Source organism: Mustela erminea, chromosome 19 (assembly GCF_009829155.1).
Source record: "Mustela erminea isolate mMusErm1 chromosome 19, mMusErm1.Pri, whole genome shotgun sequence".
NCBI lineage: Eukaryota > Metazoa > Chordata > Mammalia > Carnivora > Mustelidae > Mustela > Mustela erminea.
In genome coordinates, this window is record NC_045632.1 from 49,106,485 (window position 1) to 49,370,203 (window position 263,719).

The 263,719-nt window shown below is 47.3% G+C and overlaps 6 protein-coding genes and 2 long non-coding RNA genes across 16 annotated transcripts; 1 reads left to right on the top strand and 7 right to left on the bottom strand.

Annotated features, from left to right (window-relative positions):
• The first annotated feature begins 350 nt into the window (after positions 1-350).
• LOC116579213 (chymotrypsinogen 2-like) lies at positions 351-7,823 on the top strand. 3 transcript variants are annotated; one of them, XM_032324251.1, is made up of 7 exons: positions 351-501; positions 4,903-5,006; positions 5,096-5,175; positions 5,583-5,661; positions 6,088-6,268; positions 6,987-7,120; positions 7,605-7,823. In XM_032324251.1, the coding sequence occupies exons 1-7, from the start codon at positions 450-452 to the stop codon at positions 7,764-7,766; spliced, it is 792 nt and encodes a 263-aa protein (XP_032180142.1). In that variant the 5' UTR covers positions 351-449; the 3' UTR covers positions 7,767-7,823. The 3 variants fall into 3 exon arrangements, with proteins under 3 accessions (XP_032180142.1, XP_032180141.1, XP_032180140.1); XM_032324250.1 differs by lacking the exons at positions 4,903-5,006; positions 5,096-5,175; positions 5,583-5,661; ... (1 more) ...; positions 6,987-7,120; positions 7,605-7,823 and adding exons at positions 1,423-1,526; positions 1,644-1,723; positions 2,048-2,126; ... (1 more) ...; positions 2,699-2,832; positions 3,388-3,625 and having other exon boundaries at positions 391-501; XM_032324249.1 differs by lacking the exon at positions 351-501 and adding an exon at positions 3,545-4,125.
• Positions 6,350-6,634, bottom strand: LOC116579214. The gene is made up of 2 exons (XR_004281173.1): positions 6,592-6,634; positions 6,350-6,432 (listed from the first exon to the last, which is right to left on the bottom strand). It is a non-coding gene; the product is annotated as an uncharacterized LOC116579214 (long non-coding RNA).
• Positions 7,824-8,565: 742 nt separating the features above from the next.
• BCAR1 (BCAR1 scaffold protein, Cas family member) lies at positions 8,566-31,859 on the bottom strand. The gene is given in 8 exon segments (XM_032324248.1): positions 8,566-9,528; positions 12,982-13,071; positions 13,829-14,926; positions 15,679-15,795; positions 15,972-16,133; positions 21,795-22,406; positions 31,553-31,573; positions 31,575-31,859. Coding segments are annotated over 8 exon segments (2,883 nt in total). The 5' UTR covers positions 31,845-31,859; the 3' UTR covers positions 8,566-9,015.
• A 25,374-nt stretch (positions 31,860-57,233) lies between these two features.
• LOC116580179 lies at positions 57,234-59,448 on the bottom strand. Its single transcript, XR_004281537.1, has 2 exons — positions 58,352-59,448; positions 57,234-58,152 (listed from the first exon to the last, which is right to left on the bottom strand). It is a non-coding gene; the product is annotated as an uncharacterized LOC116580179 (long non-coding RNA).
• Positions 59,449-62,420: 2,972 nt separating this feature from the next.
• On the bottom strand, positions 62,421-189,491 carry CFDP1 (craniofacial development protein 1). The gene is made up of 7 exons (XM_032323232.1): positions 189,274-189,491; positions 178,452-178,569; positions 176,508-176,727; positions 176,075-176,202; positions 164,167-164,286; positions 72,596-72,754; positions 62,421-63,567 (listed from the first exon to the last, which is right to left on the bottom strand). The coding sequence occupies exons 1-7, from the start codon at positions 189,335-189,337 to the stop codon at positions 63,477-63,479; spliced, it is 900 nt and encodes a 299-aa protein (XP_032179123.1). The 5' UTR covers positions 189,338-189,491; the 3' UTR covers positions 62,421-63,476.
• Positions 189,492-197,759: 8,268 nt separating this feature from the next.
• TMEM170A (transmembrane protein 170A) lies at positions 197,760-215,560 on the bottom strand. 3 transcript variants are annotated; one of them, XM_032323233.1, is made up of 3 exons: positions 215,256-215,560; positions 202,094-202,264; positions 197,760-198,475 (listed from the first exon to the last, which is right to left on the bottom strand). In XM_032323233.1, the coding sequence occupies exons 1-3, from the start codon at positions 215,386-215,388 to the stop codon at positions 198,345-198,347; spliced, it is 435 nt and encodes a 144-aa protein (XP_032179124.1). In that variant the 5' UTR covers positions 215,389-215,560; the 3' UTR covers positions 197,760-198,344. The 3 variants fall into 3 exon arrangements, with proteins under 3 accessions (XP_032179124.1, XP_032179127.1, XP_032179125.1); XM_032323236.1 differs by having other exon boundaries at positions 202,163-202,264; positions 215,256-215,559; XM_032323234.1 differs by lacking the exon at positions 215,256-215,560 and adding an exon at positions 214,971-215,249.
• A 6,220-nt stretch (positions 215,561-221,780) lies between these two features.
• CHST6 (carbohydrate sulfotransferase 6) lies at positions 221,781-235,036 on the bottom strand. Of its 3 annotated transcripts, XM_032325345.1 has the most exons (5): positions 234,447-235,035; positions 225,777-225,923; positions 225,543-225,616; positions 224,812-224,960; positions 221,781-224,473 (listed from the first exon to the last, which is right to left on the bottom strand). In XM_032325345.1, the coding sequence occupies exon 5, from the start codon at positions 224,455-224,457 to the stop codon at positions 223,276-223,278; it is 1,182 nt and encodes a 393-aa protein (XP_032181236.1). In that variant the 5' UTR covers positions 224,458-224,473; positions 224,812-224,960; positions 225,543-225,616; positions 225,777-225,923; positions 234,447-235,035; the 3' UTR covers positions 221,781-223,275. The 3 variants fall into 3 exon arrangements, with proteins under 3 accessions (XP_032181236.1, XP_032181235.1, XP_032181237.1); XM_032325344.1 differs by lacking the exon at positions 225,777-225,923; XM_032325346.1 differs by lacking the exons at positions 224,812-224,960; positions 225,777-225,923 and having other exon boundaries at positions 234,447-235,036.
• A 2,316-nt stretch (positions 235,037-237,352) lies between these two features.
• Positions 237,353-259,075, bottom strand: TMEM231 (transmembrane protein 231). Of its 3 annotated transcripts, none has more exons than XM_032325476.1 (7): positions 258,738-259,061; positions 258,466-258,635; positions 245,729-245,857; positions 245,257-245,400; positions 242,036-242,117; positions 239,623-239,728; positions 237,353-239,249 (listed from the first exon to the last, which is right to left on the bottom strand). In XM_032325476.1, the coding sequence occupies exons 1-7, from the start codon at positions 258,874-258,876 to the stop codon at positions 239,069-239,071; spliced, it is 951 nt and encodes a 316-aa protein (XP_032181367.1). In that variant the 5' UTR covers positions 258,877-259,061; the 3' UTR covers positions 237,353-239,068. The 3 variants fall into 3 exon arrangements, with proteins under 3 accessions (XP_032181367.1, XP_032181366.1, XP_032181368.1); XM_032325475.1 differs by lacking the exon at positions 242,036-242,117 and adding an exon at positions 242,331-242,412 and having other exon boundaries at positions 258,738-259,035; XM_032325477.1 differs by lacking the exon at positions 239,623-239,728 and having other exon boundaries at positions 237,353-239,283; positions 258,738-259,075.
• Positions 259,076-263,719: the final 4,644 nt, after the last annotated feature.

A 263,719-nucleotide genomic window follows, 5' to 3' on the forward strand; every position in this document is an offset into this window, starting at 1 on the left:
CCTGGCCGGCTGCACCTTGGTCCCTACTCCTCCTCCCTCCTTGACCACACTGCCCAGGGCTTTAGGATAACGAACACACCAGCTCAGTTACTTGTCCAAGGTTCTCCAGCCCATGAGAGAGTAGGCTGGAGCTCCAACCCTGCCCACGCCTGGCTGCTGTCCCGACGTCCCTTCGTGGAAGAGGAAGCCCAAGTTCTCTGAGCTCTTCTCCGTGGCTACCTTGTTTGGAACCACCTTTGCCCTTGACCCAGACCCAAGCAGGACCATGGGCCACAGCTGCTGCCATCACACACCCCGATGCCAGACCTGCTCTGGCACATTCTACCTCTGCGGGCACATGCCCAGGAAAGGGACTGCCACCTCAAGGTTTGCAGATAACAGCTTGGTGCACAGGGATATAACAGGGAGCTCCGCAGGCAGGCACCCTACAGCTCTCTGACCACAGCACCATGGCCTTCCTCTGGCTTCTCTCCTGCTGCGCCCTCCTGAGCACAGCCTTCGGTGAGTTCGGGGCCAAGAGGCCGGGAGGGAGGTCTCTGCTAACCTACAACCCTGGGGCCAGAAAGGGCAACAGGGACCCTGCTCCCTGTTCAGCTGAACGCGGTGCTTTGAGCGTGAGCCCATCTCTCTCCCCCTCTGGGCCTCACCAGCCCCATCACCACAATGGGACCAGGATGGGACCAGTCGGCCTGGATGGCCAGGATGGCCCCCAGGAGGATAGGGAGGCCAAGTCCAGAGGGAGTGAAAATTCTTCTGAACAGCTAGTGGCTCCCAGTCAGGCTCAGAGGCCGAGCTGGCGGGCAGGTGCAGCTTGGACTCCACCAGCCCTTTGAGACCCTCGAACCCAGCACTTTCAAGCTTAAGTTCGTGGAGCCCTTAATCTGTGCCAGGAACAGAGCAAGTTCCTGCTTTGCCTGCTGAGACTTCTTGCAGCTTTCCTTCCTTCTTTCTTTCTTTCTTTTTTAAGGATTTATTTATTTATTTGAAGAGAATTTGAGTGAGTGGAGGGGCAGAAGGAGAGAGAGAGAGATTGAGGCAGACTACTCTGAGCATACAGCCAGACAGGGGGCCCGACCTCAGGACCCCGAGATCAAGACCTGAGCTGAAATCCAGAGTCGGATGTCCAACCCAGGCACCCCGTCTTCCTGCATCCGTCTCCCAGCTCTGTGAGGGTAGCAGCTATATGACCCCCTCTCTGTAGAGGGAAAGATGCTCAGAGGAGTAAGGCTAGGCAGCGGTGGGGCTGGGCCCACACCCCCAGACCCCTGCCTCCAGCCCGTGCTTGGGCCCAGCCACCACCTTGCAGCCAACCTGCTGGGCTTGTCTGGGCTGAAGCACACGTCCGACTGAGCTGTCCCTGGGGGTTCCTGGGAGAGTGGGGAGCCCGGGCCACCATCCCTTACCCCACGCTCCCACCCCCAGGCTGCGGGGTTCCTGCCATCCACCCCGTGCTGAGTGGCTTGTCCCGGATCGTCAATGGAGAGGACGCTGTCCCGGGCTCCTGGCCCTGGCAGGTGTCCCTGCAGGTAAGGAAGGAGTTCTACCCCTGAGTGGGGGACACACTGGGGTATTGGCCCACCTGGGGTCAGCCCGGGGGGCTGCTGGTGTCCAGCCAACACACACTCCTCCCCATCTTCCTCCAGGACAGCACTGGCTTCCACTTCTGCGGGGGCTCCCTCATCAGCGAGGACTGGGTGGTCACTGCCGCCCACTGCGGGGTCAGGTGAGGACCCAGGGTCCCCAGGAAACCCCTTGGTCGGGGGGAGACTCTCTGGACCTTTAACTCCTTGGCCTCGGTTTCCTTGTTTGGGAACATGTAGAAAACCCGACTCGTGCCGGTCTCCCAAGGGTTCCCGGGAAGGAAACACCCAGCGGGCTGTAGGGGCAGGTGTTCCAGGGGCAGTTGCTAATATTTTGAGGTCCTATCTCTGGTCAACAACACAGAGCACATGCACACAGGTACACACGCTAACACACGCAGCCTGCACCTGCTGTGTGTGCCCCCTTCCTCACACGAGGACCCCCTTCTCTCTCGGGCCCTCTCCAGAACCTCCCACCTGGTCGTGGCTGGGGAGTTTGACCAGGGCTCTGATGCTGAGGACATCCAAGTGCTGAAGATTGCCAAGGTATGGTGACCTGGAGTCCAAGTGTGACCCTGGGGTGAGCAGGGGGCAGGCCCTGGGGAGTGTGGTACCCAGGCTAATGCGTGAACACCCCCAGCTGCTCCCAACCTCCGCGGGATCCCGTTGTGACAGGGCAAAGCAGAAAGCAGGGTGTCCTGGGCCTGGGCCAGGCTCCTGGGGCCGCAGGAGGGGTTGCCATGTTGAAGACAGAAGCACGGGGGTGATCTGGGGTGGCCCAGCGCCCTGGTTCAGCCCTGTGCCAGCCTCTTCCCGGACCCCAACCACAGCCCCCCGCCCCTGCCCCCGCAGGTCTTCAAGAACCCCAAGTTCAACATATTCACCGTCAACAACGACATCACCCTGCTGAAGCTGGCTACGCCTGCCCGCTTCTCCCAGACCGTGTCCCCCGTGTGCCTGCCCAATGAGAACGACGACTTCCCTGCGGGGACCCTGTGCGCCACCACTGGCTGGGGCCGGACCAAACACACCAGTGAGCGTCCTCCAGCCGGGTGGGTGGGAGACGGGGGGCTGGGGGGTCGGGCTGCGGTCACTGACCGCCACCCCTATCTTTCCAGATGCCAACGGCCCTGACAGGCTTCAGCAGGCGACCCTGCCCCTCCTGTCCAACACCGAGTGCAAGAAGTTCTGGGGCAACAAGATCACCAACCTCATGGTCTGCGCCGGGGCCAGTGGCGTGTCCTCCTGCATGGTACGGTCTCTGGACTGTCCCCGGCCCCTTCCCTCCCAGCCCGGCGTGGGTTCCAGCAAAAGCCCAGGTCAGGGGCTTGGCCAGAGAGAGGAGGTAGAAGCCACACGCAGGCCTCTTTAGACGGCCCGACACTCTCTCCCTGGAATTCCTGCTTGAGCTGTTGTAAAAACGCTCATTTCTCCTGGCCGAACGCCCCCGCCCCCGGGAGCAGTGCCGGGTACAGCCGGGGTAGTGGCCCATGGCACCTAGAGGTCTCCAGACGGGGTTGGGCTCCATGGCCCGCCCTCACCACCCGTGCTTCCTCCCTGTCAACCAAACCACTTTATTAGGCGTCTATCACAGGGTCCCAGGCGATGGCCCAGACGTTCAGGGGCACAAACCACGCAAGGAGCTGCTGTAGCTTCTTTCGTAATCCTTCATAATCCCTCCAATAGGCATGTGCCATGTGTCCGCGGGCTGCCGGGCCCTTGTCAGGGCTCTGGAACAACGTCCAGGGCCCCCTGGGCAAGGCCGCCTGGGCTTCCAGATCCAAGCCCCTGGTCTCTCTCCCTGTAGGGCGACTCTGGGGGTCCCCTGGTCTGCCAGAAGGATGGAGCCTGGACCCTGGTGGGCATCGTGTCCTGGGGCAGCGGCACCTGTTCCACCTCCAGTCCTGCCGTGTACGCCCGCGTTACCGAGCTCATGCCCTGGGTACGGCAGATTCTGGAAGCCAACTGAGTCCAGCCTCACCCTGCCATCCCTGCGGACCTGCTCCCATGAAGCTTCAATAAATCAATAAAAGACACATTGATGATGTGCTCTTCTGTGTTGGGGCCCCTGAGACCTCATTCTGCTCGTGAACTTGGGTCTTCACTGGGACGAATGGCGGGAGGTACCTGGAGGGCCTGCCTTTGGTCTTGTTCCCAAGAGATGATACGGGACCACGTCCCCCTTGCCTGGCTCCACGCTTCCACCCCGGGAAGCAGCAGGGGCCTGGCCCTCCAAGCCACGCTCAGGGCGCTCAGGGCCCCGCCCCGGGGAGTGGGCAGCTGGGGGATGGGCCAGCTGCCGGCCGCACACACCTGTGGTTCCAAGGACCCTTCCCAGGAGCAGCCGCCCAGGCCTGCCCAGGAACCAGGTGCTTCTCAGCCCAGGGCCTCGTGATAAGGAAGGGGATGGCGAGGCAGGCTGCGATTGGTGGGCCGGGGAATATAATGAGGGTCCTTCAGGCTGACCCTATTCAACCTCCTGAGTCACACGCCATGACCTTTCTCTGGGCTGTCCTTGGCTTTCTCCTCTTTGGCGGCAGCTCCGGTAAGCGCAAAGTGCGGGGGGCGAGGCAGCCCCACACCAGGCCTCTCCCGCCCCCAACACCCACACCCCCAGAAGCTGGGACCTGCAGGGCCAAGTCCTAGCACCTCTCCTCACCTGCCCCGCCTGCCCCCCCGCCGGCCCCGCGGGCTCCCCTCTCAGCCTCGCTGGGCGCCTCTCCTGGTCTCCCCACTCCTGCTCTGCCTAGAGGTCCCTCGGGCCCCTCAGACTCCACGGGTCATGCCGGACCTGCCTCATGTTGGCCTCCTCCGTTGGCTCAGAAAGGGGGGGTCGTCCGGGCTCCCCCAGCATCCACATCCGTCCCCGAGCCACTGGCGTTGGGCCTCCGGAAGGTCTCCCACGCCGGTCCCGTTGGCCCTGTCCCTTCCGTCCTGACTCCGGCAGCCTCCGGGGTTTGTGCTGTTCCGGGGGGAGTAACACTCCGCTGCGACCGCAGACTTGGGGGCCGCGAGAGCACCGGGACTCAAGCAGGATGTCCCAGCCCGACGACCCAGGACCCTGGGTTTGAAGGATGGAGGATCCTCTTGGGGCACACAGTGGGTTGGGGAGCTGGCTATGTAGGAGTCTCCAGACCCAGGCTTCTAGCTCTGGTCCCTAACTCTGGATGTCCCCAGCCTCCAGGACCCTCCACAAGGGCCCCAGGGCCGCCGCCGGCCGGGTCAGGATGGGCTGGGTGCTGGGTGGCTACAGAGGCTGGACGTCTAGTTCTCCCGCCTCGGCCCCCGTCCATTGACCAGCTACCCTGGCCCTGGCCCCCAGGCTGCGGGGTCCCTGCCATCCACCCTGAGCTGAGTGGCCTGTCCCGGATCGTCAATGGGGAAGACGCTGTGCCCAGCTCCTGGCCCTGGCAGGTGTCCCTGCAGGTGAGGGGGAAGCTGAGGAGGGGGCGGGATGGACTGGGCATGGTCAGGCAGGAGCAGCGAGGCTGACTGTCCGGCTCCCCTCTCCCCAGACCAACTCGGGCTTACACTTCTGCGGGGGCTCGCTCATCAGCCAGGACTGGGTGCTCACCGCTGCCCACTGCAGAGTCAGGTGAGGCCAGGGCTCGGGCAGCAGGGGCCCCCTGGTGTCAGGGAACAGCCCTCACTCCCTCCCCAGGCCCCATCCCAGGCACTGTGCCCTGACAGGAAGGGTCTGAGGCCAAGGGCAGGTGGGGAAGACGCTGTTCCTACCTCCTAGCCACAGGCAGAGCCATCACCTGCAGGAGAAAATCCCGACCCTTGTGCCCCCTGCCACCCTGGACCCCCGCTTCATCCAGGAGAGCCACTCTAGTCCAGTGCCTTCAGTGCACAGCTGGGGAGCCGGGCCCCCATGTCCTCGTGGGAAGGAGAGGTTCAGCCGGGGCTTCCTGCAATTGGCAAAAGGCACACCGTGTCCCCCGTGTGCCTGCCCAGCGCCCGGGCACCCCGAGACCCCTCTGCCACCTCCTCTCCCCCCAGGAAGAGCCACCGTGTGGTGGCTGGCGTGTCTGATCACGGCTCCGATGGCGAGGCTGTCCAGGTGTTGAGGATCGCAAAGGTACCTCGAGGGCGGGTGGCCGAGGAGGCTGCCCCTGGGGGCCTGGGATGAGGGAGGGGCAAGGTGGGCAGGGTGTGCGGGAACAGATGACCTGGCCAACCCACTCGGGCCTCACCCTTGCACTTCTCAGTCCAGAGCCTTCTTTCCCAAGGAGAAAGCTCCTTTACAAATACAGAATGCTTCTTCTGATGGTAAGATGAAATTTTGCTCATTGTAGAAAAGCACAAAAATACAAAAACTAAATATCACCAATGTGTCAAATGCCAGTTTCCAGAGATTTTGCCTGTGCAGCTCCATCTGTGCTCCTTTCTCAACGACTGCCCGCCTGGCACGGAGCCCTCTGCGTCTCCAGACCTCTGTCCCCACCTCCCCACGTCAACCCCCAAGTCCTCCGAGCTCTGCCCAGCCCCCACCATGTCTCCCCAGGTTTTTGAACACCCACTGTGGGACAGGATTATGGACACCAACGACATCGCCCTGCTGAAGCTGGCCACGCCCGCCCTGCTCTCCAGCACTGTGTCCCCTGTGTGCCTGCCCAGCGCCAATGCCAGCTTCCCCCCGGGCTCTGTCTGCGCCACCACGGGCTGGGGCAAGACCCAGTACAACTGTGAGTGGCCTTGCAGGGCCTTTTCAGAAGGGAGGGAGCCTCATTCTGATTTTGGTCTAAATTCCACGCATGTAAATCGCAAACCATAAATCTTTCTTTCCTTTATTTAAAACCCTCATAATGAAAAATCTACCAAACATGATTAGAGATGACCTTAGGGGTGACTGCCTCTGGCTGCGGTCAGATGGAAACCAGTCTCCTGTGGGGCTCCCTGCTCAGCAGAGGGTCTGCTTGTCCCTCTCCCTCTGCCTGCTGCTCCCCCTGCTTCGCTCTCTCTCTCTCAAATAAACAGATGAGATCTTAAAGTTGGAGGGGGCGGACACCTGGGTGGCTCATTCGATTAAGAGTCTGCCTTCGGCTCAGGTCATGATTCCAGGGTCCTGGGATGGAGACCTGAATCTGGCCCCCTGCTCAGCAGGAAGCCTGCTTCTTCCTCTCCCTCTGCCTGCCATTCCCCCTGTTTCTGCTTTCTCTGTCAAATAAATAAATACTTTAAAAAAATAAAAATAAAAAGATGAGCTTAAGCACTCTGTCCTTGAAGACCACCTTGCAGAGAAGCACGGAAGCACCGGCAAGCGTGGCCCCCCTCACTGCCATGCCCCACCTCCAGGCCCGACTTCCCTCCTGACTTGAGGCCAGTGGCTGTGTGTGGCACTGTCCAGGAGGTCGGGGCGGAAGGAGAGGCCCTGACCCCTCCGGGCCTGCTGTGTCCCTCCAGCCTACAAGACCCCCGACAAGCTGCAGCAGGCGGCCCTGCCCCTCCTGTCCAACGCCGACTGCATGAAGTTCTGGGGCAGCAGGATCACGAATGTGATGGTTTGCGCGGGTGCCAGCGGCGTGTCCTCCTGCTCGGTATGGCCCGGCTCTGCCACCCTGGTGCTCCCCGTCGGACCTCATGCCACCCCTGCTCAGCCCAGAGGGCAGGTCCTCTCTGCGCGTGTCTTGGCTCCTTCGCTCAGGCCAGCTGCCCAGACCCCAGCCCAGACCTGGACCTGCAGAAGCAGGGGCCTCTGCCCAAGGGCTCTCTCTGGCCTGGGCGTGCTGCAGGGCTCCTGGGGGCCTTAGCCCCCTCACGCCAGCCCCCCGGGAGCCGGGAGTTTGTAGCCCATTGCACAGGCACTGGCCGGGTCAGAGGGTTGTCCACCTGCCCCAGGCCCTCTGGAGTTGGTGACGGAGCTGGGGCTGCCATGGGGCCCACATTGAAGGGTCTCCTGCTCAGTCACTGTGCCCAGGCGTGTCATTTCTCTGCACTGAACCTGGGCTGGGGCAGGTCAGGGCCCACTGGGACCTTGGACCCCACTTCGGGCTTGGAAACAAGTCCTTTATCCTCCTGCAGGGCGACTCTGGGGGCCCCCTGGTCTGCCAGAACGACGGAGTTTGGACCCTGGTAGGCGTCGTGTCCTGGGGCAGCAGCTGGTGCAACCCATTCTCACCAGGGGTGTACACCCGCGTCACCAAGTTCATTCCCTGGGTTCGTGAGGTTCTGCAGGCCAACTGAACCCCTGCCTCACCCCCCAACTCCTGCAAAACCCAAATAAAACCCTGAGAGCAACCACATGCCTTTTGCCGTCTGTGTCCTCGCCAGGGTGCTGAGGGGCGGGATGATGGCAGCCTTCACTGGGGTCGCCGCTGTGGAGGGTTGACAGATCCTGCCCTTCTTCTTAGGGGTACGAGACCAGGGCCCAAGGTCACGGGCAGAACAGTCAGGGTAGGAGCAGCAGTTCCTGAAACCCAGGGCAAGGGCCCTGTGGATCCCCAAGTCCCAACGTAGAGGCCAAGTCTATGTGTAATTCAAGGAAGACGCTCCGGAGTAAGTCCCTGGGTGAAATTATGAGCTTCTAAGAGCAAAGCTCTGGGTGAGGTCTGTGAAAACAAGTTTCTGTGGTGTCCTCCACGGGTTCTCTGCCTTGGAGCGTAGGCCCCAGTGGAGCCCAGTGTGCTCCAGGAGCTGCTTCAGTCCATGCTGGCTTCCCACCGACCCGGCCACGGGCGCACCCCTCCTCGGCCATCGCGCCCTGCTGTTTGAGGATGACTCAGCTTCTCTCCAGCAGCCTTGGCTCTCAAGGTCTCGGGGTCATGGCAGACCTACCCCCACCTTGGAGGAGATCCCTGGCCTCACGTCCTTGGCCTGGCTCCTGAAGGGACCCACTTGGTCTTCACCCTCCCAAGAAGCTTCCCACAACTTCACCCCAAATCCCCTCCGTCTGTGGCTCCTACCCCGTGGCATCCGAGAGCAAGGACACCCCTGCCTGCATCCATGAGGCCTGTTGGCTCTCACACCTCACACCAGAGGTTTCCCATTTTTAAAATTTTATTTAAATGTAGACTATTAGTCAAATGATTGGAAAATCAATAATGAAAAATAGTGTTTTAGAGTTTTTCTCCTGGTACAGTGGCGCTTGTGGTGTGGGGGGGCGAGGGACAGGGCCCCCCAGCGGGGCTAGGATCAGCTCAAGGGGTCCTCTGAGGCCATGGGGATCGAGGGGTCTTTGGGCCCCGGCGCCGTGTATGCAGGAAGACCCCAGCCTACTCCTCAGCCTTGTCTCCCCGGGGCCCAGCTCTGCTTGGGCTCTGCTGAGGAAATGCTGTCCCATATCCTGCCCCGTCATAAATATGTACAAATCCCTGGACAGTCTGGGGCACCAGGCCTGGGCAGAGCTGGGGTGCCTGTCCCCACGCCTACAGCACGGCAACTCTCTCGGGGCAGGTGTCCTCCTCCCGACCCCCATCCCTCCGGTCACCGGCTCTCAGGCTGCTGCCAGCTGGCCCAGGACTCGGCGGAACTGCTGGGTGCTGTGGCCCAACTCCTTGACCCTGTCCACCATGTCCTGGGCGGCGGCGGGGGACGGGTACTGCAGGGCAGCGGCCTTGGTTGTGGCCACGATGCCACGCAGAAGGTCACACAGTAGGTTGCTGTAGTGGGTCACCTGGCTGCGCACGTCGGCCGCCTTGGCCTGCCGCGACAGCGTGTCCCCGATGAACACCAGCTTGTGGGCACTGAGGATGACAAACTTGCTGTGTGCCACGAAGATCTTGGGGGGCTGGTTGGTGGCCACGGCAGTGAAGAAGGCGTCCACCGCGTTGGTGAGGGTGGTCAGGTTGGCCTCGCACTGCTCCAGGTAGAAGAGCAGCAGCTGCCGGTCCGAGGACCCCAGGCTGCCTGTCCGCCCTGGGGCCAGTGGCTGCGCTGGGGTCCAGTTGGCCAGGTCGTGCTCGATGGGCCGGGACACCTCCTGCTCCAGCCGCTCGAACTGCTTCAGCTGCAGCAGAGGGAGAGCAGAGTGAGAACCGCGGCCGCACGGCGCCGAGAAAGAGAACGGGACGGCTCCCAGCGGGAGCAGGGACAGGCGCGGTCTCTAGGCCACAGGCAAAGCATGCGTCCGCAGCGGCCTCCCGACACTCGCCGGTAACTTCTGCCAACCTCAAAAGGTAGGATTCCATTTATGTAACATTTTGGAAACCATGAAATGATCGACACAGAACAAATGAGCAGCTGCCGTGGTTGGGGACGTCAGTCTCTGCTTACGTAATCGGGAAGCAATCACTGCGGGAAAGTGCGTGAAGGGGACACGGACCTGCTTTATACTCTCTGCAGCTTCCTAGGAACCTATCCATACTTCACAATGAATTTTAAAAGCCCCACATTTTGTCTTTAACATATACGTTGTAAAAAGATTCAAATGGGGACACCTGGGTGGCTCAGTCAGTTAAGCATCTGACTCTTGATTTGGGCTCAGGTCATGATCTTGGGATCACGGGATCGAGCCCTGTGTAGAATGTGCTCAGCAGGGAGTCTGCCTGATTCTCTCCCTCTACCCCTGCCCCCAATCACGCTTTAAATAAATTAATCAATTCTTAAAAAAGAAAAACTTCAAATACACCAACAAGCAGAAAACAAGACAGCTGTCCGCTGGTATCTCGGGTCCCTGGAAGTCACCCCTGGTAGAATATAATCCAGGTCTGTTATCTTTTAGAACCAAACACTGAAGTATTTGCAGACGAAAGGCTGTAACCTCTCCAACATGCTTTGCGGGGTAAGGCTGCCAGATACCCAGCTTAGCAGCCGTCCCGAGAGGGGCTGGGAGTGGGTGAACGCACCCAGGGGACTGCCTTCTTCAGTTTTATAAGGGAATTCAATTTCCCATTATAAAAACTTTAAACAGAAGAGATGTAGCGGGGTGTGCCTGGCTGGCTTAGCTAGGAGAGCGTGCAACTCTCGATTGCAGAGTTGTGAGTCTGAGTCCCACAGTAGCGATTACTTAAAATAAAATCTTAAAAAAAAGAAAAAAAGAAAGGTCATGGTATTTGTAAAACTTGTTACTTGTACCAAATGCTGTTTTCTTACAATACATAATTTTTTGAGTATTTCTAGGCTACATGGTCCATCTGCATGTTTTTTCAAACTGTCTTAGTCTCTAAAATACTTCTCCAATGTACTTATTAAAACAAAAATCCAGCTCCAAGTGGATCCATGCAGTTCACACCCACGGTGTTTGAGGGCCGACTGTTTTACGGCCGCCCTTCCAGCCCCGAGCCAGAGGGCAGGGGCCCGCCGTCAGCTGGCCTGTGTCAGCGCAGGGGGAGAGGGGCTCTCCACGACGGCAGCCCCCGCCATGCAAGCTGCCCGTGTGGACTGAGCTGACTGACCAGGGGCCTGCGGGGCTGTGATCAGCTGTGCACAGGCTCAGGCACAGATAAGTTCTGTTTCATCCAAGATTTCAAGCCTTCATTTAATTAGCAAAACCAGCATGGACTTGCCCCTTCCTCATCCCCGAAACAATCGGCGGCAACCTGGGGAGACTCACCATTTGGCCCCCTCAGCCAGGGAGAGGATGCACACTCACTTTCAGTTCGAACTCTTTTCCATTCTTTGACAATTCTTTTTTTAAGATTTTATTCATTTATTTGACACACAGAGAGAGAGATCACAAGTAGGCACAAAGGCAGGCAGAGAGAGAGGAGGAAGCAGGCTCCCCACTGAGCAGAGAGCCCCATGCCGGGCTTGGTCCCAGGACCCTGAGATCATGACTTGAGCCGAAGGGAGAGGCTTAACCCACTGAGCCACCCAGGCGCCCCATTCTTTGACAATTCTTAATAGCTACCTAAGATTTTACTGTATTGTTTGTTTTATTTATTCAAGCAATATTCTGGGGTGGGGACAACCGACACACGTGTCTACATTTTTTTTTAAATTTTTTTTAATTTTATTTATTTCTTTGGCAGGCAGAGAGAGGAGGAAGCAGGATCCCTGCTGAGCAGAGAGCCTGATGCGGGACTCGATCTCAGGACCCTGAGATCATGACCTAAGCTGAAGGCAGAGGCTTTAACCCACTGAGCCACCCAGGCGCCCTACGTGTCTACATTTGATGAGCCTGTACTGTAGTGGTGCTTTAGGTCCCTGGCCGAAGGGCACTCGACCTTTCTAGAGCTTTTCATGTATATTCCTATCTCTTCTTCCAGCTTTTAGTAATTTACCTTTGGGATCAAGCAGGTCGGTGAAGTGCTGTTCATGAAAGTAATTCTGGGAATACCCGAAATGTCCCACCAACAGGGGACCAGATAAATAAATGCTGGCACAGTCCAGAGAAGTCACAGAGTTTGATAAAGCGCATGTCCATTTCTTAAACTAATGGAGATTCCATACATCAGACAGATGATGGATGGACGGATGGATGGATGGATGGAGATACCTCTAATTATGAACTTTTATCCCTTTACAGAGTATGTTCCATGGGCCAGGCTTCTGCTCTTCCCTCCCTTAATTCTCACAATGACCCTGAGATGGACCCACTATGGTCTGTACCTTATAGCTGGGCCAATGGTGGCTCTGCAGGGGGCAGGGTGGAGCTGGGAAGCTCTCCTGGCTCTGCCATCCTCCCCATGCCCGGGGCGGGGGTGGGGTGCGGGGTGCCGAAAACCTGATAGGTGATTTTTCTGTGCTTACTTCATGCTCGTCTGTATTTTTTTTTCCATCTTCATAATCAGAATAAAGGTACCTTATTTATTAATTTATTTTTATAATCCCTTTCCTACCCTTAGGAAATGATCTGAAGTATGAAGAAATTCTGTATCTGCACACAAGTACAACAGTACCATTATAATCAGGGAAACTGGGTATGATGTAAGCATTTAATACTCAGACATGTCCCATGACCTTTAAAAACAACTGAGGAAGAATGTTTAATGCCATGGGACAATTTTGAAATAAAAGCAGATGTTCTGGGGCGCCTGGGTCACTCAGTGGGTTAAAGCCTCTGCCTTTGCCTCAGGTTGTCATCCCGGGGTCCTGGGATCGAGCCCCACCTAGGGCTCTCTGCTCAGCAGGGAGCCTGCTTCACCCCCTCTCTCTGCCTGCCTCTCTGCCTACTTGTGATGTCTGTCAAATAAATAAATAAAATCTTTAAAAAAAAAAAAAACAAAAAAAACAGATGTTCCTGCTCACAGACTCAAGCATGAAAACATAGAGGCTACTCTGGACGCAGGAGCAGAGCTACAAACGAGCCCCAGGGTACCCCCACTGCTTCAGGGGCCTTGTTTCCTGCCTTTTTACACTTTTCTCTGTGTTCCCATGTCTACCACGATCACTCTGATAATAACACACAGAAATCCAACAGACGCACGGAGACAGTCCTGTGGCAGGGAGGGCCGTGGGAGGCTTGGCTCCAGAGGGGCTGCTGGGCTCCCCGGCCCCAGCCCAGAGAAGGCATGCTTACCTGCTGCAGCTCCAGCTGGCCCTTCCCCTGCCGCATGATGTTGCCCTTTTCCAGCAGCTCTTTCTGGGTTTTCTCAAACTCTTCCTTCCCCTGGAGGCAAGGCACAAGGACTGGACTGAGTCAGGAGCCCCATGGGCCTGGGGGAGCGCAAGGCCCTGTCGGCAGCCACCAGGTGGCACTGCATGCCAGACCCATGCTCGCAGCAGGAACAACCTCCCAGGAGGCCAGGCCATCCTCCCCGCCCCGGCTCCCATACCAGGAATCACATTCAAACCCTTCCCCTTGGCATACAGGGCCTGTTCATCCATTCCTGACCACTGGGCCTTGGCACCTGCTGACTCAACCTGAAATGCTCCCTACTGGGGTACTCGGTTGGCATCTGGGTCTCTGTGCTCAGAGGCCCACCTTCCCATCTCCTGGTTTTCTTTCTTTCCCAATGCCTGTAACAATCTTTGTTTTTGTTTATACTTCAAAATCCCTCTCCCCACACACAAGAGAGCTGCTTCTGTCCTGCTCACTGGAGCAGCTCAGCCCCTGCAAGTGCTCAAGGGTCGTTCCTGGCTGGCACTGCAGGGCCTCTGATGACATGGCCACGTCAGCCCAAAGGCCTGAGGCGGGTAGAGGACTGGGTCTGGGCGGGGGTTGCATCTGGCCTGGAAGGTCAGAGAGTGGGCACAGGGACTCACTGAGGCCTACTGGGGCCCAAATTCTTCTTTTGGCCACAGGAAGACTCCGTGTGGAGGGGATCAAGGTGCCCAGGACAGGGGTAGCAAACTTAGAGACCTGAGGAGGCCAGCAGGCTTCCGCAGGAGGCTCCCCTGGGAGCCGGCACAGGGCCGGCACTTACCTGCAGGTGGACGTAGTCGTAGTCCTCCATCCAGCCCCCCTCACTGTTCTCATACTGCCCATCCGGGGAGTCCTGCGAGGTGAACTTAGGGGGTGAGGGCAGGGGCCGGGACTGGATGCTGCTGGCCTTGTCGATGGGGTTGGGGTGCAGGGGGCCGCCCCCCTCTGGCCCCCCAACGGGGGCCTTGGTCCGTCTGAAGAGCAGCGAGGCATTGCCGTGCAAGAAAGAGGCCAGCTGCTTGGCGTCCTCGGGCACAGCCCGCGAGCAGGCCACCAGGCGGTCCACGTCTTCGGGAGTGGTCCCCGCGCCTCCGCGGCCCCCCTCGAGAGCCTGCCCGTGGGCCACCAGCGTCTGGTACACGTCCTCCATCTTCTGCAGCTGCCGGCTAAGCTTAGCGTGCAGCGTGCGGTCCGACGTGTGTGCGGCATTGCCTATGGCGCCGCGGGCGAACTCCAGCAGCTCGTGGACGGCGCCCTGCACGGCAGCCACGGCGGCTCGCAGGTCCTGCCCCGGCAGCTCCTGGGGCTCGGGGGCGCAGCGCCAGCCCCCGCCGGTGCCCGCGCTGCCCGCCAGGTCCAGCAGCTGGGCGACGGTGGTGCTCACGGCCTGCTGCAGTCGCGCCAGGGCCTCCACCGCCACCTCCAGTTCCAGCGGCTCGCGGCCCGGCCCAGCGGCCTCCAGGGAGGAGGCCGACTGGCTGCTGCGTGTGCTGCCGGTGCTGGAGGCTGACAGCCGCTTGGCCTCGCTCGGGGGCTCTCGCTCTGCGGGCGGCGGCACCGCATACACGCTGTCGTCGGCCACGCTGCCGTCGGCCGCCTCAGCGGGGAGGAGCCGTTCGCGGGGCACGTCGTAGAGGGGGCCGGGGCCGGGCCGCCGCAAGCCGGGGGGCACGTCATAGAGGTCAGGAGCGGGCGGGGGCACATCGTACACGTCCTCGGCTGCCAGCGAGTCCGGGGGCGGGGCGGCCAGGACCAGCGGGTGGCGGGTCGGGTCGAAGGGCTTGGCCTTGGCGAAGGCGGGGGGCACGTCGTAGGTCTCCTCACGGAGCAGCGGGCCATCGGGCACGTCCTTGCTCACGGATGGAGGGACATCGTACACCTGGTGGGCAGAGGATCGGTCAAGGCTGCCTATCCACCTGCCCAGATGGAGCCCCCGGGGCAGGACTGGGCCACTCATACAGATGCAGCACCCGGTGTCCTGGTTCCTACCTACACAGGTTAAGGTTAAGAACCCAACTCTGGAGCCAGCCCTGAGCTCAGAATCCCAGCTCCACCGCTTACTGGCTGTGTGACTTAAGGCAGGCGACTCAACCTCTCTGTGCCTGTCTGCTGAGCTGTCAGAGGGGAGAACCCACTTACAGGTTTGTGACCAGGATTACAGGAGTTTGTTCACTGTGCAGCTACAAACACGTGATGAGAGGGCAGCTGTGACACCACCTCGCCCCCATCACCCCCGTGTGGTCTCTGCTGTGCACCAGGAACCTGGCTGATCTGTGTGTTGTATTTACGGTGACAACACCCTGCTTCACCCAGGACAGTGACGGTTTGTTCCTGATGCCCCCTCATAATTCCTGGTCCCCGCTCACTCTCAGAAGGGTCCTGCTTTGAAGAACGAACTCTGTGGTCTCCTTGCTAATATCCTGTGTGATCCCCTCAAGAACCCATGAAAGGCCCATGAGGGGGGTCTTTGTAGAGATGAGGAAGTGGAGGCTGGAGCGCTCAGTCTGCACTTCTGTCACAGACTGAGGGGCAGAGCCAGGGCCTGCAGACGGCGGTCCCCACCCCCGGCCCACACTCTGTCGCACCCAGCCCTGTATACACACCAGGCCCAGCTCCCCCCCAACTGCTTACTGCGTGGTGGGTGGACAGCGGCAGGCCTTTCTCCACACTGGGGGGCACATCGTATACATCCAGTGATGGGTCCCGGCCATTAGGGCCCTTGACAGCCATGGGTGGTGTGTCGTAGACCTGAGGCAGAAAAGATGTGGTGACACAGGTGCCACTGCCAGGGCCACCGGAGGGTACAGGAAGAACAGAACCACCACAACACCAACCCCAGGACAACCCTGGCCGGGACAGGGGTAGCCCAGCTCCCTAAGCTGGGCTGGGCCAAGGTGCCCCCAACTCCTAGACCCAGTACCTACCTCTTGGCCATACTGGCTGGGCAACAGCCCCCGAGCAGGAGGCACGTCGTAGATGTCCTGAGGCCCTGGGGCCAGCAGGTGGCGGGGGATGTCGTACTCGTCCTGCTCTGGCTGGGAGGCCTCAAACACATAGCCCTGGCCCACACGGGTGGGCACCACCACCTGTGGGCAAGAGCCATCTGTCACCAACCTGTCACCACCAGCCTGGAAACCATCTTCCAGGACCCACCGTCAGGTCCCCAGGGAGAGTCTACGCAACAGGGGCGGTCTCCGAGGGTGGCCTTGGAGGCCTGTGAGAGACAAGGGCGTTCTCATCCTCTGTGTTCTTTACCCTTTCCTCGATGTGATACAGCATCTGGAGAGCACACGAACCCCCAGGGTTTGTCCAGAGTCGTCTGGTTCTAGCCAGGAAATGACAGTAGTCTACAGCTGGATGACCTGGGAAGTCCCAGAGGAGGGTCTGCCCTGGACTGAGATGGCCCTGCCTGATGTCACCTCCTAGCTGCCCCCTCCCAACTTGGGGGACAAACAGAGACGATGGTGCCAGGCTGTGCCCATCTAGAGGTAGCCTGCAGGAGGTCCCAAGGGCTGGGGCGTGATGCCTCCAGAAGCTGGTGCCCCTGCCCTCAGCCACTGAGCACATCCTGGGAAGACTCCTGAAGGCAGGCCCACCAAGGACTCCCACTCAGGGCCACTCTTGGGCCCTGCTGGAAAGCTGGGCGTGGGCGTGAGGGAGGGGTCAAGACTAGAGCCAAGAACCCTGCACTCCCCAGCATACCACACCCAGAGGGCCACCCAGACCATCTCTAACCCAACAAGGGTAAGACCTAAGTCAGGGGACGCTGGCTCTGAGAAGGGGCCAACACATTCCCCTCTCTGGTACCCTTCCCTGGCCTGGCATCCAAGACAGCAAGCTGCCGAAAGTAACCCACGACAGTCTCTTCTTTCCAGGCACGCATCCTGGCCCTGCAGGGGCCGGGCCGAAGTGGGGTCTGGGAGCCACCGCCCAGTGGGAGGGGCTGGCAGGATCTAACCCAGCGCAGGGCAGGGCACGCCTCCCCCACAAGGCTCCCTGCTCAAGCGCTCTGGGACAGAAAGGCCTTTTGTTCCCTAGTCAAAGGGGATGTCTGGAACAGAGTTGACTCAGGACCTCCCCACACATCCCTGGGGGCAGCAGGGCTGGCCCTCGGGCTCGGTGCTCCCAGAACCCGGCATCCCGGGCCTGCAGCGGGCCCCACGGCACTGACAGCGGGCCCCGCACACCCGTGTCCTGCGGATCTGCAGGTACTGGTTACTCCGAGAGCAGCAGAGCACCCCAGGCCTGGGGTGTGGGCACTTTTCTGCACAGCCCCGGGCTTGGCACGGCCTCCGCTGATGAGGCCTGTGCCCTCCTCCCAGGCAGCCCCGGAGACAGTTAGCTGCTGGGGTGAGTGCCGGGCGGGGGGGGGGGGGGCATTCCCCGCCCACCACACTCCACCTCCAGCGTGTCTGGGAGTGGAGCTGGCGGCCCTCCCCAGACTCATCTCCCTCCTGGAGCCCCAGACTTGAGTCTCCTCCAGAGCTATTTTTAGCCACCAGAACCTGCCAACAACAGGACAGGCGGGGCAGGCGGGGGCTAGCAGGACGTGGCCGGTTGGCAGAGCTTTGGGGTGAGACCCGAGGCGTCTCCAGGCCCCGCAGACAGCAGATGCCCCACGAAGAGCCCCCACAGTGCGTCTCGAAGACAGAGCCAGCGGGGAGCACTGGCGGAGAGGCTCTGGGGCCGGACCCTGGGCCTGGGCCGTCGGCAGCCTGCCATCCATTGCTGCGCCGAGCCGTGACAGGAAGCAGCTGGACGGGCCAGCAAGTGCTCTCCATCAGAAGGAAGCGGGAAGGCAGCCCCCGGTGAGGAAAAGCTTGTCAGAGAAACCTACTCTCCGGAGAGCTGCTGAGCCCGCTAATCACAGGCTGCCCCACTCTGCACCTGAGGCCCCATGAGCAGGCCCCCGAGATCCCCGGGGGCTGGGTGACACAGCCAGAGCCCGGGAGGACACACAGAACTCCTGACCGAAGGCCCTCAAGCTCCCACACAGACACATCTCAACAGAGAGAGAACACACAAAGACACACACGAGACCCAAGCTGGGCTGGGCGTATGCAGAGAGCAGGGGTGAGCCCAGAGACCCCACTGGGAAAGGCCACACACTCTGCCACCTTCTACCTGGGCCGGCCGGCCCCCTCCAGGCCGCTCAGCTACTGGTCTCCCCCTTTCTGCAGAGTGGACGTGACCCCATGTGACCCAGAATGGCTCCGGCCCACTCCCCTCTAGAAGCCTCGGCATCTTCCTCTGGAGCACTGCTGGAGTGCTATGGGACCGAGTAGGTGACAATCTAACCTCTCACCCAGACTGAGGGACGTGCTGGACACGGGTCGCTTCCAAGCTCCTGGACTCCCAGGAGGTACAGGACTGAGCTCAGCTGTGTCTGTCCAGGCGCCTGACCCAGCACCACAGCTGTCCCCTCGGCACAGCTGCGGCCCCTAACCCAGAGGCACTCCCCCACAAGCAACCTCACAAAACACGTTCCTCTCTGGGGGCCCCATCTGCTTCTGCTGTCAGCGTCCCTCTGGCTACGCCCCAGCCTGGAAGGTGCTAATGCAGTGGTGTGGGGGTGCCCTCTCCCCAGCCACACATGCCACTGGGCCCCAGGCTCCTGGCATCTGACCCTTCCCCTCCTGGCCAGCAGCATCACTCGCCCCGGGCTTCCTGGGGGGCAGGACCTCCCACCCCACCCACTGTCCTGGCAGGGTCCCTCCTCACCCAACCTCACCTCTACCCCCCGAACTAAGAGCCTGTGTTTCCCAGACTTCTGAGGAGCAGCACAAGGTTTATGAAAGCACAACCCGGAAATGTGGGCAAAGAGGCCTGTACCGAGACATTTACTGCCTCACTGTAATCCAGACCCGTGCGATCAGAAACCTCCTGGAGCCCGCCCCAAGGGGAGGGGCGACACAACAAATCTGAGGTGCCCATTACAATCACCTTAAGGACCCAAGAAAATGCTTCTGCCATCTGTGGGACTTACAGTCTCAAAAATGCAAAAGTCTGCATACAAATCTGTTTAAGACATAAAAAATATGCAAAGATAAAATGTGCCCAAATTTCCACTGATCACCTCTTGACTGGGCAATCTCCTCTCCAGGCTTTTTCTTTTCTTTATAAGACTTAATTTACTGATTTGAGAGAGCTAGAAACAGAGTACGAGCAGGACGCAAGGGGAGAGGGAGAAGCAGACTCTGCACTGAGCAGAGAGCCCAACACGGGGCTCGATCCCAGGACCCTGGGATCAGGACCTGAGCCAAGGGCAGACACTTAATCAACTGAGCTACCAGGTGCCCGTCTCCAGACTTTTTCTAGAGTATATGTTTTCTAAGACAAATGAGCACTGCTTTCATGATCAGAACATAAAAGCAGAAGCTCTCGAGGCTGCCTAGACCAGGAAAAACAAGGCTTCGCAGGGGAGGACAACCCGCCAGGCCAGGGCCCTCAGGACACAGTCCTGAGCAGCACTACCACTGGGCCCAGCCAGCTGAGCCCAGATGTCACCTGAGAGCCAGAGCCTCACCTGGGAGGGTCACAGAACCCACAGCCAAATTGTGGGCTCAGGTCCACAGCCCAGCACATGCTCCCACTGCTGTTTCCTGGCCCACGGGCTTCCAGTGCTTGGAAGGACTAGGGCACCAGGACCAGCCTGTCGGTTTAGGGAGGAAAGTGGGAAAGGGAAAGGGCATGCCCCCCAGGGTGTGTGTGAAGCGTGGAGTGTGTGTGTGTGTGACTGAGTGTGAGTGTGCAGGGGATGGACTCTGGCCTGTCCTGAGGCTCTCCAGCTGGGCACTGCTCTCTGGGTCTCCCCATGGGGTAGGTGTTTCCCCGGCAGGGCTCTGCTTCTCTCCCTAAAGCCACCTTGGGAATGGCCTATCTGGGCTCTTCCAGTCCAGCGTGGGATACTTCTGCCACTGGCCAGGCTCTTGCCAGGCAGCTGAAGGAGCAAGCAGGGCAGGAAGTGTGAGCTAGTGACCCTGGTGACCAGGGTCCAGGCGCCTCCTCTCAGCCAGTCAGCCTGATCCCTGGCCGAGTCTCCTGGTCGCCATGCTGTGCCCCAAGGGCAGGCGCCCCCATTAGCCCTGGACACACCCTGAGAACAGAGGCTCAGGGCCATGGGGGGAGCACCCACCCACTCAGCCACTGTCTCTTCGGGCATGGTGGCTCGAGAGGAGACATGGCACAAACACGAGGCCCGGTCTGGGTGGCAGGGAGTGGATGCTCCGAGTTCAGCAGCTTCTCCCACGGGCCAGCTACTGCCCCAGAACCTGGCCTCTCCCGCCAGGGCTTCTGGGGCATGCTGGCTGCTGGGGTCTCCCCTCTGCAGAGGGCTGAGCTGGGCAGCGGGGCTGGGCGGGCTGAGGGCCCTCCCTGCTGGCACAGGCTGGGTTTCTCAAGGTCCTCCTGGCTGAGCTGGAATGAAGAACAGCCATGGAGGGGACAGGGAGAGCGGGTGTGGCAACATGGTCCTCCAAAGTACATGGGACGCCTCCTCTGCTTCTGGGCTCCCAGAAATTCCACTCCCCAAATCTTCAAGGGACGTGGGCACGGAAAGACACAGGCCAAAGGCAAAAAGAGGCTGCTCCTGTCTCGGCCAGGAGTGGGCTAGGGGCTCCCTCTTCGGTCAGCCTCTTTCTCACGCGCGGATGGACTTGGGGGTACAATGCACAGGCAGGCCGGTGTGGAGCCAAGGGTGCTGCCCCCAGGGCCCTATCCCCCGGCCCAGCATCCCCTGGCAACAGCCCACACGGTGTCCTCTGAGAGGCCCTCCTCCGGCAATCCCACCGGCAGTGTCCTCCCCACGGCCTGGGTGCCTGTGGAGCCAGGAACGGCCGGAAGATGCGTTCCACGCCCACCCAAAGAGCGGACACGCACACCCAGAGGACTCATGGGAGCCCCTGGGCACAAGGCGGCCGGCCTCTCCGCTCCGTGTGCCTCCCTCCCCTGCTGGCTGGGACGCCGACACGCTGGCTGGAGCTCACGAGGCAGCCATCCGGGCCCGGGAGATGCAAGCCCCGGGCCGAGGACGGCGGCGTTAACAAGACGGACTGGGGTGGGGGGTGCCGAGACTCGTGGAGGTGCTTCCTCAGCCAAATGGTGACACGTGAGAAAGCTAAGTCTCTGACTCCATGTACTCCTATGGATTTTCGGCCGTGCCTGCCCGACCGCCACACTGAGTTCCTTCCTTCCAGTGCTGCCCCCAGGGACCCCTTGCTCTCCTGGTGCCCCCCACCCCACTGGGCCCTGCACCCTGCCCTCTGTGGGCCGAATAACATCACTAGAACATGGAGTAGGCAACCGCCCGCCGTCAGGCAGGGGTCTGGTTGTTCTGGAGCATCAAGCCCCCGCCGCTGGGCTGTCCGAGGCGCACGTACACACACACACACACACACACACACACACACCCCGCTGCTTAGGGTTCATGTGCCCAGTCCTGCCGGCCCACCCCTTCCGGACTTCCAGGCCTTTGACAGACACTGCATCTTTTGCTGGGGACACCCTCCCACTGGGGTCTGTCTGCTGAAGGTCACCTCACAGTCCAAGGCCAGCTGGGATCTCTTCTCTGGGAGCTGCCTGTCCATCTTCAGTAGCCAGATAACACAGTCCCCAAACACTCACCTCCTGTCCCCGCCCAGACCAAACATGCAGCTGTTGCTGGAGCCCTCGAGACCCCAAGGGTCTGGCCTGGGCCCAGAAACCAAAGCCTGGGGGTGGACTGCCCGCTCAGGCCAATACAGCCTTACCTTTGCTGGTGGCTTCGACCCCTCCCAGCTGCGCGTGTCCATGGATGGGGGAACCTGGTAGATGTCATGCCCTATCCCAGCAGCAGGTGGCACCTGGTAAATGTCCTGGGCGGGGCTGCCAGGCCCTGGGGGCACCTGGTAAAGGTCGGGGGCTGGGCTGGGAAAAGGGTGATGGGGCATTTGCTTTGAGAACGTCGATGTCTGCTTCGCTGGGGGGGACTGGAACTGTGGGCTGGGCCCAGGCGCTTGGTAGAGGCCTTGCTGAGTCTTGCTGGGGGTGGGCACCAGGTAGACGCTATCGGGCTGGGGCTGGTATGCGGCAGGAAGCATGGGCGTGTACTGGGCAGCCGGGGTGTGGAGGCCAGGCTGGGGTTGGGCCGCAGGGGCAGGTGGGCCAGGTCCGGGTCCCGCCGGCTTCTTGTCATGCATGCCCACCAGGATCTTCAGGCGGTTTCCGGGCACAATGCCTTGGCGCCCATGCAGTGAGCAGAGCCACCAGCCATCCAGGCCCTGTGTGTCCCGCTCCAGCACGGTCATGATGTCGCCCTTGCGGAAGGAGAGCTCATCTGGGGACTCGGCCACGTTGTCATAGAGGGCTTTGGCCAGCACGTTCTGGGGAGAGAGGACACAGGGGTGCATGAGGATGGATGCCGGGGGCTCGGCAGACCGCCCAGCTGCCACCCGAGGCAGCTAATCTTGGCACTGAGAAAGGATGGTCTGAGGAGATTCTGGGGCCTCTGTCCCTCCTGCTTCCAGCAGAGATGCCCAGCTGATCCCAGCGTCTCTCAAATAAGCCTGGACACTACCTCAGACTCCTCCAGAATGCAGCTGCATTCTACACTCCAGGGATGGCACTCCACAAACTCCTGGAAACCACTCCAAAGTGGTTTAGCGGCGCTACAACCTGCACCAACGCTGAGGAGGACAGCGAGAGTGACAATGCTGACCAGCAGGTGCTGGGAAGAAAACAGGACGCACACCCTCCCTGCTCCAACCCCCGGGGCCTGCTGCCCCGCCAGCCAAGAGGAAAACACTGGAGTGTGGGGAGGGGACCTGCCAGGACAAAGTCGTCATCATCTGCAGACCACATGACCAGCTCCGTAATAATGCCAACAAACCAGGACCAGCAACTGATGAGAGAGAAATACAGAAAAGCCTGCACCACCACCACCACCAGCTACTCGTTACTTAGGAATTAATCAAGCAAAGACAGCAGGAGACCTCAGGGCAAAAAGTGTGGACGTTCTGCCAAGAGGCTCAAGGAAAAACCTGAATAAAAGAGAAAACACACCAAGTTCACGGTGGGATGACTAAGCACTATGAAAGGCCAATTTGCCTCAGCTTACTTAATAAGTTACAACTGTAACAAAAATGCCAGTTTTTTTTTTTTTTAAAGGAATTTAACCAAAGAAAAAGAATCCTTCTAGAATTAACGGAGAAAGAGAGGTCCTTGAATAAGCAGGTCAGTTCTGAAAATGAAATGCAACGGAGCACACTCTTTTTGGAGTATGAGGACGTGCCAGGACTTTGGTTCAGCGAGCTCGCTGGGGACCAGTACCCCAGGACAGGGCTGGCTGACAGCCCGGCAGCAGAAGCCCCACACGCAACCCTTCATGGCAGCACCCCAGGGCAGAGGGCAGGCCAGGGCTGTTTCACAGGTGGTATTAGGAAACTCATTCATCGGAGGAAGAAAAATCAATTCGCACACTCGCCTCAAGTTATAAACAAAGAACAATTCAAGACCCACGAGTCAAAGACACAACTCTAACAAAAGAAAAAACTGCAGAGAATATCTTTATGACCTTTTATACAACTATAAAAACAAAGACCGCAAAAGCACAAAACATAAGGTTAACAATGAGGTCAAACAGATCCAACCTCACCAAAGCGGAATGGTTTCCACCAGGGGGAGGCGGGTAACCCAAAGCTGATGGGGTAACAGGTCACCAAACGATGAGAGAGGGATGAATCTAGAATCTGCAGCATTCTACATATCAGCATCTAACATATCAGCAAGGCAAAGACAAGACAGGCACCAATGGAAAACCAACAAGATACAAACAGCGCGTTGTCCGGAGGAGAAACGACTGGCTAAGAGCACCACGGAGGCTGCGCAGGGTCCCAGCTGGCATGTGAGGACACATCTGCCACTCTGCTCTGGGCTCCAGCAGGTGTCCAGGTATCCAGGGAGGGAAGCCAGCCACACCCCCCTGAGTTAGAGTAGCAAGCCCACAACCCTTTATGTAAACATTATAAACGTCCATGAAACACTCTACGTATTTTGCAGGACTGCAGACACATGACACCGGCATGTATGCTTCTGGAAAAGGGACAGGCAACAGGAATCAATGAGGAAGATACGGCAAAACAAGAAAGGGGTCTCATACGGACAGCGGATGACCGAAGAAAAGCAGTACCCTCCCCTGGCCCTACTTTTTACCCTGTCATTCTCCTGCTAATTCTCCCAGCCACCCAAGAAGCAGGCGCTGCTGAGGGGCTCTCTTAGTCAGCAAAACCTCCTGGAGAGGGACAGGAGCTGCACATGGCCCGGGCACAGAGAGGTCGCATTGCTAAGCAGCCTGCGTGGGACCTGGGGAGGGCCTTGGGGGTGATGGGGTAGAGGCAGGAGGACCCCAGCACTGGCAGACACCAAGCTGGCAGGCCCAGAACCCCGCTGGCTCCTGTGTTCTCCGTCCTCAGTTTCTGCCCTGCCGCTCCCCTCTGGCAGGTGCCAGGATCAGGGTGGACCCAGAGATTTCAGAAGGTCCCAGAAGGGGGTAGGAATGAAGGGGGCACCTGGGTGACAGGAGGCCAAGGGCTGCTTGGGCCTCCCAGGGAGGGGACAAATGGGGATCAGCTGGGAATCCATTTCTCCAGAGCCACTCAGAGTCTCCAGACCCAGAAAGAGCCAGATGCTGGGGGCCAGGCTGGGGGTAGAAGTCAGCCCAGGTGGGCAGATCACAGAGAGCACAGAAGCGGGTTCACTCCGGCACTGTGGCTAGCACCGGGGCAAAGGTGCTCGAAACTGCTGGGTGTTGCAACACTGCCCACATCACAACTGTGATGGTCACAGACGCACGGAAGCATTAACTACATGGTCACAAAATGTCACCCGAACTTAAAAAAAATGGAGAAAGGGTAAGAATAACAGTGTGAATGTTTGGGACAACGGGGGATGCTTTCTCTTCCTGTTTTTCAGAATTTCTCAGTTTGTATTTAATGAGCATTTCTTGGCTTGGGCTTTGAAAAAACACACATCCTGAGAAAGAACAGCGGACTACCTCCCCGGCTCCAAGGCAGGATGGGACAGAGGCGGCCGAAGTGGGTCCAGAGGCCACAGCCCCAGGAGGAGCAGGCAGGGGCAAGGGCCATCCTGCAGCACTTGGGGGCCTATGGGCCCCATCCCCAGGCTGCCTGCAAGAAAAGCAAGTTTCCCAAATATGGTCTGCAGCCTGCCTTGGGGAATCACATCCCGTCAGGGGGCGGGACACCGGGCCCACCCTCCTCCCCCTGTGACCCCAGAAAAGAGCCACCCCACTGGGTCCCCCCCAGCCCCTGCCCTGGTGACCACAGGAAGTGCCAGCAGAGTGAGTCACAGGAAAATTCCCCTCTAGCCCAGTCAGAGGGGGCGGGGTGCAGACGGAAGGGACTGCCCCTCAGAGGCCCCTCACCTCTCAGGAGGGCAGCTCAGGGAAGGCTGGCAGCGGGGTCTCGGCCAGACCCCCCCAGGCAGTGCCGGCTGCTCAGGAAAGCTGGGAGGCTCTGCCGAGGGCAAGGTCTGGTGGGGAAGAGGGAAGAGGGGGAGGGTCTGCCCAGGCCCAGGAGAGCTACTGGGGCCTCCTGCACCCAGGGTGGCCAGCCCCCACCCCCTTGGCGTGAGCTCACTGAGCAGTCAAGGCCAACAACGACTGCAACTGTATATAGTCTGGGGCGGCTGGAGCCAGGCCGGGAAGCACCTCCAGGGCTGGGCACGTGGCACAGAGTGCCTGGCACCAGGGGCGCCTCCGTCTGCATCAGCGGGTGCCCCCACCAGGAGCCCCAGAGGCAGTCTCTCTGCAGCCCCCTTGCTCCAGCTGGCCGAGCACCCCAGCTTTGGGCCTCTAAGCCTCCCCAGCTGTTCCAAGACGCGTTCCTCCTTGCTCCTCCTTCCTTCGGAGTCGCTCAGCGGCGGCGCAAACCAGTCCTGGGTCTGGCCTTCCCTCCGCTGCTGGGTGACTCTGAGCAAGTCCGTGAGCCTCTACGAATACCCAGATCCCCGTGCTAAAAGGACAGTCCTGGTTTCATAGGATTGTTCCTTTGTTCCACAAAAAATCTGACTGGCTCCTGCTTTCTGCCCGGTGCTGGGCCAGACTCCGCAAGACAGTGCAGGCCTAGCTTACGCAGGCCCCTGTCTGCATGGGGCTTACCTTTCAGTGAAGCAAAGAGCAAATGATTTATTAGGGTGTGTGTGGGGGGGAACTGGGGCACCTAAAATGATGTGGGAGACAGGGCCACTGGACATAGGGCAGTCAGAGAGGACCTCCCCAAGGTGACATTTCAGAAGACTCATGAAGAATGAAAACCAGGCACCGGGACACCAGCTAGGGAAGAGTGCACAGGCAGAGGATGGACAAGAGCCAAGCCCCCCCTCCCCAAGTTAAAAAAATTTAAAAAGCAAAATAAAGAAAGAAAGAGCCAAGGCCCTGAGGGAGGAAGAGGTTGGAGGGAGACAGGGTTGTGGCCCTGGAGTGGCAGGTAGGCCGGTACTGGTGAAGACTCTGGGACAGTGCCTGGAAGCTCAGGAAATGTCATCAAACGGTGGCCGCCCACGGCAGGTAAGGCCAGCCAGGGCAAAGCCTTCAGACAGCACCTGAGCATCTCTACTCCGGACACACCCCCCAGGACCCAGCATGCAAGAAGGGCCAGCCCCCCAGAGGCTGGGCCAATCAGGTGCTTCTCCCCACCTGTTAGGGGGCTCAGCCGTGACCTCTAGAGGTGCCATCACAGTCTGGGCGGACACCACCAGCCATCTGTGCACAGGGACCACGAAGAGCACTGCCTGACTCACCGCAAGGTTCTGGCCAACCTCATCCCTGCCTCAGGAAACCTTCCACAGTGCCCCACTCCTCCAGGGACGTTACCAGGCCTCTTCTTGGGCACGCACTCCCTCTCACCCCCAACTCCAAGTGATGACCAGAACTCTTGTTACTGCCTACTTCTTGCCTCTGACCCCGGTGCCCAGGATGGGGGGTGGGGCTGTGTCCTTCAGCACGGACCCCGCAGGCACACGAGCATGGGGCCTGGTCCTCAACGGGCAGGCTTAGCCAGACGTACCGCTTGCAGAAGCTCGAATCCTAGCCTCTCTGGGAGCCGCCAGGAGGACCCTCTGGGGCTCACTCACCCCAGAAGGACGGGGAGGTGATGCCAGCCTGATGCCAACACTCCCCAGGCAGAGGCCGGCCCACCAGGCCTGCTCAGAACAACACCCTGGTTGTTGCACACGGGAGCCCACAGGGCCGCCCCACAGACCCTGCCTGGCTCTTAGAATAGCGCGCATTGTGTCCTTGGGGCCTGTGGGCACCAGACCCACCGGGTGGGGCAGGCTCTCAGACAAGGCGTCACTGGGCTTCAGCCGCAGGTGGGCGCATGTCTGGGGGACTGCAGCAGCCATCCACCGGCTTTGTGGCACTCTTCCTTGGCTTCGCCAGCTGCCTTGGGGAGCGCTGGATACGTTCTCGGTATACCCCCAAACCCTGACTCCAGGTGTGACCTGGTGGTTGGGACTGGCGAGAAGAAACATGACCGAGAGGTTCACAACAATAACGGTAACGACGAGCTCTGTCGGGGTAAGCTCTTCGCGTACTCGAATCATCCCTTTTAGCCTCATGGGACACTGATACTTCCACCTTACAGACAGGGAAACCGAGCAGAACTGTGACCTGACTTGCTAGGGACACAGGCAGATCTGTGCCCTGTGATAAAGCAGAGCTAGATGGCTCCCGCAGTGACGCTTAGCTTCCTAGAAGCCAGGAGGGAGATCTGACAGGACCCTTTCTTTCCCCTGGCCCTCAGTCCCAATGCAACACCCCAACACACACACACACACACACACACACACACACACACACACACACACACCTCCCAGCCCCAAGCACAGAGCTTCCCACACAGTAGTCACTCGGGAAACACTAGTTCCCTTCATACCCAGAACCATCTCACACTCAGGCCAAGATTATTTCTGGGGTATTCTGTTTGCTTGTCCCAAGGAGCCCCCATGGCTAATGGATACAGGCCCAATGCCCGTGTGTCTGAATGGCAGTCCGCATCCACAACCCCTGCTCACTGGTGCCCTTGGAATCCCCCTGGAAAGACAGCAGCCCGGGGCCCACTCGCCAGGGTCCTGACCATCCCTCCTACTCTGAGGACAGTCTCCTCCCTTCCCAGAGGTCCTTGGTGGAACTCCGTCCCAGCCAGCCTGACCATCACTCCTCTAATACACCCAGGAACAACTGATTAGCCTGAGTCTGGGCTCAAGTCCTCAGTGTTGACTACCAAGGAGCAAAACCATGGGCACCTCTATTCCAGAGCCATCCCAAGGGGAGCGCAGCTCCTGCCCTACCCACCTCAGGACAAGGCTGGGAACCGTATGTGGGTCCTCGGCCCTCTGTCTGGTGCTCAGCACCTAGAGGGCAGCTCTGCTGAAGGAAGGACTAAGAGCCGTCATGTGCTGGCCACCGCCAGCGGCTCCCTTCCGCAAACACGAGCTCTGGCTGCAGCAGCTGCTGGATATGCTTCCCTGTCCCCAGCCGGCTCAGCACTGGAGACAGCACCCTGCCCCCACCCCTGCCAGGGCATCCCAGACACTGTCCCCGGGAGGCTGGCAGAGAAGGAAAAGTGGCATGGGCAGGGCCCTCCTGCCAGGGCACAGAGCACCTGCAGCGGTCACACACCGCAGATGGTGACCACAAGCAAACCAGAGAAAAGGCACCCAGAGGGTGGAAGGCAAAGTCCCGGAGCCTGCAGCCCACTCCCACTGCCAGCAGCTTGGGAAGGGTCCCCAACCCCTCTAGAATCCTCCCCACTGCCACCCAACCCAGGCAAGTGACCCAGGCTGGCAGAACCCTGACCTCCACACTTGACTACCCATTCATTACTCTCCTTCTCTGTTTCTGGAACCTTGCTGGAAGGACTCGGATTCTGGAACAGCCGGTTCACTACTACTGACATTTGGTCTCTCAGAGAGACCGGCATGAGGCAGACCTTCACTTCAGGGACAACACCAGACTCAGATATGCCATCATGGAGGGGCAGAGGCAGAAGGAACAGCCCCAGCAGGGACAGGAGGGACCTCACTCCTTCTAAGACCCCAGTTTCTCTACCTTGACATCTAAAGCCCCCTGCAGCTCTGCCACGCTCCAGTCCTGAGTGGTAACTTTCAGCAACCCTTCAAGCAGCACCAACCAACTCAGCAGGAATGGAGGGGGACACAACGGTACAAAAGTGGGGTTCTCACTCAAATTAAAGTATCAAATCCCTGATTTCTAGGATACACAGTAGAGATGAGGGTCTGATATGGGGCCCTGTCACCCCCCTGCCCCAGGCTCGAACCTCACTCCTCACTTACAAGTGGAAGAAATCAGGGCAGCAAGACAGGAGAGCCAAGGCCTCTCTCCAGTGCCAGAAGGCCCAGCCCTATCCCCCTCCTTGAAGGGTAACCACCCTTCAGCCCCTTATTTGGGGGCCCTGAGGGCCCAGAGAAAGAGAAGCTTGCCCAGTGTCTTTGCTGGAGAATGATCCCTATCACCCCAGCCCTACACCTTGCTCTCCAAGTGTCCCTCACCCCTCTGGGAAGCCTCCTGGGGAGCACACCTGGCCTCTGCTTCTGGCCGCCCCAACTGGTTGTGGGCTCCTGGGAGCTGGAGGAGGGAGTTTTCCAGGCCCATGAGAAAAAGGTGATGGGAACTCCCAGAACAATGGATGCCAGGAGGGGACCACAAAAGCACAGTCCTGGACCCAGAAGGACCCCACCAAGTTGGCAGCCAGCAGAGCATGGCAGCACCCCAGGGCCCAGAGCACTCCCAATCCAGGGGTGGGGGCGGGAGAGCACACATGAGGCCGGGCGTGGGGCTGTACTGGGAGACTAAGCTCTGAATCCAAGCCCATGAGAACAAGTACCTCTCCCTCTCTGTGCCTCAGTCTCCCCATGTGGATGACAACAGAGAGAGTAGCTGTCTCGGGGCCCTTCCCACTCAGGAGGCCCTAGTGCTGCTGCCCTTACTTCTCGCCCCTGTCCAGGCCCAAGGAGATGATCCTGGCAGCCCACAGCCCTCACACCCTGGTTCAGTACAAACTGTAACGGCCAGAGGCTCCAGCTCTCCTCCTGGAACCAAGGCTGACTGTCCCGGCAGAACCTGGCCCTGCCCTGCCTCCACCCAGTTCCCACGGGGGCTCCTTTGTGGCCCCGGGCAAGCGGGTAGTGGGTGCTGCTGCCAGGAGGGCATGTCAGCAGCTCCTCCCAGCACCCAGCACACACCTGCTTTTCTAGGCCCTGCCACCCTGGGACCCCACATCATCAGCTCTTGAGCTAGGAAAGGAAATGGGACACAGGAGGATGTGTCTCCCCGCCCCAAGGATGAGGAACATGTCCCAGCCTGGCTGAAATCTGGAGTCATGCAAACAGGGAGAGTGCCTCCCAGCCTAGACCTTCGGGGCAGGGTAGAGAAAAAGAAGCCCCATGTCCCCAAGATTGACAAGTGAGCCACTACCCCCACCCAGTCTGGGACCCAAGACCCCAAAATCTCCCCCAGGCAATAACCCGCCCAGGGACCCCAAGCACCCCAGCCCTCAGCAAGTCTTAGTTTCTCCAACTCCTTCAACAGTGCTCTGAGCTGTGCCTCCAACAACAGTGAGGGGCTGGGCACTCTGGTGCGGCCCTGCTCCTCCCCCAGCTCCACACTGAGACCTCGAACGCTGGGACCAGGGTCACAGTGTGGCCCTGGATGCCGCCGCCAGGAGGCTTCTACCTCAGTATTTGCAACCAGGGTAGGTAAAGGCGGAAAAGCGCCTACCCCCAGGCCGGGGATCCAAGCGCACACAGGCCGGGGGAGAATCATTAACAGACCCAGGATTTGCTCTGCCGCAGCACCAACATCTCGGTCACCGCGCACTTGCTCGCTCGATCCCTAGCCTGGGGGCGGGGAGGGGGAGCTCCCCACGCCAAAACACACAGATGGACCAAGGAGGGACTACCAACCCCCCGCGTCCTGGAAATCCACGCCTCCTGGAAGTTCATGGTCCAGGGAATCTCTGACTTGTCCCTGTTGCTGAGGAAACTGAGGCTCGGAGACGGGTCTCGCAGGCCCAAGGTCACCCAGCAGGCGGCGGCCGGCAGGGGGAGAGCGGGACTCCGGCCAGCAACTTTCCCGGATCCAGGAACTTTCCTGCCGGCCAGCGGCCCGAGTCCCGCCCTTCCAACCGCCCCGTGAGCACGCAGGCTCTGGGATCCTCCGCAGTCGTCGCCTCCGCGCGCTCCCGCCACGGCGGAAGATGGGCTCCAGGACCTCGGACCCCTGCCCGGTCGCGGCCCTGCGGAGACTCCAGCGGCCAGCGGTTCCCAGGACCCGCAGGTCCGGCAGGAAATACCACTCATTTAACTCTCACTAGGGACCGCCCCGCGCGCGGGCTGGGCGGCCGCCTGGAAGCCGGTACGCGGACGCCGGCCGGCGCCCGCAGGAGCCCGGACCCGGCCCCGCGCTCCCGGACCCCGGCCGCCCACTCACCAGGTAGTTCATCGTGTCCGGCCGAACTGGGGCCCCGCCTCCCCGCAGGGGCGCACACCAAGCTGCCCGTGCCGCGCTCTCTCTGGGCCGCGAGAAGGCCGCAGCCGCCCGGGTCCCGGCCTGGGTCCGACCGCTTCAGCCACCAGGCTGGCTGCCGCCACCACCGCCCAGAGAAGGTCCCAGCTCGCTCCGCCTGCCGCCGCCGCCGCCGCCGCCGCCGCCGCCGCGGCCCGACCGGCCCAGCCCGGCTCCCAGCATGCCCGGCCGCGCGCGCCCATTGGCCGCTTCCCATGCAAATGAGCCGCCGGCCGGCCCTGGGGGCGCGAGCGCGCGCCGCCCAGTGGGACCGCCCCAACCCCCCTCACCGGGCACCGGGCTCCAGGCGCCCGCCTGCTACCAGCTTTCTAGGCTGGCACGGGGGATGTCACCTTTTCTCCAAATGCACGTCCCCCGCCCTCCATCAAGGGCGAGAACGCGTCCTTCCTCACGGGCTAAGCAAACGCATCCTCTTCTGGGAAGACCGCTGGGATTACTCCCCCCACCCCCAACATGCGCCCCTGCAGCCCCCATGCAGCCCTCAAGATGCTGGCCTCAAGTCGACTTCTGCCTTCACCTCCCACCAAACCGTGGGCATTACGCACGTGTCCATAGGACCGACCGATCAGATATGAATCTATTAACGAGAAGGGGCATACCGCAGCTGGCAGAAAACGAATAATGACCCCCCTCACCAACTCTGGTCAGGCCCACCGTGAAAGCCCCAGGAAATGACGACTCAAGGCAGGGAGGCTGGGAACTCCAACAGGTCCCATAATGAGGCACAGAGCCACAGTTCCACCAGACATGCCTGAGGGTCCGGGTCTACCCAGCGTTGAGGAGCTCACCACCTCCCCCCTTCTCCAGTGAAACGAACCAAGTGACCCTGAATTGTCCCCCATGGTCTCGGTTCTGCCCTAGGAGTTCTGCTCCCACCCCAATCCCTCAGTCCGTGCTGTCCAGGCCTAATGGCATGCCCAACAACATGGGGGTGGGAGGCAGCCAGAAATGAGAGGGAAGGAAGAGGCACCCCAGGGAAACTGAGGGGAGAGCACCTTGGTTTTAGCACCTAGGCTGCAGAATAGTGACCGTCACCCCACACAACACAATCAGGGTATGCCAGAGTCTCTGAGCACCTCCAGGGTTGCACAATGGCCTGCAGCAAGGTCTAGGGTAGAACCAGTGCAGTGCCTTATCTCCAGGATCCTCAGCTGTCCCCCTAGACCATTGGCTGAGCTTACAGACACCATTAGGCAGCTCACAATGCCAGAGAAGCAGGGGGTCAAACCTGGCTTTGCCCTGCATGGCCTAGAAAATACATACAAGCCCAAGATGGACCCACAGCTGCCCCTACACCTGAAGCACCTATCTGACACCCAGGGCTCGACTGACCCAGCCCCTGGCCAGGTGTGCCGCCTCAGCCCTCTCCCATCTGTAAAAGGAAGGCATTGGGCTAAAGGCCCCTGGACAGCTTGTTCAAAATCACATTCCTTGGGGCACCTGGCTGGCTCAGTTGGTAGAGAGCATGTAACTTTTTTTTTTTTTTTAAGATTTTATTTATTTATTTGACAGAGATCACAAGTAGGTGGAGAGGCAGGCAGAGAGAGAGGGGGAAGCAGGCTCCCTGCTGAGCAGAAAGCCCGATGCGGGGCTTGAGGTTCTCCTGGGTCTCCCCTCTTGTGGACAGAGGAGGTGAGACCAGTCCTCATGGCCTGGCAGAGAACCCAGCCTGCAGGGCTCCAGGCGGGTCTCTGCAGGAGTGGGCGGGGACACAAAGGGCCTGGCCCTACTCGATCCTAGCTGGCCTTGGGAGAGAGAGGAGATGGCTGGCTGGGACCAAGGGAACTGGAGACCCTCCCGACTCTGGCTCTGGATTAAAGCAGCGCTGGAGGCGGGGTCGCTGGTGTGGGCCGGCAGGCGGGGGAGGGGAACCCTGCTCAGGCAGAGGCATTTCAAAAATTTGCTCCTTTTCCACTTAAACTCCCTCCCACTCCCCAAGCCTGTGCCTCCCAGAATGGCATTTCCGCTTTGTAATCAAGGCCCTGGAATCTGTGCCCCACTGTGATGGAAGGGAGGTAACTGGAAGGGGAGAGGGATGCCCACTCCCAGGTCTGCAGGTAGATGGGAGGGGGAGGGGCATCAACTGAGCAGACTCTGGCTGGGGTGTTTGAGGAACCCTCAGTGCCAAGAAGCTCTGACAGGGATTACAACCCCCAGGACAGCCTCCATGCTGGCTCCAGACAAGGGCTCTATGACCATGTGCTCATTTCATGCCCACAGCAATTCTGCAAAACAGGCTTCATGATTAGCCCCATTTCCCTGATGAAGAGGTTGAGACCAAGTTTAGGGCCCCTAGCCTCATACTATCGGCTCCCAGCCACAAAGGGATCAGAGCTGGTGACCAGAGAAGGGATGATGAGGCTGCTAGACAGGTGGAGCTCTGGGACAGGGCAGGAAGGGAACGAAAGAGGCACTAGGGCTCAGAAAGCCAAAGAAGCTGTCACACTAAGAGACCCCAAAGGACAAGCAGCACTCCCCCAAACATGGCTGAGTTCAGAACCGGAGCCCCGTGCCCTCACTCCGACACGAAGGGCAGGGCACTGTGGGGGCGATGAGGTGGGGAAGGGACTGCTGGCTGGAGGCAGCCCGGCATCTCCTGCCTGCTGGCGGACTCCCAGCCCACAGGCTGGAGGGCGGATGTCACCAACCCCTCCCCTTGGGCCCAGAGCAGTGGGAAACATAGTGGGACCAGCACATGGGGGCAATGGCTCCCATCTGTCCATTAAAGTGCCCACAGGGGTGGGCGCTGCTGATGATCCCAGACCCTAAATGGAGAGGAGAGCTCGGAACCCTGCTCCCGCTCTCTGGGCTTTTGGGGTCCTCTTCTTTGGTCAGAACCGCCGCACGAAGAACTCTTCTTGCTTTAGGGCCAACAATGTCTGCTGCAGTGTTTGTAAGCGCGAACAAAAGGGGGGGCCTAACCTAAAGGTCCAACTGCTGGGGACTGCTTAGACTACCACGGCCTCTCCATGGAATACCGTGAGGCTAAGACGGTGGCCACATTCAAAGACCGAAATCACGCGAGAAGATGCCCGTGACGATGGGAAGTGGAAAGAGCAGGCTGAGATGGCTTGCGCGGTGTGACTGCAAGCGGCCCCTTTCCCAGCAGCGCACAGGGTGGCTGGATGCGTCAGCTGATGGCCAGCTCCGGGAGCGGCAGCAGGAAAGGATTTCCTGAGGCCGGAGGTGAGTCCTGCCAGCCCTGGGGACAGGAAGAAATGATGTATCTGGAGGCCACAGGGCGTTGACGCCGTCCCCCTGCGCTGGGCGCTCGCACCGGCAAGCTCACAACCAGCCTGTGCGCGGAAGCCAGCTGCCCTCGGCCCCGGAAAGCCGGGCGTCCAGCTGCGTCCAGAACCCCTGCCGCACACAGGCTGGACCCCCGCACATGGGCCGGCGGAACTGCCACTCCCCAGAGCCCCAGACAGGGGACGTGCTGGGCCCAGGTCCCAGCACCAGAACTGAGCTATGACTACAGCCCGCCCACCCAACGACTCAGGTGTGTCCCCGTGGAAAAGCACCCCAGGGGACCCCAAACAGGGCAGAGCACGTACTCCTAGGGTGAGGTGGCAGATATCTGACATGAAAAGCTTTCCCATTCTCCTGTTCTCTGAGGACAGAGTGACCAGTGGCCAGTGGGGCAGTTCATTCCTGGGGATGAGTGGGACTGGGGGAAGGTGGGCGGGGACACCAGCCTGGAGCCGAATGGCAGCCTGCCATCCTCTTCCACGTCCCTGCAGGCTAGCACCCGGACACCTGGGTTCCAGGGTGAGGGCAGGGACACAGCCAGTGTGGGCCGGGGGCTGACTAGCCTCCCAGCTCTGAGCTCCAGGCCTGGCTCCCAGCCATTGCAATGCCCCCGCTTCTCACAGCTGCCTCCCCTCCTGCTCTGGCTCCTTCAAGGAGGGAACTCGAAGCAACGCAATACTCCTCTAATTCTTTTACCAATGCTTTTCTAATTTGAAAATTAAAGAGCAGCAGAGGCACCTGCAGGGCGGTACCTGCTTGGGAGAGGGGCTCTGTTCACAGCAGGCCCCAGGCTGGAGCTGCTGAAAGTGGCTGGGCCCCGGAGCACTTCCCAGAGGTTTCCTGCCACACCCAGGGTATGGACTCCCAATGGCCTAAGTCCCCTTTCTCCTCTGCACCCCTTCTCTCTCATCTTCCTCTGAGACCACCTCTCCCGAAGGGATCCCCCTGGGTGCAGGCAAGCAGGTGGAGGCTTGGACCAAGAACCAGGCCCCCCAGGTGAGTAAGGAGATTAGGGCCTGGGTGCACCTGCCCTCTCTGCTGGGGCCAGAACACTACTCCCTGCACCCGCACTGCCCCCCCACAAACACTACCTGGGAGAGGAATGCGGAAGAGTCTGCAGGAGAAATGGGGGCAGCGGAGAGAGGAGCAAGGTCCTGGCTGGAAGTGGGGGACGAAGACAAGTCCCTGTCCCCAGCGAAAAAGCCTAGCTGCTGGTGGCTGCCCAGGCTTGGCTGACAGCCTGAGCCGGCGGGGACAAGGGTGCGGTCAAGAAGCCACCCCAGCTAGCCATCTGCTCTCGCCTCTCCCCATAGCAACCAGCTCCAGCACATCAGGGCAGTTGGAGGGGGATGACTTCTAATGCCATCTGCCAACCCCCCCAGGCCTACTTCCGCAGGAACACAGGTGCCCACACCCACAGGGACCCAGGAGGGGCAGAACAATGTGGCCCAGCCACTTGGCTGGTGGGCAGGGGAAGGCGCGAGGGGGCAGTGGAGTGACAGAAGGGGACTCTGGGGGCAGCTCCGGCAGGCAGGCACCGGGAAGGTGCTGCTGCTGCTCCCTCCCTGGACAGTACTGTTGGGGCATTCCCACCCACCTTGCTCCACTCCAGTCCACAGAGAAAGGCTCCGTGGACCCCAGGACGTGCACCCACAAGGGCAGGGGCCAAGACTGTAAATGGCTCCAGCTGGTGTGGGATTCGCAGCCATCCCTGCACCTTTCCGAGCCTTGGCTGGTGCCTGTGTTCAGAGTAATGACACCAGCCCATCACCAGGCTATGAGACTGCCGTGGATCAAGGCACCCTGGTGTCAGCAGCCCAGACAGGCACCTGCCCGTCACACAGCAGCCCCTCTGTGGCTGGCACGGGGCAGTGGGCAGGGGCTCCCTGGGCCACTCCGCTACGCCCTCCCAACTCTCCCAGCCTCCGCTCAGGTGCCCTGAGCTTCCCTAAGTCCCTGAACCACAAGTGGAATAAAATTTCCTCGGACACCCTTGGACAAAACCTTCCTGTGATGCCCCACTGCCCCCACCTGGACCAGCCAAGGCTGGGGGCGCTGGCCGTCCGGGGAGAGGCCGGTTACGGGGTCTCTCACTGCCCACGTCACAGTGTGCCGGGGATGCCTTCAGCACCCGTCACTATCAGCATAGAGCTGCAGTGAAATCGGGTCCCTGGCCTGGGGGAGGCAGGGGTCGGGGGAGACAGACAGACAGACACAGACACAGACACACACACACGGGAATGCCTATGGGGACAGAGCCCTGGAGGGGACTGCAGCGGACCCCAGGGGCTATGTTATACAAGGTGCTGGCGAAGGGTCCTCTTTGAGAAGGTGGCATTTAACAGATGTGCAAATCTTCTACCAGGCTCATTATGCAGAAAAAATAACAGTAAAGATTAGTAAAAATAGCACAGGCTCATCAACGCCCTCTGTGTGAAGTGCTCTGGACACAGGGAGCAGTTCTCAAGCAGCCCCTCCCCCATTCCTTGAGTAGGGGGGTGTCCGCCACCCTGGGGCTCCCCAGAGTTGAAGCAGAGCAGCCCTGAGTGTCTGCCCAGTGCGGTGTCTCGGAACGAAGAGCAGCGAGCCCAGGAATCTGTCTGGACCCGAGAGGGTGGAGGGACAGGGGCAGCTCAGGTAAGGCTCCATCCTTCCCCCTCCTGCTCTCCTAGAGGCGTCTCCCTGCCCGGACCACTGGAATGGACTGGATGCACACGGGGGGCTCCAAAACCTAAGACACTTCACCTCCGGGACAACCTAGGAAGAGGGAACACAAACCCCAGATACCTGGACAGGGCTGAACAGAAAGGTGTGGGGTCACACCACTTCCTGAACCAGATGGAACTTTGGGGGACCCAGGATCTGGAAGTGCAGACAACTCTCTAGGCACACGTGCTTGGATATTGGGTTTTATAAAATACTGAAATGGAGCATTATGCCAACGGCCATGCCAGTGTCCCAGTACTAAAAATACCCAGCATACAAAAACCAGAGGCAGATATCCATCAGCAAGAGGAGGGCTAAGTACATAATTTCATATTCATAAATGGAACACTACTCAACACAGCAGAGAGGAAAGAGCTCCCGGTACACACTGCACGGATCAAAACAAGCAGACCTCAAAGAGCACATCGCTATATGCTTCCGCTTACAGAAAATTCGAGAACAGGGGTGCCTGGGTGGCTCCACTGGTGGAGCGTCTGACTCTAGGTTTCCAGCTCAGGTCATGATTTCAGGCTCTGTGTTCAGCAGAGGGTCTGCTTGGGATTCTCTACCATGCATGTGCTAGTATGTTCCAAGATAAATAAATAAATCTTTAAAAAAAAAAAGAAAGAAAAAAGAAAGCTCAAGAACAAGCTAAACTAAGCCACAGTATACAAAATCAGAACACAGGTCACCTTACAGAGGGCTGGGGACAAGTGACTATAAAAGGGACACTTTCAAACTTTCTGAGATGATGGAGATGTTCATTACCCTGATTTGACTGACGGTTACATGGGATCTGCATTAGTCAAAACTCATCTAACATCTGTCCATTTCAATATACATAAAATATTCTTTAGTAAAAAGAGTCTCACTGGTAAAAATTAAACAAAACACAGAGGAAAAAATATATGGAATCAGGAATACCAAAAATAGTATTGCAATTCTAGACCCACCGTGTTAACCTTTTTGCCCTGTTAGGGAACTTAAAGTTATGTATGTCTATCTTCCCCATACATTACATGGTTCTGGATCTTTTGACCATCCCAGACTATTTGTGTCTTTCACTATAATCTACTTCAAATCCTTCTTGGAACTTGGAGAGTTTTAAATAATAAATTTAGATTACTGAAAAGCCCCTTCAGGCTCTAATCTCCTTTAGAGAAGGGATTAATTTTAGAGCTGCAACTTGTGACCATCCATCCGACCAGAGCAGGCATCCAACACCACCTCTACCACAGTCCCCAACCTGTCTCAGCCATTTTTCTTTCTCTTGAAGGGGCGGAGAAAATGGCCCAGCAAATAGTGACGGAGAGTAAACCAAAGAAAACAATGGGGTTGGACCAGGATGCAATCAGAGCAGGCAGCTGTGACAAAGCCCGAGTCAAAGGCTGGGGAGGCGACAGTGACCCAGTGGTGAAGGTGACACAGTGGCATGCTGGGGGGTGGGGGGAGGGGCAGGAGCCCAGGCACCCCTGATCAGGGAGCACAGCCTCATGCCTGAATGTGGGAAGTGGGGGCTCGGTGAGTGTTGCTCTTATGGCCCACTTGGCTCACTCCCAGGCTTAAGCCCCCCGAATGTGCCTCCTTCCTGAGCAAGTCCCTTCCTGAGCAGGCGGCCCCAGATCACACCTGAGGACAGACTGCAGGGCCCCAGGCTTCTACTGCCTGCTGGTCTGTACCCACTCCTGGTGGCATCCAGCACAGGGCGTGCCCACCTGGCCTGGGGCCCGGCGGGCCAGCTGGTGGCCATAACAGGGGTCACTGTGTGTCAGTGGGATGAGGACAAGTACCTGGCTACCCAAAGCCCAAGAGGCAGGGGTCCTGTAGGTAAGGGAAGCAGGTGAGGGTCTAGGGTCACCCCATGCCAAGGCCTTGGCAGGAAACACACCAAGCAGCCAGCAGCGCAGAACAAAGATCATAACCTCAACCAAAGGAATTGCTATGACTTATTAGCCTCTTACTAAAAGCTTTCTGCAACCCTTGCCAAGTTCTCACCAAACTCCATGAGTTAGTGTGGTTAAGCTCCCCATAATACAGACGTGGAGACAGGCTCAGAGGGCTTCAGTAAGAGCTCAAGGTGTAGACAAGCCAGCACGATTCATTCTGGAGCCCTTGCCCTCCACCCACCCTAAGTACCCCCCGTTCTGAAGCAGGCTCTCTGGAAACCCTCATTCGGTCCCCAGCCAAGCCTCCAGGACAGCAGCAGAGGCGCCCGGCTCTCTGTACAGGGCCGGGCTGAATGCCCGCGGGGCTCCCCGTACCCCACTGCCTGCTCTGCAGGTAGTCAGGGCCCGCTAGGGCAACGGGGCAGACATAGGCGAGCCAAGCAGGCCCGAGTCTGACCTTGAGGAAGCCTGCAGCCTGGGGAGGGAGCCTGACAGCAACCAGATAACTCCAACAATAAACACGAAATCACAGGTGTGAGTCCCAGAGGGCTTTGCAGAATGGTGCCCTCTGCCTGAGCACTTCAGGGTGAGCAGGAGAGCAGGAGTGACCTGGTGAGCAAGGCAGTGGCCGGAGATCACTTCCTACAGAGGAAGGGCCAGGCAGAACCATGGCCAGGTAGGAGGAGGGGCAAGCCAGGTGCTTTGGAGACTGACCAGAGGACTTTGGTCTAAGACCTGGCCTCCTCCTCTGTCCTCTTCTAAGCCCAGTCCATCAGGCCTCAGCTGTCCACAGCCTGGAGCAGTGAACCCAGCGCAGAGCCTCCCAGCTTCCTGGCCAGCTCTCCACACGGCGCCGGCAGGCATGGAACCAGCGACCCCTGGTTCCTAGGATCGATGGTGGATCAACCAGGTGCCACACCTGGTCCATTGATCTCCACCAACTGCAGGAGGGACCTCACGGGGCTAGATCCACCCTGCCGCAGAACTCGCACTGCTTGGGGCCAGTTGCCTGGCCTCTCCGAGTCTCAGCTGCCTTATCTCCCCAGGGTACCGAAGGGGTTACACAAACTCATACTTGAAAAGCCACAAGCAGAGGGTCAGGCTCTTAGCAGTCTTGGCCTCTGCGGACAGCTCACCAGGCCGCAGCCCCCACAATTAGAGAGGCCATGCAGGGCGATGCTCACTTTCCGACTCTGCGTCCTGGCAGACCCGGCTCCCACCCCGACGTCGTCTCTCAGTGGCCACAAAACCCTGGCGAGACACAGGTCCTCCTCGACACTGTGAGGCCTAGAGCCCAGCTCCTGGCATGCACATCAACACCTTCACTCCTTGAAAGGACCCGTTGGCAACCAGTAAAGGAGCAGAAGGAAAGATAGTATTAATTTAAAAAAAAAAAAATAAAAAGTAATAAGATTAAGTTAAATGAATAAATAAAATATAAAGGAGCAGAGAGGTTAGCATGGTTGTGTCCATTTCACAGACAGGAAAGGAGCGGCAGGAACAGACATCAGGGGACTTATCCACAAGCTGGAAGCTGGGCTCTTGCCTCACAGTGCCAGGGCAGGCAGCACCTTGACGCTCCTACACATAAATCATGCCAATGCCCACCAGGGTTCTCGGGGGGTGGCACAGCGGTTTGCCTTTCAAATGCTTCCTGCCTGATCAGAGGGAAGAGACAGGCCTGGGGTGCCAGATGGCCAAGCCCAAGAAGAAGGCCAATGTCAGGGAGCAGCGAGGAAGTAAATCTCCAGGTGCTATGTGGGCACTTCCCTCAGCTCAGGGAAGAGGAAGGAGCAACTGAGCAGGGATGCAGGGTGCCCCCGTGTGCCCTCCCGCCTCTGGGCTCCAGAGCCCATGTGGGTCAAATATCAGAGTGAGACCAGCTAATCCCTGCGCAAGTCCCTGCTCTAAGAGGAAGTCACTCCTGGCTCAACCTGGCCCATCCCAACCTTTTCTCTCCCTGCCACCACCTCCCATTCCATTCTGAAGCATCTCATAATTTATATGGGCCAAAGTGCCTACGTCAGCCCCATCCAGGAAAAGACTGCCCAAATGAACGGGTGTGCTTAAAACCCAAACATATCCGTGAGGACCACACGGGCAGTCACCATTCTGGCTTAAGGAGGCGGCTTCGCCTGGAAGCCTCCAAGGGGCCGCACCACTCACAAGCACATGAAAGCAATTTTCAGAACATTTCACGGCAGGTCCAAAAATGAATCTCTCCTCCCGCCCCACCAGCTTATACCCTGCCCAAGGTCCCAGGAGAGGGCCAGGGTACTCTGACAGCCCAGCCACTAGGGGCAGATGGTGAGACCCCCATCCACCCCCTGCAGAACCACCAGGGGCTGCGGCACTAGGCGGGAATGAGCCGAGTGACTTGGAGCTGCCAGTGGTGGGGATGGACTGGGCAGACCACGGCTTCAGGTCTATACAGCAGGCGTCCACAGCAGAGGGCCTAAGTCAGACCCCACCCCCTGCCACACCTCTCCCTCTACAGAGGGGGCCACTGAGGTACAGAGCCCAGGACGGCTGCCCAGAGTCCTATAAAGCAAGGGGTCTGGCTGCCATCCTGGACTCTGCGTCCAGATTATGACTGTGGACGCAGACCTCCCAAACTGAGACCATTCCAGCTTGTGATGTGGCCTGAGTCACATCCCCTGTTCACTATTGCCCTAGAGCCCCAGGCCCTCAAGCAGGCTCAGATGGTCCAGTTCCCCTCCAGCCAGTGCCCACAGGGTCACAGCCGGGCCAGAAAAGATCCAGAGCTTTGCAGGACAGCGGAGCAGGAAGGAAAGGGGCTTGACAGGCATTTTCTGTCTTCTTTCTTTCTTTTTAAAGATGAGGCAGTTATACTCTGAACCAGAGCAGGTGTTGGGGGATTGGGGGCGGGGGAGGGGGTGGCGTTCACCTCGGCACAGTCTGGGAGACTTACTTTTTTCATCTGTAACTCTGCATTAGCGCTCTGGGGGCGGCAGGAGCTGGGGGTCTCTGGTTCCATAATACCAGTGCTTTGCACTTACACAGCTCCTCCGCTCTCTACGTCCTGCAGGACGGTTGGCTAAGAGGCCACTACCCTGCCAGGAAGCCGCTCCTGTCTGCCTCACTCTAAAAGTGGGGTCCAGAGTGAGGAGCAGTCTCAAAAAGGAGGTCAGGTGGGCAGGCGCAACGGACCACTGCGCCTTCCTGTCAGAGGGAAGAGACCTGAAGTCAGCAGAAACAATGGCTGAAAGCCACCGCTCTCCAGCCTGCAGGTGGCGCCCCTTCCGGGGAGGATCCAGGACTTGGGCCCCTACCTCAGTCTGTCCATCTGTAAAGCGGGCGGGGGTCTGCACCTGAGGCCTGCTGACTGGGGGTGGCCACGACCACTTGACACCTTCAGGAGGCGGCACCAAAGCCTCCAGATGCAGGCCTATGCCCGGAGCCATTATGGCCTGGGAACTGGCCAAGCCCGCTTGGCTGGGCCAGAAAGAGGGGGTGACAGGCGAGAGGAGAAGCCCCCTTGGCTAGGAGGAAGGTCTGGTCTCAGCACCCAGAGAAAAATTTCTTGGGAAAGTGAGTGCATCAGCCTTTCTGGGGGCAGGCACAGATCCGCACTCCGACCACAGTCCTGGGGGGCGGGCTGTCCCGGGAGAGATAAAGAGCCGGCCCCAGGCCTGACCATCCCGGGGACGTCCCTGGAGCACACCAGGGCAGCTATCCCGGGTGGTTTCCTGTGGGCAGCACAGACCTCCCCCCTTCACCCGGCCCAGTCGTCCTGGAGGGGAGTTCCCGGCGAGAGACACAGACCTCTCCCCACTAGGCCTGGCCATCCTGGTGGGGGAAGGGGTTCTGCGGGACAGCACGAACTCCGGCCTGGCCCAGCCGTCCCAGGGGTTTCACCGGGCCAACAAAGGACCCCGCGAAGCCGGCCGTCCTGGGGGGCTCCCGGAGGGAACAGCACGGAGCCCAGACGGAGTCGGCTCCTGGGAGATGGAAAGAAAGGCAGAGGCAGAGAGACCGGCTTGGGGGAGACGCCCCCACGCTAACTCCCATGCCCGGCCCGGGAAGGCCCCAGGTGGGGTGACCCCCGCCCTAATGCCCGGAGCCCCCGCGGCATTAGGCCTGCAGCGGGCGGCGCGAGGTCTCAGGCCCGGCCGGGAGCAGCAGACCCGGGGTCCCGGCCGGCGGTCGGTACTCACCGGCACGGACATCTTGGCCGCCGCTCCCGGGGCCCGGGCGGGCAGCGGCGCCGGCAGGCTGGGGGCTCCGGTCCGCCGCGCCGCTCAGAGCCCCCCGCGCGGGGTCCCGCTGCTCTCCGGGTTCCCCGCGGGCTCCTGCGCGCTCCCGGCGGCCGGACTGTCCGGCGGCTTCGGCCCGCCCCGCGCATGCGCCGCCTCGCGCCGCCCCTCCCCCTCCCGTCTCCTCCCCGGGGGCCGCGTTAAAGGCGAGGACCCCGGACCGCGGCATTTTTCTGTCGGCCCAACGCGGCGAGGAGGCTCGGTCTCCGCCCCTCACCCAACCTTCAAGGGCCACCTCGAGTCGCGCCTGTCTCCTGCTCTCCCACCCGGTTCTGGAGACCAGAGCCCCCACCCCCAACGTTGGCCAACCCAGGATGCTGGGCGCCTGCCCTGCGGTCTGGCGGGGCTCCCAGTCCCTGTGCCTGAAGGCGATTGCAGGTCAGCCTCGCAGGGCTCCTAGAAACCGTCCCCGCTGCTCCCGCTGAAAGCCCAGAGACCCGGGCACCCCCACGCCGCGCTGCCCAGACCTCCTCCGCCCGCTGTGTCCTCCCCCTCTGCCCCTCCCTCGGTGGTGGGGAGCTCCTGACTGCCTGGGAACAGCCTAGCGCATTGTCGGGTCATCTGACAAATAGAGCTGACGGATAGAGCTGGACTGGCTTTTAGGGAGGATCCTGCCTCCCCATAACCCCCACTCAAGGGCCACCCACCGTCAGGCCACCCAGGGCCAAGGGCTAGCCCTCAGACGCTGGAAGACGGGCCTTAGCGGCCCCAGCCTTTCCTCTCCAAGGTTAAGCATCCCCAATTTCTTCAGCTGTTCCACATCTGCCATGGTGTGCACTGACAGTGGCCGTACCTGTGCGCCCTGATTTCGCACGCCCTGCCAGGTGGGCCTTGCTGTTCTCATGTTACATCTAATAAACGGAGGCTCTGAAATCCCTCAGCTACCAGAAGGCAGAACCAGGAGTCTGACCACTCGGGTCCACTACTTAAGGTATACAGCCCATCCCTGTTCCTTGGTGACCCTTCCTGGGCAAAGCTGCACCCAGAGAAAGGGCTGTTACCGCCCAGAAAGGATGAGTGAGCGTGTACACCAAGGAGGAAAGGTAGAGCGGGCTCCATGAGGCGGGCTGGCCACAGATGTACTTCATGGTAGGACCTGGGGGACAGTGCTCAAGCTCTCAAAGAGGTCTGTGGGAGCAAGTGCCCAGGGCTATAGGCTCTTCTGTCCACCAGGTGTGCAGTGCCAAGAGTCCTAAGGTCATTGAACAGAGGGACAAAGTCCGGGGGAGAAGAGCTTCCTCAGATCGGGCCCCAGGTCCCCAGGCCTCAACCCCCCCCCCAATGGCAGATCATCTGTTGGGGTTTAGGAGGCTTTCCAGCCTTCTTCCCCCAAGAGGTGGGGCTGCCTTCATCTTTCTCTAGTATGCTCCTAGGAAAGTCCTAACAGCAGGCCCCAGCAATGAGAGGGGTACTAGATGTGCAAGAACGGAGGGAAATCGAAGCCTGCTTATGAAGCCCAAGTCCCGATTCTAGGACTGATGAGCTGGGGTCCCTTCCTGCTCCACCTAAGCAGGGTTGTCCGCCCCTTGAAGCAGGCGTTGTCAAGTATGTGCCTCAGTTTCCCCAGCCCTGGTACTTGGTAAGACATTGCTGGAGGGAGCAGGCAGGGCCACTGCAAACAGAGGGGATTCTGGGCCGACAGCTGCCACCTCCTCAAAGGGCGCTCTGTGTGTGTGTCTGGCAGGCAGCCCTGCCCGTGCCCACCCGACCGCATCCAGCTGGCACTGGGGCTCCTGAGCTGGGAGCAGCAGCTCAGCCTGGCGCCTGGGCTCCCAGCCACATGCGCCCGCTGTCTCAGAGGCCCCCACTGCCACCCTGGCCCCTCCCTCCCTGAGCCCAGGCTGCTCCTTCCTTCTCTCCAGCTTTGGCTGGCTTCTTTTCACCCACTGTTTCTGTGTTCTTTCCCATCAGCCCCTTCTCTAGGAGCCCAGGCCAGAACGGGGCGCACAGTGGGGAAAGACCCTCTCCACACCCCTGAGTATAGGGAAATGGAAATCCGGGGGAGGGGTGGAGCAGGGGTCATGACCTCCAAACTGTCTAGCCCCTGCCTCAATCTGGTCCCCGCCAATGGCTTACAGCTGCTTGTTCGGGGACGGTGTCACTAACTCATCCCTTAGCACGGGAAGAGGGATCTCTGGCCAGAGCCGCACTTATTCCAAGGCAGGGATCCAGCACTCTGGGAAGGGGGTTGACCCCTCCCACCCCGACTGCATTCGCCCATTCCCCAGCAGGCAAATGATCCCAGCATGACTCAGTCCCACGGAAGGCAGGCTCTGGAGGCCTCACAACTAGCAGTTCACACCAGAAGGAACAGCTGGAGTGCCTGACCAGTTGCCAGCACCCCAAGAGGATCCTTGAGGGCCAGCCAGGGCCCCAGGGAGACAACGGTTACTGTTGTTCCTGGCGCTGGGAGGGAAGGGAATTTGGACCCGGCCACAGAGTAAATCTGGACAGCAGAAAGCTTCATACTCAGGTGACTGGACACCAAGGCCCCGCGTCTAGAAGGCCGAGGCCTGGGAGGTGGCTCCTTCTCCCCACCCCCACGCAGGTAACCAGGGACTTCTCTAACAGAGGGACTCCAGGCCCAGGAGAGCACAGTGAGCCTTTTGGGGCACTTGTAGTCTCCCTGTGATAGTCCTACATTAGCACTGTGCTTTTTATCACCATTTATGAACTGACATCAATACACCCTCATTAGCTAATATTTAATGTAATAGTTTACACTCTGTTCAGACTGCCTTAGTTCCCCCCACCCCGTCCTTGTCCTTTTCCTGTTCCCAGATCCCATCAAGAATCCCACATTACATTCAGCTGTCATGTCGCCTTAGGCTCCAGTGGGCTGTGGCCATTTCTCAGACTTTCCTTGCTTTGGATGACCCTGCCAGTCTTGATGAGTACTGGTCAGGGATTTTCTGGAATGTCCCTTGACTGGGATTTTCCTGGTGTTTTTCTTATGGTTAGACTGGGGTTACGGATTTTTGGGAAGACCTCTGAAGTAAAAAATCATTCTCGCCACGTCATATCAAGGATGGATACTGTCAACGGGACAACTTCCTATAGTTAGTCGGCCTTGATCATGCGGCTGACACAGCATCTGTCCGGTTTTCTAGTCTGTTCTCTTTGGAAGGAATGAGGATTTATGCTCCATCTCCTGAGCACAGAGTATCTACATAAAAACGTTGGGAAGTCTTCCATGGGAAATGTCTCTTTTCTTCTTCTTCTTCTTTTTTTAAGATTTTATTTATTTATTTGACAGACGGAGACCACAAGTAGGCAGAGAGGCAGGCAGAGAGAGAGGAGGAAGCAGGCTTCCCACCGAGCAGAGAGCCAGATGCGGGGCTTGATTCCAGAACCCTGGGATCATGACCTGAGCTAAAGGCAGAGGCTTTAACCCACTGAGCCACCCAGGCGCCCCGGAAATGTCTCTCTTCTTCATTTATTTATTTGCTTATATCAGTATGAACTCATGGATATTCATTTTATACCTTGGGTTATAATCCAATACTACCTTATTTTCTTTGCATGTATTGATCTTGCTTGGGCAATATGGAGTTCTTTCAGTTGGTGCATCAGATTTTCTCAGGAGAATCTAGAAACCCATTTTGTTTTTTTAAAATCGTTGGATTTTGAAACGTTGACTGAGTGAGCCAAACAGAATGCTTTCATAGGCCAACCCCAGGCAGCTGGTGGCTCTGGTGTTAGAGTACCTGCCTGGTTTGAGTCCGGCTCTCCTGCTTGCTCCTGAATCATTTTGGGCAGGTGCATGAGTTCATCTGTCTGGGGCTCTGTTTTCCTCATCTGTGAAATGGGAGGATGATACTTCCTGGGTGGTTGAGAGGATTCAGTTGAATGACTCAGGGAAAGTTTGGGGCTCTGGAGCTGGCACAGAGCCCTTGCTTTATAAACGGCAGGGACCATCATTGCCACATGCACGAGCCAGGCAGCTTCCTATGGAGAGCAAGATCTGGGCTTGTTTGAAGGAGACCTAGAAGAAGCCTTTAGGGTTGGGGGTGGCCAAGGGGACCCCGTGAGCTCTGGAGTGGATGAGAACAGGGACTACCACCCAAGCCTGGTTTTCAACTTAAAAGTTGATTTCTACTACTCTGTATTAACACCACATTGATGGGGGGGGGGGGTGTACCCAGACTAGATGTCCTTACTTACTCTAAAGTGTGAATGATTACCTCTCCCAGGGATGGCAAGTCAGCCTGGCACAGAAAGTGATGCTCAGCTTAGTGAAGTGTGTGGGGAACCCACCGGTCCACCAGGTGAGACCTTGGCGGTCTGTCTTGGCATCACTTCAGACTTATCCTGTGACCTTAAACAAGTCCAGTTTCCAGTATCCTTGAGGGTAATTCCACAGTCTCCTAGAGGGTGGGCCCTAGGGGCTAGGGAAGGGCACTTCCTTGTGTCTCCCCCATCATAGAACCTTCGGTATGCTCTGTCTGAGAAGCTTCTAGTTAGGAGAGGGCATTAATGTTTAGGTCACCAGATGGCTGAGTACACAGGGAGACCATTGTGCCCCTGACAAGGTGTCTTTAGGACCTGATGGCAGGAGGGAGATAGACATATCAGTTTCTTATCGACGCTGTAACAAGTTCCTACACACTCAGTGGCTTAACAGTATGAACTTAGTATCCTATAGTTCTGGAGGTTGAAAGTCCAAAATGGGCTGGCGGGGCTACCTTTCTTCTGGAGGCTCTAGGAGAGGACAGCTTCTCTTGACTTTTTCAGCTTCTAGAGACTGCCTGCATCCCTTGGCTTGGGGCGCCTCATCACTCCAACCTCTGCGTCTCTCCTCCCACCTTCTCGGCCTTTGGCCCTCCTGACTTCTTCTTATAAGAACCTTGTGACTTCCGTGGGGTCCATTCAAGTAATCCAGGACAACCTCTCCATCTCCAGATCCTTAATTGAATCAGAGCTCCAAAGCACTCTTTGCCTTGTAATGTAACCTAACATAGTCTCCAGGGTTTCAGATGTGTACGGGAGGACCCCTGACCCCCCAAAATGCTCCCCATCTGAGCCCCATAGCTTGAATCCTGGTGATGGCTGAGTGTGGCCAGAGCAGGAACCTTCTTATTCAGCTCAAGTGGCATCTCTTGCTGGAGGTAGGAAAAGCTATAAATGACCTATGGCTTCCGCATACCATCTGGCAAGACAAGGCAAAGAAGCCCAACAGGCAGGGACCCTTTGACCCTGAAATTCCAGAAATTTATCTTTAAAAATGCACTCATGAGTAGCCAAAGATATACATGACAAGGCTGTCACAGGCAGCTCTCCTTATTAGCAGGAAAACATGGGAACAACTTACATAGTCAATACTGGGCTCTACTTAAATAAATTGTGTAATATTTACGTGATAGAATTCCATCCTGGCCATCACCACCAATGACAGAGAGTGACATGGAAATATGTTTACTATAGACTCTTAAGTGAAGAAAAATAGAATTCCAAATAAGTATGGTCAGATCCTATTTTCATAAAAATTCACATATTAATATTTATGTCATATATTTGTATTGGGGAAAATGGTGGAAGGATAGATAACATAGTTATCAGCCGTGGTTATCTTGGGGTGGGGTCAGATTTTGGTCACTATGTGTAATATTTAGAGAGGGCCTATTGGGAGCTCAGACTATGCTGGTTAATAAGTAGGGTTTTGTCTGTCTTCGTGGATTAGAATTTCACAGGAGACTGTTTTCAGAGAAGGGAATGGGGTTTTGCTGTAACTAAAATTATTTTCTCTGTTTTCCAATTTTTTTTTTAAGATTTTATTTATTTATTTGATAGACGGAGATCACAAGTAGGCAGAGAAGCAGGCAGGGAGAGAGGAGGAAGCAGGCTCCCTGCTGAGCAGAGAGCCCAATGAGGGGCTCGATCCCAGGACCCTGGGATCATGACCCAAGCCGAAGGCAGAGGCTTTAACCCACTGAGCCACCCAGGTGCCCCATGTTTTTCAAATGAACATCATTACTTGTGCGTTTTTTTTTTAATAGTATATACTTTTTAAAATCGTGGTAAAACACACATAACGTGAAACTTAACATTTCAGCTGTTTTTTTGTTGTTGTTTTGTTTTGTTTTGTTTTTAGATTTTATTCATTTGACAGACAGAGATCACAAGTAGGCAGAGAGGCAGACAGAGAGAGAGAATGAAGGAGGCTCCCTGCTGAGCAGAGAGCCCAACGTGGGGCTCGATCCCACGACCACGGGATCATGACCTGAGCCAAAGGCAGAGGCTTTAACCCATTGAGCCACCCAGGCGCCCCTCAGCTGTTTTTTTTTTTTTTTTAAGTTTATTTATTTAAGTAAACTCTACAACCAACGTCATGCTCGAACTCATGGCCCTGAGATCAAGAGTCACACGCTCTTCTCACTGAGCCAGCTGGGTGCGCCCCATTTTAACTATTTTTAAGTGTACGATTCATGTCTAGAACTTTCTCATCATCCCACACAGAAAATGTCTCATCAAACCAAAACTCCCCTTCTCCCCCTTCCCAGCCCCTGGCAGCCACCATTCCACCTTCTGTCTCTAAGAAATTGCCAGTTCTTGGGTGATTTTTTTTTTTTTAAAGACAGGTTTGTGAGGGGGAAACGCAACTGCCAAGTCCTAGGAAAGGCAAGCCACCGTGGACGGGTTCCCATAGACACTTTGGGGCCTGACACCCAGGAGATCCAAGCGAACAGCCAACAGAGCGGAGGCCCTGAGGTCAGTCCCCTGCGGATCCCACTGCCCAATCGCTTCCCCCTCCCCAGCCCCCAGCAGGCAGGAGGCCAAGGGAAAGGGACTGGCCAGGGCTCCGAGAACCAGACAGCTGAGCTGGGTGGAAGCACAGGCTCCCACCTCGGCTAGCTCCGAGGGCCCTGGCCGTTGGCCTCCTGGTTTTCTAGGATGTTTGTAAACACCAGAGACCAGAGCCCCTTCCAGGAACAGGCCTGCGTTCTCAGTGACTGTGACAAGTGGAATTTCACTGTCCGCTGGAAACAATCCCCAGGGCATTGTGTTTCTGAATCCAGGGATGAAGCCACCCGCCTGAATAGAATGCATTCTCTAAATCAGTAAGGAGCCCCAAAGAGCTGTCGCCACATTGACGTCACGAGCGTGAGTCCCCAGAGCAGCCGTTCGGTTCTCAGTGAGGCAGCCATGCCGGCCCTCACACCCCGATTAGCTGTTCTGCTGCCTGGAGACCAAGGGTCTGCCACAGGGGCGCTGGGAAAGTCTCCCTGCTCCCTGGGACTGAGACGGACCCTTGTGGAAACAGGACGGAACTCACGGTAGGGAGTGAGATCTGCACTTTGGCAAGAAGCTGGCCTCCCTGTCACCTTTGGCCTCTGGGGGTAGGACAGGACCCGTGTTCTGGCCCTGCCTTATGAACTTCAGCATGGTACTTACACTCTAAGCATGTTTTCATCCCCTCTGTCCAATGGGGCTTAATAAAGCAGCAAAGCGGCCCCCAGCTCCAGGGAGCCCCCTCCCTATTTCATTCTATGTGAAAACTCCCCCACCGCCCCACCGCCGCCAAGAACTGCACAGTTCGTGGCCCTGGCTCACACGTCCTGGAAGGACTGGGTCTACGGCAGACAAGGGCTGCGGTGGTACCCAATGGGGAGATACCCATTAGCTGCTGCGTGGGATTCGGAATCAGTGACTTGCCTCTTCACCCACCAGCTGGCCTTTCCTGGCCAGGAGCTTTCTACTTCTGCTCCCCCGAGGCGGGAGGGGCCCCACCCATCCTGATGGGGCTAAAAGGGGAGGCTAATAAAGATGGTGGAGGCTGGCCCAAGTCCTGGCCTCGAGGGTAACCTCTGGCAAGTTCTTTGCACAAGGCCTTGGGCTCAGTGTATGATGGGAACAATGTCTGGTGGAATGTTCTAGAAAGACAAGGCTGCATATCACTAGGATGACAGACCTTCCCAGTGGAACGGAGTGATGCTTACTGCGGGGCATCCCAACAATGCCAGGCTAAGACCTGGAGACCCAGATAGAGGAGTGGAATTGGGCTCTGCCCTCCTGGCCTGCCAGAGATGGTAGGGGCTTCCTGGAGGAGGCAGCCCTCAAACAGGACCATGAAGGATGAGCAAGAGTTCAGGGGGCCTGTGTGGACAGCAAAACTGGTGTGGAGAGGGGCTCCCCTCCAGGGTCCAAAAGCCTGAGACCCACCTGTTCCTGGGGAGAGACAACCAAGGTTTCCAAAAGCAGACCCTTAGTGGGGAGGCCTGCATTCAAAGCACCACGGAGCTAGGTCCTAACCCAGATTTACTAAGAAAGCCCATGTAAGGAGGACCAGAGTCTTCCTTTCATCAGGGTAAGAGAGGGAAAACCTCCCTTGGTGAGGCCAGGCAGGATCCCCTCTTACTCTCTGGCCTCTGGGCACATGGATTTATGCTGCTGAATAACCCAGGCCGCAGGGAGACGAGGGAACAAGAGCACAGCAACCCCTGGGCCAGCCGGCAGCCGGAGGGCACCTCATGGCCATGACTCAGCTTGGAGAGAAGCCAGGGCAGCTGCCCGAGAGCTCTGTGCGTTGTGGGGTATTGTTTTTGCTGCCAGCATCTCAGGCTCTTGAAAAGGATCTGCCTTTGGGTTGATTTAATTTAACTTAATAAATATATTTTAGAGACAGCGAGAGAGAGTGGGGGGGGTAGGGGCAGAGAGAGAGGGAGAGAGAGAATCTCAAGAAGATTCCCCGTGGCGCAGAGAGCCTGACGTGGGGCTCGATCCTATGACCCTGAGATCGCGATCTGAACCAAAACCGAGAGCCAGATGTCCAACTGAATGAGACATCCAGGTGCTTCGTGGGTTGGTTTTAAATGGTTTCCTTCCAGATAATCCGTGTAGCCAATCTCCAAGGAAGGAGCCTTCAGCAGCCCTGAGGCCCGGGGTAGCCTAAGCCCAGCTCCTCCCAGGGAGCCTGGAGCCTTGCCGTAGTTGGCAATGAACCAGTTTGCCATCAGCATGCACAGAAGCCCAGGCGTGCTCTGGGTATCCTGCTGCCCCAGCCTCGCGGGCTGCCTCTTGTCCCACTGAGTGGGACAATTGCCATAGCCCCAGTCTGTACTGCTTTATACTTGCCAGGAAGCACCCCCATCTCACAGAGCAAAAGTGAGGCTGCACGAGGCAGCCAAAGCTAAATAAGAAACAATGGTGCCAGGACTGATGGCTGGGGTGTGGTCCCAACTCAAGGTCAACGTCAAGGTGGTAGACCTGGAGAGCACAATAAAGAGGCTGAGACGAAAAAGGGGCCTGGCAAGCCATTGGAAGGAGGGGGAGGGACACCTGGCTGGTTCCATCAGTAGAGCGCCAGACTCTCGATCTCAGGTTTGTGGGTTTGAGCCCCACATTGGGTATGGACATTACTTAAAAATAAAATCTTAAAAAAACAAAGAGGAGAAGGCTTAGTTTGGGAAGATAAAGACAGAGAGGAATTGAGAATGGAGATTGAGCAGTTGGGAATAATACTTTAAGGCAAATTCAGACTTGCTCACTAGACCTCAGAACCACCGGGCAAGTGTGAAAGAAGGGTAGTGAAGCCCCCCTCTTTTTTTTTTCTTCTTTTTTTTTTAAAGCAAGGTCTACACCCAACATAGGGCTTGAACTCATGACCCTGAGATCAAGAGGCACACATTCTCTGGACTGCACCAGCCAGGCACCCCTTGAAGGCCTATCTCTTAACTGCATAAAACTCATCTGCTCCGGAGCACCTGGGTGGCTCAGTCATTTAAGCCTCTGCCTTCAGCTCAGGTCATGATCTCAGGATCCTGGGATCGAGCCCAGGTCGGGTTCCCTGCTCAGTGCGGAGTCTGCTTTTCCCTCTTCCTACTTGTGTTCTCTCTCTCATATTCTAATATGTAAAATTAAAGAAAAAAAAAACAAACTCATCCGCCCTGAGAGGTAAAGCTAACTGGATTCAAAAAATGTTGAGAGCAACTCACAGATGAACGCACCACAAAACTAGGTTTGTGATGAATCAGGTCCTGGGGCATATTCCTGCTGCATTTGTCGGGTTCTTCAGAGAAGCAGAAGCAACAGGAGACAGGGAGGCTGCCAAGTCCCATGGCTGGCCTTTCGTGGGCTAGAGACCCCAGGGAGCCAGCGCTGGGGGAGCTGATGGTGTATGTCCAGTCCAAGCTGGAGGCTCCTGGAACCAGGAGCACTGGTGGATGGGAGAAGGATGTCTGAGCTCAGGGAGAGAGCAAATTTGCCTTTCTCCACCTTTTGTTCTATCCAGACCCTCAATGGATTTGATGATGTCCACCCACACTGGTGACAAGGGTCTTTACTCAGTCTACCTATTCAAATGCTAATCTCTTCCAGAAAAAGTCCTTACAGACATGTTCTACCACTTATCTTGGTATCCCTTAGCCCAGTCAAGTTGGTACATAAAATTAACCATCATGCCTGCCTTGTTCAAGTGCCCCTTCCAGAGACGGGGTTGGTACAAAAGAACATTGGGCACTTAGGCGTGATCTAGTTCAGTCTCCTCCATGGACAGCCATTCTCCTCCTAGTTCTGGCCACATCTTACCCAGAGCACTGAGCTCCATGCTCAGAGACAGGCAAACAGAACTACTTGGCTGAATCTTGTCTTCTCAGTTGGCTGAGCGTCAGAATCTCGAGTTTGGCTCAGGTCATGATCTCGGGGTCCTGAGATCGAGCCCCTCACTGGGCCCCATGCTTAGTGCATAGTCTGCTTGTTCCTCTCCCTCTGCTCCTCCCCCAACTTGCACTGTCTCTCTCTCTCCCAAATAAATAAATAAAATCTTAAAAAAAAAAAAGGTTTGACTCAATGGGGAAATGCTCATGGCATTTACTATAGGGTAAACAACGGCGCCAGTGCAGTCCAACATAGTTTTATGATGATGGAAACGTTGGGTGCCCGCACTATCAACAATTGTAGCCACTAGTCACATGATTGATTACTGAGCACTTGACATCTTTGGTCTGTATGAGAAACTGAATTTTGAGTTCTTTTCTTTTTCCTTTTGGATTTTGAAGGCTAATGAATTTAAAATTTAAATTGAGGGGCACCTGGCTGGCTCAGTCGGTAGACCATGTGACTCCTGATCTCGGGGGTTGTGAGTTCAACCCCTACTTTGGGCATGGAGTCTACTAAAAAATAAATTTTTTTTTTTTTTTTCCTGAAATATGCACACGTGGTCCGTAGCTTCTGTGTTGAGCTGCCTGGGGATGAGTACAATTCCAACTGCCTTAAGAAAAGTTCTGTAAAAATATGAGGAAAAGCCTGAAAGTATCCCGAAACGTAGCAGTTTTCTTTGTTGATAAGATGATGAGAGATTTTAAATCCTGTTTGATTTTTCTGCTTCCAAATTTTCCAACAGTGAGTGGTTTCTTTCTGTGATCAGAGGAAGGGAGAAGAGCGAGAGAAGTCTGGAGCAGGCCAAGCTCACGCCGGCAGGAAGGCTGCAGCTCGGCTGGGCTGGCGGGAGCCGGCCCATCCCCCTCGCACGGGGCTTGTTTGGACAGGAGTGTTGTGCCTCCGGTGGCTTGGGGCTTCTCCAAGCTGCAGGGCAACCTAGCTGATACACTGCAAAGCCCGTTTAGCGGGTGTGAGCACGTGTGTGTGTATGTGTATGGGGGCCCCCAATCTGTTGCCAGCTTGCAGCGCGGTGTTCCCTCTTCAGCTGTTTGCTGGGATTTGGGTGGATTTTGTCGTCTGATTTGCTCGCTTGCTTTCCCTGGAGCCTTCCTTCAGCTGCTTTTCCCAGTGACTGCTAACTTTAAGGGGCTTCCTGCTAAGCTCTCTACGGGGGCCTCCGAAGACTCCTCGAAGTCGGAGAAAGTTCCTGCGGGTGCCGGGCGTACTCATTACGGTTTGCTGATGCGTCAGGAATTTAGGAGGCTGAATTATTTGAAGTGGCAAGACTAAAGGAAGATGGAATTTTCCTAAACACATAGCTGGAGGCTTTTTTATTTTTAATAAGTAGGGAGGCGACGCACAGGGGTTCTCCAACTTGAGCGGGTCAGCGTCACCCAGCTGCCTGTGGGAGATGAGATTCCTAGTGTTTGCTGCCCACTCTTGGATTGTTTAATCCTTCCCCTTTGCTTTACAGATACAGAAATGCGAGGAAGGGGAGGCAAGAGGCCAAGCCATGTACGGAAGCAGGTCACTCTGCGATGAGGGTGTCTCCCTAGACCGCGCCTGGGGTAGATGACTGGGAATGGGTAGAATCCCCTCCGTGTCTCAGGACTTCAACCTCAAATTCAAAGGCCCCATAATGGAGCTCAACAGCAGAGCGTAACGGAATCGTGGGGTCTGGCTTGAGACAGCAGTAAAGACAGGGCAATCTTGATGAGGCAACTGAGACCCAGAGGGTCGCCCCTGCCCCAGATGGCCGTTCTCTGGGCCCCAGAGCTTGCAGACTTAAAATGTCTTCTGACTGTCAGTCCTGGGGCCTCCAACACAAATGGGCTTAGGTTATACTGCGAAGATGTTGGGTGGGAGAGGGAGGGCTGACGAGAGCAGAGCAGCTGGGCAGCGACCCTCCACACTCTGAAGACTGGCCACCGCTCCCTCTGAGGGGGCACCCACCGCAGCCCCATGTCACAGCTGTGGCCCAAGGGCTGGGAACAGCTCAGAACACTGGGCCGAATTTGAAGACGGGCAGCTCCGTAACTTCTACTAGAAAACCCACATACTGTGATTCATTTTGGTGCCTTCAAATTTGAAGCTCATTTCTCTGGGTCAGGGACCATTTATGTGCATCTAACATGTCGAGGCTCGCCGCATCTTTCCAACATATGGCCTGTGTGTGTCCTGTCTCTCCGCGTCTGTCAAGGCCATGTGGGCAAGGGGAAGGCTGACTCGGCAGTGCTGGAACCATGGGCTATGCTGGGAGGGGGCACTTGGCCTTGCATGGGCTCATCAGCTTCCCAGCCTCCCATCCTGGTTTTCAGAGAAAGAGAAGTTGGGGGGCACCTGGTAGTTTACCTGAGGGAGTCCCTCATCTCCTAGGGAAACGTTCCAGGGGCCGTTTGGAAGATCATTCTGGAATGCCTGCTAGCCCAGGATGGGACACAGTGAAAACCCCCTGACACCTAGCAAGCTCATCGCCACGGCAACCCCGCATCCCTGTGCTGCCCACCCCTTGGACACCTCTCTGTGGGATGGATAGGGGAAGTCTAAACGGGAGGTTGTCTTTCTTTTTTAAAAAATTATCTTGAAATACTTCAGAAAATAAAGGCATAATGAATAACGTAAGAAAAATCCATGTCCTCACCTCCCAATTTAAGATATAAAACCACATCTGTTAACAAAGCTCCTTTTCTTTCTCTGATCATAGAACCTTCCCTATCCCGTGAGAGGTAACGGCTATACTGAGTTTAGTGTCGATCACCCATTCATTATATATAATTACACTTATATACATGTTATATATATGTAATTATATACACTTCTTATATTCTGAACCAAGGTATATTATCTTTTGCAAGTTAAAACATTTTTTTTTTGAGGTGGGAGTCACGTAACATAAAATCAACCATCTCAAAGTGTAAAATTCAGTGGTATTTAGTGCACTGGCAGTGTGGGGCAACCATCACCTCCATGTTCGTGTTTTTGAACTTGAATAACGGGCATCACACGTTAGGACTGATGCCGCCGGCTTTTCGCCGTGGTGCTGCTTCTGAGGCTCATCTGTGCTGACGTGCGGCCCTCCTCACTCGACCCACCGCTGTCCTGTGTCGCTACGCCGTGTGACTGCTTCCCAACCGATCCCTTCTCCTGATGGCTACTGGGTAGACTCCAGGTTGTAATGATCACCACGGGGCCTGCCTCCTTGTGCTGCTTCTCCAAGATGTCAACCCAGGAGTAAAGCGGCGCTGTCAGGGGCTGACAGCAGTCCCAGATTAGACATCGCCGAAGTGCTCCTCAAAGTGCTAATTTATGTTCACAGAAGCCTGGCTGTCTTGGGGAGCTGGGGGCCGGGTGCACAATGTAATTAGAGTAACCTAACACTTGGAGAGTGTGCTGCGTTTAATAAGTCGCCGTGAGGAAGGCTCTCAGCAGCCTCCTGAACAAGGTGTCTGAGACTCAGAGGGACTCGGCCCCAGATCCCAGCACAGGGTTAGGACTGAAGGTCAGAGGCAGGACAACCTGGGACGGTGTTGTCTCCCCCCCGCCCCCTTGTACCTTACTTCAGCATGGGTCACAGTGGACCCCGTCAGCTTTCTGAGGTGACAACACAACGAACGCCAGCTGGCAGACCACGGAGAGGAGACCCTCAAAGGATCTCGGTAGTGTGGGCCATTCCAGGCTGCAGGGAAGCAGGCCAGACTCTCCTGGACTCGCACATTCCATTTTCCTTGTGGTGGTCGATATGCTTGTGCCCGAAGGTCGCAGCTGATAGTATTTTGGGATCTAAGTTGCCCTAGGAGGGCACAAAAAAAAGACAAGACTTTACAGAGAAGTCGGAGGGAGGAAGCGTGAGCACACCCAGGGAAGGAGGTACAGTGGGAGAGGCAGTTAGGATTCCTGGACCGTCCAAGGAACTGTCAACTGGGCACGGGGCCCGTCCTGCCCGCACTCCCTGAAACCAGGCGGCCTCCCAAGAGGGCAACCCTGTGTACCTCGCTTAGCACAGAAACCTGGTTCTGGAGCAGAGCTTAAACCTGAAGTGACACTTGAGCAGAGGCCTGTCTGGACAAGGCCTCGGGGTGTCTCCGTTGCAGAGAGTGGCTGGGCCGCTGCCCCAGGGTGGGGGCAGAGTTGGAAGCTGAAGGGGTATGCCCACACCTCTGGGGTCCTTCTGCCACGAACTTTCGGCACTGGGAGCGCCAGCGGCCACTCCCCAAGTGCAAGCACCTCCCCGTCTTTGGTTCTTCCGGCCCCTGCACTCAGGTCTGTGGGTCTGGAGCCAGAAGGCGGTGAAAGGCAGTTTCACTTGGCCTGCCCGGCCCCCATCTGACCCTCCAGTCACGAGATGTAGGTGTGATCACCGGTGGTTTCGCAGTCTGACCTCAGGCAAGTTTCCTCTTGTGAAAAATGAGGAGGATCTGACAGATGGCCTGCACGGAAGCAGCTGGTGGTGGGACCTTTCCACCACTTGTCCGCCAGGGCTCCCAGCCCAGGTCCCCCGCATCCGCTCCCACGGCGCTCAGCTCACGCACGATTCAGCTCGCCACGCCATCTCTTCTTCCCTAGAGACCTTAGGGCACACTCCTAATTGGAGCACCATGTTTCTTAGGAAATAGGTGAGCAGAAAAGCATAAGGAAGCTTATTCTTTGACCTTATGCTGTTCTGGGGCAGTTTTTTCACCATTGGGAAGGCATCAGATGCCCTAGAAATCTGACACACCCATCTGGGGCAAGGAGAAGACAAAGACTGAAGGCAGAGCAGGGCCAGGAAACAACCTTCAGGGATTCTCCAAAGGCCACGGCACAGCCAGGAGGTGTCCTTGGGCCGTCCCCCTGCCGTTCACACCAGGCCATGGTCCCAAGGCCCACGGTGCCCTGCCCAACTGCCTCTTAGCACTGACTCGGTCTTTCCACTTCCCTACCCCAGGGCAAAGGGAAATTGTTTCCTTCGGAGTAAGGCAGAAGACTTTTCACTAAATATGGATGTGAAGAGCTAGATACAACATTATCCACTTGTTCTTAAAAGCTGTGGGCTAGGTAGTGCCTGGGTGGCTCGGTCGTTAAGCATCTGCCTTTGGCTCAGGTCATATCCCAGGGTGCTGGGATCGAGCCCCCTGTTGGGCTCCCTGCTCAGCCAGCAGGCTGCTTCTCCCTCTCCTTCTGCCTATCCCCACCCCCACCCCGTCCCCTGCTCGTGCTCTCTCTCAAGTAAATAAATAAAATCTTTTAAAAATTAAAAAAAAACCCAACAACAAAAAATAAAAAATACTGTGGGCTAGTTGATGTCTGCCACGGTTCAATCAGGACAGATGGAAAAGAGGATTCTGGATTGAACATGGTTAACACCTCTGTCAGCCCCACTACCCCGCTGGTCTCAGGGGGCCCACCAGGAGAGGTCAGGCATTCACTGAGGCAGCTCTCAGGCCTTGGCTAGCAAGGTAGGTAGAGGCAGGGACAGGTAGCCACGCTGGCCATGAAGGCAGGTGCCACAAGGGCATGGACGGGGCTTAGGCAGGAGCAGAGCCGACGAAGAGGAAGGCCCAAGGGTGGTCACAGGAGACCTGAGGCCACTCCACTCTGCAGCCAGAGCGCCCGGCATGCTGTGCAAGGTCAGGCAGGGCTGGGAAGACTCCCGTCTCCTGGGGCCTGGTTTCCACTTAGGAGAAACAGCCATTCATTACCCCTGCCCCAGTCACTGGGGACTGAGCCCCAACAGCAAGCAAACATAGGGGGCAGAGGGGTCCAGGAGATGGGACAACATGTAATCTGCAAAGACCAGGCTCCGAGTTGTTAAAACAAGCCCAGGATCTGGGCAGACGGGGAGTGTTCCCGCCACTACATTCCTGGCCACGGTCAGACCCGCAGGGTGGGAGCAGGGCTCTGGAAGGCCGCCCATCCTGCCCTGGAACAGCTGGGCACTTCTTAGTCCTTTCCTAGACACAGCTCTGTTCTCTCTATGGCACAATTGAAAAACAAAACCAAAAACAGTTCATTATTAAAAACTCAAATCCAAAGAGAAGTACAGAGAATAGTGTAGGACGGGCTGTCTTCCTCACTCAGATTCAACCACCACCAACACATGGCCCATCACTTCTCATCTCTGAGCCCACCCACTCCTTGGTGACAATTTTAAGGACTAAATGGAGAAATGCCTGTTGGTTTATTATGAAGAATTGAGTGTTCTGGGTACCACTGTTTGGCTGACTTATCACCGATCACCTAATTCCACCCCCATCTTCCACAACAGGCTCCAGCCTCTGCTCCTGCTGGGGGGGGCAGTCAGATGATCCAGCGTCGGCCGGTGAGACACACACCACAGCCGGCTTCGAAGCTGCTTTTAAAAGTCTCATTGCAGGCTGATACACGTGGGCACACACAGACACACCTGCGCCTGTATCAGCCACAGGAAGCGATTTCATCAATAGCTCAACACAAGTGACTTTCTTTTTTTTTTTTTTTAAAGATTTTATTTTTAAGCCATCTCTACACCCAGCCTGGGGCTCGAACTTAGAAGCCCGAGATCAAGAGTCACACCCTCTACCAACTGAGCCACCCAGACGCCCCAATGCAGGTGGCTTTTCAGGAGGTTCTATGGAGATGAAGAGAGAAGCAGCTTGAGTCAAGGCAAATGCAACTGTTTTAACTGTGAATGTCTGGGAACACGGAAGCAAGGTGCACAAAGCTCGCAGAAAGGGCACCTGTGACAAGAATGGGGTAAGAAAGGTGCCTGGGTGGCTCAGTGGGTTGAGCCTCTGCCTTAGGCTGAGGTCATGATCTCAAGGTCCTAGGATAGAGCTCTGCATCGCGCTCTCTGCTCAGCAAGGAGCCTGCTTCCCTCCACCCCCGCCTGCCTCTCTGTGTACTTGTGATCTCTCTCTCTCTCTCCATCAAATGAATAAATAAAATCTTAAAAAAAAAAAAAAAGAATGGAGTAAATAGCTGCATATTCCTTGACAAGCGGCTGGATTCTGCCAAAAGGGGTGAGGCTGGAGGGGCTTTCTGCTTCACTGGCCACTTGGGGTTTATTTTCCACTTAGTGCAAGACACATGGTTCCAGGGTGTCAGGAAGGCCTGCACGTGGCTTTGGAGAGTAAAGAGTGGATTTCTCTCAACTTGCTTACGGTGCTTGCTGTTTTGTTATACAAGAACCCCACTGCTTCTGCTTGCGGCAGCCTGCCCAGTCTACAGGGAGGGGTCAGTGGGGCCCTGATGAGCCCAGAGCCTCCCGCAGTCTGATGGCCGGTGATGGCCACGAAGGACTGGGGAGCGGGGGGCTTTCTAAAAGACGCGGATGTGTAAAAAGTCACCGAGCGGAGATCAGATGTGTGCAGCAAACCTGCTGGGAAAAGACCCACTAAGTCGAGCTGGCAGAAAGGAACACACATTGTGCGGCTGTCAACTTCATCTAACGCAGGGCCCAGCAGGGACGCCTGTGTGAGGGCCGACTCGCGGACAGAAACTGAGGAGCAAACACTTTAGTGTGCTCCCTGACTCGTCCGCCTTCTCGCTCGGCACCTTGGAGCACAGCAAGAATAGCAAACCCACCGCGCCAAGAACCCAGGGTGCTCTTGCAGCTGCTCTCCTAATCTTGGTGGCTTCAAAGGCGTGAAGATTTGCTAAGGAACTAAAACCCTAACTTGCGATGGGCTCAGCGCCGTTTATTTGTGGAGATTCCAGATCATTTCTCAACCCCGACAAGGCACGGGCTCTCGCACTGCTGCTGCGGCCTGGCAGCTGAGACGAAGAGCCACGGGAGGGAGCGCGGGCTGGAGGCCTCAGGACCCGGAAGGTGAGGGGCAGTGAGCAGAGGACGATGACGGGAGGAGGCCACGCGGCCGGACTGGCACCTCAGTCTGGGCTGTGGCTTCTGCGGGTCTGGATGTCCCTGCCCTGACCAGAGCGCTGCCTTGTCTTCCCTTGCAGGACTTCCCCGTTACTCCTGTATCCGGCACAGGACTGTAACCGAGGCCTCACAGCCACCTGTTCTGATGCTGGCCTGAAGGGCTCTCTGGCCACTTCAAAAATCCTTCATTGGAGTGGATGTGAACAGACAATGTGCTCCACTGCAGCCAGTAAACTACCTTGCTGAGTAGTAAGGTCCATGGCCCCCTAACTAAGTAGCGTTGAGGATGAGGGCTTGGTTGCCATGAGCTTCTGACCACGTATCCGAGGACTGGATGGGGGAACCCCAGGTATGTCATTAGCTCATCTCAACCTTACTATGAGGTAGTGGTATTCCTCGTACCATGTACAGACTAGAAAACACAGGCTCAGAAAGCCCAGCTGGGTCAAGGTCACAAGGCTGGTACGTGTGCAGGCAGGCACTCGCTCCCAGTCTTCGGAACACTACCTTCCCCTAAACCTGTCCATGTTACTCAGGACACCCTGACAAACATAGCCCAAAAGCAAACTGTGGGGGTTACTACTTTATTACTATTAAGTTTGGAATTTAAATTTTCCTAAGGAGTATACAAAAGTCTTCTGCAGTCTTCTTTGACCAAAGAATTATTGAGGTGGGGGCACATCTTAAACTGACTTGAAACTTTGGGAAGAGGAAACAAATGTCTCTAATTCAGCAATAATACATGCTTATTTTCGGCCTAACCTTACACTAGTAAGTGGGAATCCCGTTCAGAGAGAGGAAGAGGGCAGAAGAGAAGCAGCCGCGGATCAAGAGCAAAACTGCCAGGGACTTGGTATTCCACCCACCCTCGGGAGCCTCCCTCCCTTGGTCTCTGGGGCAAGGCTGACTCCAGAACAGGCCCCAGAAATCCACCTAGGGTGGCCGGCTCTCCTCCCGGGGGCCAGTGCAGGCAGGCTGGGCCGTGTAGGCCTGGCTGGTGGCCTTCGCAGGAGAACGAAGGGAAGGCCGGTGCTGTCCTCATCTTCACCAGCCTATCGCAGGACCAAATTTATTTTTATTTTTTTCAAGGACAAACTTTTAAAACTAAAATGGATGAAACCACGTGAGGTCAAGATACAAAGACAGAAATTCAACGTAGAAAAAAGACCTTGCTGGGAAACAGTTGGATGAGAAACACCGGAAACATTTCACAGACGCACCAGAAGCTCACATTGTAAACAGGATTAAGCTCCTATTGGTTTCCCGCATTAACATCAGGGTTTCATTTTGCTCAGCCGGAGATCTCGCTCGATTTCAAACTGCCTGTGGTCCACTCGGTCTAGAAAAGCCTTCCGTTCAATGTACCTGGAAGAAAATATAAGAAGTTTGTAAGCAGACTTCTGTAGGAGAAAACCGTCTCCCCTTCACTGTCCGGCCCCCAGGAATCCCCTTGACCGGCGGGCTCCCCAAGTTAGAGCAAATGCAAACAGATGACCACAGCTGGTGCCCGGAGTGACCACCCACAACTCGCCCAGGAACATCCAAACCACTCGCATTTGGTCTAAACAACGATGCTTCTGGCTCCGAGGTCAGCAAGTAAAATGGAAAAGAGAAAGCAGCCACCTGTCTGGGGGTTCGGCGGCAGGAACATGCGGTGGTTTTGTAACAAGGTTTTAGGTACAGAAGAACACAGGCTGAGTCAAGCGTGGACTCCGTGGGGGCCTCTGTTACCCATCAGCTGGGCCACGCTGGTCAAGGGCTCAACATCTCTCAGCCTCATTTTTCTCAAGAGTAGAAGAGCGAGGCCGTGTTTCTTGGTCCCGGTGGTGGGCTGAGATGGTCGGGGAGAGGAAAGTACACATCCTGCCTATCTACGGTAGGCAGGAGCCAAACCGAGAAACGGAGCATCTGACAATGGAAGAAACAGGGCTTTGTAGGAACGGCTTTCTGGGGCTGTCTTGACGCTCTGGTGGGCACATAAAGCGCTCACTTTAAAGGGATTCCACTGCCTTCAGTGCTCTCCTTCCTTCCCCTGCTCCTCTCCAGTGTCCTCTGCCCACCTGGGTCCAGAAGAGGCCTCCGCTAAGTTTCTCTAGGGGAATGAGAGCCAGAGCGGCCACCCAGAGTCCACCTACAGGGGCCCCTTAAAAGGCCTGTGCTCGGCATCCGGGGCCAGGTTCAGCAGACATGGCTTCCCCAGGTCCTCCCCGGCGGGATGGGAAGGAAGGAGGCGCAGGGCAGAAGCGGGCAGAGGAGCAGCGGCTGGCAGCTTAATGAGACACAGCTGCATTTTAATGTACCTTCTTGCCACAAAGTGGGCCGTGCTCTGCCTGGCGCGGGGGTGGGGGGGTCTCTTCTGCTAATTAATCTATTGAGAGAGCAAAACTGCCATTGAAAATAGCAGACATAATTGAATCTCTGCACTCATTTTTCTTTTGTTACACTGTGTAAAATGTGCATCTGTCATTACAAGGTCATTATGTTTACGGCGAGAATGTTAGCAGGCTCAGGAGCCTGTATTCCTTGGCTGGGTTCGGGGCCTGCTTGCCCTCCTGGGCTGCCCTGCGAGCTGTGGCCCATCCCCACAACTTCCCGCAGAGGCGGAGGTGGCTCTGAGTTCAAACCCTGACTGCCACTGGCCAGCTGTGGGACTCTGCAAAAACCACATAACTCTGCCAATTCTGTTTCCTAATCTGCCAAGAGAAGAAAAGAAAACGAATCACCATCCACACACGGGAGGGCTGCTATGTGCACTGAACGACACTGTCCACTGTCGGGAGCAGATGCTCCAGAAAACGGCAGCTAATGCTGTCACTGTCGTATTGGGAAGCCAGCCTCTGCCAGGGTCCTGAGGACAACAGATCCCCGAGGGGAGCAGCCAGGTCTCTTGATGGGTATTATCAGCGACCAGGTCAGGGATCAGGAATAAGCTGGTGTGTCCACACCACCAATCAGAGGCCAGAATGGCTGGAAACAAACAGTAGGACCTGCTCCTGGCTTTGATGTAAGCCCTCAGATGTATGTCATTGATTTAGCCATCAGATTTAGCCACTGAAACACAGGACGCCTGGCTAAATGGAAATTTCAAGTTCCCCGGCAGACAGGAAAGCCACAGACACCATGGACCCCCTTTTGATAAAGAGAGAAGGCAAGGCGGGCTGCGGCGGGGAAGCAGGCAGCTGACAACTCGCTTGCCTTCCACGCATCACCAAGGGGGCCGTGATTCTCCAGAGGGGACTGTTAACCACAATGGACCGAAGGGCTCGGCCACACTATAACCACCGTCCTCCCCCACCGTGGTTCCCAGCCCTGGGTGAAGGTCGAGATGGGAATCAGTACTTTGATAGCCCTAACTGCCCCTTGAAGTTCAGCAGGAAAGAAAGGGGTGCACCCTGGCTAGAGAGGAATTTAGGACGTGTTTTAAGAGAATCACTACCCAGTGCTATCTGTCAGAGTGCGTGGAGGGAAGAAAGAGGAAGTATGCGGCTTTGAGCATTTATGGTCCTTCTTGATTGTCCTCGAAGGAGGAAGTGAGACTTCAATGAGGATCTCACCGAGCATGAATGACGGCCTGGCCGGTTCCTGGAGTGGTGCCAGGTCCAGCCGACTTGGAGACTCTCAAGACTGAAGCCAGGCTGGGGGCTACGCAGGCAGGTGCAGGCAGAGCTCAGGTTAAGGGGAGGATTCAGGCAGCCAGGAGGGGCACGTGTGCAGAACACAAGTGAATTCTCGAGGGCGACCCAGACAAAGGCCATCAAGGTGGGCCTGGCGACTTCATCTCCCCATTCAGAGCCATGTGCAGCTGCTAACAGCAATCGGCCAAGAGCTGCCCAGGAACCAAACTTCTATCGGACATGGACCACCCTCTTCCCTGTCTCCCCCCACCACCGGCCGAGACAGGAAAGGTGCTGAGGATGAGAGCGGCTCTGATATTTACTATTTGTTTGCATTGGGCAAGATACGTAATTTCCGTGCCTTATTTTTCTTCTCTGTCAAACAGGAATAAAAATGATAGTACCCCGAGGACAGTGCAGTGAGCCTGTGGGAAGGGCTCTGTAAACAATAAAGAACAGCTGAGACTGAGGGTTCTCGCTTCCCATTTCTGACCTGACAGCATCACTACCAAGCCTCACACCGTGGGACAGCTGCAACAGGGGCCAGGAGACAAAGGGTTTGTGGGACAGGCCGCCTCCTCCAAGGTGGCCCAGGTAGATGGCCTACTTAAATCGTGCTTCAGGAGGTTTTCAGGCACCCTAAGTGGGTTACAGCGCCAGAACACAAGCATCAGCTGATGAGAGCAGGGGTACCTTTCTGGCCTGGGCCTGGCACTCCTGGGGACCCAGCCTGATTGGGCCCAGTACACTGGGGAACTGGGGGCTGTGGGTGGGGGACATCATCCCTTCCTGCCACTACTGCTCTACGTGGCCCATTTACGAGAAAGTGGCTCTTTACTTTCATTAATCAAACATGCTAATAGCACCAAAACCTAAGGGACTTTCTAACTTTTCCTTTCAGAACCAGGTTATATACAACAGGTTCTGGCATCTTTTGATCTTCCGACCCAAATTACTTTTCTGGTACCAACTGTTTGAGATCCAGGCCAACAAGGAGGGAGAGTATGTGACCCGGAAACCTCTTGAGGCCCCAAGTAGAAGAATGGGGACTTCAACGAAGTTTCTCCCCTGCTTTCCTCCCATCTCACCAGACGCTGGTGCTGAGAGCATGACTCCTGGGGTCATGGAGGGAGACTGGAGAAAAAATGATTTTCTCTGGGCTCTCCTTCATGCCTCTCCACATCACAAACACACCTGGTTTCCAAACATCTTGCTCCCTGACCTTCAGCTGACCTTCCCTGACCTTCAATTTGCTTGCCAGCGGCAGCCAAGCCCAGGCCTGCATTCCGCTTAGGCACTGTGCCACGCAGGCCTGCTGGCCTCTGGCTCGGCTGGCCGTGCCCGCTGCGGGGAAGCTGTGTGGTCAGGGATGGGGCTGGAGGCAGCAAGTGCTAAACGCTGCTCCAGAAATGCTGGGCCGGCCGGAGGCGCTGGGGCTCAGGGCAAGAGCAGCGGCTCTTTGCTGGGTGGATGACTGACCATCTTGGGTACGGGCATTTTAAACAACTCTCCTGCCTGGAAAGGATGCCTGGGCAGAGACACTCTGATGGAGCGATTGTACCCTCTTCTCTGGAGGGGCTGATTCTTATCTCACTGGGTTCCATAACAAAGTCATGACCGTCTGGGGGCCACTGGGTCAGCATCTAGACAGTGAGATGGCTCAGTACCTGCTCTGTGCGGGGTCCTCCTCTGGGTGCTGGTGGAGGCTCACTGCACACGAAATAGGAGATGACGACACACTCCAACACAGTGATATGACTGACGGCTCCTGCGGGGGGAGGGGGTATTCCAGAGAGTGGTATCCGAGTCAAACCCTGAGTGACAAGAGTGTGCCATCATGGAGAAGGAGCTGGAGGAGCCCTAGAGGGGCTGAGCCATCAAAAGCAGGGCAGAATGGGGCATGAGGTGGGCAGGGAAAGCTCTGGAAGGGCCTAGGATGCTAGGGGAAGGAGCTGAACACTGACTGCTAGGGCTGCTGGGGGCCTCCAGCAGGGAACAGAGGAAAGTAGTTTGCATTAAAAAAATCCTACTAGCTACTGTGGAGGAGCAGGGAGGGAAGGGGATGGACAGACAGAAGGAGGGAGCACGACAGATGTCTATGGCCTGTACTAGAGTCATGGCAGTGGGGCTGGTCGGAGAGCATAGACTAAAGTATTTTACGATACAACTGTCTACTGGCTTTGCAGCATGTGAACTGAAAGAGGAAAGCAAGCATGACTTTTGGGTTTTTAACAGTTGGGGGATGGTAATGGTGTCATTTTCTGAGAAGTCTGAGGAAAGAGAGTTCATGGAAAGAAGGGCAAGTATTTGGTTTTGCAGGCTAAGTTTGCTGTGTGTCTCGGACATCGAATGGAGATGTCAACCCAACAGCTGGTATGGGAGTCTGGAGCTCAGTGGAACGACTGCGCAGGGGAGAGCTTTTCTGGGACTCATCAGCAGAATGCAGCACCTAAGCCACGGAACAGTGAGCTCTGCAGGGCGGGGGCGGTCTGCAGGGAATGCAAGGACACATGGCTGCCCAGAGCTCAGCCCTGGGACTTCCCAAGTTTAAAAGCCCAGGGAAGGAAGAGGGACTAGCCAGGGAGGCTGGAAGGACATGCCCCCAAGCCATATTTGTCACCTCTGTGGAAAGCATTCCTGAAGGGTTGACAGGAAGGCATCATGAGGGAATTTAAAGGAATAAGGCACCCAGCTTCCCATCTGCAGTGACGCCCCGACAGTGTGGTCAGGAACGGCAGATGGGAGAAAGAAGAGTGAGCAGAGGACTCCTGATATTTATACACACACCAGACAACTCCTGTTCTCATTTAATTCTCATCATAAACTTGAGAGGTGTAGCCTACTGAAGAGTTTCTGCTTTACAGACGAAGACATGGGCTACAGCACACGGCAGATTGGTAGCAGAGCCAGGATTTAAATTCAACTGCAGTTTTCTTTTTTTTTAGATTAATCTGAGAGAGACAGAGAGAGAGATGGAGCACACGAGCGAGTCGGGGTGGGGAGGGACAGAAGGAGAGAAAGTCTCTAGCAGACTCCCCACGGAGTGAAGAGCCCAATACAGGGCTTGATCTCACACCCTGAGATCGTGACCTGAGCTGAAATCAAGAGTCGGACACCTGACCAACTGCACCACCCAGGCGCCCCAGTGTCAATTCAGTTTTGCCATAAAATGTACCACACAGGGGCGCCTGGGTGGCTCAGTGGGTTAAGCCTCTGCCTTCAGCCCAGGTCATGATCCCAGGGTCCTGGGATCGAGCCCCGCATCAGGCTCTCTGCTCAGTGCAGAGCCTGCTTCTCTCTCTCTCTCTCTCTCTGCCTGCCTCTCTGCCTACTGTGTTCTCTGTCAAATAAATAAATAAAATCTTAAAAAAAAAAAAAAAGTAACACACAGATTAAAGTGAATAAAATGGGGAAGGCAAATGCCCCATCATAAAGCAAGTGCTCATGTGGCCATCGGCAGATGAAGAAACGGAATGCAGGAAGCCCGGAGGAGGCCCCTGCCTAACTCTCCCGCCCATGCCAGCCCGGCCAGGTGCGAACTTGCTTGCATTTGAAGGTTCTGTGCTCTCAACGTCATGGCCTAGCTGTGCCTGATTCTGAACTTGACATAAATAGACTTATACTGTGAATTCTTCTGTGACTTGCTTCTTTCACAAAGTGAGTCAACAGATGCACTACTTTTGCCTGTTTTAGACTTTTCTATAAATGAGATCATGCTGTGTGAACTCGGCGTTACCCTGTTATTGAAATTTATTTGTCGTTCCAATTGCTAAAGAGTATCCCCATCTATAAACTGTTAAAAACCTGAGGCCCCAAATGGTGTCACGTAGGTTAAAATCCCAAGTCAGTCGACCCAGACTTAATACCTAACTTCACTGCAATTTCAACCCTCCAGGAATGTAACCTTTCACCGGTCAGTCAGGAATTTTCTGGTCAGCACCGATAAGGTTATATGTCACATGGGCCTTCCTCCTCCAAAGAAAGGTGAGGTAATCCGCCTACTAAAACCCTTTTGTCCCCAGATGGAGGTGACCACACCTGAAATAATCCTTCTTTCTATTTATGACTTCCTTGTCCTGCCTTCAACAGCCTTTCCCTTTCTGCAGCCCTCTGGCACTCCCCTCTACCTGGTAGATGCTTGTGTGTGTATTTCAAGATGGCAAAACTGCCTTTAAAATACCTGGACGATGATAACCCAACACTGACCAACACGCTTCAAATTCTATCCGGTCCTTACAAAGGGAAAGATGTGTTAGCACTGACTGAATTGGAGTTAATACCAAAACATAAAAAGCACGATACAAGCTTTTACTCTCAATCCAAACTTATTTTACTCAGGACTGTGTAACAGGAATATTTTTACCACCCTTTATGACTTGAATTCTTGTATAAGAGATCAATTTAATTTGGGTACTTGTGAAAAGGTCTTATAGACAGCAGAATTCAATCAACACTCATAGGGAGTTCTGCTGAGATGTTACCAAGTATGACTTCCCCACTTCTTGGCTTCTTGGCTTCAGCAAAGAGGACTTTTACTCTAGGGGATGCCCTTGGGACTCTCTACATACTCTCTCAGAGTATCCCCTCTCTGGTAGTGCCTTTGCTGTGGCTGGCATCTGTGTAAGAGAATTCGGGGGCCTGACTTGCCTCTGCCCAGACAGACCTTACAGGTTTGGTTCTTGTCCTTCCTTTCCTTCAACACTGTGGCACTCACTGGGTACACTTCTCCGGAGAAATCTTCTTGCCTTCTTGACATTCCGGGTTTGGAACTTGGCTCTCTAGTTATGTATGTGTTGGAAAGGCTCAGCCGGCAGCTCTTGCTCTCATTGCTAGAATTTCGAAGCTACAGTCTAGTGATTCTCAGCCCTGGCTGTGCATCAGAAGCACCCGAGGAGTGAGTTAAAGATACAAGTCTCTGTGACTCTCAATTCAGCAGCTCTAGGTAGGAGTGGCCTTGTCACCCCAACTCTGAAACCAGCCCCCCAGGACGATTCTCCTGCTAAGCCGAGGTAAGAGCCCGAGCTACACCCTGTTCCCTGGAGGGTTGGGCCCCTTTAATCTTCTTGCAAAAGCCAGGAAAGGCAAGTAAGTGGAGGTGTGGGGGCGGGCACTAGAGGGAAGGTGAGAAGAGCCCAAGGCAGAGCAAAGAAGTCATCAGATCTACACTGGAAAAACACAATCAGATGGGTCGAATCGTCTGGTACGGGTAAGAATCTCAGAAAAGGTGCGGAAAGCAGGGCACTTAAAAGCTGTTAGTAGTTCCTGAACCCAGTTACGTGATTTTCCGTTGCCTGAAAAGTCCTCATCATTGGGCAGATGTCCTTTTAATCTTGTTTTCTCTTCCAGTCTACATATTATTAGCTCTGCTTATCTTCAACAGCACCACTCCCTACTTTTATAAGACCTCTATCAACCTGAGCAGAAAGAACATTGTCCGACCCATATAATCAATACTCAGAGGACCAATAAAGGGTCATACACACTAAGGTCCCTGCTGCCTAAGATCATCGGGCAAACGTGGAGAAGAGGAACGAGCTGTGAGCAACCAGAGCAGAGTCAAAGATGAAGAGGTCTGGGGTAGACCTCAGAGCCCTTCTCTAGTAACAGCAGCTCCTGTCTGTGTTTTGTCCTAGGCCTTCGTCAGAGGACTCTGGCACTTCTACCTCTGCCCTGTGGCATTCCATCTTTGACACACTGATTCAGAAGTCTGATGGTGAACCAAGCCCATAAAGTCATTTAACAGAAAAAAATTTTACACATACTGATCAGCTTCTAAGTTCATTCAAATAACCTCGAAGCCAAAGTTAAAAATGTGAGCCAGAAAATAAACCCTCACCTGTCTGCATTATAACTTAGATGACATAGAACCAAATGACTACCACTTAATGTAGGCAAAGCATGTTATGTGCTCCATGTGCATTACAAGTATGCGTCATACACGTGCTACACACATTATCAGGAGAGCCTCACACTCACCCCCAGTGCAGTATCATTACCCCAATTCGCAGGCAAAGGAGCTGAGCTGTGTGCTGCAGGGAGAGCCCGTCCCGGGGAGGGGCTGGGGCAGGGAGGACCCAGACTGACAGCCACATGACATTTTCCACTGTTAGCAGAAGGGAGTGATGACCTCGAGCCACAGACCCTGTTCTACAGTAACTTTGCTTCTTAGCTCCTCCTGAGGTTCCTAAGTGCTCACTGAACACTGCCTCTCTCCATATTCTGGACTACAGAGAGTATCGACAGCCTCTTCGTATTCCGAAGTGAAGAGGAGGGGGGCAAGCGACAGCCAGGGGCCGTGGGAGGGCTGGCAGGTCATGCAGGTTAGAGCCCCAGCCTGGGCCACAATGACACGGACAGGAACAACCTGCAGTAAGACGACAACATCCAGGCACTCTGTTGGCTCTGCTCTGGAAGCCCGGGGCCGGTCTGGCTTCTCAGAAGACCGAATCACTCTGATCAGGCCAAGGCTGATACGGCGAGCCAGATGTGAACATGTGACAAAAGAGGTGACTGACAGTGCACAGGAGCTGCCCGTCATTCGGTGAGCTCGGCTCGGCAAATATGATCGGCCCGAGAGCGAGGCTGTTCCCATACCGCAGCCACAGGGCTCTTTCCTCACCCAGAGCACAGCCCCACGTTAAAACAGAGCTTTGCCGACAAACTGACAAAATTCGCTTCGCCACAAGGAGTGCATGCTTATTTAAACTGGGTGGCCTGTCTACAATCGACTACTTCAGATTTTTTGAGTGTTTAGAGCAGCAGAATCTACTAGTTCTTACCCCTCCTTCCCTCGATTGTGGATGGCTAGCTCCTCGCCAATGCCCTCTTCCTCCTTGAAGCTCTCCCAGTCCAGTTTGGACTTCTCTAGGGTGCTCATCTTCTGCTTCTTGGCTCCGATTTTCCCCAAAAGGCTGCTCATGCCACTTGATCTTTTTAACCTGGAGAAAGTGAAGAAAATGAAATGCGTACCACGTTAGAACTATCAAACTCTTTTTTTTTTTTTTTAAAATAAGCTTTTTTAATATTGAAACTTTATTTTATTGACATACAAACTTTTTTTTTTTTTTTAAAGATTTTATTTATTTATTTGACAGAGAGAGATCACGAGTAGGCAGAGAGGCAGGCAGAGAGAGAGAGAGGAGGAAGCAGGCTCCTGCTGAGCAGAGAGCCTGATGCGGGACTCGATCCCAGGACCCCGAGATCATGACCTGAGCCGAAGGCAGCGGCTTAACCCACTGAGCCACCCAGGCGCCCAGAACTATCAAACTCTTAATTCATGTCTTTTACTGGTTGGCACGGGGTCCCCTAGATTCGGGCTATTTATCTTAATGAAAACCATTTCTGTATGTAGGGCACTTCCTGTCTGCTGTGGAGAACACTCTAGGTAGACCGGAATTCGGATGCACTTTTCCCGCCCACCAACTCTGACCGCTCCAAGGACCCAGGGAAAGGAAACCCTGCAGCCCTCTGTATGCTCTGCAGGACAGGTCTGTGCTCGCAGGCAGGGAGAAGCACAGCATGAGTCAGACACGACTGTGGAATCACATGCCTACGTTCATATTCCAGCTCTAACTGTGTGACTTCAGGCTACTGAACCGCATCTGCTCTGGCTTCCTATCACCTACCAAGTGAACAGTGACTCAGAGGGCTGCAGTGTATTTTCTTTCTTTTTTTTAAGATTTTATTTATTTATTTGACAGAGATCACAAGCAGGCAGAGAAGCAGGCAGAGAGAGAGAGGGGAAAGCAGGCTCTCCGCTGAGCAGAGAGCCCGATGTGGGGCTCAATCCCAGGACCCTGAGATTACGACCTGAGCCGAAGGCAGAAGCTTAATCCACTGAGCCACCCAGGCGCCCCTGCAGTGTATTTTCTATGTCAAGTGCTTTACGACAGCACCTGGCACGGAGTAAAGGTGTAATAAATGCCAGCCACCCTGAGTCAGTCATCATCCGTGCCCTCAAACCCCAGGGAATGCTTGTAAGAGAAAGAGAAACAGATCCCAACACTGATGCAAAAAGTCACAGTATCTCAAAAGGACTGTTAAGGTCAGTTTCCTTTCCACTCCTGTGAGTCAGAACCCTGGGTTTTCCCAGGAGGTGGAGAACATTCCTCACTCTGAAACGAGGGAATATACAGCCTGTTTTCCCCTTGTTAGTGACACGATCATTGACTATGGGAGAAACTCCACATGCCCAAGTTCAAATCTTGGCAGGTCACATGTTTCCAGTCATTGTTAAATGCAGGAAGAAAATAAGGAAAACAGAATGTACCTAGTTAGTAAGAAGGTGGTATTAGGGGAAAGAACTATGGAAGGGACATGGTCCTTGGTTTCTTTAGGAAACTAAAATTTGTCGTATGCCACTATGCAGGAAAGTTTGGAAGTGACTTCCTGTTTTCCTGGGAAGTAAGAGAGTCAAACGTGTACAACTGTGAGCTAGCATCACAAGGCCTTCTGATAACATCAATAGTAATACATTTCACTTGCCTACGATGGTAATTCTCCAGGTGCTTTATTCACGATTTTCTCATCATCCTCTCACAATGGCCTATGAAGGAAGACCGCTGAGCTCTGGACAGCGGGAAGAGCCTTTGAGGGGATCCAGTGTCCCGCTACCCCTTCTGGACCCCACCTCCCTGCAGCACAGGGCCAGTTAAGGACGCCCTGTTCCTGCCCCTGAGTGAGCCAACAGGCCAGTGTCCACACTGAACACACGACTCTCGGGACTGAACCATGACACTCCACACCCTCGTCCTAATCATGCTGGTCAGGAGGATGTCTGCTCCTGTTGTGGGCATTTCCCACCACACGTTGTTAGCTTCACGCCGACTCAGAACAGGCTAGGCAGGCATCATCATTCTCATTTTGAGCTGGACGAATAAACAGAGTTCGGAGAGGTTAAATGACACAACAAAGGTCAAGCCAATAGAAAACGCGGAACCAGGACAAAGCAAGGTCTTTCTGACTCCCAGCCCGGTGCCCTGTGCCGTCTCACGACAAAGCTAGAACTCCTCGGAGCTATTTGCTCACAGCTATTTTACCTTCCGGTTTGCTTAACAATCTTCCACACGGCTCTCTATGAGCTTTCGGTTCACATCTTCTAAAAATTCGTTTCTAGATAACTCACTCCCCACACCAATCTCTCATCTAAGCATGTGCGCACACGCACACACGTACATGCACACGCACATGCACACAGGCTGTATTTACCAGGACAGAGCACGAGAGCTGACAGAGAAACTCGTGATGTGTCCCCTGCTCTCCCTGCTACAGCCTCTCGCCCGGAGAACTGCAGTCTCCCCACTGGTCTCCCTGACTTCTCTTCTGTCCCACACTCACTCACCTGCTCACCCTCACATCCCTTCCACATACTGTCATTAGGGTGATTTTTCTAGAACAGAAAACTTATCGTGTCTTTCTGCTTCAACGTGTCTTCCCTGACTCCTTATTTGCTCTTACAATGAAGACTACGCCCCTTCCCTTGTGAAGTTCTTCCTGATCTTCCCTCGCCACATCTACCCTCGCCATCTAAGCGTCAACCGTACAGTCCTGAACCTACAGTTCATCTCCCATTCATCTGGTCTTATCTCAGCCTAGAGGCACGTCCCCCAGGAAGCCTCCTGGGACCCTGCCCCAATCTCTGGATGAGATGCCCCGCGGTGGTGTTTCTACTGCACTCAGTCCTTCTCCCATTACAGCACCAATCCCTCCCTTAGCAGACGCTCAAGGACTCAGATTCCAGCTGCCGCCATACTGGCCAATTCTGTGCAAGTTCAGAGTCAGTGCCGACAAGATGCACCAAAAGCACACACCTTGAGGCTTTCCTCTGCTGCCTGCAGGGGCTCCTCTGACCCTGCCTAAAGTCAGAAGCACTGCCTGGGCAGGTGATGGGAATTCATGGCACTGGAGGACCCTCATGGAGAACAGGGGCTGTGGCTACAGAGCCCAGCCTCCTGTCCTCACTCAGGCAATTTTAAGGGGACCTCTGAATGCTTCTCAGAAGTTCTGGTTGCAAGGAAGCCTTGCAGTCCTGGAAACACACTCTCATATTGGCTTTCCCTCCTTCCCAAACTCACTCCCTCTACACCTCCTCATGCCTACTTCCCAAGGACAGTTCCCAGTGAAAGACCTACACTAACAGGCTTACCTAAGATTCTGCTCTGAAGGGAATCGAATAAGATGCTTAGGAGCAACACTGTTTTCCTGTGTGTGCCCTCTCTCTCTGAGGGCACATAAGCTCTGGGTCCCCAAATCTCTCTACAGCACATGGACTGAGTTGCACAACAGCAGGAACTCAATAATGTCACTCAGATCACGTAAACAAGCAGAGGCAGAGAATCAGATTTCTGTAGTTTAAATGAAAGGTGTTCAGAACACTTTTAAATTGGGGGATCCTAAGGGGTATAATTTCTATTTCTATTCATTCACCAATCAGCTCATAACAATCTAGAATTTCTGCTTTTACCTGGGCAGCCCCTTAGGCTCTGTACACCACTGCCGACTCTCAGCCTATAGCTCTGATGGTATTCCCAAATTACACCACCTTTCTGACAAAGCACTTCGAGAAGCCTAAGAAAATGATCTTTTGCTGCAAAGCAGTGAAGACAGCTCCAGAAAAGTAAAAAGCCATACACCCCCATTGTCTTGTTCACCGCTAAACATCAGCAAATTGTCACCAGTGCTCAGACGCTTTAAGGGAAAGCTTCCAGGTCTGCCTTCACTGGCTCATGAACGTGGTTTGTGATTTCCTAATCTGACAGTCTCAAAAGCAAAATTACCTGTCTTGTTTGTATTCGAGGCTAAATCAAAGTGAATGACACATTCACAGCAGTAGCCAAAACATGTAGAGGCTCATCATGACTGAGAGCCCATTTTTCCTGGAACCTGGCACGTGGGGTCCCTGCAGGCTTTCACTCAGCACCCCCTTCACATGGGGCTCCCGTGGCACAATCCTGGCATCACTCCATCACAGCTTTCTGGACAGCACATTTACCATGACCTTGGCCCTATCTCTGCCGTGAAGGTTCATCTATCGGGCACACAGGAAAGCTGGGGCAGGCAAGAAAGCCTCAGCTTCTGGGCAAGGGCTGCCGGCTCTCTTGGCTGGGAAACAGCACGGCCGAGAGCACTGCAGCGCTGCCCAGAGCTGCCAGAGAGGAGGGAGGCCATCAGCACCAGCCTCCCCCAGGCCTCTGGCAGCTGTGGAGACGGGGAGGTCAGAATTCCAGGGGAGACCGTTCTGCTGTCAGCAGGAACTGGTGCATTTTGAGGCACCACCACAGCAGAAGCCCAGTTTTCTCTATTTTCTGGATCCTAAGCTACGAGGGCAAAGTACGACCGGAGTGTAGGCTTTGACAGACCATTCCCAGCCCCCAGTCAAGGATTTTCTGGTCTTGGGTCTAAAGTGTGGTGTGCTGTGCCACAGAAGCTCACAGTATCTCGTTCAGGAGACTCTTCATCCACCTGTTACAAGGCAAAGTACATAGAAATGTACCATCTACTTGCCCACTGGCAGATTCCATCCATAATGTTATACTCAGACATGGCCAGCACTTTGCTGCCTAGTTTCCAATGTAACAGTGACATTTCAACCACCTCTTCCTGAAGGTCACAGTCCTCTACTGACCCAAGACTATGCCTGTCCAAGCGGCATGGGCTCTGCCCGCCTCTGCTCTAAGCAGCAGGCTTTCATGCCACAAGAGCATGGCTGAGGGCAGTGGGCACGCTGGTGAAAAGAGGCTCCTACTAACACTTCTTCTTCTTCTTCTTCTTTTATTTTTTTAAGATTTTATTTATTTGAAAGAGAGAGAGAGAAGGAGCAGGTGGAAGGACAGAAGGTGAAGCAGGCTCTCTGCTGAACAAGGAGCCCGATGCGGGACTGGATCCCAGGATCATGGCCTGAGCCGAAGGCAGACACTTAACTGACTGAGCTACCCGGGCGCGCCAAGCCCTTCTTTCTAACGCATTGTGTCTAGTCATCCCTCAATAAGCAATTATCGTCAGTTCCCTTTCCACAGCACCCAGCCCAACGTTCTATGCTGACGCTAGACACGAATGAAGACCTCACACATGAAGATTCAGGACTCGAAAAAGTAAAGGGACAAAAAAAGGCAAAATAAAGTCATCTTTTTCCTTTCTGAATTCAAAGTTTACGGTGATAGTTTGCTAAAACTTCTCCTACTCCTCTTTAGCACCAGAAATGTAAGTTTAACAAAATTCACTGCAACCAAGTGATAAACTCTATCCTGTGGAGTCTGCCAGAAAGATATAGTAACTTGTTGTCTTTGTTCCAGCCCCATAAGCGTGGACTCAGATTCACTCAACCGATTTGTTGTGTAGCCACCATCAAGACGCTCTGGACCCTGCTGTTCATTTACAAGAGGGGCTGGGGGCACCTGGGTGGCTCAGTCCTTGATCGTCTGCCTTAAGCTCAGGTCATGATCCCAGGATTCTGGGATCAAGCCCCGCATTGGGCTCCCTGCTCAGTGGGAAGCCTGCTTCTCCCTCTCCCATTCCCCCTGTTTGTGTTCCCTCTCTCACTGTGTCTCTCTCTGTCAAATAAATAATAAAAATAAAATCTTTAAAAAAAAAAAAGGTGCTGGAAAGGAGCCAGGAAAAGTACGTAAGTGGAAAAAGAGGAGGATGACAGGACACTGCAATTGTCTACCAAGGAAAAGGGGCGCATCTTTCCCCAAGATCTTTAAAAAATTGGCCTCAGGCACCCAGCCGGCCACAGAACAGAATTTTAGGTTTGGGAGTGAATTTAGAGTCCGTCATTCATTGTACTCCTCCAACAGATTACTGAGAAATGACTGTATCCCAGACATTGTGCTTGGAACTGGGGACACACACATATATAAGGCATGATCTCCGGCTTGGAGGCGACGATGTAGTAGAGGAGACTGTCATATGGACAAATTTTAACCGCAGACTGCGAGGGCACAAAAGAGGGACCGCCTGAGAGGCTGCTTAATTCAACCTCCATATATCAGAGATGAGTCAACTAAGATCCAAGAAGGTTAAGAAACCTGCCCGAGTTCCCACGGGGAGATGTGGGACTAGTACTCAGTGCTTTTGACCTCCAGCCTGTCCTTTCCACTTGGCTGATGCTGGAGCTGGGGACAACCAGCCTCTGGGGGCCGTTCCGCACTATAACGTCTATGATTGCTAATTTGGCGGGGGTGGCATTCTCACTTCCCGTTGTCCTGCTCCCTGTACACAGCGCCCGTGTCTTACTCATTGCCACTTGACTCACAGTGTGGCACGAAGCCTTGCTATACTACATGTTCAGTGAACTGAATCGCTGTGATTTGACAATGGGCTTATCCAAATGAGTTTTTTTTTTTTTTTCGTAACAAAGAGTCAATGCTGCACTTAAACGGACAAGCCAGAAAAGGTAGTGCAGAAGTGGACCAGCAAGGATAGGGTCAACACACGTACAGGGAAGCGCTACTGACCTTTACTTAGAACTTCAGCACACAGAGCCTGGCTCCACTATGCCTTCCGTCTCGTAACTTGCATAACCACTAAAATGCAAATTATTTGGAACAAAGATTCTTTGGCACAGATACTCAGTTTCCTTAGTATTTGTCATCTGTTTACAAGGCAGGAGTGGATTTTTTTGGTAACTCACACATGGACTATTTTCCAGAGCTGTACAATGGGTCTGGAACTGGCATGCTACTCCCTGAGAAACGGGAAGAAAGTTTGCATTGATGATTCTTCGGTCAAGTGGTCTGCTTGGAACCACTGTTCTCTCTTAGACCTTCTTTGGACTTAGCTGAAATCTGTAGGAATGAAAAGCAAAGCCCGATTCCCTGGGCCAGTTTCACGCCTCACCTGTGCAAATCTCTAAGCAGTCGCCCCAAAGCCCAAGACCAGAGCACTCAGGGAAACGGCCTGGAAGCCAGCAGTACAATAGGGAGAAGGTTTAAAGTTGCGTTCACTTCCCAATACTGTGCCGGCAGTATTCTATGGGACACTGAGCTCAGGAAAGTAGAAAATACTAACTCAGACAAGAAGTTACAAAAGATTTTAAACATTTTGTGGCTAGAAAATTGTCAGTACTCTTGAATCTATTATTAACGTTGATACAGTGCCAGCCCTTCCTTCCCCACCGAAGTGGCATCTCTCAGCAAAAGGGGACATAAAGGCCAGCAAATGGTAGCAGCTTCAGTGTTTACACAAATAGCCAGGATCTGCCACTCAATTCTACTGCTCTTACACCAGTCCAAGAATGAAGTATACTTAAGTCTGTCTGATTTTTTTTTTCTTAATTTTACTTATTTGACAGAGAGAGAGAGAGAGAGAGATAAGCAGGCAGAGCAGCAGAGGGAGAGGGAGAAGCAGGGTCCCCACTCAGCAGGGAGCCTGATGTGGGGCTCGATCCCAGGGCCCTGGGATCATGACCCAAGCCAAAGGCAGTTGCCTAACCAACTGAGGCACCCAGGTGCCCCAAGTCTGTCTGATTTGATTTCAGCTGTGCCACATCTTTAAAACAGGTCTCTGAAACAAACCCGGTTATTTTGGTGGCAAAGTCCTGGATTTTCATCTCTTCTGAAACAATGTATTATAGAAAGTGCTTTCCAGCTCCTGTTTCCTTGTCTGTGGAGCACAGAGGCGGCTTGTGCCCTGCTCTGGCCTCTCAGCTAATGCTGGAAGGCCAATCACTCCAGCTGACGTGGTTCTCCTGACATGGACAGCTCTTCCTGGAGAGGACGCACCATCCCTTCAGTCAGCCATGAAGTGTTCTCCTCTACCTGCACCGTCTCCTCTTGTAATCAAGGCCATTCACCTTGAGACAAGTAACTGGGGTTAGGGGCTCTGTAGTGACAATGAAAAGGACTTTTTTTCTGGGGCAAGCTTTTTTCTTCCTGGGATCTGCTGGGCACTGTTTATTAGCATCACACGCCAAGAGAAAGTTAATGTCCCTTTTCTCTGTGAAGAACAGTCCTCTACTGGTCTATTGTGCCACTGAAACCAGCCAGCTCGGTGAGCTTGGGACTCTTGCCACGAAGGGCCTTTTTTTTTTTTTTTAATTGTTGTTTGTTTTTATTAATCTGCCTAGTGCAGACCTTTCAAAGAAGGTCAAGGTTAGACGACTGTTCAGGAGGAACAGGTCCTTCCCTCCCGGCCACCCTTCCTTGGTGCCCAGTTCCTTGGAGAACTGCAGTGCTCAGTTCACAGGTAAGACGCAGAGAGAAACCTACTGGGAAACCCACAAGGTCTTGTACTGCAGCTGGGTGAGCGGGAGCTTGAGTGTGAGCTTGAACGTGAGCGACCATCCCACCATGGCTTCTGAGGGGTGGGCGATGGCAGCTCTCAGCACAACTCTGGTGTGGTCTGGCGGAAACTCCCAACTTTCCAGTCTGAAAAATGTCACGCTGACAGAAAACTTGAAAGCAGAGAACAACTATTATCTGAATGCCCTTTGCTTAGATTCGCTCATTATCAACATTTTGTCACATTTGCTTTCTCTCTCCCCCTCCCCTGCTTTCTCTATTTAAATGTTCTTTTTTGGAGGCGTGAGACCACTTTTAAGTTGCAGACATCATGCCACTTCAACACGACACCTCACACTGCATGCAAGGCTGTGACACCGATACAAAGGTGCTGTCCAAAGTCCCTGCTCACATTCCCCTCACTGCCTCTCCAGATGGCCTTGACAGTCATCCCGTGCCTCCTTCCAGGCACTACATCTGATGTCTCCTTAGCCTCCTTTACATTTTAATCTAGCACAGTCTCCTGCCTTGTCTTCTGTTTGATTTCTGGTCTTTGATGCCACTGCCAGTTTCTGGAGTCCAGGTTGGCAGTCTTTTTTTTTTTTTTTTTTTAAAGATTTTATTTATTTGACAGACGGAGATCACAAGTAGGCAGAGAGGCAGTCAGAGAGAGAGGAAGGGAAGCAGGTGCCCCGCTGAGCAGAGAGACCCATGTGGGGCTTGATCTCAGGACCCTGGGATCATGACCTGAGCCAAAGACAGAGGCTTTAACCCACTGAGCCACCCAGGCGCCCCCAGGTTGGCAGTCTTATGGAATATTGCTCTGTTAGGGTTTGTCTGTTTCTTATGCCAAGTAGGCAGGAAGGGGAGGCTGGGGACTGCTTACTGCACCACCACCCAGTGATGGGTGCAGTGGGTCCGCCCTGGAATCTGATGCTCCCTGTGGTCCACTGGGACAGGTGGGGACTGCCGGAGCCCTCACTTTTAAACGTATTCTCTCCCTTCTACAACAAATCTGTAATTAACGTGTAACACGTAGGATAGTATTCTCAGGATGTTCAGGAAGTTCTGACTGCTACTTAATTCTGGTACCTCACTCTATAAATGCCCTGGCAATGTCTCAGGACAGACTGAGATGGAAAAAGTGAAGGATCCTATCTGAAGGAGAAATATTTGGGAAATCTCAAAGGGATCGGTAAAGTCTCTGAAAAGTGGAAGAGCAGTAGCTAGAGAAAAGGCCAAGGGTTACAGGATCGTCAGCAGAGTCCTAAACTGGACAGGCCAATGGTTGAGTACAGAGATCTCTGGCCAACATGGAGGCATTCGCTTAGGTACCCGGATACTCTTCGTAAGAGTCTGGGGACCTGCTATGCCTAAGGGTTAAGTGGCAGAGTCAGTGGCAAACAACAACAACAACAACAAAACCAATACCTTCTGGCTGGCCCACCAGACCTCTAGGAAACGATACTCCTGAATTTCCTTTCTCCTTTGTTCCACCCCCTGTGGTTTCATCTCACTCCCCATGGAGGAGATAACGCCACACCCCTTCCTGCCTCTGCTCCGGCAACTTCCTTCCTTACACTATTCCCATGGTGGGGGTCACGGCAGAGCCAGGAAGGGCCTCCATCATTTTTAGCAGCTGGGGAGTGAAGAAGGCCTGCCTTTCCAAGGTGGAAACCTTTAGTTTAATGGGAATGGGGACGATGCCGGGGAGGGGGATGTTCTCCCCTGAGGTGCAAACTGCTGTTGCTTTCATTTGTATGATTGGGCACAGCTGGGAAGAATAATTTATTGACCAACACAAACAGACCAGTTACAGTTCTGAGGCAGGATTTTAAAGGAATTATTAAATACAGCTTCTAAGGGAGCCCATAGTGACATTTTTCTTTAGGCAGTTGAGCCTGGGAGCTCAAGTGAGGAGGGCACAGGTGTTTTCCAGATCCTGGCTCTACACGGGCTCCCAGCCAACAGCAGCCAGAGGCAAAGAAAAGAAGCAGAAGCAGGACCTGGCTGCTAGCAGTCAATGCCCTCTCCGAAGGACAGCCTTGGTGGCTTCTCTTGTGACAGTGCTAAGCCACTGTGGGTCTGCGGACCACCTGCCTGGTCTGAGGGCAGGAGCCACACTCAGCCGGATCGCTCCCATCAGGAAACATAGTTGAGCAAACGCCACATCTCTCAAACCAGCCACCGTGAGAAGCAAAGCACAGGGCATCGAAGATAAATGTGCCTCAATTATGGCTTGTTTGGCTAATTGCTGATTAGGGACTTGGCATGCTTTCCCAAACCGCAGCATTCTGCCGCTGCTTTGACTTTCAGCTTTTTTTCCCTCCCAGGCAGGTCTCTATCTCCTCAGGAAAATGGCAGGATGTCAACATAAAATAAATGTTAAATTCCTGGGCACCTCCCAGATGGAGATCAGGTTAAAGACTCAGGATGTGGGGGTGTCCTCAGAGCAGAAATATTCCTTTTGTTTTACATCACGGGGACTTCATGGAATATGAGTCACACCTGCGCTCCTCTCACAGACATGGCTAGGCACACGACCACATGGCTTTCAATGAAACTCGTACGCGCTGGCTACCATACGTCTTGCGAAATGACTCCCCCTCCATTCCAAACTTCCCACGGCTCCTGAAGAAGTCTGCTACATTCCAAATGCGAAGATATGGAAGTTGGACACAGCTAAGATTCCTGACACCTCAAAGTTCTGTCTGGAGGGGAGTACGCTTTATGGTCCTTTCACTTGCTGAGGCTGAAGTGATAAGAAAGGTCATTTCTCAGCGTTTGCGCTCCTGCTTGGGGCCCTGACTCCAGATTTCTCTCACAGTGGTGTCTGCAACATTCCTGGCTCACTCTGTAGCCAGGGTACCTTCTGGAGCCTCCCAGAAGCTGCAATCCTGTGAACCTCAATGGGCAACTCCAAGAGGCTTAAACTCCAACCTCCCCACCTCCCCGGGGCTGCTCCCACCGGTCCTCAAAAAGCATCAGCAACCAGCATCAGCAGCTTCCCTGTCACGGCACCCTCTCAGTCCAGCGCTTAGGAGTCCTTGGGAAGCAATTACCTGCACACGGCGATCAAAAGAATGGGGCTGTTTGAACCCGAGCCCAGGATGTCACTTTGCTAAGGCAGAGCAGCGGATTTCAACAAAGAGAAACGTCTGTTCCCACGGAGTTTGGTAGAGAAAGCAGAAAACTTTCTTTATACTGTACGCAGTGGTTTTCATAGAAGCTAACCACAGCTGGGCAATCTGTACAACCACAACATAGTTTCTCTTTAATAAATGGAAGATTTTACCCATTGCATCACTAACCACCAAAAAGAATTCCCACCCTCCATCTCTCAGGCAAGAGAAAGCGTAAGTCATCTCTTTCCTTTATCTGCCAGCCAAGGGTTGCTAGAGCAGCTTTTTCATTCAGAAATGAGGCTTGTTCTACAAGGTTCTGTGACCCAACCCTACTGATGAGTGATACATGAACCCTGAACAAATTCAGTTTCTTCGTGTTCTGGGGTCCCCTCACAGCATGTGCCAAATGACCATGATCCACCATGGGTCAATGGCCAAAAGGTCTGAAAAAGGCGCTTTAGCAACTGCTGGCTGAGAGATGAGGGTCTGCTAAAACAGGGCTGGCCAACCCGCATTAAGAGATTTCTAAGGAAATCAGAACAAGACTACAGCTCTGACCTGTAGCTCCTTGCCCCCAAGTCAGCAGAGCAGTCTGTGAGAGTCTGCACCCCTCTCCTGGGATGACGGGTGGAGGGGTGTGGGGATGGACAGGGGCTTCATGATGCCCTTCCTGTCCCTGTGAGGCTCGGCTGCTCGTTCAGCAGACTGCGTGCGTTCTCACGGCCCAGATGAAGAAAGGAGGCTTGGCCCTAGGAAGCACGGACACGCTCATCTGAAGGCTACAGCTCAAACGAAAACAAGCAAGGACACCGAAACGGAACCCCAAAACTACCCAGACGTACTGGGGAAGAGGTCTCCTTGAAGAGTGAAGATAATGGAGCCAATAAGCCAAATACAGAAGCTACTAAATTTACTAGGATTTTCAGAGTGCTGGAAAATCTGATGACCAATCACTTCTCATTCTGAGCTAATACTTTAAAAAACCACTTTACTGAGATATAATTCACATACTAAAGAATTTACCCGTTTAAGTAAGCAAGTCGGTGGGCCTTAGTATATTCAGTTATGCAGCCATTACCACAACCTAATTTTAGAACATTCTGTCATGCCCTTAAAAAAAAACCTCATACCCATCAGCAGTCATCCCCATGTCCCCAGGCTTAGGCAACCACGAATCTACTTTCTCTATCGATTTGCCTATTCTTTCAACTAATACTCTTTAAAACAAGATTTATTTATTTATTCGAGGGTGGGGAGGGGTGGAGGGAGAGGGAGAGAATCTCAAGCAGGCCCTGAGCTGAGTACACAGCCTGATGTAGGACTCGATCTCGCGACCCTGAGATCATGACCTGAGCCGAAACCAGGAGTCAGACGCTCAACTGATGGCACCATCCAGGCGCCCCTCCTCAACTCTTACTTCTAAATTCTAGGTTTAAGACTATCTTAAAGCATTCAGGAGCAACATGTTTCTCAGTCTGTACTTACTACATCTTCCTACAGGAAATGCACTGAAACTCCCAATCCGTCCCCTATGTTGACGGTCACACAGAAATTCTATGGCGGCGGGGGGGGTGGGCAGGAAAACCAGAAATCTAGACTTGAGATGAGAACACCGGCGTATCTGAGCACCGCCGGGATGGCCAAGTCCCACACATCACCAGCGCCAGTCTGGATCTGTTTATAAAATGGTGGGGCATGTTGGCTTGGTACTTGGTGCAGAAACCTGCCTTTACCGCTTAATTTTTGTTGTTTTTAAATCCCAGGCGAGTTAATTTCTCTGAGCCGTAACTAACCAATTAGTAAAATGAGGATAATAATAACTGCCTTGATGCATGACGATTACATGAGATCGTCATCAAGTCACCCCTTGTTCACTGGGCGCCTTGCGTGTGCCAGACTGCTGGCCACTGGAGAGAGAGACATAGGCTTCTTGGGTTTATTTGATTCTCTCACGCAAGACAGATATATAAGCAGCTAATTACATTAGGAGAAAACTGCTGCTTAGTGCACTAGGAGCGTGAAGGCTGCGGAGGGGGGTGGGGGTGTCTGAAGGACGAGATGGAATCTGCCAGGGGGACAAGCTGGGACAGAGAAATCCAGGAGATTTTAATAATGCCTGCAGTGCACGTGAAAACGCTTAGCACAGCACCTGGCACAGAGCAGATAATCAGGATTTCCTGTTGTCCCCACTCTTAACTCTCGTAAGTCCTGGAAAAGATGCTCTAAAATCCAGAAAGAAATTATAATCTTGCTGCTGCTAGAGAAAAATCAGTGGGTCTGGTGCTTGAGTTGCTTGCTCTTTTTCTGAGGCTAATTCATCTGCGGCAGCAAGGAGATTTCAAATTTTGGTTTCTTCCCCCACCCCCAAACTTTTCATCTTGAAAAATTTCAAACCAAAGAAAAGCTGATCTTCTTGGGGCGCCTGGGTGGCTCAGTGGGTTAAGCCGCTGCCTTCAGCTCAGGTCATGATCTCAGGGTCCTGGGATCGAGTCCCGCATCGGGCTCTCTGCTCAGCGGGGAGCCTGCTTCCTTCTCTCTCTCTCTGCCTGCCTCTCAGTGTACTTGTAATTTCTCTATGTCAAATAAATAAATAAAATCTTTAAAAAAAAAAAAAAAAAAAGAAAAGCTGATCTTCTTAATCTAGAGCTGTCCCCCGGCCTGTAGAACAGTCTCCAGTTTGAACCTGTCTGGTTGGTAACCTCCGCTTCTTCGAAGGCACCTGGGAGTTCTCGGGCACTGATGCCCGGACGGCTCTTCTCAGTCTACACCCACTTCCTTAGCGACCTTATCCAGGCCCAAGGCTTACATACCGGTTCTAGGCCTCTACCCGTGGTGTCTTTCTTACCCGTGGCCCAGCCCTCTGTCCCGAACTCCCGCCTGCTACACCCTCCCGCGCGGGGGACCTTGCCTGCAGCAGCCTGTCACATCCTGGCGGAGGGCGACGACACATGGCCGTGCTTACCTGTCAGCCCTCCTCCTCTCCTGGGACTACCCCCACCATCCCACCTCAGGCACGGGCCACCGTGTAAGGCCTTCGAACCCCGCCGCCCCCAGCGGCCCTCAACACCCCCTTCCCAGACAGTGTCTTGGTTACTTCCTCACCGCTGTCCAGTCTCGGCTCACCCGACTGTCCTAGCCCACTCTTCAGCCTCACCCCACACTCCCGATCCTCTCCCTGCCTCAGATTTCCCTTCCCGCCCTAACACTTAGCATTTTCTGACACAGCGTGTCGTTTGTTGTCATGTGTACTGTCTAGCTCCATGCTGGAACGGAGTCTCCACAAAGCTGGAACCAGCGTGTGTTTTGTTCACTGAGAGAACCCAAGCACCCGGCACAGTGCCAACGCACACGGCAGGCACCTGATATTTGTTAGAAGAACGTATGAATATTAAGAAAACATAGCAACTTCACACATTACAAATAGTTTCCAATAATGACACCTACTACAGTAACAGTTCTCTGTGCTGGCTAACCTCAGAGCTGCTGCCCGCCCTTGGCTAGGTTTTCTATGGAACCTAGGACTTCAGAGGCGGCCCAGGAAAAGCATTTGTTCACTGCGACAGATGGCAGACCCTGAATGGCTGTCAGGAGCTTGGAATTTGTCCTAGGCTGGCCTCAGCGCCACCCGAGAGCCTGTAGAATGTTCAATGATCTCGTCATCAACTGCAATCTGGGCTAAGATGCCTCTTTTTTTTTTTTTTTTTAAGATTTTACTAATTTATCTGGTAGAGAGACTGAGAGGGAGATTGAGCAGAGGAAGGGGCAGAGAGAGAAGCAGGCTCCCCCACTGAGCAAAGAGTCCGACTAGGGTCTTGATCCCAGGATCCCAGAATCATGAACTGAGCTTAACTAACTGAGCCACTAGGGTGACCCTAGGATACCTTAACTGAAACACAAATAGGGGCAGAATTAAGGGAAATGCTGACGAATCTTTTGCCCCCCCACTTTTTTGATCTCCATGATAACAGAATTTACAAAGAAAACAAAAGAACACAAAAGTGGTATTTGGGGGCGCCTGGGTGGCACAGTGGGTTAAGCCTCTGCCTTCAGCTCAGGTCATGATCTCAGGGTCCTGGGATTGAGCCGCGCATCTGTGGGGGGGGGGGGGGGTCTCTGCTCAGCGGGGAGTCTGCTTCCCCCCGCCCCGCCTATTTGTGATCTCTCTCTCTGTCAAATAAATAAGTAAAATTTAAAAAAGTGGTATTTGGATTTATTTTATATGAAAATGCAGTTCTGGAACAATGAGGTCAGGAGACCTGATCTGTTGTGTGTGGCAAATGAGTTTTTCCCTTTGCCATTGGCTACCTTGAACAGGGGGCTTTTGTTTGGTTGGTTTTAGAGGACTAGTTTTAAAGTCATTCACAGCACTATGTTATGAGCCAGAAGCAATATCAGAGTCCAGCTTTGAAGCTAAAACCAACTCTGAATAGAATTGCAGCAACGAGCTAACTCAATACTCAGCCAACTGAACTTCTTGTCAGAATCTGCCAGAAAGAATTAGCCAGGTGTACAGAGTTGCTACAGGCAGCAAACTGAGTTGCAGAAAAGATGAGCACTCCCTCCAGCTGTCACACCAACCATGTCAAGAAGGTAAGAGAATTACGCAGATACTAATTTTCTCTCTTGCTCAGTGAGAATCTGAGCTGGTAGACAGAATGTAAGAGGTAAGACGGTGACAAGAAGCTAGAAAATGGTGCAAAAAGGAATTGGTTCTTCTCACTGCTGGGGGTCTTGGTACTTGGCCAGAATCCCAGGGATAAAAAGATTTCTAAAAACTTCCAAAGGGACCAGGGTGGTGGGGGTGGGGGTGGGGAGTGGCAGGGGGCGGGAAATTAGGTCATAGACAAATATTCAAGAAGTCCAAATGGCTTCAGACTTCTAGAAGCCTAGCAGAGCACTGTCTTCACAATTTTATTTATTTATTTATCTATTTATTTTTAGAGATTTTATTTATTTATTTGACAGAGAGAGACACAGAGAGAAAGGGAACACAAGCTAAGGGGAGTGGGAGACGGAGAAGCAGGCTTCCCGCTTAGCAGGGAGCCTGATGCGGCAGGGCTTGATCCCAGGACCCTGGGATCCTGACCTGAGCCAAAGACAGACGCTTAATGACTGAGCCACCCAGGCACCATATCCTCACAATTTTAAAGACAAATGATTTTCCACCTGCAACATTATACCTAGGAAAACCAGTTATAAAATGTGAAGTTAGCACAAAGTCATTTTCAGAAATGCAAAGTCTCAAAAATATATCCCCCATAAACCAATTCCTCAGGATGTTACTGGACGATGAGCTCTATCAAAATGGGAGAATAAACGTAGAAAGGACAAGGGATCTGAGAAACAGAGCAGCTATGCAAAGAGGGAAAAAACAGCTGGACAGAAAGCCAAGAGAACAAAGAGCCCTGACTTGAGAGAAGGGTGGAAGGATCCAGAAGGGATGGGGGGGGGGGGTGCGGAAATGCCAAATTTTCTGACATAGTCAAAAACAGTACTGAGAGGGATTTTACAGCCCCTTTGAAAGAGTTTGGAAAAAAATTGTGACAGGGACATAGAAAACCAAGCAACAAATATATATATATGAAGGGAAATATAACGTCCACATCCAGCTCAGCCGTTAACAACACTACAGTGACAACAGTGTCGTTCACCTGGGAGAGCGGAAGGAGGACTTGTGTTGAGGGGCAGAGTGGTACAAGAGGTTATTCCTCTTCTTTCCAAAAAGGGGCTGCTGCTTCTTAAAAACCAGTTAATAAATAATGTGTAAAATTGATATACCAAGAAATAATAGTGCACTAAACACATTAGTTTAAAATATGAGCCAAAAAACAGCAGAACTAGCTGTAGGAGTTTAAAGCAGCTGCCTCTGGAAAGCAGGACCCAGGACTGTCAGGAGACTGAACAGCGTATCTGACTTTGCAAACTGTGCACCTGTATGACCTTGACTGGATACCTTATCTGGGTTAATACATCTTCGTGTTCCTTGGGCAGAAGAGGAGAGAGAGGGATTTTTCTGTGCAGCCATCAGTCTGGCAGGATTAGGCTCGCAGCCCTCCTGATTGGCAATGTGTCCTCTCTGACCTCCGCTGCTCTTGTCATTTAACACGTTGCTTACTGTTTATCCTTAATAAAGATTTTCTACATGTACAATCCTTCCCATAACACTGAAGTACCTGAATTGAGCTGTATTTGACAGTGTTCTCTGCATGGGTCACTTGTTCCTTTAATTAATATATTTACTCATTCAAAATGTCTTAACACTCCTGCCATATGCTAGAAGACACAGTGATGGCAGCCACACAAAGACAAGGACAGCCTCATTAGGGTTCTGATGGAGCTACAGCCCCTGAGGACACCTGACACTTTTCAGGGACAAAATCCTCTCCCTATTCCTCCCTGAAACACGGTGTAACAGTATAACACTTTCCAGTGTTTCTCAGTACCGTCTGAGAATCCCCTGTGGGTATTTTAAAAACACAAACTCCAGGGTCCACCCTCCTGAATCACCACCTCTAGGCACAGGGCCCTGGAAGCTGTATTATACACGGAGCATACAATGATTTGAGAGCCATTATTTTAGAGAAAGTTCCTGATGCCTCCCACTGAAGCCCATTACCATTTAAGTAATTATCCAAACATTATAGTTTGAAGAGAAACTGAATGGGCTGTCTAAAAATTTGGGTAAGGCTGTGTACTCAATTTGGGTCAGCCAGATCATGTCACTGAGCAGTCACAAGGCTAGTTTTCCAAAATAATGATAGATATGTAGATTGAGGATTTTTTAAAATCTTTTTTTTTTTTTTTAAAGATTTTATTTATTTACCTGACAGACAGAGATCACAAGTAGGCAGAAAGGCAGGCAGAGAGAGAGAAATGAAAGCAAGCTCCCTACTGAGCAGAGAGCCCGATGTGGGGCTCCATCCCAGGACTCTGGGATCATGACCTGAGCCGAAGGCAGAGGCTTTAACCCACTGAGCCACCCAGGCGCCTAAGGACTTTTTTTTTTTTTTTTTTAAGATTTTATTTGCCAGAGAGAGAGAGAGAGAGAGAACACACAAGCAGGCAGAGAGGCCGGCAGAGGCAGCGAGAGAAGCAGTCTCCCTGACGAGCAAAAAGCCCGATGCGGGACTCGATCCCAGGACCCTTGGGATCATAACCTGAGCCAAAGGCAGCGGCTCAACCAATTGAGCCACCCAGGCATCCCAGGATTTTTTTTTTTTAAAGAAAAGATTTTTATTAATTTGAAAGAGTGCACACAAGCTGGGGGAGGAGCAGAGGGAGAGGAAAGGCAGAGAATCCCAAGCATACTCTGCACTCAGCTCGATACAGGGCTCAATCCCATGACCCTAAGATCATGACCTGAACCGAAACCAAGAGCTGGACACTTGACCGACTGAGCCACCCAGGTGCCCCTAGATTTAGGATTAAGGTGAGGCCAGGAAGAGGGTCTTTCTGTCTTCTACATCTGGTTCTGAACTCACTGGGCAGAATCAGACCACTGAAACGACCTGTTGTCCAAGGAGTTCCCTGCTGAAATGATGAAAGAGATGAAAGTTAGAACATTCTTCCAACACTTAACAGAAAAGGTTTTCTAGAATCACATTTATTTCTCAGTAGATTCTGTATACTGTTAACTAGAACATGAAGAAAATAAAACTGTTTATAGCTCTCATAAGATGAGAACACCCCCCATTTTATTAACAGTCAAGCTTCACTGTCCATCCCCAAGTACACGGAGTCCGAGGAGTACAATTTTGCTATTATTCTGAAGACTTTCTCAGGCAGACAAGCCAGCCCTTATGATGACAAAATGAAGCACATTCCAGTTATTGAAAGCTGGAAAAAAACACACAAAGTGGCCTTATTCACCAGGGCTACTTCAAGGGGGCAATGGCACTCATTCCACAGCTACTGGGGATGGGCTCCTCTGCCGTCAGGCACTGCACCACCTGCTATGTGGGCAATCGGACACGGAGGGCCACAGACTTAGAAGAAGAAAATCAAACTCCACAGTGCCTCAAACTTGCCCCCCGACACCACAAAGGCGACCAAATGCAGTCAGTGCCCCCACCTGCCCCCACCCTGTGCTCAAGCAGTCCTGCACTGACCGCAAGGGAGAAGGAAGAGAGGCCCCTCTGGCTGTCACTTCGCTCTTGCCCAGCAGCACTCACCTGCCCCATTTCTTGGCACTGAAATGCACAGATTAAGAGTACATTTTGTCCTCCAGTTTAGTAAATGTATACCTCTGCATACCTCATGCCCCTAGTCAAAATACAGAATATTTCTATCATCCCAGAAAGCTCCTTCTCAGTCAATTCCCATCCCCCATTTTGACTTCTATCTTCATAGATCAGTTTTGCCTTGTTTTGACCTCATTCTTTATTTTTTTTGCGTCTGGCACTTTCACAGAGCACCTTTCTGAGGTGCAGCCACGCCGTGGGTATCAGTCCTCTCTGTCGGTGCCAGTGGTTCCTTGGTTTGCCCGCACTTGGTTTAGCCATTCCCCTGTCAAGAGGCACCGGTTTCCAGTTTTGTGCTACCATGAATAAAACATTCTTGTACAGGATTTTTTGTAGACATGACGTTTTAATTTTCAAATGAAAACCTCAAAGTAGAATGGTGTGTCACAGAGTAGGTATATGTTAAACTTAACGAACCTCTAACTACATGGCCAAAATGATTAACCCCCACGGTTTAGGTTCCCACTGGCAACGCATCAACACTTCCGGGTACTCCATATCCTCACCAGCGCACACTGATCTCGGTCCTTTTCATTTTAGCCATTTCAGGGGGTCTGAGCGGAGCTCTACTATGGTCTGAATTTGCAGTCGCCTGATCCTGATGACTAATGCTGACGAACATTTTTTTTCATGTTCTTATATCTGTAATCTTTTGTGAAATGTCTGTTAATTTTTTCCCATTAAAAAACTGGTCTTTTTTATTGTCATAGTTATTTTAAGTATATGTATATCAGATCTATATTTTGCAAATATTTTCTTTCATTCTGCAACTTGCCAGTCCACTTAATGGTATCTCTAGATGATCAGGGGGTGGGGGGAGTGCTATTGGGTCAACACAAAAGAGAAAAAAGCGGTGATGTCCCAGATTTAAAGAAACAAGGTGATCAGCATTTCTTCTTTAGCAAATGCAAACTCATATTCATCCCTTGGTCTAAGATCAAGCTAAGTTTCAGAAGAGACAATCTCTGATAGCCGCCTTTCAGAAAGATGCTGGGGCTGCGGAGCCAAGGTAAATTACAGGAAATGGCTAAGAGGGAACGTGCCTCTATCAAATGAGAATCAGAGAGGGAAGTCCTGAAATGCCACCAAGACAGTCATCAAACCAGAAAGTTTTTGTTTTTGTTTTAAATATGGGGAGGGAAGTGAAAAAAGCAAGGCGAGGAAGTCTTGAAAGCCTTCATACCACATTCTGGTTATTATACGGCCCATTCCTTTTTTTTGCTCTCTCCACAAGCTGATTAAAAAATAAGGAAGGAAGTTATGGTGGTGGGAGCAAGGCCGTACAACCGCGCAGCTTCTGGACTGCACTCAAATTCATCTGCCGTGTGGGCTGCCCCCACCCTGGAGCAGTTACTCCTTCACATTTTCTACTTCAGTGACCGAGACACAGAGAGACCAATTTAACCGTGAGAAGCCGTGAGCATTATTAATCATTAATGCTCTGCACGAGCCTCCAGGGCACAGAGGTGTTCCAGTATTCGTTACTCCTGATCATCCGGAAAGAACAGCAATCATCACCACCCCGCCCCACGGCCTCCCACTGATCCCCGACTTGCTGCCTCCTTACAGCACCTGACCTACTTGCAGCTGCTGCAAACTTTGCTTTCCCCCCTCTCCTGTAATTAATCAATCCAAACAAAACTCTTTGAAACAAATGAAACAGGTGAAAAGGAACAGGAAAGAGGATAATAATAAGGATAAATTGCTGCAGCAATCCCATCTGTCCAGACCATTCTGCCAGCCTGGAAAGCTCTGGAGAACACCGCACTTCTGCTGAGAACACGCCTGCCGCAGAAGCCTAGAGCGGGAGGCGGTGCAGGGGGTGGCGGAGGTTCCCATCAGAAGGGGGAAAAGGTGGGATCTTTTGGACTCTGCCTGGGAGATAATCAAAACAAGGCTACAAAAGAAATGAAAGGTGGGACACTCCCCGCACAGTGTAAATCTTACCAAACTGAAAGAAGTCTGGAGATCAAGAAAAAAGCCTCTTCACCAAGTCAATTGATGGGCTAACATACACATACAGGGGGTTGAGAAATGGCTCAGGTGCCCCTAAAATTAGTCTCCTAGTGGGGACAGGTCATGGATTCAACAAATTCAGTGATCCTTCTGAAGCCAGCCATCTATTGTGTTGGCCTTGCCATCTTATAAATGCTGTAATCTGCCCTCTGGTCAGGTTTCAAAGACCCCAGATCTCTTGATTCACAATGAAATGTTTGCACTACTAGAACGTGAAGTTCCTATTTACCAGAAGTCTTGACAGGGACTCTTTGCCACTGGTGGGGGAGGTGGGTAGACTTAGCCCTTTGCTTGGATCATGCAGGTGGTCAAAATCCAAAATGATCAAAAAGGGACCCAGTGAATAGAACATCTTATCAGTCCCCTAGCCATCAATTCTTTTTTTCTGAGGCAACCATGGTTACTGGTTTCTTGTGTCCTTCCAGAGCTGTTCTCTGCATATGCCAACACAGACAATTCACAGACGACTCCTCAGTAGTAGCTGTAGTAGTAGCTGCTTTTGTAGCTTTGTTGGTAGAACTTAACTTCCTACGTGATCTTTTGTGGCAAATCTCCATATATTTAGTTTCTGGCTCTGGAAATAAAGCTCTGCAAATTAGATTTTAAAAATCCTGTTTCCTCCTTCCAGAGCCATTTCATGCGTTTCCAAACCACACAGGTAGTTGTATGTATTCTTTCTCCCTTCTTAATACAATGACTGTATGCTCCCTACACTATTCCACTCCTTGCTTTTTTCACTTACTTATATATTTCAGAGATTATGACCTTTAAGTACATAAAGCACATCCTCATTCCTTTGTTCTACTGTCTGGAAGTACCGTAACTCACCTGGCAGTCACTCCTGACAGACAGTCAATGACTATCTTTTGCCACTACAAACACAGAGAGCCACATGTCTTAGTTAAAACAGACTTCCCCATTAAGGTGGGTGATAGGCTTTTTTTTTTTTTTTAAAGATTTATTTATTCAGAGAGAGAGCAATGGTCACCAGGTTTTCCTGCTCCTTGTCCCTCCTTACCATTAACGCCTACTAACCTGTCCAGCTACTTCCCTGCGACTGCTTGCTTACATGCACGCGTCCTCCCTGTCAGGTAACTTTAATAACCACAGATGATCCAAAACTGGCCTCTCAATTTTTAACTTTCTCAGAGACAAGTAACTTTCTTCTTCTTCTTCTTCTTCTTTTTTAAATATTGATTTATTTGGGGCACCTGGGTGACTCAGTCGTTAAGCGTCTGCCTTTGGCTCGGGTCCAGATCCCAGGGTCCTGGGATTGAGCCCCACATCAGGCTCCCTGCTAGGCGGGAAGCCTGCTTCTCCCTCTCCCACTCCCCCTGCTTGTGTTCCCTCTCTCACTGTCAAATAAATAAATAAAATCTTAAAGAAAAAAAGACTGATTTATTTATTTGGTGGGGAGGGGCAGAGGGAGAAACAGAATCCCAAGCAGACGCTCCGCTGTGCCAGGAGTCGGACATGGGGCTCAATCCCACAACCCTTAGACCACGGCCTGAGCCAAAACCAAGAAGAGTCAGATGCTCAACCAAGTGAGCCACTCAGACACCCACCACCCCCAAGTAACTTTTTCTTTAGCTCAACTCAGCCACCTATCTCCATGGACATTCTCTGGTACCAATAAACTCCCCACAAACTTATTTCAAAGGTTCTACTCTCTGATTATTACCTCTTAACGTTTGTAGTTTGAATACATTTGTACTTCCACTAACCTCAATGGCAAATCCAGGAAGGAAGAGGAAAGGGAATTTGGAAGCAGTGACAGGGTGTAGGGAAGACACGAATTTCACCTTCAGGTCTGGGGGAATGTGAAGTGCAGGAGAAAAAAAACAGCTTCTGCCTGGAGACAAAAACAGCCTTCTGTAGAGGCTGCTCTACAGGACCACTGGGCCCAGTTTCCCATGAAGGCAGAAGATCAGGGAATCATTCATCAAAGAAATTTGAAACTACAGGGGTTCGGAGTGTGTAACCCCAAGACACGCCACTCTGGCATTGATTATTTTGAATTAAGGGTCCTTGAGAAACAGCCAATGCAAGAAGGACACTCTGACCCTTCTCCACCCTCCTAAAAGCAGAAGATAAATTTCCCACGTGAAAGGGACCTTCACTGTGTCAGAAGGGTAGAGGGCATCCTTATCACCAGAGATGGGAGAATTCAGGGCTAAGAAGGTCATAAATATAAACCTTTACTTCACCAGCTTACTACCCCTAGCCCAAACTCTTTGTCTTGTCAATGCTTTACAAATTTGTTTCTTTGTTTAAAGAGTATAAAAGCTTCCTGCTTTGGTCACTTTGTTGAGTCTCATATTTTTATGGGGTTCCCAAACATACAAACTAAAAATTTTCTCCTGTTAATCTGCTTTGTGTCACTTTAATTATTCGTTCTGCTGGAAAAAATTTTCCACTCCTATAAAACTAAAGAGACATCACTCAATCCTAAAGTGCACAGGGGTATCAGAAGACAGGGAGGGGAGGCATGGGGACCGGTACCTCCAGATTGTGTGTAATCTGGAGGGCTGGACTTCTGGTGACAACCACAAAGGATGTGAAAGCACTCGACAGTAGGGGACCTCTGGTGTCTGCTTTTGTCTCTCTATAGATACCACTACCGTCAAGGGCATGGAGCTGCTCAAGTTCTAGGTTATTCTAGATGACTGCCTTAACGTGTTCTCTGGGGTTTCCTCCCCCTCCACATCAATGCTTCTTCGGTTTCCCTTTTTCATTTTTCTGGATAGTATCTCTCTTGCAATTCTATAAAACAGGCATCATAAGTGGGACACTGAGTTTCTGGGGCGCCTGGTGGCTCAGTCAGTTAAGCGTCTGGCTTCAGCTCAGGTCATGGTCCTGGGGTCCTGGGATTGAGCCTCATGTCCGGCTCCCTGCTCAATGGGGAGTTTGCTTTCCCACTCCCTCTGCTGCTACCCCCCCACTTGTGCTCTTTGTCAAATAAATAAAATCTTTAAAAAAATAAAAGAAATTCACGTTCTGTATACCTGAAAAAGCTCATTTGCCTGTAATTCCCAAGGGATAGCTTTCCTGGGTATGGACTCTTGGGCTCTACATTATTTTCTCTCAGAACCATGAATACATTTTTTTTTAAGAAAAAAATTTTTTTAAAGATTGATTTATTTATTTTAGAGGCAGCACACAAGTGGGGAGAGGAGCAAAGGAAGAGAGGGAGAGAGAAGCAGAGGTTCTCTGCCAAGCTCAATCCCAATACCCCGAGATAATGACCGGAGCCAAAGCCAAGAGCCAAGCGCTCCATGGACTGAGTGAGCCACCCAGGCACCCCAGAACCATGACTATGTTTGTTGGGTCATCATTTTCTTGCACCAAATGTTGCCAATAAGACACTGATGCCAACCTGATTCTTGCTTCTTTTTAGGCTGGGCTGTTTGCTCTCTCTCTGGGATTTTTCCTTATCTTTCCTGTTCTGAGACATCTGTTACATGTGTTTTTAAAAAACAAAATTCAGCAGATTAAATTTTAAAGATCTAATCTGCCTTATTAATCAATTCATGAATCAGCATCCATTCTAGCAAGGGGAGCGGAGCTCCCAGAAGTTGCACAAAATGGGCGCTATTTATAAGCAAGCGGGGCAGCAACTGACTGGCAAAAGAAAAGGACTGTTGAGGGTGGATTCCCTTCTCTGAGGTTTTATGAGATCAGCTTACCTTCCTTTGAGGGATGGAGAGGGAGAACATGCAGACTACTTCGCAGGTGCCAACCAGAAAATTCCAGATTAATTGTGGTAAAATTCCACTCCAAGTGAGGCTGAGTCTGCACTTCAGTCTGCAGGGGACTTACCTTGAGCCTGGAGTTTTGTTTTGTTTTAAGATTTTATTTATTTATTTGACAGAGATCACAAGTAGGCAGAGAGAGAGGAAGGGAAGCAGGCTCCCCAGTGAGCAGGGAGTCCCATGCGGGCTCGATCCCAGGACCCTGAGATCATGACCTGAGCCAAAGGCAGAGGCTTTAACCCACTGAGCCTGCCAGGCACCCCTGGAGTTCCTTTTTTAACAGTGTAAAATGTGAGTCTTCTCACACTGATAAATTCACAGTGGGTACTCTGGTGAACCCTTCCATTCTAAGGATTCTTGCTTTTCTTCTGTTTGGGAAATTTTTTTTCATTATTTCTTTGCTTGTGTTCCCCTCCATTTTCTCTTCTCTCAGAACTCTCTGGATAAATCCTGGAACCTCTGAAAGGACCCATTATTGTACTTGCTATTCTTGTCACTCTCTTTTTGTTATTTTGTATTCTAGGAGAATTCTTTGGCTCCTTCCTCTTGTTCTCGAATTTCCTTTAGTTGTATACCCATTCTACTATGCAGCCCCTTTAAGAAGGTTCTAGCCAAACAACAACATTTTATTTCCAAGATCAAGGAAATAAACTTCATTCTCTCCCATAAGAGCTTGTTCTTATTTCACGAATGCAATATTCTCTTTTTATCTCTTCAGGGTATAAACACACTATCCTGAAAGTCTCCTTCTTTATATGGTGTCTGGTTGGCTCAGTCAGTTAAGCATCTGACTCTTGGTTTCAGCTCAGGTCATGATCTCAGGTGGTGAGAATGAACCCTGAGGCAGGCTCTGTGCTTAGTGTGGAGTCGGCTTGGGATTCCCTGTCTCTCTCTCTCTCTAGCTGCCCTTCCCTTGCTCTCTCTCAAATAAATAAATATTTTAAAAAGTCTCCTTAATGTTCTATTTACTTGGACCCTCCCCTGTTAGCTTCTCAATTCCTTGAACTTGGAGCTTCTCTTTTATGACTGATGTTGGTTTTCCTCTGATGTTGGGTGACTCTGAGCTATGCACTTGCTCTGATGTCTCAGATCCCCAGTAGGTAAATCTATTCACCACGGCCCATATCCGGTAATCACAGGGAGGGATGGGACACACAGTGCTTTTAGACTCGGATTTCTAGGGGCGCCTGGGTGGCTCAGTCATTTAAGCATCTGCCTTCAGCCCAGGTCATGATCCCAGAGTCCTGGGATGGAGTTCCACATCAGGCTCCTTGCTCAGTGGGGAGCCTGCTTCTCCCTGTCTCTGCCACTGCTCCCCTTACTTATGCCCTCTCTGTCTCAGTCAAACAAGTAAATAAAATCTTTTTTTTTTTTTAAGATTTTATTTATTTATTTACTTGACAGAGATCACAAGCAGCAGAGAGCAGGCAGAGAGAGAGAGAGAGAGAGAGAGAGAGAGTGGGAAACAGGCTCCCTGCTGAGCAGAGAGCCAGATGCAGGGCTCGATCCCAGGACCCTGAGATCATGACCTGAGCCAAAGGCAGAGGCTTAACCCAATGAGTCACCCAGGCGTCCCTAAGTAAATAAAATCTTAAAAAAAAAAAAAAAAAAAAAAAAAGACTCTGATTTCTACTTTACTATGACTCCATCTGCCTTCTATCCTTCAGGAGTTCCTCAAATTTCTAGACTACTCAGGACATTCTTTTTTCCAGCACCGTCAAAGACTATCTTTCTGATATATTTAGGGATTTGGGGTACATGTATGGTGGCATGTATTCAGTTTATCATCTTGAGACATTTTAGCAGTGGCCATATAATACTCACCTGTTCTAAATACGAGCCACTAATACTAGGTACAGGTCTTATAGCAGAGTACTATAAGATTACTATAATACTATAAGATTCTACTAGTCTCAAAATGGGCATATGTCTGAGGTGTCTTTAAGATAACGGACCCCCCCTTTTTTTTCAGTGTCCACCAAACAAAGCCTCTTGTTACTTTTTATGATTTTCCAGCTACTGGTTTTGAGATGCCTCAACAGACAAACTCTTCTGGTTAATGAAATAGGAATTAGAAGTTAATAAACATTTTTTTTTCTCCTTCTATTTTTTAAATAAACATTTTCTAAACCAAATGTAACATCAGCTTTAGGAGCAGGGCTGTCATGAATCATTTCCCCCGTATCTAATCAACTGATAAAATCACATTTCTAGAATTGCAAAGCTGAGAAATGACCCTGGGACAGAGATATCCACAACAACACTGGGGCCCCCTGGGGCTCCCTCTGAATCATGGAACATTACCAACAACCAATCACTAAAAGAAAAAACAATTTGGAGGGGCACCTGGGTGGCTCAGTGGGTTAAAGAAAAAACAATTTGGGAGAAGAAGTAATTTCTAGGACTTATCCAAGATAACCCCGATTTAAAGGAGACTGTTCTTTCTCTAGTAAACTGAAGAGAGGATATGCCTCCCGAAATAAATGCCAGGTTAGTCATGTTTGCTTAGAGAAGTTAAAATTTCTCTTTCCTACACTGAAATATTCACATAAAACTCAAATACCTATCTCGCTCAATTCAAAGCTATTTCTCATCAGAGTAACGCGTGGGGAAATTCTTCAATAAAATGTCATTGCCTTGGGGGTAAAAAGCAACATAACAGATAGAAGATTGGTTTTTTTAAGGTTCTGCAAAAAAAGAAAATATTTTTAAAATGAGATTCCTGCCTGCAAGTGAAGTTAATCCTGAAATAAAGAAACAAAGCAACAGAAGCCATCGGTAGGCTCCCAGCTTCTCTACCACCGGGGTTCTCTAATCCCCGACTGCTCCTCATTTGCTAAATAAGAAAGAGTTAACTCATAAATTAGAGGAATGTTGTTTCAGCTCCACAGAAAGCTTTTAAGAACAGGGTCAATGCAAGGACTAGATTCTTCATTAACTCATTAACAAGACAGGTCACCCGGCCTCAGGGTTCATTTATCAGCAGGAAGACCTCAGCTGGTAATGGCTAGTTGTTTCCTGCACATCTCAAAATTCAGAATGGAGAAGCAGACTCCATTGTGAGTCTGCTTCCTGACTTGGAAGGAAGGAAAATATTTTCATGAGGACTATTCTTTTCTCAGGCTGGTGTTACACTTGACCAAAGGCCCAATGGGCAATCGTGGGGCTTCTACTCCTGGGGCTGTTCTAATGCTTTCTGTTCCTAGTTAATTATGGTCTAATGATATAATGTGTAACCTCAATGGGTTTTACTGACAAGGCACTACTTTTTAAATGAATTTTTAATGTAAATGGTAATAGCTGTAAATGAGGCAGGTTTCAGCAGTGACTGCCCTTCTGCCTGTACCACATACCAGCAGCTTCCATTCTCCTTGATGGCCACTGTTCTTGACTGTGACCTACTGTTCAGAGTCCAGAATGGATTCAAAGCTATCAACAACCCTATGGTTTGTTTTTTTTCTCTTTAAAGAGGGGACTTTTTTTTTTTTTTAAGATTTTATTTATTTATTTGACAGACAGAGATCACAAGTAGGCAGAGAGAAAGGCAGAGAGAGAGAGGAGGAAGCAGGATCCCCACCGAGCAGAGAGCCCAACGCAGGGCTCGATCCCAGACCCTGAGATCATGACCTGAGCCGAAGGCAGAGGCTTAACCCACTGAGCCACCCAGGTGCCCCAACCCTATGGTTTTGCTATAATGTTCAGAAAGGCTTTGTTTTGGGGCACATGGGTGGCTCAGTGGGTTAAATCCTCTCCCTTCAGCTCGGGTCATGATCCTGGATCGAGCCCCGCATCAGGCTCTCTGCTCAGCGGGGCGCCTGCTTCTTCCTCTCTCTCTGCCTGCCTCTCCGCCTACTTGTGATCTCTGTCTGTCAAATAAATAAATAAAATCTTAAAAAAAAAAAAGAAAGAAAGAAATTAAGAAAGGCTTTGTTTTGTACTGCTGAGCCTGGCATCTACCTTGAGGAGGAAAACCCATGAAAGATCATGCAATCGTCACACAGGCAAAAGACTGGCAATTTCTTTTCAAAATAAGCAACTGGCTGGATTAGCAGAGAGCTTAAAGCAAAACTCCAAAGTAAAACCTCTCAGTGGGGGAATTATAAATTGCACTCCTATGTATTTGACACCACTCCAGCTGTTAAGCCCTGGGAAGGCTTCTGGCCTTACTGCTAACGCAGATTTCAGCACGGTAAGAGGAAAAAAAGACCTGATGTCCCCCCTTCACAGCCCTGAACCAGCGATGCTGACACAGCTTCCATCGCGCCAAGAAAAGGAAAGGCAGCAACAGCATTTCTGAGGAGGTAGAGAGTCTGTGTTTTCTTGCCACTTCTCACTTTTGCAACCATTTCTACGACTCCCTTTCTGTGCTCAATTTAGGCAGTGTGCTGTCAGTGGAGCGAGCGGGCTGCGAGATGGAGAGGCCTGGCTTTGGACTCTGCTCTGGTCCTCAGCCTCTCCGTGCTCCTTGCCCGTGCTCTCTTTCACTTCTAAAACCCTAGTGGCACTTTCTTAATTCCCCATACATGTATAGAGCATGTTTTCCAAGCTAAACACTTCTAATCTGCACCTCCGGTGCCTGAATGTCACAGGGAAACACCAAGGATGTTTCCAAATGCTCTCAAGCAAGGGGCTTTAGAATCCTCTGATGATACCATAGTTTACTTTTTATTGTAAGATGGAGAGACCAGTGCTACTTTTCTAATTATTTCATTGGGGAAAATGTCCGATTTATTGCTTAGAACAACTGCTACTCACATGCTGGCACTTCTATTTTCACTGGTCCCCCAGCTCCAGGAAGAACAAGTCAGCAGGACGACAAGCACGTACGCGCACAAAACTCTGCTGTCTCCACTTCACAGCAGCTTCGGTGAAAGAAGAGTGTTTTCTTTACCAGCTGACTCATTAACAGGAATATCATAAAAATGTGTTTAATTAGAATAAGAGCGGCAGGTAGTAAGGCCACACTGTTGACTCATCACTTCCCATCCTCAGTGGACGCCAGAGTCAAACCCAGGGACAGTTCAGACCGACTCATACAGCAGCAAACCTGCTGGCTAGCTGCACACAAGAGCAGGATAAGAATCCTTTCTCTAGGCTCTTACTTGGGAGAGAAAAAAAAGAAAACACTTTGAGGTTAGTGGCTGGGTTAGGAGTCAGGAATCCTTACCCTGCGTTTTTGAGAACTCTTAGCTCAGTAATTCTCAATCTTAGGCAATTTTGTCTCCAGGAACATTTGGCAACAACTGGAGGCATTTTTGGTTGTCCCAACTTGGAGAAGAAAGAGGTATGATGGGCAGCATCCCCAGGTTTTGTCCACTGTGCCCATCATACCTCTTTCTTCTCCAAGCTGGGACAACCAAAAATGCCTCCTGTTGTTGCCAAATGTTCCTGGGGACAAAATCGCCCAAGACTGAGAATTACTGAGCTCCCCACAAGAAGGCAGGATCCGGGCCAAACATCCAGGGTGCAGTCCTTGAGGAGCCCCGCCCTTGGTGAACCGGCACCCTGCGTCCAATGGCAGCAACCCTGCAGAGCGGCTACAATGGGCATAGCAGCCTACTCCATTTAGCACTGTGAGCTCCTTGGAAGAAAAGCAGATTTAAGGTCAGATTCAAGAGTGAACAGGCTCCCTGAGCACCAACTTCTAGTTGCTCTTGGGTAAGACGGAGACGAGCCTGTTTCTTGGGAAAATGGAAAAAAAAAAAATCTCTGGGCTAAATGTAAAGATTCTATTGCACGACACTAAGCATTTCTAAATAGCATCAGCAAAAACCCTTCCACATTTCAGCTGGTTAGAGAACAAAATGCTGGCGGCACGCGACACCCGGGTTTCTTGGCACATGCACGGTCTTCTCTCTGGCCTCATGGCAGCTCCTTGGTTGAGGAATCCACCTGTGAGCAACCCTCCAGAGGCCTGGGAAGAGCCTGGCTAGGACTCCCTCACATTAACATGCTGACTCCATTTTTCTCCAGCAAAAAGGGTGCGGGTCCATACCATGGCGATGAGAAACAATCGCTAATGGAAACGTTCCAAGATGGAAAGGAATTTGAGAGAAAATATATGTCTATGACAAAACAGTTGGGAATTCCCACAGTCCTAAGGGGAGCATGAGGCCCCAGAGCACGAGACGGAAGCCTGGGAGGGATTTCATGACCTTATCACTAACCCAACTATTTTAAGAGCTTCTAAATAGAAACCAAGCACAGGATGCCTGGGTGGCTCATTCAGTTAAGCATCAGCCTTTGGCTCAGGTCGTGACCCCAGGGTCCTGGGATCCAGTCCCGCATCAGGCTCCCTCCTCAGGCTCCCTGCTCAGTGGGGAGCCTGCTTCCCCCTTTGCCTGCCGCCTTCCCTGCTTGTGCTCCCTCTCTCTCTCACTGTGACAAATAAATAAAATCTTAAAAAGACAAAACAAAACAAAAACACTAAGCTTTGGAATTATCTTAGTTAGTAAACTAAGTAGAAAGAACCCTCAAAGGTGGCCTGATGAGCTAAAAATGATCAATCTCCTAATACTGACGAACCCTACTCCTTCCTGTCATACCACTGTACATCAGTCAATGCAAGATTAGCTCCTGCAAGGCTGATCTCCTAAGAAGTCAAAGGAAAGGGAATAATTCAGCAGATGACTGGATAGCTGAGTGGACTGCGTAATGAGCATGCGATTTTTATGCAGAATTTTAAAAAGGCATTTGTTTAATTATGAGAACATTTTAAGAATCCCTAGTAAGAAGGAGTTTCTCCCTTATCTCCAAATTAAACCAGCATGGGTGATTTTAGAGCTCTTATTGGGTGCGATTATGGTAAGACAATGGGCTTTAATAAGCAACAGTTACTTAAAACCCAATGGATCAATTGCTTGGCTGCTGGAAGCAACTAACCAACCTCTAGAAGCCGCACACAAACTCTGAACCCAATGGGAAGCTTGCCCTGTCAGCACACACGAAGCTCTAGGGGCCCATACATACTTCTTTCATCGCTACATACAAACGTAAGAAGGAATCGGGGTAATAACTGCACAACAATATGAATGTACTAAATATCACTGAACGTATGCTTTAAATTAATTTTATGTTTTGTGAATTGCACCTCAGTAAGAAAACAAAGGAATCAGGAGTTGAATCAGTTTAAGTGCTTCAGAAAACAAAGTCACCAGGGGCAGCTCAGTCAGTTAACATCTGCCTTTGGTTCAGTCTGCCTTCAGCTCAGGTCATGATCTCAGGGTTCTAGGACTGAGCACCCCATGAAGCTCCCTGCTCAGCAGGCGGTCTGCTTCTCCCTCTTCTTCTGTCTCCTTCCCCCTGCTCATGCTCCTGCTTTCTCTCTCTCTCTCAAATAAATAAATATAATTTTTTTAAAAACCTTGCTTTAAAAAAAAAAAAAAAGAAAACAAAATCATGAGAAGTAGGCCCATTCAACAAGGCCCTATAAAATAATGGTAAAATTCATGACCAAATAATTCTATTATAAAAGCTCATGTTCAGATGTTCTATAGAAGTGTATTCACAGGGCCTCTAGGTGGCTCAGTCCATTAAGCGTCTCCCTTTGGCTGAGGTCATGATCCCAGGGTCCCAGGAGCCCTGCTCAGTGGAGTCTGCAACTCCCTCTGCCTCCTCCCCGCACTGCTCATGCTCTTTCTCTCAAATAAACAAAATTAAAAGAAAAAGAAGGCGTATTCATGTAAGAAAAGAAAAAAAAAAAGGAAAGCTGAATGAAAGACTACTAAAAAACTTTTTTTTAGAATGAGAATAATAATCTTTAAGAACAACACAGAAGCGATACCTTTTAGGAAAAATTTCCCCAGAACATGTGCGAGAATGTGGTTAAAAGGAGTTTAAGATTATTTGTTTTCCTGTCATGACTGGTTTGAGGTATGCAACGTGGAAGTCGGAATATAAGGAATGTAACTGAGTAAACCTTAATATCTTGAGAAATGTTGATTCTTCTTTCTTTTTTTTTTTTTTTTAAAGATTTTATTTATTTATTTGACAGAGAGAGATCACAAGTAGGCAGAGAGGCAGGCAGAGAGAGAGGAGGAAGCAGGCTCCCCAGGGAGCAGAGAGCCCAATGTGGGGCTCGGAGCCTAACGTGGAGCTCAATTTAACGACTCTGAGATAATGACCTGAAATCAAGAGTTGGATGCTTAACCAACTGAGCTACTCCCGAGTGCCCCAAGAAATGCTGATCTTTCTAAGACCTGTGTTAATTTGGTCCTAAGCTAGTCCCAGCTGCCACAAAGCCTCCCTGGTCTTGGGGTAGTATCTGTATTTTCAGGCTGCACTAGGGAATAATCAAGGTCTTCTTTAGATGAGGTCTGGAAGCTTCCAGAGTTCTAATGAAGGAGAAATCTGCATGTTCATTAAGAGAAAAAATAAAAGAGGGACACCCAAGTAGCTCAGTCAGTTGAGTCTGCCTTTGGCTTGGGTCATTATCCCAGGGTCCTGGGATCGAGTTCTGCCTCCTGCTCCTAACTCAGCAGGGAGCCTGTGTCTACCTCGCCTGGCTCCCCTGTCCCTGTTCTCTCTTTCCCTGTGTCAAATGAATAAATACAATCTTAAAACAAAACAAAACACATAAAAGAGAAAATGAAAGAACTGGATGGTAGTGTGAACAGCATGAAGTGAAGGTTCAAATGTAAACATATAGTGTCCAACTACACTGCCCATGAGGACGCTCCTTGCTTACACGCTGCGGGGCACAGAGCATGCTTACTCGTCTAGTGTGAACAGAAAGGAGGTGAGACTATGTCCTAGATTCCCACATAAAAGCTCCTGGTGAAATGGAAGTGAAATAGCCCAAGGGCCAGGAATGTTAATTTGCCGAAGTTCTTTGGGAAGAATTGCTCCACTGCACATAGTACCAGAGGGACAGATAGAGTGAAAGAAGCAAGAATAAACTACTAAGTTTCTAGATATTCTACACCAAGCATACTCGGATTTTCCAAAATAGCTCTAAAAACTTTTACTCAGGAAACAAAGCAAAACAAAACTCAACACCTCCTGCAAAAAAGATTAGTATGCTGTCCAAACTCTGGAAATAACCGTGCTCCATTTCTCTCCTCTGAGGTAGTATTTAGCTGCCTAATAAAGATTTGGAAATCCAGTCAGTCATCAGGACTTCCCTGCCCCACCCCCAAAAGTGATTTTGCTTCCTTGGGAAAGGCAGACGTTCTCATCTACCCTCCCCACAGAACAGCAAGAGGGCCAGTAGTTGATGCCACAACACACTCTAGGAGCCTAAGTTCAGGAACTACAGTGTTCCTTTTTTAAAATTTTTTAAAGACTTTATTTTTTTATTTGACAGAGACAGAGCATGAGCAGGGGGAGTGGCAGGCAGAGGTAGAGGGAGAAGCAGACCCCCGCTGAGCAGAGAGTCCGATGTCTGACGCGGAGCTCCATCCCTGCATCCTGAGATCATGACCCAAGCCAAATGCAGACGCTTAACTGACTGAGCCACTCAGGCACCCAGTGCTACTTTATTAATATCAAGAAAACACTGACCTAAAGTACCCCCAAAAACTGAAAAACAGAGCAATAAAATTTTCAATTTAATGGGAAAAATAGTAACTTTATGGTGGAAAAACCAGGCAGACTCTACCTTAAACAAATGATCAAAGTTAACATCACCACTAATAACGTCAGTATCGCGTGCGAAGTGAGGAACACGCCACCTCTCTGGCAGTCCTCACAAACACCCAAGACCGGTCCTACCATGAGCTACCGCAGGGCTAACTCGAACGGAGGGACATATATAAAACACCTAACCAGTACTCATCAAAACTGTCCAAGTCATGAAAAAATCAAGACTGAGAAACTGTCAGATTCGAGGGGACTATGGAGAACTGACAACTAACTGCAAGGTAGAACCTGAGCGAGGCATCTGGATGGCTCAGTGGGTTAAGTCTCTGCCTTCGGCTCAGGTCATGATCTCAGGGTCCTGGGATCGAGCCCCGCATGGGGCTCTCTGCTTAGCGGGGAGCCTGTTTCCCCCTCTCTCTCTGCCTGCTTCTCTGCCTACTTGTGATGTCTCTCTCAAATAAATGTTTATTTCTTCGTTTTGATAAAAGTACCAGGGTTACGAAGATGTTTTAACACCAGAGAAAGTTGGATGAAGGGCTCATGCAACTCTTTGTACTATCTTTACAACTCTTCAGTAAATTCAAAATTATTTCAAAATAAATTAAAAAATAATAACAAAAATAAATGAATTTAAGTCCAAAGTCTAAAATTTCTTGGCGTCTGCATTGACAGTCATTGTCTTGTCTTGAATGGAAAAGAAATGCTGATTTAGCATGAAAAACTGGAAAACCCCAGTAAACTGTGTTTCTTTTTGGTTTACCTTAAACCAAACTAAGAGGTAGTAATTTATTACAAGCTCTTTTTTTGATGGAGACCTGTTTGCGCATCATAAAATGCACTCCATTTTAAGGTGCACACTTCAGTGGTTATTAGTATAGTAACAAACTTGTATAACCATCACTAGAACATTTCCATCTTCCTCTTGCCAACCCCTCCCCCAATAACTATCAGCAGCCAGCTGCCCCTATTCCTTACCTTCTCAGCCCCCGACAACTATTAATCTACGTTCTCTGTATGGATTTGCTTACTCTGGATACTCCACGTAAATGGAATCACAATATTATGTGGCCTTCTGGCTTCTTTCACTGAGCGTAAGGTTTCCGAGGTTAACCTATGGTGTAGCATGAAATCAGTACCTCATTTTTTGTGGCCAAATGACATTCCATCATACGGATTTTATACCACATTTTATTTTTCCATTCACCAGCTGACAGACATCTGGATTGCTTCTACCCTTGGGCTATTGCAAATAATGCTACTATGCTACTAACGTACATTGTGTGGACAAGAGATATCCACTTGTCCCAGTACTGTCTGTTGAAAAGATGAAAACACACCAACTCCATTTAATCGTCTCGGCATCACGGTCAAAAGTTAACTGACCAGGGCATGTGGCTGGCTTAGCTGGTTAAGTGTCTGCCTTCAGTTGGGATCAAGCTCCACGTCAGGCTCTCTACTCAGCAGGGGAGCCTACTTTTCCCTCTGCCTGCCGCTCCCTCTGCTTGTGCTCTTTCTGGAAAATAAATAAAACCTTAAAAAAAAAATTAACTGACCATAGGGATGCCTGGGTGGCTCAGTGGGTTGAGCATCAGATTCTTGGTTTTGGCTCAGGTTATAATCTCAGGGTTGTGAGATCAAGCCCTGCATCAGGCTCCATACTCAGCAGGGAGTCTGCTTTGATTCTCTCTCCTTCTCCCTTTGTTCCACGCTCCACTCACGGTCCCCCAATCAAATAAATCATCTTAAAAAAAATTCAGAAAAAATTAACTGACCATAAATGTGAGGGTGTGTACGTATAGTAGCCCCCCTTATCTGTGGAGGGTGCCTGAAAGCAAACCCTATATATATTATAGTAACTAATAACAGTCATAGGAGTGTGGTGTCTCTCTCTCTCAAAATACCTTATTGTACTGTATTTCTTTACTCTTCTCGTGATGACGTAGATGACAAAACACCTACATGATGGGAAGAAGTGAGGTGAATGATAGAGGCATCGTGACAACACTAGACTACTACTGACCCTCTGACCGCACATCAGAAAGATCATCTACTTCTTGACCACGACTGACCACAGGAAATCAAAACCCTGGAAAGTGAAACCATGAATAAGAAGGCACTACCATATTTCTGAACTCTCAATTCAACTCCACTGCTCTGTGTTTTCTTATGCTGTACCACACTGTCCTCATTGTAGCTTTGCAGTAAGTTCTGAAGTCTGAAAATGTGAATCCTCCAACTTTGCTCTTCTTTTTCAAAACTGTTTTGGCTATTCTGAGTCCCTTAAGTTTCCATACGATTTTTTTAAAAAAAAGATTTTATTTATTTTTCAGAAAGAGAGAGACAGAGAGAGCACACAAGCAGAAGGACTGGCAGGCAAAAGGAAAAGCAGGCTCCCCACTGAGCAAGGAGCCGGATGTGGGACCCAATCCCAAGACCCTGGGACCATGGCCTCAGCCAAAGGCAGAAACTTAAATGACTGAGCCACCCATGTGTCCTTGATTTTATTTTTTAAAGAACATACATATAGGGGTGCCTGGGTGGTTCAGTGGGTTAAAGCCTCTGCCTTCGGCTCAGGTCATGATCCCAGGGTCCTGGGATTGAGTCCTGCATTGGGCTCTCTGCTCAGCGGGGAGCCTGTATCCCCCCCCCGCCCCCCTGCCTGCCTCTCTGTCTACTTGTGATCTCTGTCAAATAAATAGATGAAATCTTTAAAAAAAAAAAAAAAAGTATGTATATAATCTCTATACCCAACATGGGGCTCAAACTCACAACCCGGAGATCAACAGTCATGTTTCCAACTGGACCAGGCAGGTGCCCCTCCGTATGATTTTAGAATCAGCTTATCAATTTCTACAAAGAAACCAGCTGGGATTCTGATAGGAACTGCACTGAATCTGTACATCAATTTTGGGAGTAATGCCGTTTACGCACATTAAGTCTTCCAACCCATGAACATGGATGCCTTTCCGTTTATTTCCATTTCTTTCTTTTTTTCTTTTTTTAAGATTTTATTTATTTATTTGACAGACAGAGATCACAAGTAGGCAGAGAGGCAGACAGAGAGAGGAGGAAGCAGGCTCCACGCTGAGCAGAGAGCCCGATGCAGGGCTCGATCCCAGGACCCTGGGATCATGACCTGATCGAAGGCAGAGGCTTTAACCCACTGAACCACCCAGGCGCCCCCATTTATTTACATTTCTACTATCTTTTGCAGTACGTTAGAGATTTCAATGTACAAGTCTTAAAGATCTTCTATTGAATTTATTCCCAAGTATATTATTCTTAATGCTTTTAAAGTAGAATTATCTTAATTTCATCTTTGGATTGTTCATTAGTACTTTATAAAAACACAACTGGGGCGCCTGGTGGCTCAGTTGGTTGGACGACTGCCTTCGGCTCAGGTCATGATCCTGGAGTCCCGGGATCGAGTCCCGCATCAGGCTCCCAGCTCCACGGGGAGTCTGCTTCTCCCTCTGACCTTCTCCTCGCTCATGTTCTCTCTCACTGTCTCTCTCTCAAATAAATAAATAAAATCTTTAACAAAAAAAAAAAAAAAACACAACTGATTTTTGTATAATCGATGGGGAGAACAAAAGCGAAAGAAATGTAGAAAAAAATTCAGTCTCTTTACAACTTCCAGCCCACTGACAAGCTCTTGAGACAGGCAGGGTGACCTTCCTCTACAAGCTTAACTGCCTCAATGTTAATACTTTGCTGGAGGTGAAGGCAACCTTAGCTTGACATTAGCCTGACCTCCAGGATGCTCTAAGTCTTCTTTAACATCTAAAAATCCCTTTGGAAACTTCCTTTATCTCCCTCCCCCACCTCAAGATATATGTCAGCAATCATCCTTCAAACATATGGCCTGGTGATATCCATCTGAAAGGTCTCATGAATCAATCCTAACAGCAGCTAGCTCCTCCTCAAGGTCCTGAAAGCCTTGCTTCCAAATTCCTTAGAGACACATGCTCTCCCTAACTCCCTTGCAACTTAAAAGTATATGATCAGTCACTCCTCAAAACCCCAGCTCTTTCTGCTTAATAAAACCACTTTTTGTACTGAAAACATCTCAAGAATCCTTTCTTGATAGTTTGCTGCCGGACCCCAACATTCCCCATCATAACAATCTTGTATCCTGCCTTGCTGAACTTATCAATTCTCAGTTGTTGTTGTTTTTTTTTTTTTTTTTTTTTTTTTTTCGGAGGATTACTTAGACATTTCTATATGTAAGAGCAGGTCATCTGTGAACATAGTTTAACTTCTCCCTTTCCAATTTTGGTGACTGTTATTTCGTTTTCTTATGTAATTGCTATGACTAAAACCTCTAGCACAATGCTGAATAGGAAGGCGTGAGGGGACGTCCTTGCCTTGTTCCTATCTTGGGAAAGCATTCAGTGTTTCATGATTAAGTAAGATGCTAGCTGTGAGTTGGTTTTTCAAAAACTGACCTTTATCAGTCTGAGGAAGTTCTCTTCTATTCCCAGCATGCTGAGTGTACTTCATTCTTTTTTTTTTTAAAACAACTGTATAATATTCGACTTCCAGTGTATGGATGTGGTATAATGAGAAATAAATTTGGTCTTTGTCCTCAGTTCCAGGCCAGAGCTCTTAAAAACCTCAGAATTTCCTGCTCATAGGAGTGTCTTTTGTTCTTCATACTAAAAGCCCCTTTTGATCACACAGGGAGTTTAATGCTAATGAAGTGACTTAAGGTGGAGCCCCTAGACAGAGCCCTCAGGATGGAGCTGGGCACCAGAAAGACCAAATGACTACAGTGTTGAAACTTTTAGTCCAACCACTGGCCTTAGAAAAGGGGAATGGAGCTGAGATTAGGCTCCATAAAAACCCAAAAGTGAGGGGACGCCTGGGTGGCTCAGCTGGTTAAGCAGCTGCCTTCGGCTCAGGTCATGATCCCAGCGTCCTGGGATCGAGTCCCACATCGGGCTCCTTGCTCGGCGGGGAGCCTGCTTCTCCCTCTGCCTCTGCCTGCCATTCTGTCTGCCTGTGCTCGCTCTCTCCCCTCTCTCTCTGATAAATAAATAAAATCTTTAAAAAAAAAAAATTCTAAAAAAAAAAAACCCAAAAGTGCGATGTGATAAACTTCTAGGTTAGTAAACACATCCAGGTGCTGGGAGGGTGGGGTCTGTGGAGACAGCCTGAAAGCTCTGTATGCACACTCCCTAACACCTACGCATATCTTTCATCTGGCTGTTCTGGACTTGTATCCTTTATGATAAACTGATAGTGAAGTGCCTTCCTGAGTTCTGTGAGCCGTTCTAGTTGATGATAAAATCTTAGGAGGGGATTGTGATTGTTAATTTACAGGTAACTGGTCAAAAGTAGGGATGGCCCAGGACTTGTGACTGGTGTCTCAAGTGGGGAGTAAGCAGTCTTGCGGGGCTAAGCTCTTGTAGACTTAGTGGGTAGATGCCATCTCCAAGTAGTATCAGAATTGAATTGTTGAACCTGCAGTTGATGTCTGGAGAATCAGAGAAATGGCTATTCGTATTGGAAAACCCTCCAGAAAGAAATGGACATTTTGTTTATCCATTCTTCAGTGGACAGACATTGGGCTGTTTCTAGTTTTTGACTATTGTGAATAATGTTGTTATGAACATTTGTGTAAAAGTTTTTGTGTGGACATATGTTTTCATTTTTCTTAGATATGTACCTAGGAGTAGAGTTTTTGGATCATATGGAAAATCCATGTTTAACTATTTGAGGAATGGCCAAATTTTTTCTAAAGCAGTTACACTATTTTACACCCTACCAGCAATTTTTCTATACCCTCATCAACACTTGCTATTTCCATTTTTTTCTTATTTTTTAATTTTTTTTAAGTAGGCTCCATGCCTAGAATGGAGCCCAGTGCAGTGCCCTGAACCACGACACTGAGATCAAAACCTGAGCTGAGATCAAGAGTAGGGGGCTTAACCAAGTGAGCTACCCAGGTGTCCCACCATCTTCTTGGTTATAACCATCCTAGTGGGTATAAAGTGGTACCTCACTGTGGTTTGATTTCCATTTCCCTAATGAATAATTATTTATTGCAATCTCCTTTTAATTACATATTATTTAAAATTATTGCAGACATTTAATTGGATACAATCTAAGTAAGGATAGCTTTAAATCACATTGAAATTCTAGCCAGAAACCACAAAAACACATCAGCATAAGATTATTCATTTCAGGACTCTTTATAATAGCCAAAGATTAGAAACAACCCACATGTTTACCAAAGAAAGCTAACTGAATCAACTCTGGTACATTTATACAATGAAATAGTTTGCATGTTAAAAGAAATGAATGCAGAAACTCGAAGTATTACTATCAAGTGATCTGTAGAATATATTACTAAGTAGAAAAAAGCAAGGTAAAGAAAACTATATATAGTATACCATTGTTAATCTAAGAGGGAGATAAATGTAACTTTTTTTTAAAAGGTTAAAACCATGAAGAAAAGGTTACATATGTTCTAGAGAATAGGTAGAGGGAACACAGAAGCTAAACTAATTTGAAAACGTGTTTATAAACTTTGCATAAGTACAAAATAAAATTTACATAGAAACAAAAGCAATCCCTAAAAATAAAAAATAAAAGAAATGAGGGTGCCTAAGTGGCTCAGTCGGTTAAGCCTCCGACTCTTGTTTTGGCTGAGCTCATGATACCAGCGTTGTGAGATTGAGTCCCACATGGGCTCCGAGCTCAGTGTGGAGTCGGCTTGGGATTCTCTCTCCCTCTGCACCTCCCCCATTTAAAAAAAGAAAACAAAACAAATGAACCTAATATGCATCTAGTTGGTGGCATTACTGTAAAAAGAAAAAGCATTCCAAGAGAGCTTAGAATTTGACTCTGCATTTCTAGTGACATATACCCTGAGGACAAGAGGAACTGCAAAAACAGAACAACTCAACTCAATCCATTTGTACCAAGCATGCTCTGTGATGGTAGTGTTGGTAAAGTCGTTCTGAGACTTTCACTGCCTATTGAAATAAAGCAAATAGTATTTATGTGATATCCTATCATCCCTCTTGTTTGATCTCGGTTTAAGAAGGTAGAAGTTTTAGATGTTAAGGTAACTCAGGAGTCCTAAATTTGAGGAACCAACATACTGTTTTCCAGAATTGCTGAATCACTATACTGTACATCTGAAACTAACATAATACTATACATTAATTATACCAGAATAAAAAGAAAAAGACCTAAATTTGACTTGGAAGTAGTAGCATTGTTAGTGTAGGAAAATCAAAATAAAATTCTTTGCTTTGTGTATTGAAAAGTCCTTGTGTCAATGACCTCCTTCCTCAGCAGCAAACAGCAACCCCTTATCCCTAGTGTGTTGAAATAATGTTTCCCACTAAAAGGCACCAGGACTCCTATGCTAGTAGCAGACACCAGGTCTTGGGAAGGACATGTACAAAATGGGCCTGGGATATTCTGACACACCAGATAACATGGAAGTGAGGGTCACTATCAACAGGACTTATGAACTTACTTGAAGATGTACTTACTGACTAAATGAAATGACCTGAGGATCAGTAATAAGGACTGCAGTGGACTGAACCAGCATCAAATGTTTAACTTTCTGAGTTCAAAATAAGAAACACTACTTGGCTACTACTGAAGTGTGTGACTGAACCAACTCATTTCGAAAACAGGTAAATAAAAACAAAGAATCAAGCATTTATCCTGTCTTTCCTACATGAATAGGGAACCAAATACAGGTTTATACTTATGGAATTATTAGAGCTAATAATCGAAGAAGAAATGACAAAATTAGACTGTCCCTGCCACAGACTGAATGTTTGTGTCTCCCCAAAATTCACGCCCAAATCTAATCACAATGTGATGATGGTATCCGGAAGTGGGGCCTTTGGGTGGTGTATAGGATATGAGGGTTGAAGCTTCATAAACAGAATTACTATGCTGAAAAAAGAAATCCTAGAAAACTGCCTAGCTCCGTCTGCCATGTAAGGACAGTGAAAGGCCAAGGACCAGGAAGCAGGCTCTCACCAGACATCCATCTTCATCCTGAGCTTTCTAGCCCCCAGAACTGTGTGAAATAAATCTCTGTTATTTATAAACCACCCAGTCTCTAGTAATCTATTACTTCAGCTTGAAGAGACTAAGATAGTCACCATTTTGTACCACAGATGGACCAAGGATCAATAGCTATGAACATCACAAAAAGAGAAAACTAGGAATTATGTTTCCTATATAGCACTTGGATACAGTTTTGAAAATAAAAATTATATATATAATTGGAGCTTAATCAAATTTTTAGATATACATATCAACTTATAGGAAACAGACCAAAGGAACATGGTAAACTCTATTATGGGGATGTAACCAGCAAAATCCAGGATGTAGGAAACTCTACAGGACAAACAACCTAGTTTCTTCATCAAATACATTTCAAGGGGCGCCTGGGTGGCTCAGTGGGTTAAGCCTCTGCCTTCGGCTCAGGTCATGATCTCAGGGTCCTGGGATCAAGCCCCGCATCGGGCTCTCTGCTCAGCAGGGAGCCTGCTTCCCCGCTCTCTCTCTGCCTGCCTCTCTGCCTACTTGTGATATCTCTCTCTCTCTCTGTCAAATAAATAAATAAATACATACATACATGCATTTCAAATAAAAATAAAGGAGATGGAACGGAAATTTTAAGATTAAAAGGAACCAATAAGATATACCAACCAGCTGGGGTGCCTGGGTGGCTCAGTGGGTTAAGCCTCTGCTTTTGGCTCAGGTCATGATCTCAGGGTCCTGGGTTCGAGCCCCAAGCTGGGCTCTCTGCTCACTGGGGAGTCTGCTTCCCCCTCTCTCTCTGCCTGCCTCTCTGCCTACTTGTGATTTCTCTCATCAAATAAATAAATAAAATCTTAAAAAAAAAAAAAAGATACACCAACCAACTGCCAAGCCTGGGCCTTACTGAATCCTGATTCAAAGGAACTAGAGAAAAATCACCAAATCCAAGACAAATCAGACAATTAAACAATGACTGGATATTTGACAATATCAAAAAACCATGCTTTTTCAAGCGTGATATGGTAACTGTGGTTATGTTTATAAAGAAGAAATACACACTAAAGTATTTATAGGTAAATATTTTTCTTTTAGAGATAAGTATTAAAATATTTATAAGTAAAATTATACCCTGGGATTTGGTTCAAAATAATATGGTGGGGTTAGGTAGAAGTATAGATGAAATAAGACCGGGCACTAATGCTTAATTACTGGTGGGAAAAAAAAAGAAAAAAATAAGTAGGTCATGGTACTAGAGAAATAACAGTAATAAAAGAATCCTTATCAAAGTTTTTAAACCACTTTTTTTCTATTTTAAAGCTTTTAATCATTTTACTGAATCATAATTCTATGCCTCTCTCTGGGAACAGAAGAGACTATTAGTAATTGAAGTAGAATGCTTATACTCTCTGCTGTAATTACTTTTTGTGTTTAAAAGAAGAATTTCTACAGAACTACCATAAAATCCATTCTAAGAACCTTAAGTATACAATCATGTCTCCAATGAAATAGTTGTTTATGTGATACCAATATTATAAAAGATTTTTTAAAAAGATTTTATTTGACAGAGATCATAGGCAGAGAGGCGGGCAGAGAGGGGGTGGGGACACAGACTCCCCACAGAGCAGAGAGCCCAAAATGGGGCTTGATCCCAGGACCCCGAGACCATGACCTGAGCCAAAGGCAGAGGCCTTAACCCACTGAGCCACCCACGCACCCCATAAAAGATTTTTTTTTACTGTAAGATAAAGCAAAGGTTAACAGAAAAATAAGTTTGCTTGCTTTAATGAGCTAAGCGGTTTTCACTGGGAGTATACTTAAGTACAAGAAAAGTTAAATGTGAATCACAACCTTCATGTAATTCCTGTTTCTCAAGGAATATTTAAAGTCCAGACAGCATGAAAGCCATTCATTTAGAAAACTGATGGGGTAAATGTCCAAAGGGAAAATTATCACTTACAGCAGGGATGACAAATATCTAGCAACCATGTCTTTGCTTCCTGGCTTCCCTTTCCTTTGGAATAGCATCATAAGGGGTATCTGGGTGGCTCAGCTGGTTAAACATCCAACTCTTGATTTTGGCTCAGGTCATGATCTCAGGATCCTGAAATTGAGTCCTGAGTCAGGCTCTGTGCTGGTTGTGGAGCTGGCTTAGGATTATCTCTCTCTCTCTCTGGTCCCTACCCCAGCTCTTTCTCTCAAAAGAATTAAATTAAATTAAATTTAAAAATTTTTTTAAAATGAAGAAGGAAAGAAAGAAAGATAAAGCATCATAAGACAGTGGAAGGATTTTGAGCTTTGTAGTCAGACAAACCTGGGTGTGAGTCTGGATTCTGTCTCTTACTACTTTGAGAAAATGAACAAATATATCTAAAACTGTTATCTATAAAATTTAGTAACTATTACCATCATTCTCTCCTGAGACTGGCTGAAGAACAGAGGGCCAAGCCATTACTGCCACCACTACCTGAAGGGTAGGAGAATATCCAGCAGGGCTGGGGGAAAGAAGATACCGGCCCACAAAGAAATAATCGACTACCTGCCTTCAGGATCCACGCCTATGTGGGAAGTCTTATGTGAAAGCCCGCAGTGTCTGTGAGGAAGGAGCATACAGGGATGTGCACGAGCCAAATGATTATTCTTTTTTTTAAATGAGCTTTCTATTTTATTTTTATTATTATTTAAGTTAGCTTTACACCCAGTGTGGGGCTTGAACTCACAACCCTGCGATCAAGTCACATGCCCTACTGACTGAGCCAGCCAGGCACCTCTAGTCAAAAAATTCTTTTTTTCATTTATTTATTTATTTGAGAGACAGAAAGCACAAGCAAGCGAGACAAGCAAGGGGAGGGGCAGAGGAAGAGGGAGAAGCAGACGCCCTGCTGAGCAGGAAGCCCGATGCAGTGCGATGTGGGGTTTGATCGCAGGACGCTGGGATCATGACCTGAGCCGAAATCAAGAGTTGGACGCCTAACCAACTGAGCCACCCAATGTCCCCAAGTGATTCTTTATGTGGGCCAAGGATGACTGCTTCACATCAACAATTAAGAATGATTTGTGTTAGCTGTAGAGATATTTCCCTTTCCACTAGAATTTGAGTCCTTTTGAGGACAGAGACTTTTTTCTTTCTTCTCTGTATCCCTAGCACAACACTTTGCCAAAAGTACTCTTTACTGCCAGGCAAAGGAAAAAGGAAGAGAAGGAGGGAGGCAGGGAGGAAGACAATTTTTACTTAAGAACGAAGCAGCGGGGCGCCTGGATGGCTCACTTGATTAAGCATCTGCCTTCAGCTCAGGTCATGATCTCAGTGTCCTGGAATCCAGCCCCACACGGGGCTCTCTGCTCAGCGGGGAGCTTCTCCCTCTGCCCATCCCCCTGCTTTCTCTGTCAAATAAATAAATAAAATCTTAAAAAGAAAGGAAGAAGCAGCAGTTTGCTGGGAGCCTGCCACCAGCACTGCATTTGCCCACCTGGGAGGAGGAAGCGGAGGTTCAGGGAGGTCACACAGGAGGACATGGCCAGGTGAGGCAAAAACCTGGTCTGCCTAGCTGTAAGCCTCACAGATACGAAGATGCTGAAAAATCTATGACACATCTCCAGGGGAGGTGTCCTCAAGAGGATAAAAAATCATGGTGGGGGGCGCCTGGGTGGCTCAGTGGGTTAAGCCGCTGCCTTCGGCTCAGGTCATGATCTCAGGGTCCTGGGATCGAGTCCCGCATCGGGCTCTCTGCTCAGCAGGGAGCCTGCTTCCTCCTCTCTCTCTCTCTGCCTGCCTCTCTGCCTACTTGTGATCTCTCTGTGTCAATAAATAAATAAATAAAATCTTAAAAAAAAAAAATCATGGTGGCCTCAGAGGTTTATTAGTTCGGAAAAATGCACTGTGGTTAGGCAAGACATTCACATCTAGGGAAAATGGGTGAAGGGTATACGGCACACTGTTTTATCTTTGGAACTCTTTTATAAATCTAAAATTATTTATGTTCTTAAATATGGTAGGGCAAAGGCAGAAAGTGCAGTTTAAAAATTAGCTGCCTGGGATGCCTGGATGGCTCAGTCATTAAGTGCCTGCCTTCAGCTCAGGTCAGGATTCCAGGGTCCTGGGACTGAACCCCACATCCGGCTTCCTGCTCAGCAGGGAGCCTTTTTCTCCTCCTCCCCCTGCTTGTGCTATCTCTCTCTGTCAAGTAAATAAATAAATAAATAAAATCTTAAAAAATAAGTAAATACAAATTAGCTACCTAAATGCGAGGGCGTATTCTGGATTGGATCTTGGAACAGCAAAAGGTCACTCGGGGAAAATCTGGAATAAAGTCTAGAGTTTGGTTAACAGTTCTGTCTCACTGTCAATCTCTTAATTTTAGCAAATGTTCCTGGTCATGTAAGATGTTAACTTTAGGAGAAGCTGGGTGAAAAGTATATGGGAACTCCAATCATTTTAACAACTTTTCTGAAATAACATTCTATTCAGATTATTCAATAAAAAAATAATTCTAGGGGCGCCTGGGTTAAGCCTCCGCCTTCAGCTCAGGTCATGATCCCAGGGTCCTGGGATCAAGCCCCACATCGTAGCATCATCAGGCTCTCTGCTCAGCAGGGAGCCTGCTTCCCTTCCTCTCTCTCTGCCTGCCTCTCTGTCTACTTGTGATTCCTGTCTGTCAAATAAACAAAAAAAATCTTTAAAAAAATTCTAAAATAACTTTTTCTTCTAAGTAAGCTCCAAGCCCAATGTGGGGCTTGAACTCATGACCCTGAGATCAAGAGTCTCATGTTCTACCAAATCAGCCAGCCTAGGTACTCCTAAAAAAACTTTATTTTTATAAAAAAGAACAAAGTAAAAATTAAGTAAAATAAATATTTTGTATACCATATTTAAAATACAATTACATTTGTAATTAAATAAATATAATTTTATTTTAAAATGAGGTTAATTTATTAACCCTTAATTCTTAAACAGATGTCTAATACTGTTTTACAAAATGGGAAGTAAGCCACCCCACTGCTCAGTGTGATGATCTCTAGGAAAAGCATCTGTGCAACTGAGTTGCAAGCAAAATAACCTGCTTTTCCCAGATAAACTACGGTTATTGATACTTGGGTACTTGGGAGACATTTCCTCATTTCTGAAAAATGAACAAAGTCTGTCACTTCAAGGAGAAGAACGACTGTAGCCAATGATAAATTCTGAGCTTTTAAATTTTGGAAACCTTCAATCTACCACTGTGAGCTGGACAGCTCCCCAGTCCTTAAAGACTTTCTGATGAGATTGGCAGTATATTAACAAATGTGGCTTATTAATGAAATTAGCCAATATTAGATCTATATAACCCAGTAAGCTAGCATTTTCCAAATGACTAATGCATGGTGTTATAAATCATGTATACTGATACAAAAAAATTCAAAGTACAAGAACTAAAGACTTTGATGTAATAATTCAAAAACTTTATGATATGGTCCCAGATCCTGTTTTGCACCAAACTTTAAGAAACTATCAGCATTAGGGACACCTGGGTGACATAGTTGGTTAGGAGTCTGACTCTTGGTTTTGGCTCAGGTTGTGATCTCAGAGTCGTGAGATCGAGCCCTACACTGAGCTCCGCACTCAGTGTGGGGTAGGCTTGAGAGTCTCTCTCCCTCTGCCCCTCCCCCTGCACATGCTCTCTCAAACAAATAAATCCATCTTTAAAAAGAAAGAAAGAAAGAAAGAAAGAAAACAAAAGAAAAGAAAGAAACTACTACCATTCATATTTTGGTGTAGTATCACAGAGTGATGTCCAAAATTATATAAACAACTACTAGGATACTCCTTCCTCTCCAACTCCATAAATGTGTGAGGCTAGATTTTTTTCATATAATTCAATCAAAATAATGTATCAAAATAGACTGAACAGAGAAGCCGACCTGAGATCCAGCTATCTTAAGCTTGACACTACAAAGATAAAATCACAATATGGCAGCCCCTCTTAACTAGTTTTGCTTCCCATGGTTTCAGTTACCCGCAGCCCATCACTGTCCAGCAGCAGATTACCCTCCTCCTGCCCCACAGCGAGGCCAACAGCAGTCTGACACCACATCACAACGCCTACATCATTCCACTCACTTCCTCTCAACGCATAGGCATTTTATCATCTCACATCATCACAGGAAGAAGGGAGGAACAGTACAATAAGATATTCTGGGAGAGAAACCACATTCACATAACTTTCACTACAGTGTATTGTAGTAATTGTTCTATTACTAGTTATTGTTGTTAATCTCTTACTGGGCCTAATTAATAAACTAAACTTCACCACAGGGATGTATGTATAGGACAAAACACAGTATGTAGAAGGTTTGGTACTATTATCTGGGGCTTCAGGTATCACTGGCTGTCTTGGAATGTAACCTCCACAGATAAATGGGATTACTGTACTACTCTCCCCACTAATTTTTTCTGGGAGGAAAATACAGTTATTTACATTACATTAACATGTAATAGGCTTATTATTATTTCAAAGGGAATTAATATTTTAAACTGCTCTGTTTTAGATCCCACATCATCTGTTTTGACTCTTATTGCAGGTAAGTGAAAGATTCTGTTTAATTTCTAGATTCTATCTTGCAATAATTATATCTTTGTTAACCAAAAAAAAAAAGTTCTCAGTTTTAATTTCTTACACTATAACCAACAGTTATGACCCACTCAATAATTGAACAGGGTTGCAAAGAGGTCCTGGTAACAAAATGTTTAAGGATAGTTGATGTAGGGTCATGTGCACACAAGCTTCATTTCTGCAACAGGGGAAAAAAAAGGTCAGATTCTTACTAACAGTGGCTCCAAAATAGCAAAGCTCTGCAGAGGCTGATATGCAGTGAAGTGGATTAAGTTCTGACTTTAGTTAGTTTGTACCCTGATTTTTTTACTCTTAGAGAGAGAAAAAAAAAAAAAAAAGATGAAACCACAAAATCACTGAAACCTTACGCCCTGGGTTTGGCAAACCATTAAGCCAGCCCTCCGAGACTCCTGCCTCTGTGGCCTATAGGCAGCTTCCCAGACTATCGCCACCTCCACCCAGTGCTAATGTAGGCTCACTTTCTATCTGATTTTCCCATTTCCTTCTCCAGGGATAAGAGCCCAAAACAAAAATGGAGACACAGGACCATGAAAAATAACTGGTTTTGGGGGGCACCTGGCTCGCTCATGTGACACTTAATCTCGGGGTCCCGAGTTCAAGCCCCACATTGGGCATGGAGCCTACTTAAACACAAAAACAAAACACCTGGTTTGAATTCAGAACAACTAACCACCTCTGGCCCCAAATGGATGTGCTTTGCTGTCGACTGGACCAAAATCAGTTTCTCTGAGTGCTAGTGTTTCTTTCATAAATACCATCTAAAGTTTTCCAGTTTTGTTTACTGTGCTAGCAAACCAACATCACATACGCATTGCTAATGGCTACTCTCCAAAGAAAACTGAAAACAATCTCCTGAGAGACAACTAGTTTCTACTTGGCTAAATCTTGTATACTTTCTACCTTTTCAAACGTTCATCTCCCAACACAGCTTGGAATACCTGTTTTGTGACTTACCCACACATGCCTTCTTATCACATCAGATGAAGGATGGCTTCTGGAAGGATGTCGTTTCAGAAACTAAACACACAGGTCCCTATACCACAATACAGCTTTATTTCATAGACTTGGGGACTGTGGGGTGTAAGGCAGGGAAGAGCCAGAGTCGTCTCTGAAGAGAATAATGCATGTCATCAGTCTCAACCACTGACTGTGTGTTAAGTCAGACAAGCTGGGTGGTGAATAAAGTTCCTTGGAGCCAGAGTGGTGGGATAAATTCTAAATCCTGGCATTAGATGAATAAGAGAAGCCCGAGGGAAAACAGAACTAAAAAACTTTCTATGGTACTGGCAGATAAAGTAGAAATCATTTTTCTTTTAAGATCAATTTACACATTTAGAATTATATCCACCTACTAATTCTACCAGAAATGTGAGCAAATTAGGTTGTGTGTAAGTGGGGCCCATGTAATTCTTATCAGTTACCATGGTGTCACCAAGGCCTCAAGGCTACTGGATTATCCTGTCTATTAAGGTTTAAATTGGTTTGATCTGTCATCTTGTATCTAGGGAAAACATGCATCCTCCCACTCTCTTCTGGATATTCTTAGGATCTTTCATTTATTAGTTGCTTCTCTCTTCAATTCTTTTGGTTGTGTGGATTTCATAACCTGCACTGTCACTCATCTTTAGCACACACTGTCCATAAACATGGCATTCTATCTGCTGGGGCCCCATGATGGATACCAACTCAGATTCTGCCACCGATGCAAAGGTGCAGGCCATTTCAAACCTTTACAGAATGTTTCGGGATGGGGAGGTACAAGGAGAGTTTGGGTGTGAAGGAAGGGTGTGAAATCTCAACACAGCACAGTAAATGACTTCTGTAATAGATAATCAGCCATCTCTCTTTTCTGGAGTCTGTGGGAACTTCACCAGCTATCTGTTCCCCTGAAGGTCCTGAATGGTTAAGAACTCTCTGAAGTTTTATGTTGAATTTATGTATGTGCATATATGTAATTTTTCTAGGAGGCAGGTCCATAATTTTTATCTGATTTTCAAAGGCCTCGGAGAAGCAAGAAAGGTTAAGACCTACTTTATATTTAGATGAACACCAAAGCACACTCTAATAACAAGATGAAATCACTGTCTCTCTACCAGATAATCTAATCAGTAATAGGGAAGAGGGATATGCAAATTAAAATTATAAGATATATCATTTCACACCTCTGAGACTGGCAACACTGAGTCTGCCAAGGACTAGAGAAACAGAACTCTCACTTGCTGCTAGACTGAGTAACCATGTTGAAAAACAAATCGCAGGGATGCCTGGGTAGCTCAGTCAGTTAAGCTTCTGCCATTGCTCAGGTTGTGTTCTACGGTCCTAGGATCGAGTCTTGTATCAGCTCCTTGCTCAGTGGGACGCTTGCTTCTCCCTCTGCCTGTTGCTCCCATTGCTTGTACTCGCTCTCTCTTTCTCTGACAAATAAACAAATAATATCTTTAGAAAAGGAAAACAAATTTCCCTAATCTTTTTTTAAGTAGATTTTATTTTTAAGTAATCTATCCACCCACTGTGAGCCTCAAACCTACAACTCAGAGATCAAAAGTCGCTTGCTCTACCAACTGAGCCAGCCAGGCACCCCTAAATCACCATAATCTTCCTCGGTTAACATTTAAATATATTCTTTCCTTAGCAAATTCATTCTTAGAGAAATTTTTCAAACTGATTTTTGTATTCCAATGGACCCCTAGTCAATTTAGTGGGTCACAAAACCAGTATTTTATTTTAATGAAAGAGAAGAGAATAGAATGTTATATTTTTACCTCACTACAAACAAGTATTGCATTTTACCTTATTATACATTAATAAAATTTTTTCTCTAAATAGCATGTGCATGTGCACTGGGGTCATAATGAAAATGATTTCTTAATATGGGCTCACTTTCCAGAACAGTGACCTGGGCAAGCTTTTATGTAGGTACAGGAGGAAACATGTATGGGAATGTTCACAAAAATATTTTTCCAAAAGCAAAAAACTGGAAACAATGTAAAAAAAAAAAAAAAAAAAGTAAGACTGTGGCATACTCATACAATGGAACATAATAAAGCAGCAAATATGAATGAACCAATGCTAATGTGTCAACACCAATCTCAAAATAATGTTGAATGAAAAAAGTGAGGGAAAAATATATATCATAAGACAGCATTTATTTCAAGTTTAAAGACAAGGAAAACTAAATAATGATTGTCTAGGGGTACTCATACAAGTGATAAAAATTATAAGGAAAAGTAAGAGAATAACAAAAACATAAATTAAGATGGTGGTTACTCACCTCTCTAGGATGGAAAGGGGATGCAATACAGGAGGGTTCACAGGGAACTTTCTGGTTGAGTAATGGACTCTTTTAAGCTGGGAGGAAGTGTGAGGGTGTGTGTTCTGTATGTATCTCTTATATGCACGTTACACATATTTTATTTTTCTAAGTAGAAGTATCTTGTAATGAACAGGAAAACAAAGCTATCACTAAAATCAGTTTAATGACAACAGCTTTCAAGCACTTTTGCTGATCACCAACACTCATGAGCTCCCTTGAGTCCAGATTTGACCTCTAATATTACTCCCCACTAAAAGGAATAAGGACTCCTAGACTTGGAGGTGACACCAAGGCTTGGGGCAAGAAAACAATTAAGACTGTTCTGGCACCTTCTAGCACTGCCAGAAAGCAAGAATACCTAAGTCAGTCTGACTTGGACAAAGGGAAAGGACAGAACAAAGCGCTCAGCTTAAAGACAAAGCCATTAGACTACAACAACTACAGCATAAAACAACAACAACAACAACAACAAAAAACAACAACAACAACAAAAAACCCATGGCTAAGTGAAACAAACTAACTTTGTAAAAATAATTTAGCATCACAAATGGGATGTCCGGAGGTTCTAAAATGGGTTTTTGATTATGACAAGAAAATAGCAGCTCTCTTTTCCTCCAACTCAGTGATGCCAAAAGGGAGCATAAGATAAAGACAAAAACAGCAGATACAGTAACAACTTTTCTCTAGCAGATTAAAATCCCCTCCCTCCTACTTTTCTATTAGCTGCAAAAAATCAAGATGATTGGAAATTAGCACCAGTTTACCCCCAAGCCAGAGCGTAATAAGTTGTATATTTTATCTGTTAAGTGTTTATCTTGTTTAGTGTTTAGAAGAACAAGCCACATTAAATTTTAATTAATGTTTAATATTTAAACATTAATTTTCAGTAAACAAATTAAATATTAAACCACAGAAATGATATAGGCAAAATGTTTAAAAGTTGGATATAAGGGGCGCCTGGGTGGCGCAGTTAGTTAGGCATCCGACTCGTGGTTTCAGCTCACGTCACGATTGCAGGGTCGTGAGATCGAGCCCCTTGTCGGGCTCTGCATTGAGTGGGGAGTCTGCTTGGGATTGTCTCTCTCCCTCTGCCTCTCCCCACTCATGTGCGATCTCTCTCTCAAATAAATAAACCTTTAAAAAAAGTTGTATATAAAACTTTTTAAAAAGCAATAATAAACAGCAGTTCATTGTCTACATGGTCTCTAGTCTCTAGTATTAATTCAGTTTCTTGAATGTTAAGAGAAATTTCTGACTAACTTTCAAACACACCCCCCCATCCCCCAATTGTCTTCCTATAATCAACCATTTGTTAATTCAACAACTATTTATTGAGTGCCTATTTTTTAACATACACTGTTCTAAGTGCTGCTGCTACAGAGGTAAGTAAACAAAGACTGGCTTCCACGGCCTTGGGGCTTATGAGCTCATCATATAAATACGGCCCTGTATACATTAACATTACCCAACCACAGCAGTGAAATTCTGGGTTTCAGTCACAGATTCAAGTCCCCATAAATGCCTCCTAGAATGATAATGGCTGTCAGTGCTATACAGGTTGCTGCTTTGGGACGAGAGGTATAGCAGGAACTATAATTCTCATTTCAAAACACAATCTTAGGTCTGATATTACAAAAAACTTAGAAAAAGAATAATGATATGAAAAGCTCAAAGAATGAAAATAACATTTACAATACACAACAGAACTGCCAAGGCACCTGTACCCTCCATAAATACGCTGCAGAAAATAACTGAACACACAGCCACGTTCTCTACTTGTCTGGTTTCTTTCTGAATTTCTCATGTTTGTTCCTTTTTGGTTCCCTTGGTTTCCTTGTATTTGTTTTCAGAACTTTTGTTATTTCTTTGCTCTCTTCCTTCTCCTATTCTGCAGCGTGTAGCTTACAGCAGAGGCTGGAAGTGTGGCCCAAGAAAAACAAGTCAAAGAGCCTGTCTTGACCAAAAATTCCCATACTTTCAGGAAGTTATTTGTGTAAGATGAAGAAAGCTCAGAAAAAACCAAAGTATTCAATGAAGTTCTTCTTTCCCAGAGGGCTTTTCCTAGCATCGGACACTTGCATGTTCCTACAGTGCCTGACCTCTACAGATTAGGGGATGACAGGCACACAGGACAGTCCTGGTCACTACTGGCTTGTCCTGTTCCCACTTGTCTGCCCTGCAGGCTTCAAGGCGTAAGTGGCCTTCATTCCAGAAGCCACATCTACCCGCAGACCGAGGGCTGGGCCTGCAGTCCAAGGTGGAGCGGCTGGGCCAGGGTGCAGCCCCGGCAGTGCTGATGTCAATACTGTGTTGAAAGACCAGCAAAGGAGAACTTAAAATACAGCACACCGCTCTTTTAAAGACTCAAACTCCTGTCTTGCTTCCAGACAAGGCAATCCTATTGGCTGGATTCTCCGGGACAGTCCCAACTTGTTAACTTTATACTCTTTAAGTATTAACTTATTTAATATTAACATTTATTAACATTCAACTTATTTCTTACACCACTGTAATACCCACCTGGTATATAAAGCTGCAAATAAAAAAATCAGGTGGCACCATAATGGAGCTCATCTCCATCTACAGCACACGCTGGGAGCTGCAGTACCTTCCACAAGAGCCCTGTGGGCTCTTCACAGCTACGCTTACAAGCAAACATATAGTTCAGTTTACAAGAAGGGAAAGAATTACTTCACTGTAAGACTATAGTTCACCGTGGGCCCCACTAACGGCTGTAAACCTTCCACTCTGTGGGATGTTTTAAAGAGAGAAGACACTAACTCTTTTTTTTAAACCATGGTGTTACATGGCACCAGAGGCAAGGGCAGGGGCAGATCTTGTGGCAATGGAGGGTCTTGGAACCATACAAGCAAACGGCTGGCTCCACGATCCGGCTGTTTGCCTCTAATGACCTCTTGGTGAATGAGCGGAAAAACCTGAACGCACAAACCACCACAATGAAACCGATGAAACATCTGGCCAGCTTCATCCAGACCCAAAATGTTGTTGTTGCTGTTCTTTAAGTAGACTCCCATCCAGCAAAGAGCCCAATGTGGGGACTGAACTCACTGAACCCAGTAAGACCTGCGCTGAGATCAAGAGCTGGACCCTTAACCAAGTGAGACACCTGGGCATCCCAGGCACAAAATGTTTTGTCTAATGCTCTTTACCCTGACACTAGAGTCAGGTTTGGTACAAATCCAAATGATTTTTTTTTTCCTTCTTTCTTTTTAAAGATTTTTTTAAATTTATTTGACAGACAGAGATCACAAGTAGGCAGAGAGCCTGATACGGGGCTCAATCCCAGGACCCTGGGATCACGACCTGAGCTGAAGACAGAGGCCACCCAGGTGCCCTGGTTTGTTTTTTTTTTTTCAAGTTTATTTAGAGAACAGTATAACAAAAGGATGAGAAGGAAATCTTTAAAACAGCGAGATGACTTCATGTACAAAAGTCTGAACACAAATGAACCATTTTGTGGCTCCCTCTTCTGACACATGTCCTGCCTTATAACCTGCTTATTAATACTTATTGTTCATCTCGCACAACTGGGAAACTGGAAAATGCAGGAAGCTTTTCACCCATGCAAAGCTGGTGTTTGGGCAGGATATCTTCTTCTGGCAACTGCCCAGAACTGCTCAGCACTGACACATGGGGAACTCATGTGAGCTCCCCAAAGATCCCCACTCATGCATTTAATAACTATGCCCAGACGAACTATTATGAGCCAAGTGCAAGACTGAGAATGGTATGCCAATTCAGGGAGCTCACGGTCTAGCAGGGGAGAACAGAGGTGAAAAAATAAAATTGACCTGAGTGCCACAGAAGACTCTGAGAGAGGACGACAGGTGGAGCCAAGGAGACTGGAGAGGTCATCTCCTGAGGCTCTTTCGTACATGTTTTAAGTTTTCCATAACAAAAATATTTTTTTAAAAAAAGGACTCTGAGATGGGGTGTCTGGGTGGCTCAGTGGGTTAAGCCTTTGCCTTCGGCTCAGGTCATGGTCTCAGGGTCCTGGGATCGAGCCCCACATCAGGCTCCCTGCTTGGCAGGGAGACTGCTTCTCCCTCTCTCTCTCTCTGCCTGCCTCTCTACCTACTTGTGATCTCTCTCTGTCAAATAAATAAAATTTAAAAAATAAATAAATAAATAAGGACTCTGAGATCTCGATGTTTCACTGGCATCAGCACTTTCATTTTTCAATAATTTAAACAAAGTAAGAGTTAAATGTAACAAAATATCCCAGTACTTCCACTATCCTGTCTTGCTTTATGAAGACCAAGACACTTACGTGGCCAATGAGCTAATGTATCACATTTAAGGTTTGGATAAAAATAGGTAGATCATAAACAGAAGTCATATATATATATGTAATGCAAATAAATATGTGTTGCTCAAAAGTCAAAAGTAAATACAGTTCTCCTTTATAGTTTTTAAAGTAAAATGAGACTGATTTCATTAGACACAGAGAACTTTTTTTTAATTGGAATAATAATAACAATAATAAAAGAAGCTTAAGGCACATACGGCTATTACAGGCTTAGGCGGAGGTGGGCTTGTGCTTTACTCTATACATTTAGACTCACAGCTTTGCAGTGAGTAGCCCACTTTTCTGCGATAATCTAAACACATACTATTGCTAGAGACATATGACCCCATGCTTGTTTCCCCTAATGAAACTGGAAAAGCAATGACTGCAAACTGTCCATCAGACACAAAGGGGATTAGGAGGGGGAAATAGAACCAATCTGTTCTCTAGGCAAAGGCAATCTATTCTCTATTATTCAGTCTCAAGACTGAATAAGGAGCCAGATCAGAATTTCGAAACTGGCCTGCTTTTGTTTGACCCCCACAATGTATTTTTAAAAACAGGGGAAAAAATTCACACACAAACTCACATAAAATCCAGATCCCCAACATCTCTCGAGAAACGGTAAGATCTGGTAACATTTCATGAGGCAACAACTGATTGGTAGATATTGGGAGTTTGAGACTTCTGTCCTAGACTGATAAAAAGACAGACACATTGTTCTTGTGTCAATCAGGCAGAATTAATGCAACGGTAATGAAGGTGGTGATGGTAGGATTGTGTGTGTAGGGGGGGGGGGATGTTCCTCTTAAAATTTTATTATTATTTTTTAAATTTTAAGTACAATCTACTCCCTAATGTGGGCTCAAAGTCAGACCCCAAGTTCAAGAGTCACTTGCTTTACTGACTGAGCCAGCCAGGTGTCCCCCCCTTACAATTTTTAAAACTCTCTTTTTAATGCTATATATTCTGGCACCCAGACATGGCCATCTTATATTTTGGGAGGCTTCATATATCATATATATCTTTAATATAAGGGTTATAGCCAACACTTCCTTAGGAGTCTTTAATTGGCATTAGACTCAAAAGAAACAGTCCATAAATCTTACTAGACAACATTAAAGATCAGTCTGCAGAAATCAACTCATTTGCAAAAGGACCTGCCCACAACAGAATTCAAGACAGGACCTGCCTTAGTTTATTTGTTTGTTCATTTATTAAGTATGTCCTATATATGAGCAAATACTGTGGCAAGTACAGAAAAAGGCACATTTTAGGACGGTAAAAACAAAGAGCTAAATATTCACATGGGCTTCACTGTAGTGCTACACAAGGTTTTTCAACCTGGGAACTGTCATTTCAAACTGGACAATTCTTTCTGGGGCGGGGGGCGCTGAACTGCCATTTCAAACTGGACAATTCTTTCTGGGGCGGGGGGCTCTGTCCTGTTTAATACTGCAGGAAGTTTAGCAGCATCTCTGGCTTCTAGTCCCTGGATGCCAGTACTGGCCTTGCTTTTCCTGCACCCAGTCCTGCTTATGATATCTGCAGACACTGCCAATGTTCCCTGGGACATGCTACAAATTCAAACATTTTAAATAGTGTCACCAGAAACACATACAACTTCATAATTAGTGACATCTTTCACTGTATATACACACATATATAAACATATATATGTAAAATGATCAAATATTACCTAATTAATGATCTAAGCAAATGAAAATGAGGACCTAAAAAAATAGTGATACCAAAGCAAACTAAGAAACTTAAAGATTTCTAGAAACTCAAATGAATTTTTTAAAGGTTAACATCTTCCTAAATCCTATGGTTAAGCTTCCTCTATAGCTGAGAAGTTCTTATTCTGCTAACTCGGGCTCTTTTCTGGATACACGTTTATATATTCCAATACATTCAAACATTAATATAGCCTAACATTCACGGGAAGAACCAGTTTCTGAGTCTCCCCACTCAGAAGTTTCTTTATACATTAGGATAAGCAGAGGAAAGCACAGTCAGTGAAGTTCCAGCCGGAGAGCATTCTCCTCTAATTCAAAGATTTCACTAGAGCATTCTCTTCCAATTCAAAGAGTTCACTGGAAGGAAAAGGTTGTAAATACAGGTTAGAACTAAACAGGTTTTTCATCAGTTTTAAGTTTCACCTCTTTGTTAACTCTGCCTCCTATTTTTCCCGATCATTTTATAATGTCCTTGTCCAAATATTCACTAGTAAATGAAGATCAACCTTTTTATTTAAGAAGGGGTCAAAGGGACCAAAAACTAATTTTTATTGAGTCCTTCCGTGCCAGCGACTGTATCTCATTTCATCTCAAAACAGCTCTATGAGGTAGGAATTATGATCCCTATGTTACAGCTTAAAGAACTATGTAAAGCTAGGGTCTGAACCAGGCAGGACTGTCCAAGTCAAAAGCACATATAATTATACTGTACCTACTTCCAAAGAAGGAGCCAAGAGTAACATTACTGAGAGCATTCTCTTCCCTTTACTATAAAATACCAGAGGCTCAAAATAATGGTTATAATAAGAAGGGTCTTAATCCAAGGAGTCTGATAAAGAGCCAAGAATCTCTACAGAAATACAAATAATGTGTAAGGTTTCCATATCTGTTCACAAGTAACAATACCAGGCAGAAGGAACACACCCACGATTTCAAGACTCCAGCTGGAAGTGCTGAGTCAATAAAATTTCAACTTCTGTCGAAGGGTTCAGATCAGTGAGACTTTCCAGTTCTCTAGGAAGCAATATATAGTCGCCTACAAAAATGGTTCCAAATCCCAATCAGGACTACACAGTGTTTAAAAACTCAAGACCAGGCACAGAGCACCAGTATCTTCCTCATGAAAGAATCAACAGAAAACCCAAGAGAGGTTAAGGTATGCCTTAACCCAAGGGTTTCATGTCTAGAAGTCAGTCTACTTTTTCAATTGCTCGCAAAGTTCATTCAACTTTTTCTTCCAGGTTTTGTTTCATGAAAAAAGTTAAAGCCACCACTTTTATTTTTTTTTAAGAGTTTTTATTTATTTATTTGACAGAGAGAGAGAGAGAGAGCAAGCAAGAGAGGGAATACAAGCAGGGGGAGTGGCAGAGGAAGAAGCAGGCTTCCCACTGAGCAGGGAGCCCAATGTGGGGCTTGATCCCAGGACCCTGGGACCACGACCTGAGCCGAAGCCAGACACTTAACTACTGAGCCACCCAGGTGCCCCAAGCCACCACTTTTTTTTTTTTTTTAACACGAGAATGTTAACTTTTCCTTCTGGCCCCTGTCTCCCACATATTTAAAAGCGCGCGCGCACACACACGTGTGCATACATACACTCACATACACACTTCCAATGCCTGGATGAATCCTAAATAAACCAGAACACATTCGTCAGGGAGAGGAAAATAAAAGCCTCACCAAGAAAACATTTTAGGTCCAAAATTCTAAAGGCAAACTGTTAACTAATTGTAAAGGGGAATTCATTTTATCAACTGTAACATAAAGAAAAAAGTTCATGACCTCACTGTTTTAAAGGAATTCCCAGGCATGGAATCGGATCACAGGCTGAATTTCCAGTTTAGGAACTGAAACAACTCTAGTCTGGGGATAAAACAGGGATGATGCACTGGACACAGTTCTGCTGAAGCAGCTGCTTCCATCTGTCCACTTTCTTCCCTTCCTCTCAAAACTACTTCAAGGTCTGGATTTATCAGCTCCATGTGCTAACTGAAAAGAGGCATATTTCCCAGGCCATCTAATTTATGGAAATTAGATGATGACCCATTTCAGCACTCACAAACAGATGTTAAATTGGCCAAAGTACATTTAAATAATCTCATCCCATTCATTCCTGCTAATGCTCACAGATTTTTCTTTTTTGGATCTTTCTTCCCACAAAATGACTGGTCATACATTGTTTTATAAATATTAGGAAGGTTGCTTTACTCTGAAAAAAAAAAGAAAGAAAGAAAGAAAAGAATTGGAAAAGAAGGAAGCTTTCCGAAAGAATTTCCATATGGCAGGGGCACCCTGGTGGCTCAGTCTGTTGAATGTCTAAGTCTTGGTCTTGGCTTGGGTCATGGTCTTATGGGTCACAGGACTAAGCCCAGAGTTGGACTCCACACTCAGTGGGGAGTCTGCCCAAGATCCTCTTCCTCTGCCACTCCCCCCCCACTTCTTCTTGTGCTCTCTCTCTCAAATAAATAATCTCAAAAATGAAATAAAACAAACAAACAGAAAAAACCCCACACTCCCCTAAGCTGTTGGTTGAGCTTCCACTCTTGGTTTCTGCTCAGGTCATGATCTCAGGGTCAGGAGATCGAGTCCCACACTGGGCTCCAAGCTTGGCATGGAGTCTGCATGGGATTCTCTCTCTCTCTCTCCCTCTGCCCCTCTCACTTGTGCTCTCTCTCTAAAATAAATAAATAAATATTTAAAAAAACAACACACACACACACACACACACACACACAACAACAACAACAACAACAACCACCCAAAAAATTCCCCTAAGCTGGGAACGCTGGGTTCTTTTCCTTTGTGACCCTCTAAACTCACAGAACAAGAGAGGCACAGTCTGAACTCCAGCAGGAGAAATATACTATATTGTATTTTTCCCCTTAAGATTGTTCAAAACAGAGAGAGAGATTCTTTAGAGAGAACAATTTTTAGCTACGAAGTTATTCTGTCCTTTACAAGGGAAGCCCTGACCTCCCCTCTACAATTCACCCACCCTAGCAGGAACCACCATTTCTATTTAGCAAGAAAATTCTAGTAAGTTTTATCAACTTTCTAAATACGAAGCTGTCTCTACAAACATATTTTTTATCAGAGAGCAAAAAGGTAAATAATCTAAATGTCTTTATAGGGAACTGGCTCTATAAGATACAGAACATTCAAAACAGAACACTATGCAGCCATTAATGAGAGTATCAGATAAATCTACACGCACTAACATGAAATGGCGTAGTGTATGCATGCATTTTATATATATATATATATTTTTTAAGATTTTATTTATTAATTTGACAGAGAGAAATCACAAGTAGATGGAGAGGCAGCCAGAGAGAGAGAGAGATAGGGAAGCAGGCTCCCCGCCGAGCAGAGAGCCCGATGCGGGACTCGATCCCAGGACCCTGAGATTATGACCTGAGCCTAAGGCAGCGGCTTAACCCACTGAGCCACCCAGGCGCCCCACATGCATTTTATATTTTTAAGCAGAAATGACAAATTTCAGGAAAATAGGCTTAGAGGATACTATTTATGTAAATAAAAACAATTTTATATGTGGGGGAAAATATCCCATACACAGATACCTATACACAGATACTAAATACTCAAGGAAAGGTCTAGAACAGAGCTGTCCAACTGAAATATAATGAGAACCACAAATGGGAGTCACATATAGAATTTAAAACTAGAAAAAGCACATTAAAGATTGTAAGGTAAAATGAATTTTAATCATCGATTCTATTTAACCAACATGTTACCACCTTACTAGAGTAAACAGACATAAAAACTACTGAGCTAGTCTGCTTATGATTTTCTTACTAAGTCTTTAAAACTTAGTGTGTATTTTATACTCAGAAGGCATGGGAACCTGGACCCCCTACATCTCAGGTGCTCAGAAGCTACACGTAGCTGTGGATACTGTACTGGACAAAGAAGCCCAAGAGAGAGAAATGTCACACTATTAACGTCCATTTCATCTTCTTCATCTTTTAGCATTATTTGATTTTCTTAAATAGCCAGGTATTACACCTTCATGACACTTAAAAAAAAAAAAAAAGACTTTATTTATTTATTTGACAGAGAGAGAGAGATCACAAGCAGGCAGAACAACAGGCAGAGAGAGAAAGGGGGAAGCAGGCTTCCTGCTGAGCAGAGAGCCTGATGTGGGGCTCGATCCCAGGGCCCTGAGATCATGACCTGAGCCAAAGGCAGATGCTTACCCCACTGAGCCACCCAGGCGCCCCCCTTCATGACACTTCTAAAAAAAACCTGAAGTGTCCATATATAAAAATTAATCCAACATAGCACAAATCTAAACTTTAGCCATGAACCATAAGGTTTTTAAAAAAAAAAAAAAAGAGGGAAAGTTTCTCAGCCTTAAGATGGGCAGATTTCTTATGACACAAAAAGCACAAACCATAAAAGGAAAAAACATAAACTGAACTTCACCAAAATTTTAAATTTCTGCTCATCAAAACACACCAGAAAAAGGTGAACAGGCAAGACAAAGACTGGGAAAAATACTCATAACATTTATATCTGACAATGTACCTATATCTAGAATATATAAAGAACTTCTACGAATCAACAACAGAATGATGACCAACCCAATACAAAGTGAGCCTGGAAGAGACACTTCACAGAAGAAGAGAGAAAAATGGTCTATCAGCACACAAAAGGATGTCATCAGCGTTAGTCTTCAGAACAATGCAATTTAAAACCACAAGAGATAGCATTTCACATCCACTAAAATAACACCACCAAATGTGGGCAAGGAAATGGACCAAGTGGAATCCTCATACACTAGCTGCAGGGACATAAAATCGTACAATCATCCAGAAGAACTCTCTGGCAGTTTGTTATAATATTAAAAACACATTTGGGGCACCTGGGTGGCTTAGTTGGTTGAGAGATTATCTTCAGCTCAGGTCATGATCCTAGAGTCCTAGGATCGAGTCCCGCATCAGGCTCCCTGCTCAGCAGGGAGTCTGCTTCTCCAGCTGATCTCTCTCTCTCAAATGAATAAATAAAATAAAACCTTAAAAAAATATTAGAAACACATATACCCTGTGCCGTAGAAATCCCATTCCTAGTATCTACTTACCCAAGAGAAATAAAAACATATTAAAAGACCCGGAAACAACCCAAACGTCCATCACTAGGATGGATGGATAAACTGGTATATTCTCATACTATGGAAATAAAAATGAATGAACTACTGATAGACACAACAACACAGATGAGTCCCAGAATCACTATGCTGAGTGCAAGAAGATAGGCACAAAAGAGTTATACAACAGATGATTTGATTTATATGAAGTTCTGGTACAAGCAAACCTAATCCATCATAATAAAAATGAGCGGCTGCCTGAGGCTGAGGGTGTTGAGAGGGTGGGGAAAAAGAACCAACTGGAAGGCACATGATGGAACTTTCTGGGGTGATGGACTCACACTAGGTCTTATTCTGGGTAGTGGCTACATGGATGTATACAACTGTCAGAATTCACTGACCTGAACATTGAAGGCCGCTGTGAAAACTAAGCTATCTCCTGCCACGAGGGTCAAGTGCTACCAGGAACACAAAGGGACTACCTAATGGACACTATTTGATGCATCTTCTGAATAGATGAAGATAGAAAATAATGAAGCAGGGAATACGGAGAACTACCACTAAAATGCTCTCCATCATTTTTTCCACTATACTGATGTGAGTCATCACAAATCTCTTCAACGTACTTTCCTATAGTTTTGTAATTTATAAATGAGTTGAAGGAATACTAATTGCAACTAAAATGAACTTTATCTTTCTGAAATTTTGCTTTATTTATATCTCACCCCTTCTTGAATATTTTTAGTGAATGTCCATTTAACAAGGCATCTAGCTGAAATTACAGCAACAACAAAGAAAGGGGGGGTAGGGAGGAGAGGAAGGAAGGAAGGGAGGGAGGGAAGAAAGAAAGAAGGAAAGAGTGGCAGAGAAGATAAGAAATGAAGTATGAGAGAAGATCTAGAAGGGACTTCCCATGTTCAAGTGCAACCTAGTCAATTTAGTTTCAAAGGAGGAAAAACATGAAGCCACTAACTATGTTCATAAAGGAAAGTCAGGGAAGTCACTTAAAAAATCCAACAGTTTATTTCCCCGCTGCCCCTCCCCATAGGTCCACTCAGTTCTATTTTTTTTTTTTTTTTACAGTAAAAGCCGTAAGAAAATCCCCCAAAGTAACAAAGAGACAGTCACTCCAAATTGCCTTAGCAATAGGAAAACATGCCAAGTAGCAGAATATTTAGCTCACATCCCCGCCACATCTCCTACATCTATCGCATCTACTCCACACAGGAAAATTTTACTAGTAGTCACCGGTCACAGCTTGAACACTTTGATAACAGGACACCTTCTAGTTCAGAATCCCTCAGACACATTTTAACCTGGTACCTATGCTAAATGGGAGAAAACAACTGAAAAGGTTATCCGTAAGGAAACCCAAAGTTAAGTGCAGGAAAGGCTGAGGGAATGCCATGTGCTTCCTGACTGGGAAACAAGGCTTCCAGGCACACATCAAAGGTTTTGCTCACTCTGACAAGAATGTGCACTGCGAAATGCACTGCTGTAACAACAGTTCTACCAAAGGACAAGTCAACCTGAAATAAAGGAAATAGTAGGAGTTGCAAAATAAGTCTTCTGGAATGAGTAAGGAACTTCCCACATGTCTGTGCTTGAACTACAGTATGATTAAGCTGAAATAAAATGTCATTCCAATCATAAAATAGATATTACAGTCTGTTTCCAAGGTCAATTACTTGCCGAACAGCTGCGGAACCAAAAGCACTCTACTTTTAAGATGAAGACTGGTAGAACAGATATAAAAAAAGGTAAGAATGAACTCTCCATAGATCAAAAGTCTACCCAAGGCTTTTAAAAACTGGTGATCATTAATAAAAGCTATTCATTCATTCATTCGACAAATGCCTATTAATTATTTACCATGTATCAGACTGGACATACAAAAGAAAAGATACAAGGTCTATGCCCTCAAGTTCACAGCTCAGTGGTAGAGACTAATATGTAAACTGAGTGAGTACAGTAAGTGCTAAAATAAAGACTTTTAACAAATGCAGCTCGAGAGGGGTACTGAGATTTTTAGATGAAGACACAGAAACTGACTCTCACTAACTTAGAAAAGGAGTTTATTTAAAAGACACTGAGGGGGAGCGCCTAGGTGGCATAGTCAGTTGAGCATCTGACTCTTGGTTTCAGCTCAGGTCATGATCTCAGGGTCATGAGATCAAGGCCCACGCTGGGGTCTGTGCTTTGTACTTAATCTGCTTGGGTTTCTCTCTCCCTCTCCCTTTGGCTTCTCCCCTCCTCTTTCTCTCTTCCCCTTCACCCTAAATAATAAAAGCTTTATTTATTTATTTATTTATTTTAGATTTTATTTATTTATTTGATGGAGAGAGATCACAAGTAGGCAGAGAGGCAGGCAGAGAGAAAGGAGGAAGCAGACTCCCAACTTGAGCAGAGGGCCCAATGTGGGACTCAATTCCAGGACCCCGAGATCATGACCTGAGCTGAAGGCAGAGGCCCAACCCACTGAGCCAGCCAGGTGCCCATAATAAAAGCTTTTAAAAAAGATATTGATGGGTGGCTCAGTGGGTTAAGCCGCTGCCTTCAGCTCAGGTCATGATCTCAGGGTCATGGGATCAAGCCCCGCATTGGGCTCTTTGCTCAGCGAGGAGCCTGCTTCTCTCTCTCTGCTTGCCTCTCTACCTACTTGTGATCTCTCTCTCTGTCAATAAAATAAATAAAATATTTTAAAAAAAAGATATTGAGAGGAAAAGAAGGAATATTGGGCCTTACAAGTGTCCTCAGAATATATACCAAGACAGATCATAAAATTAATGTCAACAAATTTAAAAGTTTGAAATCATGAAGAGTATGCTCTCCAACACATGCAAATATATGCAAATGCAATACATAAAGCAAGCAGAAGGAAATAATAATGAGCAGAAGTCAATGAAATCAGAGAAAAGCCAATATATACAAAAACTAACTCAAAATGAAACAGAGCTAGTTCTTTAAAAAGCAGTAAAACTGAACATTTTCTAGCAAGACTGACACAAAAAGAGAAGACACAAATTACTGATATCAGGAATGAAAGGAGTCATCACTACAAACCTTACAGACATCAAAAGGATTGTAAGAGAATGCTATAGAATCTTACTCACATAAACAATACAGATAAAACGGGCCAATTCCTCAAAAACACAAACTACCATAACACATCCATTCTGAAATAGATGATCTGATGAGCTCTGTAACTATTAAGGAAAGAGAATTTATAATTAAAAAAACTATCAAAAAGGAAATATCCAGGTGGTTTCCAGATGGTTTCATTGGAGAATCTATTAATTTATACAATCTCTTCCAGAAAATTGAAGAGAAGCGATACCAAAATGATACAAAGATAGTACAGAAACAAAACAAAGGAAGAAACAAAACTAATACCAACATCTCTCATAAAAAAAATATACACTTTGGGCGCCTGGGTGGTTCAGTGGGTTAAGCCGCTGCCTTTGGCTCAGGTCATGATCTCAGGGTCCTGGGATCGAGTCCCACATCGGGCTCTCTGCTCAGCAGGGAGCCTGCTTCCTCCTCCCTCTCTCTGCCTACCTCTCTGCCTACTTGTGATCTCTCTCTGTCAAATAAATAAATAAAATCTTTAAAAAAAAAAATACACTTAAAATATTCACAAACAGAACTCAACAATAATAAAAAGAATTACACAACATGACCAAGTGGGTTTTACTCCAGGGATAAAAGGCTAGTTCACTATTTTAAAATTAATCAATGTTTACTGGTTTGAGGATAGACATAAAGATCAAAGGATAGAGCTGAGAGTCAAAAAATAAACCTAATTAAAATCAAATGATTTTTAACAAAGTTATCAAATTCGATGGGGGAAATAATATACTTTTTTTCAAATATGGCACTGGGACAACTGGATATCCACATGCAAAGAAGGAAGGTAAACCTTCTATATCACACTATATACAAAAATTAACTCAAAATGATCAAAGACCTAAATGTAAGCACTTAAAATAAAAAATTCTTGAAACAAAACATAAAGGTTAAATGGATCATAGGTTAGGCAATAATTTCTTAGATATGCCACCAAAATCACAAGTGACCAAAAAAAAAAGATCCACTGGATTTCATCAAAATAAAAAATATGTCCTGCAAAGGACATGATCAAGTCAAAAGATAACCCACATGAGAATATTTAAAAATCATCTATGTGATAAGAATCTGTATTTAGAATATACAAAGAACTCTTATGACTCAGTAATAAAGACAAATAACCCAATTAAAAATGGGGAAAGGATGTGAAAATAGATACTTCTCCAAAGATGATATACAAAAGGCTAATAAGCACACAAAAAGATCATCAACATCATAAGCCACCAGGGGTATGCAAATCCAAACCATAGTGAGATAGCACTTCATACCTCCTAAAATGGCTATGATAAAAAAGAGGGATAATGACAAATGTTGATGAGAATGTGGAGAAACTAGAACCCTAATACACTGCTTGTAGGACTGTAACAGTACAAGCCACTGTCTGTCACTTCCTCAGTTGAAAAGTTACCATATGATCAAGCAATCCTACTTCTACCCATCCAAAAGAAATGAAAAAGGTTCCACAGTAAAACTTATGTAGAAATGTTCACAGCATATCCATAACAGCCAAAAAGTGGAAACAACTTGAATCCCTATCAACTGAAAAATGGATATCCATAGAATGGACTATTATTTGACAATAAAAAGAAATCAAGTACAGAGGCACTTGGGTGCTACAGTAGGTTGAGCATCGGACTCCTGGTCTTCCCTCAGGACATGATCTCAGGGTCGTGAGATTGAGCCCAGCATCAGGCTATGCTTAGTGCGGAGTCCATTTGAGATTCTCTCTCTCTCTGCCCCTCCCCTCTATATGCATGTTCTCTCTTTCTCTAAAATAAATAAATTAAAAAAAAAAAGAAAGAAAAAATAGTGAAATATACTACGACATGGATGAACCTTGTAAATATTATACTAACTGAAAGAAGAGACACACAAAGCCACACACTGTATAGTCCATTTACATGAAATATCCAGAGAGAAAGACTAGAAGTTGCCTAGGCTGGGAGTGGGAGGAGTGGAAAGAAAAGGAAGCGAGATACCTAAATGGGAGAGTGATAGCTAACAGGTGCAGTATTTCTTTTTAGGGTGATGAAAATGATCTGAAATTAACTATGGTAATGTTTGCCAAACTCTGTGAATATATAAAAACCAATGAATTGTACATTTTAAATGGGTGAATTGTATAATCATCTCAACCAAGCTTATAAAAAAGATTGTAACAGGAGCTCCAGTAGCGCAATCGGTTAGCGTGCGGTACTTATAAAAAAGATCATTAAAAAGTTATAAAAAATAAACCAATGTAATTCATCATATTAATAGGCTAAAGGGAAAAAAATCACATGACTATCAATCTACACAGAAAAAGCACTTGACAAAATTTAATACCTATTCACAATAAAAACTCTTGAAATTAAGAACAGAGGAGAATTTACTCAACTTGATTAAAAAGCACCTATAAAAAACCTGAAGCTGATCAAGAGACTGAATGCTTCTCCCTAAGTTGGCAACAGGGCAACGATGTCCACTCTCACTGTTTTTATTCACAACGGTGCCAGAAGTCTGGCCAAAGTAAAAAGCAATAATGATTACCTATGTAGAAAATCCCAAAGAATGTATTAAAAGCTCTTAGTAAAAATATGTAAGTTCAGCAAGGATGCAGGTTGCAAGATAAAAATCAATTATATTTCTATATACTAGCAGTGAATCAGCAGCCACTGAAATTTTACAGTACTACTTATAATCACTGAAAAGAAAAATAGTACATAGATGTCTAACAAAACATGTACAGGACTTGTAGGCTGAAAACTACAAAATGCTGATAAATGAAAGAAAATATAAATGAATGGAAAGATACGGACATACCATGTTTATGGGCTGGAAGACTCAACATAGCAGAGATATCATTTCCCCTCTGATTAATACATAGGTCTGTATTAGTCGGCTTGGGCTGTCATGACAGAGTACCATACACTAGGTAGCTTAAACAACAGAAATTTATTTTCTCACAACTCTGAAAGCTAGAAGTCCAAGATCAAGGTGTCTGGTGAGACCTCTCTTTCTGGCTTACAGATAGCTGTATTCTTGCTGTGTTTTCATATAGCCTCTTCTCTACGCTCACTTATGAGAGATCTCTGATGTCTCTTTCTTTTCTTTTCTTTTTTTTTTTAAAGATTTTATTATTTATTTGAGAGAGACAGAGAGAGAGACAGAGAGAGAGAAAGTGCGCACGCACATGAGCAGGAGGGGCAGAGAGAAAGGGAGAATCTCAAGCAGACTCCACACCAAGCACAGAGCATGACGCGGGGCTTGATCTCATGACCCTGAGGATCACAACCTGAGATGAAACTAAGAGTCAGACACTTCACCAACTGTGCCACCCAGGTGCCCCTCTTCCTCTTTTCATTCAGACACCAGTCCTAATAAATTAAGACCTTACCCTTACCTCATTTAACGCTAAGTACCTCCTTAAGGCCCTATCTCAAAATATACTCACATTTGGAGATTAAGGCTTCAACCCATGAATCTGGGGAAAGGACAGGCATTTCACACTTGATCTCAGCCAAAAGCCCGAGAAGCATGGGACAGGCAATTCAGTCCATGAGAAAGCTTAACTCAATTCCTACCAAATTCGCAGGATTTCTTTCTTTTTTTTTTAAAATATTTTATTTATTTATTTGATAGAGAGAGATCACAAGTAGGCAGAAAGGCAGGCAGAGAGGGAGAGAGGAGGAAGCAGGCTCGCCGCTGAGCAGAGAGCCCGATGCGGGGCTCGATCCCAGGACCCTGAGATCATGACCAGAGCTGAAGGCAGAGGCTTTAACCCACTGAGCCACCCAGGCGCCCCAAATTCACAGGATTTCTGAAGATAGAGACAAAATTATTCTAAAATATATATATATGAAAAGGCAGGGGTGCCTAGGTGGCTCAGTCGGTTGAGTGTGCAACTCTTGGTTTCAGCTCAGGTCATGGTCTCAGGGTCGTGGGATCAGGCCCCATGACAGGCTCTGCGCTCAAGGCAGGGTCTACTTGTCCCTCTCCCTTCCTCTCTCCACCTCCCCTAACTTTCATGCCGTATGTGTGCTCTCTCAAATAAAATAAAAAAAAAATTAAAATATATATGGAAAGGCAAAGGAAATAGAATATTAATTTTGAAAAGAATAAAGTGGGAGGAATCAGTCCACCAGATTTTAAGACTTATTATATAGGTTAGTAATCATGGCTGTGTCGTACTGGTGGAAGGATAAATACATGTAAAGAACAGAGTACAGAAATGAGCCACATAAATATGCCTAGCTTTTTTTTATAAAAGTGCAAAAGCAATTCAATGACAAAGGTGCAAAAACAATTCAAAGATGGTCTTTTCAACAAATGGTGCTGGAAAATGGACAGACAGCATAGGCAAAAAAAAGACTGATCTTGACCTAAACATCCTAACTTATGTAAAAATTAACCCAAAAACACATCATGGGTTTAAATGTTAAACATAGGGGCGCCTGGGTGGCTCAGTGGTTGAGCCTCTGCCATCGGCTTGGGTCAGGATCTCAGGGTCCTGGGGTCGAGTCCCGCGTCAGGCTCTCTGCTCGGCGGGGAGCCTGCTTCCCCCACCCCCACCCCGTCTGCCTGCCTCTCTGCCTACTTGGGATTCCCCCCCCACCCCCGTCAAGTAAATATATAAATAAATAAAAATCTTTAAATAATAAATAAATAAATAAATGTTAAACATAAAATTATAAAATTTTACAATTTATAAAAATATTTACATTATATATGTATATATACACTTTATATAATTTGTAAAATTATCGATATATTATTTATAAAATAATATGTAAAATTATTATAAATATGATTTGTAAAATTATAAAAAATTTAAAAATTTGCTTTTACAAAAAAGCAAAGGAGAAAATCTGGGATCTAGGACTAGGAAAGAATTCTTAGGCTTGACACCAAAAGTGCAATTCATAAGTGGAAAAAATGAAAAACTGGACTTCATCAAAATTAAAAATATTTGCTCTGTAAAGAAAACAAGCTGCACACTGGACAAAAGTATTTGCAAACAACATATCTAATAAAGGACTAATATAGAATACATAGAGAACTCTTAAAAATCAAGAGTAAAGGGGCGCCTGGGTGGCTCAGTAGGTTAAAGCCTTTGTCTTCGGCTCAGGTCATGATCCCAGGGTCCTGGGAACGAGCCCCGCATCGGGCTCTCTGCTCAGCAGAGAGCCTGCTTCCCGCCCCTCTCTCTCTGCTTGTGATCTCTCTCTGTCAAATAAATAAATAAAATCTTAAAAAAAAAAAAAATTCAAAAATAAAAACCTAAATAATACAATTAGGAAGTGGGCAAAAGACATGAATCAACATTTCACCAAAGATACATAGGTGGCAAAAGAATACTTGAAAAGATCTTTAAGACCATTAGCCATTAGGTCAATGTAAATTAAAATCATAATGAAACATTAATATATACCTATCAGAATGGCTAAAATGACAAATTGGTGACAACACTACATGTTGATGAGTATATGGAGAAACTGGATCTCTTACACACTGCTGGTGGAAATGTAAAATGGTACAGCCTTTCTGCAAAAGTTTGGCAGTTTCTTACAAAAATTAAACATGAGGGTGCCTAGCTGGCTCAGTTGGCAGAGTATGCAACTCTTGATCCTGGGGTCTGAGTTTGAGCCCACATGTGATGTGGAGTTTACTTAAAATTAAAAATTAAAAACAAAAAGCAAAAAAACTAAACATGCAACCACCATATGACCCAGCAACTGCACCCCTCTCCAAGCATTTATCTCCGAGAAATGAAATTTAAAAAGGGCTACCAGAAATATCCACACCCTTTCCACGCCCCCCCCCCCCCCCCCCCCCCGCCACCAAAATCTGTGAATTAGTTACCATATACAGCAAAAGGGATGTGATTAAGAGAACAGACCTTGGGATGGGGGAGATTTATCCTAGGTTATCTGTGTCAGCCCAACCTAATCATAGGAGTCCTTAAAAGCAGAGGACCTTTCCCAGCTGGGTCAGAGAGATGAGATGAATGGAAGGAGGAGTCAAGATCATAGCTTGAGAGGGAAATCAACCAAGTTGTTGGTGGCTTTGAAAACAGAAGAAAGGGGTCATGAACCAAGAATGGGAATGGTCTCTAGAAGGTGGGAAGGGTCCACAGCTGACAAGATCCCAAGAAAATGAGAATCTAAGTCCTACATTCACAAGAAACACAAACCTGCTCTGATTTTCTTTCTTTCTTTCTTTCTTTTTTTTTTTAAGATTTATTTATTTATTTGACAGGCAGAGATCACAAGTAGGCAGAGAGGCAGACAGAGAGAGAGGAGGAAGCAGGCTCTCTGCTCAGCAGATGCGGGGCTCAATCCCAAGACCCTGAGACGATGACCTAAGCTGAAGGCAGAGGCTTAACCCACTGAGCCACCCAGGCGCCCCCTGCTTTGATTTTCTTACAGTGAGACCCATCTTAGACTTCTGTCTATAAAATTAAAAAAGAGAACAAATTTCTGCTGTGTAAGCAGTTAAATTTGTGATAATTTGTCATAGTAGCAATAGAAAATTTATGTTAACAAAAAAACCTGTGCATGAATATTTACAGCACTTCATCTGTAATAGCCCTAAAACTGGAAACCCAGATGTCCTTCATTGGAAGAACATGAAACAATCATTCACAGCACAGAATCCTCGTCAACAATAAAAATAAATAAACTACTGATATACACACAACCTGGATGAATCTGCAGAGGGAAAAAGACCAATTTCAAAAGGTTTTATACTGTATGCTTTCACTCTTAAAATGACAAAATTACAGAAATGAAAAACAAATTACCAGTTACCAGAGGGGCAGCAGGAAAAATGGATGTGGTTATCAAAGCAACATGAAGGATCTTAGTGGACTGGAAATCTTTTAAAGATTTTTTTATTTCAGAGAAATAGAGAGCTTGCACATGCATGCATGCAAGTTGGGGGGAAGGGCAGACAGAATCTTTAAGCAGACTCCCTGCTGAGTGCAAAGCCCCACATGGGGGCTACACCTCAGGACCCATGAGATCATCAGCTGAGAGCTGGATGCTTAACCAAGTGAGCCACCCACATACCCCGCCCGGAAATGTTTTCTATCTTGATGTATTGATGTCATTATTCTGGTTGTGATATTATAAGATGTTACCATAAGGGGAAACTGGGTCAAGTGTTCAAGAAATCTCCCTGTATTATTTTAACAACTGTATATAAATCTACAATCTCTCAAAATAAATGCCTTAATAACAATAATTAAAAGCTATTGGATCAGGCACCCGGGTGGCTCAGTGGGTTAAGTGTCTGCCTTTGGCTCACGAGTCCTGTGGCAGGATCCCTGCTCCACAGGAGTCTGCTTCTCCCTCAGCCCCTCCTCCCAGTCATTCTCTCAATCTCTCTCCCTCTCTCTCAAATAATAAATAAATAAGATTAAAAAAAAAAAAAGTATTGGGTTACTCACAAAATCTGGGAGGACTCAAAAAGCACATTCAGAGGCCAGAAACAAGGGCTCCCAATCACACCACAGACTACACTGGCGAAGACACAGCCATCAGGGTTGCTATGCATACGCTGCAGCTGGTACCCCCAAGAGGGCCCGAGATTTGCAGTGCTCCTTGCCTCTGCCTCACCAGCCCTGGATTCACACCTTGGGCAGATGTCTGATTCATGAAGCCTAAGTTCCTAACTAAAAGAAGCAAAGGAGGGTGGGAAATCAAGGGGTTTTAATAGCTTCTTGCCTCCCACAAAGAGTGGCATATACAAGTTTGAGGGGGTCAGAAACTAGACAGACAAAAAGGTCCACAATAATGAAGGATAATGATTTTCAAAATGGTAAGATGGGGCTGAAAGGGGGGGTTACAAATAAATTGATACAGATATAAGAGAATTTCACACAAGAAAATTCATGGATGCTTTAGAGATGATATCAGAAAGTTATTTCCAGATACTTCATTTCAAAATAAAGAATAAGGAAACCCAACAAATAGAACAATTCAAATAGCTCAAAAGAAAAAAAGAGCCTTGAACAATTAAGAGATGCAGCTTTTTTTTTTTTTAAGATTTTATTTATTCATTTGACACAGAGAGATCACAAGTAGGCAGAGAGGCAGGCAGAGAGAGAGAGAGGAGGAAGCAGGCTCCCCGCGGAGCAGAGAACCCGATGCGGGACTCGATCCCAGGACCCTGAGATCATGACCTGAGCCGAAGGCAGCAGCTTAACCCACTGAGCCACCCAGGCGCCCAAGAGATGCAGCATTTTAATGATGAAAATTAGCAGGTCTTGGGTAGGAGAAGCAACAGCTTCTCCGACAGCTTCTCTTTCTAACATGAAATATTAGGTATCAGAAATATGAGATGTATTTTTAAAGGTAGTGGCTATTTCCTCTTAAGCTCAGAGTCATCAACATGTTTCCTTTAAGTCATTTCAAAATCATCAAATGGAATGGACAGGTTTGTGCCAGTGGCAGGGAAATGTGGAAACAATCAATGTAGGGTATTAGCCCTTAAAGAGCTCACAACGAACTTCTTAGTTCACACAAAATGGATGTTTAATATAACCCAAACGTTTTCCAGATAAAGACCTAGAAATGCCAGATAAATATATACCCCAAATTATTTCAGATGCATAGCTAAACTGACAAGAGAGAAAGGGAAACCCCAAGAGCCAGGATCAGAGAAGGAAGTGCAAACCCCAGCAGAAACACATGAGCAGACACAGTGACTATAGGGCTGCACATGGGGAGTGGGAGAAGTTTCAATAACTTCCACCAGGATTTTGTTATACCCACATAACAGGACTGGTCTTGGGCTCGCAGAAGGTGGAGAATTAGAACTAAAACCCTAGGGATGCCTGGGTGGCTCAGTTGGTGTAGCCGGCTGCCTTCGGCTCTGGTCATGATCCCAGGGTCCTGGGATTGAGTCTCGCATCGGGCTCCCTACTCGGCCAGGAGCCTGCTTCTCTGTCTCCCTCTGCCTACTGCTCCTCCTGCTTGTGCGTGCTCTCTCTCTTGCTCTCTCTCTCTCTGTGTCAAATAAATAAATAAATAAATAAATAAAATCTTAAAAAAAGAACTAAAACCCTAAATAAAGTGGAACTCTATGCATGCTCATGGAAAGGACAGATTAGGAAAAATTCACCTAACAGCCTGGGGAGCAAACAAGAAAGCCTCTCAGCCTGGGCTGTAGGGAGAGGGGAAAAAGTATCTCCTGAGAACTGAAAACCTGAGTCTGGAGTCACACAGATTTGAGGGTCACAATTCTAATTTCAATTGTAATATATGAGTGTTCCAGGAGCTCCAAAGCAAAAAATTAACAATAAAAACTAGCCCAAGCCAGGGTGTCTCGAAGACACAACCTCCCCCCTACTTTTAAGAAATACAACTCATCCCAGGCCATAGGATATCACCTCACAGACAAAACATTGCTAAAGATGAATAAAAAATACTAAATACAAAAGAAAATAATCCACGGGAAAAGGGCCAACATAAAATAAAGATAACTTTAGAACCCCAAGAACTTCTCATAAAATATCTATCAGGGGTGCCTGGGTGGCTCAGTGAACCTGAGCCTCTGCCTTCGGCTCGGGGCATGATCCCAGGGTCCTGGGATGGAGCCCCGAGTTGGACTCTCTGCTCAGCGGGGAGCCTGCTTCCCTTCTTCTCTCTCTGCCTGCCTCTCTGCTTACTTGTGATCTCTGTCTGTTAAATAAATAAATAAAATTAAAAAAAAAAAAAAGACCTATCAGACAGGAACTATAAATAAGTATACAGATAAAATGATTACAAATATAAAAGAAAGCCTCAAAATCAAGATCCTATGGAAAAAGAACAAGCAGATTTGAAAACAAACCAAACAGGGGTGTCTGGGTGGCTCAGTTGGTTGGGCATCTGCCTTTGGCTCAGGTCATGATCCCAGAGTTCTGGGACAGAGCCCCATGTCAGCTCCCTGCTTGGCAGGGGGCAGGGAGTCTCCTTCTCCCTCTGCCCCTCACTCCACCTGTGCTCTCTCAAATAAATAAAATTTAAAAAAATTTTTTTTTCAAAAAAATCCCCAGAATTTTAAAAAAAATCAAGTGCTCAGCCACTGAATTAAACCCAATGGACAGATTAAAAGAGATCAGACACAGCTGAAGAAAAAGCAAAGCCCTAGAAAACAGAAGTAATTGGAAGGCCACTCAGACAAATAATGAGATTAGAAATACCAAAGAGAAGTGGAATAACATGGAAGACAGACTGCGAAGATCTGACATACACCTAACAGGAGTTGTAGAAGAAGACGGCAGAATGCCAAAGAGGCAATATTCAAAAGACAAAGCTTGAGAATTTTTCGGAACTTTCAAAAGCCATGAAACTACACTGTATTAAAACTGCAGAAATCCAAGAAAAAACAAAAACAAAAACAAAAACAAAAAACCCTGCATAAATCCAAAGTCAAGAGAAGAGCTTAAAAGAGCCTCTACTCTTCGTAGGGCACAAATAAGAAGGAATAAAATAACTATACCTCATGGTCAAACATTTAAGGGACTGTTAGTGGAAAAGAACTACAACGAGGGTATGTTATCAGGGAAGAGTGTATGAGGGCAGAGATGGGGCTTGAAAAACAAGCAGGATTCCAACCGATGGGAAGAGATGAGGGCATGTAAGGGAGAGGAGAGAACAGCTGAATAAAGCTGAGGGAGGAGAAGATGGGTAAAGGGAAGGACTCCTCTCTGGTTGTCAAAGTAATTCAGAACAAGGTATGGTTGGCTACAGCTACAGTACGGTGTTCACTAACATCAGGCTACTAAAGAATGTGAACGTAACTGTACATGGGTATCACACTTTTGATAAGTGTCATAATCTAAACTGAATCTCTGCCAAATTATCCCACCAGTGGCATGCAGGGTGGAAGCAGGAAGAGGGACTGCAGCCTTTAAGTAAACTTAGGAAATGATTACAATAGTCCAAACCTTGAGAAAATATTCAAACCACACAGAGACAGATGCTTAAGATCCAGAAAAAAGGCAAATGGGAACGAGATGAAATACAGAGAGAAAGAGGAGAGACGAGGGAGCAAAAAGAATAGAAATGAGTATTTGCGGGGCGCCTGGGTGGCTCAGTGGGTTAAGCCGCTGCCTTCGGCTCAGGTCATGATCTCAGTGTCCCGGGATCGAGTCCCGCATCGAGCAACTGCTCAGCAGGGAGCCTGCTTCCTCCTCTCTCTCTCTCTGCCTGCCTCTCTGCCTACTTGTGATCTCTCTCTGTCAAATAAATAAATAAAATCTTTAAAAAAAAAGAAATGAGTATTTGCGGACATTGTGAATGTAGAATTAAAAGCTCTGAATGGATTGGGCAGTTGGGAAGGCAAGGAAAAGAAAGGGAAATAACCAAACACGCCCTGAGTGACTGGGGGAACGATGGGGCACATTTTTCCCTCCAGAGACAGGCAAGCAGTTTGGCCCAGCAGATGACCACGCTGGACTGGAAAGAAGCCTTTAATTCTAGTCCACGCCCTCTCCCTTGGACAAGCTACTTAACTTCACAGGCTCCATTTCTTCAGTTCTGTAAAATGGGAGGACTCAGAGAAAATGAGTCAAATGTTGGACCAGTGTACACGTGTCAAGGAAATCCAAAATAAATTTCTAGTAAGCAATAAGAAATACGGGTCTGAAGCTCAGGAGAAAGGCAGTACTGGAAGGGCAGAGCACAGAATCGCCAACATCAAAGAGGCGGGTAAAGCTTTAAAGTAGAGGAACAGTATTATTAAACGCACAAAGAGAAGATGTCTGTGAACCTTGAGAAAACCTTAAACAAATACGGTAAAGGTGGCAGCAGAAAGCTCAGAGGCGTACCAGTCTTATCAGGAAGGAGTGGCCCGAGACAGTGTATCATAGGGAGAAAGGACTTGTGTTTCATTTTCCATTGCCAACCAATTTCGTCAGCAACTGATAAAATAGAAGGAAAATAAACGTCTTTATCACAGACCCTCCCTACCATGGCTAAGAAACATCAATGCTTTGCTTTCATTATGGTGTTAACCAAACTCCTACCTCAAAGGGGTTTAAAAAAAAAAAAATACAACTCCAATTTCATAAAGACAGATACTTTAAAATCTAGCCCTTCATGTAGCTGGAATTCCGCCTGGCTGGTTCTTACACAATACTGTCAAACACACAGCTGACCGAAGTTATAGACCAATGGGAAAGCTGGCTTTACCACATCAAGACTGAGAAATTGAGGTTCAGACTGGTCCAACCAAAGCTAAATCGGAATGACTTTCTGAAATGGCATAAAAAACTCGGAATTGCTTCAACCACAGCACAACACAGAAACAAGGCTGGAAAGCAGACATGATGCTTGTGGTTAAAGTTCTAAACGGAATTTCTCAAATCTTTTTTTAAAGCTCGCAGCCAGTAGACAAGAGACCAAGATCAATAGTGTTTTGCACATGGTTATCCTTGGATCTGATTCTCATTTCTGGTCCAAACAAGTCATGCTCCATCTGACTGGAGAGAAAACTCTCCTCCTTTGGTCTCTCCCTCCTACAGCTCACCATCTATCTCACAAGCAACTGGGCTAAAAGATCCCAGTTTAAAGCAGAAGCCAAGGCGACACATGGATTTTTCCCATTCATTCTCAAATTAGCAACGACTGAAATTGTTGTACCACATTTCAAATTCAAGAAGTGGCTAATAATCAAAAGCCTGTGACTTTTTTTACGGTCTTATTCATCCAGAATTATTAGATCTAAAGATTAATGCTTGTTCAGAATCTTCCATTTTCTCAATGACACAGAAATATTAGCCTCGTTTAGAAGTTTTAAGTGAGTTCAGTTTAAATTTATCATAGGTTCCCTCGGGTAGCCGTTCTGGCAAGGATCCAGGGCTAAGCAAATGAATATAGGAAGTGCTGGACTTAAGATCAGACTGATATTCAACCCCTGACCAAAATAATTAGAACACATCTGCCTGGCCTCTCCCGTAAGAAAAATTCCCTGATCCAAATTAAAATATTTACCTAATATGAATCTTTCTGTGTGATCACAACCTTCAATGAAATGGCAGCAAGATGCCTATATGAAAACCTGATCAGAAAACATGAATCACTGACTGCTATGCTTAGGATAAGCATTCTTCACTGACTTTAAAACATTTGGGAATACTAACTTCAAACATTAAGGACTTAAGAAAGCAAGAGCACAGAGCACTTTAATAGACCAGTAATACTTAGGTCCTAAATTGGCTCACAATTTCTCTCAGTGTTTATAAAACTCAGATTTTTATAACTGAACTCTCAGATGACTGAGAATTGGCTAACTGTGAAGACTGGATATAGTATGGAGACTACCTATGCGCAATACTCAAATCTTAACTGACATTTGGCCAATATACAGAAATACAGCATTAGGCTGTCTTGAAAAAAATGAAACCAGGAGGCTGTGAAAAATCCAGTTAATGTCTCAACTATGGTGAAAGCCCTGACAGATGGGAGTCACGGTGTGTGGAAAGGGCCCTCTCACCTAATACCAGAGCCACTTCATTCAGATGGGTATTGCCTATTTGGCAAGCATCTGGTAGGATTTAAGGTGCATCTACCTGATGACCCAGCAACCATGTTGTTTAAAAGTCAACTGTGTCAGCCTCTGGGGTTGGGAAAAAAGAACAGGCAGGTGGCAAGGAAATTTCATTGCTCTTTTATGAAAAAATTTAAGTGGTGGAACTCTGGGTCATTTTTACTTTCTTATTTGTAATAAAAAAGCAAACAATGATAAAAACTTTTGCAAGGGAGCCTGGGTGGCTCAGCTGGTTGAGTGACTGCCTTCAGCTCAGGTCATGATCCGGGAGTCCCAGGACCGAGTCCTGGGATCCAGTCCTATGTCAGGCTCCCAGCTCCACGGGGAGCCTGCTTCTGCCGCTGACCTTCTCTTCTCTCATGCTGTCTCAGTCTCTCTCTCTCAAATAAATAAAATCTTAAAAAAAAAAAAAAGCTTTTGCCTTTCCAAGAAAAAATGAGGGAAGAAAAACCATCTTTCATTTTCTAAGCACAATGGTAGAGCTGAAAACAAAACAAATTTTAATTTAGGAAAAATGTAGAAAACAGTGTAGCACACAGAAATCTCATGCCAAAAGACTAATCTAATTAGGCAAAGAAAACTGTTTAGCACTCATATATCAAAGCTCCAAGCTCCTTGTACCCTGCCAAAGAAGTATCTTTTCTGGGGGGGTTCTGCCCTCTAGTGTACACTAAAAGAATGCACATGAAACAACGAACTCAAGGAATCAGCATTTTTATTAGGTAACCAAAATAGTTCCCCTTCATTCCTAGAGCATCACAATTCTCTCCTTAAAGAAAGGTTTCCACAACTTTGTTTCCAAGTCAATTTCCAATTACCACGCTAAGCTCCGTGAACACCAAAACTCCAGCCATCCTTCCTATTCTTCCCACACTCCCAGCAAAGCACCCCATGTACTTTCCTGACTTGAATTTCAGACCAAGAGAAAACTGGTACAACCAAGGGTACCATACTGTAGCAAAACAAAAATTTTTTGAAAGGTTTTATTCATTTATTTGAGGAGAGAGACACAGCGAGAGAGGAAACACAAGCAGGGGGAGTGAGAGAGGGAGAAGCAGGCTTCCCGCAGAGCAGGAAGCCAGATGTGGGGCTCGATCCCAGGACCCTGGGATCATGACCTGAGCCGAAGGCAAAGACTTAACCACTGAGCCACCCAGGCGCCCCTATAGCAAAACGAAGTTTTAGAAGTTTGTAACACATATAGCCACCCCGTTCTTGAACTCAGATTTTTGAAACTTGCAACTATAACTCAATGATAAGAGCAAAAGGAAGAAAGCTGCTCTGTGTAATAAGGTACAAATCCTCTAAGGATTTTCTAAAAACACTAGAATCTGTCCCACTGTGGGCAACCTTGAAAACCACTAGGGACACTTCCTACGTTCACAGTATCTGCTGTAGGTATTCAATCCAAACCGATAGAGGTTACCCCAATCCTGGTGACCACAAATGAAAAATTTTCTTGCCTTGAAAGCTTTTCTATGTTTGAGATCTCATTTAGATGCTCACATTGGCTGGCACTTCACCATTTGACCCAACTGGTCAAATCTTCTACCACCCTCCCCAAATCAAAAAAAAAAAGGAAAGAAAAAAAAAGTATTATTAATCTCTCCATTTGTAATTATTCTCGTTGCTAGCTTAGCCTGGAACAGTATCTTCAAATCAAGAATGTGAATGAGATAACCTTTAATAAACTCAAAATATTCCAACTATTCATGGGGAAATCTTTAGGGAATTAATTTAATTTCAACTTCAAACTCATTTACTCTGTACCTACAAAACCTACAAAGGTATATTTAAAAAGCAAGTTAAGAATAAGTTAAAACTGGGGCACCCGGGTGGCTCCGTGGGTTGAGTGTCTGCCTTCGAATCAGGTCATGATCCCAGGGTCCTGGGATGGAACCACATGGGTCTCCTTGCTCAGCCGGCAGCCTGCTTCTCCCTCTCCCACTCCCCTGCTTGTGTTCTCTCGCGCTGTCAAATAAATAAATGAAGTCTTTAAAAAAAAAAAAAGGATGAGCTAAAACTGAATGAAGCTAAATAATTAGCATCCACTGAAGAACATAAAGGTGAAAGTGCAGTGCATGTTTTCTTGCCCCATTACAAAACACATGACACTGGAGTGCCAAGTAAAATAAAAGCAAGACCACCAACACTGTCAGAATCAATCATTTCAACGGTCATAGCAGGTCCTTAAAAAATCATCTTGGGGCACCTGGGTGGCACAGCTGGTTAAGCATCAGACTCTTGGTTTTGGCTGAGGTCATGATCTCAGGGTTGTGAGGTTGAGTCCCGCAGGGAGCTCTGCATTCAGAGGGGAGTCTGCTTGAGATTCTCTCTCTCTCTCCCCCTCTGTCCCTCTCATTCATGCTTGCTCGCTCTCTCTCAATAAATAAATCTTAAAGAAAAAAAAGAAAGTAGTATCTTCTCAAAAGCTATTCTCCTACCCTAGAACAAATGACCGCTGGAAGAAACGCACTGAGCCCAACTGGGCAAGGATTATCTCCCAACCTGGCTCTCCTGGCAACACCCTCATATAAGCTGCATACAGTGTAGGACTCAGACCTCAGCAGAAGCCAATTAACCACCCAGAAGCTACAATAACCATTACTGCTCTTACCCCCGGCTGACTGATCACATCTTGTCCACAGCTTCACTGTTGCTTGCTGACAGATTATCAATGTACAAACATACCTGCAACACATTTTTTAAAATGTGCTACACCTTCAATTTCATGAGAGATTTATGGGACTGAAATCCAATACAGGAGACCTGAATTAGCTGTGGTTATTAATGGGGGGAAAGCCTACAAAGGAAAAGGGAGGAAACATTCATCTCATTTCCATAAAAAAAACCCAAAAAATTCAAAATAGCTTTCAAAGAGACCCTCATCAGTTATAAAGCTGAAGAGATACTTCTTACCTAAAAAGACCAATTAGGTGGGAAGAAAAAATGGTTGTATGACACAGTGGCTGAGAGCTCAGCCTTTGTCTCAAATGGATGTGGACTGGAATCCTGCCTCCACCATCAACTAGAGAAACTCTACAAGTCAATGGTGCCTCCCTAAGCCTCTGTGTCTGGTCTGTGAAATGGGTACCAAGTTAGCACTTACCTCTTAAAAGTATTTATGTAGATACAATAAAATAATACATGTGAAACACAGCACTGTGCCTTAAATTTGGAAATCCGTCAATAGGAGCTATTTATCCTTTTGAGGAAAGGTAAAAAACACTTAACATACAGTGTCAGAAGATAGTATGTCTGATATTTAATCTAAAGGACAAACTGGTGCCAAAATGAAACTGATCTGGTCATTGAAGGGAAACATGTCAACCCAGTGTTGAAAACACCTGACTACAGCAGGAACCCAGCAGGTAATAGGAAGAAAGCAGCAGCTGAATCTGAGCCAGGAAAGGGCAAACCCCACGCACTCTGCTCCAGCTCACTGTGCTGTAAGGGAAGACGGAGGGCATGGCACAACTTCTCGTTTCTAAAGAAAAGCCAGTAATCCAGATTTTTATGTGAGTTTCCTGGTTTTTAAATACCAGCCAAATAAAAACATCCAAGGACAGGCTCGGTTCATGGATTGCCAGTTTGTGAATGCCTGCCCTGGAGTGGAGTCTCAAACCAGAAACTGAAGAAAAGCCCAGTGGTTATATAACTGAGGGACTCCAGCTCCCGAAAACAGTGTCTCTCTAAGGGGATTTTGGAAAAGAAAATTCGTCCCGGTACAAACTGTCCTGAGCAAATGCAGAGATTTAGTATTCCTGAACTCCACCCACTAAGTACCAGTGTGGCCTCCTCAAGTCTTGTGACAACCAGAATATCTCACCACACATTTCTGAACACCTCCTACTGACAGCACCACAACCACTAAGAATAACAAAGTTAAATCCAAAAGTTAGTGGTAAGGTCAAGAACATCTATTTACAAACAGCAATAAAATAAGAACAGGGCCGGCCCTGAGTCAACCAAACTAAAATCCCAAATTATCATCCAACAGGAAATCTCACTAAGTAGAAAGCTTAAACCTTGTTGCGGGAGCAAATCAAAAGGCCTAAATCACTCTTCCTACTTCTAGAATTAATTAAGAAGGAAGGAAACTGCCTTACCTTTTTTCTAGCCATTGCTTTAATAATGTTACTGAACATCACAGTTTTCCATCCATCTTTTTTCCTACAGCTGGAGCTTACATACAGAACTGTACATGCTTCAGAGAAATCACAGTGGAAGAAATCTAGGCAACCCAAGGCACCAACCCTTCATACCATTCCTGGATTTTTCTCTTATGGCTCATTCTCCTACTCAAGAGCGTGTCCAAGTTACCGTATGACCGAGCAATTCCACACCCAGGTACATACCCAAGTGAAATAAAAACACACGTCCACATGAAAACCTGCACATGAACGTTCAGAGACACATTATTTTTAATAGCAAGGAAGTGGAAACAATTCTGTGTCTATCAATGAATGAATAGGTAAACAAAATGTGGCATAGTCATACGATGGAGTACTACTTGGCCATAAAAAGGTATGCAGTTCAGAAACATGAATAAATCTTGAAAACATTATGTATGCTAAATCAAAGAAGCCAGACAGAAAAGGGCAAATATTGTATGACCCCAATTCCAATTATAAAATGTCCAAACAGGCAAACTTAGACACGAGGTTTGGTGGCTGCCTGAGCGCATGGGAGGTAGGTAGGGATGGAGAGAGACTGCATTTATTTTTTGGGGTGATGGAAATTATTGTGGTTGCATAGCTTTACAAACACAAAACTATGCAAATATGCTAAAAACCAATGAACTGTGCATTTTAAATTGGTGAATAAATAAAAATAGCTTAATAAAGCTGTTCCTAAAAAGAAAAAAAAAAAAGCACAACCAATTTTAAATCATTAAATTGACTAATACCATTTGTTCTCTTAAAGACTACATAATATCACAGGTCACCTGCTGAAATACCCACTTTCTTCCAATCATCTTAGTTATTATAATAATTACCAATATGGCGGCTCCTGGGGCTCAGTGGGTTAAGCTAGTGCCTTCGGCTCAGGTCATGATCCCAGGGTCCTGGGATCGAGCCCCGCATCAGGCTCTCTGCTCAGCAGGGAGCCTGCTTTCCCTCTCTCTCTCTCCTGCCTCTCTGCCTACTTGTGAACTCTGTCTGTCAAATAAAATCTTCTAAAAAAAAATTAGAAATGCTTCCACCTAATATTGTGGCTATGCCTAATTCCTGCTACTTTAAGTGACATGCACGATGCTCTCAATCAGAAGACTGCATGTTGAAAAATGCAAAATCTTAAAAGCTAGTAAGGTCTTATTAACTCCTGTCCAAGGAGGCTGGGAGGGACGAGGTACCTGCTCAAGCAGAAAGAATGCTGCACTGATGAAAGGCTCCTGGGTGCCAACTGATCAAACACACTGAGCACAGACAAGGCACAGAAACAGGCAGGGGCTACTGTCTTCACAGGTCTCTAGTCTGGGTCTTCTACCGTCAGCAGGACACTACGCAGAATTCTGAATTTTCTTTTCTTTTCTTTTTTAAAGATTTTATTTATTTATTTGACAGGCAGAGATTACAAGTAGGCTGAGAGGCAGGCAGAGAGAGAAGGAGGAAGCAGGCTCCCTGCCGAGCAGAGAGCCTGATGCGGGGCTCGATCCCAGGACCCTGGGATCATGACCTGAGCTGAAGGCAGAGGCTTTAACCCACTGAGCTACCCAGGCGCCCCAGAATTCTGAATTTTCTATATGGGAGGAAAACGTTGCTAACCTGACACCACACACGATGTTGTGTGGAGACTCAACGATAAGGTCTTTGTTTTTTTCCTCTCTTCTGTCAAAAGACCAAGACGACAAGAAAAAAACCACATGGAAAAATGATGTTTTTCATTCTTCAATGTTTTGCTGCTTCAGGTCATTCCCAATCTATAAGGTGGCAACTAAACAGTAAGCCCTTAGTGTAACAAGTCCATGCCTTTGGCTAGGATTATCAACTTTAACAAGTCTAAGAGCAGCCTCCTTCTGGAATAGGTGAGTAATGTGGGGTGAAGGCTGATTTAGCCGAATACCCGCGAAAACTGGGTTCCAACGGCCATCAGTGCTGGAGTGAGGACTGCGGCAGGGGGCTGCTAGGGCTGCGGGACGGGTGGAGGGCAAGAAATGGATCCCGTGGATGAATGGGTTAGAGCCACGGAACTGCAGGAATACAGACTCACCAAGCTGAGTATACTGTGCTTTCTACAGCCAAATGTGGAGCACGCTTCTTATCATCTGTGATTCCTGCCTCTAATTAAAACTGGGTGTTTGGTTTACTTCATTCCCAAAGCATAAACCTTAGCTTTTTATAGCCCAAGCAGTGTGCTATTTTAAACATGTAGAGGAAATGCATTTTCAGTTACAAACATTTGCTCCTGTGAATCTGTTCTTATTTGCTAGCAAAGAATGTGGGACAGGATGTTTTACCCTCCTGCTCTGGTCTTCCTGTATTGCTTACATCTGTTTAGAGAGAAGAAAAATAAACAAATAAAGTGTTTCTGCTGGACAATTTCTATAAACTGAAGCAACTTCAAAAATGAAAATGAAAAACATCTGTGGAAAAGTATTATAATAATTTTATTTTAATAAATTGGATTATTTCTATAGATTTTTCCCTGAAAAGACCTCCCACACCAGGCATGTGCAGGCTGCAGCATATACTACTATCTGCACTGATAAATGTGCCCACTTGGACACCCCAGACCAGATGCATTCCTCTTGACCCTGTTTTCTTCCACACACAACTACAACTTGGAGAAACTTTCTGAGATGCATTTCAGAAAAATGATCATGCCAACTTTAAAGGTCACCTTCTGGATTTATCCAGAAATTTTCATGTACAACTCTGAGCACTTTTTTTACTCAGTTAGACATATCCTTGTACTCTGTTACATTTCACTACTGCACCTTTGAAGAAACAGGGGTACCTGGGGGGCTCAGCTGGTTAGGTGCCCAACTCTTGGTTTGAGCTCATTCAGATCATGACCTGAGGGTCATGAGACAGAGTTCCATGTTGGGCTCCACGCGAGGCTACAGCCTGCTTAAGAGTCTCTCTTTCTCTCTCCCTTCACACCCCCCACCCCTGCACTCAAATAAATAAATAAATAAAATCTTTAGAAGAAATTGATCTCAATCAAGAAAGTGACTTAGTGAAATTTCACTTGACCCGTTTATAAGGGAGTTAGCAGTCCACTCATCTACTGAAAGGTATTTTACCGGTTGGTCTCTCTAAATTCCATCTGTCCTTCTGCTCCCCGTCCCAGATGGGGTCCTATATGAAGAGCTGGAGAAAGACACTCTTCATCAAACTTTGGTCAGGCTCCTTTGAGCCCTCTTCTCAACTAGGCCTCAATCTTGGCCTCCATCCTTGCTGGGTGTGCATTTTAACAATTTAGCCCAATTTTAGCAAGAATCCTGCTAGCTCAGTTTTGAGAGAATGCTCCACTCTTCATATCTGATCAGCCTGGATATCTGATTAAGTTCCTCATTCCCCACCCTCAACGTGTAAGTACATCCTCAGCCTGCCTTTGGTGAGGATCCCGTTAAGTCTGTTTAGCAAAAATCTCCCTACCCCTGGGGTCTCTCAGTAACGTTCCATCCTCAGACACCTTCCTACTGCCCTCATTCTGCTCCCTGGCCATAAACCCCCAGCTGTCTTTGCTGTACAGAGAGCTGAGCCCCATCCCTCTCCCTTATTGTGACAGTCCTGCCACCTACTGCAATAATCCCAATGATGTCCTCCTTACCATTTTAATAAGCGTCAGAATGGAGTGTCCTGGCAAGAGATGGGAGAGGAGGAGGAATGGGAGATCTGGGTAGTAATGCCCCTGGCTTCCCCCTGCAGAGTCCATTGCTCAAGTGAGGGGCTCAGTTCCTATCAGGAGGCCCTCCCTGTCTTCAGTGCCAAAACTGTCCCCCTCTTGCCCCTTCAGGTCTAGGGGAAGTAATGCAGCCCCATCTTACTGGTCCCAAGTATACCACACTATCCTATCTCTGGTTTCTCATCACTTTGTGAGTTATTACATTCTCTTCAAAGTATCCCAATTTGAGGATGCCATCTGTTTCCTGCTGGGTCTCCCTAATGCGGATATCATCTCAGCAATTTATCCTTCAGAATTATTGGCTCTTTCTAAGAAAGGAAGGCATGGATCCAGAAAACAGTGAGGCTTCGCCGTGTGACTTAGTGACTGAGGCAAGCTGACCTTGTTAAGCTACCACTTCTCCCTCCTCTACTTATCATCATCATTATAGCAACAGAATGTTTTCTGAAACACACATGGTTTCCAAGCAGAATCTCTAAGCATCAAAATGGGATTATCTAAAGAAATATCCAAGGAGGCTAAAAGTAAAAACTGTGCTAGTTGAAATGAACTATGCTTGAACCCTAAGGTACAAGCAACTTTGCCTTTATTTCTATGTGGTACTTAATCCAGAGTTAGCTTTTACAGTAAAACTTTTAATAGATGTCAGAGACCCTGTTTAATAATACCACATATATGTTTAATAATACCACATATAATACCACCAAGTAAAAAACTTGGGTTAAGTTTTTTCAAAAGATGATCTGTCAAATTCAGACTGTAGTAGATTATGAAATCAGTTCAGTGGCCCATGACATTTTTTTTAAAAAATCATACATAGTCCACACTATTATGTAAAATAGAAAATCAGAATTCATCATGTGTAGCAAAGGTAAATATTTCACCAGGTTTTCTTTCACTTTTTTACATCTATTGTTATGAGCGTACTAGGGCATCCTATAAAATGCACTCCTTACTGTGAGTCAATCAAGTCTGAAAGCTACTGGTCTGAAGAGAATCCCTTTCAAACAATTTAACAATTACAAGGCAAAAAACAGGCTGCTTCAGCCTACAGCCTCACATTTTTTTATCTCAACCCTCACTAAAGATAGAGAGAGAGGGCGTGGACAGGCAGGCAGAGCAGTAGACAGAGGCAGAGGGAGAAGCAGGGTCCCCGCGGAGCAGGAAGCCTGATGCAGGGCTGGATCCCAGGACCTTGGAACCATGACTTGAGCTGAAGGCAGACGCTTAACCAATGGAGCCATCCAGACACAACCCCCCCCTCCATTTTATTTCTTTTAAATGATGGTTGTAAACCACAGCCTGAAAACTGCTGGCCTAGAATCTGAGGAGGGCCAGTGTGAAGAGCCCTGTTCACTTCACTCCATTCCTCCCATGGCTGCTCTCTTTGGTGTTTACATCGTTTCCACCATGGAAGCAAGCTCTCAAATCTCTTTCTTTCTTACGTTTCTATGTAACCACTACATGCTTCTTGCTTCTGCCACCTACTCGCTCCAGTGAGAGCGAAAGCCTTGGGGTAAGGAGCAATGAAGAGCATATGGGAGGTGTGGACAGGGCCTGGCCATGGACTTGCATTCACCATCACGGCACACGCTGAGCCGCATCTTACCGCAAGCAACTGCCGCCCACAGCCTGAGGACTGAGGGCATGTGGATGCAGTCCTGAGCCAGTGACAGATGGGAGCTGCAGAACTACCCCAGCATCCTTGCCCTTGCCGTGTTCTTCACCACCTCTGCGAGATACTAGAAGAACGAGGGAGCACCAGCCGCTACTGGCAGTAACCTGCCAGAATCCACATCCTACCCAGGCTTCCCTCCCAGCCTGTCCACCTCCCTGCTGGGGCTTCCTGGAGGCGGCTCCCACACGAATGACCTGTACCCAAACCTCTGTCTCAGGGTCTGCTCTGGGTAAACACAACCTAGATGAGCACACAAGCTTACACAGCACTGTGTGGAGCCAGCGTTACAAAGATGAGAAAGGCCTGTGCTAGGAAAGCTCATAACCTGATAGAAAAATCTATGATTTTTTTTTTTTAGTTAAAAAAAAAAAAAACAACAACAACAAACCCAAGATTTTACTGTTCGTAGCAATGAGATAAATACATATGTTCAGGGAGGGAAGGAAGAAGTGACAAGCTATGTGACTGAGGGCCAGAGAAGCGCCTGGAGGTGACATGTTCCTCCCCAAACCCTCTAGAAGACAGCCCTCCCCACAGGAGTCAGCGGCTGGTGGGTGCCGCCAATGGGCCACAGTCCTCGGTCACGTCCCTGCAGGCTCGTGCCCTGGCTGATCGTACTTACTGTGATGCTTTACATCTTACGTACAGGTTATAAAGAAGGGAATTTTTATTTTCCCCAATGGAAAAAAATTCTAGTCTTCAGCTAAAAATAACTCAAGTAATATGGAAAATACGAAGAAAGAAAAACTATTACATTCCCAGCAGTGTGTCAATAGAATTACTTGCAAATCAGCTCTGACTTTCCAATGTTCCTTTGAGGTCCTTGGGGGATGGGACTGAGGGCTCAACCCCAATCTCCACTAGAAGTTCTAATAAACCGGTGACATTTTCATTCAAAAATTATTTTTAAATGTAAAATCTCCTACACATTCGGCTCTGTGGTCAATGCTGTAAATCAGCACTTTCTTCAGGCTGGAATCAAACGAGAAACCTAAGGCTCATTTTTCATTGCACATTCCATTTTGGCAAACATTCCAGCAAAGGCAAACGAAAGCACATCCTGCCAGTTACAGTTCCAGCAGGTGCATGTACCAAGAACGGCTTCTGCTGCACGCCAGGCACACCCGAGCCCGAGACCAGAACACTCACCCAGACCCGGCAGGGAGTGACGGCAGCGCTGCAGCGACAGGAGCCGGTGGCTTCTCCTTCTCGTTTTGCTTGAAGAAAGATTTGGCTTCTTTAGATGTAGCATCCACTTCCTTAGTCACCCTGTGCCAAGGAGGGAAACGTCAAGTTTTTAAGAAGAGTAAGATGAGAAACAAACTCTAAGGAAAGGGGTAAGTAACAACAAGGAAAACACCCAGTGGGCCTCCAATGAGTTCTGGCTGCTGAGGTTTCTGATTCAAGTCTACTACCACAGTGCTAAATAAAGGCATCTTCCCTCACTGAAGCACAACAACGTATGTACTTGATCTCCCTCAAATTGCCTCCATTTCTTCTGTCAGCTTGCCACACACACACCAGTGGTCACTGCTGAATCACGGCTCCTGTGGGCTGCGGATGGCAAGGCTGAGAAGGTTCTCCCACTGCCCCTCACATGCGGATTAGGACTCACAGTTAAAGGTCTGGGGAGCAATGGGGAGGTGGAATCTCTGGGAGGAAAACACTAGCATTATTTTGAGAAGAAGAGTAACAATATAAACAACTGGAAATATTCTGCAGACTGCTCCTGTTTCACAGCTAAAATAACCCAAAGATGGAAGAAAATGCCTTCGAGCTGGCTAACCAACACTCATGTGGGAGTGGAAAAAAATACAGGATGGAGAATCCTGTCCAAGTTCAAATCTGGAAAAATGGTCTTCAGTAAAACTGAGTCCTGGGGCGCCTGGGTGGCTCAGATGATTAAGTGTCTGCCTTCCGCTCAGGTCATGATCCCAGGTCATGGGATCAAGTCCTGCATCAGGCTCCCTGATTGGTGGAGAGTCTGCTTCTCCCTTTCCCTCTGCTTCTCTCCCTACCTGATCTGTCAAATAAATAAATAAAATCTCAAAAAAAAAAAAAAAAAGGTTAAAAAAAAAAACCCAACAACAAAACTGAGTCCTAAAGGTTCAGACAATGCCTGAGATTTCAACTAAAGAGAGAACAAGTGTTTAATGCCTGCTTAGTCTTGCCAAGTCAACAAAAACATCTGAAGAATTTTGTTTAAGTTCCAGTCTATCTGCAGGAGGGTCCAAGATTAAGGTCACTGTACTGTGAGCGGTCAGCCAAGGTCCTCCGGAATAAACTGGTCAAGAACAACTGCAGGTGAATCGGATAAATTCCATTTCCGCAGGATGTAAGTCTCTGTCTCTTCTCTCCTTCCAACCGGGCTTCTGGGGAGCAGAAGCAATTTTTCTTCACACCTACACTATGTCACCTATCAAGTGGCACAGAATAAGAGTCTGAGAGTTCTGTATTGAGAATCTTCACTAGGAAACACTGGCAAGTTTATATTGAGCGATGACTTAAAACACCACCACCTTTTGTTAATCCCATATCCATGGTCTTACAATGGTCAGTATTATTCAGAGGATCAAATGGAAATTGCTGAACCTCTAAAATCTGGTCTCACTCTTTCCCGGGCTTAATTTCTGTGTCTCTCTACTCTCCCCAATGACCTTCTCAGTAATGAGAGCCAAGAGTAAAAAATAAGAGGGAGAATATACACCACAGATTAGACCATCACTCAGCAAATACATACTCCTTCCCTTGAACCACAAAGAAACTTGTCTAACTTACTGATGTTGAGCTTAGGTACATGTTTCAATGGTCAATGAGATGGGAGCTGATCTGACAGGAAAAGCAGCTTTAATGCTGGCGCTGTTTCACCTGCCCCTTCAGTTCCTCCCCTTTGCCTCTTAAGGATACGCCTCGGGGCGCCTGAGTGGCGCAGTGGGTTAAAGCCTCTGCCTTGGGCTCAGGTCATGATTCCATGGTTCTGGGATCGAGCCCCACATCGGGCTCTCTGCTCAGCAGGGAGCCTGCTTCCCCCCCTCTCTCTACCTGCCTCTCTGCCTTCTTGTGATCTCTGTCTCTCAAATAAATAAAATATTAAAAAAAAAAAAAAAAAAAAGAAGACGCCTCAAATACCAGCAGGTCCAAGACGGCCGAAGGACACACACTGAAGATCTGAATCCAGCAAGCAGCCTGGAGCAAAACGCAGACTGGCTGAACCCCAGACACCCGGAAACACACGGACAGCAAACAAATGCTTACTGCTGTATCCCAGAGGTTTGGAATGGCTTGTCGCATAGCATTTCTGTAGCAATGGCAGACACATTTACCTTCCATGAACAAAAAATCAGAAATCTAAGGGGCTAAGTTACTAAGATCAGTAGGAGTGGCACTGCATAACTTCGGAGACCCGCTGATAAAAAGTGACACAGCTCTCACCACCTGCTCCCTCCAGAGTGCAACTCTGACACACGAAGCCTGGCTACTCCGGATCCACCATGCTACACAGAACACCTGGGAAGGCCACAGAGAAAGAGATGCCCGAGGAGCCTGTTCCAGTCCAGGCCCGAGAGGTGGGAGCAAGAAAGCCTTCAAGATGGCTCCACACCCAGCCACTAACTCCAGCTGCATAAGAGACCCCAAGCAAGAGCTGCTGGAGCCCAGCTACCCTCCACAACTATGGAAAATGACAAGAACACAATTGTTTAAAGCCACTACATTCTGGAGCAATTCCCTTCACCGATATAGAGATGACCAGAATAAATCCACATCCAAACATAAAGCTTAAGGCAGAGTCCTAGTCTACTGGACTAGAAAGAGGTACTTTAAATCTCCTCGCCCTAGGTGGAGTCTGGGGCAGACCTGAGATGGCTCATGAAAAACAAGTGGACGCCTGCACTTAGAAATGACAGTTTGAACACAGACTTTATTCTCTACTCCTTACTAAAACCCTACAAAATAGTGGTAAATAAATTTACAAAGGCAAAACCACATAAGGATATGGAGAAGAGATATAACAGAGAAAATATGCCAATCGAGTTCTCTGAAGATAGAAAGTAAACAGACAAGTAGAAATTGGCTTTGGTTTTTGTTTTCTCTAATCTAAGTCTGTAGCCATATGGAATGGCCAATAACAAGCCAATCTATACCACAGTATTCTACAAAGGCTCAGTAAATTGAGATACCAGGAACCTTTGAAGGGAGAGGAAATGAGCAGGGCTAAAAATCAGTTGAAAGTTAGTCTCAGGAGCAACTAAGTCCAGATCACCTTCTCCAACCTCATACCATAGGCTACTGTCCCCCACCCAACCCAGCAAACCCATTACTCCTTGGAGAAAATAAAAACCACGGAAATTCGAAACTCACAGGGCAGGGCTGAAGTCTCATTCTGAAAACAAGGTAATTAAATGAAAATCTATTTATTCACTCTTCCTTTTTGCCCAACAACCTCAAAAGCTATGTGTTCCAGATGGCTGAGTTAGTTACGAGATGGAGTGCTACCCAACCTGTGTAGGACTTTGCATCAGTAAGAAATAAATAGGCAGAGCTGACCCTCGAACAATGTGGGGTTTAGGGGCACCAACTCCCCGCACAGTTGAAAATCTGTGTTTAAGTTTAGACTTCCCCAAAACTTAACTACTAATAGCCTACTGCTGACAGAAAACCTTACTGGTAACATAAACAAATGATTTAACACATTTTGCATATGTATTTTACCCTGTATTCTTACAATAAAGGTAAAGAAAAAATACTGAGAAAATCATAGAAGAGAAAATGGATTTACAGTACAGCAAAAAAATCCGTATACAAGTGGACCCATGCAGTTCAAACCCATGTTGTTCAAGGGTCAACAGTATTGTGTTATGCTACTGAGTTTCTGGGTTTGTTGCCACAGCATGGCCTAGCATAACTTTACTATTGTATCTATTTATTAGGAATTTCAGAAGAAGAGAAAATACGGAAGAGGTTGTCAACAAAAAAGAAAATTTCTTAGAAGGATAACTTCTCACAAAAAGAGCCACAGAATACATGACATGGCAAGTTTTAAGATTCATTGTAGTATCACTGTAAAATGTTAGACTATTCATGATAAGAGAAGATAAAGATCAAGTGGGTCAAGGTATAAGGAAAGTAAAAGAAGCCTTTATGCATCTTCTGTTTGGTTTACCTATTTTACCGCAGGACTGACAACGCTCCTGCAGCAGCCAAGCAGAGCAATTCGGTGAACATTTTCTAAAAAGCACCTGAGAGGGCGCCTGGGTGGCTCAGTGGGCTAAGCTGCTGCCTTCGGCTCAGGTCATGATCCCAGGGTCCTGGGATCGAGCCCCGCATCGGGTCCTCTGCTCAGCAGGGAGCCTGCTTCCTCCCCTCTCTCTCTCTCTCTCTGTCTGCCTCTCTGCCTACTTGTGATCTCTGTCAAATAAATAAATAAAATCTTTAAAAAAAAAAAAAAAAAAGCACCCGCGATCCAGGCATTGCATTGTGTGTCGATTTTAGAAATAAAAATATATGCACAGTCTCTGCCCTTCAGGGGCTCGGGGTCCATGAGGACAGCAAACCATGAAATAAGTTATGACAACACGATATATAGTAATTACCACAAAGAAGGCATGAAATGAGTACAGCCTATGGGAGTATCCCTGTTAACTTCTCAATGCCAAAGTCCTATCCACAGTCACAAAGAAATGACATCTATAAACTGCTGTTTCTCTCAGGGACCTTGGGAATCAATATAAAGTAACACAAGCAGACTTTTAGTCTTCATTAATATATGACTGGAAGAATTCCATTTTGAACAAGCAGTAAGAAGAGATTCAGCTCTCAAAATATCTTCAAGGAGGAGAACAGTTCAGGAACAGACCACTTCTAATGGATAAGCGGGAACCCTGAGAGGAAAGACCCACTATTAGCAATAGTTAGTTCAAGTGTTATCAGCAGAAATGTCATTTTAACTTCATTTCACTTACTTAGAACTTCCTGAAAACTCTTTATTTAGGCAGAAACTTTCCATGACTGGCCTCTTCCGAAAGGCAATTCACTCAGGAAAGTCTGAGCCAACTGGCTCAGCTGGTTATCAGAAGGGTAAAAAATACTATTTTTCCTCATTCCCAAAGGTTAACAAGCTACACGTTTTTCAGAAGGAAAAAAAATAAAACCAAAAAGATAAAAATTCAAAGCTTAACAATTAAAACATAATTAGAAAAAACTAAAAGACTAATTTTGTGCCAACACTACCTTATGCTTGTACTTACAAATTCAGATGGGGATTACAAGAGTAGGCTTATGAAAACATGTGTTGGTGCGCCTGGGTGGCTCAGTGGGTTAAGCCTCGGCCTTTGGCTCAGGTCATGATCTCAGGGTCCTGGGATCAAGCCCTCCTCCATCAGGCTCTCTGCTCAGCAGGGAGCCTGCTTCCCCCCCCCACCCCGCCTACTTGTGATCTCTCTCTATCAAATAGATAAATAAATCTTTTAAAAAAAGAAAAAAGAAAAATCCTGCCAGCATGCCAATTAACAGGGTTTTATTTTCTTTCTTTCTTTCTTTCTTTTTTGTTAAAGATTTTTATTTATTTAATTGAGAGAGAGAGAGAGAGATCACAAGTAGGCAGAGAGGCAGACAGAGAGAGAGGGGGAAGAAGGCTCTCTGCTGAGCAAGAGAGCCTGATGTGGGGCTCGATCCCAGGACCCCAGGATCATGACCTGAGCCGAAGGCAGAGACTTAACCCACTGATCCACCCAGGCGCCCCTACAGGGTTTTATTTTCTTTAGGAGGAAGAATTTATAGAGAACATTTGTTTATTGTGTTATTTATCTCAGTAATGTATGTTTTCTAAAGTAATAAGCTCTTATTCCTTTTGAATATAAAATATATATGTGTGAGAATGTGTATATTTGTAGGGGGGAAAAAGGTGCTTCCCTGAGCGTAGTTCTTTGGGTTGCTTTTTTTTTTATAGACATGGTGCTGCCCACTTCTGACAAACGACAGAAATAGCAGGCTCCCAAATACCCATCCAGTACTTAAAATTACCATCCACTTGTTTTATAAAATGAAATATGAAATTTGTGCCATTAATAGAAATATTAATACAGCCACAAAATTTATTTATCAGGAAATTTAATGATTTCTCCTAACAGATATTCACTAGCTTTTCTCACTCTCTCTGTTGGGCTGATGGTAAAATTGTAATAAATCTTTCTTGGGTATCCTATATGACATATGGGAAGTAATACAAGCCAAGAAAGATTTCTAAAAACTTTAAATATGTATTTCTAATGGCATATCACACACTTCCTGCATTATTTTGTAGGATTTCCAAACTATTAAAGGCTTCCTGTCAGTGTTCTGCTACCCCCTACTGGACAACTAAATAGTTTCAGTGTGATTTCTGGCAGCAAAATAACATTACTAATTCACATCACCAGGAATTACCTAATGGATCCCCAAAATGACTGATTATCAGAGAAATGGTGTCTTTGCAATGGAGAATTCTGAAAGGTATTGCCTAAGTGGTCTAACTTATCACCACCAATACTGAGTGTTACTGATGTCATGTACTGGGGAAGACCAAACATCAACAATGTATTTGTCTAGGTGACTAATCTTAAGTTAGTCATGAGGAAACTACGCAAAATTCTGAACTAAGGACCATCCTACAAAACAAATGGGCTCCTAAAAACATACAGCTAACCCCTGAAAAAGCAGCAGTTAGGGGCACTGCCATCTGTCCACCCCACAGTTGAAAATCTATGTGTAACTTTAACTCTCCCAAAACTTAACTAGTAATAGCCTACTGTTACCGATAACATAAACTGTCAAATAACACATTTTGTTTATGTACTACAAGCTATATTCTTATAATACAGTAAGCTATATGAAAGAAAATGTGATTAAGAATATTGTAAGAAAAATACATTTATGGTACTGCATTGTATCGAAAAAATATCTACATTTAAGTGCACTTGTGCAGTTCAAACCCGTGTTGTTCAAGGGTTGACTGTGTATGTCAGTGTCATGAAATACTTAAAATGAAAGGCTTTAGAAAGGAACTTAACAAGAAAAGACTAAAAAGACTAAATGCGAGAGTGTAATTTTACACTGGATGTTGGACTGAACAAGTAAAACAAGTTATATGAAGAATAGTACTGAAATAACTTAAAAATTTTGAATAGAATCACAACTAGAACTACTTAAAATATGGGCTACAAAACTAGTTGTTACTGGTCCAAAACAAGATGGGTACAGAAAATTTAGGTTAGTATTTGCAAATTTGTTTAGCAATTTGACAATGTCACGACAGTCAAGACATGAAGGTGGACTCACTGTGTTAACCAGAACATAGACCAATTCGGGTACTGTCAAACTGGCCAGCTGGTCACATGTGACATAGCGTATTAGTCATGTGCAGTGAGACATAATGCATATGATAGTTTAGGGTTATTTTATCAAAACCCAAAAATGTGATAAAATGCAATGATTTTTTTTAAATGTAACCATTATTTTTATAGATTATTTTTACAATCATTTTAGTTGTTAACCAAGTGTGACTTTTTAAATTCATATTAACCGTTAACCAAGTATGACTTTTTAACTTTACAGTTTAAACTAAGTTAAAGAAAGTAAAATTGGTATTATTTTCTTAATCCTAATGTACTGATAGCAAAAAGAGCCTCACTGTATATTTCTATAAAGAAAACACATCTTCTGAATGCAACAGTAGTGGCAAACCATGTGATGATACTGAGAAGTAATTCCAAAGAAACAAAGGCCAACTGAACTCAAACTGCTTTTACTTCATGAGCCCTCACAGAGTTTGCTTGTTGACCATTCAGTGCTAAAACCATAGTGAGTCAGTGAGTTCTTTGCAAATGTTTTGGCTAATGGAGCAACGAATTCATCAAAACTTCAGTGGCATTTACATACAAAACACAAAGAAATTCTAAATCAAAAGACTTCTTTGAAGGAAGGAGTACTGATCTAAAAAGCCAACAGAAAGAGATGTAAGATTCCAAAAATTAATATTAGTGTATTGTAGTCTTCTGAGAAAGAAGCATTTTTGGTTGCTAACTAAAAAGAATAAGCCACTGCCAAGATATTAGTAAAAGACTCTATCAATGATGTCTGCTTGGAAAGCTTGGTGAATATGTAACAAAGAAGGTGATTCAAGTGCAGTATTCCAGGGATGCCCCAGCTTGAAGTCCTCAGAATCTGGCTTATGACAGTAAGAACAATAATCAGATTAGCAGAATGTTTTCTCAATGTGATTAAAGAATGCCAGGTTATCATTAACATAAAAATTAACATATGTGTGATTTAAACATGACAGTGATATGAAGGATTCTTTTATTGATTTCTGGCTGACAGACATAATTGACACCGATCTCTAAAACAAAACTAGAATTACATTGTCAACAAATGTAATCTGAAGTTTAAGTGTATGCAAGAGTATGTTCTAACAGCACAGGCGCAAGACAGAAAAACAGATTAGATTAAGGAGCCAGCACTAGAACACAGAATTAAGACACTGCTTACCGAGAAAAATCTTGCTGCCAAAACAAACAACCCCACTGTCCCTAGTACAGTAGTAAAAACTGTAAATTATGTAAGACTAATGCATTAAATTTTTCAATGACTGTCTCTATGTGTGACAAGCTGAAAGCTGATCATAAACGTACACACGTTACTTTGCATGCTGAGGTACCACGGTTATGCAAGGGGAAAATGCTAAGAATGATGAGCTTTCAAATAAACTTAGTGTCTTTTTTTTTTTACTTTTTTTTTTTTAAGATTTTATTTATTTATTTGCCAGAGAGAGAAATCACAAGCAGGCGGGGCGGGGGGGGGGGGCGGGTGAGCAGACTCCCCACTGAGCAGAGAGCCCGATGCGGGGCTCCAACCCAGGACCCTGAGATCACGACCTGAGCCGAAGGCAGAGGCTTAACCCACTGAGCCATCCAGGCACCCCAACTTAGTGTCTTTAAAAAAAAAAAAAAAACCAGTTGGGTTTCCAATTTTAAAGGTCTTAATTAAACAGTAAAACTTGGCTTATTTGTCTGATCTTGGTATTTTTAATAATCTTAAGAGTACTTTCATGCAATAAAATATTTCAACATGTTCTTCAGTAGTAAATAAATTACCAGGGTAAAAATGAAAGCTAGAAGGCTGGAGAAACAGCGCTTCTACAGATAAACATGTTTCACTGAGAGGCACCTAGGTGGCTCAGTGGGTTAAGCCTCTGCCTTTGGCTCAGGTCATGATCAGGGTCCTGGGATGGAACCCTGCATCCGGCTATCTGCTTAGCAGGGAGCCTGCTCCACCCTCTCTCTCTCTGCCTGCCTCTCTGCCTACTTGTGATCTCTCTATCTCTCTGTCAAATAAATAAATAAAATCTTAAAAAAAAAAAATGTTTCAGTGAATGTTTTGAATTCCATTTCCTATCACAAGACTATCTACACACAGGGGAATGCTTGCATAAAGAATTCCTTATTTCCACTGAACTCTAACTTAATTACAACTTGACAGAATAAACTGATGAAACTGGCTACTGATGAAGTATTGAAGATGAACTTTGAAAATACAGTATCACTGATTTCATTTTATATAAAAGTAAAAATAAAAATCCTGAACTTACTGAAATAGCTTAAAAATCTTTATTTCCGTCTTCATGAAAATATCTCTGTGAGATGGGTTTATGACAAATGTTATTTTAAAAAAAGAAAAGAAAAGAAAAGAAAACCAACACAGAAATAATTTCCATGTACAGTACCCTCCAGTAGTACTGTCATGTACCCAACTAGAAGCAGTAAATTAATAAGAAAGAAAGGAGTTATTCCGTCACATTAAAAACCAAATACAGGGGCACCTGGGTGGCTCAGTGGGTTAAAGCCTCTGCCTTCGGCTCAGGTCATGGTCCCAGGGTCCTGGGATAGAGCCCCAAGTGGGGCTCTCTGCTCTGCAGGGAGCCTGCTTCCTCCCCTCTCTCTCTGCCTGCCTCTCTGCCTACTTGTGATCTCTCTCTCTCTCTCTCTCTCTGTCAAATGAATAAAATCTTTAAAAAAAAAACACAAAAACTAAATATACACAGCATTTATTCAAAGTGTGCATCTAGATGTTAAGTATTGAGAATTGATTTTTTTTTTTAAAGATTTCATTTATGGGCGCCTGGGTGGCTCAGTGGGTTGAGCCGCTGCCTTCGGCTCAGGTCATGATCTCAGGGTCCTGGGATCGAGTCCCGCATCGGGCTCTCTGCTCAGCAGGGAGCCTGCTTCCTCCTCTCTCTCTCTGCCTGCCTCTATGCCTACTTGTGATCTCTCTCTGTCAAATAAATAAATAAATAAAATCTTTAAAAAAAAAAAAAAAAAGATTTCATTTATTTATCTGACAGAGAGACAGAGATCACAACTAGGCAAAGAGGCAGGCAGAGAGAGAGGGGAAGGAAGGCTCCCTGTCAAGCAGAGAGCCCGATGGGGGGCTCGACCCCAGGACCCTGAGATCATGACTGGAGCTGAAGGTAGTGGCCTAACCCACTGAGCCACCCAGGCGCCTGGAGAATTGATATTTTACTCTTAGTCTGTTTCAATTATAGAACGTAAAGGTATAAATATAACAGTGATTTCCCATACTAATTATTTATACTCACGCTCTCGGTAAACAGCATGTGTAACTATACAAATCTTTTCCTATTCCTATTTGATGATCATTTTGACTGTTTTATTGAAATGTCAGTTAATGTCTATTGAATCTCATTGTTAAAAATCTGAGCTTGTATTTTCTACAACTTTTCAATTTAGTTTTCTAGCTATTCCTTTTTATTGTGTCTTACAAAAGTATTGGTCTGCAACAGGTTGAAATTTTAAAATCAGCCTCCTTCACCACAGATGTACATTATACATCTGTGGTGATTACACATATAATCTACATTAATGTGAAATTTATACATATAATCTACATTAATGTGAAATTTACTAGATGTGACAGCTGCATTGTATCATAAAGGAGAATGCCCTTTGTTCTTAGGGAACTGCTAACATATTTAAGAGTGAAGTGTCATGATGTCTACAAGCAATTCTCAAATGGTTCAGGCAAGACAAAAAAGAGAAATACAGACCTAGACGGAGAAACAGGCAATCAGTAATGTGTATAATAAGTATATGGGTGATCACTGTAAAACTAACTCTGGCAACATTTCTGGGTATATTTCAGAAGAAAAACTTGGGGAGAAAAAAATTAAAAAATAAAGTTTTGCTCCATAACCTTTATAAAACTAATAATGTCAAATTCTTTACACCAACATTTGTATTAGATGAAATAACTGAATAGATATTATTTTTAAAATATAACTTTGGACGCAAATTCTATTTTCAGAGAGCATACAGGTCTACTTAATTACTGCCAAGGAAAATAAATGTGACCACCTATAAAATTACTGACTGGTACCTTATCTGTTCTCATTTAGCTCTAAATTATAGATCTGCTGTTTTCAAGTAATAAAAGTTAAATAAACAGGGAAAAGGAAATTCTAGGCATGTGGCTCTCAGCTAGAAAAGCCAGGAGGTTATTAGGCTTCTACCATTTTTTTAAAGTGGTAACAAACCTATAAATCAATTTAAAAAATAGTATCAAGATCAGGAAATAATACAGGAACTGAATTTCTCTCCTAGTATTTTCAATTTTTACCTGATTTCAGGTGCCTCAGTGGGGCTCAGACTTCACAGGTAAGAAAAGTAATAAAGGGAAAAATGACTCAGCCAAAGTCACAAATCATGACAACAAGAGGAACCGAACATTTAACTCTTACATTTTCTTGTTTCTGTTCGGCCAAATACTTCATGATACCCACAAGTACACCACCATATGTGAAAGGACCTTTCCTCCCATGGTCCCTGATAACTCATGGAGCCACCGTTCTCCTGGAGTGAAAAAGAGAGCGCTTCCCAAATATTACGAGGATACGGCGCAATGAGGACAGATGTCCAACACCATTTAATACGATGTGGTTTTGTTTTTAATTTAAATTTTTTTTAATTTTGAAAAGAACTAGTTCTGAAGTTTGTGAAGGTAACCTTACCTGACTTCTTCACCAGCAAAATCAAACACCTTAGTGATTTTAACTTTTTCAGCTTCTTTCGGTTTCTCAAGCTCCTCGGCTCTGACCAACGATTTACTTGAACTTGTCTCTTCAGTATTCTCTCCTCTCTACAAAATAGGTAAGAAATGCAATCCGTTTCACATAAAGATGAAACGTAAGAGAACCTTTCCACCATTCTATTACGGCTATTCTTAAATGTTTCATCTCTAAATAGTTTAAGACCTATCAGAAATTTATTTGATTAAAAAGGCTAGGGAATGCTTTGCTTTTCACATGCAAGAGTGATTATCAAAACGGATCCGGTTTGATTTCTGCTGTAAGCACTGAATCTCATTTTGGAAATAAAAACGTCTATCTGGGGAACGTAGGGTACTTCTGGGGAAGCTTACATCTCATTCAGTTATCAACTTACCTTAACTTGTGTACTTGTGGGCCCTTTAGGTTTGGGTCGCACATCATTGAGGAAGCTGGCCCACAGCTCGTCTTCCTTCTTCCTCCTTGCAGCCTCCGAGCCCAGGCCTTCTTCCTGCTCTGCAGCTGCGTCTCCCTCCTCACTGCTACTTCCCTCCGACTCCTCGTGGGCATCCTCCTCTTCTTCGTCTTCTAATGAGAGGCCACCTTGTTTTCTCTTCCTAATCACCAGTGGTCACAAGAAAAAGGAGAGACAAGACAGATCAAGCAAAGTGATTTCAGTTATCCCTTCCTCAATTCCAAACATAACACTGCAAACCTGAGAAAACTTTAAAATCCGGGGACTACTGATTAACACCCACCCTAGGGGGAAGCAAGGCGGGTAAGCTGAGATTCTGTGGAAGAAAACAAGAACTGAGCTCTCACAGTTAGCAATTTCCCCCAAACACTTAGAATCAAAATGCAGTGTTCTATTTCCAAGTTAGGATCAGCTATTTTCACCAAGAAAACACCCAAAAATCACCTCGCTGAATCTGTCCAGAAAGTGTGTTCCAAGAATATATACCCCAATTGGAGAAGACTTCTAATAACGCAAGCCTTAAATTTATTTGCAGTTTCTTCCTAGAGTTCTCAGGGAAGAGGGGTGGGAAACCCATCTTTTTCTCCCACTTCCTGAAAATTTGACAGCTGGACAACAGAAAAACTCAAGGACAAAAGAACTGGGCCCAAGACCTAAAAGAGTAAATTGTTTCTTAGTCTATTTTGATTTCAAGTGAATCATCTAATACCTAAAATTCTTTTTTTTCCTTTTTTATAAACTATAACCTGTTTTTTGGCTTCAATGCCCAGAAAGAAACACTAATCAAGGAGAGGTAACAGATTTCTACGGAAGCTTTTTATATCTGAGCAAAATAACCTGTCAGAATTTTCATAATTGCGGGGGGGGGGGGGGTCCTGTAATTCAGTACCAGGCCTGTGGAAGGTAATTTGCTAATCTTTATGAAAAATTTTTTTACTACAGATTAACTCCGGATCAAATAATTCTACTTCTACAAATCTGATTTACAGATGTACTTGTACCTGTATACAAAGCCGTAACAAAGAATATTCACTGCAGTCTTGTTTGTGGTAGTAAAGACAGGTATAATCTCAATGGTCCTCAGTAAGGGAATACTTACAAAATGCAAGGTGGACCCATATAATGTAACATTATGCAGTCACTGGAAAGAGTAAGGTACAGCTAAATGTACTGGCACAGTACACATCTCCAAGATACGAAACAATGAAAATGAGAAAATGAGAAACTGTAAATAGAGGATGCCACTCTTTGTTCTGGAGGGGTTTTTTGTTTGTTTTTTTAAGGAGTAGGAAATACATGCCTACCCACACACACAAGCTGTCTCTGACAACATAGTTCTTCTGAGGCAAAGAAAGCAACAAGGATACACCGAGGGTACCCATTTTTGCAGTAATTGAGTTTTTAATTTTTACCAAGTATACGTGATACCTACTAATTTTTTTTTAATTAAAACTCAAAAACTTTTAAAGCTTCCCCGAGACTAAGAATTTAATCCTAAGGGCGCCTGGGTGGCTCAGTGGGTTAAGCCGCTGCCTTCGGCTCAGGTCATGATCTCAGGGTCCTGGGATCGAGTCCCACATCGGGCTCTCTGCTCAGCAGGGAGCCTGCTTCCTCCTCTCTCTCTCTCTCTGCCTGCCTCTCAGTGTACTTGTAATTTCTCTCTGTCAAATAAATAAATAAAATATTTAAAAAAAAAAAAAAAAAAAAAAAAAAAAAAGGAATTTAATCCTAAGATGTCACCAAACGTTTCCCTTGAATAGACAAAGGTAAGAAGCCCCTGTGGGAAGAACTCATGAGACCAATCCCAGCCATCTGGATCCTGTGACAGTAGCCCCTGACTTCTAAGGGCCTTGAGGGCAGAATCACCTGGCCGGAATGTTCTGGGCCTTTCTTTTTTTCCCTTTGGTTTTCTGTGTCTGCTCTTCACCATCCACTTCATCTTCCTTCACTAATTCATTTACATCATCTTCACTATACTCTCCACCTGCAATCACATAATAGAGTGGTCAGACATATGGGAATAAAGGTTTTCACATCAAGACAAAACATTTTCTTTCATTAAAAATCAAGTCTAGTACTTTCCTCTATTCTCTAAAATATCATTTTCTTAAGGAAGTCTTCCCATCCCTGAAGACTAGGCTAAGTTCCCCTATTCTAGGCTTCCGTGACAGGCCAAATTATCCTCCATAAATGTACCCACTTATATTTAATGTTTGCAATTTCTGCTATGCTCTACATACCACGAGGACATGGATCTTGTTTAAGTATGTGCTGAATGAATGAATAGAAACTGCAACTGTACAACTAAACTGTTCAAAGAAATTAACGTTCCCACTGTATCTTGGATATCTTTCAAAAGTAATCAAAAGAGACCTGACAAAAAAGAGGCCTAAAGACTTCCAGTTAGACACAGCAGAAAGAACAAACATGTCTAGTTCCCATCTTTAAACACTAACAGTCAGGGGTCCCCAACAAGAGGGGGTCACCTGGACGACCAGGAAAAGCACACCCTGCGGACACCAGTCAATAAATCCCGTCCACATTAAGATTCAACTGGATTTTTTCTATTTTACTTCATGTAGCCTTTTATTTGAAGTATAACATCCACACTGAAGAACACACAAGTCTACTGTACTGCTCAATGAAATTACACAAAGTGAACACACTTGTATAACCAGGCCCAGCTCAAGAACCAGAACATGAACCAGCATCCCAGAAGGCCCCTCAGCATCCCTGGAATGCCCCGTTCCAGGCATCAGCCACTCACCCATCCAAGAGCCATCCTGACTCCAAATACCAGAGATCAGCTCTGCCTCTCTTTGACCCTTAAACAAACAGAAGTCTACAAAATGCACACTCAAGTGTCCGGATTTTTTCACTCAACAATCTCTGTTGGTCACCTATACTGTTTGTTGTAGCTCTAGTTTATTCACTCCCATTCCGAAACAGTGTGTCATTGCGTGACACTGTGTGTTTATCCATTCTTCTGCTGATGAACAATAAGGCTGTTTCCAGTGTGGGGCTATTACAAATAGTACTGTTTTGAATATTCCTGTACATCCAATCAGCTTCTAAATATTTCACTCACAATCAATCAAGGGCCACCAAACACTTGAGGAAAGCCTCCAAAATGAAAGGCAAGACTGAAAACAAAAAAGGAATTCAGGAGAAACAGAATTTTAAAAAACCCAACAAAACCCTTTATAATTCTGATACCTATGTGGCTCAGTGGGCTAAGCTTCTGCCTTCAGCTCGGGTTATGATCTCGGGGTCCTAGGATTGAGCCCAGAGTCAGGCTCTCCGCTCGAGCAGGGACCCTGCTTCCCCCAACCCCTCTGTCTGCCTCTCTGCCTACTTGTGATCTCTCTCTCCCTGTCAAATAAATAAATAAATAAATATCTTCTAAAAAAAAACCCAAAAAACAAAAAACCTTTATAATTAATATCCTCAAAGCGGGTCCCTGGGTGGTACAGTTGGTTAAGGGTCTGCCTTCAGCTCAGGTCAAGATCCCAGCATCCTGGGATCAAGTACAGCATTGAGCAACCTGCTCAGCGGGGAGCCTGCTTCTCCCTCTCCCTCTGCCTGCCGCTCTGCCTGCTTGTGCACTCTCTCTCTCTGTCAAATAAATAAATTAAATCTTTAAAGAAAAATAATATCCTCAAAGAGATAAGAAAAAATATGGTATTCCTGAAATAGTGACTTAAACATTTTTCAAAAAACTTTAAATTTGGGGGCGCCTGGGTGGCTCAGTGGGTTAAAGCCTCTGCCTTCGGCTCAGTCATGATCCCATGGTCCTGGGATCCAGCCCCGCATCGGGCTCTCTGCACAGCGGGGAGGCTGCTTCCTCCTCTCTCTCTGCCTGCCTCTCTGCCTACTTGTGATCTTCCTGTCAAATGAATAAATAAATTAAATTTTTAAAGAAAAACCTTAAATTAAAAAAAAATTTCTTGAAAAGTACAAATATGATGGCAGAGATTTTTAAAAAGAACAAAGCTGATAAGAAGGAGCCAGTCATGTGAAAATACTCAGAATACACATTCAAGGCTGAATACCACACACCAAGTGGTAAGTGAAAGTGTTTCCTGAACAAAGGACTGAGTTCCAGGCTAAGATGGCAGTCTGAAGACATAAATGTCATTCCACTTCCCCTGAAACCCCAGTAAAATCATTACAGCAAAAAGGCTTAAAAAGCACAAACCTACAAGCTAAGTAGATACGTAGCTGCATTGTACTAGTTTATATTTGCAAAAAGCAACATAGGAAGGATAAACAAAATACTAATGAAAATAGATACTTTATAAGGGTCAGGGTCAAACAAAGTGGGATAGTCAGGGGTAGAAGCAAGAATTCCCTGTGTTTATCTTTCCGAAGAATTTTGAAAAGCCCTTAAATTAAGAACAGTTTAAATAAACAAATACTTGTTTGAATAAATGTTTGAAGCAATAACAAAACTGACAAGGGAAGGTTTTATTCCAAAGACTTCAGAAACAGTATTTTGACTATCACCCTTAGCAAGACGCACTGTAATGACAAAACAAACAAACAAATAAAAAATCCTATTCTGTGTAGTAATATTGATTTTGTTTTTTCTTTTTAATTTTATTTACTCATTTGAAAGAGAGAAAGAGCATGGTGGGGGGCAGAGGGAAAGAGAAGCAGACTACTCCCCACTGAACAGGAAGCCCAATGATTAGGGCTCCATCCCAGGACCCTGAGATCATGACTTGAGGGGAAGGCAGATGCTTAACCGGCTGAGCCACCCAGGCACCGAATGTTGGTATTTTGAAACTATTTCCTTTATATAATAGGCTAAAGCAAGTAAGTATTATGTTTATGTCAGGGATCCAGATCTTCAAAGCAAGAGAAATAACCCACGATTATAAAAATCAAAGAAATCTGATGAATATTCAAATGTTAAAACTGAACTAAAATATCAATGTGAGAGGCGCCTGGCTGGCTCAGTAGGTGGAGCAGGCAACTGCTGACCTCAGGGTTGTAAATTCAAGCAACATGCTGCATGTAAAGATTACTTAAAATTCAAATCTTTAAGAAAAAAAAAGTATCAATATGAACTCTCTTTTTAAGATAAATATTTTCTAGTTCTGTTCACTGAAATGGCATAGAAACAATGTCACTTTGGTAGCAATGGGCATCTGTTCAGAGTCCAGATTATATACCTTGATATGATTCATGATGAAAAGGGCTCCCAGCTAATTTCAGGTCTGAGGGAAGGAAAGCACAAGGTGAAACTGGGACATCTTGCTCTGTCAGAAAGCAAGGAAGCTATTTAAGAATAAAGGGTCACATTAAAAGGATATAGATCCAGCCCGAAAGAACTCCTAGTGGCCAAAAGTGATGACTTGGGCATTAAAAGGAGTAACTGTTAGTAGACTAAAACACACTGAATCAATAAAATCTGTAAATCCTTTATGTTGTTCTTTAAAAAAGACAAAAAATACATTGTACAGGGGTGCCTGGATGGCTCAGTTTGTTAAGCATCTACCTTTTTCTTGGGTCATGATCCCAGGGGTTCTGGGATTGAGCCCCGTGTCTGGCTCCCTGCTCGGCAGAGTCTACTTCTCCCTTTCTCTCTGCCCATCCCACAGCTTGTACATGTGCGCGCACTCTCTCTCTCTCAAATAAATAAGTAATTAAAAAAAACATTTTTTATAAGGTTTTTTACTTATCTGACAGAGGGAGATCACAAGTAGGCAGAGAGGCAGGCAGAGAGAGAGAGGAGGAAGCAGGCTCCCTGCTGAGCAGAGAGCCCAATCCCAGGACCCTGGGATCATGACTTGAGCGAGGGCAGAGGCTTTAACCCGCTAAGCCACCCAGGCGGCCCAATTTAAAAATCTTTAAAAAATAAGTTTATACTGGGGCGCCTGGGTGGCTCAGTGGGTTAAAGCCTCTGCCTTCGGCTCAGGTCATGATCCCAGAGTCCTGGGATGGAGCCCTGCATCAGCAGGGAGCCTGCTTCCCCCTTTCTGTCTCTGCCTGCCTCTCTGCTACTTGTGATCTGTCCAATAAATAAGTAAAATCTTTTTTAAAAAATTTTAAAAACTAGTTTATACTACTTAAAGCTACTATTAAAATTATTCCCTCGTTTGAAAGTTAATAATTAAAGAAGATGAATCAAACATTTATCCTGTCCCAACTGAAGAGAGAAAGCAATACTTTACAGAAGAATATCAACTAATAAATGTAGAAAAACCAAAGAATTAGAAAAATATCACTTTTCATACTTGTAATGATAGTAATTTAGGCAAGAATTATTGAAATGGCCTCAAAAAATGAAGTTTTAACCATTAAGTATATTACAACACAAAATACTTCAGTTCCAAGGGAAGAAACAATTACACAATAGAGGGGTCAGGCTCTCATCCCCTGAATCCAGTGGTCGTAACCATGGGAACCAAACTGGGATTGTATATCTTTCAATGTTAGACATTATGAAACACACAGTCATCTATAAGTTATTCTAGCCAAAAATATTTCATCTGAATCTACGAAGCATCTAGATCTAACTTCCAAAATTTTCAGAGCTTCAGAATTGCAGAAAATTCAAAGAACAAAGGAATAACCTAAAATACCCAGGAGGGAGCGGTAAGGCAAATCCGGAAGGTGAGACATTCTGCACCGGAAGGTGAGACATTCTGCACCGGAAGGTGAGACATTCTGCAGGACATACTGCCTGATCTCTTAAGCAAATCAGTGTCATCACAGAGCATGCTAGATTAAAACACATTTAAAAGATGGGACAACTAGATGATATGGTAGCCCTGAATCTCACTGTAATTTGGATAAACAAGCTACAGTTTATTTTGGGTCAAGTGGGAAAATCTGAATAAAGTCTGAATACAGGATGAGTCCAAAGTTTACTGAAATGAACAGGGAGAGACTGCTCACTGAAAAGAGCAGGTTATAAAGTAATATGAAAAAGTATGATTTCAAATTGGGGTTAAAATACAAATATCTATACCTGGGTGTAGAAAAGATCAGAGTTCACTACAGGATTCTCTAAAGGATTAATATTGATAATTCATTGGATTATCCGTGGGAATGCAATGATTCTGTTTTTTTATGCTTAACTGTCCGAATCTTCTCATTTTCTACAAAGGGGATTTCCACATTTCTACAAATGGGATTATCCGTGGGAATGCAATGATTCTGTTTTTTTATGCTTAACTGTCTGAATCTTCTCATTTTCTACAAAGCTCACACACTACATATAAGGTTATTTTTCCCCCCAAAAATGGGTAAATATTGCAAACAGTTCAGACAAGGAGAAAAATATGGCTCTGATCTTACATATGTAAAAAATGCTTAAATCCACTGATAAGAGATAAGCAAATTTTAAATGATACGCATGCACAAAATGATCAAATTGCATGCAGTTACTATGACCAAAAAAAAAAGAGAGAGAGAAAGAAGAATAACATCCCTGTAGATAAAAAAAGAACACAATGAACATATCTTGTCCAAAGACCCAGAGCTTCTAATCACCTTTTTAGTCCCCCATGGTTAAACATGAGCCAAACAACTACAAGTTACTAAAAATCTGAGAAAGTATCTAATAAAATCAAAATACACAGAGTGACTAAAAAATCACCATGGAGAAATAGTTCCTCATATTATGAGGCTAGTATTATCTGATACTAAACAAGACAAGGAAATTACAACTACAGATAAACATCCCTCAAAAACAGATACAAAAATTCTCAACAAATTACTAGCAAACAAAATTCAGCAATGTACAAAAAGACTGTATTTATTTATTTGGGGGGTAGTGCGGGCAAGCAGTAGTAGGAGCAGAGGGGGACGGAGGGGGAGCGAGAGGGGGAGAGAATCTCAAGCAGACTCCATGCTAACTGTGCAGCTCCATTCAGGGCTGGATCTCACAACCCTGAGATCATGACCTAAGCCGAAATCAAGAGTTGGACACTTAACCAACTAAGCCACCCAGGCACCCCACAATGTATAAAAAGAATAATACATCATGACCCAACGAGTTTTATCCCAAAACTAAAAGGCTGTCTAAAATTTAAAAATCAATTTTTAATTTTTTATCAAAATTTAAAAATCCCAAACACTGTAATTCACTATATTAACACGAAGAAAAATCACACATAATCCTACCAACAGATGGAAGAAAAGCATTTGACAAAATTAGCCTCTCAGCAAATCAGGAGTAGAGAGAACTTCTTTAACCTGATAAAATGCCTCCGTGAGGAACAGTATACACACACTGCCAGAATTCAAATCCCAGCTCAGCTACTCTGTAGCTGAATCATTTTGTGCCATTTGCTTAAATTCTCTGTGCCTCAATTTCTTTGTCTGCAAAACGAGGAGAAGAGCACATACTCAGTAGTGTTATGTGAGTGAGCTAGTAATGTGTTAGTCATTGTAATGGACTTAAAACATGCAGACACAAAAGGCATCTGTAACCCATAGTTAATATGGGTTTCACTAAATAGTGAAACACTGATAATCTCCTCTACAATTGGGAACAAGACAAGGATGTCTGCTCTCACCACATTCAACATCATACTGGAAGTCTTATCAAGATCAGTAAAGCAAACAAAAGAAACAAAAGGCATACCTATTGGAAAAGAAGAAATGAAACTGCTTTTTTTTTTCCCCAAGATTTTATTTATTTATTTGACAGACATAGATCACAAGTAGGCAGAAGGGGGGGGGGGGGCAGGCTCCCTGCTGAGCAGAGAGTCTGATGTGGGGCTCGATCCCAGGACCCTGGGATCATGACCTGAGCCAAAGGCAGAGGCTTTAACCCACTGAGCCACCCAGGCGCCCCAAAACTGTTTCTATTCAGATATCATGGTCTATGTTTTATTTGGGGGGGGCCTTGCAACTGTTAATTTTGGTGATGGTCACTCAACTCTGGTATTTATCAAAACTGATAGAACAGTACACTGAAAAGAAGAAATTTTACTATACATAAGCTAAACATCAAAAAATTTAAATTAATATCAGTACCCACAGAGCAATAAGATACTTCACTATGAAATGAGAACATGAGCTATAAAAAATGACTAGGGAAGAAAAAAGTTATTCAAATTTAAAAATATGAAAGGAGGAAAAAATACAAGAGTTTAAGATAACTGAGAATTCTTCCACTGAGTAGAAAAAAAGTTAAGAGTTAGAAAATATGGGGCACCTGGGTGGCTCAGTCATTAAGCATCTACCTTCAGCTCAGGTCATGATTCTAGGGTCCTGGGATTGAAGCCCGCATCTGGCGCTCTGCTCAGCAGGAACCCTGTTTCTGCCTCTCCCACTCCCCCTGCATGTGTTCCCTCTCCCTGTCTCTCTGTCAAATAAATAAACAAAATCTTAAAAAAAAGAAAAAAAAGAGAGAGAGAGAAAATAGGAGATAAAATTAGAGGGCCAGTCCAGAAGATCTAAAATAAGAGTCAGTATCTGAATAATGTTTCCAGAAAAATAACAGAAAATGAAGAAAGGAAATTACCCCCCCCCAAAAATTCCAGAAGCCAAGCACTATGGATGAAAACTGACTCATACCACAGTACATCATTGTGAAATATCAGAAAAAACAGGAATAAAGAGAAGATTCTATCAGCTTCCAAACACAAACAGGTCTTATATAAATGAACAGAAATCAGCAAAACAGACTTCTTAATTGAAACACTGGAAGCTAGCAAGTAATAAAACAACACCCTTAACATTCTGATGGAAAGCTATCATTACCATTACCATATCATTATAAAGCCTAGAATAATTATTACAAAACACAGAATTCTATAGCAGACAAAGTATCAGGTATGCCCTGGGGTCACATAATTACTTTTAGAAATACTATTTTGACACCTTGAATGTCTATTATACATCTTCTACCCTCAAGTACTTGATAATTTATTCTCATTTTGGTGGAACATACCAAGAAAAAAAAGATAACACAAGATCCAAGAAATGGAATCCAACAGAAAAGGGAGATAAATGAACACCCAGAGTGGTGATGCGGACAGAAGATCCTAGGTTTAAAAGCGATAAAACCGGGACGCCTGGGTGGCTCAGTTGGTTAAGCGGCTGCATTCGGTTCAGGTCATGGTCCCAGCATCCTGGGAGGGAGTCCCACATCTGCCTCCTTGTTCAGCAGGGAGCTCTCACTGCCTCTGTCTGCCTGTGCTCACTCTCTCTCTCTGACAAATAAATAAAATCTTTAAAAAATAAATAAAATTTGGACTGGAAGAGATTATGCTGAGTGAAATAAGTCAAGCAGAGAGAGTCAATTATCATATGGTTTCACTTATTTGTGGAGCATAACAAATAGCATGGAGGACATGGGGACTTAGAGTGGAGAAGGGAGTTGGGGGAAATTGGAAGGGGAGGTGAACCATGAGAGACTATGGACTCTGAAAAACAATCTGAGGGTTTTGAAGGGACGGGGGGTGGGAGGTTGGGGTACCAGGTGGTGGGTATTATAGAGGGCACGGATTGCATGGAGCACGGGGTGTGGTGCAAAAATAATGAATACTGTTATGCTGGAAATAAAAAAATAATAATAATAAAATAAAATAAAAATAAAATTTTAAAAAGTGATAAAACCAAGGCAAATCAGAGGTCAGAATGCAAAAGTGGACTTCAAGATGAAAGTAAATGATTCTTTAATCAATCTGATTGCCTTGGGAGACGATTTCTAAAATTCTGAGAGTTTAGGGTCAAATTATCATTAAGGTCATGGACAACTACGCAACAGCAAAATGACAATTATTAATTCGACACAAAATAAGTAGAGTAGGAAGAGCAATCAGAGTATACACCACATGGTTCAGACCTGAATGTGGTGTTCAGTTATTACAAAAAAGTAAACAGGGACTACTGGTCCCACCAAGATTGGGGCATAGGAACAATGGTAGGCTGGGGAGTTGGGGAGGGCCTGAAGGTGGAAGGGTGTGTGTGTTAGGAATGATCTGGATGACCTAGGAGGGTATTAAAATAAGACCTACCAAGCATGGGTTAAGTCAACACAAAACGAAAATAGATTAAAAAGTGGATAAAAAAAGTAGATAAAAAAGATTAAAAACTGGAAAGCAGCTTCTCCTCAGGAGGAATGAACAGAGATGCAGAGTGATGGAAACCGTTAGTTTTCAAATAAAGGCTTTTGAGCCTTCTTTTTAAAAAAAAGATTAATTTATTTTAGAGATGGAAAGAGGGGCAGAATCTTAAGCAGGCTCCACCCCTACCAGGGAGCCCAACCTTGGCTCAATCTCACCACCCTGAGATCACCACCTGAGCCAAAATCAAGAGTCCCACCCTCAACAGACTAAGCCACCCAGGCGCCCCTGACTATGTTTAAGTATAGGTATGCACAACTTTGATTAAAGTGAAAACTAGTTTACAAGGCGCCTGGGTGGCTCAGTTGGTTAAGCAACTGCCTTCGGCTCAGGTCATGATCCTGGAGTCCCAGGATGGAGTCCCACATCCGGCTCCTTGCTGGGCAGGGAGTCCGCTTCTCCCACTGACCTCTTTCCTCTCATGCTCTTTCATTCTCTCTCAAATAAATTAATAAAATCTTTAAAACAAACGAAAACTGGGGCGCCTGGGTGGCTCAGTGGTTAAGCCTCTGCCTTCGGCTCAGGTCATGATCTCAGGGTCCTGGGATCGAGCCCCGCATCGGGCTCTCTGCTCACCTGGGAGCCTGCTTCCCTCTCTCTCTGCCTGCTTGTGATCTCTCTCTGTCAAATAAATAAATAAAATCTTTTAAAAAATAATAAAATAAATAAAACAAACGAAAACTAGTTTTCAAATAACCACTTTGGCCATTACCGTAAGACCAATGCTGATGGACAGGAATGGAAACGTAATCGGGGAAACCAGTTGGGAAGCTAGGGCTAATCCTCTTGAAGAATAATGGCAGTTCAGTTAACAGTGAGATTGGCGAGGAAGCGGTCAGAAACCCATTTCCCACGTAGACACAAGAGAACTTACTGACTGCTTGAACCAGAAGACAGAAAGGAAGAATGAATGATGGGTTTGGGGGTTTTTTCTCCCTGACCGACTGTGTCGATAGATACTTTAAATGACATGGAAGTGTGGGGAAGGCGTAGGTTTGAGTGACAAGATTTATTCTGGGCCCCTTTAGTTTCTATCAGTTTATACCAAAGAGAGAGACCTGAAAAAAGAGAAACAGGTATATGTCGCAAAGAGACAAAATGCACCATCAGACGAACTTTCCAATAACCATGCGAGGGCAAAAAGTGGAGCGATCTTCGACGCGGTGCTAGCCAGCAAGTCCCTCGGGACGGACGGTCCGACGATCACGTCCAACGCTCACACGGCCTCGCATTAGACGGGAGCGCCGGTGCAGTCGGTCCGCGTACCGACCCACACCGACTGCATCCCCAGCGGCGGGCCGCGTTCACGTGCGGGTTCCCGCGCGCCGAGAGGGGGCGGCGGCCCGAGGCAGGCCCCGGGCAGCGGCGGCGCGAGATTCCCCCGCGCACACGTCTCGGCCCGCGGCGACCGCGCGGACGGAGCAGGCGAGCGAGGAACCGGGGCTTGCGCGGCACGGTCGCTCGAGACCCGTGCGGCCGGGGCGGCCGGGGCGGCCGGGGCCACCGGGGCCACCGGGCCACGCACGGCCGGCCAAGCGCGCCTCACGTGAAGCGCGGGGCGGAGCAAACCTCCTCTCGCCTCCGGCCGAATCGCTCACCCGACGGCACGTAGTCTTCGTCCTCCTCTGAGGTAGAGAAGTCTTCAGAGTCGAACTCCTCCATGTCGCTGCCGCGCGGGGCGGGCGGAGCCACAAGGACTTCAGCAGCTGTCCCGAACGGCAAAGCTCTAGGGAGAGACCATAGAGCTTCAGCGGGGGCGGTGGCGGCGGGGGTGGGCTCCCCCCAACCCCGCAACGTGTGCGCATGCGCAGAGAGTGCTACGTAGTCCAAATGCGACATTTCCGGGGCCAATGCCTCGTGCTCGACGGTACTGTAGTGGTTGACAGAGCACAGGCTCCGCGCTGCAGCGATGCATGCTGGAACTTGTAGTCTTGTAGTATTCAGCACGGTCCCGTCGCTCTGATTTAATAAATGCGCTTAAACAAGATTACGTGTCTTTGGGCACAGGTTGGTATTTTCGAATTCGCTTCCTTGCTTAAACTTATGGTAACCCCCAAATCAATATTCGTCGTGCTCTCTGGGATTATTCGCGGACATGCGCAGACGGTGAAGCTCTTGAGTCCACCGCCGCTGCGATGGACTAGCTGAGGTTGCACCAAGCAGATACAAGGTGCTTTCTTGCTTTATCACTCCTGCTGTAAATAATTGTCCTTTTCGCAGTCTATTTAGGGGCACATTTTGTGCTTTCGGGTGGTGATTTCGCTGTTTAAAATGACCCCCAAGCGTAGTGGTGAAGCGCTGCCTAGCGCTCCTAAGCCCAAGAAGGCTGTGATGTGCCTTATGGAGAAAATACGCGTGTTAGATAAGCTTCGTTCAGGCATGAGCTGTAGTGCTGTTGGCCGTGAGTTCAATGTTAATGAATCAACAATCCGCTACATCAAGAAAAAGGAAAAGGATATTCGCCGATCTGTGCCTGAGGCTGCCCCATAAAGTGCTAAAATAACGTCTATAGTGCATAAGGAAGCAATGGAGAAGATGGAAAAGCGGCTAAGTTTATGGATTCATGAGATGACAACTGATTAAAAAAAAAAAAAAAGGTGTGGTAGACAGCATTGTCGTGAGGCTGAAAGCCAAAGAAATTTATGGTCATGTTACCCAGGGCCAGAAACATGTTAAACCTTCCTCCGCTAGCGCTGGCTGGCTTACCCGTTTCAAACGGCGTTATGGTTTGAACAATGGGAAACTTGCAGGGGAGGCAAGTTCTGCAGATGAGGAGGCTACGGAAGAATTTAAGAAATACTTGGTGAGTGTTATACAAGAGAAAGGATATGTGGAAGAGCAGGTTTTCAACGCTGATGAGACTGGCTTATTTTACAAGGACTTTAGCAAAAGAACCTATGTAACTCAAATGCCCTGCAAAGCCCCTGGCTTTAAACCGTTCCAAGACTATGCAACCTTGCTGTTGTGCGCCAAGCCAAGGGCGACTTCAAGTGCAAACCCCTGATGGTATACAGAGCCCAGAACCCACCAGCACGGACAGGGAAAAGTGTGAACCATATGCTGGTCCGCTGGAGGTGGAACAGAAAAGCATGGATGACATCCGATTGGTTCCACAACTGCTTCATACCGGAAGTTGAATGCTATCTCCAGGGCAGAAATCTTGCCTTCAAGGTTTTATTAATTTTGGATAATGCCCCAGTACATTGCTGTGAAGAACTGAAAAACGCCCACCCCAACAAAGAAGTTCTTTTCATGCCCCCAAACACTACGTCTCTCATCCAACCCCTGGACCAGGGTATAATAAAAGCTTTCAAGGCACACTATACCAGGGAGCTTTATAGCAAGGCCCTTAAGGCTCTCAAGTCCAGCATGGAGACTACCATGTTGGACTATTAGAAGTCAGTCACTCTGCACAACTTTATTATGTTGGGACAGCCTGGGACAGCATCAAACAAGTTCCTATCAATAGCTGTTTGAGAAATGTTTGGCCAGACTGTGTGCAAGATTTGGAAGGCTTCGAAGGTGTTACAGAAAATATAAAGGACAGTGTCAAAAACATAATGCATATCACATGGCAAATAAGTGGGGAGGGCTTTGATGACATGAAGGAGGAAGATGTGGAGGAAATTCTGGCAGAGAAGGCAGTAGAACCCACCAATGAAGACCTGGACAAGTTGGCAAAACAAGGCATTGGAGTCAGCAATGATGAGGATGGCGATGAAAGCCAGACCCTCTTACAGTGACTAAAATATCAGAATAGAATTCTTCCTTGGAAAGAATTTTCAGTGACATGGAAGAGTGTGACCCTATGCTTGATCGCAGTCTCAAATTTAAGCACTTCACCTCCACGGCATTTGCCCCTTATGCCAAGATGCTTAAAGATCTGAGGCAAAAAGCAAAGCAGACAAGGCTGACCCAACTTTTCGAGCCGGTTTGCGGGGGAAAGTTGCCAACTCCAAGAAGTCATGAGAGACATATGCCTGATGTTGAACTGCCAAATGTGGACATGCTGCCCTCTTCCTCTTCCGCAGAATAAATTCCACCTACTTCTTCCTTGGTTTTCGCGGGGCAACCAAGGTTTAACCACACTGTGTGCTGCCACCATCACACATTCCGCTGTTCAGTCAACAGTAAGATTCTAGTTAACTTTTTCATGAAATGTCTGATTTTTTTTCAGGACTCTGTTTGCATTACTGTGCAGTATACGGTATGTGGTCACAGTTCTCTGTGTTTATGTGAATATTGTATGTCATACCATGTGTTTACTACATCACGGCATGTGTGCATATGACTGGGAAAAGAGTTAATATAGTCCCAGTATTGTGGAGGACATTCCACAAAAGTGCTGTAACTGAAATATTGTTTTATTATAAAGAACTATTGTAAGAAACATGTATTAAGTTAAGGTGTCTTTGAACAGAAGCACACGTTAAGACAAGATTATGTATTGATGAGTTGACAGAAATGTGAGCAGAGACTTGCAGGAACCCAACCCTGTATTTCCCCCAGTAGTGGTGCAGTATGCGCTGAGTGTGCACGATGACTTTAGAGACATAACCACTATCATATATCATAACCACCATATCATATCAAACCATATAACCACCACATAACCACTATCAACAGGAATCGACTGCATTCTAGAATTCAGACATCATCCACACGAATCCTTCAAGTGAATCCATATGGAGATACAGCCGCATACCAGAGTAAAAATTTTTAAGTTATATGTACGAGGGTTTCAGTTTCTGTGCATCTTGCCAATAATCTTGTCTCTTTGATTAAAGCCATCCTAGTGGGTGAGAAACAGCATTTCATGGGGTTTTCGATTTGCACTTCCCTGTTCAATAATGATGTTAAGCATTTTTCACGTCTTTTTTGGCCATGGTTTATGCTCTTTGGAGAATGTCTATCTAGATCCTTCTCCCATTTTAAAATCATGTTGTCTTTTTATGGTTGAGTCGTAAGAGTTCTTTATGTATTCTGAGTACCCGTCTCAAAAACATAGGCCTTGAAAATACTTTCTCCTGTTGTGTGCCATAAAATCATGTTGTCTTTTTATGGTTGAGTCGTAAGAGTTATGTATTCTGAGTACCCGTCTCAAACATAGGCCTTGAAAATACTTCCTCCTGTGTGCCATCACCCTCTTGATGGCATCCTTTGAAGCACAGAATGTTCTCATTTTGATGAAGTCCCATTTCTCCACTTTTCTCGTCCCTGGTGCTTTTGGGCTTCTAAGCCCTTGACTGACTCAAGATCACAAAATTCAACTCCCATTTTAAGTTTTACGGTTTTCGTTTGTGATGTAGGTCTATGATCCATTTCAGATCTTCCTTATAGGAAGAGAATAGAAAAATAGATGTTAGATTAGGACCCAGTATTTGGACGTTTAACATGCTCAGCCTTTTCCCTTGGACAGGGTAAGTGGAACCTGCAGTGACAGACTGTGGTGTAGCCTTTTGCCCCGTCACCGGGGCCCAAGTCTGGGGAAAACGATGCACTGAGGTTCTCTAGCCAACTCTCTCCTCCAGCATCATCTCATTTCTCCCAGTCTCCTTTTTATAGCCCACTAGCATGCCATACATTTGTTCAAATTCACTGTTTCTAACCACTTGAAGGATAACCAGGGTAGGAGCTGTTTTCCATTGTCTCAAGTTTAATGAAGAGGCCAACTCCAGCTCAAAGATGTGGGTTGTTTGACACAAATAGCATTTTGTGGATTCAAATTAGTTGCAAGAGCTTAAAGATGTGTATTTCAAATAATCTAGATTTCCAGGGGCGCCTGCGTGGCTCAGTTGTTAAGTGTCTGCCTTCGGCTCAGGTCATGATCCCAGGATCCTGGGATCGAGCCCTGCATCGGGCTCCCTGCTCAGTGGGGAGCCTGCTTCTCCCTCTCTCTCTCTGCCTACCTCTCTGCCTACTTGTGATCTCTGTCAAGTAAATAAAATCTTGAAAAAAAAAAATCTAGATTTCCATCTTCCCTTGAAAAACTGAAAATGTGGCTCAAAATCCCACCAAGCAGAAATAGGCTGGAACTAAGCAGTGGTTGGCCCCTGCAGACAGGGCTCTCCAGTTGGCCAAAGTACAAATTCCCTAACTCCCTAGAAGATTCCGGGTTCATTATTATTGTTTTCTTAGCAAGAGTTTATGGGGCCCACTCGACCATACTCAGCACTTTTAGCCCCTCATCTTACACAGGGGTTATCACCTTTTGAAAATTGAAGATAAGTTCCTCTTGCCTTGGGTCCTGGATATACACACTCTTGGGGACTTCTGGCCCCACTCTGCATGTAGGGTTCTCCTGGAGTCCTTGAAATTGTTCTTTTCCTTGTTGTGAGTAGTATTCACATAAATGTATGAATATGTAAAAAGTCATCAAGCTATACATGTGTGCACTTTAATATATATTATACCTCAATAAAAAATAATGAGAAAGAATGGATGGGCAGTGTCCTGCCAGACATTGTCTGTCTGTCTACGACTCCTGGAACTGTATGGATCATGTGTTTTGTGCCCACAATGTCAGACACCCAAATTAGACAATTGGCTGAAAATGGCAGAGCAGAAAAAGACTTCTGTGATGTCAATGAGAGTCTCAACTGACAGACATTGTATCTGCTCTTCATGTGAACCTACTATTGAAATAATTTTTTTCATACACTTTATCAACTCTCAGCCATCCCAGTGTGGAATCAGACAAAAAGCTTCTTGATGGCAAGATACAGACCGCAAAGTACAGTTAAGAGGACTCAAGTTCCCATGTGCATACAGTTTAATCACATCTTAGAACAAGAATTTTACCATAAATTACTAAGAAGTTAAATGTAAAAGAAATACAGGTAAACATATATTAAGTAGTAAACTATTTAAAAACCCAAAAAATCAAAAAAAATAAAAATAAAAATAAAACCCCCAAAATCTAAGCCAGACTATATTGCAAAAGATTAAAAAGATTAAAAAAGAACAATTCCAGTTCACAGAATTGAAGTTCTTTATTGATAAACATTTATACTAGAATTAGAAATGTCAGTAGAAAAATAAAATTTAAATAATTTTCTGTTGTACAAAGATTTGATCATTTTGACTATAGCAGTTAGTGAAATAATCTAATACAAAATTTAAGCTGATTTTAGTCACAACCAGCCTAACAGAGTGCCCAAAAAAGAAATGCACGTACACAAAACTTACTGCGTGTGGCTAGCTAATGGTACGAGGGCTTCACATTCCAGGAAATGGTGTCTTAGGAAAGGTTGGTATGCACTGCAGTTTAACAAGAGCTTAATTCAAACCAGAGCAGTCAGAAAGGACACATACAATTTAAAATTTCAAAAACATAGGAATGGTTTAATTATTTGCATCAACTTTTTCTCACTAATTTAAACATTTCCTAAGAAGTAATGTTTTGCTGCAAAATTAAAAAATGAGTTAAGGGCACAAAGAGCGGCACCTGGGTGGCTGAGTAGTTAAGTGTTTGCCTTTGGCTCAGGTCACAATTCCAGGGTCCTGGGATTGAACCCCACACTGGGCTCCCTGCTAGACGGGAAGCCTATTTCTCCCTCTCCCATTCCCCCTGCTTGTGTTCCCTCTCACTGTGTCTCTCTCTGTCAAATAAAGTCTTAAAAAAAAAAAAAAAAAGCACAAAGAGACATCCTTCTCTTGGAATGTTCATTATACATTTGTATATAGACTTGTCTTCATGAAATGCCTTCGTCCCCAACCCCCCACATTAAAGAATGAAGCTTTTATGGTTGGGAGCTGCCTCCCCTCCATAAAAAAAAACAGTGGGGGGGGGTGGACAGAAAAGTGAATGTCCAGCTAGGAAAGTATGGGTTGCATAAGCCCATATATAGTAAAATAAAATGTTCAACACATATGCCAATATTTTTCCATCTGAGTGACTGCCCCCAAATAATTGTGTATTTGAAAAATTTTTAAAAAGCAAAAAAAAAAAAGAAAAAAACCAGTGGGAACTAAACATATTCTTTATCATTCAAATAGTTTCCCCTTAAAACATTTCAAGCTACAAAGCTCCATGTATACAAAGGTCTATATAAATTTATTCACAGGAGAATGTTCACATACTGGGATGGATGAAATATTCAATAATTTAAAGATACATCTTATATTTAAAGTTTTTAAAAAGCATGGGTAATCAAAATATAGCAATGAAAACAAAAACACCTTTCAAAACGCATTAGAGGCACCTGGGTAGCTCAGTCGGTTAAGGGTCTGCCTTCCGCTCAGGTCATCATCCCGGGGTCCTGGGATCAAGCCCCATCAGGCTCCCTGCCCAGGAGAGAGCCTGCTTTTCCCTCTTCCTGCCACTCTGTCTACTTATGCTCTCTATCTTCTGTCAAATAAATAAAAATATTTTTAAAAATACAATAATTTCTGTGTCTTGGCTCTAATAACCAAATATTGAAATCATCGATCAATATGTTCAAAAATTAGTATTCAGGGGGAGGGGCCTAACAACCATTGGTCCATATGTTCCATTTGTAAAATTCTATCCAAAAGAATGTTTTAGATGTGAATCTTAATAAGAGGCATACTCCAAGAGAAATGATTAAAAATGATTTTCTGTAACAAAGGATATAATGTCCTGAATTTCTTAAACAGAAGGGTTACTTTGCAAAATCACAGCTCCTTGAACTGAAAAATTTGGAGTCTCATTTAAAGACTTAGGGGCACCCGGCTGGCTTGGTCAGGGGAGCCTGCGACACCACATCTTGGGGTTGTGAGTTTGAGCCCCACGTTGGGAACTGAGAGAACTTAAAATCTTGGGGCACTTGAATGGCTCAGTTGGTTAAGTGTCTGCCTTAGGCTCAGATTCTGATCTCAGGGTCCTGGGATAGAGTCCCATGTCGTCATTGGGCTCCCTGCTCAATAGGGAGTCTGCTTTTCCCACTGTCTCCCCCTGCTCGTGTTGTCTCTCTCTCACTCTCTCAAATAAATAAATAAAATCTTTTTAAAAAAATCTTAAAAGACTTAACATTTGCTTGAAAGAAGGATTTCCACATTGGAGAAAAACTTGTTGGGGAATTGGTAAAAAACATCTGCTGGCATTCCAAGTCTACTTTTAATTTTCTACCTAATCTGAGCATATGTCACTGTAATTTTGAGCAGTGGTCTAACGGCCTCTTAGTTAAAAGAAAATGGCCAATTGATTTCTGTGATCTCTTTGTAATTCTTCCTCTTTGCCGGTCTCCCTTAAGTTAGTCCCTCTGGCAATTTTTAATCAGAAGCCAGAGGGCATATTGCTTTAAATGGAATTGATATGTTTATGTGTACATAACCTCACGGGCAGTTAGCCTTACTGTCACAATGAAAACTTTCCTTTAAAAACTGTCAGATTTAAAAAAAAAAAAACAAACACGTCAGATTTAATGATCAGAAACTATTCTGAACACAGAGATCAGTGACTAGATTCCATTCAACACAGTTGAGGTGGTAAGGATCAAGCGAGACACTTAAATTTTGCAATCCTTTCTCTTTTGAAGGTCACAGTTTTCAGGCCTTTTAATGAAAAAGAAAGTGAGGCAGTAGGAGAAAAATTAAGATAGCTAAAAATGGGTTTAAAAAACTCGATGTTTAATTCTCTAGAAAGATATATATTCTCTTGAAAGGAAACATAAAGTGGAAATTAAACTTTAGGCACTTTCTGGGAGTGACACCCAATACTGTTAAGAGTGGTGACCACACTAAGACTAAGAAATGAATAACCACCACCTCTAAGCTGCATTTCTACAATTTCAACCAAAGTCACCAAGAAAAACTTTAACAGAATGTTTAAAAAAAATTTTTGGTACCTCAATGTCCAGAGAGCATCCTAACCTATCTGGCTTAAAGTTTTGAACTCAAACTATTTAATAGGGTATGTTTCCAATTAAATTAAACAAAATCAACAAAATGAAAGTGATGGGAAAAGGGATACAGGAACTCTGGGGGGGAAATGTCTCAATTAGTTAGCTTATTTTGATAAAATGTACAAAACAACAAATGCACATCTCTTAAAATATTATTAAGTCATCAGAGGTCCAAGATAGTTATCCAGAAAATATCACATTATCTTCTTTTTCTTTCAGCAGTGGAACAGAAGCCACTACTTCTATTGCAGGATTTTTTTTTTCCTGTTACATGTCAACAGATTTGTTCTCAAAGCTCTACTCAACCAAAACTTACTTGGCACTTATTGTCATGAAGATGCAGTAAAAGAAGAGTCTGCCAGATTTTAATCAAGTTAGATTAGATAAGATTTTAGTATAGTATGCTCAGAAAGAGAAACTATTTTTCATAGTTTCTCTAACATAGGCGACACTGCATTTTTTCACAGAATATTGTACATTTCAGTGTGAAGGATTAGCCCAGAAGCACTGATGACCTAGGTGGGTAAAGGTGCACCTGTAAAACGGCTTCAATTAATTTAAAAAAAAACAAAGGCCCTAAGAAACTTAATTTGTTTTGGTTGAGAACAATAAGGAGTCCAGAAAGATCTTCAATTCCTGGAACTTCCAACTGAAGAAAGGGCTGAGATGTTTCATTTTTCACATACTTCTTAATCCAAGTTTCCTCCATTTGAAGAATTAAGAAAACACTACATTCCATAATGTATTCTTGCTGTGAGGAGGCTCTCAAACTTAGGTGTGGCATCATGGCCTAAGGATATATGCTACAGAGTAGCTAAAATCCGTAAGAAGGAGACCACCACTACACAAAATGTCTGCCCAGTGCCCAAGGTGAGGGCTTCAAATGGTATCATTTCCTTTCCTGCTGCTCGGTACACTCCAGCAATGGCAGCACCTGTTAAAAAAAACAGTGTTTAAAAAAAAAAAATTAAGGTTAATATCATCAGGAAAATGCAGCATTTAAAATCCTAATGTATGCAGAATGTTCTAGACTTTTTACATTAAAATTTAAATATTATAGAAATGTTCTGTTTTCCCTATACCTTTCTGCTGCCTACTCTAGGTTTTAAGTATTCCCCATACAACTTACAAATCACTGGTTAGTGCTTTCAGATGTTGAAAAGTATGTCCTTAAAACTGAGTCTCCTCGATTTACTGAATAAAATAATCTGGAAATCATAACCAAAATCATGAAGATACAGCAATTTCCACATGACCTAATTACACACTCAAAAACTTCTCTTATTTGCCATGCTTAGCATTTAACAGGTACCTAAAAAAATCTTGGCAATAAATGCCAACAAAACTTCTGTGTGATACTAAGCAAGAAATATTTCAGAAGCCACAGGGAGTGGGGACTCTACCTTCTACTGTACTCAGAGTACTCAGAGTACTGTACTAGAGGAGGGAGCAGAGGATGGGAAGAGGAGAGGAAGACTCTACGTTTAAGAACTGTTATTAATTCGGGGCGCCTGGGTGGCTCAGAAGGTTAAGCCTCTGCCTTCGGCTCAGGTCATGATCTCAGAGTCCTGGGATCAAGTCCCGCATCGGGCTCTCTGCTCAGGGGGAACCTGCTTCCCCCTGACTCTCTGCCTCTCTGCCTACTTGTGATCTCTCTGCCTCTGTCAAATAAATAAATAAAATCTTAAAAAAAAAAAAAAAAAAGAATTGTTATTAATTCAAAGGGCATGAGGGGATAGATCCCAAGAGGATCTTTTCTGTTCCCCATTATCATTAATTGTTTTTATTATATTAGTCTCCACAACTTCCTAGAAACTGAGCAAACCAAACAAACACAAACACCTTAATCTCCCTAGAAACCCTCTTATAACTACAGGGACTCAGCATTACACCGAGAAAGCCAAGATTTCATTAGTTGAACAAGAAAAGAGCCAAAGTTCCCAGATGACCCTCCTCTTAAAAACTGTTCCAAAGAGAATCCTCTTTGGTCAGTGTGTTCATTCATGCAAACTAGTTGTTTACCTCTATGTCTAATAAGGTATGATCCCTGTTCTCATTAATGCTCAGAATCAAGCTGAGATACAGAAAGAAAGCATAAGCATGAAGCAGATTTTGAATAATGTAAGACAGTATACAACATCTCAATCAAATGTCTACACATCTTATACATGGGATATGAGAGCATATTAACATATTTTAAGAAGAAAGAGGTGCGCCTAGGTAGCTCAGTGGGTTAAGCCTCTGCCTTTGGTTCGGGTTATGATCTCAGGGTCCTGGAATCCAGCCCCGCATCGGGCTCTCTGCTTAGCAGGGAGCCTGCTTTCCCCCCTCTCTCTCTGCCTGTCTCTCTGCCTACTTGTGATTTCTCTCTCTGTAAATAAATAAATAAATAAATAAAAAGAAGAAGAAAGAGCAAATGAACCATTTTCTATACTGGCTACCAGAAGTATCTGTGACTCTCAAAAGCCCATCTGCATGGGGTAGGCATACAGACTGTGTCACTAACATCTGTGAGGCATCTGTTACATTGGGCCCCTTCGTAATTCAGCTCCCAAAATGGTGCGTTGGGTAGACAGAAGCATAAGAAAGTTGAAATGGGCCCTAAAGTCGGGTTTGGATGATGAGGCAGGGAAGAAAGGGATAAGCAGACCAGGCAGAGCGACAAAATGGGAAATAGGCTCTATTCACACTGGAGTCTTGAAAATCGAATGGACATACTCATTGCATAGTTCCCAAGTGTGAGGTATTATGTTAAGTTCTTCAATAAACATTTCATTTTATCATCACACAGCCTCTGAGGTGGGTGGCCTTATCCTTATTTTACTGAGGAGAAATCTGAGACAGGTCCTCGGAGCCAGGAATCCAATAAGGAAACTAGGGCAGAAGGTCTCTGAAGAGCAGCAGTAGGTGATACAGTTAAAAATACTACGTAAAGCCAGTTACAGAAACATCTTAATGCAGATGGGGGAAAACTGGCCTCCTCCTATTGTTACCACAAACGTTTCATGACCTACAGAACACACAGAAATGAGGCCACTTTGTCCCCCCAAAAAATTCAAGTCAAAGAAAGAGGGACAGTTCTGTTTAGAGCTCAGGGCTTAAATTCACAGACGCATGCACCCATACACGTTACAAATTAGTAGGAATGTTACGTTTCTAATTTTTATTTTTTAAACATTTTTTTTTAAGATTTTATTTCTTTATTTATTTGACAGAGAGAGAGAGAGAGAGATCACAAGTAGGCAGAGAGGCAGGCAGAGAGAGAGGGGGAAGCAGGCTCCCCGCTGAGCAAAGAGCCCGATACAGGGCTCGATCCCAGAACCCTGAGATCATGACCTGAGTCGAAGGCAGAGGCTTAACTCACTGAGCCACCCAGGCGCCCCACGTTTCTAATTTTTTTTTTAAAGATTTTATTTATTTATTTGACAGACAGAGATCACAAGTAGGCAGAGAGGCTGGCAGAGAGAGAAAGAAGCAGGCTCCCCGTGGAGCAGAGAGCCCAATGCGGGGCTCAATCTCAGGACCCTAGGATCATGACCCGAGCTGAAGGCAGAGGCTTTAACCCACTGAGCCACCCAGGTGCCCCCTGACGTTTCTAATTTTTAAAAACACGTATTTATGTTGACCCATACACCTAGGAAAAGCCTGAAAGCACATACCAAATTGCAAATTGCGGTTTTTCACGTAGGGATGTGATAATGGAGTGTTTTTAGTTTTTGCTTTCTTGTAATTTTTAATTTATATAAAACAGAGATGATATTTATACTTAATCGTGCGCTTAAAAATGATTTAAACGTATTCTCATCTTTGTGACATGACCAAAAGCCAAAAAATGAAAAAAAAGTAAAAATAATTTATAATTCATTATTCCAATTCTTATTCAGAAAGTTGTGAGAGGGGACTCCTGGGTGGCTCAGTCAGTTAAACGTCTGCCTTCCATTCAGGTCATGATCCCAGGACCCTGGGATCGAGTCCCGCATCAGGCTCCTGGCTCTGCGCGAAGTCTGCTTCTCCCTCTGCCTGCCGCTCCCCCTGCTTGTACTTCACTCTTTCTCACTCTGACAAATAAATAAAATCTTAAAAAAAAAAAAAAAATCTGAAAAGGGGAAAAAATAACCAGAAGACAAATCAGGTACTTCTCTAAACAAGAATTCCTGACATCAGAATTAGCCTTCCATCCTTAGAGAAACCACCCCCGAGTGAGTAGCAGTAACTCATCAGCGTTGCTAGCTGCCGAGAAAGAAGCAGCTGCTTCTGAAGAGATAAACAGCTTCTCTCAGTGGCGACCTATCTCATAAGACCTCACCTGGCTTATCTGAAAGACAGGAGAAAACACAACATAGGAAGTCAAAGATGTTAGCCAAATAATGGGGGACGGGAGGGGGAGGGTGTTAGAGGTCAGAAAAAAACAGTACACCAAAAAAGAGGCCCATGGTTAAAAGCCACTCGATTTTTCTCTTGAATTCACTCAGACATGTTTCCCAAGTGGGTCCTGAAATTAAGTGACTAGTCATATGAAACGTTTTGACTGGTATTTGAACGTCTAACATACTTGTCAAGATTCCAGCAGTAATTGGTCCCACGATGCCCATCAACAGGATGCTTACAGACATGAACCTACCATATTTGTGATGTCTGAGGGTGAAGAGGGCCAGTAATCCCGCAGGGACATGGAAGGAGAGAGAAGACACCAGTGCCCACAGGAACACACCATACCACATCTCTGCAAAGAAAAGCAGAGAGGTCACAAGTCATTTCCTCGTACATGGATTACCAGAGGCTACTCATTGTACCTGCTTATTTCATTTTCAAAGCCACCCAGCCACAGTGTAGGCTCATCAATCAAATATCCAAAGAGTGATGGTTCTAGAGGGATCAGCAAATTGCGGCCCACAGGCCGCCAGCAGTTTTGGGCATAAACTCTTCCTGGAAAATGGCCATGACATTCAGTTAGGTCTTGCCTTTGGCTGCTTTCAAGCGACAGGAGCAGAGCTAAAATGGCACATGGCCAGTAGAACCTGAGCTATTCACTGTGTGGCCACCTCCAGAACAAGATGGTCAACCTCTAAAATGGCCAATCATGTTAATCTTCTCAAATGAAAAAGCGATACAATTTTATTAGTTCAACAATCATTTTTCAAGACAATGCAGTATCAGGACATCACCCTTAGAATAGCAAAGCTCTTTAAGAAATGAAATAACTAACAGAAAATAGAAATGTCTAGCTTAGAGACAAATAGCACGTAAATGAGGGGGCCGGATGGAGGAGCTGGTTCCTATGGAGAATGTCTAGCTAACTTTTAAGATGACTGCAATTCAGGCAACATTAAAACATTTGATAACCAACTCCTGTCCTAAAACCTATGCAAGAGTCCCCTTGGGAAAGAGACAAAAGGAGCAGATACCATTCTGCCGTCATGACTTTGTGATCTGATAAACAGCAGACGAAGCAATTTCCCCCACCGAGCCCTGGCAAGCCTTTAGAATCTCAAAATAGCCCTTTAGCTACCCACATGGATACAATGAAGGTGTTACGTCACATGAAATCTGTTGTACATCCTCGCGCTAGGAGCAGGTAAGCAACAGGCAATTTCAGAGATCAGTCAGCAGCTTAACGCAGTACTACTGACATGTGGACCATTAGCCCTTTGTCGTGGGGGACCGTCTGTGCAGTGCAGGACATGGAACAACAGCCCTGGCCTCTCGCCCTCTCCCGGTTGTGACAACCAAAAAATATTTCCAGACAGCCAAATGTCCTGGTGGGGGAAGGAGGTGGTCAAAAATCACCCTGATTGGGATGCCTGGGTGGCTCAGTGGGTTAAAGCCCCTGCCTTCAGCTCAGGTCATGATCCCGGGGTCTTGGTATTGAGCCCCACATCGCGCTCTCTGCTCAGCAGGGAGCCTGCTTCCTCCTCTCTCTCTCTGCGTACTTGTGATCTCTGTCAAATAAATAAATAAAATCTTTAAAAAAAAATCACCCTGATTAAAAACCACTGGTCTGGGGCACCTGGGTGGCTCAGTTGTTAAGCATCTGCTTTCGGTCCCAGGGTCCTGGGATCAAGTCCCGCATCGGGCTCTCTGCTCAGTGGGGAGTCTGCTTCTCCCTCTCTCACTCCCCCTGCTTGTGTTCCCTCTCTTGCTGTGTCTCTGTCAAATATATAAATCAAATTTTTAAAAAACTGAAGCAGAGGGTCTATAAAACTAAAAGCAGTTAAAACAACAAAAATTAGGGGCACCTGACTGGCTCAGTCGGTAGAGCCTGAGACTCTTGAGTTCAGAGTCATGAGTTCAAGCCCCACAATGGGCATGGAGCCTACCTGGGCGGGGGGCGGGGGTGGTGGTAGTGAGAAGCTACAAAGACAGATTTGGTCATGTTACAGTGGGTTTTGAAGGTCAGACGAAAGACTTCAATGTGAAAACCCTAGAAGCACCATTAAAGGTTCTAAGCAGTAAAAGCTGTCCGGCCATTATTTCACAGGTCCAACCTTACACTCCCAGGACGAATACAAACTAGAAAACCTTTCTGGAGGGTAATTTAGAAGCATGTATCCAAAACAGTCAAGTGTGCATTCCCTTGGCCACAGCGACCTCACCTCCAGGAATATACATGCAGGCAAGGGTGGAGGTAGCAAGGTCCCGGCAGCGCTGTCTGTAACGGCAAAGACCAGACGCCAGCTGCGTGTCTGTCAGTGCAGGGCTTGTCAAACATATCTGGTGCACCCACATAACGTAACGTTGCACAATCACATAAAAACATAGGCTATGGGGCACGTGAGTGGCTCAGTGGGTTAAAACCTCTGCCTTCGGCTCAGGTCATGGTCCCAGGATCCTGGGATGGAGCCCGCATCGGGCTCTCTGCTCAGTGGGGAGCCTGCTTCCCTTCCTCTCTCTTTGCCTGCCTCTCTGTGATCTCAGTCTGCCAAATAAATAAATAAATAAATAAGCTTAAAAAGAAAAAAACACGGGCTACATCTTTATATACCGAGGGGATTAAAATGCCCAACCCACCTTTGGAAGTAAAAAAAAAAAACCAATGTGCAGAAGAGTGTATGTGTTTTTGTTTTTGTTTTTTTTAAGATTTTATTTATTTATTTGACAGGCAGAGATCACAAGTAGGCAGAGAGGCAGGCAGAGAGAGAAGGGTAGAAGCAGGCTCCCCACTGAGCAGAGAGCCTGATGTGAGGCTCGATCCCAGTTCTCTGGGATCATGACCTGAGCTGAAGGCAGAGGCTTTAACCCACTGAGCCACCCAGGCGCCCCAGAAGATCCTGTTTTTATAAAAACAAAAGAAACACCAACAAATCTATGTGTAAATAATTCTATGCCCTTGGAGAAAAGTCTGGACATAGGTGTATTTAATAAGTATTTATGACATGCAGAGGCACTGTTCTAAGTGCTTTATAAATCTTAACCCATGTAATCCTCTAACACAGCTCTATGAGGCACAGATCATGAATATCCCTGGCTCCTGGATGAGGAAACCAGAGGCAGAGGGAGGGAAGGAACTTACTGGAGCCCACAGTGCTGGTGAGTCCACCAGGTCAGCAGGAGGCAGAGCCCCAGTTGGAGGCCTGTTGGAGCCTGACACCCGAAGCCACGCCCTTTTCCTCTATGCCCCACAGCAAGTAACAGAAAGCAACAAAAAAGTGTTATTTCTGGGGGCGCCTGGGTGGCTCAGTCATTAAGTTTCTGCCTTTGGCACAGGTCATGATCCCGGGGTCCTGGGATGAAGCCCCACAGAAGGCTCCCTGCTCAGCTCCCCCTACCTGTGTTCCCTCTCTTGCTGTCTGTCAAATAAATAAATAAAATCTTAAAAAAAAAAAAGGGGGGGGGGGACCTGGGTGGCTCAGTGGGTTAAAGCCTCTGCCTTCAGCTCAGGTCATGATCCCAGGGTCCTGGGATCAAGCCCCACATCGGGCTCTCTGCTCAGCAGGGAGCCTGCTTCCTCCTCTCTCTCTCTGCCTGCTTCTCTGACTACTTGTGATTTCTGTCAAATAAATAAATAAAGTCTTAAAAAAAAAAAAAAAAAGGGGACGCCTGGGTGGCTCAGTGGGTTAAGCCTCTGCCTTCGGCTCAGGTCATGATCTCAGGGTCCTGGGATCGAGTCCCGCATCAGGCTCTCTGCTCAGCGAAGAGCCTGCTTCCTCCTCCTCTCTCTCTCTCTGCCTGCCTCTCTGCCTACTTGTGATCTCTGTCAAATAAATAAATAAAAATCTTTTAAAAAAAAAGTGTTACTTCTGGGGAGTTTATAGGCTAGGGAAGGGCTGATGAGCATTCACTTTTTACTTTGATTTTTTTCCCTCTCTTTTTAGGTAGGCTCCACGCCCAGGGGGCAGGGTGGGGGGGGGGCTTGAACTCACAACCTTGAGATCAAGACCTGAGCCAAGATCAAGAGTGGTAGACTTAACTGACTGAGCCACCCAGAAGCCCCTACTTTAATTTTTTTTTAACTTTGATTTTTTTTTTTTAAGATTTTCTAGTTGTTTACTGGTTTTACAAAATTATTATAAAAAGAAACTAGAAAAAGAAAAAAAAAGAGCCTTTGTTTCTAAAAGAGCAGTTCAGGGAGGCTGATCTGACTGGAATGAACAACTGCAGAAACAAATCAGCTTGGGGACAGTGGAGCGAGGGAAGGGGAGGACCAGGGGCTTTTCTCAAAGCTGTCTCTGAAGCTGTCCTTCAAGCCACTGTAAGAATTACTGCTGTGCATGTTTTCTTTCCAGATCAATTTTGAATTGTTGGGGGTGGGAGATTAGGAGTGGAGGCCAAATCCCTCCACGCCACCCTTGGCATTGTCAATGATGACCGTTGTAATACAAAATCAGATGCTCAGAAATTGACTCACATCAAGTTTCAATTAATACCATATTCTATACCTAAATTAGGACACCTACTTCAAGCTTTGGATGATAGGCTCCAAATGAAAGTATCAGGCATGCCCCATCTAGGGCTCAAAGTTTATTAAAAATAACAAATGACCAGGGGCGCCTGGGCAGCTCAGTAGGTTAACCGTCTGTCCCTTGGTTCAGCTCACGATCCCAGGGTCTGGAGGTCGAGCCCCTCGAGGGGCTCCCTGCTCAGCTCGGCTAAGAGCCTGCTTCTCCCTCTCCCGCTGCCCCAATCCACCACTCAAGCTCTCTCTCAAATTAATAAATAAAATCTTAAAAAAAAAAAAAAGAGAGACCGAGGCACTTTTGCTCTGGTGAAAAGCGACATATCAGACAGCTATAAAAAGTTTCAAATCATTCGTGAAACTTTTTTTTTCCCCCTGCTGAACAGGATATATCCTCCGAATAATTTTTTTTTTTTTGACTGTTTAAACTGGTCGGTTTGATGGCGTTTGGCAAATTCTGCTAAACCAAGTTAGATCATGCAATACAGAACATGAAGTGTTTAGACAGTAAGATCCCAAGCTTAAAAATTAAATATGTATCATGTAAAAAATATGTGTAAAATATTTAAGTATATATACATGCACTAATTAACTACTGTCCCTCCTTAGCCAAAGCAAAAAAAGCCTCTCTCCAGTCAGGATATTGATTAGAAAAGCAGGCAGGGTTCGCAATCCCCGGGGTTTGAGCCCTGTTCTCTTTGGAAATAAGCCTGTCTGCTACCACGGCCTCCTTTCCAGCCTCGGGCCAGGAGCTCCTCTTGCTTCCACAACCTAGGACACTTGCCCTCTTTTATGGGCAGCAGCTCTCACAGTCCCTACTGGAGAGCAGACAGTCCAGATACGGTCCCTTCAATAAATGTGCACCTGCCAGAGCTCTGGTGCCCACAAACCCCTCCTGCCTGGGAAGCCCCTGTTGCACCCTGGCTCAGGGAGAGCAGCCTGGTCTTCCCAGCCTAGGCCACCCCCCCCACACTGGCTGGACCCCAGGCCACAGCACGGCACCACGCTGTTCCCTTCCAAAACAGTAAGCCCTATCTTCAGTCCCACAGTGCTTACTAGCTACTCCCCAGGTCATGCGCAGACTCTGCCCTCCCTCCCGCCACCTTCCGCCAAACACTGAGGGCACCAGGAACACCACTGTCCTGGAGGGGTTGCTGGGGGCGAAAATGGGATACAAACCTGCCTCTGAGAACTCTGAGCAGTGGCCATCCTGGCTGCTGGCTGCGACAACTGACCTGAGACCCCACCACCGACCCGGCACCATTCTCAGGTCTTGCAGGGGCTCCCCGAGTTTCAGAGGTGACCTGGGGAGCCAACTGGGAGGTGAGACACATCAACTTGGTAAGTTCCATGAAAGTGGGTCTGACAGGACTGAGGCCTTATAAGAAGAGATCTCTCTCTCTCTCGCTCTCCCTGCCATGTGAGGACATAGCAAGAAGATGGCCCAAGAGTGCCCTCACGCCACGGCCATGCTGGCCCCTGGTCTTGGCCTCCCAGTCTCCGGGACTGTGAGAAACTAAGTCTCTGGGTTTTGTTTTTTTTTTTAAAGATTTTATTTATTTATTTGACAGAGATCACAAGTAGGCAGACAGGCAGGCAGAGAGGAGGAAGTAGGCTCCCTGCTGAGCAGAGAGCCGGATGCGAGGCTCGATCCCAGAACCCCGAGATCATGACCTGAGCCAAAGGCAGAGGCTTTAACCCACTGAGCCACCCAGGCGCCCCTAAGTTTCTGTTTTTTTTTTTTTTTTTTTTTTTTTTTTTTTTTTTTAAAGATTTTTTTTTTTATTTATTTGACAGAGAGAGATCACAAGTAGATGGAGAGGCAGGCAGAGAGAGAGAGAGGGAAGCAGGCTCACTGCTGAGCAGAGAGCCCGATGCGGGACTCGATCCCAGGACCCTGAGATCATGACCTGAGCCGAAGGCAGCGGCTTAACCCACTGAGCCACCCAGGCGCCCAAGTTTCTGTTTTTTTAACCACTCAACCTAGGGCATTCTGTTACAGCAGCCTAAGCAGACTAAGGCACCAACACTCACTGACTCCCAATTTCCCTGCAGCACAGCTGCTGCCCCAGGAGGACTGCTGGGCCACCAACCTACTTCATTTTCCTGAAAGCTGAAAGGTCTATCAGTAAGCAAGGGCTGGCCCAGCAGGTCAGCACTTCCTTGGGTTTCTGAGAAGGGGACACGCACCGCCCCTTCTTACAACCTTGAGCTGCCTCCATTAGCTACCTTAGTGCCTACATATTTTATATAGCAACTCTTAAGAGTCACATTAAGTAGCAAAAGAAAGTCTTTATTATGTTAGATGAGTAGGACACTTTATAAAACACTTTTCAGTTGGATGAGATTATTGCAGCACTCTTATTAGCAAAGGCAAGTCCCGATCAATAAAACACTTAGAAGAAAACTAAGTGATTTCCTTTTAACCTACTGCACCTTAATTTGCTATCTATTTAATAGCTATTTATTGATCATCGTATAGTACTTTTCATTTCTCTGGTTCAATACGCTGTCAGAGATCTATGTCTCAGGGCGCCTGGCTGGCTCAGTTGTTAAGCAGCTGCCTTTGGCTCAGGTCATGATCCCAAGGTCCTGGGATCCAGCCCCACATGGGGCTGCCTGCTCAGTGGGAAGCCAGTTTCTCCCTCTCCCACTCCCTCTGCTTGCGTTCCTTCTCTTGCTGTGTCTATATCAAATAAACAAATAAAATCTTTTTTAAAAAATCTGTGTCTCTACATCTCACAGCCTTTCTTTGTTCACTGTTTCAGATCAAGTGCGTTACCTTCAGCTTTCCTTACTCTGACAGCTCAAGTCCTATCACTTCCTATTGTTGAAGTATAAATCAGATAATTTATCTGTAACAAGAAAACTCTAAGGGGAAATGGGATTAAGCACTGGTGGGGGAATGGGCCCCGAAGATATCCTCGCACTCATCCCCAGAACCTGTGCACACGTAGCAAAGGCATCTTGAGGGTGTGATTAGATTAGGGGTCCTGGGACAGGCGAGGGGGCTGGCTTCTCTAGGTGGGTCTGATATATCACAAGGGTGCTCGCAGGAGGGAGGCAGGAGGGTCGGAGAGATCTGGCTTTAGAGATGAGGGGAGGAGCGGTGGGCCACAGAATGCAGAGGCAACTTAGAGAAGCTAGGAAAGGGAAGGAAACCAATTCTTCCTTGAGCCTTCAAAAGGCAGGCAGCATTGCTGACTTATTTTAGATTTCTGACTTCCAGGACTCTAAAATGATAAATCTGTGCTCTTTTAAGCCACTATACCCTGCTAAGTTGTTACAGTGGCAAGGGCAAACGACTACCAGCGCTGAGTTCATTCACTCAACAATCAAGTGTTTACTGAGCTCTTCGCCCAGGTCAGCGAATCAAGACGAAACAAGACAAGACCCAAGACGCTGCCCATAAGGAGCTTACTATCTTTAAGAATCTGTTTTTCAGACAGACACTTCAGTTAGAGAGCTAAGCCACAGAGACTGTAGAGTCCTCTAGGTGAGTTCTGTATTAACAAAAGGGGTTGGTAATGGCGGGCCCTCTAACTTCTGCAACTGAGTCATCCAATTTCCAAGCAAGGCCTCAACACCAACCTGGCCCCAGTTAGCAGGAGTGGAGGAAGCCTAAGCCAAAGGGGGCAGGTGAGGCTCAGCACTTAGCTATCCTTTTAGCTGGCCCCACTCTACCCTATGCTCCAGGTCAAACAACCATATGAACAATCACCTCCTCTGAAGCTGGGGTTCTAAGTAGACCACATCAGTCCTCCTGGGAACTGGAGTCCTACCTGGCCCTGCAACTCAATGCTGACCTGCCTTGGTATTAACTGTTCATGAGCCTCCATCTCTCCCCGGTGCCTACTCTGAGGACCCCCCCTTACCGAACCCCACCCACCAACCAGGAGGTGGGGTGGGTGGGGGGTCCATCTGTTTCCCTGGGAAATAGTAAAAAATATATATATTGGTTCCTGACACAGAGCTCCTAAAACCCTTAAAATGGTGGTGCTGGGGGGTACCTGGGGGGCTCTACCTGTTAAACATCAAGTGATGATCTCAGGGTTGGGGGATCGAGTCCCATGTCAGGCTCCATGCTCAGCAGGGAGGCCGCTCAAGATTCTCTCTCTCCTTCTGCCCTCTCCCCACTTGCATCTGTGATCTATCTATCTAAAATAAATCTTCAGGAAAATCTTTGGTTCTAATATTTAGTCTTTGACCCAGGTTGCTGATATAGAACTAAACCCCTTGGAATTCCCAAGACCACTTTCATTCTTGTGAGGCAACTCTCGGTGGGCTCCAGGATGGAGGCTGGTCACCAGAGAGCCATGATTATAAGCATGGAAATTTCAGGCCCACCCCCCATTCTCTGGAGCAGGGAGAAGGGCTGGAAGTAGAGTTAATAATCAATCACGCGTACGTGATGAAGCCTCCATAAAACCCTGAATGCATGGCGTTCGGAGGCTTCTGGGTTTGGTGACTACACCTATGTGCTGGGAGGGTGGCACTCCCCCAACTCCACAGGGACAGAAGCTCCTTTGTTCAAAATCCCTTCTGAACTTCGCCCTACGTTATCTCTTTATCTGGTGCTCATTTGTAACCTTTAACTTCCTACGTAATAAACCAGCGATCTAGCAGGTAAACGGTTTTCCTGAGTTCTGTGAGTTGCTCTAAAAATGAACTTATCTGAGGAAGGGGGTCATAGCTATCACCAACTACGAGCCAGCTGGTCAGAAGCACACACAACAACCTAGACTTCTGACTGGCATCTCAAGTGGGGAAACTGATCCCTTAACCTGGGAGATCTGGTGCTAACTCCAGGGAGACAGTGTAGGAACTGAACTGAACTGCAGGGCACAGCACCCAAACGGTGTCACAGGATTGCTAGATGTAGAAAACCCATAAAACTGCTGTCAGAGTACCAAAAATGGGGGAATCATGTAACAATGAAGGAAAGTAGGGAGTTAATTTCCTAAAGACCCTTCCACTCCACCCTAACAATGACAACCTGCCCACCGGGGTCACCCACTGTGGACTGCCACCTCTCTCCTGACACGCCTGCCTGACTGCTTGCTCATCCCTGGCTTCTGTGTGTGCCTGTCTGGCCTTTCTTCGCACCGTGGTCTCTCGGTCCCCAGTCTAGCTAGACCTTCTCTGTCCTGATCTGCCCTTCTCCACAAAAGCTAAAGAGGATGAGGTTTCTTGCTGGTGATAAAATATTCTCAAGTTGCTTGTGGTGATGGCTGCAAACTCTGTGGAGGCTAAAAATCTTTGAATTGTACATTTAAAAGAAAAAGCCCATCAGCTCATCCCTCCTCTGATCAAAATCCTCCAACACAACCCTCTGGAATCTGACCTCACCACCTCTCCCCGCGTTGCCTGCACTGGCCCATCCTCCTTGCTGCCCTTCTCTCTGTCTCCTAAGCAAGCTCCCGTTCCAGGGCTCTGAACCTGCTGTGCCTTTGCCTAGAATGTCCTTCTCCCAATAGCTGTGTGTCTCATTCCTCCCGGACTTTAGATTTCAGCTTCGGTGGCATCATTGTTAAGAGCTTCCTTGTGATCTTAAGGAAAACAGCATTCCACTGGGAAGCCTGGGTGGCTCAGTCAGTTGAGCCTCTGCCTTTGGCTCAGGTCACAATAGCAGGGTCCTGGGACTCTGTCCTGAATCAGGTTCCTTGCTCAGCAGGGAGCCTATTCCTTCTTCTGCAGGCCCCTCCCCCTGCTTCAGCAGGTGTGCACTCATATTCTCTCTGACAAATAAATGAATTCTTTAAAAAACAAAAACATGGGCACCTGGGTGGCTCAGACGTTAAGTGTCTGCCTTCGGCTCAGGTCATGATCCCAGTCAGGGTCCTGAGATCAAGTCCCATTATCAGGCTCCCTGCTTGGTGGGAAGCCTGCTTCTCCCTCTCCCACTCCCCCTGCTTGTGTTCCCTCTCTTGCTGTATCTCTTTCTGTCAAATAAATAAATACATTACTTAAAAAACAAAAACAGAAATAAAACATCATTCCAACCCTGACACACAAGGGCCACTGCCTGCCCGCCGTACTGTCTTACACACCACCAGTTATTCCTTTCCATACTTTTATTTTCTCTCTATCCCCATCAGAATGAAAGCTCCTTTATTTTGTTCCCTACCACATCCTTACTTGGTACCTAGAAAACAAAAGGCAGGCAACAGACATTGAGCAAATATTTTTTGAGTGAATGAATAAGTAACTGCTCCAATTGTGACTCATTTCTTTAACTGTTGACCCATTCTTGACTCTAGCAATGGTGCCAACCATATTTATTAATTATAATAAACATACTTTTAATTGATATTCATAAAATTCCTACCTTCAGAGAGTTAATGTCATTCCTGATAAAAGGAAAGCTCTGCCTTTCTTGGCAATCAGATTTACCAAAAAAATGATGACAACAAGAAAAGAAATCTGAACATCCTGGAATAAGGAGGGATAGTCAGAATCTAAATGGCTAAACTGCAAATGCAGAAAAATCAATTCTAAGCTTCCTGATAGTGACGAACCACAGGATATTTTAAAGATTTTTTTTTTTAATTGGAGAGAGAGAGAGGGAGCCTGCTTCTCCCTCTGCCTCTGCCTCCAGCTCTCCCTGCCTCTGCTCTCTGCCTGTCAAATACATAAATAAAATCTTTAAATAAAAATAAAAGCAGTGTGTGATCCTTGATTAGATCTGGGGTTTTTTGTTAAAAAAAAAAAAGCCATAAAAGACATTATTCAGACAACTAGAAAATTCAAATAAGGCCTGTACATTAGACAATGTTATTCCTTTTTTTTTTTTTTAATTTTAAGTAGGCTCCATAACCAACACGGGGGTTGAACTCAAAACCCTGGACTGAGTCACATGCTCACCTACTGAGATAGTCAGGTGATGCCAGACACCACGATCCTATTGTTAAATTTCCTGGGTGTGATAAAGGTTTTTTGGCTATGACAGAAAGTGGACTCATTTTAAAAGATACATGCTGAAGTATTGGGCTGCAAGGTGCCATCACTTCGATAACTTCCTTTCAAATGGCTCTGCAGAAAGTAAAAATGTTACGTATAATATATATATATACACACACACACAAAATACACACAAAAATATGCATATACATGCACAACACATACATAGTACACACAAATATGCATATATATGCAGAGATTCAAAAGAATAAAAATACTAAAAATGAGTCTAAGTAAAGGATATATGCTCATTATACTAGCACTTCCATTTTTCAGTATGTTTGAAAAATTCAAAATAAAAAGTTGGGAGGAAAACAAGGAAGCAACAACAGACTAATCTGGTCCAGTAGTATCTCCAGACTGCATGAACACTTCATTTTTTTTAAACAGTGTCTGCAGAATGCCATATATTTCTGTTGTCAATGTCAAATGTGATCTTAGTAGCTTTTGAAACAATGAGAGTTGCCAGATCATCATTTTAGGTATAGTTCTTTTTTTTTTTTTTAAGATTTTATTTATTTACTTATTTGCCAGAGATCACAAGTAGGCAGAGAGGCAGGCAGGCAAAGGCTGGGGGGAAGCAGGCTCCTGGCTGAGCAGATGGGTCTCCATCCCAGGACCCTGAGATCATGACCTGAGCCGAAGGCAGAGGCTTAACCCACTGAGCCACCCAGGCGCCCCATTTTAGGTATAGCTCTAAACTAACATCTGCATCTGCACCAACACCGTTATTACCAGCTGTCCGGGGAAAATACTAGGCAGGTAAAATACACAGCAAGTCCCGGGTGTCCACTGCATGGCGCCTGGCAGTCGCTTCCCAGTGGATGAGAAATCACAGGTGCCTTGTTTATGACCGAAGTCAGTAATCCAATCGTCCCTCCTTTGCAGGTCTCAGGCCCAGTTCTGGAATTGTTTACCAAGTCAAGGTACCAGTCAGCTCTGCTGGGCAGCCCAACCTCACCCTTCAATCGCCACTATAGTGTCTTCTTGCCTTCAGGCAAGGTCCAACACAGAACTGTGCCCTCCCCTCAAAGTCTTTATCAGCTTCCCAAATAATTTATCTTCCTCCCATTTTTCTGAGCATGCAGAGCTTCCTACCTTGTATTATAATTTTGAAAAACCCTTACACGAGACCCAGCAGAAGCTCCCGTGGACGTTAAGAAGAGTGATTAGGAATCTGTGTCACGGAGCTCGAACGCATGAGTGGGGAACTCGGCAACAGGTCTCAGAAAGTGATTCCTAGAAAGAGAAGCTGGCGGAGTGGGCGCATTTGGACGCAGGTGCGAGCGAACCGCAGACAACCTGGGGGTGCCGGGGGCCGGGCGAGACCAGACCCCGTCGGAGCCGCAGCGCTGCGTTCGGCCCCTCAGCCCGGCGGGGACGGTTCGGCGTCCGAGCTGCGAGAGCGCCGGAGAGCCGCGCGGCCGGGCGGACCGCAGGGGCCAGGCGCCTCGCGCCCCAAACTAGGAGGGGCGACCGCTTCCGGGGCTCCTTCGAGTCCCAGTCCGAACCGGGGGCGTCGGGAAACTCCAAAAGCAAGATCAGTCCGAGTGGCCATCGAGCTCCCTCCACTGACCAGTCCACTCCCGCCGCTCCCACCGCTCTGGCCCCCAGCGCGGGGTCGCAGTGACTGGCCCGAGGTGCCGGCGAGGAAGCGACGAGGGAAGGGCCATATTCCCCAGCTCCCCGCCGAGAGAGCAGGAACCTCCTTCCAAGAGGGAAATAACCCCGGGAAGGTGGCACCCCCGGGCGCAGAGGCCACCCGCCCGCTCGCTCGCCCGTTGGGGAAGGGGCGCCCCCCTGCCGGGCGGCGACGCCAAGACGCACAGTGCGCAAGCGCGGCACGGGGCGGGGCCGGTACCTGGGAAGGAGCAGAGAGAAGTGGAGTTGGGGCACAGGGTCCCGTTGCCCACCCGTGGCACAAGCTTCAGACTGAGGATCTGCTGTAGGAGCCCGGCCGACCCCCCGCTGCCGCCGCTCCCCTCATGCTCCATCCCGCCGCCATTCACTGCAGAGAGACGGAGAGAGCGTCCAAACTGCCGCCGAGGGTCGCTCGCACTCACGGACCGAAGCGCTACCCGTACCTCCGCTGCCTCAGCTTCACCCTGGAATGGGGCCCTCTTCCTCCCACCCCAGCCGCGCGGCCAAGTGACGGCCCTTCCTCCAATCACAGGGCGCCCCAGATGGCAGGGGCGGGGCGAGAGTTGTTCCCGCCCCCCGACGTTGCGCACGGCTCTCCGGTGGCACCCACGGGCTTACGCCCCCTACTGGACAAGTCTCTCCTGTCCAGGAGGGTGCGCTCCTCTGCCCTTCTCTGCAGCGCCACCTCCAAGAAAGTAGGGGAATTGCATACCCACCCAGACCTGACGTGCAGATTTAAAAGAGATCTGGAAGACAGTAGCAGTACCTTCAACTGTTGGAGGGGCAGCGATCTTTTTGAAAACTTAAATACTTTAAATTAAACGTTCCGTGCAAAATTCATAGTATTTTACGTAATATTAAGCATTGCGTGTAAAATTCATAGTATTTTACATAATATTAATTCAAGAACATTAGCAAATTATTAGAGTTCCCTCTTGAAGACTTTGTTGTTATTTTCTTAAGATTTTATTTGACATACAGAGATCACAATTAGGCAGAGAGGCAGGCATAGAGAGCCTGATGTGGGAATCCCAGAACCCTGAGCCAAAGGTAGAGGCTTAACCCACTGAGCCACCCAGGTGCCCCTGAAGACTTTGTTTTGAGAACTAATGTCCATGCCTCAACACTGCAACTGCGAGTTTGCATCACCGAAGAAACCTATCTCAAATAGCAATAGTAAGCATAAAAAAGTCATGAAATATTTAATAATACTATCTTTTGGTACATTTCACAGACCACCCGTATGTAAGAAGTAAAAGAAATCACTTAATTTAGGGTTATATGACAATCAATTGTGTGTCACATTAGGGAATATTATTTTGAATTTACGGTTCTATCCCCAGTCAAATTTCAAATTGAAAGGTTGAAAAAAAAGATATTTAGAGAGCTCAGGTGGCTCAGTCAGTTAAGCATCTGCTTTCCACTCAGGTCATGGTCCCAGGGTCCTGGGATAGAGTGCCGTGTCAGGCTCCCTGCTCAGTAGGGAGGCTGCTTCTCCCTCTACTTCTCCTGCTCCCCCTGCTAGTCCTCTCTGTCTGTCTTTCTCTCTGTCTCTCTCTCTCTTTCCCCCTCTCTGTCAAATAAATAAAATCTTTTTTAAAAAGACATTTATACTTGCAGGACTCAGAAAACGTATGTTTTATATGTTCTTCCTAAGAAAGTTGAGTTTGTCCTCCAGTGAAGTTAAGGAGTGATAACCAAGAAAGAGAAAGATGTGCAGTGAAAGAAATGATGGATTTAACCAGGAGTGTTAGCCTGACTTCTGTGCACAAGTCCTAACAGCCACCTAACCACATTAGAACAGAAAGAAGAGTGTCTTCAGGAAAAATAGTGTAATTGATTTCAAGCTATGGACAAAATGGTTAAGAAGCTCCACTTTTTAATGACAGGGTAAAGAAGGTACCTATTTCTTCTCTTAATGTGAAAAAACTGAAAGGCAATACTAAGTCCAGGAAAAACAGAAGCCTGCAAGAAAATTATGAAGTAACCAGATCTTTTGTTTGCTTTTCAGAACTCCATCACCTGTCTCACTTATTTCACTTATAGTGAGATGCAGAACTATAAAACTTTTAGAAGAAAATGCTGAATATCATTATGACCTCATAACAGTTGAAGGAGCTTTTAAAGATTTTTTTATTTTTTTTATTTATTTGTCAGGGATAGAGGGAGAGAGAGCGAGCGAGCACAGGCAGACAGACAGGCAGGCAGAGGCAGAGGGAGAAGCAGGCTCCCTGCCGAGCAAGGAGCCCAATGTGGGACTCGATCCCAGGGCGCTGGGATCATGACCTGAGCCGAAGGCAGCTGCTTAACCAAATGTGCCACCCAGGCGTCCCTGAAGGAGCTTTTAAAGTAGATAGAAAAAGCAAAGGTTATAAAGGAAAGACTTGATAAATTTAACTACTTTAAGGGGCACCTGGGTGGCTCATTGGGTTAAGCCGCTGCCCTTGGCTCAGGTCATGATCTCAGGGTCTTGGGATCCCCCGCATCGGGCTCTCTGCTCAGCTGGGAGCCTGCTTCCCTCTCACTCTCTCTGCCTGCCTCTCTGCCTACTTGTGATCTCTCTCTGTCAAATAAATAAATAAAATCTTTAAAAAAATTAAACTACTTTAAGAACTTGTGTTATTCAAGTGTTATTATCAAAACAGCAAAAAGACAAGCCATAAACCAGGCAAAGATGTTTGCAATACATGTAACTGGCAAAGGAGTGGTATCCAGAATCTATGAAACACTCCTAAAACTCAATAAGAAAATGACAAAGAGGGGCGCCTGGGTGGCTCAGTGGGTTAAGGCCTCTGCCTTCGGCTCAGGTCATGATCCCAGGGTCCTGGGATCAAGCCTCACACCGGGCTCTCTGCTCAGCAGGGAGCCGGCTTCCTCCTCTCTCTCCACCTGCTTCTCTGCCTACTTGCGATCTCGGTCTGTCAAATAAATAAATAAAATCTTAAAAAAAAAAAAAAGTAAATGACAAAGAGACAAAAGACCTGAATAGGTTACTTCATCAAAGAGAGAATATAAATTGCCAACAAAAATAAGAAAAGATGCTTAACCTCATTATTAATCAGTGAAACACAAAATGAAATCACAATGAGATAATTTATCAACCACCCAAAAACTAAAAATTTTAAAGTCTGAGAGTGTCAGTGTTTGGTGAGGATGTAGAGCAACTGGAACTGTGGAGGGCTAAAATGACAACAGCCATTCTGGAATAATGTTGAAGATTCTCATGATCTAGCAAGTCACTCCAAGATGAATATCCTATAGCCTTTGTAGCAGGAGAGTCATAGGAGATGGTTCCTAGTAGCATGGTAATAGCAAGCAAGTGAAAACAAGGCAGGTGCCCATCAAGACAAGAATGGGTAAACAAAAACTGTGATATAATTTTCAACAAAATACTGTTGAGTTGTAGAAATAAATGACTTAAACCTGCAAGCAACGTTAGGAGGCCCAGGAATATAAAGATGAGGAGAAAATCTAAGTTGCAGAAGAAGGCCACAGTGTGATTAATTTTTTTAAGGTTTATTTTTTATGTAAGTAATCTCTACACCCAGTGTGGGGCTCAAACTCACAACCCCAAGATCAAGAGTCACATGCTCTTTCAACTGAGCCAGTCAGGTGTGCCCCACAGTGTGATTAATTTAAATCCAGTTTAAAAACTTGAAAAACTGACAATACACTACTTCAGAATACTAACATAGGCATTGATATAATAATGAAATATTTAACTGGGTACTTCTATTATTTTTTAAATATCTGACATATTATACACATATATAATATTATATGCATATTTATTTGTTTGACAAAGGAGTGCCACAGAGCAACTGTGGTCTCGGACACCCTCTATCTCATTCCAAGTAAAAGCCCAAGTTCTCACCAAAGCCCACAAAGTCTTACATGATCTGACTCCCTCTCTCTTACCTTCTCACCTTCTAGCAATATCCCTTTGGCCCACCACGACAGACCCACCAGCCCCTTGCTGTTCTTCCAATATACCAAATGGGTTCCCTCCTTAACGATTTTTGTATTGTCTTTATCCTCTTCTGGGACATTCTACCAGTAGTTATCCTTTAATTAACTGACTCACTTCCTTTAAGACTTTGCTCAAATGTCACTTTCTCAATAAGACCTACTCTGATCACCCCATTAAAAATTGCAATTCACACCCCTAATCCCCATGATCATTCCCTGCTTGTGCACTGGTCAACACTCAATTCATAATTCATTTGTATTGAACAAATGAATGGAGGTGCGGAGGACTGGGAGACTGAGATCACAATGGCACTAGAACTATAGGGCTAACCAGGTTCTCCAGTCATAACCCTAAGGAAGAGAACCCACGATGGGCTGAAGGACTTGCCGTTCCAAGAAAATTCAAAAGTTCAATCTGAGGTGATTGCTTCAGTCTCTGAGTGGTTGGCCAAACCCTCTCATTTGAGCAGAATCTCTCACCCTCCTGAGGCTACCAATGCTTTTACTGCAGTTTTGAAAAAAGAATTAACTTCTTTAGAGGAGTTTTAGGTGTATAACAAAATAAAGAGGTACAGAGATGTCCCATACACCGCCCTCAGACATTCATGGCCGCATTCATGGCTATTATCAATATCACTCTCCAGAGGGGTACATTTGTTACCCAGGATGAACCTACATGCACATATCATAATCACCTAAAGTCCCCAGTGTACCTTAGTGTTCGCTCTTGGTGTTGTACATTCTAGGATTGTGGACAGATTGTTAGTGACATATCCCCATCAGTACAGGAGAGTATTTTTTTTAAGATTTTTTTTTTATTTGACAGAGATCACAAGTAGATAGAGAGACAGGCCGGGGGGTGGGTAGCAGACTCCGTGCTGAACAGAGAGCCCGATGTTGGGCTTGATCCCAGGACCCAAGATCATGACCTGAGCTGAAGGCAGAGGCTGTAACCCACTGAGCCACCCGGGCGCCCCTCATGGAGAGTATTTTCATTGCCCTAAAAACCCTCGTCCATCTAGTCATCCCTCCCCTCCTTGTCCCCTGGCAACCACTAATCTTTTTACTGTCTCCATGGTTTTGCCTTTTCCAGAATGTCATATAGTTGGAATTGCACAGGACGTGACTTCTTCACATTGGTTTTTTTTTCCCCTCACTTAGTAATAGGCGTTTCAGTTTCCTCCGCGTCTTTTTGTGGCTTGATAGCTCATATCTTTTTAGCACGGAATAATATTCCATCGGGCAGGTAAAAACGAAAGGACTGATTTACCCTGCACAGGTGGTGGGGGGGGTGGTGAGTAGGAGAGGGACGGGAAGAGCATTCTTGACCCCATTCTGGAGGGTATAAGTTGTTATTCCGCCTTCAGAGTCATTTGGCAGTTTCACCTTTAAAGACATGAAAGCTCTCTGATCGAGCAGTTCTCCTTTACTAGAGACACACAAACTTGACCACCTCTTGAGGGCTTCTCTCATCTCATGAGCCTAAATTTTAATTTTTTCAAGGAAACCGATTCCCAGGGGACCCATCCCTCACTCTTTCTCTGGCTCCTTTTCTTCCCCCTGTCAAGGAGTTTGATGAGCTCTTATCCATCCTTCATGTATTCAAATCAATGCTTCCTCTCCAAAGAGGCCCTCCTTACTCCCCATACTAAAGTAGGTCATCCTCTCCTCACTTCTATTGTTTCTTCTTAGAGCACAATTGACATCTATGTTTGCATGTTTATCTGTGGGACTATTTGTTCTGGGTCTGCACTCTCCAGCGAGAACAAGGTTTGTGACGCCTCAGTCTCCCAGTATGTCCCCAGGGTCTGAACTGGCCTGACTCACTGAACCGCCTGTCCTTGTCCTGAAACTTGATCTGGGTTCACCCCCAGGCTTGCTTAGAACCAGATATGTCAGGGAACTCACCCAGAGGCTTACCCTGAGTTCACTATACACAGAGAGTGAATTCTGGGAGCCAATCATCCCCTCTCTGGGACTTTGGGTGTGCAGCCAGAATGGATAAATCACATAGCAAAGATCATTAATTGTTGCCATCAACACAGCCTGTAACCAGAGCAGAGGTAAATGAAAGTTGTATGATGCCATGATCAGGCTGGGTTTTGAGCTATCCCAAAAGCCTTCCTGGACCCCACAAGGGATCAGTGTCTTTCTGTTTTTGGCACCATGAACTTCTTGCTTATCCCTCTTCGCCTGAACATATTACATTGTCCAGGAACCTTCCTAGGCTGACTCCTCCAGTTAACATTACACTCCTTCCGAGCAGACTAGCAGGCTACTTTTATCCCCAGTGGCCAGCACAGGGAGGGACGGAAGGGAAAAAGTGGCCAACAGCAGGAGCCCCAGTGCCCCAGGCCACTGCTTACCATACCCTTCAACATCCAGTCCTGGAGATGTGTGCAGCCATATACCAGCCAAATGCTAGGATGGCTCGCTCCCTCACACCTAGAGACCCCTGTCATTACTGGGGGAAATGATCTGGCTTTCCAAGCCTGTAGTGGGGTCCTTCACTGCAACCCAGTTCAGTTAGAACTGTAAGCCCTGAAGTCAGAGATCTGAGTTTGAGGTGTATCCCTTATATGAAGCTATGTGGCCTGAGCCTTTCTAAGTTGCAGAGTCCCCATTGATAAATTCAGGGCTTTCAATTATTTATTTATTCATTTAGCTCTTATTTATTAGAGAGAGAGCTTGAGCAGGGCTGGGGGGAGGGACAGAGGGAGAGGGAAAAGCAGACTCCCTGCTGAGCGGGGAGCCCAGTGCAGGGCTCCATCCCAGGACTGTGGGATCATGACCTGAGCCAAAGTCAGGCACTTAACTGACTGAGCCATTCAGGTGCCCCCCATATACATTCAGGGTTTTAAATATCCTCCCCATGTTAATATGTTAAATATCCTCCCCATGATTGAGGTTTTATGAGGCCTAAAGTTTTTACAGCTTGACAGATCCTTAACGGAGGTATGCTGAAGCTTCAGCTTCAAGGTCAGTCTCTCTCTGCTCCCTGCAAGAAAATAAGTGGAAAACACCAGATTCCCCATTGACCACCTGCTCTGCAGCAAAAATAGGGGTCCACAATTGAGGTCCCACCAATCCAAGGCCCCACTCTTGGACTGAAAAAAAGAAGCTAGCAACCTGCAGAATATTCCTCCTGGCAATTGATGGCAACAGCCCACTCCTTTCCAGAGGTAACTGACACATGTGCTAACAACGATCAGTCCCCGCACCAACTCATGCCCTAAAGTTTACCACACTCAGTTCTGCATCCCAGAGGTTCTGGAAGCTTCCCCCCAGCCCTTCTTCCTTTCTCCCTCACCTTTCCCCCTCACAGCCTCCCTCGGTGCTTATCCGGTAGCTTCTCTAAGGTTCTGCACTCTGGGCCCAGACATGTCATTACCCCCTATATCCTGCGGCTGTGCCCCCAGCCATGGCTGCTTGCTCTTCCATTACACAAACGATAGAAAAATTTGACCCTCCTTCAGGATGGAGACAGGTCTCTGCAAGCCTGACTGACCCTCTCCTTCTAAATGTAGCCTCAGAGCAAAACTCCCTCCTCCCTGCCTCCCCCTCATCATGTGACCTTGGACAAGTCCTTTCAGTTTTGCGTTTTGTTTGTCAAACTTTAGACTGTGAAGTCTAGCATCACAAGCTTAATTATGATGTCTATTTCTGTGGGTAGGACCATTACTGTCAGGACAAATCAAACCTTCACCCCAGGTTAACTGGAAGGCAATGGAGGCACGTGGGCTCCCAGGAGATGGGGCAGAGAGAGGCTACGGGGAGACCACGAGGTAAGAAGCATCTTGTCTGATTTCTTTCTGAAAGTACCAAGTGAATATAAACGCCAACAGCTCTGATTGAGTGTGGTGGTGGGACACGGGGGAACGAAGTCAGGAATGCGGGCCAGCTCACCACAGTGCCTCTCTCTACTCCCAGGAAGGGCTGGGAACCCCTTCTCAGTTGCTGGATGACGCCTCCAATAGGAAAAGAAACTTAGGAAGAAAGCGCCGGAGGAGCAGCCAGGTCATCTGCGCTTATTCCCTGCACGCAGAGGAAGGGGCAGACACAGTTTTCCATGAAGTGTGCTCCCGATGGGAACCCAGCTGCTGAGGAAGACTCAAAAGAAAATTCAGAAGCAAGAACAAACACGGAGCTCTGGGGACCCAGTCCGTTCATACTACAGAGGACTCCCAAGCTCCTGGCCCCTCCAATAAGTGGCGTGCGCCCCGCGTGCCCAGCTCCCTCCCCAGCGCCACAACTGGGGGCGTCCGCAAAGGTTAGGGGTGTGCGTCCGTGGAGGACGCCCAGCTGAAGCTGCTAGGGCCGCGCGGCAGCACCAGGTCCAGGCTGAGGTCGCGCTGCTCGCTCTCGGAGGAGACGGGCCGGTAGCCCAGCAGCTGCAGCGCGCCGGCGCACAGCTCCTGCACGCGGCGTATCTTGGCGAAGGGCAGCGCGTGGCGCCAGGCCTGGGAGACATTGACCGCATCCCTGGACGAGGTCTTGAAGGCCTCGCGGCGCGCGCCGGGCCCGGACCCGTGCGTGATGTTGTGGATCCAGGCCTGCAGCTGCGGCGTGAGGCTCAGGCCCGCGAAGGCGTAGAGCGCGCGGATCTCGGGCAGCGGCGCCCGCGCCAGGTCCTCGAAACGCACCAGGCGGTAGCGGCCTCGCAGGAAGGGCGGCGGCTTCTGCGTGGCGGCCTCGGCGATGCGCACGTGGCTGCGGCACACCTCGCGCACCACGCGCAGGCCGGGGTCGGCCTCCACCCATGTGCCGTTGGTGCCCAGGACGATGCCGTTGTCGCGCGCCAGCGCCTTGGCGGTCTGCTCACGCGAGCGCAGCACGGCCCGCGGGTCGCGCACGAGGTGCACGATGCGCAGGTTGAGCGCCGGGTCGTTGAGCAGCTGGTAGAGCACCTGAAGGTTGAAGAAGCGCACCTCCTTGAGCACCACGTGGCTGTAGGCGCGGCAGGCCTCCTGGGCCCCGCTAAAGGGCTGCCGCGCGCACAGCGGCTTGCACACCGCCTCGCTGCTGATGGCGCCGCGCGGGAAGGCGCTGCAGGCAGGGGGCGAGCACAGCGCGCGGCTCACTGCGTACTGGAAGAGGTCTGACAGGTTGCGGCGCCACGGCAGGTAGGCGTCGAACACGTCCATGTCGCACAGGAAGACGGAGCGCACCACGTCGCGCACGGCCATGTGCAGCGCCGGCGCGCTCCCCTGCGACAGGGTGGTCCACACGTGCCACCCGGGCTCCATCAGGTAGAAGACGTCGGGGTGCTGGCTGAAGAGCTGGCCCACGAAGGACGAGCCCGAGCGCCACGAGGACAGCACCAGCACGTGCACCCGCTCTTTGCCGCTGGCTGTGGACGGTGGCCTGGGCCAGGAGACCAGGAAAAGCAGGATGCAGGTCTGCGCCAGCAGGAGCACGGTCACCGCCGTGCTGGAGACGCGCGGCAGCCACATGCCTCTAGCTGGGGGCCTTCGGGAAGAGAGGGCAGCCGTTAGGGACTCGCCCTGCCACACCCCAACGCCTTGCAGGGAGCAGTCCCCTCCCTCCCCAACCCCCACTCCGACCACCCGCCAGATGGGGGCCTCCTCCCCAACCCAGACTATGGCCATCTCACTAGGGCACTCTCCGGGGAATAGGACTTTAAGACGTCTACCAAAACCTAGTCTATGCAGAGCAAAAGGCCTGTAGCAGAATGTCTTTGGAAATGTATATTGTCCTTACTTTCTCCGTCCCTCTTCCCCTCCCCTTTCTCTCTCTCCCTCTCTTTTTCTGGCGAGGGAAATATTATTTTAAAACAGAATTCCCACCTTTTGCTTCAGAATTCTTTTTAGAGAGACAATTTTAGGTTTAGCTCCACAGCTTGATGGGTGATTGGACGCCCTCACCAGGCTCAGCCACTTTCTAGCCTGTGATCCCGGACCACACGCTTCATCTGTCTGTAACTCAGTTTACCCATCTGTAAAAAGGCGATGAGTATTGGTATTGGAATAATGGAATGAGCCTGCGGGGGGGGGGGGGGATGTCCTAACTCCCATAACTGATAATGTGCCCTTTCTGCCCAGTGTGCTCTGGGTTGTCTGGCTTTTTTTTTTTTTTTTTTTTTAAGATTTTATTTATTTATTTGACAGACAGAAATCACCAATAGGCAGAGAGGCAAGCAAAGAGAGAGGGGGAAGCAGGATCCCTGCTGAGCAGAGAGCCCGATACAGGGCTCGATGCAGGGCTCGATCCCAGGACCCTGGGGATCATGACCTGAGCCGAAGGCAGAGGCTTTAACCCACTGAGCCACCCAGGCGCCCCTGTCTGGCTTCTTTTAAACAAGCAGATGCAGCTTCTATTATTAAAAGTAAGTAAACGACATAGGACAGCCCAAATGTTGCTATCTGCAGGGAGTCAAGTGCTACAGGACGCATGAACTGCAGAGGGAGGGAACCCTTCTGGAGCTGTGGGAATGTGCAGAAGAAAGCAGTAAAGGGCAAGGGGACGGCAGGCAGGCTCCTGGCCACCATCTGCCCTTGTCCCTGCTGAGGTTACTCACGTAGCTCAGGGCTGCTGGGAGAGCCGCCCGCCTCAATCACAATCCATGGACGATGCCTGCAGATTTTTCAGGGCCTGAGAAAGCAGGAGAGACGCTGGGTCAGAGTCTCACAGGAGGAGACGTCCCTGCACGGTGGGAGGGCTTTGCATTCCCAGACGGACAGAAAGTTGCCTGCAGGTGGGAACAGAGCGGCCCAGCCCCTGAGCACATTTTTTCAAGTGGCTGTGAACTGACCGCGTTTCCTGCTGGGTAGAGGCCAGTGAGCCCTCTGAAGCCACTGAGGAGCTGGGCACAAGTGACTTCACTTCTCCAAGGCTCTGTTTCCTCCTCTGCAAAACGAGGATCGTAACATCCAGCCTCTTGGGCTTTGCCATGAAGAAGCTGCTAGAACATACACATGATAGAAGGCTTGCTAGTGCCATACATAGGCCCAGGGCTACTGTGGCTGGTGCTGTGTTGGGAGAGGCAGCACCAGGGGAAGTCTCCACCTAGATGAGACACTCTGAGGCCACCCACATCGGAAATCCCAGCATCTCCTGCGCCCACCTCTGGGGTCGTTTACTGGATCTTAAGAATATCACACTTTTCCCACAGAGTGAAAGGGACGCAGAGCCAAGCTTGTGCACCCCGAGGTCCCAGACTTCTTCCCTTCTTGCACCTGTTGCTCTTACCACAATCCCAAGGAAGAGCTGCTTTGGGAGGGAGGGGCCTGAAATATCCTACTTGCTTTCACAGCATTTGCTCCCCTCGAAGCCCCTTCCCTGCCTATATCACCTCCAGGAGAAGGCAGGTCTAAATTGTGAGCAGATCCCACTTTTCCAGAGGCTGCCGGGAGTGGACAAGGGTTACCCAGCAGCTCTGCCTCCTGAACCACAAGGGCTAGATGTGAGGATTTCACTCAATGGCTCCATTTGGTGGACATTATGGTTTCCATTTTTTACGTGAAGGATGCCAGGCTCAGACAGACAACAGGGAAAGAGGGACCCTCGACCCAGGACTTCCATCTCTAAGTTCCTGGCACTTTCTGATTACAGTCACCTGGCCTCTCCCATTTCTGGGAAATCCTGCAGAACACTGGGGACCCCGGTGTTGGGCCCAAACACAGCTGCCCTGGCCAGCCCATCCCTTTCCTGGCTAAGGAGGATCTTGACGATAAGCTACCAGTGTGTGTGTTACCTGCCTTCCAGGGAAACCAGAAGTTTTCTTAGGTGACACACACAACACGGAACTGATATCTGATCCTATTATTGGAGCTGGAGAACTAAGAAAAGGATTGACACATGCAACCCCATGCAGAGTGCCCGAAGAGGTCCAGGTCCTACGGGAGAGTTTTCTGATAAGGAGCCTTAGGTACAGGATACCCAGTGGCAGGTCAGGAAGACACAGGGTAAGTGTTTTATCTTCGTGATTGAACTGCATCCTCCCAACATTCATGGGAGGTAGAAATTACCTCCATCTGATTTATTTATTTATAAAGATTTTATTTATTTATTTGAGAGAGAGAGAGGAAAAGGGAAGAAGGAGAGGGAAAGGGCTGGGTGCCAAGACCCTGAGATCATGATCCGAGCTGAAGGCTGCCGCTCAGCCGGCTGAGCCACTCAGGCGCCCCACCTGTTTTAACTGAGGCAGTGAAGCTCAGAGATACGAATACTCACTGAGGACAGGGCAGAGAGATAGGAATACTTCTTGTTCTGTTTTGTTCTAGAGAGAAAGAGAGAACAGGAGCCGACCAGGGTGGGTGGGAGCAGAGGGAGAGAATCTTAAGCAGGCTCCACAGGCTGCACAGAGTCTGACTCAGAGCTTGATCTCAACAATATGAGATCATTACCTGAGCTGAAATCAAAAGTCAAGGGCTCATCTGACGGAGCCACCCAGGAGCCCGCCCCTAGGGCAGAAGTTTAAATCCAAATGTCAGACACCCAGAGTAGAGCTCTGGGGTAGATCTCACTCCTAAGCCTTTCCCCAGTGAAGTCCCCCATCCTGGAAGGCCTAGGCCCTTCCCCTATAAATTTTTCCATTTTAAAATTCCTTCAGGGGGGAGGGGGCGCCTGGGTGGCTCAGTGGGTTAAGCCTCTTCCTTCAGCTCAGGTCATGATCCGGGGGTCCTGGGATCGAGCCCCCGCATCAGGCTCTCTGCTCAGCGGGGAGCCTGCTTCCTCCTCTCTCTCTGCCTGCCTCTCTGCCTACTTGTGATCTCTCTCTGTCAAATAAATAAATAAAATCTTTAAAAAAAAAAAAAAAAGCGCCTGCCTTCAGCTCAGGTCATGATCTCAAGGTCCTTGGATCAAGTCCTGTATCCGGCTCCTTGCTCAGCAGGGAGCCTGCTTCTCCCTCCTGTTTGTGCTCTCTTTCTCTCTCTGACAAATAAAGTAATTCATTAATTAACAATAAAAGAGTTGGGGTCCCTGGGTGGCTCCATCGTTAAGTGCCTTCAGCTCAGGTCATAATCTCGGGGTCTGGTCCCAGAATCAAGCCCCATATGGGGCTCCCTGCTCTGCGGGAAGCCTGCTTCTCTCTCTCCCACTCCCCTTGCTTCTGTTCCCTCTCCTGCTGTGTCTCTATCAAATAAACAACTCTTCAAAAAAAAATTTTTTTTAATTAAAAAATAAATAAATAAAAGAGTCAAGAACCCTGACTAAGACAGACAGTTAAGTGTCATGTCCGGGAATGTCACAAAGACTGAATGAGTAGATGGTATTAATAAATATTTGCCTACTTAATGTCAGACACTCTGTGATCCAGATCCCCATGTAACCCGCATTCCTTCCCGCTAAGTAGTTACTTTTTTTTTTTTTTAAAGTAGGTTCCGGGTGGAGCCCAACATGGGGCCTGAACCCACAACCCTAAGATCAAGATCTGAGCTGTGATCTGGAGTCCGATGCGGGGCTGCCGCCCACAGTAGCTGCCACCACCACCGCCGCCACCACCACCGGCTGAGCCCCTCCAGGGCTCCCTTGCTGAGCATTTTAAAGTCCACCCAGGTGCCCAAAAGTGACAGTATCTTCTAAATATCCCTGACTGTTGGCCTGAGAGACACAGGAAGGAGCAATTGTTCTATCTGACTGGCAGATTGGGAAATATGAGCTACAGGGAGGGACAGTTTGCAGTAGGAGGGGGTGAGCCTGAGCCTCGGAACCTAGCTCTCTGGGAAATCCCTGCCTGTACCCCAGCTCTGCGTGCCCCTCACTCAACAGCCTCTCCCAGCCCTGGCAGGGTATCTAAGGAACTGAAATGTAATACTAGGTACAAATTCATGGCTCAGATTTCTCTCTGTTTGACATCGGCTGGAGGCCATCCCTGTTCAGGAATCCCAAAGATTAGAGAAAACAGATTCCAGATCAGGGATCAGTGGACTCTTGGCATCAAGGGCCACCCCTGGGGGCAAACCAGCTCTGATAGAACCCAGGGCATGTTAGGGAGAAGGCTGAAAAGGAGGGAAAGAGAAAAGAAAACAACGAGAGGGGCGCAGGGAGAGGGAGGAGGAGCAAGATGAACGGTTACGGCGGGCTGCAAATGGAGCGCCGGTAAGCGCCGTCTGCTGAGGGCTTCCTATCTGAAGACGTTTCTGTCCATTTTCTGATTTAATCCTTACAGCAACCCTATGATGTGGACCTGATACTCCTCCCTACTTTACAAATAAGGAAACTAGGGTGCAGAAAACTAGGGTGTAGAAACTAGGGTGTAGAAACTAAAGGACCCACACACCAGCTAAGTCAGAATTTAAGTCCTAGCCTTCCTACTTTAGAACTCTTAACTACATGGTATCCAGTGGAAAAACCACAAGTACTAAAGCAAACAGTGGTGTTAAAAATGCACAAATATAAAAAACCACACAAGTATCAAAGGACATCATCAAGAATGTGAAAAGACACCCCCAGGAGGGAGAAAATACTCACAAATCATATATATAGCAAGGGACCCAGAGCATATAAAGAGCTCTTACAATTCAATAATAGAAGACAAATAACCCAACTCAAGAATGGGCAAAAGCTTTGAGGAGATCATTTTCCCAAAGATATACAAATTGCCTACAAGTGCAAGAAACGATGCTTGGCAATCCTAGTCATTAGGGAATGCCAGTCAAATTATGAGACTACGTCCCATTAACTGGGGAGTTATAAGAAAAAAGGTAGATAAAAACCAGTATTAGTGAGGGGCGCCTGGGTGGCTCAGTTGGTTGGACGACTGCCTTCGGCTCAGGTCATGATCCTGGAGTCCCGGGATCGAGTCCCACATCGGGCTCCCAGCTCCACGGGGAGTCTGCTTCTCCCTCTGACCTTCTCCTCGCTCATGCTCTCTCTCACTGTCTCTCTCTCAAATAAATTAATAAAATCTTTTTTTTTTTTTTTAGATTTTTATTTATTTGACAGAGAGAAATTACAAGTACACTGAGAGGCAGGCAGAGAGAGAGAGAGAGAGAAGGAAGCAGGCTCCCTGCTGAGCAGAGAGCCCGATGCGGGACTCGATCCCAGGACCCTGAGATCATGACCTGAGCCGAAGGCAGCGGCTTAACCCACTGAGCCACCCAGGCGCCCCAATAAAATCTTTTTAAAAAAAAAAAACCAGTATTAGTGAGAAGGTGGAGAAGGAAATCAGAACCCTTGTACAGTGCAGAAAATAGGTAGTTCCTCAAAAGGTTAAAACATAGGGATGCAACAATGCCAATCTAAAGTACATATCCAAGGGGTGTCTGGGTGGCTCAGTCCTTTAAGCTTAAGCATCTCCCTTCCACCCAGGTCATGATCTCAAGGTCCTGGGATCCAGCACTGCATAGGGTCCCTGAACAGAGGGGAATCTGCTTCTCCTTCTCCCTCTGCCCCTCCCCCCACACACCCACACACCTGCACTCACTCTCTCAAATAAAACTTAAAAAAAAAAAAAGAATAACATAAATACATATCAAAGAAGACTGAAAACACATGCCCACACAAAATCTTTTTCATAAACTTTCATGGCAACATTATACCTAATGGCCTCAGAATGGAAATATACTAAATGTCTATCAGTCAATGAATGGGTAAACAACATGTGGTCCATCCATATGCAGTTGACACTTGAGCAATAAGGAAGTTGCAGCATCTACCTCCACATAGTCAAAAATCCACGTATAACTTCTGACTCCTGGAAAATTTAGCTACTAATAACCTACCACTGACCTTAACATTAACAGTCAATTAGCACATATTTTGTGTATTATATGTAGTAAAGTAAGCTACAGAAAAGAAAATGCTATTAAGAAAATCATAGGAGGGCCCCTGGGTGACTCAGTGGGTTAAAGCCTTGGGGCTCTCTGCTCAGCGGGGAGCCTGCTTCCTCCTCTCTCTCTGCCTGCCTCTCTGCCTACTTAAGATCTCTGTCAAATAAATAAAATCTTTTTTTTAAAAAAAAGAAAATCATAGGAGAAAATACATTTACAGTGATGTACTGTATTTATCGAAAACATTTGCATACGGGTGGATCCACACAGTTTAAACCCATGTTGTTCAAGGATCAACTGTAATTCAGTATTATCTGGCAATAAAAAGGAATGAAGTATTGATATGTACTATAACATAGAGGAACCCTGGGGTGATTAACATACCACATGAATATACTGTAAATCACTGAACTGTACACTTTATTTATTTTTTTTTTTAAAGATTTTATTTATTTATTTATTTGACAGAGAGAGAGATCACAAGTAGACAGAGAGGCAGGCAGAGAGAGAGAAAGAGGGAAGCAGGCTCCCCGCTGAGCAGAGAGCCCGATGTGGGACTCGATCCCAGGACCCTGAGATCATGACCTGAGCCGAAGGCAGCGGCTTAACCCACTGAGCCACCCAGGTGCCCATGAACTGTACACTTTAAAAGGGGGAATCTTAAGGTATTTTTTTTTTAAAGATTTCATTTATTTATTTGACAGACAGAGATCACAAGTAGGCAGAGAGGCAGGCAGAGAGAGAGGAGGAAGCAGGCTCCCAGCTGAGCAGAGAGCCTGATGAGGGGCTCAATCCCAGGACCCTGGGATCATGACCTGAGCCGAAGGCAGCGGCTTAACCCACTGAGCCACCCAGGCGCCCCAAGGTATGTTGATTGTATCTCAATAAAGGTGTTATTAAAAAAATACGCAGGGACACCTGGGTGGCTCAGTGGGTTAAGGGTCAGCCTTTGGCTCAGGTCATGATCCCAGGGTCCCCCCGTCTCTCTGCCTGCCTCTCTGCCTACTTGTGATCTCTCCGTGTCAAATAAATAAATAAAATCTTTTAAAAAAAATAAAAATTATCTTTCTGTGGCCAGGTTACAGGTAATTTTTTTCTTTTTAATGCTTTGCTGCATTTTCCAGGTAGTCTACAGTAGACTTGTATTACTTTGGTAATCATAAAATTGGTGACAGGAGGCACAGGTAGGACCCGCCTGCTCCAGCTTCCACTGCGGGAAGAGAAATGCCTGCAAACCCATCTCCCAGCTGACCTGAGTACCAGTTGGCCAGAGGAGGACAGGGGCATCGGCTGGAGAAATTACCTCCTGAGGACGGAAAGATGTCAAGATCCTCAAGCCCACCCTGAGCCTCAAGGCTGTGGCGGAAGACAGTCCTGGCCCCAAGCCCTGGCCACATCTGCTATCTCTCTGCCAGTCTGAAACAGCAGCTTCGTGGCATCAGCTGGGGGCAGGGAAGCTGGAGTCACACAGCCCAGATGCTGCTGATTGGCAGCAGACTGGCCTGCAGGGATCTATCCGGAAATGATATCAAATTATTCAGGGAAAGGAGCTTCAAGTCTCCCGAGCTCAGAGCTACCCTGCGGGGCATTTCAAAGAAAATGAACAGATAACACACAACACCTCTCCCTGGCCCTGAACTTAGGGGATCCTCTAAATGCACTTTGCACAGGACCCAATCATAGAACCTTACAGCCAGGGAGACCTGAAGTCTGGGGGCTTCCACCTCTTCTCTGAAGTAACACAAGCAGGGGATGGGGGAAGGGAGTGCACATTTAGCACACACCCCGTGTTTCCCTAGGTGTTGACTGAGCTCTCTTATTACGGGGATAATACAGAATATTCTCTGGTTTATTTTTTCAACGTTTTATTTTGACTAATTTATTATTTTTGAAAAGCAAGTCATTCTTAGAATTCAATGATATAAAAAAAGGTGGGGAGATGGGACGCCTGGGTGGCTCAGTTGGTTAAGCAGCTGCCTTCGGCTCAGGTCATGATCCCGGCGTCCTGGGATCGAGTCCCGCATTGGGCTCCTTGCTCGGCAGGGAGCCTGCTTCTCCCTCTGCCTCTGCCTGCCACTCTGTCTGCCTGTGCTCGCTCTCTCCCCCTCTCTCCCTCTGATAAATAAATAAAATTTTAAAAAAAAGGTGGAGAGGAAGGGGCTGTTTTAGAAGAAAATGACTCAAAACAGTAGCAGCTGGATCCCGTGTGTGGACACTGTTTGGATTCTGATTCAAACAAACCAAGTGCAAGAAGGTATCTTCGAGGCAATAGGAAATTTCAACATGGACTGAATATTAGGTGATTTTGAGAAATCATTGTCAATGCTACTGTCACCCTACACAATACTCTCATTTTTTTTTAAAGATTTTATTTCTTTATTTGACAGAGAGAGATCACAAGTAGGCAGAGAGGCAGGCAGAGAGAGAGAGGAGGAAGCAGGCTCCCTGCCTCGCAGAGAGCCCGATGCGGCACTCGATCCCAGGACCCTGAGATCATGACCTGAGCAGAAGGCAGCCGCCCAACCCACTGAGCCACCCAGGCGCCCAATACTCTCATTTTTTATGCATTTCTGTACTTATCTCCCCTTACTAGACTAGAAGCAGGATTCTGTCTTATGACAAGGAGAAGGGAGAGCACAGGGGCTAATGAACCCCATTGGAGCATTTACTGTGTGATCTTGGTCAAGTCACTTAACCTCTCAGTGCCTACTGCTGTTTAATCTATAAAATGGGGGAAATTCACCTTGCTGGCTCCGGCCATAGAGCACGCAACTCTTGACCTCTGGGTCATGAGTTCAAGCTCTAGGGGGCCTAGAGCTTACTTAAAAAAAAAAATAAAAATAAAAATGAAATAATATCACCCAAGTCAGGGCTTGATTTTAACTCAATGAGTTACTATTGCACTTAGAATAATGTCTGTCATACAGCACATTTGTATTTGCTCAGAAATCCTCCAAATCCTGGGTTACAACTATTTTCTATGGATCCAAGCAATTGCCTCTTCATAAGGAACACTCAAGAACAACAGCCAGGCCTGGTTCAGGGGACCCCGCACCCTAGGAACAGAATGTGGCAATCCCAGGCAGGGGCAGAACATGGACCCGCAAAGCAGGCGCGAAACATGCCAAGAAGAGAGGGGTAAGTGGAACCATATAAGCCTTAACACAGCCAACGCTCGAGGAGCCACACAAACCATTCCCATTAGCTCGGGTACTTGGCACACTCACGCACTCTCGGCCTCGGGGCAGCCAAGTCCTTGCTGCCCTTGAGGCCTCAGTTTTCCCACCCTCCTGCCTCCGGCTCAAGATGGGGAGAGAAAAGAGGGTGAACTGGTCCCGGGGCACCTATGCTGAGACCACGAGACCTTTCTCGTTGCTAAGAGCCAGCAGCGAAACAAGCCAGACTCCCATTCAGGTGCTTATGGTTCTAAAATGGCTCACCAAGTTGCTTTTCCTCAAGAGTGCCGTGGGGGAAAGCTTTCTAGATTAATACCATGCCCTTGGAAACTCAAGTTTCCAGAGTCGAGGGATCCCCAGCAGGGATCTCAGGTGAGCTGAAGCCGCAGGAAGACACTTCCCCACCAGCGCCTTCCCCTGTTCGGTTAGAAACACCACTCTCAGCTCTTCTCCCCAGACCCGACTCCCCGGCTACGAGCTCCGTGCCCCTGACTGCGGGCATCCCGTGCGGAGGGGGACCAACCAACGTACCCCGAAGCTGGCGCCCCTGCCCGGGCTGGCGCGGCGGGGGAGGCGGGCGCCCCACTCCCGAGGCTCCGCAGAGTCTCCCTGACGTCTCCTCTTCCAAGTTGCAGTCCGCAACCGGCCGTGTCTTCCCCGGGCGAGTCCGCAGGGGCTGACGTGCTCCGTAGGCTCTCAAGGCTAGGAAGGGGCCCCCCGGTGACACCGGGGGGAAGGCTCCGAGAGGCACCGGCGCGGATCCGCAGACACCGAGAGAGTGGAGGCACCTGGAGACCTAAGGCGGAGGGAACCTGGAAACAGGGCGGGAGTGTCCTGGAGAAGGAGAGGCGTCTTAAGAACGGGATGGAAGTGTGGGGGGCGCAGTCGTGCGGCCACGGCCAGACACAGACTCGGGCACCCCTGCTCCGGAGGCCCCCCCTACCCCGGGACGGACGCCGCCCCCCGCGCCGGAGCCCTGCGCTGCCCGTGCGGCCGCTCCGCGCTGCCGGCCGCAGAAGAGCGCGCACAATGAGGCGCTTTCAGACGTGGCCGCGGTCCCGGAGCCGGCGGGCGGGAGCCGGGGCGGGAGGGACGGAAGGAAGGAAGGAGCCGGTTGGCCCCCGGCTCTTGCTACCCTCCCCACCTCGGGGGAGGGGCGGCGGCCCAGGGGCGGGCGCGGGAGGACCCGGGGAGGGCGGGCACAGGTGGGCCCGGGGGCCGCGGGAGGACGTCCAAGGGCGCTGGCGCTCACCTCTCATGCGACTATATGACCGAAAAAGTTGTCTCCTGCTCGGTTCCCAGAGAAGGAAGCCTCCCGGGGGGCACAGAGGCCCTTGCGTGGGAAATCGAATTTTTTTTTTTTAAAGATTGTATTTATTTATTTGACAGAGAGAGATCACAAGTAGGCACAGAGGCAGGCAAAGAGGGGTGGGGGGATGGTAGCAGGCTCCCTGCTGAGCAGAGAGCCCGATGCGGGGATCGATCCCAAGACCCTGAGATCATAACCTGAGCAGAGGTTTAACCCCCTGAGCCACCCAGGCGCCCCAAGGGAAATTGAATCTTACTTAATCTTGCCCCTCCTCGCGCTCAGTGGCATCCTCGCAGGGAGGTGACTTAGAATCCGAGCCGCTTCCCAAGCCCCCAGCCTCAGACCTAAGTCAAATGCATCTCAATGCCGAGCGGACACACGCGTGGCCTCCCCAAGCAGTAGCCGAGGGAGAGGAGCCCAGGCGCCAGGAGCCGAGAAACACTGAGGGGTTGGGCCCAGAGCTGGCTGTCCCCCTCCCTGTTCTAGTCTCAATCCAGAGGCCCAGGATTGATAGCAGGTCCGGATAAATACAGGACATGTTTCCATAAGTACAGCAGTCCACCCCCTCCCTTCCCCGCCCAGATAACAACAGAGTGCAGGCATCTGAAAAAGAGAATTCTGACCTCTTGTAATCTGTGGTGAGATCTAAGAGAAGTCCCTGCTGCTGGGAGTATAAATCAGTGCATTCTTTCCAGGATGCGGTTTGGCAAGATGAATTTAAATCCTTAAGAACAGCCATAAGCTTTTTGAATTAGCAATTCCTTTCTAGGATTTCTCTCTTTTTTTAAGTAGGCTCCACGCCCAGCATGGGGCCCAACAGGGGTCTTGAATTTAGCACCCTGAGATCAAGACCTGAGCTGAGATCAAGAATCAGATGCTTAACTGACTGAGCCACCCAGATGCCCCCTAGGATCCATCTTAAGGAAATAACTGGCAATAAGGATTTATACTCAGAGTTCATGTAAGTGTTATGATAGAGAAAAATTAGAAAACAGTACCAAAGATTGAAAAGACATGTACCAGAATGCCAATAGGACATCTAAGGACAACTTATTTCCTTTAGGTTACTATAATTATATATTTTCCCCAACAGGGATTTAGAATTGGTCTAATTGTCATTTAGAATCTGGTCAGAAAGAAATAAGACATCTTTTTTTTTTTTTTTTTAAGATTTTATTTTACAGAGAGACACAGCAGAAGAGGAAACACAAGCAAGGGGAGTGGGAGAGGGAGAAGCAGGCTTCCTGCTGAGCAGGGAGCCCCATGCAGGACTTGATCCCAGGACCCTGAGATTGTGACTTGAGCAGAAGGCAGATGCTTAACTACTGAGCTACCCTGGCACCCCAGAAACAAAACATCTTAAAGAGCATGAACATGATGGGGTACCTGGGTGGCTCAGTCAATTGAGCATCTGCTTTAGGCTCAGGTCATGATCCTGGGGTCCTGGGGTAGAGCCTTTGGGGAGGGGGGGGGGAGGAGTCCCTGCTCAGTGGGGAGTCTGCTTCTCCCTCTTCCTCTGAACCTCTCCTGCCCCTGTGCTCTCTCTCAAATGAATAAATAAAAAATCCTTAAAATTTTTTTTAAAACATGAATATGAGGAGAAAGTTGTAAGACCAAGAATTGCTTTTTAGCTGATGGGACCTAAGCAGGGTCTTAGGGGCCCTACGTGATTCACACAGAAACTGGACAATCATTTTGCAAGATTAGAGATCTTCCCCATCCCAAATATTGCATAATTGTCTCAAACCCTGACTTAGCTATGAGTTACAGCTCAGTTGATAAAATCCTGTGTATTTCTCACTTTTTTCTCTCTTGCCACTACACTGTATCATTCAGGTTTCGAAGCTACCAACATCTGATCTGTAAATAATTTGATATTCACCAGACACAGTTGTAATTTTCCAGCCTGTGGTTTCCACATGCCATGTGGATTCCACCGAAAACTCACATGTACTTGGGACTGGACCAGGAGACTCTGCCAAAGAGCCAACAAAAGCTCCAAGGTCTTTGGGCAGAGCCCTGGCAAGGCAAGGCGGCCGGTGAGTAACTTGGAGAAGTGTGCGCAACCTCTCCCCTCCCCACCCCCTTTCCAAACTCTTCTCCTTGAAAAAGCCACACGCAGCCTTCGGTTTTGAATATTTTAATTAGAAAGGTACAAAACATCATGGTTCTTTGTACAAATTCTGCATTAAAATAATTTAACAAAACGCAGTGTTTATTTACATCTTTAGCTGTCTTTCCACATCTCATTACCTTCTTGTGATTCAAACCAAAAACCGGTTTTGGCTTTTTTTTTTTTTTTTTCCATTTATATCTCAAGAGAAAATCTTTAGGTATTATCAACAGCCCTAGATGTTAAAAGAAAAGGCAGAGGGACCAGTGGTAAGCTATTTTTGTGCTTGAATCCTTCAAAATATTTCTTATTTTGGTCAGCCTGAAAGACAAGGTGCTTTGGAAATGAGAACTGAACCTCCAAGGTAAACTGAGGCATACGGTGAGGAGAGGGTTCCTGCGTCGGCATAATGCATGTCTCCAGTGCCAATATCTTGGGATCATAAAGCAGATCCATTTGTGCTTTGCGGGCAGCTTGTCTCTGCAGGCCAAGAACGGAGAAGCAGTCTTCCTCGGGCAACAGGGGCCCATTTCAGTGGTCTCAGCCTGCAGACACCCACTAGAGCAAGAGGATGAGCCTGCTGGCCTGCCTGACATTCTGCGACCGGCCAGGCCAGAGTGGGCTGCCTGGGCGAACACTCCCTTCATCCCCTCATCCCACCTCGTGTGTCCCCCCCAAAGCCGCTCACCCGGATCGTTACCGGGTTCCTTCATCAAGGGAAATTCGAGTAGCCGGGCTTCCCGCTGGCCGTCCAAAGGAGCTCTGTGGCCGTTGGCAGTGGGAGCCAATACCAACAACAGCTCCTCTGTCACCCACGTCCTCTTCAAGAAGGGGGAGGGCTGTCCAGGACGAAGAGTGGCAAGTGTCCAGGCTGTTGGAGGAGGGCCAGAGAGAAGGCGACTGTGGTTCTCATCCTTACTTCCCCCCCCCGTTGCTGCGGGGATTGTGGACTAAACAGCGCTCTGGCTGAAGCCTGCTGTTCCAGGGGGCACAGACAGGGCGAAAGGCAGGGCAACAAGCCAGCCCCGGCAGGGCAGGGATAAAGGGCCCCGCAGCTGAGCCGACGACAGACGACTGTCTGTTAGGCCGAGGGCAGGTGGACGGTCCTCGTGTTCTGGGGTCGCCCACCCGCACACGTGCGCGCACACGTGCGCGCGCACGAGCTCCCGAGCGCCGCCTTCTTCTCGCGCCGGTTCTCCCCTTGACGGTCTCTCAGCGCTGGAAACCGAAGTTCTGAAGGGAAACTTAGAGGCTCAGGAGTGGAAAGTGCGGCCGATTTGCATCTCTCTCACAAGAGAGCCCTGAAAAGAGTAAGAAGTGGTTTACAATAGTGGGAAGAAATGTATAGCACGCTTCTCGGTTCAAAAGAGGAAAAGTCTTTGCTTGACCAGAGATGGGACTCTTTCCAAGAGGTCTGAACTGATTGTAGTTTTCTCCTGAAATTCAAGCCTAAGGCAAAAAAAAAAAAAAAGCAAGCAAATTATAGCCTTTGGGAACCCTTGGATGGTTCCACAAACTAGTCCCTGATGAGGGGTGCTTACGTGCCAGGTGCTTAGAAGATATGGATTTGTGTAGAGAGAAATGAGAAAGGACTGTCCTTTGTCTTTGACAGGAAAAGCACACACACCGCACGTGTCCACAGGCTCTTTGCAAAAACTTCTTAAGATGGCAGTTCTCAGAAGACCACAGTGAGGTAGCCAGGATCCTGCTGAGTTCTCAGAAACGGTCTTCCTATGACAAGTGCTCCTTATACACTTCTCCCTGGGGCATCCCTGCGACAGGGATTGTGGTCACCACTTGATTTTGAAACACAAATCTTTTGATTCTTTCAAACACCCAGAGGAAGATAAGCAGGATACTGACATACTGGACCCAGGCAAACTTGATCATTTCCCAGAATCCTGGTAGATATGTATAGACAGTTAAGGAGTCACAGATGGTGTTTTCTAAATGGAAGTTAAACCAAAGGTTTAGTTTAGACGGGAAATGGCAAAAATGTTTCAAATACTCTTAAGATAAAAGGGAATATGATTAAAGATTATTAAGGCATAAATATGGATGGTTTTGACTTGGAAGACTTGCCCAGAAAGAAATAGGAAGAGGAAATGAGTTTTGTTTTGTTTTGTTTTCCCCTGTATGAATAACAGACAGAGTCATTTGAGTGGGGCCACGAACTGTAGCCATTCCCAGTCGAAGGCCTCCTGCATCTGTTCCTTCTTGGGATGACGGAGGAACCCTCCTTTTTTTGAAACTGAGCTACTGTGGCTCTTTAACAGAAAGGATATGAAATGACTTCCACCGGGTATTGGATGACAGCGTTAATCACGAATGGAGCTTCGGCAGCCCTTCCTACCAGCCAGATGGGGTGGGGGCTCGTGAGGACGGTGGTTACTGTAATGCAACCCAGAGTTAATCCATGAATAAAGTAATGAGGGCTAGAAAAGTATTCTTTAACCTCTCAGGCAAATTCTGCACACCAGAACTTGTTCCAAAGGAATGACCCCAAAGAAAAGAGAACTGAATATGCAAAGTTGTTCACAAATTATTCTTTAAAATACTCGTCAAAATATTTATGTTTGGGGCGCCTGGGTGGATCAGTGGGTTAAAGCCTCTGCCTTTGGCTCAGGTCATGATCCCAGGGTCCTGGGATCAAGCCCCGAGTTGGACTCTCTGGTCAGTGGGGAGCCTGCTTCCCCCTCTCTCTGCCTGCCTCTCTGCCTACTTGTGATCTCCGTCTGTTAAATAAATAAATAAAATCTTAAAAAAATAAAAAATAAAATAATCGTCAAAATATTTATATTAAAGGGGTGCCTGAGTGGCTCAGTCGGTTGTGTCTGACTCTTGATCTCAGCTCAGGTCTTGATCTCAGGGTTGTTAAGTTCGGGCCCTGCGCATTGGGCTCTACTCTGGGCGTAGAGCCTATTTAAAAAAACGAAAAATTATATTAAAAACTTGGAACTGTCAGGGTGCCTGGGAGGCTCAGTTGGTTACGTATTAAGCATTGACCCTTAGTATCGGCTTGTATCATGATCTCAGGGTCACAGGACTGAGCCAAGAGTAGACTGCGTTCAGCAGGGAGTCTGCTTCAGGATTCTATTCCTCTGCCTCTCCACTCACACACTCTCTCTCTCTCTGATAAATAGACAAATCTTAAAAAAAAAAAAAAAAAAAAAAGGGACACCTGGGTGGCTCGGTTGGTTGAGCAGCTGCCTACAGCTCGGGTCATGATCCCGGCGTCCTGGGATCGAGTCCCGCATCGGGCTCCTTGCTCCGCAGGGAGCCTGCTTCTCCCTCTGACTCTGCCTGCCACTCTGTCTGCCTGTGCTCGCTCTCTCTCTCTGACAAATAAATAAATGAAATCTTTAAAAAAAAAAACAAACACTTGGAATGGTCTACAGGTTCTATAGTTGTTGAATGACGAAGTAAAGGAATACTATGCTACCACTAAAAATAACCAATTAAAACTTTGTAGCAGGGTGGGAAATATTTATATTTCAGAGTACAGGGGTGCCTGGGTGGCTCAGTCAGTTAAGTATCTGCCTTTGGCTCAGGTCATGATCTCAGGTCCTGGGACTGAGTCCCATGTCCTGTTGGGCTCTCTGCTCACTAGGCGGCCTGCTTCTCTCTGTCTGCTGCTCCCCATGCTTGTGATCACTTTCCCTCTCTCTCAAATAAATAAATTAATTAATTAAATAAAAAAGGACAAAAAAATTGGATCCTAAAATATTTCTAAACTATGATAAGAGCTGAATATAGAAAAATCTGCTGTGGACAAGGACTGAAAGGACTACAGAAAGCAAAGTTGTAGATGAGTGTTTTTGTCTTAAAATAACTTTAGCCTTGGAATAATGCCACCAGTGCGTTACTCAAAAATCAGGACTACTGGAACTGCAGTCCCCCTATTTGCTAAGGATGTGTGTATAGCATCCCTGATGTCTGGCTGCCAAGGAACCCTTCAGATGCCTTTAGAGAAAACCGCAGACCACCCACCCGCCAAATGTGCTGAGTCAAGTACACTGGGCTGGCCTGACAGCCTTTTCTCTGTAAGGAATGGACACGCTCTGCCTTCCAGCTAGAACCTTGGGCCCTCTGTTCTACCTCCACTGCTCATGTCAGGTAAGTCACTTTCTTTAGTTCTATCTGAAAACCAAGGATAGCAATTTGTCTTTGTGTGTGGTAGTGGGGCCAACTCAATTAGGCGTTTACATTAAAAAGGAAATCTATCAAGCCAGCGGTGGGATAAATGTGGCACTTAATAAATAAATAGGGGGCATAAATCAGCAGTCACCTGCTGGACTATGAGACTAGTGGTAAGGTGCGGGGGTATGATATGGGTCTTCAGACCAGAAGGAAAAAGACAAATAGGGGCAGCCTCTTCCCTCCCGTCACTGAGTGTTCACTGGTACTGACATTTTCATCATGAGAAGGGCTCCAACTCTATTTCTCTTTTTTAAGATTTTATTTTTTTGTCAGAGAGAGAGCACAAGCAGGGGGAGAGGCAGGCTCCCCATTGAGTAGGGAGCCCCATATGGGACTTGATCCCAGGAGCCTGGGATCATGACCTGAGCCCAAGGCAGATGCTTAACCAACTGAGCCACCTAAGGTGTCCCAAGGGCTCCAATTCTGTTTTTGTCCGATGTTCCCCCTAACCTGGAAGGTCCTTGAGAAGCGGCTGAACGAACTGTACCTATGACTCACCGTTCCTTTCCTGGTAAGCAGCAACAATGTGGGTGAGATCGTAGTCATAGGCAAAAGGGCTGGTCCCATTGATTACGGACACCTGGGAAATGGCAGGAGGCTCCCCCTTGAGTAGGGAGCCCCATATGGGACTTGATCCCAGGAGCCTGGGATCATGACCTGAGCCCAAGGCAGATGCTTAACCAACTGAGCCACCTAAGGTGTCCCAAGGGCTCCAATTCTGTTTTTGTCTGATGTTCCCCCTAACCTGGAAGGTCCTTGAGAAGCGGCTGAATGAACTGTACCTATGACTCACCGTTCCTTTCCTGGTAAGCAGCAACAATGTGAGTGAGATCGTAGTCATAGGCAAAAGGGCTGGTCCCATTGATTACGGACACCTGGGAAATGGCAGGAGGATATGGGGTAAGCCTCCAGCCACTTCTCCACTCGTCTTTCTACCCTCCCTCCCCCCCAGGCTCATCTCACAGACCACCCTCTTGGGCTTGGTGACCTACTCTAGCATCAGGAGTCCTTTTTTCAAGGATGGATAACAGGTGATCACCCCCGCCCCCCCTCCCCCAGCCCGCCTTGCAACAATTTAAGTCGTGTACATTCAGTCTCCCCAACCCTTTTTAAAAAGATTTATTTACTTTCCAGCAATAGAGAGCGAGAGAAAAAGAGGCAGCATGAGTGGGAGGGGCAGAGGGAGAGGAAGAGAGAAAGTCAAGTGGACGATTAGCTGAGTGCAGAGTCCACCAAAGGGCTCAATCTCATGACCTGAGCCAAAATCAAGAGTTGGATGCTTGATCAACTATGCCACCAAGGTGCCCCCGAGTTTTCCGTTTTACAGGGATGGAAAAGGGGTCAATATCCACCTTTAACGGGTTTTAGTTACTTATAAAACACCCCGCCGCCCCATTCCAAGGGGAGCAATAATTCTTTTAATTTTTTAAGGAGTCCATATTTTCATCTCTTTTGTCTTTCTTTTTTTTTTTTTAAGATTTTATTTATTTATTTGACAGCGAGATAGAGTACAAGCAAGCAGAGAAGCAGGCAGAGAGAGAGGAGGGGAAGCAGGCTTCCCGATGAGCAGAGAGCCTGATGTGGGGCTCCATCCCAGGATCCTGGGATCATGACCTGAGCCGAAGGCAGAGGCCTTAACCCACTGAGCCACCCAGGTGCCCCATCTCTTTTCTCTTTCTTGCTCTTCCTTGGACACTCCATAATTTATCTCTCTCTCTTTTTTAAAGATTTTGAGAGAAGGGGCGCCTGGGTAGCTCAGTGGGTTGAAGCCTCTGCCTTCGGCTCAGGTCATGATCCCAGGGTCCTGAGATCAAGCCCCACATCGGGCTCTCTGCTCTGCGGGGAGCCTGCTTCCTCCTCTCTCTCTCTCTCTGCCTGCCTCTCTGCCTACTTGTGATCTCTGTCTGTCAACTAAATAAATAAAATCTTAAAAAAATAAAAATAAAAAGATTTTGAGAGAAGAAGACTCCCCAGTGAAGAGGGACCCCGATTTAGGGCTTGATCCCAGGACTCTGGGATCATGACCTGAGCTGAAGGCAGATGCTTAACTGGCTGAGCCACAGAGGCACCCCTGTAATTTCTCTCTTTTGAATCTAGAGATGAAAATAGGATAAAGGGCAAATAATAAGCATATAATCCTTTGAAAAAGTAAACTATCTCCTGCCTTGTAATATTACATTCCTGTTGATAAAATCAGTATCTAAATCTTCAAATAAAAAGTTTTTATCTGGGGCACCTGGGTGGCTCGGTTGGTTGAGTGTCTACCTTCAGCTAAGGTCATGATCCCCAGGTACTGGGATCGGGCCCCACATGGGGCTCCTTGCTCAGCAGAGCCCTCTCCCTCTGCCTGCCACTCCCCCTGCTTGTGCTCTCTCTCTCGCTATCTCTGTTTCTCTGTCAAATAAATAAATAAAATCTTTAAAAAAAAAAGTTTTTATCTTATAGTCCCCCTCCTTTTTATGTAAACCTATATTGAGGGGAGCCTGGGTGGCTCAGTCAGTTAAGCATCTGCCTTTGGCTCAGGTGTTGATCTGGATGTCCTAGGATCAAGGTCAGGCTCCTTGCTTATCGGGAAGTTTGCTTCTCCCTCTGCCTGCCACTCCCCCTGCTTGTGCTCTTGCTCACTCACTCTCAAATAAATAAAATCTTAAAAAAAAACCCTTTACATTGACTATAGGTGGACAGACCATAAATCCGTTTATCTGGAGCAGTCCTGGTTCATGCCTGTAATAACTGATAAGATCACTCTTTCATTTTCAAAAGTAGCCTGGCCCAACTTGCACAGGCTCCCTTGTGATAAAAGAAAGATCAGTAATGAGTGACCGTACGTGTAAGATCCAGTCCTGGACAATTTATGGCTCTGTTACTTTCAAGTGGCAGAACTTTGGGAAAATTAATTAAGCGCTGTCTGCCTCAGTTTCCTGATGTGTAAAAACGAGAGTTCATTCTTTCAACAAATCTGCGTGCTTCCAATGTGCCAGGCCTTGTTTTAGGCTCTGGGGTGACAGTGGAGAAGATGTCTGTGCTTTTAGCACTGGGGAGACAGGAGGCGAACACACCAAAACCCGATCTTTACTATTTCCGGTGGAACTAAGGAAAATCAGTCAAGGTGAGGGGTGACGGGCAGGGAGGAGAAAGGTCTTTAGAAAGAGGAGTCCGAGAAGGACTGAGCTCGGGCACATTTGGACAGGGCCCCGAATGGAGTGGGAGAGCAAGCTACGTGGATACGTGGCAGGAGGAAAAACTGGGGGACAGGAGCTGCTCCGTGGGACTGAGGAACAGTGAAAGGGCCGGTTTGGCTGGAAAGGAGCCCCGGGGGACCGTGACAGGACAAGCGGCTGGAGAGCTGGGAAAGGACAGGAGCAGGATCCCCGGAGGCGGCTGCCGCTTAGCAAACAGCGGTTAGTGGTGACTTCCCCAGTGTTTTACACGAACTGGGAAAGGCCACTTGGCATAAGCCAGGTGTGTGCGCGCATGCGCACCTGCAAAGAAAAAATACGTCAGTTCTTAAAGGCATGTTTCTGGTCTCTTTTTAGATGCAAATACCGGTGTATCTGGCCTTGTATTTTGAAAGAACTCAAGGCCAGAACTCGCAGAAATCCTCTTCTGGGCCACCCCCAGAGAAGTGCTATTTCCCACTTTCACGCCTCCCTCTTTAAAGAACCTGATAAGCAGTAACACAGAGAAACCAAAGCGACGACAGCGCGGAGCCTCCTTACGTTGTATCTCACGTCCAGGCCGCCGCAGCTTAGGGGCTGCTTCTGCTGCAGCCTCAGGTCCCCGTGCACATACAGCTGCGAGCCTGGAACAGCGAAGGAGGACTGCAGAAATGCCATGCTCTGCATCACGAACGTGGACATCCTCTGAAATCATTAGAGGGAGAGACAGTATTGGGGGATCGGAAGGCTCTGGGTCCTGGGCATCCCAGTCTGGGGTGGCAGCGTCCCAGCCCCTCCACCACCTGCTTGGCCATGCGGGAAGCTATCGGCCCGGAACCCTGCGAGCTGTGAATAGCCCACACACACCAGCACGGCCCCCATGAGAAACATGCGATTTGCCTCAATTAAATCCCGCACAACACTTCGGAAGAGAGCCTTCGGCAGCAGACAGAGGCCTAGAAATCAGACAGAGGGCTCAGTTCTATGAAGGCACAAAAGGGCGGGGATGGGCTTCCCCGAGGAATGGACTCACGTGCAATTGGTAGGAGAAAGTCAGGATGAGCTGCACACCGAGAACCTGCTCCGTGGACTGCAGGGGAAGCTCCAGCTTAAAATGTAACATGTCCATTTTCCCATCCTGGTTCCTGTCTTCTTCTCGAGTCTAGGAAACCCAAAGACAGCCAGTGGCCCTGGTCCTTAATAAGTCCGGGAAGAATCCGCATGCCTGCCGTAACAGAGGGACCCACTGTTCTGCTACACATGGGAGTTAGCTCCCTCACCGGAAGTAAATAGGAAGAATAAATAGGTATAAGGAGATCAAGAGCAGGGAAGGAGACCCGAGGTGCTGGCCCCGGGCTTCACTCTCCTGCTTCTCAAATGTTTAAGCGCCACACTGAACAGGAACTTGAAGTGGCAAGAACAACATCTGGATGTCTGGATGGCATTTTTTTTTTTTTTTTTTTTTTTAGTTTTTTCCTTGAATCATTTTTGTTTTGTTTCTGGTGTTTTATTTTCTTCTTTAGAAACACATCTGAGTTTGTATGGAATATTTATTTATCTATTTATTTTTTAAGATTTTATTTATTCATTTGACAGAGAGAGATCACAAGTAGGGAAAGAGAGAGAGAGGAGGAAGCAGGCCTCCCGCCGAGCAGAGTCTGATACGGGACTCGATCCCAGGACCCTGAGACCATGACCCGAGCCGAAGGCAGCGGCTTAACCCACTGAGCCACCCAGGCGCCCTGTACGGAATATTTAAATAGCACATTAGTACTGACTTCTACTTCTCCAGGAGTCCATTTTTTTTTTTTTTTTTTTTAAATAGAAAAGAAACAGATTCTAATCATCATGCATTCATTCCCCAAACAGACTCAGGAGAAAAACACCAAACTCTATCTATACTTTCTTCGGCCACAAGTGTCTTTGCTTCAGACTATCGATAGTGGAACTCCTCATCACTGATGTCGGGGCTTGAAAGCCTCGTGCATCTTTTAGTACCAATCGATACAGTGAAAAAGGAAGCTAAATCAAATCAGCAAGTCATTAAAACTACAGACAGTTTATAAATTATGGATACAAAAGGAAGGAAAACTGAGATCTAAGGAGGGAAAAAGACAAAGGACAGCCCATAGAAAACACCAGAATCCAGTCTCACCACCCATAGTCTGACCATCAGGAAGATGGCACTGAAATGTGATCATGGGGACATGATTCTTTGGGACAGCCCTGGATCTTGTTGCTACAACTGATCCTTTCCTGCTGTAGGTTCCCAGAAGGATTCTGCTCTGGCAGATCAACATTCCCAATGGCATGCTCCAGGAACAGATTCGTTTTGCTTTCCACTGTTATTATGATGCAAGGAAGAGATTCTTTGTTCTTTTTCAGGCTCCTAAGGGTGGTTGATTAAGATGGAGCTCAGTTTTCAGGACCTTTCAATCATGTCCTTCCTTCAGACAATAATGTCCTTATCCTAGGCCTTGTTCTAGAGAAATGTACCCTTTTTCTTCTGTTGGATTCTGTTTTCTCTGTCCTGTTCCATCAGCTTCACAGGTGTAGGGGAGGGATATTGTTACCGGGGTTGACGGTCAAGTTACTGAGGCAATTATGTATTAGCAATTATGAGTAGGACAGAAAAGAGGCTGCCTTGTCTTCCTGTGAATTTTCTTCAGTTGGAAACACTTGCAAGACAAAGTCAGATTCACTCTCTGTAGTGGACCCATACCTTCTGGATCTTTAGGGCTGGACAGGAAGACAAAGATCAAATGTCTCAACTTGCAAGACAGCATAGAGGGCGCGGGGCCGGGGCCGGGTGGGGGGATTGACAGAAGAATCAGACCTCAACACAGTGTGGGAGGGAGAGAAACACATTTGTTCATTTGATCTTTACAATAAATCCTGACGTAAGCGAAGCAAAGATTATACCCACTGTACAGATGAGAAAATCAAGGTTCAGGGAGATTGAGGGATTTTTTTGGGTGTGGCTAGTAATGGTAAAGATTTGAAACCATGTCTGTGACTCCAAATTGGGTCCTCTTTCCAGAACTAAAATGTCCAGACTTAAAAAACGCTCAAGGAGAAAATTGTGGGTAAGATAAATCTTTTTGCAAAAAGCCAGCATCAAAGTTTGAAAGCAAATCAGTGTGGTGTTTTATGCAACATATTCACTCCACATTCACACGGGACAGGGATCTACCACAGCACCATAATTAGTGTCTGCTTGTTAAGTTCACTTATTAGTCTGTCAAGTATTTTTTAGGGGCCTACTATGTGCCAGGCACTGTCAAGGGCTCGAAATACAGTGGCAAACGAAGTACATAAACTCCGTACCCTAATGGGGTTTACATTCCCAGCCAGGGAGGCAGAAAATAAATCCATAAACAAATAAATGTGATAAATGCCACAAAGGGAAACGAGGCAGGCTTCAATTAAAGGAAAGGGAGGATCTCACAGCCATTTTTTTTAGGAAATACTCAGGAAGATCTGACTGTGGGTAGCCGGAAAGAAGTGCGGTGAAGAGGTACAGAAACATCTAGAGGCAGGGTGATCCCCGCTGACAAAGTCCACCTGCTCTGCGAAGTGGGTCAGCGCTTACCGGAGCAGTGCGGGCAGTGAGGAGGGAGGTGGAAGCCAGGGCCCAGGTAGTCCTGGGGGGAGGGACGATGCTAATGCTGCATCCCCACAAATGCCCATTACAAGGTCCCGCTCTCATCCCCACAGGGCTGGCGAGGTGGGCCACATTCCTATGCCAGTGCTCGGACCAAGGATGAAATCCAGCTTTTGATTCCATTTAGTTCAAATCAGGCTTAACGCGTGTGCAAGTTACAAAGGGAGGCACTCCGAGAGCTAATACTTCTTTAACACAACTTCAAGTTTAGTATCTAAAACCCAGTCGGTATGTTTGGCGAAGGGAATTCATCAATTATATCAGCACCTAATTTTTATAAGGCATTTGTGCCATGGGAGCTCTGTGCCTAAAGCTGGAGAAGAAAGGGAATAGGCTGGTGTTATCTCAAGGAGCTGGGCCAGACCTCAGAAGCCTGGACAAAGAACCCACTAGAGGGAAGAGTAAGGTTGCTCCTTCCTGTTTGCACCCCCCCCCCCCACCATGGTTCTTCACTCTGGTTAGAGTCTTTCTCCCACTGCCAGAAGGCTCATCATGCCTCCTACAGGAAGAACCTCACAGAGAGCCAGTGAGCAAAGGAGAATGTGGTTTTCAGCATCAGCATGACCATCACAAAGCGGCACACAGGAGGGTGGCTTGGGGCAGGCTTAAGACTCACTAACCCTAACACCAACTTAACAGTCACTGTAAATCTGGGGTGCCTGGGTGGCTCACCTGGTTAGTGTCTGCCTTCAGGTTAGGTCCTGATTCCAGGGTCTGGGATTGAGCCCCACACTGGGCTCTCTGCTCAGCAGAGAGTCTGCTTCTCCCTTGCCCTCTGGCTCCTGGCTCCTGCTCTAGCTCTCACTTTCTCTATCTCAAAATAATAAAAATCAGTAGTTAAAAAAAAAAAAAGAAAAAGAGTTCCATGCTATACTGAGCCAGCCAGGTGCCCCAAGGTTAACGTCTTAGTTTATACCAGTGTCTGTTTTACCATATACTTGTCATCAATGGGTGTTTCATTTTTTTCCTTTTAATGTTGAAAATACTCTTTGGCACCAGTCTTTGGGTCTCCAACAAAATAGGGACCAACACTTCAGGGCTCCTAGACTCATCAAATCCTTGCTGCCTGTGTTTCAATGAATCTAAGATACCATCAATTATAAAATGCACCATTACTTTAGATACCAGCAAAAAAGCAAAACTACTTCTAGTTAAACTATGACACAATGCTTTCTAATTACTGAGAACATTTCTTTTACACTTATTAAAAGCTTTTAGACTCTAGGCATACTTATATCAGATATCATATTTATGCACATAAAAATATAAGGAAAATAAATGGCCCTAGGGACTCCTAAAACTTCTTTACATTCTGATTCTTTCGCATCATTTTGTGACTCAATGATAACCATCCTTTTCTATGTAATTTTGTCCTTTGTGCCATCAAGCATATTGGAGATACAACATTAAAAAAAAGAAAATCCATAAATGGAATTAAATCCATTGGTCTGGGCTCTTAAGCAGGCTTTAGGGGCACCTGGGTGGCTCCGTCAGTTAAGCATCCAACTCTTGATTTTGGCTCAGGTCATGATCTCAGGGTTGTGAGATCGAGCCCCTCACTGGGCTCCATGCTCTGTATGGAGTCTGCTTGAGATTTTCTCTCCCCTTCTGCCCCTCGTCTCGCTCCCACTCTATAAATCAATCAATCAGTCTTTTAAAAAGGTATGTAGATCTGGCCTATGTTTAAGTGCCTCTTAAACCTTCCCTGACCTGCTCAACATTTGGTTCTCAGGGTTAAAATATTGTTTTATTATTGTTTCTAATGTTTTCTTTCAAGATGTTGATGTCAGTTCTCCAAGTTTTGATGCTGACACATCTGATGTTTGCACATGTGTAGGCAATAAGGATTAAGCCAAGCCTGTCTCCTGGCAGCAGCAATATTTTTTAAGATTCTATTTACTTGAGTGAGAGAGAGGGAGCACGAGTGCATGAGCAGGGTTTGGGGGAGAGGCAAAGGGAGAGGGAGAAGCAGATTCCCTGCTGAGCAGGGAACCCCAATGTGGGACTCGATCCCAGGGTCCTGAGATCATGACGTGAGCCCAAGGCAGATGCTTAACCATCTGAGTCACCTGGGCATCCCACAGCGACAATTTTAAGATACCACAGAGAGGACACATTCTGATCTCAGAGATGTGAAAACTGTATCTCAGATACAACAATGCTCTCCACTCACCTCCCTGCACTGCCCATAGCCTTCAGCCCCCACAGTCTCTGGGCCCACACATGCCTTCAAGAGCTCAGTAAGGCTTGAAAGGAGCAGTCACCCTGTGGTTTTTCCTTCTGTCCTTAACCACAATAGCAACAACAAGAAACTTGGATTTACAAAGTGTTCAAAGCACAGGGACTTTAGAGATGCTGTCCAAGGTGAGCTGACCGAAGCAGAAGCAAGGCCATTTCTGGCTTCTGAGGCATTTTCCCAAGTTAATAACCACAGAACCATCCCCCAGCATTTGGTCAAACCTTGACCTAAAACCACTGCTTCTCTGATCTTCTGCACAGTTTCTCAGACAGGCTGTGGTTAGGCTAGCTTTACCTTGGGAGTTGGAGGGGAAAAAGAAGTACTTTGTTGCAATAAGGGCTAAGAATATATGCTATAGATGGGCACAAGGGTGGCTCAACAGGTTAAGCGACTGCCTTCAGCTAGGGCTGTGATCCCGGAATTCCGGGATTGAGCACAGCATCGGGCTCCCAGCTCTGCCAGGAGTCTGCTTCTCCCTCTGACCTTCTCCGCTCTCATGCTCTCTCTCTCTCAAATAAATGAATAAATAAAATCTTAAAATAAAAGAATACATGATATAGAATGACAAACCCTTGTGTTGCAGTCTTGACTGTTTGGTTAAGAACTAAGCAAAAGAGGTCACTTCTCTGAGTCTTGGTTTCTTTACCTGTAAAACAAGGATATAGCCTCTGTATCACATGGTTACTATGAGGATTAAAGAGGTAGAGATGCCTGGGTGGCTCAGCTGGTTAATCAACTGCCTTTCATTCAGATCATGGTCTCAGGGTCTTGGGATGGAGACCCACATCGGGCTCTCTGCTCAGCGGGGGGCTTGCTTCCCTTCTCTCTCTGCCTGCTTGTGGTTTCTGTCTGTCAAATAAATAAAATCTTAAAAAAAAAAAAGAGGTAATGTATGTAAAAAAAAAAATTAAGAGTTAACACTTAGTGATTGTCACGGGCCAAGTACTATGTAAAGGATTTTAAACATATTATCTAATGATGAAATGCTAAGTGTATGCCTGAAACATAGTAAATCAACAGTAATTTTTATTACTATGGCTCATAAGTATATCACCAGGGGATCGCCCACCTGCTTTAAAACAAAACTGAGACATAATTCATGTACCATAAAATTACCTAAAATACAGAGTTTGGTAGATTTTAGGATATTCATGAAGTTGTGAAACTATCACCCCTACCTAATTCCAATTTCAAAATGTCTTCATCATCCAAGAAAGAAACCCTCTTCCTATTAGTAGTCATTACTTGTGTCTCCTGACCGTCAATTCCCCAAGCCCCTGGAACCCCTAGTTTCTGTCTCTGCAGATTTGACTTTTTTTTTTTTTTTTAAAGATTTTATTTATTTGACACACAGAGATCACAAGTAGGCAGAGGGGCAGGCAGAAAGGAAGGGAGGCAGGCTCCCTGCCCAGCAGAAAGCCCGATGTGGGGCTCAATCCCAGGACCCTGGGATCATGACCTGAGCAGAAGGCAGAGGCTTTAACCCACTGAGCCACCCAGGTGCCCCAGATTTGACTCTTCTGAACATTCCATATAAAATCCATCAGATGCTGTCCTATCTCGTGGCTGGATCCTCTCTTAGCCTGTTCTGAAGGCTCATCCATGCTGTAGAATGTTTCACGACTCCATTCCTTTTGGTGGCTGAGTAACAAACATTCCATTATACGGCTAGAACCCATTTTGTTTATGCATTCATTTGTTGACGAATATTTGGATTGTTCCTACTTTTTTGCTATTAGGAATAAAGCTTCTGTGAACATTTGTGCCTGAGTTTTTGTGCAGACATAACTCTTCAGTTCTCTTGGGTACGCATATACCTAGTAATTCTATGTTTTACTTTTTGAGGAACTGCAAACTATTTTCCAAAGTTGCCATGTCATTTTATATATTTACCTGCTTTTGAATTTGGGGATTTTTTTTTTTTTTGCTTTGTTTTTGCCTTACTTGTGCCCTTTCTCAATTTCCTTTGAAAAATTATTGTCATTATGGGGCATCTGGATGGCACAGTAGGTTGAGCGTTCAACTCTTGGTTTCGGGTCAGGTCATGATCTCAGGGTCTCAAGATCAAGCCCTGCATGGGGCTCTGCTTGAGATTCTCCCTCTCCCTCTGCCCTTCCCCCTGCTCACCTGCTTTCTCTCTCTAAAATAAATAAATCTTTTAAAATTGTCATTATAATGTAAAAATGTTGAATGTGTATCACATTTTCATGATACAAAATTTAAAAGGTACAGAAGGATATATAGTAAAAAAAAAGCTTCTCTCCCATCCTAACCTCAGCCACTTAGTTCTTTGCCCAGAGAAATCAGTGCTGTCTTTTGAATCCTTCCAGAGAGAGTAAGAGCATTCATGTATGTATATGCATACACACCCATACACATATCCTTTGTTATGTTTTCTATTATTTTTATGTGAATGGAAGCATATTATATACGATTTTTGTTTTTTCTACTTTTCAATTTATTTTGGAGGTGATTCCACATCAATATATAGAGATCTGCTTCATTTAAAAAAAAGAGCTATGCAACATTCCACTGCGTAAATGTACCACAATTTCTCTGATGAGTCTTCTTTTTTTTTTTTTTTAAGGTTTTATTTATTTATTTGACAGACAGGGATCACAAGGAGGCAAAGAGGCAGGCACAGAGAGAGGAAGGGAAGCAGGCTCCCTGCTGTGCAGAGAACCCAGAGGCGAGGCGGGGCTCAATCCCAGGGATTGTGGGGGATCATGACCTGAGCCGAAGGCAGAGGCTTTAACCCACTGAGCCACCCAGGCACCCCTCTGATGAGTCTTCTATTACTACATTGGTTTATTTACCTTATTACAATGCTGCACGATGTGACTTTTTATGTATGTCATCTCACTTATTTGCACAAACCCCAAAGTACCTTACTAGAAGTGGAAGCAGGCACATGCATCTGTAAGTCTGACAAATATGGACAAATATTGGGCTCAGTCAGTTAAGCTTCTGCCTTCAGCTCAGTGGGTGACCTTGGAGTCCTGGGATCGAGTCCCTCATTGGGCTCTCTGCTCAGTGGGAAGTCTGCCTCTCCTTCTGCTGTGGTCTCTCTCCCTCTCTCTTTCAAATAAATAAATAAAATCTTAAAAAAATATATGGACAAACATTCCTTCAAAGATGTGCATCAATATACAGCCCCACCAGTGATACACACAAATGCTCACAAGTTTCCAGACATCTTGGTCACAGTGTGGTCAAACTTCAATTTTTGCCTATTTGATAGATTAAAATCATTTCTCTAATCATAACTGCGACTTCCTAAGAGTCACATGTGCTTCTTTTTCTTTGAACTGTTTACATTCTTTGCCCGTTTTTCTGTTAGATGGTTAGTCTTTTATTTATAAAGCTACAGGCATTTTATGTTAGGAAAATGAGCTTTTTACAAGTGTGATACAAATGATAAACCTTTTTTTCTAGTTCTATTTGTGCTTTGATTAAACTTATGGTTTTACCATGCCAATAATTTTTTTAAAGACTTTATTTATTTATTTATTTTTAAAAATTTTTTTTAAAAGATTTTATTTATTTGACACTCAGAGATCACAAGTAGGCAGAGAGACAGGCAGGGAGAGAGGAGGAAGCAGGCTCCCCGCTGAGCAGAGAGCCTGATGCGGGACTCCATCCCAGGACCCTGAGACCATGACCTGAGCCGAAGGCAGAGGCTTTAACCTACTGAGCCACTCAGGCGCCCCTTATTTATTTATGTGAATGAGAGAGATAGAGGGAGGGACAGAGCAAGAAGCAGACTCCCCTCTAAGCAGGGAGCCTGATGCAGGGCTGGGTCCCACCATCCTGAGACCATGACTTGGGCCAAAATCAGATGCTTAACTGAGCCACCCAAGGGCCCCTATTCCATATTTTAAATTGAATCTTGACCTATCTGGACATGAATTCTGGTGTACAATCTGAGCACTGGCTCCATCTTAAGTTTTTCCAGATGGCTTCCCAGTCTCCCCTACATCATTTTATTACATAAGTCATCTTGCACCACTGATTTAAAATGCCACCTTCAGGGGCGCCTGGGTGGCTCAGTGGGTTAAGCCGCTGCCTTCGGCTCAGGTCATGATCTCAGAGTCCTGGGATCGAGTCCCACATCGGGCTCTCTGCTCAGCAGGGAGCCTGCTTCCTTCTCTCTCTCTCTGCCTGCCTTTCTGCCTACTTCTGATCTTTCTCTGTCAAATAAATAAATAAAATCTTTAAAAAAAAAAATAAAAAATAAAATAAAATGCCACCTTCATATTTGAGTCCTTTTCTATACTTTTTACACAAGTTCCCCAAGTCACACTGCTTTATATATTATGGCTTTAAGGTATAATTTAATATCTTAGAGAGCTATTCTCCTCTTACCCTTCTCTTTTTTCCTAGAATTTTTCTTTCTTTTTCCATATGGCTGTCTGTCCCTGCATACTGTCATGTTTTCACTGAGAATGCATTACAATTATATATCAACCAAGGGAGAAGAGGCATCTTTATGATGTTGAATTTTCCGGTCTAAAAATATGACAGATATTACCATTTTTTAATCTCCTTTGTGTCAGTCATCAATCTATTTAAAGTTTTACTCACATAGTTCTTGCACATTTCTTTTATTTATTTAAAATTTATTTATTTATTTACTTACTTACTTACTTAAAGTAGGCTTCTTGCCCAGCCTGGAGCCCAATGTTGGGCTTGAACTCACAACCCTGAGATCAAGACCTGAGCTGAGATCAAGAGGTGGATGCTTAACTGACTGAGCCCCCGAGGAACCCACACTTTAAAAAAAAAAAAAAGAAAAAAAATTTTTTTAAAGTATACATTTCATGTTAAGCCTATTCCTAACAAGTTTATATTTTGGGGCTGCTGTTGAGATCTGTACTTCTACTATATCTTCTAGTTCATTTATTTGTATCTCATGATTTCAAACTATTCTCAAACCCAAGAGCTCAGCTAGGAAGAAAGCAAATCATTTACTAAAAAATACTTATAGACAGGGCACCTGGGTGGCTCAGTTGTTACGTGTCTGCCTTCAGCTCAGGTCATGATCCCAGGGTCCTGTGACCCAGGCCTGCATCAGGCTCCCTGCTCAGAGGGAAGCCTGCGTCTCCCTCTCTCACCCCCCCTGCTGTGTTCCCTCTCTTGCTGTGCCTCTCTCTGTCAAATAATAAATAAAATCTTAAAAAAAAAAAAAAAAAAAAAAACTTGTAGGGCACCTGGGTGGCTCAGTGGGTTAAGCTTCTGCCTTAGGCTCAGGTCATGATCTCAGGTTCCTGGGATCGAGCCCCACATCAGGCTCTCTGCTCCACAGGAAGCCTGTTTCCACCCCCCGCTCTCTGCCTGCCTCTCTGCCTGCTTGTGATCTGTTTGTCAAATAAATAAATAAAAATCTTAAAAAAAAAAAAAAACAAACTTATATAGACACTGCCCTAGAATGGAGGGGGAACAAGACGAGGAAAAAGGAGCTTTGGTTTTGCATTTTAGAGTGTAAAATTACTCAGTATTATAAAGGATTAATAATTCTGGGCACCATAAGAATAGTGGCAGTCTTGCTTTCATGGATCAAAAATACACACACACACACACACACACACAGGAGAAACAGGGGGAACAAGGGTGGTGCTTTCAAGGTCACCAAGATAAAAGCCTCTCTGACCAGCCATCCAACTGGAGAGTCAATCTGCTGTGTTGGATGAACACATGAAAAGAAAAAAATGAATGAAACCTAATGCTTCGTGATTAACTTTTCACGATTATTTCTTACACTTAAGTAACCAGAGAGTATGACGGAGCGGAATACACAAATGTGAGGAAAACAAAAAACTTCTATGAAAAACAGGTAATGTTAACCTAAAGTAAGACTAACAAGGGGTTCCCGGGGGGCCCGGGAGTCGGCTGAGTGTTGGACTCTTGATTTCCACTCAGGTCATTATCTCAGAATTATGGGAACAGCACTGCCTCTTCCAGCACAGAGCCTGCTTAAGAGTTTCTCTCTCGGGGCGCCTGGGTGGCTCAGTTGGTTGGACCACTGCTTTCAGCTCGGGTCATGATCCTGGAGTCCTGGGATCGAGTCCCGCATGGGGCACCCAGCTCCATGGGGAGTCTGCTTCTCCCTCTGACCTTCTCCTTGCTCATGCTCTCTCTCACTGTCTCTCTCTCAAATAAATAAATAAAATCTTTTAAAAAAATAACCTGTGCACTGGCAATTCTGGATTTCTCAGTTTCAGGCATCCTCTACTGACTTCCCATGTGAAAAGATGAAGTTTTAGTTTTCTTCGCTCCACCGCCCCCCATTGAGTTAAACTCTCATTTTGGTTAGTCAATCAATATTCAGTGTTCATGTACTTATGACTACGTGAATCCTATTCCTTTCTTCCTTTTCCTTACTTTTTATTTCTCTGAATTTAATAATTATTTGCTTGTTCAGTTTCCTATTTACAGGTACAATTTCAAAAAAACAGCTTGCATTCCAAATCCTCACCAATGGCTGTTTAAAGGTCTAAGATTGATTCAAAATCTTGTTCACTGCAGTATCCTAAATAGTGAAAAAGTAGAAGTCCATCAAATATCCACCAACGGAGAACTGGCTAAATCCAGTAGGTTTTCCCTATCATGAAAATTTTATGCAGATCTTAAAAAGAGTAAGTTTGGCTAACAAGTGTACATGTTCCAAAGTCAGCCTTTAATTTTACATTATGATGTATACCTGTAACTCTTTAATATTTTACAATGGGAATGCATTTTTATAATCAGAAAAAATATGAATTATATTTTGTTTGTAGTTATTCATATGATCAATCAGATGTAAAAAGTTTTGTGGGTTTTTTTTTTCCATTTTATTTGGCTGCTGGAAAATAGTCTGATTTTTTTTTTTTTTTCCAGCTACACAAGTTGCCTTGTAGGCCAATCATCTCTGAGATGTGTAGAGATTCAACTTTGGAAGAAGAAAAAATAGAATTTTCCTACTTCTAAGGTAAAATGTTTTCAGAAAATGAGCAGAAAGGGAATGACTGTAAAGTTAGCACTCACTCATCCTGAACCAAATACTAAATTAAAGACAGGAGGGACGCCTGGGTGGCTCAGTTGGTTAAGCAGCTGCCTTCGGCTCAGGTCATGATCCCGGCGTCCTGGGATCGAGTCCCACATCGGGCTTCTTGCTCAGCAGGGAGCCTGCTTCTCCCTCTGCCTCTGCCTGCCATTCTGTCTGCCTGTGCTTGCTCTCTCCCCCTCTCTCTCTCTGATAAATAAATAAAATCTTTAAAAAAAAAAAAAAGACAGGAAAATGCTTCCTTTTCATCCTGGACAACTGCAAGCTGGGGCCCGCATCTAGTCCTACAAGCCAGGGAGGCACAACAGGGACCCCCTGCACATTCTGGGTAGGTCGCTTAGCCAATCAGCTCCCCGGCTTCCACGTGTCAGGTCTGCATAAAAATGCATCCCCTTACCGGTGGTCCCCGCTGCGAGGCACAACTGCAGCCACACGTTAGGTTAATGCTTAAGCACAGCGCACGACCTTCGTGACTCAAAGAAACTTTCGCGAACACCCACCCATCAGGCCAGGCCCACGGAAATGGCGGGGGGCCAGAGACAGGCTCTCCCCCAGCTTCCGTAGGACACGTGCTCACGGCAGTGGCTAACATTCCTGGCGCTGTGGACTGCTTGGAGAAGTCGAATGAAACGAGAGAGTCACTTCCCGGGAAATTAAACGTATGCTCAGGCCAACGCGCCTGTGTACACAACCTCCGTGGGTTCACAAACCCTTAAGACCCAACCTGGGCTTCCCTTGGCCGGAGCCGTTCATCCTCTCCCCGCCACCCCCGGCCACCCCCGCCCAGCCCCGGTGGGTCTCCAGGCCCGGACAGGAACCACGCACCGAAACCAGCGGGACGCGCAGGTGATCCCCCTGCAGCCGGTTGAAGGCGGGGAACGTGCTCCAGGCCAGGAACCCGCCGCGCTCCGGTCCCAGTAAGGCCACGAGCAGCACCTGGTGCTGGAAGCGCACGGTCGGCTGCTCCTCGTAACTGCTCCGCTTCAGCCAAAACCCTGAGGTAGAGAGGGCGGTGGGGAGGAGGTCATGGAGGCGGCCGCGGGCGCAGCAGGCCCTGGGGAGCTAGCTGAGCGCGCCACGGCCGCGAGCAGGCTCACCGTGGCTCCGGAAGGCCACCAGCAGTGGCGGGATGTACGTGAGCGCGGCGGCCAGCAGCAGGAACAGAGCGGCCTTGGAGCAGAGCCCCGCGCGGTAGCCGCGCTCCACCGGGTGAGAGAAGAGCTCGTAGAGCGCCATGAACGCCGCGCGGATTCCGGCCGCCTGCCTGGGACCCCTACGCGGTCCCACAGGAAGGACCAAGTTTGGCTTCTCCTGGTTGCCATAGTCTTGGTCTCCACGGCAACCGACGGAGCCGGGAAAAGAACCAATAGGAAGGGCGTGGGGCCTGGGCAGGGGTGGGGCCAAGCGGGGGCGGCGCTCCGCTGGTGGGAGTTAAGTTTCTGAAGGCTGAATGGGATTAGGGAGTGTCCGGGCTCAGAATTGTGGCCATTTCCTGGGTTAACGTTTGTGTAAAATAAGATTTCCATAAAAATTGACTTAAAATGCTTACCTTTTTATGTGTCATCTGTTAATCCGCAGTGTGGTTCGTACTTAAATCCAACCCGTCACAGCACACTCTCCATTGCAGGAAAACCCAAAACATGCGTGGCTGTGCTCCTGGACCTGGCCTAGGCTAAGACCACACCCCGGTCCTTTGCCCCCAACTTTCCTGTCGCTTCCACTACCCGCCATAGCAGGACAGACACAGAAACAGGGCACAGATCCCCAGCTCTTCGAGGATAATTACTACATGGCTCTCTCTGCTGAATTTTTTTTTTTTAAAGATTTTATTTATTCATTTGACACAGAGAGATCACAAGTAGGCAGAGAGGCAGGCAGAGAGAGAGAGAGGAGGAAGCAGGCTCCCCGCGGAGCAGAGAACCCGATGCGGGACTCGATCCCAGGACCCTGAGATCATGACCTGAGCCGAAGGCAGCGGCTTAACCCACTGAGCCACCCAGGCGCCCTCTCTGCTGAATTTCATCACTTTATACTGGGTACAAACTTGGCTGCCGGTTTTAGAAGCTGTGGCCCCCTCTCAAAGATGACAGTGGCTTATCACCTAATTGAAAGCTTCCACTTTCACCTCCAACCAGTATTTTGAACATGGCAGAAGGATTTTTTTTTTTCTTTATCATTGTCAACAGCCAAGTTCTTTATCAGAAGGTCCTGAAGGATCACACTACAGTGCCAAACGATAGTGTGAGGTTTGTGGTCTGAACGCAGTCCAGGAGGTGATGCCTCTATTTTGAAGGCAACCTAGAAATGGCTTTTAGATGAAAAATACAGCTGAGAGCCTAACAACACAGATGCTTGAGGGGTCAAGACCTGATCATTTGGAAAAATATCCAGGGTCCTCACCACAGTTCAAGATGACAAATAATATCAGCCAGAAGATTTTGTCATTTTGGGTCCAGTACTACTCATTCTTGCTTTAAAGCTTTTCTGGGGTGGGAACACAGCTCCTAAATACAGTAATTGTTAGGCTTAAATCTCTATTATTATTCTGACATTGTACTGCATCTGTGATTTAAGTGAATGACTTTCATTTATTGAAAAACTGTTAAGGGGTGCCTGGGTGGCTCAGTGGGTTAAAGCCTCTGCCTTCGGCCCATGTCATGATCCCAGGGTCCTGGGATTGAGCCCTGCATCCAGCTCTCTGCTCAGTGGGGAGCCTGCTTTCTCCTGCCTACTTGTGATCTGTTTGTCAAATAAATAAATAAGTCTTTAAAAAAAAAAAAAGAAAAACTGTTAAAACCATATGATTTCACTCATATGTGGAACTTAAGGAAACAAATGAACAAAGGGAAAAAAGAGACAAACCAGAAAAATGCTATATATTACTATATAGAACATATATAGAACAAACAGATGATTACCAGAGGGCGGGTGGTTGGGGGGATGGGTGAAATAGGTGAAGGGGATTAAGAGTGGATTTTTCTTGATGAGCACTAATATATGGAATTGTTGAATCACTCTATTGTACACCTGAAACTAATTAATGCTATGTTAACTACACTGTAATGAAAATATATAAATAACCATTAAAATAAGATTCTGGAATAGATGGTTCTAGCGTCACCTCCTGAGGGTAGCTCTACACTGAGGAAGGAGGTATTTTCCTTCAGAGTTCCTTCTTTCAGCACAAGGAAACACATACTGTGGCTAGTGTCAGCTTAGTCACTGCTGAGACACAGGGTGGTGACTGCTAAGAATTTAGGTGTGTGAAGTGCCTCCCCTGAGATGCCATGAGCTTTGCAAGAGTATTTAGTAACAATGGATACTAAGATTTACTCTTTGCTTCTGTGGTTTGAAGAAGCTAGTCTTTGTGGGTTTGATTCTTTAAGATGGAATATTAATTTTTAAAAATGCTAAAGATCTGTGTATATTGTGTCATTTTCATATATTCATAACTGAGAACTGACTTCTCAGTTTTCATTTCCATAATTTTCTCATGTTCCATACTTTTTAAAAAGATCTATTTATTTTAGAGAGAAAGAAAGAGAGCCTGTGAGCATGGGGAGAGGCAGAGAGAGAGAGAGAGAGACGGAGAAAAGCAGACTCCCTGCTGAGCACGGAACCTGATCCCACGATGCTGACATCATGACTTGAGCTGAAAGGGAGTCAGGCAATTAACCGACTGAGCCAACCAGGCACCTCTTAATACAATTTTCTTTTAAGGGCAAAGAGAGTTGTTCTCTTAAAACTACACAATTTGATCATGTTCTACTCCTCTCTAGAAGCTCCCTTTCAGGGTTATCTTCAGATTAGAATGTCTGAAAGTATGCATCAAGGCTTTCCAGCATTAATCTAGCTTACTTACCATTCCCTCTCCCAAACCCACCCTTTGTTTCTATCTATTAAGGGAAGTTTATCCTTTGGAAATTGTACCCTTCTCTCTGAAGCATAAGATTCACATTCTCAGGGCACCTGGGTGGCTCAGTGGGTTAAAGCCTCTGCCTTCGGCTCAGGTCATGGTCCCAGCATCCTGGGATCGAGCCCCACATCGGGCTCTCTGCTCAGCAGGGAGCCTGTTTCCCTTCCTCTCTCTGCCTGCCTCTCTACCTACTTGTGATCTCAGTCTATCAAATAAATAAATAAAATCTTAAAAAAAAAAAAAGATTCACATTCTCTGTGAAGTCTTTCTTGATAAACCTCATTTAGTTTGGTGTCAGCCCTCACTGTCCTAACCGCCCCACAGCATCCATGTTTACAGACCTCTCCAGCATTTGAAATTTATTCTGCATGTTTTATGAGTCTGTTAATATGTAATTGTATACTTTCATTAACCTATTTTTTTTTCTTCTGACTCACCTTTTCAACTAGCCACCCCCTCAAGGAAGGCATTTGGTATCTTTTGAGCCTTTAATAAGCTACATATAATGACCCCATAGGTAAAGAGGAGCATGCATATCATCAGGGCAGATCAGGGAAGCCAGTTAGAATGGTGAACTGGAAAAAGACATCAAGAAAGTAGGTAAGGATAGAAGACAGAAAGATACTGCCCTGTATTGAGACCATCTGGTTACATGCTTATAAGTGGGTAACTGACAGGATCTTTCCCCTGAGGAGTATACTAAGGTCTTCCAGCAGCAAGGTGGTGTACAGCCTTGGATTAGGATACAATGACCAGTTCTGTAAAAGGAAGCAGTGGTCTTCAGCCCAATTTCAAACGCCTCCACTGATTCACTGTCCGATTGTGAACATCTACCTTGATTCCCCAGTGTTTAATTCTATTTGCAAAATAGGTATTTTCAATTTTTTCACTCACTCTCTAACTGATCTCACCCAGCTCAATAGCTTTAAATACTTCTCTCTTGAATTTGAGACTCATAGACCTATTCACTTACACCATGTCTTCATTTGGATGTGTCTCTTGGGCATCTTAGACTCAATATAGCCAAAACCAAACCTAGATTCTCACCCCCTCAAGCTGCCTCCACCCTATTTCAGTAAATGGCAATTCCATCCTTCCAAAAACCCTGACTTTGACTTGTACCTCACACTTCATTTCCAATCTATCATCAATTCTGTTGCTCTACCTTCAAAATATATCTAGAATACAACTATTTCCCACCAACCCCCACACACTATCTTGGTCTAGGCCTACATTATCTCCCACCCAGATTATCACAACAGTTTCTTAACTGTTCCCCTGGCTTCCTTTCTCAACTTCTTATAGCCTGTCTATAAAGAAGCTAGCCTGCTCACTTCAAAAGGAAAGCCATACCATGTCACACCTTCACTTAAAAATCCTCCACTGACTTCTCATTCTAAATAAGAACCAAAGCTCCTCATATGGAATTCAAAGCTCACTAGTTTTATTATACATCTCTTTGATCTCATCTTCTAACACACTCCCCCTTGTTTATTCAGCTCCAGCCACAAAGGGTTCCTTCCTGTCCCTATGTCAACCACTTTATCTAATTAGCATTCTATCCCACCATCACTCTTCACCAATCCTGCTTTATTTTCTAAAGAGCACCCACCATTACAGAACATATTTATTTTTCATCTTGTTCCACTAGAATGCAAACTCCGTGACAGCAGAGGTGTTGTCTGTTCTGTTCATTGCTTTCCCCCAATACCTAGAACAGTGCTCCTCTATGTAGCAGTAATGATTTCTAGGTATGAAATTCAAAGGATTTTTCACTTCATTGGAGACAAGCAAGCAAACAAAAACTTATTTTGGTTGCTCAGATGACCTTAAAATAACCAAAATACTTCTAGAATGAAGCTAGATTCCACAGCATCCATCAGGAATTACAACTGTAGGAAATGATGAATGACAATGTTCAAATATGCAAGCCTTTCAGATGCATCAGAATCACAAGAACATGGCAAGAATCACGTGCCCAATTAAATGAATATTCTTGGTACATATTCACCAGCTCGTAAACAGATGTTGACCCTGAGCAGACTGTCCTGATGACTCTGCTAGGAAGAAAGGAGTGACATCACTGGAGAACCTCAAGGCATATGCTCAGGCAGGTGACACACACGCACACACCGCCTAGGCTGTCATTGCTGAAATCCATGC

Bases quoted from the DNA above. Each gene is read 5' to 3' on its own strand.
- CHST6 (XM_032325346.1), bottom strand. From the start codon at position 224,457: ATGTGGCTGCCGCGCGTCTCCAGCACGGCGGTGACCGTGCTCCTGCTG.
- CFDP1 (XM_032323232.1), bottom strand. From the start codon at position 189,337: ATGGAGGAGTTCGACTCTGAAGACTTCTCTACCTCAGAGGAGGACGAA. The intron at 176,728-178,451 runs GTGATTCTGCCC...ACTGGTGATTAG, and splicing joins GCCCAGAACATTCCGGCCAG to GAAGAGAAAACAAGGTGGCC. The intron at 63,568-72,595 runs GTAAGAACTAGT...ATTTTCTTCCAG, and splicing joins CACAATCGAGGGAAGGAGGG to GTACATTGAACGGAAGGCTT.
- LOC116579213 (XM_032324249.1), top strand. From the start codon at position 3,987: ATGGCGAGGCAGGCTGCGATTGGTGGGCCGGGGAATATAATGAGGGTC. The intron at 5,007-5,095 runs GTGAGGGGGAAG...CCCTCTCCCCAG, and splicing joins CCTGGCAGGTGTCCCTGCAG to ACCAACTCGGGCTTACACTT. The intron at 6,269-6,986 runs GTGAGTGGCCTT...GTGTCCCTCCAG, and splicing joins GGGCAAGACCCAGTACAACT to CCTACAAGACCCCCGACAAG.
- TMEM170A (XM_032323233.1), bottom strand. From the start codon at position 215,388: ATGGAGCATGAGGGGAGCGGCGGCAGCGGGGGGTCGGCCGGGCTCCTA. The intron at 202,265-215,255 runs GTACCGGCCCCG...TTTTCTTTGCAG, and splicing joins TTCTCTCTGCTCCTTCCCAG to AGATGTGGTATGGTGTGTTC. The intron at 198,476-202,093 runs GTATGTTAGACG...TTTTTTTAACAG, and splicing joins TACTGCTGGAATCTTGACAA to GTGCTGCCATTGCTGGAGTG.
- TMEM231 (XM_032325476.1), bottom strand. From the start codon at position 258,876: ATGGCGCTCTACGAGCTCTTCTCTCACCCGGTGGAGCGCGGCTACCGC. The intron at 245,858-258,465 runs GTGCGTGGTTCC...TGGGTTTCCTAG, and splicing joins TGCGCGTCCCGCTGGTTTCG to ACTCGAGAAGAAGACAGGAA. The intron at 239,250-239,622 runs ATATCCTTTCTG...AACTGTCTATAC, and splicing joins TACCCGGTGGAAGTCATTTC to ATATCTACCAGGATTCTGGG.